This window comes from Bacillus rossius (genome assembly GCF_032445375.1).
Source record: "Bacillus rossius redtenbacheri isolate Brsri chromosome 4 unlocalized genomic scaffold, Brsri_v3 Brsri_v3_scf4_2, whole genome shotgun sequence".
NCBI lineage: Eukaryota > Metazoa > Arthropoda > Insecta > Phasmatodea > Bacillidae > Bacillus > Bacillus rossius.
In genome coordinates, this window is record NW_026962011.1 from 42,033,276 (window position 1) to 42,321,633 (window position 288,358).

Below are 288,358 nucleotides of genomic sequence, written 5' to 3' on the forward strand. Positions count from 1 at the left end.
TTCTATTGAGGGCTTCTCAAATACCTCTATAGAATAGTCCCCTTCAGAAATGTGACTAACGAACTATACTCTGATATAGGTCTTAGGACCATTTCTCATCATACAAACATCTCATCTATATTCTAATTATTTGCAGAAAATTTACATTTCATATTATTGACCTTATTTACATACTTACTTGCAAACATAGAGTATTGTCACCGATATATGTCTTCAAACGGACATATGTGTAACAGTGTATACTATTCTACAGGAGTGTAATATTTCCTCAACTGCGTTATATTATAGTGTCCTATTACTTGTTTCGTTTTTCTTTCGCACACAGAGTATCGCATTCGTGAATGGGCTAGGCGCTCGCTTTATTACATTCCATTCCAACATTAAGTCTAGATATTCTTCAGCCTCTTTCAAATATTTCGCCGGGATGGGATACGACTTTTTATGGAATGGTTCACCGGGTATGATATGACCTGAATACTAGCTGTATATAATTTGTTTAACCCAGGTTTTTCGGAAAATATATTTTGAAAATTTCTTAAGACATGAAGAAGATTATTTCTACCGGTTTCATTTACCATGGTAATTCCCTTTACAGCTTCTATTAAATCAGCTCCGGTCGCCATCAAATTTATGTCACTATTAATACACGAAGTTTCCTTATGAATGATTGCAATGCATTTTTCCGAAACTTCCCAATTTTCAGTAGTTTTCGTATTTTCTGTGTCATCCATAGCAGTTACCATCCAACCTGCAAAATTCAAAATTATTTTATGGCTAGTTAGAAAGTCTACACCGAAAATTACTGGTTTAGCCAATCCTTTTACGATTAATACATTAATGTACTTGGTGCTACCTAAACCTTCTACTTCCAATAAGGTCTGACGATTAATGATGGGACTAGCCCTTGATGTAACTCCTAGAATCTTTAAACTTGGTACTGGCATTCTCGGTAATGATATTCCGGTGCTCTCTATCATGGCTACGCAGTCTTCGCTGATGCAGGATATCTCTGCGCCGCTGTCTAATAGTACAGGCACTTTAACTCCGTTTAAAGTTAACGATATCTCCGGACATAGTGCTTGTTTCGCTTGAACTTCGGTTGCTGTGGGCTCGCTGAGTAAAAATTCACGCTCGTTTTCTTTGAACGTAATGGTGTGTATGCTTCGACAATTATTCTTGTCATTTGCGTCGGGATCCAATTTTATACTAGCCCCGTCTAACTTACAATTAGGGACTGACGTGCGGAGCTGGTTTTCGCCATCCCTAATTAGTTTACCGCACTGTCCTTAAATCCTCTAATTTGCTCTTGTGACAAATTAGCAAATCCATTATTTGCATTCGGTGAAATCAAAAATGTGTTATTACCTCCTTGGTTTGTATCTGAGCTTCTGCTAGATTGCATGCGCGGCCATTCCGTGTTGCTTTGCTCGTGACTTGGCGCTATAGAATATGAATTTCTTTCTCCTCGTCGCGCGTCGTGAATGGTGGTGCTAAAGCTGTTCCCTTTTTCAGACGGTACAAACGTTTGTGCATTTATGCTGTACTGACCTCCGGAATGATTATTGTAATTTGCCGATCGTTCTTTCGTTGTTCGATTTTCGCCTGAATTCTCTCTGAAATTAACTGTCCCCTCCTGACGTTTATTCTCCCACTGTGATTCATTTTCGCGTCTGTCTTGTCGCTTCTCGTTTCTACGACGATAGTACTGTGGTTTATAAAATCCGTTACCATATCGCTGACCTCGATATCTATTGTGATACCAATTACTTCCGCAGTTTTCAACGTTCAGTGTGTGAATTTGAGGTTGTTTGTGTCCGCTGTTCTGCCCTTCATTTCGGTTACGCCAGTTATTGTATAACGGTGTCTGTTGGTTCGTGTTCTTGCGCTCGTTAGTTTCTTTGTGCGTTACCGTTTTATCGAGCTTAACGAGTCGTTCATACGTTAACAGTTGTTCCTTGAAATCTACAATATTACTGTATTGCCGTCCACTAAGTTGTAATTGATAATTGAGTGGTAATTGCGAAATTATCATGGCAATAAACTCTTCGTCTTCCATACGGCAATCAAGATAACGAGTTCTCTCGTACATATCGCTGATATGCGCCTCTAAATTTTGAAATTTACGATTTTCGAATTTTTCAGAATGCAACTGTATTCGCAAATTGCTTTGGATACGAGTATTCCAAAATTGGGATATGAAAGCTTTCTGAAACGATTCGTATGCGTGTACCGAATCTTTCGCCAACTCCCACCAATAATATGCCGTGTTTTTCAAGCAGTGGCTAACGCATTTCAATTTTTCTGCGTCTGTTAACTTAAATGTGTGGCAATATTCTCCAAACTGATTTAAGAATCTTCGAGGGTTTTCATTACTTTTCCCTGAATATGTTGGAACGTCATCCAACCATTTCTTAGAAGGGTGGTGTAGTGTAAGTACCGGATCTGCTGACATAATTGCAGTACTAATATTCGCGGGATTTCGCTCGGCTTCTATCGTTATCGATTTTTTTACCGGCGTGTCTTCCTTGTCGGTATTACATTCGCTAGTGTGGTGAGTCGTTAGTTGGGGCGAGAATGTTGCGATGTGTCTGGATTCTCTTTCTATTTCCCCTATTTTCGCCTCTACCATATCTAACCTTCCTGTTAGACGCTCGCTTAAGTGTACTACTTTATCGTCAGTGCGTTTACTGAATATTTCTACACCTTCAATACGAGTGTGTACACTGGAAAACTTCTGTTGCATCTCGTGCTGTGTTTCAGTTAAGTCATGCCTGATTACTGCTGTTTCATCTGCAATCCTGCCTAAAGTGTTATTTAAGACTTGCACTAAATTGTCTAGTCTTTCGGCGTTTTCTCGCTCCTTTTGTTCCCTTTCTAACTTCTCCTCCTGTTCTATACGCTCACGTTCTTGTTTCTCCCGTTCCCGTTCTAGTTTCTCCTCCTGTTCTTTACGCTCCCGTTCTTGTTTCTCCCGTTCCCGTTCTAGTTTCTCCTCCTGTTCTTTACGCTCCCGTTCTTGTTTCTCCCGTTCCCGTTCTAGTTTCTCCTCCTGTTCTTTACGCTCCCGTTCTAATTTCTCCTTATTCATGAACTGGAACAGTGCATCTAGGGTAACAGTTGGTGTCGGCGGCGAATGACCCAACTCCATTTCCTGCTGTGACTCCATACCAGTAGTCTCGATGTGCTGTTCTGGTACTACTTCTCTAGGTTCTCGTTCAGGACTAGAGTCAGAAGTGTCATTGCTACCTCTCAAAAAATATGACTTCCTACCTGTGTCTGTCATCTTGACAAAATAAAATTACTGTCTGTATTTTTCAAAGTGTCTTGAGTTGTTCAAAAAAAGATCATAAAATAGTCCCTAACGTTGGCTTACACGTTGTGCGCCAAAAATTCTGAAGTGTTTTCAGAATTACTCTATGGAGTATATTTCCTAAAATGCCAATATCTATAATGTAAAATGTGGTCTAGTTGGGCGCCGTGAAAACTCTATAAAGTACTAGTGCTGTGATTGTGTATGTAGCACAACTACTAACCTCTACAGAATATTAACTAAAATATGTCTTGTTATGTTGATAGTGAAAATAAATTATTCTCAAGTTGTATGTACTGGTGTAGTTTGACTCAGTGTGAATACCAAACAATAAAATGTCGTATAATTCCTTAGCAGTATGTCTCCTTCTCTTTGGTGTAAGTATTCTGACCTTAAAATCAACAAATATAAGTAGTGTGTTTAAAAGCATTAACTTCTCTATGACTGCTGATCTCAGTGTAATAAAAACTAATTATTCTTTCAAGACAATCCAAGCTAAATATTTCTGTCTATCTGGTTTAACATACACATGATATGTAAGTATGGTTATCAATCGGAAAAATAAAATATAATGAAAATTTAACTTTTTACTAGGGTCAAAATCATGGTTGTATGGGTGACAATACTCTTTTGCAACATATCCAACTGTAACATGAAAAGTGACAGAGTCAATGATTAGCAAGCAACATACAAATACCTTTGAGACAATTATTCATGTTTAAATAGGTTTTTCATTAAACAAAATTTCAATATCCGTTATACTTAAATGTCTTTCAGAACTAATTACGTTTTACGTAATTGTATCACTGAATAATAGTTTGGTTATCAGTCAATATTTTAAATATTATTGAAACACATTTTAACTGGCAAATTAGTCTTTTCTTTGTTTTTACTAGCTCAGTCTCTTTCGGTAGATCAAACTGTCTCAAGACTTCTGGACCTGGGACTATTCTTTAAACATTCAAGACAATTAATGACTTTAACAGATTTTAACTTTGATATCGTACATATTACTGATCAAAGTCAGTTAACCAGGTCCAGTATGTACAAGCTACAAGTCTTTACGTAGTTAAGTAGTATTAAGTTGTTTTAGCGAGTTTCAAATTAGGTCTTGATCGTAAACATCATAGTTTAAGATATCTTGCCATTAAAATAGGACAGGTAACTTCTCGCTGTTCTTGTTAATTCGGGGATGGGGCAAACAAACCTCGTCGCGTCGTTACAATACCAAGAGGCTGTGGAAAACCTCTCCGAACCCCTGTCTCTCCTCCGATGTTGCTGGTTAGATCTCACTCTCCTCCGATGTCGCTGGTTGGGTCTCCGTCTCGATGCACCTCCTCTCGTGCTGCTGGTACTCCAGCAGGACTGGCGTCGGTCACCTGGAGTCGTCTAGAAGGATGATGTCCTCCGGTACACCGTCTACGATGCCGTCTACCGCTGTCGAACTCCTTCCATATCGAAGATTGATAGTCCTTTTCTTCGTTTCTTCTTAATTCGTCGTTGATCCAGTTCTATTTATGCTGTTAGTCAAAACTTATCGTCGTCGTAGATTCTTTAGTAGAGCTTCGAACATCGGTAACTACCTCTTCTTCATTGTGTAGTTCCGGTATTTATTATAAAATCATCAATTTCACGTAGATTCTAGCTATTCAGTCGTCGTACCAATGTTTTACGTGATATTCTTACATTCATTTATGACTAAATCACGGAGCTCTTTCTCTCTAATCCTTCTCCCATGATAGTAGAACAGAAACTCCAGTTCCAATTTGTTTCAAACAGTCAAAGCTTTCTCTATTGAACACTCTCCGAAATCACACTGGAAATACTAAATTCTTTAAATAAAATATATGCGCAGTCGAGCGTCCAATCACATATACTCTTTCCTCAGTAATGACCCAAAAACAATATTAAAAGGTGTAAGCTCATTTCCTATTCGTCGCCGTTTAACAAATGTTTGCAAAGACATTTCATAAAATTATTACTTAGATAAAACATGAAAATACTTAAAGAGTAAAACCAAATTGACCTGACCATAGAGATACAATACTGGTAAATATAATTCATAACAGGACTAAGACAAAGTCATAGAGGTAAGAAGTAAAATAATAAACATAAAATTCATTTCTATTGAGGGCTTCTCAAATACCTCTATATGATGATGTACATGAACAGTAGCATACATAAATAACTACAAATGCAGATTTAAATAGTTACTCAAAGGGTAGAATTTTATTGATTCATATTGTTCAGATCTGGCTGCTGAATTGCAGCTTAAATTGCTTAGCTCTAAATTGGCTATTATGGCGTGGTTATGACACATATGAAATAATAAATAAAATTAGGCGCCACTAGTTTGTGCTAAACTTTAAGTGGATTTTACCATTTGAAGTAGAGTAAAGGTTTTTCTGTTATTTAAGTTTCAATGAAAATAACACACATTTCAGAAGTATTAAACACACGTGACTTTATTAAAATAGCGAAACAAATTACCAAGGTATTCCAATCAGACATCCTTGCAAATGAATGACTATTAGAATGCCTATTGTTAGGTTAGACACGGAAACTCAAATGTTTAAATTAATAGTACGGCGAAATAGAAATACTTATCTTTTAAATATTGATCATCATTAAAGGTAAAGTTACAGTTGCTCAGTTTGGTAAAAACAAGAGGTTACAAACAAGACCTCGGGCCTTGGGTGTTGTAATGTGTGTATTTTATTTCACTGTCATTATTTTAAATTAATAAAATTTCAGTTTAATTTCTCAATGTTTTTATTCAAAATGAACATACTTCAAACAAAATCAAAACATGATAGCATCAGTAGATTGTGTACACAATATGGCCTACTTTGCAGCTGTTGTGCTGGATCAGTGCTTATTTCACACATACATCACTTACTTTTGATCTCACACACAAACTAATTAGTTCAAAAGGTCACTACAACATCTGTGCATAGCATACTAATTTTGCATTTGCACGACGATTTTGCACAGTTTTTAATCTCTTGAAGATGAACATATGGGATGCCGACCGCACCTGGATGAAGATACTTTCTGTTCAGGTGTTCGAAATCCCATGATGCAACCGGCTGGACGGTTCAAATGCCCAATTGTTTGATATTTGAAATGCTGAGCTGCTAAGGTTGTGGCTAATCACATCATGCCATCCAGAAAGCCTGCCAGAGAACCAAACTGTTTAAAAAGTTAACCTTGTGTAAAGTAAATACGCCGAAAGCAATTTCTGGCTTTAAATTCACATAAAAATAGTTTCAAAACATAACATCATTAAATATTAGTGTGAGTTCAAAAGTAAACAAACAGTCTGTTTATGCTGGTGGGTATGCGATGGTGTTTGAAAAGTACATAAACATAGATTAAACGGTCACTAGAATCCTGCACTGATACAATGTCGATCACGAGGGTCATCTGGGCTCAGTGTCGGCCACATGGTCGGAGAGTGGCGCGTTAGTGATTGGACCCTACTTTACGAAATTTAACTGACGTTAAGATGCTGTGTTTATTTTTAACGCACAGCCTGTACACGTGCTGTCATCGGTTTAGACTGGTTCGCTTTCGGAGTCAAGACTCGTTTTATACACCGGGGATTCTGCACACACGCGGTAATTCGAATTGAGTGAGGTTAGCAGTTGTCTTAACACTTAGACATGGCGGACGTTTCTGGACATCATGCCACAGACATGATGTATGCAAATACGTTAAAGATATAAAATTAACATGTGAAGCACTGAGTATGCATGCGTTGAAGTGGTGTGATCAGAAGGTAAGGGAATGTCCAGTCTCCTAATAGTAAACTGGGCAGAGTCTCACGTGGACCCATTCCTTACATTTGCACACTGCTAAGTCCCAGTTAATGAAGTTTTGAATAGTTTAGTTACATTTGAAGCCAGGATGTGGCCCCATGTGGGCGAAACAAGAAAAAGCCTCGCGCCTAGTCCACTTTAGGTGATGGCGGGTCATGCACATGGCTAGTGTTAAAACACGAGGATTACGTAAAAGCAAAACTAGTTCCGAAGTCACACTTTATGATGATTAAGCGACTGGCGGTGTCTGGCCGAGTCGAGTGAGGCAGGCCACGGAGCGAATACGAACGGATTTAAATACTTGCTCTTTTGCTGGTGATCAGTGATGGCGGGAAGATGAAGGCTCCATGGAGCACGAGCATGCCTGGCCTTGGCGCCGGGTGAATGACGACTCCTGTATCCCCCGGGAGGTGCGCACCACCCAGGATCACTTTCGCACTATAAGTGCATAAAGAACAGGAAGCGAATCAGGTCAAGAGTTAGATACATTCGCACAGGGAACAAAACTTTCATTATTAAAATGTTAAGAAAACATTATTGCATTATTTTAAATCACATTGAAAATTACATACAGGTGGAAGGATACTGGCATACCGAGCGGAGTGATACAGGTTGATCGTCGATATAAGTTGTTAGCTACGCTGGAACTATCGATACATCGGTGGCAAGGGCAGTTCGAGACACTACATTGCACACATGGGTCCTGGTGGGCCATTGATGAGGCATAGTGGTCTATACGACAAGAGGGAGTATTTGCAGTCGCGGGTGGGGAGAGGGGGGGGGGGGGTCGCGGAAGACTACCATAATGGCTGTATTCCGCCTGGCCTCTTCGAAAAAGGCGGAAAAGTACCATAACGGAAATCTGCCATAACTTCAAAGGACGAGGCGGAATTCTATTTCCTTTTTCACTCCATGGAATGAATACAGCTGCTTTGCTCTCGAAGTAGTGTATAGAATACGTCGCTAGGTAGCACTGTTAACCCCCTAGCTGGTTCTTAGGTTAACTTAAAAGGCTACAGATAGCACTTCTGACAGTTACTTTTTGTAGTTCCAGTCATAAATCAACTCAACAGATCGCGCACTAATCGAAACAAATGTTTCCAAAAATGGGTTATAGGAAGCAGCACTGTATACTTATAACCACGATCTGTAAAAATAAAAATATGGTAGTTTCAATTATGGCACTTTTCGTCCTGTTTTGACAGGGGGCGATGGAAGACTGCCATACTGAAAGTCTACCATAATGGAATAATTCCGCCTGGGGGCGACGGAAAACTACCATAAGTTTAAACGGGACCATACAGTCCTAATATTCTAACGACATGAGTAAATTATGTCTATTATCTTATAAAGAAAATCTAAAAATAAGCAGCATTCAAAGTCTTGTGATTCTAATTAATGTTGTAACTCCAGGCCACTAGTTGAAATGAAATGCAATCTAGTGACCGAAAATCACAATTCCCTGACAACCGACGGTTAAGAAAGTAAAATATTGTTTTATTTATATTATATGTTTAAAATGCCACGACATACTATCACCATCAGGTGTTTAGTCATCTATACTACTGAGGTGGCAATTCAATTGAGTTTATTTAATGTAATGTATATCAAAAGAACAATACAATAAACTTCTGCATTAATGATTTCACAAAAAAATATATATATGTTCGTTACTACATCTTTAATAATACCCACATTATGTTTCTGATGGGCTATTGGGGTTTAATTTTCGTGGGCTGATTTCACTACTACCATACTGTGGTGTTGTTTTTGTCATGTTGGGGATGTTACAGTGTATTGTGATTCCAGCATTATGTTTTTAGCATGTGCTGCGAAAACCATTTGAAGAGTATTTTAACATACAGATGTACAGAAAGAAAACAACTGAGATTAAGAATAGATAAAAACAATCACAGCATTTACAACCTGTGAACCTTGAATACGGAATATTTGTTATACTTTACTTGAGAACGATTTACGTTTGCTTTTAAGTTTTACTGATTAAGTAGTTGTGAAATTAGTCCTATATTTTAACTGCCTCAATGACTAAGAAATAATTGAGAAATACTGTAATGAGCTCGTTAAGCGAAAACATTTCAGAATATTAATTTATTAAAGCCTTGAAATCATTTTTATGTATGTTTACCAGGGGAATAGCCTATTTCCGATATTATTTTTCGTCTTATTCTGAAATGACAGTGCAAGCTTACAGATATTTTTACTAGTCTATATTTCTATATAATTATTGTACAGCGGGACTGTAAGTTTGTTTGCAGAAAATCAACTAAAAAATTGCCAGACTAGTTATACAAATTATATTTCACTATTATGAAATTACATAATTCATGCTGAACGAACAACATAATAACACATAAATTTGTTCGTTACCGAGGTTAGATGTTACTGCACGTGTTAATGACACGTGAAACTACAGTAAACTCGTGGAATAACATCATGTCAGTGTTAAGAAGACTGCTAGCATCCGCTCTACCACTCTGGTTCTGGGGTAGAGCGCCTGCCTTGTGACTTGTAGGACCCGGGTTCGCGCCCCGGCTCCTCCAAGGCGGATTGCCCAGACAAAATGGTGGCATTTTCTCTGGTAGGAATACAATCCCTTGTAACAAGTCAGGCTACCAAAGAAACGGTGGGTGGAACAGAAAAAAACCTTACAGGTGGCTTCCAAATGGGGAGCCCGTTTCTTTTCTTGGGCTCCCCATGCGGTGGCCATTCCGGGGGTTTCTCCGGGGGAACGGAGTTTTGCAAAAAAATTTTTTGTAATTTTGTAGCGTTTTAGTTTTTAGTAACTGTAGCATTATCATTCCACTATGTTATAAATAAAGCTCAAACAAACATTTAAAACATTAATTTTTTTGCCTTTGTACATAAAATATTTTAATTAAGTCTGTATTAGTCAGGGAGTGGTTGTGTACCGATGTTGTGTGTTAAAATATTTATGGGTACCTATATATTTTCTTGAAGTATTATTGACGTTTAAATTTTAGTCAGAAACCTTTGTTTTGTAGTATTTTAGAAGTTATTGACAAAAAAATATATATATATGCACATGAATTTTTTTTCCCTAAAAATATTATTTCTGTAAAACCACATAGTTTTCAATCAGGAATATCGTTTTTAACACACGCTTTTTTTATGTGTGTGTGTGTGTGTACCAGTATAAATCCAGATGTAAATAAAATATTCTATTTATTTCAACATGAGCAAAGCCTTTGATACTTTCCAACATAATCTTATGATTAAACAATTATAAATTTTAGGCCACGTCAAGCAATGCGTGGTATATATGTTTTAATTATCTTATAAATAGACGCTTTTCAGTCAAATTTGCAAATGCGATTTCATGGTATTAGGTGTCCCGCAAAGTAGTAGTTTATCTCAACTTCTCTTTAATATTTAATAAATGATATTCCAATTGTAATCAGAATTGATCAAGAAAAGATGCTAATGAAAAAAAATATAATTGGGAAATATGTTTGTGAAACTATTCAGCAAGATATTTAAGCTGTCCGGATCTGGTTTTCAAGTTAACAAACGTCTCTGAATTACGATAGCATTTATTGTATAACCTTTAGTCAAAAAAAATTTAATTAATCAGAATTATCACATAGTAAGTAATGACATTAAACATGGTGTCCTCTTTTAAGACCTTCGAGTTATATTGATGCCAAGCATTTTTTTCACCAACATGTTGATAATACTATTAGCAACACATCTTTATGTCTTGTTAAATTTAAAACTTTCTCTGCATCAAATGATTTTAATTAGAAAAGAATTGAAAGTATGCAGAATTTTTTTTAAAATTATTTTGAATATGCTATATTCATATATTACTTATTTGCATTTTATATTTATTAGAAGTTCGATCAGTGATGCACTTTTTATTATATACATTAGGGTGGTTCTTATCTATAGGGGTGGAAAAAAACTTCGTAATTCCGGGTTGGCCACCCCTCATTTTTTTCCTTTCCCTTTAAAATGACGATATACAAAAGTTCTTTTGATATTTTTAACGTTAACCCGTGCCGCATCGCCATTGAATATGGCAATGTAGGGTTAAAAATGAAAACTCGCTAATAAATGCTGATATATTTTTTTATTATTTTTCAATGAATTTTTTTTTTTGTAAAATAAATACAGATTTAGAATGTTTATAAAAAACGTCTTAATTCAAACTTAAACAAATTTACGTCTTAATGATTTTTTTCTCGCATTCCAGGAATTTCTTCCTATATTCTTCGTCACATTCTTTGGGGGGGGGGGGGGGAATACATAACTTCGTAATTCTAGGTTCCACACCCCTTATTTTTTCCCCTTTTCCGTTAAATGACAATATACAAAATTTCTTTAGTGAATTTAAATTTAGCCCGTGCAACATCGGCCTTGAATATGGGAAAAAAAGGGTAACAAATTAAAATATGCAAATAAATTAAAGATGCTAATAGATATCATTTTATTTTCAAAATATATTTTTAAATGAACATTTAGGTGCTTAATAAAATAATATTTCCAACTTAAACAAATTTTCGTTTTAATGAATTTTTTTTTGCTATCAGGGAATTGCTTCCTGTGGTCTTCAACACTGTGAAAAAGGAATTGTCTTTGTTCTTCATTAGCTGTGTACAGTCCGTTAAAATCTTGTATTAATTTCACTCCCCTTTCTACCGTGTCATTTACTACTCTTAAATTACTATTTGTTTTTTGACTCTCTAAATAGTCATCGTCTGCGTCCCAAAAGTCTGGGCTTATGTATGATTCAAAACGTTAGTGTTGATTTCTAATTTTTTCAGGAAATTTAAACTTTTTTGAAAAATGAAGTTTTCAATATTTTTATCAGAAACAAAAAGAAAAAAAATCCCTAACCATTTTTTTTATTATACTCTATAATAATAAAAATAATATTTTATGTATATGCCATATAAAAATGGTTTTTGAGCCAAGATGGTAATAATGACAGGTTTCCGTTATGTTTAAAATATTTTCATAAATTTCATAAGCAAAAATAAATACAGAAATGATCTTACCTGTAAGGTGAAAAGTATCGCTTGGAGAAACGGAATACTTTCTTTCCGTGTTGAGATTTTCCCGTTTTCAGTTTTCAGTCATTTTTTATTTTTGATAATACAGCAACATTTTTATCAAAAAGTACTAAAATAGCCAAATCTTCTGATAAATACCATAAGTGACTGCAAAATTTCTTCAGTGCAGAAGACGAAATACCTTTATTTATGGGTTCATATTTTTTTCAATTGTTTTATAAATAGTAAGTCATTCAATGGCGCCTGAACACCTAACGAACACTCAATCCAAGCTTTTACATAAAGTTTCACTAATAATACACATATATTTCTTAAACTGTTAACTTCAGACACATTCAAGACTAACTGACGACTGAAAAAAAAAAAAAAAAAAAATTTTAAAGGAATACAAAGCTTTCGCCATCCATCGAGCATGATGGAAAGCTCCTGGAGGTTTAATTTTGTAGTTCAGTTCCGGATCCTTTCCAATAAAAACTATACACAATTCAGTTAGTTCACGGTAATCATGTTTTCAATTTTAGTTTTGCAGCGCATCATACAAATAATTTGTGATGTTCGCAAGTTCTTGTTCATCCAATATTTATTTTAGGTAAGTTTGCTCCGTGATATAATTTTCGAGATCCAATGTATTCCAATGTTCTCTAATTTTTTTTTTAAATAAACTATATCTGGACTGCACGAAGCCTTTGGAAACTCATGTTCGAAGACACTTTGCAAAACTAGCTCGTACATGTGATGTCTACAGGGGAAGTATATTAGCTCTCTTTCGGCATATCGCTCTAAATACGTTACAGCGCCACTGAAACGTCTTGTATTAGACTCAGTTGTGTCGGAGCATAAAATTTGAACTTTTTATTGCAATCCCCAGTCTCCCAGAACAGTCCAAACAGCTGAGGCCTGCTCTCTTCCTGAACTATTTTCTAATTTTGGTACCCCCAACAATTTTTTTTTTGTTACCATCATAGGAAACTATGTATAACTGACAGTCTTTCTTGCTTTGGATCTCACACATTCAATGCTGCAAGTAGCTTACCGTCCCAATGCACAGTTACAAACTTAGGCACATCCTCTTGAAATAGTTGTTTAATTTTCAGATAGTTATTTTTCCTAAACCTTTCTCTATATCTTTGTAGAGAAGTCCTATTGAGAGCTATATATCTTATGTTAAGCCTAGTTCTTCAACTCCTGCTTCTAAAATGGATACTGCATTCCGTTGACTTATTTGGCAACGATCCAAGGCTGCCATCAACTTCAGTGTGAATATGCATTTACGACCACGCATTACTTTATCCGGTTCATCGGAATTTTCTTCGGCGGGTCCTGTTATTTGGGTGGGACAAGGTAGGGACAAACCAGATGAAGGTATGTCGGATGAATCAGACTCTTCAGAACTATTTTCTGCGTCAAAGTGAAATTTAATATTACCCTCGCGGTGTGCCTGTTCTTTCGCCCTCCTTTCATCAAATTTAATGGCTCTCTCAATTGACCGTTCCTCCGTTTAGTCGTCTTTTTGTCAATTCCGGTAAGACACCCTTTCCGTATTTTATCTTATTCTATTTTAACTAACTCCAAAGCATTTGCATGCGCGATATCAAATTAATTATTTAAATTTAATATGAATTCATTCTCACGCTCACGCTGCGTTTCCGATGACCGATGAGAACTCCTTTGTAGGTTACGCCAATGAGAATGTAATTTAATGAGTTTTTCCTGGCAATGTTGCAGTGATCTCGTAGGGATCCTTGCCTTCTCCCAAAAAATTAAACACTCCCTTATCACTAAATTATAACTTTCAGCAAAGAGACGACTTCACTTCCCGTAAATTATAAAAAAAACAAAATTGAAAGTACTTGCTTGTTTGAGGGTAGCTTGCAACCACGAATTTGGTGAGACGCTGAACCCACTAAATAAACGTTTTTATCGGCACTTCTCGAATTGGGACACATGCTTTCTTCACAGCGGGGACTGGTAACACGCTCAACAGCTCGAGACGAACTGAGAAATAGATGTGAGAAGTGCGGGAGGACCTAGGCTCGGACATGTCGAGGCTTGCACGGACATGTCGAGGCTTGCACGGACATGTCGAGGCTTGCACGGACATGTCGAGGCTTGCACGGACATGTCGAGGCTTGCACGGACATGTCGAGGCTTGCACGGACATGTCGAGGCTTGCACGGACATGTCGAGGCTTTCACGGACATGTCGAGGCTTGCACGGACATGTCGAGGCTTGCACGGACATGTCGAGGCTTGCCCGCGCGTGTCGCGGCTCGCGCCGGGAAGCGCTATGTCCTCCCCACTTCAGGCTTGACCTCTGATCCTAATGAGTGAGGGCTCGTTTTTGACGTGACAACGTCTAATAAATCGATGAACGCCGGCTGCACGCACGAAAAAGGATGACTCATTTTCCCGTTACGCTTTGTCCTGTTACGCTCATTGTACGCTTGCGCCGCATCTATCTCTCTTACACTCGATTGGAACAACCATCGATTTGACTTTTTCGAGCCAAATTAAACTTGAAACACTCCCATTCGTTTCCTACTTTTCCTAACATCGTCCTATCCTTAACAGAATAACACGGAGTGGAAGAAGTTAAATAGCAAACATGTATAAAAGTTATAGTTAAAATAATCTCTTCGTTAAAGTAATAAACATATTTGAATCAATGAGTGCAAATAAAAGTAAATTTATCAATTAAATTGCAGATTTCATTTCACTCCTTCTTTGTCCTATCCATACAAAATAGTGATAATTCAATAAAAATGATTCAATTTTATTCATAAAAGTATGCAATCATTTCATGAATGTTTTGTTATGACGTCACCTTAAACTATCGTCCGTAAACCAACTTTACAGACAACCAATTTTTTATCTTTTAACAAAAGGAAAAAAAAGGGGGGGTGGGCGATTTAAAATTAAGACTTTGAAAAATAACGACCACCCTAATATACATTTTATTACCATTTTTGTTGGTTCAGACATAATGACTCGGTTTGGATTAAGAATTCCAACTTACTATTACAGAATTAGTGACACTTTTAAAACCGTTAGTAACTATAAAATGTGTAAGAAATTATTACTCCTGCATCACTGCAAATGTTAACCAGGTGAGTCATACGTAACAACCACGAGCAAAATCTGCTCTACTATGATATATTTACTTAAGCTCTGTAGCTTTCATGGTTTACGAGTTTTAAGCGGTGTCGAAGTGACACCCAACTCGAGATTTAAGACATTCATATTCCTTTCGGAAATTAACTTCAAAAAACATTTTCGGGCCTCCTCCCTATTACTTAATGTACAACTTTTCAAAACCGTGGACATTAGCGTGTATGTGATCTACGTGGAACGCATAACTTGTAAGGTTTCCACGGAGTTCTATTAGCAGTATTACATCATACAATCAGGGTAAACTCACTTGAAACAACTCAACCGAGTTTTAGCTCCTCCCCCCCCCCCCCCCCTGTAAAGGGTGTTGGAACGTGAGGGACGTTGCCGTGATCACTCTCGTTTTTCCTCCATCACTCGTCGCTTCTCTCCTCGTTCGTCTTCGCAACAGCCCCGGCAGTGTTGCCAGCCACGTCACACACAATTCGAGTACACTCACCTCCACATTCGGGTACTTTCGGGTGTCATTCAGGTACTCACACACACGCACACAAAAAAAGTACGAAAACAAAATATTCCTGTCTTCTTCAATACAAATATAATATACAATGTTCTGTTAAGTCTCGTAAAGCGTGATAGTTTAAATGCAATATTGACTTTACTGCCAAGGACCGTTCGTTGGATTATATAATGCGGTCTTTGGGGAGTTGGGGAGGGGGATAGTGTAAACGTTGAATAGCTACTACTATTCCATCCACATGTGTAAAATTGTATGATCCTGTTAAATGATGGTGTAAAATTATAGTAAAATTTTTATCAGTAGTATAAATATGGCGTCTTAAATTTGTGTTATGCTTTAATAGTGTAGCCGAGACTTTTTTTTTCAAAAAGGTGGGGATGTTTTTCAGTTCGTCACGGCCAGGGCTACCCTAATTGGTTGACTATTATTTTTTTTGTTTGTTTTTCTAATTCTGTGTACATTTGCATACCCGAGTGGGTTCTTCACGGGTACCTGGATACGGGCGCGCGTCTGGCAACACTGTAAAGACCCCCCGGACGGTGCGATCTCGGGTCGGTTCCCTCCGCAGACCGGGCGGCGCGCTATCTGCGTGTCGGCGGTATCAGCGTTATCAGTCAGTGACTGGGGGGGGCAGATAAGCGGGCGCTCGCCTCAGCTACGCCTAGTCGCGCCCGCCGCCGCCAGGAGCGCTGTTCGCCGCCCGGTGAGTCCCGCCCTCCCGACGCGGGAATCCTTCTTTTCACAGACGAGAGAGACAAAACCCGAAGTTCCCCGAAGTTCATGCTTTTTTTTTTTTCCGTATCTTTAATGTAGCTATCCTAACCAAATCAACTCTCCACAATGTTTTAAAGTATTTATAATGTAGCTAACTTAACCTAATTGACCATTAGTATCATTTTATCAACACCGCCATATTTATTTACAATGAACAAAATGAAAAAAAAAAAACCGAAGATGCACGATCGGGAGTTTGGCTCTCTCGTCTGTGAATGTGAAAAGAAGGCTTCCCCCGGTCCGACCGTGGCGCGCCTCGCAGCCTCGACGCGCCGCGCGTTTTCGCAACAGATTCCTTCGGAAACCAGCGCAACACATGGCTATGGTTATTTTTCTTACGAGAATTATACATTTTAATTGGTGTTTAATTCAAGCATTAAAAAAAAAAAAACATGGAAAAGATCATTGTAAAATCAATTGTTTTGACGTGATAACGTCTTATAAATCGATGAACGCCGGCTCCACGCACGAAAAAGCATGACTCATTGTCACGTTCCGCCTGAGCCGAGCGTGCAAGAACCGGCCAACCACCGTGCGAGAAAATCTTCTATAATATCAAACAGGTTAAGGCGGGCTTTTTAAAAGCAGCAATTTAAAACATTAGCTTTATTTGTCAAATTTCGTCATTTCAAATTAACAATTTATTGACATTGATTTGATTTCAGTTTATTTCTATAATTAATTGTTAGGGACCGGAAAAATTCGCGGGTTCAATGACCTGTAGGATGAACTCCATAGTTCTACGTACACTCGGACAAATGCCACCCATTCATATTGCTACTGTCTTGTGAGACGTTCTAGCGTCGCAACCTGTGACTCGATAAAGCTTTGCTTGGGTGTTTCTCATTGGCCCAGAATCAACCAGGTGATTTGTGAGCCAATAGCAGAGGCATCACTAAGGTATAACGATTTGTATTGTAGCCTATCGCGAAATGAATTCGCGAATTTTTCCGGTCTCTACTAATTGTTCGTGATTATATTTAAACAAATTATTTAAATTAAATTTGCAAAAACCGTAAGTAATATTTTAAAATTAAAAAGTATGCAATGTTTCATCAATGTTTTCTTATGACGTTATCACGTAAAATCATCGTACTTTAACCGACTTTACAGACACCCCGCCCCCTTTTTTTACTTTTTTTATCATGCTTTTTATGTGCGTAGTTATTTCTGAAAAGCTTTTCAAAGAACGGTTTAAAAATAACTTTATTTATGGGAGATCCGAACCCAGTATCACTGCGAAAACTATTTTGTAGTGATAAAGCTGTTCTATTGTGAATGCACAAATGTTAAAATATCTGTAATTTTGCGTGACTGTTTATATTCCATTTAAAAAGTAGTCTTCGCATCGGTAAGTCCTCTGTGGAATTTCAGTTCCTGCAGAGGATGGCAGTTGCTTCAGTGGGGCAGAACTGGCGAGGTGGCACGATGATGAAATAGTGGAATCCCATGACTTGAGTGGAGGTAAAAGGTGGGGGGTTCGAATCCCGATTCATCCGTCCTTATTTTGGCTTTCCGTTGTTTCCCGAAATTATTCCAGGCAAATACTGTCATTGACCCTTGCCATTCGCTATGAACGATTACTGTTCTTATTTCCCTGGATTGTAAAATATTTTGTGTATCCATATTTAATTAGGAGGGGTATGCATATTTCGCGAAATGATTCCGAGGCTAGCGGAAAGTTAAAACACTGTAGCATCGTCTGTGTCTCGTGATTGGGTGAGTTTCTTTCAGGTCAATATCGATTGTTACAACACCAATCACAGTGAATCAGTGCGGAAGCAAATACGTCCTGAGTGGCTCGGCCAAATAAGGCAACGACTTCCCTCGCAGACGTCCGCCAATCACAAGGAAGAAACCGCTGGTGCGGGTATACCTTGTTGCAGTCTAATAGGTGCTCAGATTTATTCGCGAAAAATGCCTGCCCCTATAATTACTCGTTGTAGACAAGATGTAAAATAATAAAACTAACGTGAGTGTGGTCACCACATGCGTTAGGAGTGAAACTTCACAGATAGAGATATAATAATGTGTAATAATGTGCACAGTGTGCAAGTGCGCAAGTATACAAGAGTCAACTGAAACCATTATGCACTCTCCGTCATCTAGTACCCTACTCCTTGTTGCACTTCCGTTACGCTGTAATGACGTCATCGCCTTGACTTACCCTGCAGGACGATAAATATTTTCTTTCGAATTTTTTTTTTTTCGCTTTAGGCATAGATTACTTGATTATATTGAGAAAGAGCGTGTGAGGTAATCATAAGCTCTATTAAAATAGAGTACCTACTCTCTTTGTACATAGTTAACGTGTTTTTTTTTTAATTAAAGATAAAGTTGTGTTACATACATTATATAATACAAACCACATTTCTGTACTTAAAGTAACAAATAATTAAATTAAAGTAGGTAATAATTCAAATTAATAAAGGAAAGTAGGTAACTTAATAATATGTCGCTTATTTACACGTGATTTAAAATTTTATGTGATCTGAAGCATTTGAAACAAGGAATTTTGTTTTCCTAACCTAACTACAACTAAGTGTATTTGTTTGTAAGGTGTCTTGGGTTAGGTGCAGAATCTAGGTGCGTGCCAGGCCGAATCCTATACGTCTAATCATGCTGGGTTTCATCCATTAAGAAAGGGTAGCATACATCATATGCTTTGTTCGGGGATTGGCCAGCCATGGCAGCAATTGATGCCGTGGCTAACTCCCCTACCTTAAACTCTAGACTATAACTAGTTAAGTAAGGTCCTGGTAAAACCCATGCGGATGAAGTTAAAAGCGTTCGTGACGTGTTTATAGTTTGATATAGACGGCTTGTTTTTTTGTTTTCAACTTCATGTTTACAGCACTCACGGGTGCGGCAAGCAATAGAGGTTTATTGCTTCCCGAAGGAGCGCGACTGAGCTGAACGTCAGTTTCTGTGTACTTAATACAAAGGGAAAAAAAAACTCCATGAGCCCCTAAGTTCTTATCGCGGCCCAGCTTAGTGGCTTAAGGGGTCCGCCTAGTCAGAAGAGTATTTGTGTTAGTAAGGCGGGATGGTAAGTGCGACGCACGCTGGTGCTTCTAGAGCGGTGTCGACTCTAAGCGCAAGACTTTTAACTTGCGCGCAGTCTTATCGTCGTGCATAGAGAAACTATGAGAGTTCAGCTGTGACCCGTAACATTATATGGCGGAGAAATGAAGACGATGGTGTTCTGAAAGTCCCTTGAGTGCTTTCAAGAATCTGTAGCAACTCCAGCGAGAAAAGAGATTGACTTATACTGGTTAGCTACTATTATTCATTTAGCCTTGAATTTGCTTGTGGATGTGTGCAATTTTTTTCTCTCGCTATATCAAGCTGTATTCTTCGTCACAGATAAGGAAATTAGCTGGTGTAATTAACGTATTGTCAACATTTTGTAATGGATGTGCAGTTACATAAGTTAGACAGGCAAACAGCTTATGTAACAAAACACAAAAATAAAAACGGAAGACCTGTAAACATTCGGAGAAATTCCACATAGTACTACTAAAAAAAGTTAACGCAACGAAACTATTATAGTTTAAGAAACAAGATTTATGGTAATAATTGAATAAAAGGAATAACGCGTTACTATAAAGTTTCATTTACTGTTATTCCGCAAGTTCAAATAGTCACCTAAAATAAATTACTTTCTTCTTATTTTACAAAAGTTAAAAACCTTCTTCTTTGTTCATGACCTGCAATTTAATTATTAATAACTATTTTAGATTATTATTGAAAAATTGAAATGATCAATATTCAATGACATTTTCATGCTGTAAGTACCTATTATTAGTGGTATTGCTGATTACGTTTACACAATGACTATTAAACATAAATCCCTTTAAATATATTTCATGCGGTTTCTTTACCTCCACAGGGTACGAAAAATTGACTGCCACATCTGAAAAACACGTTTAAAAATTTGTGTTGTTTATATTGATTTTGTATATGTATTATAACGACTTACATGTTAGTTGTTCAACAATCGAGCAAGGAATACGTGTTTGCTGTGAATGTTTTCCTGTGCTTGCTGCCGTGTAAGTACCGTGCAAGTGATGTGTAGCATTAGTGGATCCATAAAGAGTAGGGAGGGGAGGGGTGTCTTAGTGGCATGCTCCGCTCCCCCTCCCTTACCTACGAATATCAATATCATATATTTCAAATTTTAACTAACGTATCATTTCACTATAGAGTTGTACATTATACCAGCGAACAACTCCGGATTCGCACTGATACGATCTACTTACGTGGCTAAAAATGGTTACTGTCGGTCATACTTATAAGACAGGCATGTGCTACAGCAGACTTTTCTGTAGGCCCTTTTAAGACCTACAATTCTGTAGTACATTAATTTTATGTATCAGTCATGCATAAGTCAGTGTAAGCCATGTATCGCTCTAAAAGCGTCTTTTTATGACTTGATTACAAAACATCGAGATTTCTCTAGTATATTTAAATTAAATATAAATGTGTTATACACATAACCCTTCCGGGAGAAATTATCTAAATGATGGCGTAAACCGCATCGATGTACATTGTGTAGGTTAGAAGGAGTAAGCTAACAAAGAGACTGTCGGTAATAGCGACTTTTTTTATACTATTTAAAGACAAAGATTTTCAAATTTCTGTATATATAAACATAACCGCTCTTCGCATCTTCAGCGACTCTGGACTATGAATCGGAACATGTTCCTTCGTTTCAGTGCGCTCAATTCGGGTACTGATGCACGCAATCTAACGCTCTGATTATGTATTTACGGAAGTCATTGTTTATTTTTTTTTTTTTCGTACACCGTATGTAGCCTTTATCAGCTTTTCTTGTTGGTTGGACGTAAGAGAACTGTTTTGGAACAATTCTCCTTCGTGGCTTCCTACGGATGAATAGAGCATTCTGCACAACACACTTCCCAAGAATCTCGTCGGCTCTGTGTACCCATTCGGCTCGCACGTGACTCACTGCAACATAAACAGACTCGTAACGCCCCTTTGTTACTTTATCGCTTTCCAGAGAAATCTCACCGCGCCGGGACAACGTCCTAGCAGTCGTCGGACGAGCATGCGCGTCGTAAAGGCGAGGGCGTTATCTGTCCTAATGAAAACTTTGGACGGTAACTCATCATCGTAACGACCGAGGTATCTTAACGACTACAGTAGTTTGGTGATTTTGATTTTTAGTATTTTCAAGTTTTTTTTTTACCAAAAAGTAATGTTTTTTTTACAACCTATTACCAACTTATTTGGTCAATGACGTCAGAAATTAATATATTACATGTCCTAGGTTACTGAACTCACCGAAATGGTAAAAAAATCGTACTGGTATTTTGAAAGACGCGGGTTCAAATCCAGTCCCAAATCTAATTTATATTTTGCAAGGTTTCACCGAATCACTCCAGATTAATGCTGGGATAGTTTCTTATAATGTGCCCTGGCTAGGGACTCCAGAATAGACTCCATGATTCTCTGCATGCTTCGCCTGTCCATTGGCTGTTGATTGTTGTGAGTCGTCTCAGCTAGGTTACTTGTGATTCGATACTTCTTTGTGTTAGTGAGGCGGGGTGATAACCGCGACGCTCGCTGGTGCTTGTAGCGGAGACTGTAGCCTCTAAGCGCAAGGCTCTGAACTGGCGCGCAGTCTTTTCCTCGTCACAGGATAACTGTGAAATTTGAGTGGTGACCGTAACATTATATGCGGAGAAATTAAGATAAAGGTGTTTTGCAAGGTCCTTAAGTGCTTTCAAGAATCAGTACCGGTTGTTCTAAGCCTAAAAATGATTTCGAAAACACGCGTTTTAGCAATTTTAACTCTTCTAAAAATACGGTTTAAAAACTTAACCCGAAATTAAAAGTACTTTTCGGCCCTCAGCGAACTCTTACATGCTTTTCGCAAACAGATCCCACTCGGACATCTTGAGTAGTTTTGAAATCGCGTTGTTTTTCCTGCAGCTCTGCACACCGTATGTATGCCCGGGTAGGCGGAGCCCGTAACGGCGAACCAATGGCAGAAGCAGTGCAAAGGCATAATTGTTGTAATTGTAGCATATCCAGAAATGTATCCTCAAAATTTTCCTGTCTCTAGTCATGGTCTGGTGGCAGGCTGGACTCCACAAACGTGTGTGTAACCAAGTCGATGCCGCGTGTTCATTGGCCGCTGTCACGTTTCGCTTTCTCTCCTGGTCGCACGTGATTCGGTGAGATGCTTTTAGGTGTTTGGTCATTGGCATCTGGTTCTTCAGGGCTTGTCGAATATCACGTGATCCAATCACAAGAATCATTAGGGGCAGGCAGTTTTCGCGAATAAAAAATGTGAACACCTATTAGACTGCAACAAATTATACTCACACCAGCGGTTTCTCCCTTGTGTCTGGCGGCCGTCTGCGAGGGAAGTCGTTGCCTTATTTGACCGAACCACTCAGGACGTGTTTGCTTCCGCACTGATTCACTGTGATTGGTGTTGTAACACTCGATATTGACCTGAAAGAAACTCACCCAATCACGAGACACAGGCTATGCTACAGTGTTTTAACTTTCAGCTAGCCTCGGAATCATTTCGCGATATGCATGCCCCTAACCTAAGGATCATTCAAGTGCACAAACATTTTTACCATCTAGAGAGACGTTTGACAAATGATGACGCGAATTTTGCGGGCTTATCCCCCAACTTCCCTGCACAATGTTTGATGTGTAGCATCTTAACTTTCGGTACACGGAATTTGGAAGGAGTAGGGGCAGGCATTTTTCGCGAATAAATCTGAGCGCCTATTAGACTGCAACAAAGTATACCCGCACCAGTGGTTTCTTCCTTGTGATTGGCGGCCGTCTGCGAGAGAAGTTATTGTCTTATTTGACCGGGCCAATCAGGACTTGTTTGCTTCCGCACTGACTCACGGTGATTGGTGTTGTAAAAATCTACATGGACCTGAAAGAAACTCACCCAATTAAGAAACACAGATGATGCTACAGTGTTTTAACTTTCAGCTAGTCTCGGAATCTTTTCGCGAAATTTGCATGCCCCTAGCAAGGAGTTATGTCGTGAATGGAACGGAAGTAGAATGAACGGAAATGTGTAACCAACCACGGTGCTGCCATCTATAGATGTCTCAGACATTTTGAAAAGATGGCGGACCCGCATGTTAGGGCCATACATATATCACGAAAAAGATTCTGAGACTAGTTAGGCCTATAAGTCAAAACACTGTAGCGCCGTCTGTGTTTCGTGATTGGGTGTATTTCTTTCAGGTACATGTCTATTGATACAAAAAAAAATCAGATTAATTCAGTGCGAAATCAAACGCGTCCTGAGTGACTCTGTCAAAAAAAGGCAACGACTTCTCTCGCAGACGGCCGCCAATCACACGGAAGAAACCGCTGGTGCGGGTATGCCTTGTTGCAGTCTAATAGGCGTTCAGATTTATTCGCGAAAATGCTTGTCCATATGCATGATTCATCAGTATATATTGCTTTCGTGAACATGGAATAATTTACACAGCGCATAGATTTTAGAAAATAAAACTTTGTAATAATACATCTACCCTTTAAACTTTATGCTACAATTTATAGTCATAAAAGTAATCAATCATCCACAATATACTTAAGTATATTTGATGTAGCTTGATAATTCTCTAATATCTCTGTCACTATAATCTGTGAAAGACGATCTCGACAGCTTTCCCGCTCGTTTTAATTATGTGCTACCGAATTTACGCGAGTAGCGAACTTACATAGGTGATCTTCGGAACTGTTCAGGCCTTGGAATTGATTGGTGTGAATATTGGGCTTCCCTCCCTCATGAACTCGATCGTTGGCAAGTTCGTGTCGCTGCCAACTTCACGCCGTCAAATTCCCGTGCCATCGTCGTTTGTCTACTGTCAGCAGCATCCATTTACACCCCGAGGCGTCTGATAGACAGCTGAGGAGTGATGCTCCTGAGTCTGGGTTGAAGGCTATATTTTCCGGCTGAAACTACTGGAGAGTAGGAGGACTATACACTAAATATTAGGTATGGACTGATTCGTGTATTCTACGCATGTGGCTAACATTGGGTTACGATTTCTCAACAGAACTGTGAAAATTTGTGTTTGCAAGCATTGACTCATGAGTTTGATTACAAACGACTCTTAAACAATTTGTTAAATTTATTGAATTCAAAGTAGTAAATAATTGCTGGACATATTAAAAAATAAATCATCAGCAATGAAACTTGAGAAAACAAAGCCATACGAGATTTTATAACCTCAACAAAAACAACGTACCAGACAGTTCTATTGGCAAAAAGCCATTTAATGATGTAGTACTCAAATATTTTCCAGAGCGCAGCTTGGGCGCGCTGTTTACTTCAGTATTCAGGATATGACTAGAGATCTGCAAAATTTACGCCATTTTCTAGCTCAAGCCTAGACACAAATGTGAGCACAATCAAACCGATGCCACGAGTGTAGTGGCTGCTGTCAATCATTTTCTCTTCGGGTGGCACGTGACTCGGTGAGATTGTTTTGGAGGGGTTTTTGTCAATGGCTTTTCGTTCTTCAGGGCATGATTCGATGACAGGGGCCATTCAATTGTGGAAACATTGGCCGTCATACAGACTCCTCGGGAGGAGCTACCATGCTGGTACGAACGAGGGAGGCAAGGTGCATGCCCAATGACGTCACACGTGCATGCCTTCGGGGATTACAGCAGCCCGGACTCGACAACAACCCCCCACCCCTTTTTTTCCTGTCCCGCGCTCTCCTTTTTCAACGCTGTTATCCATCCGCTGGCGGCCTGGAATTCGATTCGTGGAGTGGCAAGAATAAGCGTCGACACTCTGGATGCTTCGAGCCTCGATTCGGCCCGGGATGAATCGACACGTCACAACCACTCCAGTCGGTTCCAGAAAGACTGCCGAGGGTATAAAAACCGGCGACGTTTGGCCTCCGCGGATGTTCCAAGAGTTGGGAAAATGCGATTTGAGTTAAGTGCGACTTCGGCGAAGAGGACGAGAGACCCCCTTCTGTGCGAGCGGCGCATGCGCGGTGCGTTTGGACTGTGTGTGGACAGGTGCGGGGTGAGGGGCGAACCACTGTCGAGCCTAGCTCCAGTCAGGAGTCTGAGCTGTGGACTGGACATATACTTAGAGACATTTTTAAGTGTGAGCGATTTGTGAACAGACATTAAGTGTAGTGATTTAATGAGTAATGTAAATATTAGTAGTAAATAAAAACGTATAAAAATTAATTGGAGTATCCTTACGAACCCGTTTTCCCCACTCGTAACAATACAAAGAAAGGATGCAGTTGCAAAACATGACATTAAGTCTCCCTTCACACTGGGAATGCCTGCAAAGATATACTCAAGAGAGGTTAAAAAAAAAGGGTTGCTTAGAAATAGCAATGTTATTTCTCAACAGGGAATCGTAAAAATCCAACAGCTCCTGTTTTTACGACATTTCTTTCGTTGTGGAAAAAAAATTGCCCCCAAGTCCCCCATGAGTGAGTGTTTGGGGGCGAAGCCCCAAAAGAGTACATAATTGGGAGCAAATTGAAGCAAATTTTGTATACAGACTGTTGTATAGGACCCACCAATATTATTTTTTTGATAAAATGTCACTCAATGAAGAATATTATGCAACCTCATGTTAAAAGAAAATAAAAGTAAAAATAAGCGAAAAACGTTTTGCTAGTAGTTGTTTCCTCAGGAATGAAATAGACAAAATAACAAAACTTTAGCAATAACAAGATATAACTCGTAGTGGTTTCGAGATAAATTATTTCTCAGTAACAAGTCAAGTTTTGAGATCGAGCCCTTCGTAAGTCACTATTTTATGTACCTAATATGTTTAAACCATAAGAACTATACATAACTATTCCCACCTCACAAACTGTCACTTAAAATGTTTTTACACTATACTCATGTGCTTTACTACGAAGACACTTCGAACAAATCATTCTTATAACACGATATAGGGCCTACCTTATTTTATTACATATAGGATGATATTATTTTCATGAAATTTCAGTCTAACCTGTTTTGAAGCTGGTGAGTTATACATATCTTCATACTGCATTGTGCAGTAATACAGAGTTCACTAAGTATTGCAAATGGCTGATACACTCATACACAAAAATATGATGTAACAAATTCTAAAAAAAAAAAAAAAATCTGACGATATCAGAAACGTACACTTGCACATGTAGATAACGTCACAAATTTATTTGATCTATTATCCTGTTAAGTTTTCATGAAGATGCTCCTTCTTATATTTTCTTAATATAACGTTAATATTATATTCTTTATCGCTTATCTTTGACCGCCTGTCTGACCGTATCGTGTCGTTATCACGGTTGACAAACACTGATTTCACGAGAGTAATATTCAACAATTGATTCTGCCCTCTATGTGTAAGTATAGGCCTGTATTACCAAACATCTTGCCCTACAAAACACACTGCCCTGCGCCCTTTCTTCTTCCGGCCTAGAAACAAAGACGGAAAGACTTTCTGGCAGCAGGCAGGAGTTTTGTTACAATCCTCTTGCATATTGTAAAATGAGAATGCACAAAGAAACTGTGTGCGTTAAAGAATGCGCTTGTTGCTTACTATATGAGAACTGCCATGCAATTTTTTGAATTTATACTTCTTCAGACGCGTTATGAAAAAAATGACGAGAGTGAATTTTTACAATGCGGGAGTTCCATGCAACGAAATTTTCACGTGATAAAGAAAGGTTACATGCTAATAAAAATTTCACATGTGCCTTTAAATCATATACTTTAGTGATTTAAATTGAATACATATTATTAAAAACAATTATTTATTGTGATTGTGTATATTAGTGACATAAATTGTGTTTATAAACTTTTTCAAGTGTATTTATATAAGTGAGGTTATTTTCCCGTATGTATAACGATGCCAGATTGCTATCGCTGGCAGGGAGTGTCTGTGGAAGGTTTAGTGGTTTCCTGGCCGTTTTCATGAGAGTGTTTGTGAGGTTATGTTCCCGTATGTATAATTTATTTTCATTACAAATTATTATATTATTTCATTATTATTTAATAAATAATTAAAATTAATAAATTCTAATTTTTTTCAGCATTATTAATCATTTCAATTAAAATTTATCGCGATTATTTTACTAAATTAAATAATTAATTTTATACTCGTGCATTAATTAATATTTAATTGTGAGTATTTCCTTAATTTTTTTATTTGATTAAATTGATAATTTATCAACTGCATTTATGATATCACTCAAGTCCTTTTATTATTTTATTTATATTAATTATTTGCATGCATAATTAAAGTTAGTTTTTTACTACGCCAAGTACCTAAATATAATTTCTAACGCGTCTTCATAAGTACACGCATCCATTTTTTTAAAACTACTCCTTGGTTTCGAGGAATGATGGTGTGCCCAACATTTCGGCATGCCTTTTTTTTTTTGAGGCCATCCATCTTCAAGGGTGATTGACAAATCCAATTGCCCTTGAATACGGCTGAAAAAAAAAAGGATGCCGAAACGTCGGTCACACCATCCATTATACAACGTGGCCTCCGCAAAGAAGCCAACATGTAAGCAGTTAGTGAATCTGGCCACGAAAACCTGCAATACGTGGTGACCACGTCTGCGTGTTCACATGGTAACAGGGTGAAGCCATTTTCTTTGTCTACTCATGGCCTGCGCCATTTTGGTTAGACGCCCGAAACATTGGCCGCAAGTGTAGTGCTTTTTGCATTGTGGAAACAGTTTCAAATGACTGTTATTTTACGGAAGAGTCTATGTTTATCGTCGCAGAATCTAATCGTACTTAATAAAAAGGTAAAGGTAACTTCTACTACATCACAGCATGTCGTGTCCTGAAAATTTCTAAAGCCATGTATTACCTATATATGTATGTATATATGCAACGATTAAAAAAATGGATGCCTGTAGGACTTATGAACGCGCGTAAGAAGTTATACTTACTTGATGTAATAAAAACCTAACTTTAATTTTGCATGCAAATAATCAATAGAAATAAAATAATAAAAGCACTGGAGTGATATTATAAATACGGTCGGTAAAGTATAAACTCAATTAAAATAAAAAATAATTACTCAATATTAAGTATTAATAAACAATTGTATGAAATTATTACGTATTTAAATTAGTAAAATAAACGAGATAAATTGTAATTAATAATGACATCCAAATAAATGTGCAGAATGATTATTCAAATTTATTAATTTTAATAATTATTTATTAAAAAAATGTAATAATTTATAATACAAATAAATTAAACATACTGGAACATAACCTCACTCATTTAAATACACTTTGGCTACAACCCAGGAGCCAAGCAACTACACAGACATTGGGTGTGAAAAAACATGCTATATTTACCACCAATTACTAAAGTATACGATTTAAAAGAACATATATAATTTGTTTTATGTACTAGCTTTTTTTTTTCACCCTGTGAAAATTTCGTTGCATGGTGCACGCGCATCGTGAAAATTCTCTCCTCATTTTTTTAAACAACGCACCTAAAGAAGTATGACTTCAAAATACCGCAGTGGGCTCCGAACCACTCGGTTAAAGAAACTTGCCGCCGGGGACGGGGGTCGACTTCGTGAGGCGAGAATGGTGCCCAGAGCACGCTCCCCCCCCCCCCCCCGCCCCTTGAGGACCACAAGGCCAGCTGGTTCGGGACAGGAGGAGACAGGCGGCCATTTTATGGAGGCCAGCGAGGAAGCCACGAGCCAGTCGCGGTGCCAGCGAACAAAAATATCCCTCGTTTAGCAATAAAAAATAAACCAAATAAAGGATATCAGAATTTTTTTTCTCTGAACAACTATTCGTTCACGTTGGTGTAATAAACTAAACATGATTTATAAAACAAATCACCTTATACATACTGGGATAGGTACTACATGCATGTTTGTCCAAATATAACAACATTTTTTAAAACTCTATTATAAAAAAAAACTTTAAAAATCTTGCAGAAAAAAAAATTAAATCTGAGAGAAAAAAAACTACATACCCAATAACATCTGAAACATCACTGTAATATATCTAAATACCAAATATAAAAATATTATTTTTCAAAATACTTCAATACCAAAATGAGTTTTAATCATCTGGATTATTTATGAAGTTTAAAATCCGTTGTAAAGAGCAATATATCACTATCACAGTTCATGGCAGCACATTCGGCCTTTCCCAGTTAGGTGATTCCCCCCCCCCCCCCCCCCACCACCACCACCGAAATTGAGAACCTATATTCTTTATTATGATTTTTTGACTACTTCAGAATATTCGTTTCACCTTCTCTCCCTGATCCTAATGCTACATAATTATTCATAATTAATTTCGTATGTATATATACACACATATATATATACACACATACACACACACGTATTGTATGCATTGTATACCGTACACAAAATTGCGTACGAAACTGTAACTGAAAATGTGTTTACTTGAAACTTTTTTTTAAACATTCATAAAAATAAGGTTATAAATAAATTAACTCTAATGAAGATTACTTTACTGAATAAAAGGGTATGTGAACATAGGTAGCCGCTTGCGCAACGTGTGAAAGAATGCTTCCTTTAGCGGAAAACAATTGCCTTGGGGCGCTCGAAACCTTTTCCTCCCGTCTTGAAGCGGCACTCGTTTTCATTCACAAGTCAAAGGGGTTTCTCTGAGATGTTCCCCTCCTCACATGCTCACCGGCGGCCCCCACCACTCGGGCACACAGAATCGACGATAGCCAATCATAGGAGGGCCGGCTTACTCCTAGTGGACGGTTCCAAACAGATCAATGAGCTGCAGGGAAGTGCGATATTAAAAATTACTTTAAACTAGGTCTAGTAGTCACTCCGTTTATATTATGTTAAATCATGACTTCAAATAATAGTGACTGTAAATTTTGAAACAGTTCTAGCGACTACGAACGTGTGAAACGTGACGTGAAAGGAGGGAGCGAACTGCCTTACTCCCCTCCGCCCGGCGCGCGAATGGACTCGCCCATCCACTCCATTTCAGCTGACTACCGTACTCATGTACGACTTTGTAGTAGTAAGATGACAGAACTAGTGCGTTGTGTGCCGCCAGCGTGAGAGGACGGGCCTGGTTCGCGCTCTCGGCTGTGATCTTCCCGGCATGTCGGAATTACGTGTTGCACAGTACGGCAAAGTTGTTACCCGTCAGCGTAACATGAACGTGTGACGCATAAATCATTTGATAAATAAGCTTCGCGAACGTTTAACAGTATTGTGGTTCGTTTTTCGCCCGCCACGAAACTTGTTTATTCTCGTTCGAACAGTTACATGAAAATACGTCTAACTTGATTTAAACCCCCTTTCCTACGTTTTTATTTCCCCTTTTCATGAAATTTTAATTGCCGTGCACTAAACAATTATTGTGCGGTGAGTTGTAAAAAAATATGCTCAAGTTTCTGACCCACAAACTCAGGACGCATACACTGAATGAAGACCAACCACATCTCTACAAGGTAAGGCGGTCTGTGTTAGTAGAAAAACCGTCTTTCCTTCGTTTTAGAATATATTTCCTAGTTTTACGATCTCCAGTCACCTTCTGTGAAGGTCACAGCAGGCAGAGCCCGGATGGCTAGCAAGCTTAGGCAAGATGGCTGCCCGGTTGGCCTGGAAACGAACAAAGAACGTGATCTTACGTGTCGAATTTTGTGCTTGCGTGAGCTACAGTGATAATTTGCAACAATGCACACGTTACAAGGATGTTTTAACTCTGCAATGCGGTGTGGAATAAGTTGTTAGTTGTCCGATTTTGTGCATAAATCTTTATATACATTAGTGTCAGCGCATAGGGAACATGGCTGACGTATTTTTCTGTTCTCTTTTTTGCTCGTAGGCAGAAGACTCTGACCACGATTCAGGAACAGAATCTGACGACGAGCATTGCGGAACAGAAGACCCAGAAAGCAGTAAGTTTTATCTTATTTTTTATCCGCCAGAGCTCGTAGCTTTCACTTCCGAAAACAATGTGTAACAGCGGAACCGAAAACATTAGCCCATAATCGTGTGTACTTTTTCGAATGTGTTTTGAAAAGGGTATTTTAATATTTTAATGGTGTATTTTTAAACTTCCTCAATTTGCGCAGGATTGTATCGGTCGCATTTAAATCTCGTGCGTGGTAAAGTTTCCAACAATTACATTTACAATAACTTAAATATTTAAAGTAAGTTGTAGCTTTAAGGATATTTTTACGTTTCATTATAGCTGTGCTGTTTTCAGATTGAAACTGTAACCTAATTTTGTATATCTCGTTTGTAGAATCGTAGGTGAGAAATATTTGGTAGTTAATTTCATTATTTTTGCAATGCCATATGGTGGTGAGATTATTTTACGTGTACAATTTTCTGTAATGAAATTTTAACGTAGGTGTGTGTTGCAATTGTCATGCTGGTATGCGATTAGAATAGTTAGCAGCGTTATTTAAAATTAATAAATTTTTGAGTTCGGCAGTTTGGACATTTAGATAAAGCGGAATGGAAGATACGTGTCGTGTATGGTTAATTTTTTTTTTGCGAACAGTAATTTAAATATAATTGAGTGTTCGCATTCAGAAGTAATGTCGGTGCCTGGGAAAATGGACCGAAGTTTACAATAAACAGTAGAACCGATGCTGCCGGAAGGGTCGGAAACAGGGTGGGGGCTGCCCAAAAGTTGGGGCTGTGAATCAATACAATGTCAGGTCGTAGCCTAGCCTACACAGCCCGGCCAGGAGAGAGGGGTGTGTGTGCACCGGTAGAACTACCCCCCTCCCCCCCAAACCCCCTGGAAGCAAATAGGACCCCTGGATCTATAGTCTTAGTGGAAAGTGGCACTAAGCATTAGCAATTTATTCCCGCGTGCCTTAGATTCTCATAAATAAATAAATGAAAAATATATATATTTTTTTTCAATTTTTCACTTTTGCTTGACACTATGTAGGGGTTAAATTAACAATTACGCTACATGTGTGAGAGAGAGTAAAGATTGCATGCGTTTGTAACACAACTGCACGGTTGTTTCACGGTTTTGTATTATTTACGAATTGCGTTAAAGTTGATTAAAGCTCGATGACCCCATCGAGTGCTGGTACGTGGAAATTTTTGGAATGTAAATATGAATTTCAGAAGATAAATAACGTGTCTGTTAATGTCGAGCAAACCGCGTTTACGGATGTAATTTTAGTGTAAAAAAATTTCAAGTGATCTCGCCGAAGCTCAAGTAGTGATTGACAAACATTAATTTAACTAGTCCTCAAACATTTTCTTGTCTTTGGGGTGACAGTTTATTTTATTGAGTATCTACTAGGTCTCAAGATTGAAAACTTTATTATCTCAGGATTTTCGTTTAGTGTTAGTAATTTTTTTTAACTTACAAGTTTTTGTAAAAACAAGAACACTAAACACCTAATCTTTTAATTTATTTCCCCCGTGAATTTTGCTTGAGGTCTTTTACATCATAAAACAGTCGTCAATATAATTTATCTGTAAACATTGTAAGTGATATACGAGTTATAAAAATTATTTACATGCTTTTTTTTAAGGAAATTCACGCAAAATAATAAAGGTGACAAACGGACTCTGTAAGATTCCCCTATAAAAATATTATAAAATAATATGTTTGAGAGTCGTTCGGTAGAAATAGACATTGTAAATCAATATTCACTTTTACGTTCGTTAATCTAGATGCTTAATTTATCACCCTATTTTCCAGGAAAAATATTTTTCAATGAAATAATGAAATTTGATATTGGTGTAAAGTGACGTGATAGAGGAACCTTAAAATTATTGTTGCAATTTCTGTTCAGTTTGCAATCTCGTGAAGGGAATTACCATCCCAACTTTTGACGAAAATTGCGAATATTGGTTCATCAAAAATAGTAACAGTAGCTTTTTCATTTTTTTAAAACCAATTTTTGTTCGAATACATTTCGTTTTCAAAGGCCCCATGTGTGAGTAGAAAGTCTTCTTGTGAACTTTTATTGTGTGGGCGAAAATCCTCACGTAGGCCTAACTATATACTGTAAAATGGTACTTTCGATGCACTACAACGAGATATTATACTTTAAAACTACTAATTTCTCCCCCTCTAGCTTGTGACGTTTAGCTGTAGGCCTAACCATCTATTTAGAGGCAATTAGAAAAAAAAAGTTATTTTAGGATTGCATAAATTATTCAGGGAATAAAATTTGAATGTAGTGACTTGCTTAGAAAACTATTAGAATTTAACGAACCATCCAAAGACTGAACTAATGTTTATGTAAAATAATATTACGCGTTGCTGTTGGTTTTTTCTGGTTACGTTGCTTTAATGTGTTTTTTTTTATTATTGGTTAAGTTACCTACAATTGTGCAAGTTAATTAAGAATTAACGTTCGCAAACAGGCTTTTTCTGGAGATGGGAGGCATGTAGGATGTGTAGTTCGCCCTAGATGTTGGAACTTGGCTGTGACCGGGTGGAGGGGTAAACGCCCAGCTGGTATGGCACCTGTATCGATCGACACTTCCAGCGGAGTAGAGAGTTATGATGGGCACTTTCCAAGTGTCCGGGCGTACGTCAGTAGCAGCGTTCTTCCACATAGTCCCGTCTTCTTGTCTTTAATTATATATATATATATATAATTTTACAAGTAAATTTATTTCTTCTCTTTTGTAGAGACGCATGTTTAATAGTCTTTCGCAAAAAAACATTTTTCTTTCAATTAATTCTTCGCACGTGTAGCATTTTTAAAGTCATGTTTGAGACGTGTAGGCAAAGATAGTATAGTGTATTATTATCATTAGTGGAGATAACCTCATTCAACCGTGTGGTGGTTGGTTGACGCTATAAATGCCGTTGGTCGCTTAAATGTCATTAAATTTCAACATGAATTCTATAAAACTCCAAAATTAAACAAACATTCCAGTCGCATAAAAAAAACAAGAAAAATACATTGTATTGTTGTGTATAATTTAATTGGTATTTAGCTCCTTAAATACTCTTTTGTCCCTGCTTTTCTTGTGTTCGTAATGAAGCATTATTTTTTTCGGATAGTAATAATAGTTTCATGTGTTAAGCTATTATTAAAAAAAATCTCTTGATATTCATCTATAGCTGAATACACTAAAATGATTAAACTTCCATTAATAATTATTAATGTGAAAAGTTACGAAGGTGATGTGCAATGTAATAAGAGAGGTTTAATTAAATCTGTGTGTTAGAAACAGCATGAACGCTGTCTTAACACAAACTCTCCGTTTGAGGTGGCTAATGATAAGTAGGGAGAAATGTTTTGATATGTGAAATACCCGATATTTCACTAGCCTCCTTGTTGAGGAGGTAAGCATTACAAAAACGCCGATTTCAAGTAACATTGACAGCAAAAAAAAAAATCTGATAGGGCACAAGCCAATAAATATTTAATGTAAATTAATAATGTTATACTCATCTACATATTAGCATTGAAGCGATGAACATTTTCCAACTGTTACCTTATACCATAACAAGCGTATACCTTCATGAAATTGGTTTTAATATATACTGCGTTTAAGAAATTTTTAGTGCAAAACACTAAAAGAATATAAATTGCTTTCCCTATACTAGATCTCTTTCCTTTGCCGTGATCACTCAATGGTCGGTTAGGTACCCTTGATCGTAACCCTGACGATAACGAGGCTTATTTGTGCCAAGAGCATTGTGTCAGCGTTTGTTTTATCGTGCGAAATGCGTTAACCTGGAGGCAGGTTTCTTATCATTATTTTTGCAAGGTTTTCCGCGGAAAGGGGAAAAAAATGGAAAACAGGAATCGTTCAGGGAGTTTAAAAATGTTTGTTCAAATCTTGGAAAACATAGGGAAATTGTCAATACTAAGTAAAAAACAGGAATTATAAGTAAACATTTCATACAATGCATTGTCTTAATATGTTAAGATGGAATATATTTTAATCATAAATTCGGGAGTTGTTAGTAATCTGTATTCTATTTTTACTAAAATGGAAATACAATTCATTAACTAACATTACAACTAACATACAAACAACTGTGTTTGGATTTTAAGCGGAATCACACACACACACACACATACATACATATATATATGGTCTTTGGTCTTTAGCTTGATTATAATCGCTAATTTATCATTTTTAAAGTTTGATCAAACATATTGCTTCGTTATCTTTTTCAGACTGGTGGTGATGAACGAAGTGTAAACCATGCAGGAAAATATTTTATAGTCAATTTTCCATGACATGTATGTTTCTAGGAATATATTTTGATAGTAATTTGTATTGTAGTTTACCTGTTACTTTGCTAGATATACCAATGATGCAAGGAAAAACTGTTATATGCAAAAGGGAAAATACGTACTCGGGGAAATTGCATGAGTAATAGTGTGGAACCGTTAGTCAACTTACCTTCTGCTAGAAGTAGTTTTACTTTTCGACCTGGTCAAACTGAGTTCGAGCATTTGAGTGGGGTCGCAGACCTTTCAGGAGGTTTAGGTTACTTCAGGGGGGCGTAACTGTATAGGCGGAATATGGCCACTAAAAATACTGTGCGTTTGAGAAATACCACCATAAAGAAATTAAGTTTTAAATTTGAGAAAAACATAGAAATTTCTTAAACATGATAACATAAATAAAAAAAAAGATTATTTACGAAAATTCTTGGTTCAGATTTTATTTTAAATTATTTTGGTAGCAATGAAATAAGCATGGCTGCAAAAACCTAATATTGTGCGTGCTTTGCTTTACTTTTTGCTCGTGTGTGTGTGTTTTCTTTTTGCAATATAAACTGAGGTTTTGATTTTAAACATGGTAACTTTGTAGCTAAGCAGTTTTTTTTTTAAACAAAGCGAAAGCTTTTTAACATAGTGGTTTGGTTGTTCCGTATTGAAAAATAAATAATCTTAAAAATAATACGTTTAATATTCTCAACAACGAACGACCACAAAAAATCTCAAGGTTGCCAACATTTTCTTTGGAAAAGTCAACGACTTTCAGTTTGTTAGTTTGCTTCTAAATGCCGCACATTTCTCTGGTTTCCTAAGTAAATAAGAGCGGTATTTATAGCATTGAGTTGCCACTGTTTATCTTCCTTGCATTGTGGGTTTCTGTTGTCCAGTCACACACGTGAAAAATACGCAGACCTACTCTCGCATGATGTGATGTGCAGTAACGCGTTCGGTTTCCACTCTCGTTCCTAACAAACGTGTTCTTTTCGACTCCACACCATCAGAATATTGGTTAGTCAGTTGATGTGTGGTTAGGTAAAAATAAAAAAAATTGTATTCCGCGTTAAAAAAAACAGTATATTATTATGTTTACAACTCGTCAAATATGGTTATTAATGGGATGCAAAGTTTTGGAACTGCTAACCTGATTGGACGTTTATAACAGGCCTTTCCCAAGCTGAACCACATTTTGTTACCGTTAACAATAATTAATTGAGCGTTCAGATTAACGCCAACGCATTATAGACAAGAGACCAGATGAATTGACGGATTCATTTCCCGCAAACTCAAATTTAAACACTTTTACCTTTGAGATGCTTTTGAGTGCAGTATCACAAGACATGGCTCGAGTTAGCAACCGACGAGCGGGTGAAATTCACCGTAGCGTGCAGAGGACTGTGGAGTCTATCCTATAAGGTCCCTGAACCCACGAATATCTTCAGTCCCTAATTATAGTTACTAGTTACTACAATCTTAATGTGAAACTCTGAACTCACTCAAATCAGTGAATTTAGATAAATAAAACTACTCCGTCGGGGATCAGTTTGGAATAATTTAAACAGTTGTTTTCCAGTGAAATTCTTTCAATTTCCAAAAATTTTAACTGTTTCGTACATACAGCGTAAACCGACTTAACACGGAGTGATAATTTTTTTTTTAAAAGTTACATTGTATGCATCTTAAGTGTGGAGTGTTGTGCCAGCTGTTAGGTCTCTTCATTGGCGTAGCTGTGTTCATAAAGTTGGGGGGGGGGGGGTAGACAAATAATGATTTTGATGTCATGTAAACCCATTCCCCTGTTACTAAGACGGGGGGTCCGGGGGTCCTCCACCGGAAAATTTTGGTTTTAAAAGTGCAAAATACCGCTTTTTAAGCAGTTTTTGTATCTAACCATTGGATACATCGATGTTAAAATTATTATTGTTTCTTTAAGATAAAATTTGATGAGTGAAGAAATTACAAATAAAGTTGGGCAGAATAATATTATAAAATAAAAACATCACGGTCTAGAAAGTTGGGGGGGACAGTCCCCTCCACCCCAAAACGTTCAGGGGGACACGTCCCCCCTGTCCCACCCGGTTACTACGCCCCTGGGTCTCTTGACTGGCGAGGCAGGGGTCTCGGGTTCGGGACCGGGCGCGGTGTTGTCCCGTCACCTCCACGCCGCGGGAAGCAGTGGGGCGCCACCGCAGAATCACCTCGTCAGGGTCATCTCCCCCGCGGCGATAGCTCGGGTTCTCTCCGGCCCCCGGGGCGACCACCCGTCCTTTACGCATTTGGGGTTAAACTAATTGTAGAGACCTGAAAAAATTCGCGGGTTCATTTCGTGTTATGCTAAAATTCAAATAATTATACCTTAGTGCTGCTTCTGTCATTGGTTCACTGTTAATCTGGAGGACTGAGGGCCAATTAGATACCCTCACTCATAGAAGTGTCGAATCACAGGCCCAGTCAAGACGACTCACAAGTCAGCAACCAATGAACAGTTGGCATTTGCCTGAGTGTGTAGAGGATATTGGAGTCTATCCTGGAGGTCATTGAACCCGCGAATTTTTCCGGTCTCTATAATTCCCATTCGGATTTCTATTACAACTTTAACCGCACATTATATAAAATTTGTTTGCATTACGGTTATTCCTGCAAATTTAACATTAGCTCTCCAGCCTTTTATTTTTAGTTCCAAATTTATTATTGCTGTTGAAATTCACGCAGTTGTTAATTTTTTTCCTTTGTGACAGCTTACATTTAGGAAACATATCTGGTGTCGAAATTTCCATATACAATATTTAATATGAGAGAACTTTCGTGATACAATTAATGGGTTAGCCTTTGAATGACAGCAACGACAAGAAAAAATAAAGTTACCGAAATTTGCGTGTGAGGACGAGCTTTATTTAATGATTATTTATTCAACCGGATGAATACTTCTCGGTTTCTGATCTGAGGCCACTTCCGTGCAATAATTGTTGGTGTGTCCGACGTTGCGTACATCTTCAATGGCAACGTGGCACGTCATCAATTATTAGGGACTGGAAAAATTCGCGGTTCAATGACCTTCAGGATTTACTACACAGTCCTCTGTATACTCGGGAAAATAACGCCAGTTCATTGGCTGCTGACTTGTGAGTCGTCTCAGCTGGCTTGCTTGTGATTCGATACGTCTTTGGTTGATGGTTTCTCATTGGCCCAGAGTTATCCAGATGGCCAGTGAGCCAATAGTGAGAGCAGCTTAAAGGTATATGTAGTTGAAGTTTAGCCTATCGCCGAATGAATCCGCGAATTTTTCCGGTCTCTATAAATTATACAGACGTGCCCGCAATCAAGAAGCCAAGACGTAGTCAGTGAATCCAGCCACGAAGGCATACTACGATGTGGTATACCAGTTGGACCATGGCTGTGTTCGAGGCCCACCCAGCCCTCCTCGGTCAGCTCCAGCAGGCTGGGGTCGTTGGGGGAAGGGGGTCTCCCGGAAGGGGCGCCCGTCGACACGCAGGTGACGTTGCAGTCACGGCCGTGACTTCCTGCGGTGGTGGGGGGGGGGGGGGGGGGGGGCTTCCTGCGCGAGACGCACCGACGGCCAGTTTCGGCCGAATCAATTTCCGGTCGCATTGTTGGCGTGTCCGAGCGCTGCGCGGCGGAGGCCTACGAAGGGGTTACCCGGCTCCCCCCTTTGAACTGATTCCTTTGTGATGAGAGGTTTTAACTACACACGGAGGCTACCGACAAAAGTTCTGATATTTTTCAGGCATGCCGTAATGTTTTGGATGGAACCCGCGACTCTTCGCTAGCGGACCCCAGACAAAACATGAAAGAGACCAATTTTATTTTACCGCACGTAGGCCTATCATTAGAGACTGGAAAAATTCGCGAGTTCAATGACCTCCAGGGTAGATTCCACGATCCTCTGCCTACTTGGGCAAACGGCGCCCGTTCATTGGGTACTGAATTATGAGGCGTCTCAAGTGGATAACTTGTGGTTGGATACCTCTTTGATTGATTGTCTCTAATTGGCCAAAAGTCCTACATTTTAACAGTGAACCAATAGCAGAAGCAGCACAACGGTAAAATAATTTGAATTTTAGCATCACGAAATCAACCGGCGAATTTTTCCAGTCTCTACCTATCATAGACTTAATTTGCCCTACAGCTGTTAAAATAATGCGTGGCAAAATTAGTTCTTTTACGAGTTTTTTAAATACTACATTTTTTTATTTTAACTCTTAAAATACCTTCTAAGATAATATTTTAAAAAAAATGTAATCAAACGAAGTAATATTGTTGGAGAATAAAACAATTTTCTTGTCCGGTCGCAACACTTCCAGTTTGCCTCGCGCGCAAAGCAGTAAAATCGAAACTTAACAAATAGGCTACTTTAAATTATTTTAAGAAGCTTAGGATAATGGGCTCGTGTTGCTGTATTGTAGTAGTGTAGTTTTGCCGTTTTTAATTTACTATCTGGTAAAAAATTAGACTACAGGTAAGCGGAATTAGTAAGTTCTATTTTTTACATCTTGTAAATGGATAAAAAAAAAAGCTACACGTAGCGGGAGTATTGTTGAGATTAATTTCGATTTAAGTTACGTTAACCTTCCGTTGGTGTGGTTTCATTTGTATAGAAAAATATTTCTTTAATTATAAGGGTGGAGATAGGACTCGAAAGACTCTATATCGGTTTCAATCGTTTTTTATGCCGTAATAATTTGTATCGGTTAATAATGTAAATTTGTCTTCCAAAGCAGAGATCGTATATTTAAAGATTTTTGTAAAGACCATGGAATAGCATCGTATTTCAGCTTCAATAATTCAACTTTGTTGTGGATAGTTACTTTTAATTTCAGGCATTCGGTTGAATTACATACAAACTATAGTTTAACCAAGACAAATTTTGATAGGGACCGGAAAAATTTGCGGGTTCAATGACCTCTAGGATGAACTTGATAGTTCTACGTACACTCGGTCAAATGTCACCCTCTCATTGACCGCTGTCTTGTGAAGGTGTCCCAACGTAGCGGCCTGTGATTCGATACAGCTGTGGTCGAGTGTTTTCTCACTGGCCCAGAGTCGACCAGGTGAGTTGTGAGCCAATAGCAGAGGCAGCACTGAGGTATAACTATTTTAATTTCAGGCCGTCGTTAAATGAATCCGCGAATTTTCCCGGTCTCTACTGATCGATAGAGACCTGCAAAATTCGCGGATTCATTTCGTGATATGCTACAATTCAAATAATTATACCTTAGCGCTGCTTCTGCAATTGGTTCACTGTTAATCTGGAGTAATGTGGGCCAATTAAGAGACCCTCGCTCAAAGAAGTGTCGAATCACAGACACTCGGTCGAGACGACTCACAAGTCAGCAGCCAATGAACAGGTGGCATTTGACCGAGTGTGTAGAGTGTAGTAGAGTCTATCCTGGAGGTCATTGAATCCGCGAATTTTGCAGGTGTCTACTGATCGATGCAAAATTGTTGCTGCTTAAAAAGTGAGTGGTGTGGGCTCGAGTGGTGTGGTTCGACCCCTCTGACCTCCAGGAGGGAGTGGGGCGTGACGCACGCGTGTTAATAGAGCGCGTCCGTCGCGTCAAAACGCGTCGTGTTCCGGTGCGCGGCCGACAGCGCAGGGAGGAGCCTCGCTTCGCAACGCCGACGCGCGCCGCAGGGAAAATTCGGAACGACGGGTCTACGCGGCGCGGCGCGCTTCGTGCGGGGAACGGGGCACGCCCTCACGGGAGAGAAAGAGAGATAGAGAGAGAGAGAGAGAGAGAGAGAGAGACTGCGCGCCGAGATGGAACTCGGCGTGACGTAAGCGAGGCCCCCTTCTCGCCATTGTCCCCCCCCCCCACTCTCGTGCCTTGGCGGACCTGTTAGCGTGTTCCGTTTGCGCCCGGGGGTGGGCGTGACTAATTGGTCGCAACCGCCAAAATTGCGAGTGTGATACGCGTCCAGGGCCGTGCCTCTGGACTTCGCAATTCGCGTTCCGAGCGGGGCGTAATGCTTACTCTTGTGCTAGGGAACAGCGGGACGATGAGCTCGGCAGAATTCGACCTACTATTATTTAGAGGCAAGCTATAATGTATACCATCATACGTTTAAATGGCATGTTCACTGGGTCATCCATAGCGACCGGAAAAATTCGCGGGTTCAATGACCTCCAGGATGGACTCCAATATCCTCTACACACTCGGACAAATGCCAACTGTTCATTGGTTGCTGACTTGCGAGTCGTCTCGACTGGGTGGCCTGTGATTCGACACTTCAATGAGTGAAGGTCTCTAATTGGCTCTCAGTCCTCCAGATTAACAGTGGACCAATGGCAGAAGCAGCACTAAAGTATAATTATTTGAATTTTAGCATAACGCGAAATGAACCCGCGAATTTTTCAGGTCTCTAGTCATCCATTGATAGAGCCACTAATATTTCGCGGCTCCAGGTTAGACTCAACTTGCCTATGTTTGGTCAGTGGTCAGCAAGTTGACATCCTTTGGCGGGTTGCATGTGATTGGGTTAACCACTACTTCTCCCTTTTGTACAACTGGTTCAGGGTCGTCAAGTGCTGCTTGTCAAGGGCATTTTCCAATCATCAACGTGAACAAGATGTAAATGTGCTTCAAGTCTACTTTGCTACCCAATGAATCATCGAAGTAATCGTGGCTCTAGTCATGATGGGCAGGGACTGGAAAAATTCGCGGTTTCAGTGACCTCTAGGATAGACTCCACATTCCCCTGCATGCTCGGGCTAATGCCACACGCTCATTGACTACTGACTTCCTGAGACCTGTCAACTGGGGTACTTGCGATTCGATACTTCTTTGATTGAAGGTTCTTCATTGGCTCAGAGTCCTTCAGATAAACTGAGAGCCAAGCACAGACGCAATATACTACTTGCGTTTGGATTCTAGCATAACGAGAAATGAATCCGCGAATTATCCCGATATTTAATTATGGGTAGTTTCACCCGCCACAAAAAAAATATTAATTAAAATATAAAATACCTAAATTGCGTGAATTTCAACAGCAATTATAAATTTGGAACGAAAAATAAAAGCAAAGAGAGCTACTGTTAAATTTGCATGAATATCCTCTAATCAACCGTAATGCAAAAAAAAAAAGTGAGGTTTAAGTTGTAATAGGAATCCGAATGGTAATTAGTTTAACCCCAAATGCATAAAGAACGAATGGTCGCCCCGGGGACTGGAGTGAACCAAGCTTGGTAACAACATTTATTATTATTACCTATGTTTGTTCTTCAGACATAATTTCTGGCCTAAGTATCAATTTAATAGTATAGATTAAGTTCAGTTTAGTATTTTCAGTAGTTATGATTAGGTAATGTGATTTTGTGTATTTGGCCAAGTGGTTAAGAATAACAGAAGGCCGAAACCTTTAACTTATGCCATAAAGTCGTTAATAAAATAAATTAATAATTAAGTAGAAATCGTTCTCCCAGAGAAGAGTTGGGAAATAAATAATTGATTACAAAACATTGCATGCGAAAGTTTACAGACACCTTTGTCGAAAATGCAGCATTTTCTTTTCTGCATAAATATCTGTAGAATTTACACTTTTTCCTTGTATTTTTACGGGAAAAAAAATTTCTCGCAAACGAGTGTCAATTTTTTTTTTTTGTTATGGTACAAATTTATTTTTACTGTGACCCACTGATATGGCGTATTTGCCCTTACGATGAAGCTGCTTAGAGTGGCACTGTTTATGGATGATTCGCGTAAACAATTGCTATTTTAACGGCACAATATTTCTGTTTCTTTAACTAATTTCAGAATTAATGTCAAGATTAACATTGAGAACTTAAATCCGTGGGGAGGCACATTAATCGATAATGCTTACGTAAAAGGTTTTACGTTACACAGCTAATTAGAGAAGCAGGCTTTCAGGGGTAACGTACCTCTGAAATAAAGTCATGCCAGGGGTTGGGATGGAATCAGCCTTCCCCCGGGTCGGAAATTGCATCGAGCCCCTAACCGCCACGAGAAGCCTAAGATGTTCATCAAGTTCTGTCCCTGCCCGAACACGCCCGAATATTCACCTTCGGCCAACTTCGGGATTTGTTTTATTTTTGCGCAGGAAAAATGAATTCAAATATTAAAAGTGGTCGGTTAGGTTAGCTGCATTAAAACACTTTAAAACAATATGGACGGTTAGTCAGGTTAGTAGCTACATTAAAATAAACAGAGAAATATAAAAATATATAAATAAACCCGAGGTTGGCCGAAGGTAAATATTCGGGCGTGTTCGGGCAGGGACAGAGCTTGATGTACATCTTAGGCTTCCCTAAAGGTGGGTTTACGATTGAAAATTAAGAATTAAGACTTAAGACTTAGTCGGATACTTACCATATGACTCTATGTAAACTAGTGGAATGGTTTATGATTGTCGTGTGTGAATTTTGACGGGTCGTGTGCGAACCATATGATGACTTATGACTTAACAGAAATGGTTATATTTTATATTTTTCGTTAAGACTTAAGGGAAGCGACCAATCACAACAAACCGGAACCTTTCAACCGGAAGTTTATGTCTTATTATTGGACCGAGCGAGGCAGTATTTTGGGTTAGATTTCGTATATTTGTCATTTGTAATCATCATCCATTTCGAAAAATAGATATCCCATTTGTCAATAACCTATTTCAAACCTGCTTCTCCGTTTCGAACAATGGCCGACCATGTGTTTTGTGCTGTGATTGGTTAGAATTAACGACTTCTATGTCAATCATAAACTGGAAAATGTAGTTTTGACTTAATCGTGTGCTCGATGTTAAGTTATAATTCTTAAGGAAATCAATCGTAAACCCAGCTTAACCGCCACGGGTACGGGCCAGGCGTGCCAACTGCACGGTTGGACCTGCGCAGGCTTGCTCAGACTTGCAGCCTGGCGAATTGGCGAGGTGACGTGGCGAAACCTTCTGTCTCCGTCTAGTCCCCTGCAGAAGATACCTCCTCCTCCCACTTCGTCCTGCTACACCACTCTCGTGTACTTCTTTTTCCTCTTCTTCTCGCCCCCCCCCCCCCCCCACCACTTTCCTGCCACACGCAGAGAGCAGTGTTGCCAACTTGTGGGACAACTAACGCTGAGGCTTGGCTAGATCTGCTACTCCACGAACTATAATTCCGTTTGTGGAGATGTCGCCGGCTATAGAAGATTATAGGAGGGTGTTTTTTTTTCTTAGTTCAATACCAGTATATATTTAATTAATCTTAATAGAAACACATTTGCTTTTTAACAATAAGTCAGTTCACGTGACCGAGTGTGAGTTTTACTCGCGAATCGAGGGGGGCTCTGTACCGTACGTAAAACGTTTTCTCTTACAGCACAAACTGTTTCAGTTATGAGTATTCGTACCTGATATTTGTTCTTGAATCTCAGAACATAATTTGTATCGGACGTTACTTCCGCAAAACTAACCATTGTTCTTTTTTTAGTTAGAATCGATGTTTGTTTACTACGTTTTCAGTCATTATTTTTTGACGTGACAACGTCTAATAAATCGATGAACGCCAGCTGCACGCACGAAAAAGTGTCCCACTACGGATGTCCCACTACGGATGTTCCCGTTTGCTCATTGTACGCATGCGTGGCATCTCTCTTCATGCTCATTGTACGCATGCGTGGCATCTCTCTTCCACTCGATTGGAACGACCATCGATTTGACTTTTCAATCATATTTTCGTCGTTTGTATTAATATTATGTAATTTAACGATCGTCCACCCATTTTCAGCACAATCGGTACGGTTATTTAAAAGTAATGTTGAATATTCAAATACGTTTTGAACCAACAATGGTGTTTTACAGTTACACATAATAATTCAAATTACAACCGGGATCTTTTGCACAATGTTTTAAAAAATATTGTAACACCTTATAAATCAGTTTGGTGTATTTGGGATGCGTATTTGTTATAAAATCGAGGTATTAAAACGAAATAATATTATTCCCCTACCGTGAACAAAAAGATAATTAACTGTATATACCATCTGAAACTATTAAATTTTAATGCATGGCCTCGTGGCTGAGCGGTAATTGGCCCTATTTTCTAATCGTAAGGTTGTCGGTTCGAATCCCGACAAGTGTGAAATGTTTTGTTTGAACTGGTAAAAATAAATACGGCGCACGTAAAATTTCAAAAGTAATAAATATATTTGAATAATGAATGCAAATACAAGTAAATTTATTAATTAAATTGTACATTTCATTTCACTCCTTTGTATCCATACAAAATAGTGATAATTCAATAAAAATGATTCAATTTTATTCATAAAAGTATGCAGAGGTAGATTTTATCATACAAAATATAGAAAAATTAAAAAAAAATTCTTCCTCAAAGAATATAATATTTTTAATGCCTAAATGGTTTGGTTGCAAAACCTATTACGGCTCAGTCTCAGGCCGAATATGATATATCCTTTTCTTCTGGATCAATCATTTCATCAATGTTTTGTTATGACGTTGTCACGTTAAACTATCGTCCGTAAACCGACTTTACAGACAACCAATTTTTTGTTTTGTTTTAATTATTCTTATACATTCCACTTTATTAACATTGCTTCTTATACCTTTTTTTAAAATGTGTTGCCAAAATATGTTATTCATAAGGACTGAAAAAATTCGCAGTTTCAATAACCTCCAGGATAGACTCTACGATCACACACTCGGGCAAATTACACCTCATTGGCTTGTAACTCATGACATTCGTCAACTGGGGTATTTGTGATTCGCTACTTCTTTTGTTGAGTGTTTTTCATTGGCTCAGAGCCCTTCAGAGAAACTGTGGCCCAATCACTGAAGCAGCCAAAAAGTAAGTGTATTTGGATTATAGTATAGTCCATCGCGAAATGAACCGCGAATTTTTTCGGTCTCTATATACATAAAGCTTGATTGAAATTTTTGACTAATTGCGTCTTTGTCTCTAACTAGAAGTTCATTCCTTGTGTTTACATATCTGAGTAAAACGTAAATAGCTTAACTTCTACTGCTCCATTTTTAGAAACAGAATGCTATTTTACGTGCATGGATTCCAGTTTTGAGTCAAAGCAATACATTGAGTACAATCTATGAAATTTTCTTAGCTATTTATTAGCTAAAATATTATATTTATTGACAAGAGTAACCATCATAAGTTCTGTGCGGTCCTTTGGGCGTCACACATGAAAATTTGTTGTATTGCTCTATTCACAGTTATGATTACGGTGTTTAAACTTTTTCCTCCCCTTCCCCCTTCACAAATCCTTCTTAAGGTTTACGCCATGTTGATTTTTTTTCTTCATTTTTTCGTCATTGCTTTTATTTAAGATTTATGTAATTTTAACTCAACACCTCCTTTGCATTTGTTCCTCTGCCACAAATATTTTCGACAGATATTCACTATCATGGGTGTAAAAAGACTCTCAAGTCGTTGCAATTATCGTAACTTCTTACACGCATATTACACTAAGGGAACCACAAAATCAGAGTGTGCATCTAGTTAAAATTTAAGAAACAGTCCTTAAAAATTAATGACTACAAAAAAAAATGCGATGAGACCGGGCCTTAAGGACGGCATCAGGCCAATAGCACATTTCGTGTTGTTGAAAGAATATTATTACTCATGTAGTTAGGGTATATGGAAAACTAATTGTATGCAGATTTTTTTTTTTAGATGTTTTAATTTGGCTTCCCTGTGCGAGATTCGCTTCAAGTGGAATATATTTTTTTCTGCCACGGAAGCGAGCGAAAGAGTGCGTCTATCTTCATAGCGCTGACTGGAAGCGAACGAGAGAGCGCGTTTATCTTCATAGCGCTGACTCGGGCGGCAAGCTCTGAAAGCGGGGGAAAAAAAATATCAGGAAAGCTCTTCTGTGCAAATAAGGGATGCTGCATGACTAGACCTGCACAGTTCGCATTATTATTTACTGAGTGGCTGTAATGCGTACCATTATACACTTGAACTGCGTTCTCATTATACCACGGGGAAAAAGATCGCGTGTACATTCCGTGATAGTCAACAGTTAAAAAAAAAAAACTATACATTTGTGGTGTTTCTGCTATTAGTTCACTGTTAATATTGAAGATTCTTGGCCTTTTAGGCACACCCTCAATCAAAGAAGTGTTTTGTTCTGGAGGATATTGTGCATGCGAATTTTTTTTTCTTCCAGTCTTTAACAATAGGCAGTTTTGACACGCCCCGAAGCACAAGAAACTGATAACCACGTAATTTTTTTTTTCTAATCATTCAGTGACGTTTCATCTGACCGTAAGGTAAAATGTGGCAGGCAGCAGCCTGATATACAATTGACGCCGACCTATTTGTGTAAAAGTATATGGATTTCATCATGGTGCCTGGAACCATTGCAATGCGCCATTATAATTTCACATCTTTGTATCGACCGCTAGGGCCTAAATGGTTAGACCGGAAATTTCCACAATCATTAGTCACGAAAATTCCAGCACGAGCGACAAGCACCTCAATTTTGCCTTTATTATTGCGCCATTAAACGGCGGGGTTGACACAAAAGACTGTACGTTGGTTCACTGTACTATAGAAATGGCGTAGACTCCTTCAAATCAGTCTAATTTTATGTAAAAATTTTTTAGAACGCTCATCTTGAATATGTGAATGCCTGTTTTTTTTGTGGTTGTAGTTATTTAATTTGTTAATAGAGCCACAATTAGTTTGCGGATTTATTTCACTCTAGGCTGGACTCAAGTCGCCCGTAACTTCTTTGGTAGCCAATGAATCCGCGAAACAATTTTAGCTTTATTTGTGATTTCCAATAATTTTGCAGTGAGTCAGCAGCAAAAAAAGTAAACATACTATCATAGTACCATTTCAATTATTTGATAACTGATTCAGATTGAAAATTTATTTGGGTGTAGGCCTATTCGAGAGAAGGAAAACGTTCACTGTTAACTTTTTTTTGCAGGTTAATTAAAAAAAAATAGTTTTATTTAGATGTACTTTGTACAGTGGCATGAAAAATACGCGTTATTATTTGGTACTACGTTAGCCTTCGCAAAATGTTACATCATCAGTTGAGGCAGTAAGACTCTGGAGATTCATTTAGCGACAATATATAATTGAAACATACCGACCTCTGTGTTGCTTCTGCTATTGGGCCATACGTTATTTAGATTACTCTAAGCCAATAACTAACCCGGGAAGAGAATAAGTGCCGAACCAAGGCCTGGCCAATCGAGACTCGTTTGAAGTCAGCAGCCAATAAAAGGCGGCGCCGGTCTGAGAATTAATTGATATTTTTTTTTTTACTCTAACCTTTAGGGTCAGCGAACCTGCGAAGTTTTTCAGGCCATAACTAGGGCCGTGTATATTTTCGGACCTGCTGTGTGTTAAAACATAGTAAGTAGCATTGTCTGTGTTTCGTGGTTGGCTGGGTTTTATTTCAGGTACAATGGTCAGTACACCAATCATAGCCATCCAGTGCGGAAGCAAACGCGTCCTGATTGGCCGGGCCAAATAGTGCAGTGGAGTCTGCAGTGTTGTGAGTAGAGACCTGCAAAATTCGCGGATTCATTCGGTGATAGGCTAGAATTCAAACACATATACCTCTTAGGTAATTTTGCTATTGGCTTACTGTTCATCTGGACGAATCTCAACCAGTTACAAACCCTCAACCAAAGCAGGATCGAATCACAGACAAACCAGCTGAGACGACTTTCAAGTCGGCAGCCAATGAACTTGCGTTATTTTCCCGAGTGTACAGGGGGTATGTGCAGTCTATCCTGAAGGCCATCGAAACAGCGAATTTTGCAGGTCTCTAGTTGTGAGAAATATCTTGACATAAAACGTTTGCGAGGAATTTAAAAAAATAATAATGTAAAATTTGAATTAACGTATTAATTAATCGTGCATAACAATTAATTGCATTTTTAAAACATGTTCAAAATTATTATATATATGGGTATTATGCTCTATATAATGATGTATTATTATAATAATCCTATATACAGTTAGGCTCATCACTCAGTCACTGACTCTGTAACGCAAAATAAATATGTATACCGTGGAGACAAGCGTATCATGAAGCACAAATATTCGCATATTCCATAGAGATGTGTATACAATAGAAAATGGAAGTGTAACAATAGAGTAACATGTGAAATACAGCTACATAAGTTGAACGCGCCTTAATTATTAAATTAAAGTGTTTGTTATATTAATCATTAGGCTTATAATTACAAAAAAAGGCTTATCTCAGAAAGTTTAGCTCTAAACGAGAAATGATGAAAATGTTTCCTACTTTGGAAATAGCTTGTGTCATTGGGAACCTTTTCATTATATTTTTGTACTTATGCCCTTTCGAACAATCATTGTTTTTATTTTATTTTTAAATGCTTATATCTTTGAAGTTTAAAATTTAATTAAAAATCAGTTGGTATTTTTGTCTCATATGTGTGTGTGTGTTTGGATTCCCGAATTTTTTTTGGAGATTTGCATTTTTGTTGTTACGCAGTTTTAAATTTTTATATTATATTATCCATTTTGGTTACTTAATTTCTTGCTTTCCTAAAATTATCGGTTAATAGCACAAATTAATGTGTTTGTTATATTCATCATTTTTCAACGGCGCCTTAGTTGTCTTACAACTAACTAAGCTCATAATTACTAAAAGGGTTTATTTATATCTCAGAAGGTTTAGTTCTAAACGAAAAACTGTGAAATTTTTTCCCTTTTTAACAAGCTTTTATAAACTTCACTTGGAACTAACTATGTAATAAAATCTTGTCAGTCGATTTTAACCTACTTCTAATTTTCGTAGATTTTAAACTTTGCTAGTAGTACATGTAATCCTTATGACAATACAATAATTTCATGACTTTGTCCCGAAGAGTGAAGGGGGAGGGGCATAGGGGCAAAAAGCCACTACTTTCGTGCTATGGGCAATAACCATGCTTTTTGTATATCCACGAGTCCGGGGCATGGTGGGAAATTTTCCCTAAGTCGACTCCCCTTCAAGGAGTAGGATGAGGAGGAGGAGGGGGGGGGAATTCAAAACCACATTTCGAAAATTTCAAAAATTGATTCTCTTTCGATTTAAAGTGTTTCCGAGCCGTTCGGGGTCCTCGACACCACCACCTCCCTTCAGGAGGGTGGTCATTTGCCCCCGATTTTTTTTTTTAAGTCGGGACAATTAAAGTTCGTTAATTTTGACGTGATTCCGGGGCCTTCGGGCACCGTCGAACCTCCTTGGGAGGGGGGGGGGGGGCTTTTCAACTAACTAGTAGGTATTGTAAGAATGCTGCTTGTAGACATAAAGTAAACTACTAGCATTTACGCACAAGCTGTATATTTATTTGTTATATTTAGTTTCTGTGAAACGCAGTGTATGTGCACGCCAGTGTTAAAAAAAAAAAATCAATAATAATTACTGAAATATATTATGTCTCTAATAATAAGCCATTCGAAATGCACACAGCCTGTCGCTAAATCTTTACGCGAATTAAGTTGTAAAACGTGCAGTGAAATAGTTTTTTTTTTTAATGTTGTTTGTATTTGTAACGCGAGTGCTGCAAGCCCCGGTGCAGCGACTGCACGCGCGCGTGCAGGTACGTGCAGGCACTGTGCAGGTACGTGCAGGCAGTACTGCCCCCGGGGGCCGCTGGGCTGTCGGGCCCCGCCCATCGCCTGGTGTTTACCGCGCGCTCTCTCCAGGGAGCTGCCCCCCCTCCCCCCAACCCCTCCAATCATCAACCAACTACCCGGGGCTCGTGTGTTCAACGGCGCCCATTGATTAGATATTTATCCTTTGTGTACATCGCGCCGTCGCATCTCCGATCGTAAACTATCTCCCCCCCCCCCCCCCCCCCCTTTTCACCTTCCACGTGTGGGGGTTTCGGATGGAATGAGGCCGCAACCTTGCTGCGACGTGGGTGACGACGGGTTTTGTTTTTTGAAGTTTTTGGGTTTTGGGTTTCACGTCGCGCGCGGGTTTATGCGAGGATCGGCCCAGGACTCCCCCCTCCATCTCCCACGACCAGCAGGCCGGCTCGAACCACTCGCATAACCCCCCACTGCGGTCTTGTTTCGGAGTTTGCCCCGGGACTGTCCCGATTTGAAGACATGCCACAGACGCACGTTTCATATTGATGAACATGACACCGACATGGAGATTTTTCAGTACTCTCTCCACTGTATCCCATCACAAAGTATTCATATGCAGTTGGAATAGTCCCTGACACTTTTAATATTTACAGTATCGCATTTTTGTGAATAATTTTTTTTTATTCGTAAGTGCTCCAACAAAAATTAAACAAGTATTGACTTCGTCAATTAAAAAAAAAAAAAAGGTAAATGCCCGTAAAATGACCTGAATTTATTTTAGATATAAATTAATATGAAATATATACGTCTTAAATAACTATACCCTATTTCCAATTGTTTTCTGTTGTAAACGCTACCCTGAAGTATTTTGGAAAAAAACTCGAATTAGTCCGAATTTAAAGTACATACGGTTCTCTATTTTTCCTTGTAGTTTCCAAAATTGGTTTTTGCAACAATGTTCTTCCCAGGGACGGATAGTAGGCTTTCCTTCACCAGGGGCAGAAATTATAATTAGCGCTCCCCCTCCCCCCAAATATCTCTTCCCATCCTTCTTCCCCCAACAGCAATAAATGTACCAGACATAATTTGTTTTGTACCCATGGACATTATGTGCAACATTTTATGTTAAATAAACACACTAGAAACTAGGTAAAAAAAGATCTCCATTAAAAACATGGTTATTGATAATGGGGAGAGTAAAAACGTACCAATTAAGACAGAGAAAGGAAACGTAGAATTCTCTGGAGTTTCATACACTTATTAAATTTGTTTTAAAAACTATTACCTTCGGTGCTTCTTTTTTTTTGTTTACAATTAGGGGGGGGGGGGCAACTGTATGAGACTTCGGTCTATACACCCTAGATACGAACTTTTCGTTGCATGTACCAGATTAGGTATCTGTTTATTTTCATCTCTAGGTTCGTCTGGGCGTCGCTGTGTTATCCAGAATTTTTTTTTCTTTCTGTAATTACTGGTCTTGTTGCAACTGTCGTCGGTGTCAGGCTATTGTGTTCGTTTGTGCTGACTTTTTTTATATGATTGTATTAATTCCACGGAATTCTCCGTGTTTTCCAAGCATGCGTCATCCGACATCAGCTGACAATGGCTTGTTCTCATTATGTTTATTTATTGATTTACCTATATATCTTTTGCCCTTTTCTGAGGTTTTCCTACGACAACCAGCGTAAACCAGCAATGTGTATGTAGAATGTAAAGTCTTTTGGAATTACATAAAATAAGTGGAATTCCACTATACTATTGTTAAAAAAAAAAAGCTCCATATAGATTTGAAATTGAGCAGGTTCAATAGTCAAGTCTTCCAGGGAAATTTCACAGACTCGCAAATGTCTTAACAATTTTATATGGCGCAAATAACTGCCGTGGGGAAAATGTTCGTAATACAATGTTTACGACAAGTACGGTTGTATAAAGATAATAATGATCAAAATGATGACAACTGTATTACATAATTATTAGTGTTGGCTTGTGGCTGAGGTTTCCACTCGTCCGCACATGCGTGACTTTACAAAGCTCGCAGGCTGTGCAGGAGGACCGTGTGTCAATACCTGCTGTTGTGTTCGCAGAGAATCGCCCATTCACGACGCCCACTCTCTGCCGGAGCTGTGTGTAAGTTTGTTCTCAGCTGCCGGCGCGGCGTGCTAAAATGCCGAGCAAACAGCATGAAAAAGCTCGGAGGGGCTGAGACAACTTCGCCGTGTTATACCTGAAACGTCGCCGGAAACCAAGCAGTGGCGTTGACCTTCCCGAACCCTTCACTTAGGCCGGTATTCCAAGTCGCAGAAATAAAGGGTTCTGGGTGTTGAATATGCAGCACATGTTTTCCCAATTACATATTCCTAGTGTTCGATGGTACACGGCCTGTCCCTTATTTTTTAAGGGAACGGATTTATGTGTCCCGTCCGTGACCTATCTGTTGCCCAAATTCCGCGCATGCGCTGAACTAATTTTTTTTCGTTATTTTGGTCAATATGGCGGGCCCGCGTCTGGCGCCACCAACTCGTATATATTCAATTTCGTGAATATCGAGGGGTTATACCAAACGTATTGGTGGGCCAATAAACTTTATGGTAGCGGAACTATACACTTTAATAAAAAAAAAAGAAATAATGTAAAAAAAAAACGTCGGCATTCTCGTGGTGAAGTCGGCGGAAGAGTTGGGTTTTTGAATAATAATAATAATAATAATAATAATAATAAAAAGGGGAGGTGAATCAAGCGTCTCGTAGAAAGCTGTCACATGCCACCAGCCACCATCGCTAGCGTGTGCGGAGAAACCGTGTGTGGTTTGATGTGAGCTGCCACGCTACAGGCGATGAAAGCTGCATCCTGGGCTGTCAGCCGTGAGTGTTCTTGCCAGTTTTGTGTTTCAATTTAGCTGTTGCACCCGTCGTTGACGTTATAACGATAATATAGTGAGTTAAAAATATTAACATTTAACTTTTTATTTTATTACTAGTTGATGCACTCGCGCTTCGTTACGACACATTGCGCATTATACATGCCCCTATACTTGGGTGCACACCACTACCACGCCTCCAGCGAAAATAAATAAACTGAATATAATTCTGAAATAAAACTTATGAAGAGAAAAAAAAACTGTTGGAACTAGATGAACGGGCAGAAATATAAACCAAAGACGCCATCTTGGATTCAGCAGTATTTAAAAACCTTCAAATCTGCATTTGTATATCCAATACGTATCAATTGACGGCAAATGTAATGCAAAAAAACTGGATTAATTAAAGAACCTAAAGTCATCAATGCACTAGCCCTTGTCGGGATACGAAGAAAGCATCATAAACAATGTAGCAGCCGGTGTCTTCGAGATTTTTGAGAAAATGTGGTCAAAAATCGCAACAACAAAAAAAACTTCATTCCAACAGAATTTTAGATTTTATGTATCGGTTTGGAAGTGATTTGTGAAAAATTGTGACAGTTGTGTCATATATATATATATATATATATATATATATACACACACGCACACACACACACACACACACAAACTTTTGAGTTGATGGTTTTGGGGCCTATGGACAATGAAATGAAAAGCTATTTAAAATGTTTTCGGAAGTCGCACTATGGTAACGGCTACAATAGATAGTATTTCTTTCAAATCTACCTAAAATGTATGATGATTTATGTTGTAAAACTGCAGCAAATGAGCTATGTACGAAAATTATATCGGGGGAAAAAAAAATGTAGAAGTTGCGGAAAGCCAAGTCACCAGACCAGGGTAGGCCTTAAACGCCTTGTACTAAACAACTCAGCTTCTGTTTGGTTATGAATTAGTTTTAGAATCCCATTTTGACATCTTTGGGGGGGTATTTATGCTCACTGTCGTGGATGTCTTTACCAACAAATCGGTTTTGAACACCGTTAGGAATCAAATGTATTTTTTTTTTAATATCCATTTCCGACAGAACAGGGTTGTGAAAAACAAGCGCTTGAATGAAATTTAATGTTAAATTGATTTGAATATTCTTTTCTGTTTACTGTAGCGTAGTTAAAGGCCCCTGATTGCAGCGAACGAAGCGCTTGGCAAGACAGCCGACGGCGTGTGTGCCATGTAGGCGCCGGTCCTGTCTTCTGGCTGGTGTCTCGCGGCTGACTACGGGACAGGTCATTTCGAGTATTCCATTAGAGTGACCCGCTTTTGCGTCGCCCCCCCCCCCCCTCCTCTACACCCGGCAGCCCGGGCGATGCTAATTGGAGAAAGCCTTGGCGCCAGCTCTCGTGCCGGGCGGGAAGTCTTAGGGGGCGCGTCTCGGGAAGGTTTTCGTGTGTAATGGTTCCCCCTCTCCTCCTCACCCGTCGTCCACGACTCATACTGCTCTCCGTTCATCCATGGGGAAAAGTGGGGGGGGGGGGGGGTTTAAGAGGGGTTGGAGGGGGAGGTCGTAGGCCCCGTAGTCTTGACACGGGGACGCACCACAACGCCGAAATAGCACAACGCCGAACGTACAATAACGCCGAATGCCAAATTGACTACCACGCCGACAGCTAGAAAACTGCTGTGTACCACAACGCCGAATTACCACAACGCCGAAATACATTAACGCCGAAAAATGTCATTGCAGGACTGCCACAAAGGTTAGGTTAGGCAAGGTTAGCACACAAATTCATTCATTCAGTCGTTTTTCATTTTGCCCCCCCTCCGACGCAGCAACATTTTTCGGCGTTACTGAATTCCGGCGTTGTGGTAAACAGCAGTTTTCTAGCTGTCGGCGTTGCGGTCAATTTGGCATTCGGCGTTATGGTATTCGGTGTTATTGTACGTTCGGCGTTGTGGTATTTCGGCGTTGTGGTATTTCGGCGTTGTGGTGACGACCCTCTTGACACAGTGCATGCTCTTCGGCGAAGCTTCATCGAACTGCACGGCGCGGCGCTACGTCTGGTTATCCGCGTGTCGCGCGCCAGCTTTTCGGGACCTCACGAGTGGGGCGATCGATGGTTGAGGGGAGGGGGAGTATTGTAAGTCCCCTCCGCTCTTCACTCTCGGGCAAGCGTTACTGAAGCGAACGTGGAAAAAAAAAAAAAGTGATGCCTAGCCAGAAGCACAACCGCTGATTTTAGATGACGAATTGCAATTGTAGAAGAACATCGACTGCAAGATCCGGAACAACTATTGACGCAGTATTTTGAAGATATTTATACAAAAACTCGGAAGTTCGAATTTACGTATTTTAGCTATCATGAACACATTATTTCATTCTTAGATTCCATTGAAGACATGGCAGTAGTGAATGAATATCTATTTTCAACACATATTTACACGTTTTTCAACCTTTTTTCTTTCGTATGTATGATTTTCGTTCTGGCGATGCACCAGTATGCTTTCGTGTTGGAAAGTCTGAAGTTGTACGGCGGCGGGAAAATTTTTATAGTCCGATGCTGCCGGAACAGTGACCAAAAGCTCCAGAACTTCTTAAAAGATTCCTTTTGAAGGTAAAATCTCGCGATGACCAAACCCAATACATAATACCAGCAACTAGAGTGTCCTAGACTCGAACAAATGCGAAATGTACACACAAACATGTATACTCACAACGATTTGTGCCAGGGACGACCGTATTATCTGTCAGCTGACTCGAACTACTCATGGGATGGATCCACAAGCAAATATATGTGAATTCATTCGTCTAAACTTTTATCTTTCTCAGCAGGATTTAGAATGAACTTCATCGGGCGACAAGACAAGTTAGTAAAATACCTTCAAACACAGCAAAAAAAAAAAAAAAAAAAATCTACACGGTATTATCAATTCGAGGCCTATTTATTGAATGTTTTCGTGTGTAGGTGTAGTCTTACTGACCCCAGGGCAAGTAACTTGTTTGTCGACTATTGCACCGAGGCCGGCACGTGACGATATGGTTTCTGTCGCAAGATCGTGCAATCACCTATATATGTTGACGGTGATCTCCAAAACCACATGGACCAGCTTGGAGCCACAGTCGTCGCCTCTCGAGCGTTATGCCCCAGTGATCGCGTGGCCACCTAGGATTTACGCCCAAGGAGTCTCTAAACGTTAACTGGCTGAAAAGTTTGAAACAATGTGTGCACTGGGAAATGAAGGGAAGAAAAAATATTTATGTGATAAGAGTAGCGTTTTTTTTTGTTGGGAAGGGGGGGGGGAGGGTCCATATTCTGATGACTTAAAAAAAAAGTTTATCTTTGGTTGGGTAATGGTGGTGAGAGACGGCAAGGGTAGAGGTGGAGGACGAAATCAGGTTTTACGGGCGCGCTGCAGACCTTCGCTACTCCTTACCCTTCTTCTTCCTTTCTCGCTCGCTCTCTCTCTCTCTCTGTCTCCCTTGTTCACCCTACACGACCGTGAACCGCGTACCCTCGTCGTTCATCTGTCATTTTTATCACGTCGTGCGTTCATTCACCAGACGGTCGCTAGGCAGCGCGCAGCGACCGAATGAACCCAACCCCTCCTTGGCTGGGCCGTGCCCATCATGCTGCAGGGGTGTTGGAGGGAGGGGGTTTGTCAGCGCCAACTGACGACGGGTACCGTCCGTTCCCTCGCTAACTGGACACCTCCGGACACATTTGGTTAAGAACCTGACAAATTTACATTGTTTCATTTCTTCCACTAGACCCATCACTTTTGTTGTATCTCAAGCGGGACGAAAGGTTTTGAAATTAACGTGAGAGCAATTGATACATTATTTCAACAAAGAAAAGCTAATTACTCCAAAGGATGAAATCCGCACATAAGCAGCATACACGCTTATTCCACACGACTAAAATTTGTAGAAATTTTCGAGAGCCGATTCGCTGAGCCGTCCCACACGGGCCAGTCACATCTAAGTCACGATTTGGTTGTTGTAAAAACAAGTTTCAGGGCAGTGCACAAAGCCTTCAGTTGTTTACCGTGCCCTTGGCAATGCCTGGGACGGAATATGACAGCAGCTCGGGTGGTTGTTTTGTATAGATGTAGTATCAACCCAGATGCCAGAAATGTATCCATTACATTTGTTTCTCAGAGAAGTTACTTACTGGCTGGTAAGGAGGAAATGTATTCGCGACAAACGCGAGAGGAAGTTTTGGTGGCTGTTACAATTTTTATCATCCGTGAATAGTCTCTCCACACAAACAAACAGGCACACTCAGGATGAGTGTCGCCAATATATGCAGGTTCATTACGACAAGATAATTTGAAAACATTTATGCGAGATATTGTCTAAAGTGGTATATATGTCTTTGAAGTTGGGGCTAAACAATCTTTTGTATGAAAAACTTTCCATCCGTAAAAAAAAGATCAAAGCCACACAGATGATATACAATTAGAGTTAACTTGTGCGGTAAACAAAATCCTTGTCAAGTCAAAACTTTTTTTCTTCTGCAGAAAACAGGAAGCTATATTTTTGAATCGCTTATGCATCAAAGTTCCAAAGTCTGGTGGATTGTAATTCATTAGTCAATTGGAATGTAAATAATTTCATTTAAATGTTCGCACTGTGGTGCCAAAAACGTAAAACTGCGTTATTCGAAGGGGAAAAAAAACCGTGCGCAGCTCTTATACCCGCGCGCGCGTGAGTTACCGACGCGGTGTGCCGCCAGAATGCGCCACCGTGCCCGCCAGCCATCTGGCAACGGCGCTGCTACCGCAAGCGCCGAACAAAATATTGTAATAAGGTAATTTGAATCGAGAAGTTTCAAAATGACTGCCACTGGGGACAGAAGCTTATTTTGGAGTTTTGTGTCCAACTTTGTTGGAAGAATTTTCAAACCTTATTTGGTGGACATCCAGTCGGAAAGGGGTGTTCCCTGGCCCGTGTCAAATATTGTAATTGGGTACGATATGGGAGACGGGTGAAAAATACGCGAGACAAGTGTGCCTACCTTCTGGTACAATATGTTGTTTTAAGTGCGTGAGACCAGTTACAGTAGTGGCATCTAGCGGCGCGAAGTGGGAAATATCTTGGAAGCAATGCAGCAAAGAGTCTTCGCGCTTCGCCAATGCTAATCGGCCAGAGTTTCCCATGCAGTCCTATTACGATATTTGGCCGAACCACCTTGCGTGCTGGGCGGTATCACGGCTCTTGACGGCAAGGCAGGCAGTTGGTCTTTTTTGATTTTGGTTCAGACTTGACGTCACGTTAGTAGCGATATGGTAAGGGAACCCACGTCCTGGAGTGATATTCTGACCCGGGGTCAATGTCTTACCACTGCGCCGCCGTCGAGAGAAACCTATGACATGGGGGGGGGGGGGGTTAGTTATTCAGTTTTGTGCCCTCCCCATTACTTAATGTACAATTTAATTTTTTTCTTCTAAATACTGTAAACGTTGCTGCGGCCGTAACTGTAAACATTATTTGCGCATATCGGTTGTAAATGAATTCTACGAACTAAAGGCTTGTTATTTTCGTCCTATCCGGATAAACCTGAGCATTAAAAAAAAATCTCGATACTCGACCGGGGCCACGGGGAAATGTGAAATCCCCCCCTTTTTCTCTTGAAGACCCTGCGATGGTGGGTCTTCGATGTTGTTTTATTTGTAAACCACCAGGAAACACACCACGTAGGCCTGACAAGCATGCTTTGATTCCATGATTCCATTTAAAATTTAATCTTGGACATGTAGATACTCTTTAAATTCAGTTGCTTGTATTTCTTGATTAGTTTGCATCAGGGACTCAAAAACATTCGAATTCAATACCATGCAGTTAAAAATTTATAGGGCCAGGGAAGGGTTTAGTTTAAAAATGAAATGCTTAGTCACGTTAGGTGTTTGTTAAGGTAGACTACTGGTGATATATAATTTCATCAGCAGTTTATCACTTTTATTATTTTTAACTGCTCTTTGGGGGGGGGGGGGGGGTAAAAAGGATAGCCTCGTGATTCTTCCTTAGCAGCAACCTCAGTGTAGCCAATTGTAAATGACAAAAATCCACCTGGAACTGGGCTACTGAAGAAATACTCAGTCTTGAACTGTCTTCGTTGGTCCTGCTTTGTTTGTCGGGGATTTATTAAAAATAATAACTGCTACATTAGCTCCTAACTCCTTAGCAATAATTTGACATTAGTTTGTATAATGAGATGGCTTATGTTTATTATAAACTCCTAGGCGGAAATTAGAGGGGAAAAAAATTTAGCTTTTTCTGATCCAAGTCGAGGGAACTAATTAAAAATTTACTACAAGGAGCAAGGAATTGGAACCCTGTCTCTCTTTCTTCACCCGTTAATTTTAACGCTGGTTTTTGAAATCTGTTTATTACCCACGTTCTTGACTTGGAAGCAGTTTTAATTGAATACATGAATGTATTTACGAGTTTAGGGGAAAAAGCCTCTCTCTCTTAATTTTGTTTGCCAGTAAACTTTGCGAATTAATTATTAAGTTCTCGTCAAAAAAAGTTTGCTACTGTGCATGCCCTATTTGTACCCGTAATAGTCTGTATCAGAATTGGTTTCCAAAATAATAATAAACGTAATTTCCATTGAACTTACACTATCTACATTCAGGTGCGTTCTGTGCATCGGCAAAGCATATTTCCAGTACTAAAAGCAAAACAAAAAGTTGACCTCGCGATAAAGATAAAGCAAGGGCGTATAAAGGCGTTGGGGTCTAAATACCCACACTCTGCTGTGCGTAATTTGAGACCGGAAGTACGTATCAATTATTGTGATTGTCTACGGATTATGAATTTGAAGAATCGTTGTAGATATAGTTATATCCATATATTTATTTCGTTATTTTTTGAGTTAATACTTATGCCATGTCTTATGCTTTGTCAATTTTTACTACATGTAAATACTTTGCAGTGATTTTAATTAACGATGATAAACCTTGGACTCGAACTGCTGGTTTTCAAACTTAGTAAAGTTGCATTGGTATGAGTTGCTGTAAGTTTTATAGTGAATTATACAATCAGTTGCATCACAGGAGGTAATTATAAAAATGAAGTCTGCCTGTAATTCCGTACACAAGGTAAATATATTTTTTTTCTCAGTGCGGTAACTGGTTGTTCTAGACAAATGTACGTCTTTAAGGGCATCTGTAGTATTTTTGTGATTTTCAGAATCATTTGAAATATAGTTAGTTTCATTACAAAATGTTTGTGTGTGTGATATGTTTGAAGAGATAACTTTAGAATGAAGTCTCTAAGGATTTGAATTAAATTTACATTTCGGATGAACACAGCTTTTCTCTTCCTAATTTTTTTTTAACTTGTAATCATTTGACGTAAGTTTTATTTATGGTCATAGAATTGGATCGTTATATTGTACATCATATCAATGCAATATTAATTCTTGGTGTGTTATTTTCTTATATTCACCTAGCTTCGAAAACGATAAAATAAACTTGCTGCACGTACCGTAGATGTGTGTGTGTGTGTAATAACTGCCCATTAAAGGGGACGAGGAAAAAGTTCACTTAAAACCTCTAACTTTAGCGCATTATCTCCACAGCCGCTGTTTTTGTTTACGTCGCTGGAATGGAGCCCGTTATTTGCATGACAATACAGTACTTTGTATGGTAATTGTTTCGGCAAGGCGTTGCAACGTGGAAAATATTCAAGCTCCAGCGAACGACGTGAAATGACTAGGTTAAGAGTATTAATTACAGCGTAATGGTCTGTGCAGGCGCAAGCTGGGAGCGGAAAGAAAAGAAGCTGGCATTGTGGTGTTATCTCGCGCTCGTAGGATACGAGTGTTTGCGCGCGCTATCAGATGCCCGCAGTGAAACGTTGCAGCTGTACGGGTCGAGTAACAATGGGTCGTGCTGTTGTTCCCTTCTTGGCGTGAATAATTTTTTTGTCCTCCAGCCCCTCGCGAGCTTGGATGACCTCCCGCAGCTGCGGTAAATGTTTTCAGGCCGCACAGTAGCTCCGCGTGCGCGCTGGTATCGATCAGCTGTTGCAAGGGGCACGTCCACTATCGCCCCGCTCGGAACAAAGAACGCGTCGGTTGCGCATGCGCGCTCCCCCTCCTTTCAACCTTCCCTCCCCCCTTTTTTTTTCCTCCCAGGTCCTCGCCCCTCCGGGTGAACTTCCCCCCCCCCCCCCTTTTGTGCCGTGTTTCCCCTACTTCCGTACGGTCTCGTTTACACGACCCCGCTCCGCGTCACATTCCACCACCGGCTGTCGAGGGGCGAGCGTTGAGAGGCTTCGTCGGCTGCTTGTGGGCTCAGTGTCGCCAACTCACCAGTATCCCCACTACATGCCATTCTGTTTAGCATACTCTTTTTCTGAGTGGGCTTCATCGCAACAGCCAGTTAAAAATGATAAATAATACATGCACAGAATGAGTCTGAATTGCACCTGCACACTTCGGATGCAGGTTCATAACAAAGAAATACGTTGAAAACGTGCATACCACTTAGGTGAATAATGCTTACCAATTATACACGCCTTTGAAGTTGGAGATGTAAAACTGGTGTATAGCAAATAGCGTATAAATTTATTTTATCTGGATTAATGAGCGTCTGAATAAAGCTAAACAAACACTGAAAAATTTGCCACTACCGTAAAATAATTTAATTTAAAAATCCCATTCTTCACAAAAATGTAGGTGAGAATTGAGGTGTTGCAAACAATTATTTCTATGAAATCATTTTACGACAGCAACAATTTCGAAGTGGTTGTAGAACTTGTTCCATTTAAACATTTTACAGAAACTTATTTTTATTTTTATATTACACCGTACTAGATTTCAAATACTTAACATGGAACTAATTTGCTGTCAATCGCGGAAGGGGCCGTTTCGAGATGCTAGTTCAACTGATAACTGTAGTGGTTCAGTGACGCAGTTTTTGGCAACACTGCCAGCAGCGGGCCCGCCGGACACAACTCCAGCGCCTCCGCGCCGCCGTGGAAGGAACTGGAAACGGAAATGGCAGCTCTCAAGGACACGCCGACTTCCATTCATGCAGAAAATTGTCTGAATGGGAGCGGCAAGGAACGAGAGCTGGCCTCATTTGTTCGTTTTGCAGGCTCTAGCAGATAGCAGTGGGGAGGAAAAAAAAAAAGAAGAAAGAAAACACGTATTGTCGCACAGTGGCGGGTACAGGATTTTTGTACAGGGAGTGGGAGATTTAGAAAAAAAAATTAAATTAAATTGTGTATTCAAAAATTTATTTCAACAACAAGGGATTCGGACTGTTAAATTATAAATTGCAACATGAGTCACTTCATGTGTAGCTTCTTGTTCCGGACGTGACATTTCACCCTGCTTCACCAAATATAACATACTTCCTTCACCGAAATATCACAATTTTGTCATGACATACCCTGCCATTTCTCTATTTCGCCACCTCGTTCTTATCTCCGCCCCTTGTTAATTATTAATTTGAAAATAATAGCGTACGTAGGAAGGATTGCTCCTTTATTACCTCTTAAACTATAAAATTATACGCCAGATTGCTTTAAATACTGCTGCACAGCATTTTTAAAGGCGAGTGAAGTCACTGAAACGTCACTTCTCTGATGGGATCATATAGCGTCATCCATTTAGAACTTGCAAAAGGTGATTTTTTTTTTGACGTGACAACGTCTAATAAATCGATGAACGCCGGCTGCACGCACGAAAAAGTGTCCCGTTACGCGGTGTCCCGTTACGCTCATTGTACGCTTGCGCCGCATCTATATCTCTTCCACTCGATTGGAACAACCATCGATTTGACTTTTTCGAGGCACATTAAACTTGAAACACTCCCATTCGTTTCCTACTTTTCCTATCATCGTCCTATCCTTAATAAGAAGTTAAATAGCAAACACGTATAAAAGTTATAGTTAAAATAATATCTTCGTTAAAGTAATAATCATATTGAATTAATGAGTGCAAATAAAAGTAAATTTTTCAATTAAATCGTAGATTTCATTTCACTCCTTCTTTGTATCCATACAAAATAGTGATAATTCAATAAAAATGATTCAATTTTATTCATAAAAGTATGCAATCATTTCATCAATGTTTTGTTATGACGTTGTCACGTTAAACTATCGTCCGTAAACCGACTTTACAGATAATTTTTATTTTTTTTTTGTGGTTTCACTCCTTGTCCGACGGTTATGTAATTTAGAGACGAACTCATTCTTCGAGAATTCTGCAAGGAAACAGATGAAGAAAACAATCCCAGCATCTGCCCGAGGCAATTCGAAATCGGGATGGACGGACTGTAATTCGAGCTCGGGTTCCTCCGAACGTGTCTTGCAGGCATGATGACACCGCGTTTCAGATTCGGCGAGACTCTTTTAGACAAGCGCTGCAAAGTTGGATATTGTGACCTAATAAATTAAACAAACACAGGTTCGTGAAGCACAGGAACTTGCATCAGAAATCATTTTGTTGATGTTATAATGATATTAAGCTGGCGAAGCCTGAATGTTCCTTGCAGAACGTGCAAAAAAAAAAATGCGCATGAATTCAAATATGAAAACTTGTGCTAGTATGCGAGTGAGGAAGCATAAAAGTGCACCAGTATGCGTGTGTGTTACAATCCTGAAAAAACTCAGGTGTTTATGTTTTTGGGAAAACCTAATTTTTTATTTCTTTTTGAATAACGTAGTAAAAATAAAGAGTTTTAAGACGAAGGCTCTTTACGAACGGTTAAGGGGAGCGAGTACCTTTTTTGGTTCACATGTATTTAAAATGGAAAAAACGCTTTTATTTAGGTACAATTATGTCGAAATACACTGGTCCTATCAACCTGCGATTTTGCCAGATTATTTAGCTAACATCATTATGCCTTCCCTACCAGAATAGTAAAATTAGCACATTTAGTTCACAATAAAAAAATTCTGAAACTTTAGAGTAATTATTATTATTTTAAAATGAAAAATCAAATTTTCTTTTCAAATAGTAAAATAAATCTAATTTTTATAATATTGGTAAAATAGTAGCCTTATATAGTAAAAATAAATATTTGTGCCAAGTTTCGAGTCTGTTGCTCAAATAGTTTTTGAGAAAAATGTACCTTAATTCAGGACGTGCTAGGTCTGACGTAAACATTTGCCTTTAAGTTCATAAAAACCATTAAATGAATACTTGTTCAGTACAAAAAAAAATTGGTTGTCTGTAAAGTCGGTTTACGGACGATAGTTTAACGTGACAACGTCATAACAAAACATTGGTGAAATGATTGCATACTTTTATGAATAAAATTGAATCATTTTTATTGAAATATCACAATTTTGTATGGATACAAAGAAGTAGTGAAATGAAATCTACAATTTAATTCATAAATGTACTTTTATTTGCACTCATTAGTTCAAATATGTTTATTACTTTAATGAACAGATTATTTTAACTATAACTTTTATACATGTTTGCTATTTAACTTCTTCCAATCTGTGTTATTCTGTTAAGGATAGGACGATGATAGGAAAAGTAGGAAACGAATGTGAGTGTTTCAAGTTTAATGTGCCTCGAAAAAGTCAAATCGATGGTATGTTCCAATCGAGTGGAAGAGAGATAGATGCGGCGCAAGCGTACAATGAGCGTAACGGGACAATGTGCGTAACGGGACACTTTTTCGTGCGTGCAGCCGGCGTTCATCGATTTATTAGACGTTGTCACGTCAAAAAGACTTATAAATAATAAAATGTGGTTACATTACGAAATGATTGAACATGGTGTGCAAAAATAGGATGCTATCCGCTTGAGAGAGCGAAGAAGGGTGTGACGGTAAGAGGCCGCCGTCCAGCGCGCGCGACCTTATCAGCGCCGGCCGAAGAGTGGAAACTGCCGGGTCGGGCGCAGCGGCTAAATATAGCCGAGCAGCTCCGGGCTTATCGCAGGCACGTCTCGACGCAGCTCGTAAACAGAGGCGGGCAGCGGTCCTGGGCTGACCCGTGGCCTTCCCTCGGGGTGCTCCCTCTACCCTCTCAGGGTGTCCACAGTTAGTACTGTCCTACTAGTGGTCTAGTACATTTACGCTCAGATCTAGTACTTGTTTTTCTTTAATTTAATAATATTACAGTAACTCGAATATGTTTTATTATTATCGACCGGAAAAATTCGTGGATTCATTTCACGACGGCCTGAAATTCAAATAGTTATACCTCAGTGCTGCCTCTCTGCCATTGGCTCACAACTCACCTGGATGACTCTGGGCCAAGTGGGAAACACTCAACCACAGCTGTGTCGAATCACAGGCCGCTACGTTGGGACACCTTCACAAGACAGCGGCCAATGAGAGGGTGACATTTGTCCGAGTGTACGTAGAACTATTAAGTTCATCCTAGAGATCATTGAACCCGCGAATTTTTCCGGTCCCTATTTATTATTAACCGTAATTATTTTTAAAAACTATGGAATGCATGTGTGTGTGTGTGGTGTGATATTTATGTTAGAGCATTGCAATTTCATTATAACTTCCTAAATTGTTAAAACCATAACAAATTATAATTTAGTACTTTTTTTTCTTTCAAATCTAGTACTTTTTTCTCGCCTAAGTTGGTGCGAAATATTTTTTTCCTTGTGGACATCCTGTACCCTCTCCCTTCACGCTTGCTCGTGCGCCCGTCGATCACGTGGCATTCAGCCAATCAGGCGAGCAGAAAAATTCCTTCCTTCCGTCCGTCAAAACCTCGCCAAGCTTAAACGTACGACGGACGGACGGATGAAAATCATAACCTCAAAACTTTCCGAAATACATTGTTTTAATTTAAAAGTTTGTTTATTGGCTTAGCTGCTTCATGTTTTTTTTTTTTTACTTGTCTACGAACACGTTTGGAGGTTCATAGTTGAAACAAAAAAATATCTGAGACAAAATAAGTTAATAATGCACGGTAACTTGAATTCTTTTTTTAAAAATAAATATTTTAAAGTTTGTTCAATCATTCATTAGTGTTTAGAGTAAATGATCGTCCAACTGGTATACTTTTACGAGATAAATTTCCTCGATTTCCGTAATATAGTTGTTGGCAGCATCCAATTAGAAATATATAATGACGCACGTGCGGATCATTGTGAATTGTTCGGCTTTTTGACGGACGCGCGTGTCCAGATTTACTCTCCAGCAAAGAGAAAGAATAGGGCCGCCATTATTTCGCGTATTTAGTGTCAGGCATTTTTCGCGAATAATTCTGAACGCCTATCAGACTGCAACAAGTTATACTCACACCAGCGGTTTCTTCTTTGTGATTGGCGGACGTCTGCGAGAGAAGTCGTTGCCTTATTTGACCGAGCCACTCAGGACGTGTTTGCTTCCGCACTGACTCACTGTGATTGGTGTTGTAACAATCGATATTGACCTGAAAGAAACTCACCCAATCACGAGACACAGGCGATGCTACAGTGTTTTAACTTTCAGCTAGCCTCGGAATCATTTCGCGAAGTATGCATGCCTCTACGCGTATTCATCGGCTAGCAAAGTAGACTTGAAGCGCATATACACCAGCTCCACTTAGATGATTGGACTAAACTGCTCTTGACGAACCATAGGCAGTTATTAACAAGGGATCAGTAGTGGTTTCCCCTATCACGTTCAACCCGCCAAAGTATGCGATGATGCTGTTATTGACCAATTAGTAGAACCTGCTAAATTCGCGGTTTCGATAGCCTTCAGTATAGACTGCACATACCCCTGTACACTCGGGCAAATAACGCAAGTTCATTGCCTGCCGACTTGTAAGTCGTCTCAGCTGGTTTGTCTGTGATTCGATCCTTCTTTGGTTGAGGGTTTATATCTGGTTGTGATTCGTCCTGATGAACAGTAAGCCAATAGCAAAATTATCTAAGAGGTATATGTGTTTGAATTCTAGCCTATCTCCGAATGAAACCGCGAATTTTGCAGGTCTCTACCAATGAGCTTTCTAAAATGGCCTGAAAATATTAAGGTAAGTTGAGTCTAACCTGGAGTGAAATTAATCGTGGTTCAACGAATTAAGTGTTATCAGAAACCTTGTCCTAATACTAATATGTTTGAACGCCATCTTTGCATTTGAAATGTGAAAGTATTTACATGGATCCACCCCCTTAAAGCTGTCAAATCGTTCTTTTCCAATAAGACTTTGAGTCCATATTTGTGGCGAAAAGGGATTTTCGCTTGAACAAACATTTCAGAGGTCGATACACCATTTTGTACTACAAAAGAGCTGCAGGCCTGTTATATTTATGTGTAAACCGAAGGTCTGAAAATGCCGTTCAGCTAGAATCACAGTTTTTTCCCCAATCATCTCAATTATTTATAAGCATTCCCTTTAAACCTAATTAGTTTCAGTTCGGTAATCAAATTTTAATCCCGCTATCGATATTGCACAAAAAGTAAAAAAAAATGGTAGCTAATTACGCAAAAAATGTTCTATTTATTTTTATTTTGTGATAGTTCAGCCAGTCGATAGTGTATAAATTTAACAATGCTAAACCTAAATATAAAAAAAATGACCTGGAAACGGACACTAGGCCTACTTCTCCGGCCAGAGTAGCCGACAAGCCTTTCCGAACCATGAGCCGGAAGCAGAGGTGCCTTGAAATAGAACGAGCTGATGTTCCTCCTTGTCATCTGGTAAATATAATAGTCATTTAGGCAGCAGCAATGGAGTAAACCGTGCATATTCATGAAGTTGACGGACCCAGTTGAAACAAATCTCGGCCGGGCCAGAGCTCCGGGTGTCAACGCGCCGTTTACAAACCGCTCAGGATCTATTAAAAGTGTCTGATTACGAATAGCATTTAAGAGAGCCATTGCTCTTGTCCGTACGAGTTTCGTTCTATGGTTTGGTGTGTAACGTGTACTTTTAAGGACAGTGAAAAAGGCTGAAACTGATGTTTTCACGGATTTTTTTAGGTATGACAAATTCTACACACAGTGTTGTAAATGGTGTACGGAAGTGCAATAGAGTCTTTTTCTTTAATATGCCACCACGAAACTGTAAGGTCACCGCTTGGGGGTGCCTCCCATTTCAGGTCATTATATTATATTTATATTAATCACTGATCAAATTTTAGACTTTTTCAATTATTTAACTTTCAATAAATGAAACAGCGCATCCTTTTTGCATAATTAGCCGCCAAAGTTACATTTTTAACTTTTTTGGGTTGTACAAATAAGGAGAATTTAATTTATTGCAGATCTGAAACTTTTTAGGTTTAACTGAAATGCCACTGGCTACTTCATGATATGGTTTGCATTTATATCACAAAAACTTATTTCACGTTTCTTGGCTGTCAAAATTGTAACAAATTTGAGAATTGTGAAATGCCAGGTAAAATTAATTAATATTTTCTGAAAGAAATTCAAACTATTTCTTGAAGTAGCCAGTGGCATTGCAGATAAACCTAAAAAGTTTCAGTTCTGCAATAAATTAATTTCTCCTTATTTGTACAACCCAAAAACGTTAAAAAAATGTAATTTTGGCAGCTAATTACGCAAAAAGTATGCGCTGTATATATTTTTCATTTCGTGAAAGTTGAACAGTTGAAAAAGTCTACAAGTTTATCTGTAATTAATGTAAATATAAAATCTTGACCTGAAATGGGGGCACCCCCTTACAGTCCTATAGAGCCTTATGGACGCGAAGTTTGCCTGGTGCGTAGAGGCGAAGAGGCGTTTGATAAACGAGTCAGTGTCGTCCTTAGCGCCCAGCCAGTCTGGCGTGCACCAACTCTTCTCGGAATATCTCCCTCTCCCCCTTCCTTCTTCACTGTATCTTTTTCTCGGCGCCTCCCACTTCATGTAAAAGTAATAATAACTCGAGGAAAATGTTAGCTAATTGTTCCCCCGCGTTAATGCGTGTGTGCTCGTTGTTAACGAGTTTTTAAGTCGACATTAATAACAGCGCCTGTTGTCTCGCACACCCTCCGAAGTTGCGGTATGTGTCTATGCATCGCGGTGTTTGATCTCGGGACGCCTCGTGTGACGTCATTCACGTGTATGTGTGTGTATGTGCGTGCGTGCGTGTGGCTTGCTGTTTTAAGGGGGTATCAACCTAAATTATTTGATAATAATATTCCGTGTTTTACACATGATTTTGAATAAATTCATAATATAAACACATTAAATTTTTATAAAAAGTATTTATCTACTAAACAAGCACTTTTTAAATGGTTTTTACGTAAATTTTTATATCATTCCTAGCATGTAGGCTATTGTAAGCATTATATCATTGTATTATATTATATTATTTTGGATTAGCCGTTCGAATGTAGACTTCGTCTTTTTTTTTCTTTTAGTATTTTATTCATTCAATCAATAAATATTCCTGGAAGCAGTGAAGCAGATCGTTAAATATACATTGTTTTTCAACATGCCCTGCATTAAGTTATGCTTACCACAAAATACCTTATTGTTATTCTTAAATAATTGATTCAATCATTTACGTCTTTTTTGGCGAAGTACCCGTGTACATGACTATTTCTACCGCAAAAATCGTGTAACATAAAGTACTTCTGACTTCAATACTAAAATAACAAATAATTGAATTTAATAAGAATTTTTTTTTATAGTGGCAAATGTTTCTTTTACCAAAATCTCCGGTTCTTCAAAGACACGTTAAATATTACAATATGTAAAGTAGACTTACCTGAACCTCTAAATTATGAAAGAGTTAAAAAAATTAAGATAAATTGAATACTATGTGGTCAAACGGCCTTATATAGACAATTATTGAATCGTGTAATCGGTGCAAGTAGATAAAATATCGATTGCGTTTTTAGTTGGATGCCTGTCCGCTAGATGACACCAGCGCTCCTCCTTCGTTTGCTGTTGATGGCTCTTCGACCTGCAGTTCGCGCTCGCTTGAACAGGCTCGTACATTTTCAGTCTGATGCTACCGGCGGTAGCAGTGTCGAAGAAATGTTACATCGTTATGTGGACTCCTGTGCTGGGCTAGAACGATTTAAAGTCGCTACAATCGATTGGACGTGGCTAGCAAATGGTTGATGCGGCCGCCACAATATAGCAGCTAAGGCGGGAGTTACAATAGCACATCACCCATCCGTCCGTTATCCGTTTGTCCGTCAGCCGGCGAAATTCCGTCCTTCCCATCATTATATATTTTTTACATTTAAATACTGCCAACTGTTAATAAAAACTTAAATTTTGGAGAAAATTTTGCTTGTATAAGTATATTAGTTTTTACAATTATGTAAAGCTGTTCACTTAAAAAATCAGGGTATGAAAAAATCCTGATTTTTTTTTAAAAAATCAAAAAAAAAATCAGATTTTTTGATTAAAATCTGGTTTTTTGATTAAAATCAGATTTTTTGATTAAAATTTAAAAAATTGTAATCTGTGTAATATACAGTACATTTTCATGACTGTTTTCATGACTTGACTTTGCTCTACATTACAATTAGTAACAGATTAATTCATTTTGTAAAGACAACTAGCCTAATTTTCTTTCTTTGAAATAACCACATTTTACATTGCATAATTTTTTAAGGAAACATTAATGATGTCACTTTATGAAAATTTTTGGTACAGTAACATAGTTAACATTAGTAAAAAAAAATATGTCTTATAGAAAATAACTACATCATTGAAAATATATCATTTTAAATGTAACTTTGTCACTTCTGTCATCCCTTATAGTCTTATAGTCCAATTGTTCTAAATAAAGTAATTTAAATCAAAACCACAATTTCCTTTTGTTCTTCTTCTCAGAATTGCACACATTCGAGAGTATTCAAAGTAAAATTTCTACATAAAATATTACTTATTAAAAATTTTAAACAAAATTACAAGTTTTGCAGCTTTTTCTGTACCCAGTCGATTTCTTAATGTTGACTGAACCAAACCAGACATACCAAAGAACTGAAAATTTCCTTCCTACAGTTCTAAAATTAGCATTTGACATGGTTGGAAGACAAACCTGTTGCCAAAGAGATATGACACACACACAACACAAACACATGAAGTAAAGGAGAGAAGAGAGAAAATGAGATGGCATTTAAAGTTACATTCCACCCACCTATATTTAATGTGTTTCAAAATAACTATAAATACATTGTAGAAGAAATTAAGTACTATTCAATTTTCATTCTATCTTTGCAGCAGTCAATTTTTATGTAAGTAGGCATGATTACATGGTTTAAACAATACAGTATAGGAAATATTAACGTTCATATTATCATATTATAAATTGATTTTATTCACTGATTTAAAAAAAAATCACATGATTTAAATCATGATTTAAATCACGATTTAAATCATGCTGATTAAAATCAACATACCCTGCTTAAAATTAATTTAACTCATTTGTTATCACTCTGTTATTTATTTAAACATTTTCATAGTTATCATACATAATTAATTAAACTTATGTTACTAGGATGATTTTCTTTTCCTTTCAAAAAACTTTTCAGATGTGTTCAAACAAATGTTAAAGTCAGTTAAACAATTTAAAACTCTTCTAATAAAATAAAATTTGACACACAAAACCCTTGCCCACCCTTGGAGGTTATAATTTCACCCGTCCGTCCGTCAAAAGTTTGAAGTTACCAAGCTTTTGATGGACGGATGGTTGGAATATTTCGGGCAATCTGATTGGCAGCAGGTCACGTGATTGACGGACGGATGACTGACGGAAGGAAGTGACGTACTATTGTAATTCCTGCTTAATGCGGTCGTTGCCTCGTCTCTGTTGATTTTTAATAACCACTGAAAAATACATAACGGGTATTCAAAAGCTGTTACAAAACGAAACTGAAATATGAAAAGGTTTTACTAAAATAGAAAGCCTCTTTTTAATCGTCATTTTGACGAAATGAAAAGCTCCACTAAAGCATTTAACTAAAATAACGAGCATTTCGAACACTTAAAGTATGAGTATTTTATGTGGGAAGTTTTTATAACGTTATAAAAAAGCAGCATATTTCATACATGTGTTATGCATGATCTAAAGTATTTTAGATCATTATCTAATGAATACAATTGATTAGGTACAATACTAACCTGGATTAAGTCCTTACGAATTCCGGACATGTCTGCTCTTGCCGTGTAGATCCGAGATCATCGTTTGAACCATCGGGTTGGCCGGTTCATCCCGAAGATCGCAGTGATCGTCATTCGGCGTTCAAAACACAATGATGATACAGGAAATGTGGTTCGAATCATGATCAAATCAGTTTAAGAAACGCGATCATACCGGAATTTCTAAAGGTGTATCGGGCAATGAGAGAGTGAGTTTCCATACTACTTTCCTTTTATTTTATTCTAGTATAGCCGGTTCCAGCTCCAAATACAGTACTTTAGAATCCTTAGTTTATTAATTTTAATTTCGGTTGAAACAACGTGAAATAAATGGTTCTGATATCTTTTCGAGTTTGATGATAGTACACCTGGCGATGTTTATGTCTAATTTTGTGAACCCGTGAGCAGTGGTGATTTTCAAAGTGTTCTGATTGGTTGAAATGTACGATAGTCGTAGTGTTTGGGGTGAGCAGGGTGCCGATATTTACTAGCTACTCATTGTAGGGCGTGCTTGGATATTGGTCCACTGGCTTTCCCGTGATTGGTTATTTCGTAGCTTTCGCCTTCGTAACGATTCCTATGCGTTATTTTAATGATATTCGTCATGGAAAAGATTAATTTAAAACTATTTCATTGAATTATGTCAATGCTATTTTACACTGAATTTGGTAGAAAACCTCAAGAGTGTACAAAAAAAAACATAGCCACGCGGAAAACAAGCCAAAACCAGCTTATGTCAAATGTTAAGCGTCTTAAGACCGCAGAGAATTCCGTGGAAGGAATTCAGTTCTGAAAAATATAAATAAAAATAAATTACAGCACAGATTTACACAGGGGGCCTACAAAGACGAGACAGTTGCAATATGAACGGTAAATACAGGCAAAACAACAACTTTGGACAAACAGCACCAATCAGACGAACACAACGATTATATTTAACACACATTCCTGACAACACGACTTACAGGTTAGTAGACAAACACAGCAGACATCCTAAGACAAAACGGTTTCGACGTTTCGGGAACAGACATCTGCTCCCGTCATCAGGCACAAAGACTGATTTGAGTTCCTTCACACAGAATTCTGTGTGTTGTCCAAGCATTTTAACATCAACTGATTTTGGCTTGTTATTCGGGGATTGTGTCGTCCTTTCTATTGAGGTCTTTTTATGACATCCAGTGTAAATCAGCAATGGCGTACGTCCATGAAAATGTTTTAAATCGATTTATACGCGCAGTGGCGGACGCCGGGGCGAGAGGGGATAGAAAGTGAATTCTCCCCCCCCCCCCCTCTAAGTTGGGTTAAAATGTGCAATTTGGGTGATGCAAGAAAGTAATTTCAACTGTGTGAGATGAGAAGCCGCGTTTTATACGGCTTTTTCTGTAGGCCCATATGCTAGTGTGTGTGTGTGTGCATTAGCATTGTAAGTTTTTTTTATGTATGCGTGTTAAAGTTTTTCCCTTTTTTTTTGTCAAACTACCCCGTAAAAAAAGGTTTGTATCTTCCAATGCATACGCGGTTGTACTTGACTATTGAACAGTGTAAGAAAATAACACTAGGTAACTACTCTTTCAGTGCTTTTAGCAAAGACGTTCGTTCTGCGGGAGTTACCTCGAAACTTAGACTACAAAATACTTTTAGCGGTGGTCTTGACCTCGTGACAGGTCACTGCGGGTGTAGAGATTAAGTGCAGTGCGCTGTTAGGACAATCTGTTGTCGCTGAATGAAAGGTCGCTGGCAGGAAATTGTGATTGAGTGTTACTGTCGCAAAGCGTCGTCGTCCTGTACTCGCCGGCCTTCCGTTGAGCTGACTTTCAAACCCAACCGTCCAACAACCTTCGAGAGAGAACGCATTTTACCTGAGCATGTTTCGTCAGCTCAACCTGGTCACGGTCAAAGATTAGTTGCAACTGTGTTCATTTTAACTTCAGGTACTCCTGTGAACTAATGGTGTTGCAATTATCGCCTGTGAAAAAAACATGGTTTGTGGACTGAGTTCGTGGAGGTCTAGTATGGGTTTTTTTGATATTGTTAAAAAACTGTGGTCGAAAGCAGTAATATATATCTTGTTAAGTAGAGATAGCGATTAAAGCTTATATTCCGACGAGGCTTTTACTCGATAGCTCATTGGTTAAGTAAGACCCGTTACTGGTAAAGCCATCCTTCTAAGTCGTGGCAGTTAAGATTGAATAGCGAAAAGTAACTAGGGCATATTATGGTTCCCCACAGACTTTTGGGACTGTGAAATGTGGCAGTACTGTTTTTTTTTTTTCTGAAGTTCATTTTTGTCTTGAACTTGTGATGTACTCTGATCAAGATAAGAGCTCGGTAGTGACATTATGTGTCATTTCTCTAGAAGTGAGGTAACTGATAGCTGCTCCGTCTGTTATCAGTTACTGTTTTTGTGTGGATGTTTTTTTTTTCTCTCCCGCATGCAGTTATGTCATGGCGATGTTTGTTCGACCGAAGATAAAACGAGATGAAATGTTAGATAGTGTTTGCAGAAGTGTCTTAAGAAAACCTGTCAAAGCTGTTTTAAAGATTGAATTGCCGTGTTGAAAATTTTTTACTCGGCGAACGGAAATGTTTTCTGTTAGGTGATCAATAAAGATTTCACCGTGTTCGTCGAAAAGTCGAAGGAAAACAAGTATACGGAAATTAATCAAGTTGGGTGTTCGTGAGAATAAATATAAAATGATTTACAGCTGTATACAAATGCAGTGTTTTCGGGAGGATTCAGCGCCCATACGTAACAGAAAATTCTAAATGGATGCTGCTGTGTGGTTTCAGTCTTGCAATCATTTCAGATGCAAGCTTTCCCCCATTCATAAAGGTGACATTTTACTGCACAGTTACCATCACAAATAAGAGATCGTTGATGCAGAAAGTGGAAGGAATCCATGGTGTATAGGGGCATTTCCTATATAATTTTTTAATGTGTACTCATAATGAAGATTGTTGTTAATTGAAACGATTATACATAACAACCCCCTAAGTAAAAGAGCCGAATTCATCAAACTGTCGTTTTTTTTTTTCATAGGTGGGCGATTGTGAAAATCTGTCCTAATAGGAAAGCATACCATTATTTTCGTAACTTCACTAAAGTACCTTCTTAAACTTCGTCTAGACTTAGTTTTTTTTTCATCCGAACACAAGTAATAAAAGGTTTAATTTTGTGGTGTGTAGTATTGTAAATATGCAGTCAGCTGTAACGTATTTTCAAAGATTTTAACTTATTTAAAAATTTCATAAATTTTAGTTTGATTGGAATTTTACACCTGATAAAATAGCGTTTTAGAAAGGGAAAACACAGATTCTCTGCTGAAATCCGCATTTTTTTCTTCTTGATCTGCCACACACACACAGAGAAAGAGAGAGAGAAGATAGAGAAGAGAGAGAGAAAGAGACAGAGAAGATAGAGAAGAGAGAGAGAAGGGGGGAAAGGGAAGATGGACGAGACAGAGTAAAGGAAATAGGGAAGAGAGAGAGAAGAATTATGTTGCCACACGAACCTAAGAAATGGACTCCTGTGTGGAGAACGTATCAACATTTTTTTGTTTATGCGTAACTTCAGTTTTCAGTCATGTGTAATCCTTCAAACGCTCAGGACAAGAGGACGTGAGAAGCCACTGTACCATCAAGTCTGCAGAGAGAGCGCTTCGAACACGCCACGACTCCCACACCGCCTGCAGCCTAAATTCTGCAGCCTGCAGCCTGCAGTATGCAGTAATGAGAGCCGCATCGTCGGCATCAGCCGGAGCACCAACATGGCCTTGAGGCCCGACCATTCCTCGCGTCCCTGGAAGGAAGAAATTGCTCACATATACGAAATAAAGCGATGTTGAGCTCTCGGTATGAATGATAGAGACACATGTTGTTCATTACCCAGCTTGTTGGGAAAACAGAATACGGACTTCCAAGTATAAAGATTGTGACGCAATGAAATTAGGAAAAGAAAAAATTAAATATGAATATTTCCCTGATGTTTTTTAACATTTAGAGTTTAAGGGTCCCGTCTAATCGGGGAGGAATTTTAGTGAGGCGGGACGATAAGCGCTACGCTTGCTGGTGCTTCTAGCGCGGTATCGCCTCTAAGCGCAAGGCTGTGAAATCACGCACAGTCCATGGGACAACTGTGAAATTTGAGCGGTGACCTTAACATTATATGGCATAGAAATGAAGATAAAGGTGTAGTGCAAATCTCTTAAAGGGCTTTAAAGAATCTGTACCGATTGTTTTACGCCTAAAAATTACTCTGAAAACACGCCTTCAATCCGAAATCAAAATTACTTTTCGGCCCTCGGTGAACTCTTAAATGCTTTTCGTAAACAGACAGCCCTCGAATATCTTGAGTGGTTCTCAAATAGCGTTTTTTTTATATTATTATTGAACCTCCGCACACCGTATGTGTGTCCAGGTAGGCTGGGCCCCAAAACTACTTTCAAAAAACGAAGTCTCGGTCTCGGCAAGTAAGAGTTTCTCCCCCCGTGGTCGCGGTTGGCAACACTGTAGCGACACTATGGCAACGCCGCGGCACACGCGCGTCCTTGGGCGGAGACTGCAAGCCACGCAGCGCGCGCTGGTCCGGCCCGCGGCCGCCGGCGGCGCTGCGAGCGGCATATCGCCCGCCGGCGGCCTGCGGTCCAGATGTTTGCTCGCGGCCTCGTCCAAGGTAACGATCTGCAGCTCGGTGCATCGCATTGCGTTATTACGCGGGTAAGAATATATCATGATCTTAGATCTATACCACGTGATTTATAGTTTAACTTTAAGCCTACTTCACAGGAAATTCGTTACGAAAAATTAAGTAATTTGGGTTTAAATTAAAGGTATTGACGACCGTTTTTTTTTCTCCATGTTTCTCTGCCCGTTATTATGCTCGCTCCGATGATGTTATTCTTTCTTGTACCATTACACGATTCAGGCAAACTCAGATACCGCAGGAAAATGATCGGCGAGGAAACCTTAGTTTGAAGCAGCGAAACGGCATTCCGTGCATTTAACGAATTAAAATTCGCTAGGCGGCATCAACAATGCAATAGTCGTGACCAGGAGACGAAGAATGCGTTAACAATGCAATAGCCGTTGCCAGGAGACGAAGAATGCATTAACAGTGCAATAGCCGTTGCCATGGAGACGAAGAAAGCAACAGCAAATTTTGTGGAACTTATTGTGAAAAAACGTAAATTTCTGATTTTTAACACTCTTGAAACCCCCCATTGGGAGCTGATTTTCGGAAAACCACATCCTCAGATGATTTCTTTGTAACATAAGGAACACCCCTGTCGAGTTTAAAGTCTGTAGGACATATAGGTATTTGAAAAACCGGAATTTTGATCTTTAACGCCCCCGGAACTCATTTTGGAATCGTATTTTCATAAAAAACCTTCTTAGCAGATGCTTATGTAGCAAAAGCAAAATACGCGCTATGTATGTAGGTCTTATAGTTCTGGGAATTTGTGACGAGTGAGTAAGTCAGTGAGTGGTATTTCGCATATAGACACATATTTACAATTTGTAGAAATGTGTTCGTAATTGAAATTTTCAGTTTGACAAATTATATCATGGAATCCTGGACAGGTACTAGAGATTATTATCCTGTGTTATCAGGGGCGAAAAATTGTACGATTTAAAAGGGACGCCCGTGGGATTACGTTTATCATTCCCGTTTCATAGTTCCTATTTTACATTGGGGGGGGGGGAATTCCACTTCTGAAGTGAGGGGCTTTTATATTCCAAAAGGAGATGGGACATCCCCCCCCCCCCCAGGATTTGCGCCCATGTTGTGTATACGCAGTTGATTATTGTATAGAACCTAACTTCCATACTCTATTGTCGAAGATATTTTAGATCTATAATGGGCAAAAATTAAATGCCTTTGAGCTCTGTAATGCAGTCAGGAATAGGTAAGGCATATTTTATGGATTTATGTTGGGACATTTATAACCTGTGCCACGGTGAAGTTCGACAAGTGCAATAATAAATTAAATGTATTTTATTATAAATATATGATCGAGATATCACGCGGTGGTGACACATTTACCCGACTCATGACTAATGGTAATGGAACGTGCGCCTGGTTGGTTTTAGCGTACTGACGTACACCCTCTCCCCTACACCCTCTGCACGTGGCGTTGAAGCGACACGTCACACGTCTTGGCACGGCGCCCAGCAGGCTTGACTCGCCCCAGGCAACTCGCCTGCCGTCGTTGCCCGAGCCCTGACGCGACTGACCAACTGATAACAAAAAAATTGGTTGTCTGTAAAGTCGGTTTACGGACGATAGTTAAACGTGACAACGTCATAACAAAACATTGATGAAATGATTGCATACTTTTATGAATAAAATTGAATCATTTCTATTGAATTATCACTATTTTGTATGGATACAAAGAAGGAGTGAAATGAAATCTACAATTTAATTGATAAATTTACTTTTATTTGCACTCGTTAATTCAAATATGTTTATTACTTTAACGAAGAGATTATTTTAACTATAACTGTTATACATGTTTGCTATTTAACTTCTTCCAACCTGTGTTATTTTGTTAAGGATATGATGATGATAGGAAAAGTAGGAAACGAATGGGAGTGTTTCAAGTTTAATGTGCCTCGAAAAAGTCAAATCGATGGTTGTTCCAATCGAGTGGAAGAGAGATAGATGCGGCGCAAGCGTACAATGAGCGTAACGGGATAATGTGCGTAACGGGACACTTTTTCGTGCGTGCAGCTGGCGTTCATATGTTTATTAGACGTCACGTCAAAAAATATATATATAAATTCACTATCACGTATTTACCTTTACCGAATACTCAGAGACTTTCAAACATTTAGCAACTGTGGTTTGAATGGTCAGATCACACGCATCCCATTTAGTGTTTTTCTGTTTTTTTTTCCCCCGTTAGGGTGGAATTAGGATTTTTCTATTTTTTTTCTTTCCACGTTAGTGTGGAATTAGGATTTTTTCGCCGGCGGTAAACGCGGCGGACTTTGCCGTGACGTGAGCCGATGGTTGTTTTTTTTCCTCGGGATATTCCGGGCTTCCGTCAGTGCTACATCCTCAATGCCATTTTGCATCCATCATGAATGTGCCCAGGGTTTTCCCCGTGTCTATACAGGTTTTATTTGGGCCCAACCTATCTCTAGTTAATAGTCTAGATTTAAGAGTGAGGGGAGTTAGTCATGGCGCCAATCATTGCCATGGCTGGCCAATGCCCTCCTAGCACATGATGCATGCGACCCTCTCCCTGCATGGCTGATCCCAGCATGACTAGGCGTATAGGCTTCGGCCTGGGACGCACCTAGGTCCGTCCCTAACCCAAACCCCTCCAAATTACACTTAGTTTTAGCTTTGAATATATATACTGTATAGAAGTCGCGAGTGGATAGGATTTACTCTACGTTTTTCAGGAGCGTATGATGAGCAGCTCGGGAACTTCACCGCTGCAGGGCGCTGCCGTAACGCCCTGTATCGTCTTAGGTTGTTATTTACACGTTAGAGCGCAGCGCTGTCGCCCGTTGTCATTCCCCGCACCCCTCATCCATCATTCACTGCAGCTCAACGTCGTTCAACAGGAGGGGGAAGGGGTGTTTGAAGAGTTAGACACTTGTCCGCTAGGGACCACCACAAGTCGATGCCCTAGAGATGGTGGCGATTGCGGCGGTGAATTAACCAACTACCTCAAAACCGTATTAGAAATTTTAACCTGGGCTGGCGACTTCTATACAGTACATATTCAAAGGTTTTAGTTAGGTTAGAAAAAAAAAATCTCCTCGACTCGTGATGCAGTGACTGACGTCGAACGAGACGTTGAGACCTAGTTCATTCAATGCGTCTGACCTCGTTCGTGAATCGAACTTGAAAGTGGTAAGCGGCGGGGGGCAATGCGGCGGTTTGCGGATGCGCTGACCCCCGTGGCTTCCAGGAAGCGGCCGTGCGCGGCGCTTCTCGCTTCTGGGTAACGCCAGTCGATAGTTCAGGAGAACGGGAAAGTTCCCTCCTGGGTAAAGGGGGGAGGAGGAGGGCGGTTTAGCAGTTTGGCCGAGCGGGAAACCAGCTATGTCGCTGTCGCGCTCATGGACTATAGAGTTATTATACCTACAGGCCGATAATCCCTGACTGCATGTGCCCGAGGTCAATAATTCCCTTAGGATTCGTCCTCAGATCTGCCAGACTCGTGTGAATTTACAAGGTACATACTCAGATACTCGCCTTTTTGAAGGCTGTTGGATGTAAAGTAGTAATTTGATGCAGAAAATAGTTTGCAACCAGGACCTGCGATGGGGATGGCAAAAAAAAAAAAAAAAAAAAAAAAGAGGGGGGGGGTTTATCACTAGCCCGATTGAGTTTAAAGGTGTTTTTTTTATAGAGGAACAGGATTTACAAGTCTATTGCTAACATAATTTATTGGAAACCTTTCAAGTTACGTGATGACGTGCATACCTTGTTTACAGTCGTGGCCACGGTAAAGTGTTCAGTCGTTATTTTTATATTTTTTAAACTGTGGAATGCAAAGTAAACTATTTGTCGCGTTCTTCGAGTTAAATTAAAAGTCATCATTTTGAAAGGAAAGAAAAACCTTTTAAAGGTTATATTTGATTTAAAATTTAAGTAATTTAAAGATTAAAAAAAACATATTCACGTTATATTTGACTGGTATTAATAAATCTAAATACAAAATTAATATTTGAAAAATTTATAAGGAATTTCAAGTTTCATGCACAAATAAAGATCGAAACTATTAACAAAAGGTAGAATCATAAAGTAAATTGCCATAAATTCGCATGAAACTAGTGGAGTGTTAAAAATTACTTATTTCAATTAAACATTGGTTTTCAATTAAAATGTATTGGTTAATACTTGTATAATGTGAACGACCTGATCGTCTGGCCTATACCGTTTGAAGAGGCCAAGCATTGGACCTGTCCGGATTCGTCGAGTACGGGAAGCCTTCATTTCACAGCCGAGAGAGCCACACCCAAAGTTCCCCGAAGTTCATGCTTGCTTTTTTTTTCCGTACCACAACAGGTGTATTTATTTGGGATGTAGCTTACTCATACGTCATACGCCGTACTATCTCATTGTATAAACCGGTGTGGCATTAAATTTTGCGGTCGATTAGAATAGGTTAGCTACATTATAAATACTTTAAAACATTGTGGATGGTTGATTATATTAGGTAAGTATAGCTGCATTAAAAATACTGTAAAATCATTTTATGGTTGCTTAGCAAATAACTTTTTAATATGTAGCTATCACGGACTAGGAAAGCGTTTGCATGATTTCACAGTATCTTTAATGTAGCTATCGTAACCAAATCAACAGTCTACAATGTTTTTTAAAGTATTTATAATGTAGCTAACATAACCTAATTGACCATTAGTTATCATGAGTTGTCCAAAATAAACTGACACACGGCAAACGAAAAATATGGCGGCGTACAAATTAATACCGTTGCCTTGTATTATGGTCTTTCCTTTTATCAACACCGCCATATTTACTTACAATGAACAAAAAAAAAAAAAAAAACCGAAGATGCACGATCGGGCGTTTGGCTCTCACGTCTGTGAAAAGAAGGCTTCCCGTCGAGTACGCCACAAATGGAAGTGGAGTACACGAGGTCGCGAGTACACAACTTCATACTGGAATTCGGACGCGGCCTAAAGTCTGTGAGCGCTGCTCCCGGGAAGCGACGGGGCTAATTCGGAGGTCTCGTTGGCGGAACTGTGCGGGGGTTGGCTGCACTGCGCCGTCGACCTCGGCCGAACCGTTGGAGGTCCTCCTCTCAAGCGCTGTTCCAGATTGCTGACCTCCCGCCAACTGTTCTCCGGTCGGCTGGTCTAAGAAGGGAGGGGGAGGCACGAGCACAACGTTTGTAACGGGGAAATTCTGGCTGTAATTATCTAATTTATCTAAATACTTAATGCTGATATAGCAAGGTATGTCTTTAAGTAATTTTATTTAGTGAATAGGTACTATTGCTTTTGTTTTGTACTTGATCATTTTGCTTTTCATATGCATGCTGTGTAAATTGGCACATTCTGGATAGGTTTAGTTTCCCAGTACATTTACAATATTGACTGTATGAGGTTTTCATTCTATGCCATCGATACCCTTCATGTCATTAGTAAATTAGCAGAAACCAAATGGTATAGAAAAATAGATAATAATTGCACATAAAGCATGTAAAAAATTGCCGCATTTGATTTACGATACATTTTTCCAATTTCAAAGTTTTCTTGATAACCAAACTAAAAAGTTGGCAGGTATGTTAATGGGAAATTTAGTCATAATTGGAAGCGAGTAAAAATATTGCCTTTCTGAAAATGATTGAAGCTGTATGGTGTTACGTCATTTGGCGGGAGTAATTTCGTGAATGGAACGGAAGTCGATTGGAACGGAAATGCGTGAACACGGTGCTGCCATCTGTGAAAGTCTCAGAAATCTCGAAAATATGGCGTACCAGCGTGATTCATCCGTATATATTAACTTTCGCGAACTTTGGGGGACGCACTAAGCGTATCGGGTGTGCCAAACTTAACTGTATAATAGTACAACTTTCCTTTACTACTTTGTCATAATTTATAGTCATAAAAAAGAAGTAATGACAACTTCAAAAAATACGTGTTACAATTTTGACAATCCGTAGTTAACACTAAATATAAAGATAGCGCAACACTCGTCATACTGTAGCGCCACAAGAAAATGATAGCATACATATATTTGACGCCATGTTGATAACATAATTTCGTAATTAAATTTTTACTGTTTAATCTTAAATATTAAATCAGCTCAATAAGGTTAGCGTTTGTTTGTAGGAAGTATTTTACCAGACTGAATTCTGTGGTGCAAGCATAAACAAATATACACACATATATAAGTGTGTTATAGTATGTGTTCAAAATGTTTCCGGTTAATTGTGTTTTAATCTATCTATTGGACTGCAACATTTGGTTTGACAAATACTTAAAAGATAGCGAAGGTAGTTTTGTTAATGCATATGTCTTAAAGTAAGCAACAACAGTTCCACGTAAGTTTCATTTTTTTTTATCCACGAGCTCTCAAAGTTAAGAATAATTGAAAAGCGATACATCCCAAGAGTAGTTAAGGCAGTTCTTTTGGAAACGCTGGAAAGGACACACGAATGTCCAAGTGCTGTTCACTTTTGTCAGTCACTGTGCACTAAACCTCGGCCACAATGCCGTAATAACAGACACGGGAGATCTTTTTTGCTCATTTTAGTTTACCATTAGATGTTTTATTACTTTATTAGTAAGAAACATTTGCTAATAATTGGCTCACGGCAGAAAAGGGGCTTGTCTAAAATTAATGTGACCCAATGATAAATGAAACCAAATCAAAGCTGATCAAGGTTTTCAGTCTAGCTTTGCGACCAAAGGAATGTGCGAAAATATGGGAGATCTGGTATAGCGCAGCATAAACGAAGCAGCGATTGTCTGCTCCAGAAAACTTTTTTTTTTTACTAATAGGTAGTGAGTGTTCTGTACGCAATCCAACCACTTAGGCGTGCTCATTGGCCATAAACCATTTGTTATCTTCGGACTGGGTTGCACTTAATTGAGTCCGTGTTTATCAAGCCTATTTGCTGATAGTCGTTATTGGGTTATCGTATTTTGGTTTCATGACAATTTTACGGAAGTTTCATTGTTTAAACATTACAAATAATTTTCAGTTTTGAATTTTTTTTATCGAGATATGGGCTATTAAAAAATACGTAAATGATTATGATTTAAATTTTTACCTGGCTGTGTCTACTAGTTAATTTACTTTATTTCACAGCTGGGTATTCCACATATTTAATGACATTTGCGAAAAATATTGTCATAAAGATTTGGCATTAATAAAAAAGGAAAGCAAAAAAGAAAATACAACAGAGCCGGCGAAGTCGAGCCTTAAATCAGATGTGTGTGCGCGCTTGAAAATAACTTGGTTATCTTATACAGCGTGTCCATGAATTGTCTTGACAACTTCACAATTTAATTACTTGGGAACTAGACCAGATATTTCTGAACGGTTTGCAGCATACGACACGTACACGAATAAAGTTTTTTTTTTTTTTTACCCATATTAATACACGTCAATGTGTGCACCCCTAGTGGCTCAAAGAACGTCCAGTCGGTATTCTAATTCATGCCACGTACGCTCCAGGATATCCACGGTGACATGTTGAAATGCATTGCGGATGCGTGTCTTAAGTCCTGTACGTCTGTTACCTTTGTTCGGTACACCGTGTCCTTTACATAAGAAAAAGTCTAGTGGTGTTATGTCAGGTGATGCGTGGAGGATCTGCGAAATACGGTCGTGCGCATTTAAGTCTGTTTCAAGCTTAGACTGCAGTGCAGAGTAAATGGCGAACACTGTTGCCAGTTTGATACTACTCGGCTTCTTAACATTAAAAGTCTCTATTTTGTATACCATCGTTAAGTATAAGTTTTAAATCTGATTGTAATATTATGATTTGTTGATTTTGGCAGTATTACGAAAGATGTTATTCTGACAAAATAATTCAATGCTAAACACTAATTATTAATTCACAGGAGAAACTATTTGTAGCAGTCAGTCACTATTAATAATTGTAGAGACCTGCGAAATTCTCGGATTCATTCGGTGATAGGCTAGAATTCAAAAAAACATATAGCTACCTCTTAGATAATTTTGCTATTGGCTTACTGTTCATCTGGACGAATCTCAACCAGTTATAAACCCTCAACCAAAGAAGGATCGAATCACAGACAAACCAGCTGAGACGACTTACAAGTCGGCAGCCAATGAACTTTCGTTATTTGCCCGAGTGTACAGGGGTATGTGCAGTCTATCCTGAAGGCCATCGAAACCGCGAATTTTGCAGGTCTCTAATAATTAGGCATTCCATAACTTTAAGTGCTACGATCAAGAGAACCAAACTTCGAAATATTATATGATACTAGATAATGCCCGGCATGCGTTGCAATGCCTCAATCAATTTTTTTTGTAATTTTTTAAACGTATACTAAGCATCTCTCTTTATCTCTCTAATTCTCTATCTCTCTATGTATATCTCTATAACTCTCTCTATATTTCTATTTATATCTCTATCTCTCTATATATCTTTCTAGCGGACCCGACAGACATTGTCCTGCCCAAATGTACTTTTTGTGAGATATGGATATGGCGGTAAGTATTTCTACGCTGGACATTTTGTATCTTCTCATTATACATACATACCCCTCCTCTTGGGCACGCCACTGCCGTTACCAAAAACCTTTCCCATGGTTACGCAGAAGGCAACAACAATGCAAAAGCCCGTTGCCATGGAGGCTAATTATCAACAATGCTTAGTTTTTTTGCCTTTAAAGCGTGTTTTTTTTTTTAGTTTTTATTAACTCAGAATCGAGATAAAATATCCAATTGTGAATCTAAACCATCCTCGAATCCCCGTGAACTCACACACAAAATTTCATCAAAATCGCGTACAAACAGACAGACAGAAAAAGTACTGTTTTATTATAGTAAGATAGATAGATTATTCTTACATGTTCGCATCCATGCAGTATATGAAAAATCAGCATGCATAGCCCCACACCTATAACTATACGTATCTGCTGCCCACGACTTTTTCCGCATGGAATTTTGTATTATCTTGCACCATTTAGAAATTTAAACATTATAACATAACAGTTGATACAGTTGTAGTAGTTTTCTTATGTTCACAAATGATAATTTTTCTCACCTCTATGTCAGTCTTTGCAATAAAAATATGTTACTACCTAAATTTTGAGTAAATATGTTTCTACTTTCAAATGTAATGACGGGAAGACACTTCATAAAATGTCTTTGTAAACCACATTTACTGTTTTTTACGTCTTGAGCTAGAATGTAAAGATTATCTGTATTACTGACCCGCGAGCAAGCTACATACATTTCAGAGAGAGAGAGAGAGAGAGAGTGAGAGAAAGACACCTATTGAATGTCTATCTAACTAATTTTTTTATGAGCATATTTTCATTAAATAAATCATGAAATCATTCAACGATAAAAGCTGTTTATTTCATTAAGCGGACGGGTTCGCTCCAAGGAGAAAATTGACGCGGCGAGACCTCGTGGACATAGAGAAATGACACACACTCACTATTTGTGTGGCTATGAAACATGATTTTTTTCTGCAATTTAAATTGTAATATACAAAAAGGGTATTGAAAATTGAAACAAATATGGCAATACCATAAACTGTCAGGATCTTTATTTTTTTCTTACTCTCTACTTAGTTCCTTACAATAGCAAAACTTAATGGCTTCTAATAATTCGTTGCAATTTTTGCTTTTAAAGCGTGTTTTTTTAGTTTTTCTTAACTCAGAATCGAGATAAAATATCCAATTGTGAATCCAAACCATCCTCACTATTTGTGTGGCTATGAAACATGATTTTTTTCTGCAATTTAAATTGTAATATACAAAAAGGGTATTGAAAATTGAAACAAATATGGCGACACTATAAACTGTCAGGATCTTTATTTTTTTCTTACTCTCTACTTAGTTCCTTACAATAGCAAAACTTAATGGCTTCTAATAATGCGTTGCAATTTTTGCTTTTAAAGCGTGTTTTTTTAGTTTTTCTTAACTCAGAATCGAGATAAAATATCCAATTGTGAATCTAAACCATCCTCGAATCCCCGTGAACTCATACACAAAATTTCATCAAAATCGGTCCAGCCGTCTAGGAGGAGTTCAGTGACATACACACGCACACAAGAAATATATATATAAAGATAATTATAACTAACAAGAACTGTTGAACAAAGATGGCGTCTTTCAATTCCAACTCCTTAGTTATAAAAATATATATAATTAATATTAGATGATGCTCTTGATGAAATACAACAGGAAAATGTACATCCAAAAATTGCCATTCCAAATTTTCCAAGGTGTCAGATACATTACAAAGTTGTGTGCTCTCTGTCGTATATTTGGCAAGGCTAATGGCAGAAATGGTGCATTGTAAAGAGAGAGAGAGGGAGTAAGTACCCGTGTAATGCTAGCTGCGATCCAAATATGCGCTGTGGCATGCGCAGTCCTTGCACGGCGGTGAGTGCGGGGGGGGGGGGGGGACCAGTAGCTGTTAGTGGGTCGTGACCTCCCGCCGCCCGCTGTGGGCCAGTGTGAGCAGTGTTGTGACGGCACACCGGCGTGTTGCAGTGATGGAGAGCGAGGCGGATCGCTGGAGCGGCTCCACGGCCAGCCCCGGGCCCTACCAACCCACCAGCCCCAGCTTCTTCGTGGACTCGGCCCTGCCCAGCGACGACCACCACAGCTCGGAGGAGGAGCTGGAGGTGATCAACAGCAGCCAGCCGGTGGCGGTCGCCTGCCGCGCCTCCAGCGTCACCGTGCCCGAGAAGCGCAAGTGGTCGCAGATCACGGCCGACCACCGCCACGCCGCCACCATCGCCGCGTCCGTGTCGTGCGGCAACCTGGCGCCCAGCGGCGGCGCCGCCGCCTCGGCCGCCGCCCGACCCGCCCCCGCGACCCCCTGCCCCGCCGCCGCCGCCGCCGCCGCCGCCGCCTCGGCGCCCAGCCACGACCACAGCTGCGGCTCGTCCGACGAGGAGGTGCAGGGGCTGCTGTCCGCGCCCGTGCAGTTCCGCACGTCGCCGCCGCTGGACGCGCGCAAGCCGGGCCGCTCGCTGTCGCCGCCGCCCAAGCTGTTCCACCTGTGCTCCGCCGCCGCCGCCGCCGCCGACGTCAGCCCGCGCAAGAGGCACCGCCACACGCCGCGCCCGCGGCCCTGCCTCGACTTCGAAAAGATGCAGCAGGTGAGCGCTCCGCAAAACACAGCTGCTGCCGTGAAACTCGGCCGTGCAATGTTTCCCAGCATTGGGGCTGTATTCGTTCTTAGTCTATGCCTGCTACATGGGGGCAGGCATTTTTCGCGAATAAATCTGAACGCCTATTAGACTGCAACAAGTTACACTCACACCAGCGGTTTCTTCCTTGTGATTGGCGGACGTCTGCCAGGGAAGTCGTTGCCTTATTTGATCGAGCCACCCAGGACGCGTTTGCTTCCGCACTGACTCACTGTGATTGGTGTTGTAACAGATCGATATTGACCTGAAATAAACTCACCCAATCACGAGACACAGACGATGCTACAGTGTTTTAACTTTCAGCTAGCCTCGGAATCTTTTCGCGAAATTTGCATGCCCCTATCTATGCCTCATACACAATTATCTATATTTAGAGACCCGGAAAATTCGCGGGTTCATTTCGTATCATGCTAAAATTCATATAATTATACCTCAGTGCTGCTTCTGCCATTGGTCCACTGTTAATCTGGAGGACTGAGGGCCAATTAGAGACCCTCACTCATAGAAGTGTCGAATCACAGGCCACCCAGTCGAGACGACTCACAAGTCAGCAGCCAATGAACAGTTGGCATTTGCCCGAGTGTGTAGAGGAAATTGGAGTCTATCCTGGAGGTCATTGAACCCGCGAATTTTCCGGGTCTCTATCTATATTTTACAACAGTTCCTTTGTTCCAGGCACAGTACTCCAACCCAGCTTAACTGTTTTTGACCTTGGAGGGTTGTATGTACAGCGCCGGGAGCTCCCGATGTACTTCAGGTGAAGGCGGAGTTGCACACAGGCTTTAGGGATGGAATCTTACTAACTCACCCCTCCTCGTGTGCTTCATCGATCACGGCTAACGAGGCCTCTTCCACCCGTTCGGCGGTAAGGTCGGCACATCCTGCACGAGTGTTGCTACTCTCGTGATGATTGGTTCGATTATTTTCAACTTCTCGTCGACATCGAAGCCATTAGACGCGGCAACACATTACAGCAAACCTTTGCACATATTAGAGAAGGAATGGTTCCACCATAAGTCTGCCTTGAGGCTGGTTTCGTTTTTCGAAATTTTTTTGCGACAATTTTGTGTCTCTTCGGTGCTATTTGTTTGAAATATTTGATTTATGATGGTAGAAGTTGATTGAGCATAATTTGTTACAATAACATATAAAACCTCAAATTCAGAGTTGACTTTTTTTTTTTTGCCACAAATGCATTCGGTTTTGAATGTCCTGCGTTAGTGTTCATATATATAATTGGTGGAAGATTGATTTTTATTTTATCGTTATTATTATTTAAGGAATTTTCTGAATTTATAACATGATGCTTACCTCCTTTGTATTTCTTGTTGTCACATATTTGCTACGTGTAATATAATGAGTGTGAAAAAGTCGCGCAAGTGATAACAATTACTAACACTAGCGCAAGTATATTACACTTAGTGAATATCTGTTGAAAATATAGTTGACGTACAGATGCAAAGGAGGTATCGAGCTAAAGTTTTAGAAATAGCCCTGAAACAATAGTAATGGCGAGAAAATGATAAAACTCAACATGGCGTGGAGACCGTGCCCTAAGAACACACGCTGACTTGGCGGTACGCATTCCCGAAACGCCAGTCACCGCACGGCAATGCTTCGCTGCCGTCAGAAAGTCGTTGGTGGTTGGCGCAGGCGGTCTTAGACGCTTGCGCGCTTTGCGATCTGGACGGCAGCCAGCCCAAGTCTCGCCTCGGGAGGGTTGGCGCAGGATTGACCAGTTGGGCGGACTTACGTAAGCTCCACTCTGGCAGATTTTCACGGCTGGCGGTAAACGTAGTTCCAGCCGGGGAAACACTTGCGTTTCGCGCCCGCTTGGCACGGGTGATTCACGACAGAAATCTGTCTGCTTTCAGGGTAAATGTAGCGTGCAGCGTGCGTGCCATTAAGCGAGGACCAGGTTTATTGTGTCTTTCAGCAAACGGGAAAGATCTTTGGTGGTTCCGTTTCGTTCTGAGCGGGGTTACGCCCACAGAACTCAGATTACTGCGATGTTTTTTGGTGAGCTTTCTTCCAGCTTGAACTGTTGTGCAATTTTTATGGAATCCTCAAAAGTACTATCGGTTTTACTATGGATTCCTTGATTATCATTCTTTAGTTTCTTTGAAGACATATTGTTGTGTTTGCTACCACAGCCTTTAGGTGATATCAGGTCACTAGCACCAAATGGAAATTACGAATTAGTTTTGTAATTGAATGAAGTATATTTTTTCTACCACTCATTTACGTAAATCTTTTAAATACTTCAGTCTCTGATGAATAATTAATGTATTATAGTGAGGATATATATTTTTTTTTTTCGTAGAGGCTGCATAGTGGTAGGAATTTTGAGTTTCAGACATTCAAGTGTTCGGTTTCCCGTAGTTTTATTATCGAATGCCATGGCCGATTCATTTCTTCTTGTCTTGTATTTTTGTATCTGTCTGTCGTGAAACTAGGTCTACTTCAGCAAGTCTTCGAAGCCCGAGTCGTAAGGTTTTTCGACCTACATATGTAATGAAGTAATAAATCTGTACTGTAAGCTGCGACTAACATAGATGCAGCTTAAGGCTTTGACGCAGCTTGACTTACACCTGGCATATTCTTAGATTATATTTTTTAACGGACGTTTTTTTCTGGTAGCAGTTTTCAAATGACGTAGTTTTTTTTTCTTCCTGAAACTCTGCACACTGGATAGGCGAGGCCCTTAAAAACTATTTCCACTGAAAGGATACCATTCAGAAACTTGAAAAGAGCTCAGATCAGCTGCAATGCTCTGTATTCCGTGTGGGGAAGGAGGGGGGAGGGGAGGGGTCACGCGGCCCAGCGGTCAGAGGGAGTCGAACCAGCGGCTGTTGCCATGGGAGCCCCGCTTCATGGTTATTGATTCATAACCTCGCCACCCCCCCCCTATTTCCCCTCCCCCCCTCCACCAGTGGCTTAGGAACGGGGGGCGGCAGCGAGCGAGCGACCCGGCCCAGCCCTAATTCAGCCAATCCCGTGCGTCAATTAAGGAGCTTTGGTCTCTCTCTCCCCCCTCCTTCTCGCTGCCTAGACATCCTCTGTGCGAACAGCGCTGCGCAAGAGACCTGCAGTCGTGTGTCGGACGAAATAGTGTTGTCTCTACTCTCTAGTAAATACTAGAAAAAATTCGCCCTGTGCCGAGGGTTGTGGGTGTGTTACCAACTCTCTCGACCCGACTTAAGCACTTACGTGTTTCTGATTCTACTATTAAACTATGTATAGTCTTCGCTCATAACTGTCACGAAAAACCTTTGTTTCACCACATGTAAGATTTGAATCTTACTATCTTTATAATTTCTGCACAATCCACGTATACTAATTTGGCATGTTTTCGAGTATCATATACTCTTAAAACAAATCCGCGTTTATAACCATTGTAATCGATCTGTTTTTTTTTGACGTGCTAACGTCTTATAAATCGATGAACGCCGGCTACACGCACGAAAAAAGCATGACTCATTGTCACGTTCCGCCTGAGCAGAGCGTGCAAGAACCGCCCAACCACCGTTCGAGAAAATCTTCTATAAAATCAAACAGGTTAAGGCGGGCTTTTTAAAAGCAGCAATTTTAAGAATTTGATTTATTTTGTCAAATTTCGTCATTTCAAATTAACAATTTATTGACATTGATTTGATTTCAGTTTATTTCTATAACTAACTGTTCGTGATTATATTTAAACAAATTATTTAAATTAAATTTGTAAAAACTGTAAATAATATTTGACAAATAAAAAGTATGCAATTTTTCATCAACGTTTTCTTTGACGTTATCACGTAAAATTATCGTCCGTAAACCTACTTTACAGACAACCCCTTTTTTTTAGTTTTAAGTTCATTGATGCATAGAATATAATTTGAAATGAGCCCATGTCGCCAAAAAACGACTAAAGATTAGCGCCGCACCAAGTCACGTTATGGTAACTTATCGCGAATTTCTTTATTTGCGTGAAGATAGTTTTCTTAACACTGCAACACGGCGTTGAATATCTTACAAGCGAACCACTGCAGCGAATGTGAAATTACATGTATGTAGCAAATCAACACCAGCCAGGAAATAAATTTTTTTTCGGAAGTGACCACAGTGAATCGAAGATTAACAAAAAGTCAAATTTTTTTCCTGCAATAAGTGAGCTTACCTACTCATGAAAGCCTCGCGTATAATAGGTAGGGCCATATTACGTGACGGCAAAGAATTGGAAAGGAAGGGGTATCACTTTTTTAGCTGCCGTTCTGTTCCGGCTGTTGTTCGCGTGATGAGTTCTTCTGTGGGCGGGGACATTGTTTCCAGGAAGTATCCGCCCACTCGTAGTAAGTATTATACGTGCTTCAGCGACTTTTGAATTGTTTGGAGCACGTGGTTTCGCAGCCGACGTCACGAGTTGTGTCTGTGCCTGTGTGAATGCAGGAAAGCGCCTCTCTGTCGTGGATCCTCGACGTCCGAGCGCGCTCTTGTGGCGAGGACCAGATCTGTGGCCTATTTCATAAAACTACAAGTCTACAAGTTACTAGTTACAAGTTACAAGGGAATTTCTTACAAGTGTGAATCTGAAGTGTTTCACAAATAAAGTTGCTTGACTTGTAGAAGTTGGTGCACTTGTAACACATACCTACAAGTTTACGAGTCAGCTGTTTATTGGTCGTGTTTTTATTACGTAACGAATTTGTAGGTTATAGTTTGCGAAGTGTATGCAGATAAAAATGAGTTCATGGCAAATGCTTATGCACGACAAAATATGCGTGCTCAAAATAAAAAAAGGTCGCGGATGGTCAGCGACACCTTAGATGCATATCCTCCATAGACGAGCTTCGAGCCGTATCTCGTCCTGACGCGAGGAGGATGTTTTTTAAGGTGGTTGCTCGGCGGGGACAAACACGGATTTTCTTTTTATGTACATGCGTCTTAAATCTCGATGCCAGTTGGAAAAGTGAATTGTAAAAAAAAAAAAGGATAGATTATGAAACGTTATAAATTATTAACCGGGTTCAGCACATTCGAGTTCCGTGTGAATCATCTACTTTGAGAGCAGTAACACGCGGTAACCAATTTGAATCAAAAAATTAATTTTGTGAACTATTTAAAATACGTTTGAAAAGTTTCACGATGTAACAGCTGTGAGACGAAATGACTAAGAATAGCGTGAAAAAATTACAATTTCGAGAGGCATATGGCGAATTTATCGAAAGAAACGACGATTACAAGAAAGAACAGCTTTTTGACGATTCCAAAAAGCTGACATTCACCGGTGCCGAACGGAACATTCTCTGGAGGGATAGGAGGAAAGCTAAAATGGCGGACGTCGCACGGCCTGGTTTGAACTTTTCTTATATTCTTGTGGCCGTGTCCTGACACAGACTATCCCATTTTTTGTTTGTTTGTAGGAAACGCAGTGGACGTTGCCGTAAGATGGTTGGTTTTCTCAGGGAATTTTTGATTCCCCCACCTCATCGTCTGTGGTGACCACGAAGTCGACGATGTATTAAAATAAAATTAATCCCACGGAGTTAAAAGGAACGTGATGTAAAAAAAAAATTAGTTTTTAATGTATCACATGCCTAACGAGTGTTTAATACGGAGTTTTTGTTGATTTTCTGTGGAATGACTAGGTAGTTTTGTTCACCCCCCAAATATGACTCCTCTGTCTGTGCGGACACGTGTCTGCCCACCAGTTGGGAAGGTTGTGGATCTAGTTCCATGTCGGCACTTTTTACTGTCGCGCGCAGTTCTCCTGAACTATCCGCCTACCTGCAGCTACACACGTCGCACGTTTGTACCGAAGGTCAACACTGGCACACGCGATAATGAGCTTTCCCAGCTTCCGAGTGTCCGTCGAGCCATCGGACTTCAGAGCGTTTTCACGCATCTCTCCATAACTACAGCACATCCTACAATTATTCATTATATCCAGTTTCACATCCACCCTTCCCCTCCCCAACCCTCCCCCATTGCAAAATAGTGTTTCTTTTTTTTTTTTAATACTCTTAAACAGGAGTACAGCTTTCTGCCTTACAATTTTTAAGCGGGGACCATTTTGATTTGTCAGTCTTTGAAAATGTTTCGTATAAGATTTGTAACTTTTTTTTTTTTAATATTTGAAATTTCGATGAACGAATTTCGTCGTGAAAATAAACTGTTCGGCGATTCGGCACTGTTGATGTGCGCGCGACCAGTTCTTGGCCGATATTCGTATAGCTCGGCGGTTGTCGACGGTCTTTGGGACTGTCCGTGCCCGTTCGGCGGACGCGGTCTTTTGTTGAGCCGTGGGTGGGTAGGTGGGTACTTGGGGGGGGGGGGAGAAGCAGAGGGACATGCGTGACCCCCCCCCCCCCGCGCTCTGGAGGCGTGAGGGATGTGTTTCTCACAGGGGCTCCGAGACCAGTCCGGCGCGCCGGACTGCTCTCTCTCTGCCCGCTGGGAACTTCGTGCCCTTCGTGACTCGCCGCCGACCATGACTTGGTCCGCAGTCGTGACGAGGGCTCCGGACCTGGAGGGGGGGGGAGGGAGGGGATCAGAGGTGGGAAACTACAGGGCGCTGCGGAGGCACCGCCCACGGCACACGGAGTGGAGTGCCGGGCTGTGATAAGCCCGCCGTTGTTAGAGGAGCTCTCGTGGACGCTAGCCGGCCCGGTCACACCCCGCCATCCCATAGTTGTTATAATCACTGTTTTGAAGCACCGATCTTAATTATTTGGCACGAAAAGACCTAAACAATATATTCCTGGAACTATCTTACACTGTTGCCGTTCTGGTGTTAAATGAACAGGCTTCAGCGTGTAATCGTCGGCAGGTAGTAATCATTTGATTACTTAAACGCGAGAGAGGCTTGCAGTTGACACAGTAGTTACAACGATGTCGGCAATGTTGACTTCAACAATTGTTCAAACAACACATATATGTACTGTAAGCTGTGACTTAATTAAAAATAAATCCATGATTGCGGGAGGGTATGTGATTCCTCTGAAAGACCGACGTTCGCCAAGTCTTTATAACGCGCTGTAGTCGGTTTACGTTCGCAAGGCACTGAACTGATTTCTCTTCGTCATGGAGTTAGCGAAGTAATGAAACATAGAAGGCTTTGGTCCTATGAAATATTTAGTGTAAGGTCCTGTTAGATTGCAGATTACAGAGCTTTGATAAAGTCGCGTTTGTCTGTTTATGAGAACTCAATTGCAGTTGATATACGAACGGTAATATTTTCATTCAACATGTTGTTAAAAAATTTCACCAGAGTTCACAAAATATCCAGGGATATTTGTTAATTTAAATATATCTTCGTGCTGAGTTAACGAACATGAATCGTCTTTTAATGTTAAACAAAACATTAAAAATTTTTTTTTTTGTCAAATCTACATTAAACACAGTCTTCTTTCTTCCACGTGCGTTCTTACCATACTTACAGCTGAACGCAACTCATTTGAGTAACAAAAACGTGTTCGGCTACCCATTTTGTCCTTATTGCCCGCATGAATAAAATTCGGGGTTATTTTATCCGGAGGCAATGAACTCGGATGACCGTTTTAGGAGGCCACCGAGGTCATGGAGGCGTGGAAACAGCGCAGGGAACAAGAGAGACGCCGTATTAATGCGCCATTAAATGATAGAATCGTCTCTTTTAAAGTTCCGCGGGCAGCGCACACGATGCGGGTAAACAGTAACGTTTCGGGATGAGCTAGACGTTATTGGTCCGTGGAATCTGTTGAACCTCCTCCCTCGGCGATATACCCGGGAACTTCGGCGATTTTCGGGGGGTGGCTGCCAAACTTAAAGGGTGGACGGCGGTGCGGGCTATTGTAGGATGAACTCGCGCACATTCTCACGTGCGATATCGCAGTTTCTTAATTAGGAGCGCCACCCCCCTTCTCTTCCCAGTATCCTTAATAGCTGATAAGTGAGGGTCGATTATCGGTTATCTCGCAGGCCGTATACCTACTTCCCCACTCTCTCCCCTCTTCATCCCTCGTCCTTCCTACACAGATTTTGCAGGCCGCCACAGCCTTGGCAGAAGCGGCAAGTATGATCACGGAATTAAAAAAAAAAACAAGGTTTGCGAGTTCCGTAAAATAATTATTTAATTTTTCTTGCCGCTATTCTCTTTTCGAAGATTTATAGGTAGAGGTAATGTGTGATTTCGATGGCATGCAATTCGATGGAACTATGGAACAGAAAACAACGGCCTTTTAACGCAGTTGTAAATGCCGTTATAAATTGTTTTCTTTATTTCTTGTACATAATCAGCTAGAGACCTGTAAAATTCGCGATTTAAAATCTCTAAAGGATAGACTCCATGATCCCCTATGCACTCGTGCAAATTACATCTGCTGATTGGTACCGACTCGTAACACCTGTTGACTGGAATGATCGTGATTCGCTAATTCTTCTGTTAAAGATTTTTCATTGGCCCAGAGTCCTTCAGATAAACTGTGGCCCAATCACTGAAGCAAAATAATGTAAAAAAAGTATTTGGACTCTATCCTGTCGCGAAATGAATTCGCGAATTTTACTCGTCTCTAAAATCACTGCAAGTTACAGTGCAGGCGTGTCACTGAAAGAATAATTATGTTTGATGCGCCCAGGGCGGTCGAGAGAAATTGAGGGCAGTTACCATGACCACAACGGTAAAAATGATCCGGAAAAAATGCATTACTTGTATGGTTTTAAATTAATTGTATTAACAATAGATTTGTGATTTTTTGTCTAGTCTCAGGGTAAACACAAGCATAAAAGTATTACGGAACTCAACTTGATGCTCGGCCCCCCCCCCCCCCTTCCCAAAAAAATTCCCCCAACTCCTTCTCTACGGACCAGGATGATGCACGGTTATGTGAAATTAAAACATGCGATGGGACCTAGAAGACTTAGCATGTGCTTCGAACCATTAGTGTAACTACTCCGGCGCCGCAACGTTACTGGTACAGCAATTATTGGTACACCAATCATTTCACTTGCGGCATGGGTATGCAAGATTTTGATGTTTGACGGCATCAACTATTTAAAATTGTGCACAGCAATTCTATAAATTGTGGGCGTTTCCCACATAAATTACCACGACGTTAAAATATGTTGTCATTAAAGTTGTTCGTCAAAGCAAATTTTTTTTATGACGAAAGTTTGAAACTCCGCCATATATTAAAAACATCAGCTAACAAAATCTCTATGCTCGAATTTATAATTTTATTATATATATATATATATATATATATATATATATATATATATATATATATATAACTTTGGAAGTTGATAAATGCCAAATGTTAAAAATGAATCATCCAAATGCATTATAATGATTTGTAAATAAAAAATTGAATCGAGAAGTTTCAAAATGACTGCCACTGGGGACAGAAGCGTATTTTGGAGTTTTGTGTCCAACTTTGTTGGAAGAATTTTCAAGCCTTATTTGGTGGAACATCCAGTCGGAAAGGGGTGTTCCTTGGCCCGTGTCAAATATTGCAATAGGGTACGATATGGGAAACGGGTGAAAAATACGCGAGACAATTGATGTCAGCGACAGGGGTGTATGTGTGTTAGTGAGGCGGGATGATAAGCGCGACGCTCGCTGGTATTTCCAGCGCGGTATAGCCTCTAAGCGCAAGTCTCTGAACTGGCGCGCATTCGTCTCGTCGTCACAGGATAACTGTGAAATTTGAGCTGTGACCGTAATATTATATGGCGGAGAAATGAAGATAAAGGTGTTATGCAAGCCCCTTAAGTGCTTTCAAGAATCTGTACTGATTGTTTTATGCCTTAAAATTACTCTGAAAACACGCGTTTCAGGCATTTTAACGCTTATAAAAATACAGTTTAAAAACTTAATCCGAATTTAAAAGTACTTTTCGGTCCTCAGCGAACGCTTAAATGCTATTCGTAAATAGGCCCCACTCCGATATCTTGAGTAGTTTTGAAATCGCGTTTTTCCTGAAGCTCTGCACACCGTATGTGTGCCCAGGTAGGCGGGTCCATTAAGAGTGTGCCTATACGTTCTGGTACAATATGTTGTTTTGAGTGCGTGAGACCAGTTACAGTAGTGGCATCTAGCGGCGCGAAGTGTGAAATAGCTTGAAAGCAATGCAGCAAAGTGTCTCGCGCTTCGCCAATGCTAATCGGTAGGGGCAGGCATTTTTCGCGAATTAATCTGAACGCCTATTAGACTGCAACAAGGTATACCCGCACCAGTGGTTTCTTCCTTGTGATTGGCGGCCGTTTGCGAGAGAAGTCGTTGCCTTTCTTGACTGAGCCACTCAGGACGTGTTTGCTATCGCACTGAATTACTCTGATTGGTGTTGTATCAATCGACATGTACCTGAAAGAAATTCACCCAATCATGAAACACAAACGGTGCTACAGTGTTTTAACTTTTAACTAGTTTCGGAATGTTTTCGCGAAATATGCATGGCTCTACTAATCGGCCAGTGTTTCCCCATATTGTCGTGCAACGATATATCTGCCCAAGTGTACGACACGTGGCTGGGAGCGTGACTGCAGCGATTGCTGCACTCTCGTACACACACAATAGCTTCGGCGCGATGCAGCAATTGAATTATATTTAGGACTCTATTTACGAGTCTCGCGCTATCTTATCGTCGACCGGGCACTTTCAGTCGATCTGACTGGGCCAGAGTTCAGCAGGGCGTGTAAACACTCGCGACCCTTCTGACACCAGTTTCACGTGTATCCTAAAAAAATATGACAACGCGCTTCGTGGCCAAAATAAATCTTCGATTTCAAGTTTTATTCTATGAAACATTCTTATACACGGTTTTTTTAAATTATGTAACAACCACTAATTTAAGTAGTTTTAATTTCAGCAATGTAATTTTATAGTACTCATTTTCCAAATGCAGTGAAGTCCCAGAAAAACTATGGTAAACTGGCGGCTTTGGCAGCCTTCTGTGGAGTTTTAAGGCTCTTGATTTTTTAATTCTATGGTCATTGGTTTGAGTACAATAATTCAGGGTGGGCTCTTTGCCGGCAATTATAATCGACACACTGGCACGTGTTATTATTCAAACTTCCATTATTATTATAATTTTTGACGAGTCAACGTCTAATAAATCGATGAACGCCGGCTGCACGCACGAAAAAGTGTCCCGTAACGCACATTGTCCCGTTATGATGTGTCCCGTTACACTCATTGTACGCTTGCGCCGCATATATCTCTCTTCCACTCGATTGGAACAACCATCGATTTGACTTTTACGAGGCACATTAAACTCGAAACACTCCCATTCGTTTCCTACTTTTCATATCATCGTCCTATCCTTAACAGAATAACACAGATTGGAAGAAGTTAAATAGCAAACATGTATGAAAGTTATAATCAAAATAATATGTACGTTAAAGTAATAAACATATTTGAATTAATGAGTGCAAAGAAAAGTAAATTTATCAATTTAATTGTAGATTTCATTTCACTCCTTTGTATCCATACAAAATAGTGATAATTCAATAAAAATTATTCAATTTTATTCATAAAAGTATGCAATCGTTTCATCAATGTTTTGTTATGACGTCACGTTAAACTATCGTCCGTAAACCGACTTTACAGACAACCAATTTTTTTTTATTACTGAACTTTGTAAGTTAAGGGAGGGGGCCGGACATAATTGCAGCCTCAGGGTCGTCTCCCCGGCGCGTGTCTCGTCAGAGCCGGCGCCGACACGGGCGTATCGCGGCTGCTATCGCGGCGCGCGAGGCGTGTGAACCGACGCGTGCGCGCCAGCCGAGCAGAACAGCCCGCGGCTTCGGCGGCGGATCGACGCTAACTCGGGTGTTCCAAACCCGGGCAAGGAGAAGCGAGAAAGTTGTTCCCCGGGGGGAAAATTTTAACGCGGCCCGCCGAAACGGAAAATTTCACGGGTTTGCAAGCACGGGAAAATAGAATAAACTTTGCCCGCCGGTGCGAAATTTCGGTTGGAACAGCAGAGGCAGACCCGCCCTGAAAGGTGCGCGCGTATAGCGTGACTCGTGTGCTTGCGGGGTCTCGCTGTCCGTCAAGCACCGGGTTTAAATCGCTTTTATCCGTGCGGAACTTTGAGCTTGAACTTAACTTTATTGCGTGTGTACGGGCGAGAACATTTCGCACGTTATTCTGTCCGATATCTTTAATCCCTCTCCCCTCACCTATCCCCTGTTCATTCTCAGAATAAAGTATTGTAAGTGACTTTTTGAGGGCGGGGAGGGGGGTTGTTCGTATTTTTTCCCCGATGTGTTTCTACCCGTAACAATATACACGACCATTAATTTAATTACTGAATTATATTTTGGACTTCCCAGGACTTCAGGACTGCTTTCGATGCATCAAAATAATCGACGTGATTGTAAAAAAGAAAAGAAAACTAAATCAGGAACGAGGAATTTTTTTTCTTGCAACGCTTAGATTATTATTAACCTCTTCAGTAACCTCACTGGTAACTTTGACGTGACTTTGAGTGTTTAAAAAAAAGGCGCAAGGCTGAGATAAGGACTCCATATACGCAATTTGCCTCGCAGTGGGTATTCAGGGGCGTAGGAACCGGGGGGGGGGGGGGGGGACAGTGGGGACGTGTTCCCTTGAACTTTTTGGTTGGAGGGGACTGTCCCCCCCAACTTTCTAGACCGTGATATTTTTATTTTATAATATTATTCTGCCCAACTTTGTTTGTAATTTCTTCACTCTCAAATTTTATCTTAAGGAAATAATAATAATAATTTTAACATCGATGTATCCAATGGTTAGATACAAAAACTGCTTAAAAAGCGCTATTTTGCACTTTTAAAATAAAAATTTTCCGGTGGAGGACCCCCGGACCCCCGTCTTAGTAAGAGGGGAATGGGTTTACATGACATCAGAATCATTATTTCCCCCCCCCCCCCCCAACTTTATGAACACAGCTACGCCAATGGGTATATTGACGTACAAAAAATAGGCGCTGTGCAAGGGGAACTATATTAAAATTCGATACTTTGGTAGCCGTGTGACGCCTATGACTAATCCCGACCCCTAGTGTGGCACATCATTTTATGTGGGATGGTGCCGTACAATAGGCCATGGCAGATTCGTTCCACATTGTGTACTTTGTGTGTGTCAATTTCTGATGGCTTCGCTGTCGACGAAACGTAAAAGCGAAATTAATATATTCAAATGAATGGATGAATCATGAGCTGTAATCGGCTCTCCGCCGCACCTGACCCGAGCCGCGAGCCTCCCAGGTTCTTTAATCCGGCACTGTATGGTTCTGCGCATTCTGTAATCCGCCATCCATCGCGCCGCTCGGATGGACTGCGGCTGTGACCTCGGCCGCGAGGTCGCGTCCGGCATTTGTCAGAGTTCATCGTTACTGTCGGATTTCGTTTCAGGACAATGTTTCCTGTTTTATAGTGGGTTACAATTCACATTTCACGTTTTACATTTCCACAATGCTTTTTTTGAAGAAGACCAGCGCTTATATGTAATCTTTCTTCTATATAGAAGCTAATTGCAACGTGTTTTAAAATGCCGTTGTACAGTATGTCCATAAAGGATGTCCCAGTTATTCATTTTTATAGTATCAACTGGAAGCGCTGTAGAGTTTTGTTTCAAGATCACAAAAGAGTAACCCAAACAGTTTTAGTTAAGCGCATACGCTTTGTTGTTTTCTCGCTTTCAGCGCGAAAGAAAGTCTCTTACCACAATTAGTAGCGGGTGAACCTGTAAACTTTATTTGGCAACAGGATGTGTAGCACCTCCCCATTGGAACTTATTGTACGAGAGTGGTTGAACGTCGAAGTTCCTGACGACAGAGCTCTTTTTCGCTGGCTTCCACGTTCACCTGACATAACGCCAGTCGATTTTTTTTTTCATTTGGGGCTTTATAATAGATCGTGTTTAAGTTCCGTCGCTACCTAATGATTAGCCAGAGTTAAGACGCAGAATTGGAAAAAAAAGCTATTGCTTCCATTACTCCGAACGTGTTAAACAAAGTGTGGGACGAATTGTACTTCAGGTTGAGGATGTATCGTATAACCAAAGGTGCATATATTGGACATTTGTAAGAAAAATTATGTTAGTTTATCATTAGTTAGATGTATGGTTTGTTGTTGGGACATTTTTTAATGGACATCTTTTACTGTGTATAAATATTTCTTTAGTAGTCCCGTTAAGGGGCCCGCCTCGTCAGGGGTGTATGTGTGTTAGTGAGGCGGGATGATAAGCGCGACGCTCGCTGGTGCTTATAGCGCGGAATCGCCTCCAAGCGCAAGTCTCTGAACTGGCGAGCAGTCTTATCGTCGTCACAGGATAACTGTGAAATTTGAGCGGTGACCGAAACATTATATGGCGGAGAAATGAAGATAAAGGTGTAATGCAAGTCCCTTAAGTGCTTTCAAGAAACTGTACCGGTTGTTTTACGCCTAAAAATTACTCTGAAAACACGCGTTTTAGCCATTTTAACTCTTCTAAAAATACAGTTTAAAAACTTAACCCGAAATAAAAAAGTACTTTTCGGCCCTCAGCGAACTCTTATATGCATTTCGTAAGCAGACCCCATTGGGATATCTTGAGTAGTTTTGATATCGCGTTGTTTTTTCCTGAAGCTCTGCACACCGGGTGTGTGTGTCCGGGTAGGCGGAGCCCTTAAACCCATATTCCCGTTCGTTAATCAGGCGCGGCCGTGCCGTGGTCCCGAACTGCTGAAGACTCTTCGCCCTTGGGTGCATAACGCCGCGGAAGGCGCGGCCCGCTGACAGCTGGGCTGTGCGCGACGGCGCAGCGGTGTTTGCGCAGCTGACGGCAAGCCGAGGGCAATCAAACGCCGACTGCGCCGAGACGCCTCCCGTCAGCGGCCCTCGCGTGCACGCTCGCTGCTCCCTGTGGCCCCTCGGATGCTGGGCGACCTAGCCGTGGACCAGTTTGCTTCTCTCGGCCGCGCTATACCCACCGCGGACTTGTTCCGCATTTCGGTCTCGTTCTTCACACGTCGAACCGAATCTCACAAATGATTCAAGGGCGTCGCCAGTCGATGGCCAGCCGATGGCCTAGGGGGAGGGGGGGGGGGGAGGCAATTTGTGGTAAAAGTATGTTTTTTTTTTTTGCATTTGGCTACATTTTTTTTTGAATCTCTACGACTCTAGGGGGGGTCAACTGCCCCCCCCTTTTACCCCCCTACCTTGGCGACGCCCTTGAAATGATATCGACCCTGCGACATTCGTAACACGGTGTCACCGACGTGTCGAAATGTTGCGCGGAACCACTTTTTCCCTTTCTTTTCATTCGTACGATGACCTCAATATTTTGCACGAAGATCGTAGTGGGTCTCCTTTTGTTTATCTCCTTTTGCGACGGACTAATTGAAGACTGGAGTACCCACATGTATGTATATGCATGTATAATAAATACATATAAAGGCATGTACCTCGCTGCAGTTTTTTTTTTTAATTACAACGCAGTTTGTTTACTTATTAGTTAGCTGCAGACACACCGAAAAAAGGTTCAGTTATAATGAAAATAATTTTTTTTTTTAAATTACTCCTTTGCTTTGTTCAATTCACTCGTTGGCCTTTTGACCTTGACTGGGCGTATCTAGAGCCGGCTCCGCCTCCGGGCGTGTTGTGTGGGAGATAAAGCGGCGATAAGGGCGACCTTCACACGTGGAACGAGCGGGCCATGAAGGTTACTTACCGCTACAGTTCGGGCTCGGCCAAGATGTCGTTGGATCTTCTTATGGAAACTACGTGAACAGTTGATTTTTTTAAAAATTAAATCCTTATAATTATAAGTTAATTATTAAGAGTTATTCTGATTGAAGACTACTCATTTAAAGACGCTTTCAACGGACTCAATTGACCCCGCTGTTTCCATTTGCCCCGTTACGATGCCTCTCTGGTGTGTTGGTAAAGACGTGCAAAATTCGCTCTAATTGGCTGGCATAAGAGTGTACTCTACATTATTGTGCATACACCCAACTGCATAATTTGTTGATTGGTTGGTGTCCTGGTCTCGCATGCCTGTATCACGTGCCTTTTGCGAGATAGTTATTGGCTTCTAGGCCTTTAGGACATGTCAGTTAAACCGTATTCAAATAACCGCGGACTTCTGATTGTGGTAACAGTTTGGTGTCTAGTCTGTTGCCAAATTATATCTATGGGAATATATATTTATTGAGAAATCGGCTGATACATCATATTACCAATTGGGTCATTTAGTGTGTGAAGTTTTCATAACTCGCTCTGTGCACTTCGTTCGAAGATGCGCCCTACACATTAGTATACTCACTTGGATCAATGGGTGAGGTGCGTGTCATGTGGGATAAGTTGGCGCACGGGCTTGAAGTGTGCCTGAAGGTGTAATTTGTTGCGTAATGCTAATCTTAATTAAATTACGTATTGATGTACGGTGGGTGCAGGCAAACTCCCCCACCAGTTATATCGGCTAATTGGTAGAGACAGGAAAAATTCGCGAATTCATTTCGCGATAGGCTAAAATACAAGTGGTTATACCTCAGTGCTGCCTCTGCTATTGACTCAAAACTCACCTGGATGACTCTGGGCCAATGAGAAACACCCAACCAAAGCTTTATAGAATCACAGGCTGCTACGCTGGAACGTCTCACAAGACAGCATCCAATGAGTGGGTGGCATTTTACCGAGTGTACGTAGAACTATGGAGTTCATCCTACAGGTCATTGAACACGCGAATTTTTCCGGTCCCTACTAATTGGTGTGTTGTGTCGTGATGTCTGAGCCATTATAGGCTTGTAAGTGTGCTGTATTTCAAGTTTATCGTCTAGGAGCTCAGGACGCAGCCAATTGTCTGGTTAGCTGAGTGTGGCGAGGGGTGAAGGTGGTGTCTAAGCTGGGATGGGTAACCTCAGCCTCTGGACATAGCTGGATCACTAACACCTCTTCCTGTTTCGCGTATACGGTGTATTCCGTGTGTGCCCCAGGCCGGTAGGGCTTATGCTAAGAGGGCTGGGTCAACAAAACAAAAGGGGGAAGATTCCCCTTATTCAGTCATACTGCATTTCAAGTGTCTTTATATTAAACTCGTGTGTGGCGTGCAGTGCAAAGCCGCTCCAACGAAACCCATTAGACACATGCATGGGTAGCTAGCCCATATGAGCAAGTCCAGGTGAATCAGGCCACACACGCCTGGGCATAACCATCTGTAATCGTGTTTGACGTAAAAGGGATTTACACGGTTAGTAAACGATTGGTCGCTTCTAGGTACCGACACTGCTGTGATCACAGGCAGTCGGTGGTGAAAGTTTAACTATTGATTTTTTTTCTTCCCTTTCAACCGTGGTACCATCGCACGGACATCACTCACAGACGTGTTATTCATCCCTAAGCTTGAACTCCGAGTACCGGTAGCGAATTCATGGAACTGATAGTTCCCACTAAACGCCGCAATCCATCCTTTCCTCCCTCTTCTATCTCATTTCGGAGCGTTATCTAGCTCGCGCGCGGGGATGCGGCGACATATTGCGGAGGACACATCCCAGTCCTCGTACGAGCACGCGCGCCAAAATAGGGGTGATTTAGGGGGGGGGGGGGGGGACACACTTTACGACGAGGCTCGTGCCAGCAGACAGAGTTATTGCCGCGGAGGATTATGGGTGAGAAAGGGGTGGGGGCTGAGAGGAGGAAAAAAAAAATATTTGCCCTGGTCGCGAATTGCCTTCTGAGTCAGCGCGAGCGAGTCCCGTCTTGGCGCTGATGAGGCCGTTTGTCGAGAAGGGAAAATAGCGACCCCGGGGGTGGCTGGTGTAGTTTCGGGGAGAGGGAGGAAGCGCCTTAATGCGATTTCCCGGTTGGCTGAATCGGCGCAATGGCCGGTCCGATATTAAAGGGGTTACGAAGGTCGAGATGTTGTTTGGTTTATATGCCCCATTACAGATATGAGGACGTGGCCGGCCCGCGCCGCGGGGAAACATTGGCGCGACCGGCGAAGAGGTTGGAACCAGGGGGGGGGGGGGAATAGAGGCGCGCATTGTGCGGATTGTAAATGGGCCTCTAAAGTAGCCATCGATGCGCCGCGCAGTTCTCCGCCTAGCACTGCGGACGCAGCAATATCACTATATCTTTCTTGCTGGAGCAGTTATTTATTTTTTTCGGTGTCGCAGCTAAAAAATTATTTATTATTATTTTTTTTTCGAGGGGCCAGAAGAGATTTACTGCCAGTGCTGTACTTCCGGGCGCGACGTTTATGACTCGGCTGTACAATGCGGTTGAGTCGGAAACCATACTCGCGATGCGTCATACGTATATTTTCCCCGTTATAGTCCCTATGTGGTCGCCAAGTTGAAGTATTTTAATGGGATGTTGACGGAATGAAAGGAAATTGCGATTCTCTGTGTGGTCTTATTTCTATGTCCCCGGGACGTTTTCTTGAACAAATTAATCATTTGTTTCCCTTGACAAAAGCGGAGATTTCAGTAGAGCCAATTTCTGTACAATCGGTGATAAAAGTCGATAGTAGGTCACTTCCAAAAATCGTAAGTTTGGATTATCTTCCGATTAGTTTCTACGTTCGAATGACTGTAAATTGGTTGGAATTGTCTTTTTTAAAAATCTTCTACTATATATTTTCACAAATATGTTCTTACAATAAAAAATATGTTATGCCAAACCTTTACGCTGTTCTAATCCTGCGAAAACTCTTGCGTTGGATGTGTCCCAAAACAATGACGCCCGAATGCACGCTTTACGCACAATTTAATTTTATTAATTGCGTGGTGGATATTTAGGGCCGATAGTTACTGTTATCATCGTTGTTTACGACGCAGTGAACTGTTCGGGATCCAGATGTATAATCGCCTATACTTCTAAGTGATAATCCTGAGCTGTAAATTGCTGAGAAATTACCGCCCTGCACGACGCTCATGAAGCAGTCTCGTAATTAGCCCCAAGAATGCAGCCCAGTCGCGTACTCGTTTTCTCGCCGACGGTTTGCACAAGATCACTTTGCACAAGAACCAGAAAATAATGGGCGTGTGCTTCAGTTTACGACGAGAACATTTACGTTGAAATCGCGCTGTAGTAGCAGCATCGCCGAGGGCCTCTTGTGTAAACCACCCCCCCCCCCCCCCTTCCCATCTTAACGACTTGGGGCCCATTTAAACAACAGTATACGTCTACAACTAAAAATTTAAATTTTACAAGTTCATTAAAATATACAGTTACGTGTTTTTTTTTTGTTTTTTTGTTTTTTTTTTAAGAAAATCACCCTTGTAAACTTGTACCAATGACAAGTGAATTTAAGTTATTTACTTGAAGGCTTAAAAACTCTGGATTATTGACTGTTGTAACTAAAAAAAAAAAATTTTAGCCGACACTTGTCGACTTCTAATTTGCTTCCTAACTCAAAAGGTAGGTAGGTTATAATTACACGTTTCTTAATAAGTCTCTTCGAAAGATGTCTTTTTTCTACCCTGCCGAGTTAAAATAAATAATACAAATAAACTGAAATCATAAATAAATTAATGCTCCAAATAAAAAAAATTGTTACCAGTAAATTAATTAAATAAAGTTATGTTGCCATACATAGCTAATTATGAAGGTGGTTATGTTACCAAATCTTGGCTTAAAGTGTATCAACTTGTACAATTTTTTCACACAACCAAAACCTTTTACTTGTTAGTGACAATTTTAGACATTATGTGTGAAATGCTTGTTCGTAACAACTTGCGATTACAAAAAACTTATTTCTTAAAATTGCTCCCGCCCTGTCCGAGTCTACGAGACGTTGCTGTTTACTATTTTTTTTTTCCGTTGTGCTCCCAGTTTATTAACGCACGCATTCAGGAGTTGCGCCTGCCGAGGGTCGTATTTCACGTTCCACCCAAGTACGCACAAGAAGCCCCTCGGTGGCCGTGATAGTTGCCGCGTCATGTTCGCGTTGCTGGGATCGTGCTGTCGATACCAGCTCCCGTGGCATTGTGGGTCGAGGCACTAGTGGTCCATACTTGGGCGTCGCAACCGGGGGGGGGGGGGACACGCTCCCCCCCCCCAATAATAAAAGTCTTCAATTTCGTCCCCTCCAATAACATATTTATTTTCGTAGTTGTATTAAAAATATGATTTCTGTGATACAACCCATATGTTGCGCATGATGCATTTAGTCCAATCGTGGTAATGTGAGCACTTTTTTAATTCGATCTTCGTGTAAAATCAAAATCAGGTCCGATACCGAATACAGATATGTTAACTGTGCTTTTACAAATTTTTTCTCTGAAATTTTTTTTATAAAAAATAAATTATATATTGCAACCAACTATAATTAGAATATTACGAAAGAAAAATGCCTAAAACCACCTTTTTGCACCTTCAAACCCAAATTTTCCCGGGGGAGGACACCCCCCCCCCCCCGCTTTTTTCCAGGGGATGAATATTCCTCAACAACTAAATCAATTGAAGTCCCCCCCCCCCCCAAAAATATATGTTTGCGACGCCCATGCCATAGCCCACTGTGATGTTGGCGCTAGGGGTGCTTCTAGCGCGGTGTATGTGGAGTGTGAACCGGCGCGCTGTCTCCTCGTCGTGCACAGGACAACTTTGAAATTTGAGCTGTAACCGGAACACAAAAGATGGCGGAGAAATGAGAATAAAGGCGTGATGAAAGTCCCTTTTGGGTGCTTCCAAGAATCTTCACCGGGAGTTTTCATGTCTATAGAAATAATTCCGACAACACGCGTTTCAGCCGCCTTCACTTCCCTAATAGTATACGGTTTAAAAAAACGAAAATTCGGAAACGAAACTACCCATCCACCCTCAGCGCATTCTTAAAAAATGCTTTTCGCAACAGACATAACACGGATATCTTGAGCAGTTTTTCAAATCGCGTGGTTTCTTCTGAAACCGTATGTTTGCCCAGGTATAGGCAGGCCCCTTAACAGCATATGTATGTAATGATTAAGTTCCGTTCATATATATATTATAGTTTTTCTTTGGGTAACGTGATTTCTCCTCCAAAGGAGTGGTAGGCCGGTAGTGTCACCATAAGTTTTTATTTTCTTTTGGTTTGTACCTAAACATACTTAGGTTAAATTTTAAAGAGACAAGTTTGTGCAAGAGGCGAAGGAACGACATTTTCCCTTTGAATATGTGTGACGACTTTCAGGTGCATTTCGTTAGTAATTTCACCGATCAGAGTCAGAGTCTCGCGTAAGCCAATATGCTTGTGTCCCGCAGAAAGCAAGCACTAACTTTGTCGCCACTCCCTATACGCATCCAGTTTCACTCCTCTTTGTCCGCACGAGACATAAACGAAGGAAACACAATGCGCTGGTGTCTTCCTCTTCCTGACGCTTCGGCTCAGTACTGCAACCACCAAGAAAACAAACAAGGCTTCAACGAGGGCCCCGCCAGATAGATAGATAGATAGATAGATAGATAGAGAGAGAGAGAGAGAGAGAGAGAGAGAGAGAGAGAGATAGAGAGATAGAGAGAGTCTTCATGAGATAAAACGTCTCGGAGCAAGACGTAAACGCGGAACGCCGGACCATTATTTTGGCTCGGTCTCACATACCATGTTGTTATGTTTCGTCTGTTTTGTCATTAACTTTATTAAAGGATTATTTGTAATATTTTAACTCTATACCACCCTTTGCAATTTTGTTCTGCCGCAATGAATTTCAACAGATCATCACTTGCGCGCCTTTTTATGGCCTTGAAATATAGTCATAAAATGGTAATGACGAAAAAAAAAAAAACTAAAAAAATAAATCAACATGGCGTGTAGAAACTTGAGCCTTAAAAATAAAAATTTTCTGTCACTGAAAATGGCCCTTAAAGCGTATAAAATTAATTCCTTGACGAAAGTGGCGAATAAATGAACTTGTTTTCAGGGAGGGGTTTGAAAAATACAGATATATAAATAAATAAAACCAAAAACTGTAAATAAAAAAAATAGGTCATCAACAAGGGGTTTGGACTGATACGTTATCAATCTCAACAAGACACTTCCTGTGTAGCTTGTTGAGCAAGGCGTTGTGACAGCTCACCCTGCGTCACCGAAAATAACATACCGCTTTCAACAAAATACCACAATTATTTTCATAATTTTAAGGGGGAGGGGGTAATTTATCCTTCAGTCTCCCCTCCCATTATTTTTGCGGCCGTCACTGATTGATAATATAGTTTTTTAGTCGCCCTAAAACCGATCTGTTGGTACAAAAAAAAGATAACTTAATACTTTTAAATTGTTGCTTAGCGTTTTCTTTCTGTCAAGAACCCACCTGTCCGAACACGTTTTTATGTCAAGTTTAGGTTAAAACGTTTTAAAGTATTTATCATTAGCTGGAACGCGTTATTATAATCTTGTATGTCCAGGTACAAGGAGCCAAGGAGATTATTTTTGAGGTTGGGCAGGTGTTAGAATGCTGCTGGAAGACCATGCAAGTCTTTTTGTGAAGTTTTAGGGCATTCCATTCCGACTGCCGAAAAAAGATGTAAACTAATTACAGCCTTATTATAAAGTATGTGCAAATTTGGAGAATATGTTAACTACGCCCGCCGCAAGATTATTTCTTCTCCTCCGATTACATGATTTCACAGTATCTTTAATGTAGCTATTCTAACCTAATTGACCATTAGTTTTCATGAGTTACAATGAACAAAAAAAAAAAAAACTAGAAGATGCACGATCTGGAGTTTGGTTATCTCGTCTGTGAAAAGAAGGCTTCCCGTGCAGGTGAGGCCCGAGCCAAGATGGCGGAGCGCCTAGGCACGCCCCGCCCCGCGCTCCGGACTCCCGGGTTCAGCTCCCCGGCGGTGAATGAGCGCAGCGCGCGGCCGTGAACCCTTCGACTATCGACTTTTCCCCCAGCGCGTCGTGACTCGCGTGACGTCATCCTGCCCCCTCCCTCCCCTCCCCGGGGGGTGCAGGCCGCTGCTCTGCTCCCCGGCCGCAACCACGCCTCGCGCGCAGCTCGAGCCGCCGAATTAACCAACCCCAGGGACCCGTTAAGTTGTTAAAATCATGCTGAAAAAAATTGGTTGTCTGTAAAGTCGGTTTACGGACGATAGTTTAACGTGACAACGTCATAACAAAGCATTGATGAAATGATTGCATACTTTTATGAATAAAATTGAATCATTTTTATTGAATTATCACTATTTTGTATGGATACAAAGAATGAGTGAAATGAAATCTACAATTTAATTGATAAATTTACTTTTATTTGCACTCATTAATTCAAATATGTTTATTACTTTAACGAAGAGATTATTTTAACTATAACTGTTATACATGTTTGCTATTTAACTTCTTCCAATCTGTGTTATTCTGTTAAGGATAGGACGATGATGGGAAAAGTAGGAAACGAATGGGAGTGTTTCAAGTTTAATGTGCCTCGAAAAAGTCAAATCGATGGTTGTTCCGATCGAGTGGAAGAGAGATAAATGCGGCGCAAGCGTACAATGAGCGTAACGGGACACGGCATAACGGGACAATGTGCGTAACGGGACACTTTCGTGCGTGCAGCCGGCGTTCATCGATTTATTAGACGTTGTCACGTCAAAATGAATAATGCTCGCAGGCTTTCATGGCCATTGTCTGAAGTAGCTTGGCTTCTGGGTTGAAGCCGTGTCCTTTGCGAATAATTCACCGACGTTTCGGTCGACATTGCAGTCACCATCATCAGGGAAGCAGTTACCTACTCAGTCGGTAAATTATTCGCCAAGGACACGGCTACAACCCAGCAGCCAAGCTACTTCATGCTAAAAAATACAAATAAAAATTATATTTTTACTTAACGAGCTTTCTTTTTTTTCCCGTTACTTCTCATACTTATTTTTTGTCTTCGCTATTTTATGCATTGTGTCAGGCACACGTTTAAAAAAAATTCCCTCTTTTTTTTTAAACGCAGTTCTTTATGGTGGTCTAAACATATGCATATTTTGTACATATTAATAAATTTGTGTGTGATAACATTCATGTGCTAAACTGTGACGGACGAACACAGTTGCCGCGACGGTAATTCTGGTATTTAAAAAAGAAATGTTTGAACCAATGAATATATTTATTGGACTTAATGTCTTGTTGACTTAGGGTTCACCATAGACGAAGAGGGGTGATGCATTGAGAGTGGGATACTGAAGGAGTGGATGGTTGGTGGGAATGGGAATACCCCGAGATTATTCTGATTATATTAGTCATTACAAAAATTGTTGTAAATAGGTTAATGACTTTTTATTCTACTCATATCATATAACGTGGAATTTATACATGGTGACGCAATAAACAAAAAAAATATGCAATGGCTATGCAGTAAAACATCATGAAATGATGATATGAAATGCGACAGTTAAAAATGACGTATGAGACTTGGGCACACATGCGGTGTGCAGAGCTTAAGGAAAAACAGCGTGATTTAAAAACTGCTTGAGATATCAGAGTGGTGTCTATTTAAGAAAATGAGTAGTTATCCATATTTGGTTTTTAAACTGTATTTTTAGAGTGAAAATGACTAAAACGCATGTTTTTTGAAGTAATTTTTTTGACATGAATAATCTCGTACAGATAATTGAAAGCACTCAAGGGACTTGCATTATATCTTTACCTTAATTTCTCCGCCATATAATGTTATTTATGTTAAAGTATCAAATCTCATAGTTTCTGTATGCACTAAGAGAAAGCTGCATTTCAGTTCATAGCCTTTGCGCTTAGAGGTGACACCGCGCTAGAAGCACCAGCGAGCGTCGCACTTATCCGGCCTTTACTGACACGAATACACGCCTGACTAGACGGTGCCAGTAGTGACCCTATGATCAAGGTTATTGCAAGAACTATAGTTAAAAATGTCTTTTGTTTTTCTCTCGCATCATGAGGACCCGGGATTGCAGTTCTGATCGGGCTATATTCTGATTTCATTAAGGTTTCTGGAAATCATCCCAGGCAAAATGTTTCTTGGCAAACAAGTTTTATTTTTAAATTTTTTGTTGTGCGTTTCCGTCGCTCGTTGAAGCAATAAGTTTCCCTTTGCTCTGCGCGGTGACCCGAACGAGCGTGCATAAGACGGGTCCAGGAGAGGCTGGGATCCTGTCCTGCGATGGCGGTGCGTGCGAGCAGAACAGCTGCGGATGTTACCCCTCGCGGGGGGTCATGCGCACAGCGAGTGTGCGACGCGAACGAACGACAAGGCCGTCGGTGCAGCCGCCTCCCGCCACATTTGGCTATCAGAACCCAGGACGGTCATGTCCAAGCTCCCGAACTGCACCTGGCGGAAACCCTTCTGCCCAGCCCCTCTACCTACGTTTTGTACGCCTCCGTTCGCTTTAGTTATATATATATATATATATATAATAAAATAATAACAATGTTGTTAATTGTTTTTGCTCTAGATCTAGTGTTAAATTCTAGATAAGTTCCTCTGGGTCATCGGTTCTAAAGAAAAGTGCTTTCAAACGCCCTGTAATGGCGCCGCAGCATAAAGGAACGCTACCGCATCGCCGTTTTTGTTTCCAACTCGCGGGCTGCAGCCCGTAAATTAGCTCGAAGTTGTGTTTTTTTTGTAAATTAACTTCAAGTCCGTGTCTGTCATGCCGCAAATCTTGCGTGATTGAACATGCTCAGGGGCGAGTAACATTTTATTTTATTTCTGGCATCGTCCCGTCCGGTTTTTGGTTTCATAGTTTCCACGTTTTTGTAGACTGCGTACCCTGACTCGTGGTCGGAGTACCTCGAGCTACGCCTCACCTCTTTTGTGCAGCCCGCTTGCCTGAGCCCGGGGGGGGGGGGGTGGTTTCACCTGTGTCTATTACACTTCATCAGTTGTAGATGGGGGAGTTAGTCACGGAACCAATCGCTGATGAATAATGCTAACCCTTCCTGCACGGTTGAAACCACCCCCCGCATCGGACAAGCTTCGGCCTGAGTCTTCCCTTAACCCAGGGCGTAGGAACCGGGGGGGACAGGGGGGACGTGTCCCCCTGAACTTTTTGGTTGGAGGGGACTGTTCCCCCCAACTTTCTAGACCGTGATATTTTTATTTTTAAATATTATTCTGCCCAACTTTATTTGTAATTTCATCACTCATCAAATTTTATCTTAAGGAAACAATAATAATTTTAACATCGATGTATCCAATGGTTAGATAAAAAAAACTGCTTAAAAAGCGCTATTTTGCACTTTTAAAATCAAAATTTTCCGGTGGAGGACCCCCGGACCCCCCGTCTTAGTAAGATGGGAATGGGTTTACATGACATCAAAATCATTATTTGTCCCCCCCCCCCCTCCAACTTTGTGAACACATCTACGCCAATGCCCTTAACCCATAAACCCCGTCCCTCCAATGCACTTAGCTCTCAAGTTCGTGAAGCGATCCCTCTCTGGTCTGCTGTCGGGGCGCTGCTCTTTGTGCGCCGAGGCCAGCTTTACGAGCGTCTCTAGAGGGCGCCCGCGGTGCAGCGGCAGCCGCGGTGGGGGGTGCTTCAGAGTTGGCCGGCTTCGAGACTCCGCCGAGCTCTCGAGGCAGCGTCTCAGCTCCCGTCTCTGCCGACCACTGGCAACACGCACTCATGTTGCACCAGGCTAGCTTAGCACGTGTAGAGAGAGACCTGCAAACTTCGCGGTTACGATGGCCTTCAGGATCAGGGGCGTAGCCAGGAGGGGGTTTTATGGGTTCAACCCCCCCCCCTTAGCACCAAATATTTAATTAATTACTTATTCATCACTCAAACAAATTTCATATTAAAATTAATAAAAAATTTTACCATTACAATATTTAAATTTAAGAACCGAAAACTGCTAAAATAGCACAATTTTACACCTTAAAATCCAAATTTTCCCGGGGGAGTACCCCTGGGCCCCTTGCTTTAATACGGGGGGGGGGGGGGGCCATGCTTCTTAACACCCACCATACACAAATCCTGGCTACGCCACTGTTCAGGATAGACTGCACATACCCCTGTACACTCGGGCATATAACGCAAAGTTCACTGGCTTCCGACTTGTAAGTCGTCTCAGCTGGTTTGTCTGTGATTCGATCCTTCTTCGGTTGAGGGTTTATAACTGGTTGAGATTCGTCCAGATGAACAAGTAAGCCAATAGCAAAATTATCTAAGAGGTGTATATGTGTTTGAATTCTAGCCCATCACCGAATGAATCCGCGAATTTTGCAGGTCTCTACGTATCAGTAGAGGCAAGAAATTTTCGCGAAAAAATCTGAACGCCTACTAGACTGCAACAAGGTATACCCACACCAGCAGTTTCTTCCTTGTGATTGGCGGCCGTCTGCGAGAGAAGTCGTTGCCTGGTTTGCACGAGCCACTAAGGACGAGTTTGCTTCCACACTGAATTAGTGTGATTGGTTGTTGTAACAATCGACATGCACCTCAAAGTAACTCACCCAATCACGAAACACAGACGATGCTACAGTGTTTTAACTTCCAGCTACTCTCGGGATCTTTTCGCGAAATTTTCATGGCCCTACGTATCAGTAATTATTTTGCTAACGTTAAACACACACACACATGTGTGTATGTGTGTGTGAAGCACCGGTCAAAAGGTGACACTCCATCACGAATAGAGAGTAAAGGTACACATATCAGTGTTATTGCAGTTCCCTCCAGTTCCTACAAGTAGCAAATGGCTTCTTATCACACTACCAATTTTGTACAGCTATTATCTAAAAAAAAAAAAAAAAGTATTTTTGCTCTTGTGGCCATTTTCTTCCCCCAAGGTGCGACCTGGCTTCTCCGGGATTCGAACCCGTGACCCGGGGATCTGGAAAGTGACGCCCCAGCCGCTGGGGCAGCCCAGAGGAGAGGCGCGGCGAGGTCAAAACGGAATGTTTGTTCGTGCGATGCGCCGGGCCACGGTGGTTGAGTGGTCAGTCAAGACCACTCGGCTCCTGCCGTGGCGGCCGTACAGCCCCATAGCAACCTTTCATGGTCTTTAATGGGCATGTGACGTTTACTAAAAGCCTTTTTGCCTAATTTTAGGCAACCAGTTATCGCCGTTAGGCATATCGCGGTTAGGCAAAACGCCGTTAGGCAAATCGCCGTTAGGCAAAATCGAAGTTAGGCAAAACGCTGTTATGCAAATCGCCGTCAGGCATAACTCCATTAGGGAAAACGACGTTAAGAAAATCGCCTTAGGCAAATAGTCGTTAGGCAATTCGAAGTTAGTCAAAACGCCTTTAGGCGAAATGACTTTAGGCAAATCGCCGTAACGAATTCATATTTAGACAAATCGCCTGTTACTCTCTTTAATGACCTGGATCCTGACGAGACGTTGGGCTCAATCCATTCACACGATGAGCCCGTGGACGCAGCACGTGTTGGAAGCGCCGTTCGATCCCCCCTCCATCCCCCATGCTGGTTTGGCGTTCCGATTGCCGGCTCTGCACTATCGATTCATCTGGTGTTGCCTGATGATGAGGGGGAAAGGGGTAGAGCTGGGGCCGCCCCTCCTCCACCCCCTCCCGCTCTGACTGCCATCTCGCCCTGCTGCTGTCAGCCCGGGCTGATTTATGGTCCGCGAGATAATTATATTCCAACAGTTCCCACGCCACTGCCCCGGATTCCCCCCCTCCACCCGCGTCGCTTCTTCTTAGGCGCGGCCGACATTCGTGCGTCCGGCCTGTTTGCGCGTCTTGACATCTCTTCCACCTTCCTTCCTCCCGTGTGACCCCCCTTCCCCCCTTTCGGGCTTTACACTGCGAGATTGTGAGTCGAGGCAAATTCCCCAACTGTCAGGAAGGTAAGAAAAAGGATTTCCAAGTAGGGAGCGCATCTTATCCGCGCAAAAAACCATTTCTCGATTCCAAGATTGGACTTCTTGTTTCAGCGTCAAACGTTCAGATTGCTGGGGCGTTGAGGAGTACTAGAATTACTGTGCTATAATAAATCACCATGAAGCATACAACCCCGAATTTAAATTGTGACGGAAAGCTTGCCTTGGTTTTCTAAGTTTTTTAAGATGTTTTGCCGGTATGTAGTTTTTATATTAGAAACTTTGGGTGTTCGTTATGGTACGCCATTTAGATTGTCCTTAGTTTTACGACCAATAATTATGATACTTCTATCAAACTTGTACACGATTTTGATTTGACGGAATAATTTAAAATTTCCCTGCGTTACTCCCTATTAGGTACCTTGGAAAACTACAAAACGTTTAGGTGTGCATTTTTCCGAAAGTATTACGATATCAATACATAGGCATTTCTCATAAAATTAATTAAAATTGTTGGCATGGTTTTGTCGCCTAGTTAACTTAACGTACGATTTGATTTTAACTTAATATTGTTACAACATATTTCGTTCCAAAACAATTCAATGTCAGAGTGTCTGTAATTCTTTTAAATTTTGCATGTGTGACGACAAACAATTAAATGTTTGCCCATTTAAGATCATAATTTACCTACTGTAATTCATTCATACTAAGGATATGCTATTTGTTATATATTTAAAGGATCTAAAAAACATCACTCCGCTGTGTGTGTGTACTATAATTTTTTGTTACGAAATAATAACGAACCCGCCAAATAAAATAACACTTTTGTTTCCACGCACTCTTGAGCCAAAACTGCGAACTAAAATGGTGTGGTTCTCTTAACTTTTTAAATGCATTATAACTGTACTTTATTGACACAGGCCAGGCATAATATGTAGAGCAGATGATAACAGATGCAGGATGTGCTGGTTACGGGGAGATGAAATGATTGGCGCAGAGTAGGGCTAGGGGGGGGGACAGGCAGATCAGAGAGTTGCGTCAAACTTGTCTGGAGACCGAAACCTCCAACCTTCAACAGCAATCATTTTCTCTCTTTAGTAATTTACTATGCGGTTTAATTACTGTGCAGTTATCTGGCAACGTATACATATGATTCTTAGTAAGGCAAAAGAAGATTTTATAGAAATTTGCCCGATAGAAAATTAATCCAATCAGGATGCTCTTACATGATGCATATTTCGGTGTTTAAATTGTTGCTCAAAATTGCTTAGTTATTAAATTTCCTCAATTTTTTTTATAATATCTGACATTCAGAGCAAGGTGGCATGATTTAAAAACTTTGGTCTCGCATGTGGGAGGATCCCAGTTCGAATCCCACTCACGTCATTCTGATGATTTATGGTTTTTTGTGGTTACCGTAAGTTGCTCGAGCGAGTGTTGGGATGGTTCTTCACCATAGGCCATGCCGTTCACTCGACAATATCCCTGCATCGTGTTGGTACACGTCCTTCTCTGTTGACGATTTTGTTATCGACGGGACATTAAAAAAAGAGCTCTAAAGAACGACACTGTACCAAAAAATTTTTGAGGTGACGCAAGAGTCTTAGCCAGGTTAGGAGGTCCCGGTACGGAACCCTCCCTTCCGGAATATAAAAGAAGAAAAAACTTGCAAAAACATAATTAGAAAATTAACAGCAATTTAGCTGCTAAGGACACAAGGATATCATTGTGGAAATAATGTTGTTGTAATCCTTAGTGAGCAACATTGTCATATTTCCTCCATATCACAGCCCTCATACACAGAAACAGAAATTTTTTATTTTATTTTGTGTTTCCAAGTAGGTATAGTCATAAGTAATGCCAGTTTGCACACGTGTTACTGTAAGTATGTCTTTCATACAAACCTGACACGGGTGTTTCATGTATTTATTAACATTAATATTTATGTATTACTTGTCTTAACGAAATAAAAAAAATAGCTTAAAAACAAAATATTAAAAGAATTAAATAAATATTAACAAAATATAAAATGTCAATTTTTCTTTTCTCAAGCACAATCATTACTTAAATAGTCCACGTGTAAACGTTGGGGTACTAAAAGTCTACTAATCCCTGAGATTTTAGTGACAAATAATTTTCTTTTTAAAATTAAAAAAAAATCTATTATAAAGAATACTTACTCGTAAAAAAATTATATGGCCCCGGGTGACGTCCTGACCGCTATTTTGTAACCCCATAGGTGTGAAAACCCTTGGTTTTCGCTTCAGCTGCATCGGAACCTGTCAAGTCTCTTGTTGGCGCTGGGCTTGAATGCTCAGCGGAGTCTGTTCCAACTCCCGCCGCTGCGCCTGGTAATTTAGTTTTGCTCGATAGCAGACGACCTAGTTCCTTAACGAAGTCTCCGATCGCGCTCACAGCTGGCTGACGACACTAGACCCTCCTCCTCCTCCACCCCCCCCCCCCCAGGAACAATGCGGGCGCGGTCTCGCCTTTGTCGTCGTCGTCTTCCCCGTCGAAGCCGCGAGTTGGCGAGACTGCCCCCCTCGTGTTCGTCGCGGGAGTCGCCGTCGAGTGCCGGGCCGGCACCGTGCCGGATTACCGATCTTGCCGAACACCAATCCAAAGTGTCAGTGTTAAGTTAATAATGTTCGCAGGAGGCTTGTCTGAAGTAGCTTTGGCTTCTGGGTTTGTAGCCGTGGTCTTTCTTGGCGAATAATAATTAACCGGAAGTTCAAAGTCGACGTTGCAGTCGCCATCTTCAGGGAACAGGTAACTAACCGGTCCCTGATGATGGCGACTGCAATGTCGACCGAAACGTCGGCGAATTGTTCGTCTAGGACACGGCCTACAACCCAGAAGCCAAGCTGCGTCATTGTAAGTTAGTTTTAACGGGACTGCCAAATGAGACAATTCAACCCGCTAGAAACTGGGAAAAACTGTACCGAAATTAAAATATCTAATTTACGATAACGATAAATTCTGAGGTAATTCCCGAAAGAAACAAAATCTTAACTTGACCGGCTCGATTGGTGCCGGATCACAGGATGTGCCGAACCAAACAAATCCGGTTTGAAGACCTTTAACAGTGCCATTTGAGAAACTTTATTAGTTATTTTCGTGAAATACTCCCTGAGATGTACCTCTAGTCGGTACGTAACCTAAGTAACTCTGCGCAGGTTCTCACTAGAATTGCTGTGGTGCCTGTCGAGTCAGTTTTATAACTTATTACATCTTTTATACCTCTACAATGCTATTTTGAGAAAGTCGCTGCCTCACCATTTCAAATCATTGAGAATTATTTATAGCGTATAATCCTCTCTATCATCCATTGTTTTGTAAGACTGAATAACTTCTGTAATTGTACTCAACAAAAAATTAAAAATATAAGGCAACTGAAACTAAACTTGCCCTACCCCCGCCCCCCTATCTGAATTGTTTGATAATTTCGATTTTCACTTCTTTTGTCGTAAACTAACAATTGTACATGGACAATAGTGGATAAATGTTATTTTTTTCTCAATGATATATCGTCTTTTTTAATGCAGTGTTTTGGGCCTATAATTGAACAATTGCACTAAAAAGGTTAGAATAACGCTGAAAATTTAATGTCGAATCAAAATCGTGTTTTTCTTTGATTGTATTTTTTTTTTTACAAAGTTGTTGTTTCCAAATAAATAACCGTTGAGAATGTTGGCCCAGAAAAGATCGATTGTGGCTCGCTGTAGTTACCGTTTCCTCACAGTTCTGGAAATAAATAATTAAAAGTTACCTACCGAGTTACCTTGCCGGTGAAGAGAAAAGTCGATGAGCGAACCTCGATAACGACTCCGTGACACGCAACGTCTGACGGATTTCCAAAAAACCAGGAAATGAAAGAAGAGACACAGTGACGGAACAGTTGATCTGTCCTGCGAATGCTCTCGTTGCCGTCGGCTCGTCCAAGTCTCCTGTTCGCGCTTCGGCGACCCGACAAACACGACGCGCCATGTTCGTCCTTTCACCCGCGGGACCGAGGGCTCGACGTGATAGGTCGAGGCACCTCGTCCCCTCCCCCCCTCTCTCTCTCCGTCCGACCCGTGCTTTCTCCGCCCTGCTTCGTGGCGCAATCGCCAATTTTCGGGCATACTCCGCAGCGACGGGCGTCACGAACTGCTTCATTGCGTCACCTATCCTCGGTCTGGCTAAAGATCACCGGCTGGAATGAAAGGCCATTGCCCTCCACAACCAGTTTGCTGCTCCACACAGAACCTTTCAACCCAATTATTTTGGAATTTAACTGAAACACTTTTCGATCTTCTGACTGATGGCTAGGGCCATGAAAATTTCGCGAAAAGATCCAGAGAGTAGCTGGAAGTTAAAACACTGTAGCATCGTCTGTGTTTCGTGATTGGGTGAGTTACTTTGAGGTGCATGTTGATTGTTACAACAACCAATCGCACTAATTCAGTGTGGAAGCAAACTCGTCCTTAGTGGCTCGTGCAAACAAGGCAACGACTTCTCTCGCAGACGGCCGCCAATCACAAGGAAGAAACAGCTGGTGTGGGTATACCTTGTTGCAGTCTAGTAGGCGTTCAGATTTTTTCGCGAAAATTTCCTGCCCCTAGTGATGGCAAGTTGGATGCAGTTATTTTTTTCTTCCCTTCCTTGCGTAAATAATGTGAATTCCTTGATACTTTTCGTGCTTCAACTCGATTGTTTATTGATACTCACCAAACGACAGATTTCGTTTGCGGAGCAAATAGCGAGAGAAAAGTAGACCAGCCTTCAACTTTAATCGCTGAACCCAAAGCTAGGTTGCGTGATTAGATTGAGCGGGTTTGTTTGTCTGATGTAAACAGTGTCCATTTTCAGTACAACCATGTCCCTTGGTCATCTAGCATGTTTGTATGGTATTTGTTTTAGAAAACTGACTGAGAACAACTTGCGATGCTTGTCCTAACTCTTTGCAATGCCCATGGTGGAAACGAACAGATTAATTTTTTTTTTTTTTTACTACATAGCTACAAGAAAACTGTTGGGTAATATTGTTGGTAATATTTCTTTTTCTGATTCAATATATGTTTGAATCATATCAAAATTTAAATTATTATTTACATTATCATTTCGCCACGACTTATCGACAGTTTTTTCGTTAGAGGGATACACTACTACATCATGGTGTATTACCTACATAAATGCGTATTTAAAAAACTCTCATTATAATTACTTAAGTAAATTATTTTCTTTCAACCACTTACCTAAATGAAGGTAATATGCGCTGATCATTGCATCCACCTATGATGAAACCATAATTATTTTTTTAAATCTTATACGAGTTTTTTTTTTTTTTTTTTTTTTTTTTTTTTTTTTTTTTTTTTTTAAACTGCAGTGCGTATCCTTCCACTGCACGAAAGCGTTGGCAATTCAATGGTTCTGTTTATCTGGTGATGACTTGGAAATCGGAAGGTTTGAATATGTAAAAAACTTTCAATTTTTTACTTAGTTACAAATATTGGTTTGTTCAATTATCGCATCGTTAATTCCTAGGGATCGGAAAAATTCGCGGGTTCAGTGACCTGTAGGATGAACTCCATAGTTATACGTACTCTCTGTCAAATGTCACCCACCCATTGGCTGCTGTCTTGTGAGACGCCACAACTTAGCAGCCTGTGATTCGATAAAGCGTTGGTCGGGTGTTTCTCATTGGCCCAGAGTCATCCAGGTGAGTTGCGAGCCAATAGCAGAGGCAGCACTGAGGAATAACTATTTGCATTTTAGCCTATCGCGAAATGAATTCGCGAATTTTTCCGGTCTCTATTAATTCCTGATTTCACTGCGACATTTCATCATCCTCGCACAGTCGCCAGGTTGTGGAATAATGTGTTGGCGAGGAGGGGAGGGGGAGGGGACGATGACGTAAGCAGGACCTGAGTGGCGTGTATTTGCCGCACGTCAGAGCTGAACCGCAGAGGACTTTGTGCGTCGCGATTGGCCGCTCACCTGAGCCGGAAGGAGAGACTACCTGCCGGCGTTTTACGACCTCCCGGCCGCTGTTCCATTGTCTCCGTCCGCCACGTGTTTCCGCGGCCCGATATCGTCTGCGCGGCCCTCGACGGTTTTTTTTTTAGTATGTACTTCGCGCTCTGGTAAAAATCGCCGCTGGCAGGAAATTCACACAACAGCATGCCTGCCGCGCTGTGTTGTTTGAAGGCCGCAAACGTACAGTGGCTGTTGTTTCGATCCTAGACTCCGCGGCATGACTTTACGTCGTGAGTGACGAGTAGGTTAACGAAGTGTTTCTGGAACCACTGCAATCGCGGATGTTTCCACAAAAAAAAAAGTCTACGCTGCCACGAAAAATGAAAAAAAAAAATTAGTTGTCTGTAAAGTCGGTTTACGGACGATAGTTTAAAGTGACAACGTCATAACAAAACATTGATGAAATGATTGCATACTTTTATGAATAAAATTGAATCATTTTTATTGAATTATCACTATTTTGTATGGATACAAAGAAGGAGTGAAATGAAATCTACAATTTAATTCATAAATTTACTTTTATTTGCACTCATTAATTCAAATATGTTTATTTCTTTAACGAACAGATTATTTTAACTATAACTTTTATACATGTTTGCTATTTAACTTCTTCCAATCTGTGTTATTCTGTTAAGGATAGGACGATGATAGGAAAAGTAGGAAACGAATGGGGGTGTTTCAAGTTTAATGTGCCTCGAAAAAGTCAAATCGATGGTTGTTCCAATCGAGTGGAAGAGAGATAGATGCGGCGCAATCGTACAATGAGCGTAACGGAACAATGTGCATAACGGGACAATTTTTTCGTGCGTTCAGCCGGCGTTCATCGATTTATTAGACGTTGTCACGTCAAAAATCAATTATTTTCACGAAAGCCAGCGTCGATCAAGCGTCTTTCGCTGATCGCAACTAGTCTCACGAACAAAGCTTATTGAGGTCGAACGGTCAATTTTTACCCGCTGTAAACTCTTATCTCAGCGAGCACAGGGCAAAGTAAGCATTAACTATGAAATGAGAAACCACACGAGCCTTCTGTGATCGGTTACATTCATGGGCGCAGGTCCCTTTGGTGGTGTGGGGAAGGGGAGAAAGCTTGGATTTGAAATGCCCTTCACGATGGTGATAGTATTTTTCATGTACATGTTTTTTTGTTAGAAAATATTTTTTTTCCCCTAAATTAAAACTATATGTATACTAGAAAATACATAGTTCAAAATCACTCCAAGGGTATAAATTGCACATAAAAAAATTATATATGCTGCACTTTTTAAAGTCACAGATTAATAATTGCGAAAAGACAAGCTACTTACTCTTGTTACCTATTAAACATAATTTAATTAAAATTTGAGTTATGGTATACTATTCAGTTGTCGACCACAACTTCGAATTTTGGGAGTTGCAATTATTGTTTTTTTTTTTGGGGGGGGGGGGGGGGAGATGACTAGAGAGTTTTGGTTGGTAGGTATGGAATACTTCCCAGTTAAATGGGATTCGGAAAATTCTGCAAAGTAAAAGCCCTTTAGAATATTTTACCGCATTTCTGACATCTTGAAATTTTTTATTTACTTATTCGTAGGGGCATGCATATTTCGCGAAATGATTCCGAGGCTAGCTGAAGGTTAAAACACTGTAGCATCGTCTGTGTCTCGTGATAGGGCGAGTTTCTTTCGAGGTCAGTATCGATTGTTACAACACCAATCACAGTGAATCAGTGCGGAAGCAAACACGTCCTGGGTGGCTCGGTCAAATAAGACAACGACTTCCCTCGCAGACGTCCGCCAACCACAAGGAAGAAACCGCTGGTGTGAGTATAACTTGTTACAGTCTAATAGGCGTTCAGATTTATTCGCGAAAAATGCCTGCCCCTACTTACACGAGAGGGCGGCAACGTCGTTGCCACAGGATGGTCGCTGATGGCCATTGGACGTGAGTGCGAAGTGGGCGTGGCGACGCCGCGCAGGGACGCGGTGCCGACACAAAGAGCGCGGCGGAAGAAGACGTACACGCATGCGCACTTAGAAGTCCCCGGCCAAGGCTGCCGCGGTGTTGGTCGGCGGCCAGCTATGCTCTCCGAGGGCAACCAACCCGATGGCCAGACGCGTGTGATTCGATGTCTAGTTATTTGCAATGTCGTATTCTTCTGCAGGATAGCAGGATCAGAAGAACCCATTTATAACGAAATAAGTGTACTTTTAATAGAATCGAATTTCAATGATTAAATGCTTGAATTGTAACGAAATAAATCAAAGTAAAGAACTGCAATGTGTGGTAATGTTTCCTAACTGTACATTTTAATGTGAAATAACAGAAATAATCTTAAATGATACTAAACAAATTGAATTAAATCCACATATAACGAAATGAGTCGGAAACTTAATACATCAAACTAAATCACTCGATACAATACAAATAAATGGATAAAGGATTAAAGAACCCATTTATAACGAAATAAGTGTACTTTAATAAAAACGAATTTCAATTAAAGAAAGAATCTTAAAACAGCACTTGCAGAAAATTAATAAAAAAGAAAGGAATTGCATTGAAATAATATAATTAAAAAATAAAAAAATATCACCGTCATAGCATTGGCTAAAATATGAAAATTAATAGCGATTTATATAATTTCCAGAACTTCCCAAAGTTACTAAAATATAGTACCAGCCATTTTAATGATGTTTGTACAAAAATTCTAGCCATGACATTCATAATATATGAAGCGGTAAACAAAAATGGACCTCTTGTCGGCTATGTCAATTTTTCAGTACAGTCGAGATTAGTGGTTTGGGTCAAAATGATTTATTTTCTGATTTTTGCGATTTATTATAGTTCAGTTAGTCCTTTACATGTTGTAATAGATTACAAAACCTATATAATTAAATGAAACACTTAAATTAATAAAGCATCATGTTCAGCCCTGGAAAATATAAATATAAATTATAGGCCTAATATTTCTGTGAGAATATTATGGCTTATGAGAATTGTGCCGACAACTTACACAAAATATATATTATTTAATATATTTAATTGCTATTCCATGAACGAGTGAGACATCAGGCTGCAATTCCACACTAATTTTGAAACAAAATAAATCAAAGTACTTTTTTTCCTCAAGATGATGGAAGGATATTCAGCAGTCAAACTAAAATAAAAGTTGATCAAGTTTTATTGCCTGTCAGAAAAGTGCACTCTTTCGTAGGCTAAACTACATCTACACTATGAAAGCGAAGACTTAATCATCTCTTTGTCTAAGCAAAAATAAAATAAAACACAAATGACTAAATTTACTGTAATAAAGAGAAACCTCAAAGCGGAACATTTTTATAGCTTGTTATAAATATATCATTATGATGGTGTATGTAACTAACTGTTACCCGGCATGTGTTGCACTGTCGTTAAAGGGGGTCTTGGACTCATATGAACACGAGCAAAAAGCAAGAGCTTTTTTCCAAAAGTCCATCAGTTTTTACCCAACCTATTCTATTAAGTATATATATTTTTTTTGGACGGAAAATTGATTAAAAAGCGAGGATAAAAGTTCTCGTAGCGAAATTGCGAAAGCAATACAAGGGACTAGAACACAGGGGACGCAGCGCGCGCACACTTTGTCTGCAGGCGTGTAATTACGCCATCAGATGATAGGATCGCCGAGCGAAGCACCAGATTGCACGCTTCGCGACCGCCGCGTGTCTGCACGCCAGCCCCGGGTGCGCGCGCGTAAGGGCGAGGTTGCGCGGGGCGCGCCCTGCCGATGTCGCCCCTAGCGGCCCCCTCGAACCAGCAGGGGCGGGGCTCTTTGAGAGCTGCATGCGCGGGCGCGTTTAGTGGGGGTGAGCTTCCTCTCTCCCATAACCCCAAGGCGTCACTTTACTTTCAGAGAAAGCCTTTATCCGAGTGCAGTGCGAATAAGAGAGAGAGAATCATGCGGTTGTTGCGAATTATTTACGTGGGAATGCTTATGCTGGAATACTGTAGTACTTACTTCCCAGTGTATTACGAAATTTAGCTGAACATATGCCATTTGCACATACATATAGGTGAATTAGTAAAATATATGTTTTATTTATAAACGAAAAAAAAAAGACATTCTTGAAACTATGTAAAGGCATATATATATGACAAAGTCTGGGGAGTATTGAGTAGGTATATTATAACGCCTTATTTTAACTAATTGGTTTCAGCCATCAACAATTTTTTTTCAAAGCATTTGACTCTTTTTTTTTTTTTTTTTAGTGTAAGAAATCACTCAATCCTGATAAATACTAGCCTTCATTTTATTGCGGGTTTATTATTAGCTTCGTGCGTGCCGAGGTTTTCCAAGTACAGAAATCGTGTGAATTCCTAAAGAAACGAATATATACAATAATAATTTGTAGTCTCGCGCAAAGTTCCATTTATGTATCCCAGTTGGTTTTTTAAGTAAGCAGTAAAAAAAACATTAAAAGGGTGATATTTTTACAGGTAATTATGCAAAGAGTATTGTAGTGATATGTGGAATGCTGTATTTTATGAAAAATAAATTCGTTAAAGTGTCGAAGTAAATCTGTGTTTCGTGTAGATGTTAAATAATGAGCAGCTGGGTACAAGCATCATTCAGCAGCACGTCCAAAGGCGACCGCTCAGGGCGGTATTCCAAGACGCTCGGGTGTTGGGATTCAACTGTAACCTAACTCGCGGGCCGTATTCCGGAACGTGTCCGAACCGAATCCCCGCAAGGAAACTGATAGGCAGCCTTTTTTTTTTTTTTTTTTTTTTTTAATAATTGGGGCCCTGCGCGAGACTAGAAACTGTTTTGGCAACCAAGGATACAATTGCTACGGCAAAAAATACTAGAGATAGCAGCACCGTCGCACAAAAATAGAACCGTTTTATCTAATTTTATCAAGTACTAAGTTGCGATCATCTATTATTATCACCATTAAAAGTGTGCAAAAAGTATTCCAGGATAGTTTCGCTATCAAGAAGTATGTATCATTTGGCACACCAACACGCTTGATACGTTTCGATGATCACTAAACAAATGAGTTAATGGCGCCAGACGCCGGTCCGCCATCTGGACGAGATCAATGGAGAACTGAGCACTGCGCATGCGCGGAATTTGGGCAACGGAACGGCAAAGGATATGACACCAAGATCCGTTCCTTGAAAATAAGGGACTGGCCGTGTCCTATCGTTCGCTAGAGGAATACGGCCAGGGTACAGATGTATGTTCAACACCTGAACGTTTTTGACGTGACAACGTCTAATAAATCAATGAACGCCGGCTACACGCACGAAAATGTGTCCCGTTACGCACATTGTTCAGTTACGCTCATTGTACGCTTGCGCCGCATCTCTCTCTCTCTTCCACTCGATTGGAACAACCATCGATTTGACTTTTTCGAGGCACATTAAACTTGAAACACTCCCATTCGTTTCTTACTTTACCTATCATCGTCCTATCCTTAACAGAATAACACAGATTGGAAGAAGTTAAATGGCAAACATGTATAAAAGTAATATTTAAAATAATCTGTTCGTTAAAGTAATAAACATATTTGAATTGATGAGTGCAAATAAAATTTAATTTATCAATTAAATTGTAGATTTCGTTTCACTCCTTCTTTGTATCCATACAAAATAGTGATAATTCAATAAAAAATGATTCAATTTTATTCATATAAGTATGCAATCATTTCATCAATGTTTTGTTACGACGTTGTCACGTTAAACTATCGTCCGTAAACCGACTTTACAGACAACCATTTTTTTTTTTTTTGTTGTGTTTTGGAATACCGGGCCGAGAGGCGAGCCAGTGGCCAGAAGGCTCGCCGAAGGACGGCGTGGGGGGGGGGGGGGTGTGTGCACGAGCTTCGGGGCCCAGTCCGGTCACGAAGCCCGCGCGAGAGACGGCCCAACAGGTTGTAAGATATGCGCGCGGCTCTCCAAGGCTGGGGAGACGAGCGCTCTCAAGGTTGTTTGAAAGACGCCCACCTCCCCCTACCTCCCCCCCCTCTTGGAATTCTCTATCTCTTGCACCCTTCCCAAGTGGCCTCGGAAGTCTTGACAAGTCTCCCGCGAGAAGTAATCGCTGTAGAGAGAGCTGCGCGGAAAGTCGCGTCGTTATTTTCCATTGCGCCTGCTGGCCGAACGCGAGCACACAGCATTTTGCGATGCAAGACGCGGGTCAACATCGAAAGGTCCGTGGAGATCGACCGCAGGAAAATGGCTGCGTGATTACGAACACCAACTGTTTTTTTCCCCCCTGCCGTTTATGACTCTCTGACTGTATATACAGTAAGTAACCTTTGGGCACGAACACACGTTTCGGACTGTGTTTATCGCACCGGTGCTACGTTATTCACCACGTTTGTATCAGTTGGTGATGTGTAACGAATACGAGGTTAGCGATGTAATTTAACTATTAAGTATTAGATAATGTGACATTTTGGTGACACGATTTAATTTATATTGTACTTCGGAAATACTCCGTGGAAACAACACATTGGAGGCCTTTCAGGGTCCCTGGTGCAACCTGTACGATGGTTCGCACTCTAAATTTAATTTTTATTGTTAGTACACACATGTTTGAATGCCGCCATGATGTAACTGCTCTATCGTTATCTCTGAACGTGCTGACTGGCAGCGGAGTGAGTGGTCAGTGCAGCCACTCACCACCAGGGGCGCTTGCGTCCCTGGCCACTGAATCCAGTCCTGGACAAAAAGCAAAGCGGACCACGAGTCCAAGTGCCCAACCCCCCGCATGGTAGACTCTTTTTCTACTCGGTCCAACTCTTCATCCAGACCATCCTCTGTCTCCTGTATTCTCCTACACTTAGTGCATGCAAGTTTGCACCCAAATGAAAGTGCCCAGGGCTTTCCCTGTGTCTATGCAGGTTTTACCTGGGCCCAACATATCTCTAGTTATAGTCTAGATTTATGAGTGAGGGTAGTTAAGTAATGGCATCAATTGCTGCCATGGCTGGCCAATCCCCTCCTAGCACACGATGCATGGTGTATAAATTTTTGTATTTACTTCGTGCTAAATGAATTACGTTAATTGAATTTAATGTATTGAAAAATTATGTTTTTTTTTTTTTTTTTGCGATTTGAGTTGTGTTTCCATTAAAATTGCTGATAAATTGCAAGGTTTTTTAGTTGCAATTTAGTGTATTGAGGTACATTTAGGTGTTATAGGGTCTGTTGACATGCTTTTTCGGGGTTATTTCTATTTCATCGCAGTTCGCCCTATAATCTTTGTCCATATTCATTGACTGCGAGGAAAAAAAAGTAGTTGCGTCTGTTTTTGCCGCTCGCGGTGGCGGAGAGATCCTGCGGTGGCGGCAGTTCGCCCGCGGCGGCGGCGGCGGCAGTAGCGTCTGCACGATCAGGTATTCCGCGGCCGAGCCCCGCCGCGCCGGCAGGGCGTAACGTCTCATTGTCTCGCGTCGGCGCGCGTGCGCACACTCGAGACACGCGCCCGCCGGAAGCCGTGCGGCGACCCCCGAGCGCCGAGTCCCGGCCCGGTTTTCCCCCACCAGACGGGGACGCACCACAACGCCGAAATGCCACAACGCCGAAATACCACAACGCCGAAATGCCAAATTGACCACAACGCCGACAGCTAGAAAACTGCTGTGTACCACAACGCCGAATTACCACTACGCCGAAAAATGTCATTGCAGAACTGCCACAAAGGTTAGGTTAGACTAGGTTATGTTAGACTAGGTTAGGTTACGTTTGATTGTGGTATTTCGGCGTTAAGGTACATTTAAGAAACACACACAAATTCATTCAATTGTTATTTCGGCGTTGTGGTACACAGCAGTTTTCTAGCTGTCGGCGTTGTGGTCTATTTTGACATTCGGCGTTATGGTATTTCGGCGTTGTGGTAACGACCCTTTCCAGACGTTCGGGCGAGGCACTGCCTTGTTGGGACAACAACCGGAACCTTGGTTTGCGGGCCTTATTCCGTATCCCAGAAAGGGAACAGATCGGCAGCCGACTTAATAAACGGTGCCCTTTCGCGAGGCTAGAAACTGGTTTCAACGCGTTCTAGCGGGCGTTTCGCAACCGTCGATACTATTGTTACTGCAGAAATGCTAGAGATAGCAAGCATCACCGTCGCACAAAAAAAAATAGAACCGTTTATCTAATTTACTCAAGTGCTTTTTTTAAGTTGCGATTGTTTCTTTTTATGATCATTAAAGCGCACTATTCCGGAATAGTTTCGCTATCGTAAAGTTCATTGGCACACCAACACGCTTGGTACAGCCCCCCGATGATCACAAAAATGATTCTATACGAGTTAATGGCGCCAACGCGGGACCGCCATCTGGACGAAATCAACCTGGAAAAAAAAGAGCTCTGCAAATCTAGGCAAAATCAGGACAATGTCCGTGAATTTACTTGAAATCCCGGAAAAGACATGGAACATCTCCAGTGATGTTAATTTTTTGGGAGGGATGCAATGTTCCAGTCTGTCATCACCCAGAATGTGAAAGCATGTGGCATGTGTTTCCTTTTTTGGTACACAGTTTATTTACCTTTTTGCATTTAAATTATTGCAGATTATTTTTTCTAGTCACCTTTTATTGTGGTTCGTGATGCTGTCTGATTTGATTTAATTGCCTGATATTTTATATTTAGTTTGGACATTTTGTTTATAGGCCTAGTAAGTTTAGTTGTAAGTTTTGCTGAGGTTGGATACGTGATCGTGGGAAAAAAAAACAACACTTTCTAAAGACTGTGAGAAGCTAATTTATAATTTTAGTTTATTTTATATGACGCGTTTCAACCCGGCCTGCAGATGTATTCTTTGATTTTTACCGGGCGTGTAAGAGCTGAGCGTGGCTTTTGATGTGTTCGAAAGTATCGTACTTGAGGATCTAAAGAAATTTTTGGGATGTCCGAGACATGTGATGATCAGGCGCCGTTTGGTGGTTTTGCAATTCGGTTTAGTAGTATGTAATAGTATGTCCGGGCGCAGGGTTTAAGGAGTGGAGCCAGTGGAGCCGACAGCCATGTTGAATTGTGACGTCACGGCGGCCAGTTTGGATGTCCGTGACCTTGACCTTTGACCTTGATCCCGGCGGCCCGGCCCGGACATACTATTATTTACTACTCTGTTGTCATTCTGGATCTGTGCGTCGTCAACCCGTCAGCTGTGGACTTGAGCTGCAAGATACGTCCTTTTATGTGCCAGGCAGGGCTGTGTCTGGCACGCCTTCCAGTAAAGTTGCGAGACGCAATTTTTAACGAGCTACTGGAAAGATCCGTCGGCGCTCCGCCTAGCGCATCATCAAGCAAGTCATCCGCCCAGTCTCGATGAAACTTTTAGCATGACGTCACCCAGCTGTGCTTTATGCGTCGGGATAACAGTAACAAGCCTGTGCAAGTATGAACACGTAACAACTGCGTAGTGACATTTTGCCGCGATGAACTGAGATGGTGATTTTAGGCTGCCTTTTACTGCGGGACTTTAAGAAAAGTTATATATATATGCCAATATTAACGTATATTTAAAAAGGCTACCTAGACGATGTATAAGAATAGTGTGAAAGGTACGTAAATAAAAACGGACTTACGTTGTAACTTTTTAGATTATTTTTGTATTGTATTTAACTATTTAGATAATTTTTATCGTTGTAATTTTTTTTATATTCAGCTTGCTAGTATGTATTTATATGAGTTAAGTAACTGTACACAGGATATTTAATGATAAACGTAACAGTAATTAAATATTTTTTAAAAGCATTTATATATTTTAATCATGGTAAAATGCTTAATTTGTGTACAAGGTGCAGGCAAACGCACTTCAGGAAATAATATGCAGGCATTGTGCGAAGCACGATCATATTTAAAGCACCAACAAGTAAAACATATTTTTCTTTCGGAAACACCTGCCAATTAATTGGTCCTCCTTAAAAAAAATAATTTGTGTTTATTTGTTTTTCTCTGCTCACAGGCTTGCAAATAACGAGCAGCTCTCGTGTTAACCGCGGTGTTTTACAACTCACTGTTTTTAGCGACGTAAAGTTGCAAATGTTTTTGATTGCCGCGTGTAAATGTGGCTGCTCCTAGCAAGTCGTGGGGACTGTCACTTGCCTTCTGTCCTCGCAGGGGACCGTGACAAGCTTTTGTTTTCTTCAGATGGTGTTTCAGTGCGTAGCCATATAGGTACATTATAAAATGGCGAATGTAACGTTCTGTTTGAACTAGACCAGCTATGGGGGATGGTGAATTTGAATTTTCTGTATTTCTTTCAGGAAATTTGCAAAACTGTCAAGTAAGGAATATTTTAAATTTTGGTCGTGGAAAGTCAGGGAAAGATTATTATGTGCTATCATCATTTGTGGTTTTTTTTTGTCGTTCTGTTAGTCCATTTTTCTTTGTTTGTTGACCATATTTCTGTTATGGAATATTATGTGGTGTTTATATCCTGTTGACAACAGCAATTTTTTTGCTTAATTTGTGTTTTTGTGTTTTTGTTTTTTGTAGTTTTCTTCTACAGACATACATGTGCTCAGCAATGGCGTATGTCCAAAAGCTTACATCAAGTCAGGGAAAGATTATAACGGATTTGTGTGGATATCCCATCAAAAACAACCACCCTGCACCACCCAATAACCATCTGGAAAGAAATGAATACATAAATATTTTAAGCGCAGTTTAGTAATTCATTGATTTTCCTCGTCATTGTTAGCTATTGGGTACATTATTAAACTTAATATTTGGTACTATCTAAACATAAACTGTCTAAATGCATAATAAGCCTCTGCGTGATGGTCTGACTTCCAAACGACTGTCACGTGACTGACCGACATGTGGCACGGTTCTTATATTCAAAACTAAAAAAATAATAATTATTGACTTCCAGCAAGTATTATCCTGTTTAAAAGAAAACTATTTTAAAGATAATCAAAAAATTCGTTATTTTGGGCCAGTACATTAAAGGTAATTAAAAATTTTAACTCATTTATTTGAGAAAATACTTGAATTTTGAACTTACATATTAGTTGGTTTTTATCTAACAACAATGAGGCCCAAGTAAAACTATATGAATTTTATTCATGAATATGACGTATTTTATATAAAAAAATCGTACATAAAACATTTTTGTGTACTTGAACATAATGAAATAATTAGGACGGTGGCGATATAATTATTTGTGTATATAGCTTTTGTGTAGAGACCGGAAAAATTCGCGAATTCATTTCGCGATAGGCTAAAATACAAATAGTTATACCTCAGTGCTGCCTCTGCTATTGGTTCACAACTCACCTGGATGACTCTGGGCCAATGAGAAACACCCAACCAAAGCTTTATCGAATCACAGGCTGCTACGTTGAGACGTCTCACAAGACAGCAGCCAATGAGTGGGCGACATTTGACCGAGTATACGTAGAACTATGGAGTTCATCCTGCAGGTCATTGAACCCGCGAATTTTTCCTGTCTCTACTTATGTGTAGGGGCAGGTATTTTTCGCGAAAAGATCTGAACACTTATTAGACTGCAACAAGATATACCCGCACCAGAGGTTTCTTCCTTGTGATTGGCGGCCGTCTGCGAGAGAAGTCGTTGCCTTGTTTGACCGAGCCACTCAGGACGCGTTTGCTTCCGCACTGAATCACTGTGATTGGTGTTGTAACAATCGATATGTGCCTGGGAGAAACTCGCCCGATCACGAAACACAGACGATGCTGCAGTGTTTTAACTTTCATCTAGTCTCGAAATATTTTCGCGAAATCTGCATGCCCCTACTTATGTGTGTATTATGAGATATGTAGTTCTTTCTAATGGCGGAACGCCTTCGTAAACAACAATAAATGACGAGCAAACGGAAGCTACTTTTATCACGCTCGAAATGTCACGGTACGCGGCACTGTCGAGTTATCTGGAGTGAGATCGCGCGTCTTAATAGCGCCAAAACACAGCTTGCGAGCTGTGCGCTAACAACGCCGCCGAGGGTGTCGGTTATGGTCGCCCGCACCCGGGTTGGGGGGGGGGGAGGGGGGAATTAATTCCGTAGTCATATAGTGAAGAGTGCAACTTCTTATCTCCACCTGTCGCTCGTGCGATATAAATCACTCACGTCAAGGAGAACACTCTTTCGATCGCATCGTGCGTTTTTCCATACATACGCGCGTAAGAAGCCATTTGCCTAATACATTCAGGCGTTAATTAGGTATTCGCGGTTAATTAAACATTTCTAAAGGAAAAAAATGCACAGTACATTAACATAAAAAAAAAAGACTCAGATAAAGTCCTGCAGTAACAACCCTGGTATCATAATACGTACCGTGTTTAGTTTTACTTTTACGTGTGATAGTATTATAAATTATGTTTTAAAAAAAAAGGATTTGAAATACGTTCCCTTTTAATCGTCACTATAAATACGTCCAGGGTTGTAACCGTATAGTTTCAGATAGGCTAAGACAATTTCGGAAGCATTTAATATTGGGTACCTATGGTGATAACTATTATATACACGTACTAGGGACCGGAAAAATTCGCAGGTTCAATGACCTCCAGGATGAACTCCATAGTTCTACGTATACTCGGTAAAAAGCCACCCACTCATTGGCTGCTGTCATGTGAAACGTCCCAACGTAGCCGCCTGTGATTCGATAAAGCTTTGGTCGGGTGTTTCTCATTGGCCCAGAGTCACCCAGGTGAGTTGTGAGCCAATAACAGAGGCATTACTGAGGTATAACTATTTGTATTTTAGCCTATCGCGAAATGAATTCGCGAATTTTTCCGGTCTCTAAAGGCGGGTATCCATATGTTGCCTGTCAGCCGTTGCGTGTCATCGTAACGTATAAACCCCTGACACGACACGGTGCAACGATGTTAGAATTCCTACCGTGTCATTCATCCGTTGCAACGTATCCGTATCAAAAACAAATGTTACATCCCGTTACACCAGAAGAGCAGTGTATAGCCATGAGCGCAACTCAGCTTGCAGCAGCAGCCTACATTTGCATACACAACATGCTTAAAAGAAGAAAGAAAAGAAAGTCACCTCGTTGGTGGATGTCAAAAGTATTTACAAGTAGAGAGCTGTGCGGTGGTTCAGGTTTGTTGGCTGATTTGAAGTTTCGGGCAGTAAGTGGACTATACAAGAACTTTACGAGAATGCATCCGACGGAATTCGAATTTTTGTTGCGTTCGATTGGGCCGAAAATTCAGAAAAAAGATAGCCATTTCAGAAAAGCCATCTCCGTGCAGGAAAGGCTGGCAGTAACACTGCGCTTTTTGGCCACCGGTGATTCATATTCTAGCCTTCAATACCTTTTCAAAATCTCGAAACAGTGTATAAGCAAAATTGTTCCAGAAGTATGTGCTGTTATTGTGAAAACCCTGGAAGAATACATTGAGGTAAGTTACATGTTTTTTGTTATAAAACTGTTTAACTCTGTACAAAGATGGGTCCGGGGGGGGGGGGAGGAAATGTAGACATTCATTATTTTTGTTTAATTCTCCAACAATAAGCTTTAGTGATATCAGTTAAGTTTATTGATTTGTTTTAACAAAGGGTGGTTTAACAAAAAAAACACTATCATAAATGTCCTTAAAATGATTTATTGCTTATAAAGTATTGATAAGGACCTACATACATAAAACAATGCACAGAATAATTTATATCAGATCCTCAATGATGTAATCGTCAGAAAGTGTAGGTGATGACAACTGAGAACTGTTGACACTCACAGCATTAGGTGACTTGGGAAACTGTGGTATGTCAGAGTGACTGGGTTGAATGTAGGGAATGACACCTTGCTGAGTAGGAGAGTTAATAAGTGGATTTGTGTAATATCCCCTATTGGCACTTACAAATATGTTCATTATTTCATTTTGAACTATACAGCGTACTTCATCGTTGTATAAGCGTAATTTTGAAGCAACAACATTGCCGAAGTGACTACATTCGTCATCCTTATTAGACGATTCGAGCAGAATCCCAAAAGCCTTTTCCAGACGCTCATCCTCAGATATTGCTGATGGTGCTTTCTTCCGCTTGCGCCTTGACTGCTGGGGCGATTGCAAGGTGGCTGAGGCTGACGCCACACTTCCTTCTGAAGTTACAGCAGGGGACAGTGTTCCTACTGTTTCTCCATCCACCAAAGTCTCTCCCAAGGATTCATTTTCATCGCCACTAGTTTGGATCTGAAATTCAAAACAAGAATAAAATATTCTATGGTATGAAACGTTTACGAGAAATCGATTCTTCTCAAAGTCATTCAAAATATGCATTAAGAAATATATCTTAGTGTGTTTTATTTAATTTTGATCTACAAATGTTAAAATTAGTATTTAAGTCAATATATTCATGATTCATTATGTTATGAACTTTATAATATATATTAACATACACATACATATGTGCGAATGTTAAGCACATGGTTATGTTTTGTTCCAGATACCGAAAACACCAAAACAGTGGTTAAAAGTAGCTGAAGAGTTTGAAACAACATGGAACTTTCCACATTGTGTGGGGGCTATTGATGAGAAGCACGTGATTCTGCAAAGTCCAAGAAAAAGTGGTAGCGAGTTTATAAACTATAAAGGCTATTTTAGTGTTGTGCTTTTTTCTTTAGTTGATGCTAACTACAACTTCATGTTTGTGGACGTGGGCTGCCAGGGTAGAGTTTCAGATGGAGGAGTGTTCGCTAACACTGAGTTGTACAAACAAATGGAGGAAAACCGCTTAAATCTGCCTTGGCCTACACCTTTAAATGGAAGAGACCAAGAACTGCCATTTTTTTTTCCTTGGAGATGAAGCATTTGCAATGTCTGAAAATCTTATGAAAGTTTATCCAGGTTACAACCCCAAAGGGTCTAAAGAAAGAATTTATAACTACAGGGTTTGTAGGGCACGCAGAGTAGTTGAAAATGTCTTCGGAATAGTGTCATCAGTGTTCCGAGTCCTAAGGAAACCAATGCTTTTGGAACCAGAAAAGGCTTCACTTATTGTATTGACAATTTGTCTGTTACATATCTTCCTACGACGAAGAACCGATTCATTTGGATTGTATACCCCACCAGGAACATTTGATTCTGAAGAAGCTGGTGTAGTTGCAGATGGAAATTGGAGAGTAGGCCTATCTACATCTGATACGATGGGTTAACTCCTGCCTATCAGAAGAATACCCAGGAGAACAAAATCTATGCTTGGAGGAGTAAGAGAGGAACTCGCAGACTATTTTATGGATGAAGGGAAACTAGCATGGCAAAATAATTATTAATGAGAAGAAGTGATAGCATATAAGTTTTACTCACAGTACTTAATGTTGGTCTAGGCTTATTCTTGTCCCATATAAATTTCAGAGCTTCAAATGCGAACCAGTGGCTTTTGTAAACTTGATCCGCACCTGCAAAACAAAACACTTTGTTGTAATGTTTTTACATCAAGTAACTTATGTTATTGTACACATTAATGTAGCTCAGTGTTATATTTCATAACACATGATATTTCTTTTAAATACATTGTGTGTCAATATTCACGCTATCTCGCTGATTATGTTTGTATATATACCTGACCCTGTGAGATAACTCTGTGCGCTAAAATATATACATTTGTGGCACACATTATTAACAAAAAAAAAAACTAACAGTATCCAATATTTACTTCAACAATTAGTCATCTTATATCCGTTGCAGTATTTATAATTTTTAGTTTATTATTTGGGATTTGTACTAAAATCTCACTTTATTGTCATTATTTTGTATAACCACTAATTCTGCAAATTTTTAGGAAGAAATTTTAACTGCTTTCTTATCAGATGATTTAGTTGACTTACAAACTTAAAGTTCAATTTGAAATAATTTCTACTCTTAAACATGGGCAAAAACGTTGACAATTTTCTCTTTGAAGAACGCACAGTTACCTACATTAGCTCATAAAACTGATAACACGCGTTACTCTTGTGTGATAAAGTTATGTGACGCGTATAACTACATGCGGCATTGGTTTTTCTGTTATTGTTCTACCTTTTTAATTTGTATTCATCTCTAACAAAAATGTTTGTTCCGAATTTATACATAAGGGGTTTTAAATTAACTAGATATTGTTTATGGAAATTTCCAATCGCACTGATAATTGTAATTCACTCACCTTTACCGGTACCCATGCTCTTTTTCATTTTCATTCTTTCTCGCCGCAGGGCTGCTAGAAGATTTTCCATTTTCTTCTTTAACTGCTCAACTGGTTTCCCCATTTGTGTACCAATTTCTTCCCAGGCATCTTCTTTCCGCCATTTATTATAATGGTCTGGGTGCTGTGGATCCCAAATCACACTCCTTTCTTTATAAATTTAAATCAAATGAACTGTCTCCTCTTTAGTCATTTCCATTTCGCCAAATAAAAAAAAAACGTACACTTGGAGCGACAAACAGGAAATAAACACGAACAGGCACGATGTTCTCTCGTAGCTTCACGCTGAGTGTGTGAGCGAGCAACGGAAGAATGACACGCCACCCGTCCACACTGGTTCTCTCGTCGAGTCGTAACTTCCTTTGAAGTGACGGCAAAATACCGACAACTGGCGGATCGAGCCCGTTGCGTATCTTCGTGTCAAGTTTTGACACGCAACGCTGCAACGAGTCCCGTCCACATATGAACATTTTGGTTACGCCACGGGGCCACGATACGGTCGTTTGTAACATATGGATACCCGCCTTAACACGTACATCAAAAATATTCTTGGAATTAAGAATGGAATAATATCCCGAAAAGGTCTGTAATGATTACAGTATCTGCAATCGTTACAGGGACAAGCTCTATACTCCATGAAGTCACGCTTTTTCGCCGAATAAGTCTCCGACGATGGGTTTCAGCCCGAGACGACATTGCGGCGACGGAATGCAAGGCAGTGGAGGAAACGGGAAGATCACGAGAAACCCGAGTGGCTGTCACGGGACTCGGAGTGGTATGACCGCCTGCTTGATGGTCGGCGAACGGAAACGAAGGTCGTAAATTTGTGCGTCGTAACGGTCTTAAAATGATCACGATTCCGTGGTTTTTTTTTTATTTCCGTCGATGCGACTGGTTGCTTATATAGACGCATTCGTTCGCGCAGGTCTGTATAACGCGGAGCGAAGCAGTGAAACCTGCAAATGAACTGCATTAGGAATGGTTTGCATGTAAATACACTGCACGTGTAAAGTTTTTATATTTTTTTTTTTACAGTGACTAAACAAGTATTAACATAAACCTGCTTTCCCTCGGTTTCTACGTGTTGGGTTATATAGGCACTTACAGATTGTAGCTAAACGCACACTGGTTTCATTTTATGGTCTGGAATAGGCGAGCGTTCGATCGTTCGTTTTAATCGCACTGGAAAATGGCCTTTGTCCGAAAGTCTGTAAGTGAAGCAAATTATATATTTTTTAAAACAGTTTTCGAAAACATTTTTTTCGTAACTGTGCATATTTAAACGTAAACAAGCATAAATTGAAACTGGTTCCCCGTTCAAATTTTTTTTCCCCAGTTGCAAGGCATGCAAGGTCGAGAATTGCTCGAATAATGCATATTATTTGGGAACGCTAGTCTACGATCTGACAGGATGTGCATCTCATGCGTGTACATGTCAACGAAGGATTTTTTGGCATTGTCGATAGTGTGTTTGAAAAGTACTTCGGAAATTACAAAAAAAAAAAAAAAAGTGCGTGTACTTATGTACGCGCGTGAGAAGTTATACTTCTTTGGCATCATTAAAAAATAGTTTTTAATTGCAAGCAACTAATTAATTACAATAAAATAATAAAAGGGCTGGAGAAAGATAGTCAACACAGTCAATAAAGTTGTTTAAATTTGAAAAATCAAATAAATAAAATTTAGAGAATAATCAATATACATAACATAATTTGTACTAAATATTATAAGATTCTTAATTTTAAATATTTTTATTTTTTATTTAATATTTTAAAATAAAATAAATATATTTAATAATAAATTCAAAATTTTTATTTAAGTTTATTCATTTTTATCAAAATGTTTTCATTAAATTTGTTCATTTATTTTTATAAATATTTATTATTTATTCAATTTAATAATTATTATTAAAAATTAATATTTTAATTTGATGTTCGATTTTAATTTTTATCACAATTTTTTTATTAAATGTTTTATTAAATTTATTTCTTTTATTTTGTAAATATTAAATAACCAATGACAAATATTTTAACATTAATAATATAATAATATAATAATATTTGGTATTAATTATAATAAATAATATTTTAATTTATATCAATCAATAATACATACGGATAGTTAACCTCAATTATATTGGAGCACTTGAAGAAGTATATAAGCACAATTTTTTTTGCTAATATATACGAATAGTAAATAATATTAATCAAAATATTAAATTTAAAACACTAATGAATATAATTTATTAGCACATATATAATTCGCACTTGTATGTAACTAAAACACGTGTTGTGAATGTAGAAACTAGAAACACGTGGATAAATATTATAAATATGAAAACAGCGATCAGAGGCGACGAGCGTGCCAACATCCGCGACTAATAGAGGTTCTATTTCTATTTTGTTGGTAGCTTTTTTTTTTCGAGACTTAATGAGCTTTTTAGCGGGCAGCTTCAACCTGTTAATTTTGTGTTACAGTGATGCGCGCGCATTTATAATTTCACTCCTCATTTTTTCATAACGCGCCTAAAGAAGTATAACTTCAAAAAAAAAACTTGCGTACCTAATGTACTGATAGTTTTTAATCGACCTGTATTTACTGACTTCAACGTGTTATTCCTCAGGAGGCATGATTGGTCGCGCATAGTTTTGTCAGCCTGTTCGGAGCAGGATTATGGACCCTTTTTTAAAAAAAAATGTTTTGTTCTGTTCTGAATCCTTAAAATTAAATTAACTGTAGAAATATTTTACGCTAAATGTTTCATTTCTTTTTTTTAAATGTTTTTAACCAAACGTATTTGAACCGTAGTCATGTGTTGTTCAAAGTTACAATTTATTTCTTGTAGAATTACTAACTATCTCTTGGCAGCTGGTTTCCAAAAGGAATGTTTTGTAAAACTACAGAAAAATTTTTTTTTCCTGTGTACGTAATTTACAACTTTTCAAACCCCGTGTTTAAAAAATAATAAGAAACCGAAAAAATTACCGTGGCGATAACTATAAGCGTAATATGCGCATACAAAGCATGTAAGGTTTCCAATTAATTTTACTAGCAGTATAATAGTAGTTTTCATCCTGCTATGATGTAGAGTAACTCAACGGGGCTTCCCCGGAGCCCTGGTCTTGGGGATTTTTCCCCCTGTAACCTAACCCCCCCCCCCCCCAATCACTTCTTTTTCCTTTTCGACGGCCGTGCGGACAAAAATGTTTTATTTTTATTCGTTGGCAGTATTTAAAAAGGTTCAGATGAGGGGAAGCCTTCTTTTCACAGACGAGAGAGCCGAACACCCGATCGTGCATCTACGGTTTTTTTTTGTTCATTGTAACTCATCATAACTAATGGTCAATTAGGTTAGGTTAGGTTAGCTACATTATAAGTTCTTTAAAACATTGTGAACGGTTGATTTGGTTAGGATAGCTACATTAAAGATACTGTGAAATCATGTAAACGGTTTCCTAGCCCTGGATAGCTACATATTAAAAAGGTTATTTGCTAAGCGACCATGAAATGATTTTACAGTATTTTTTAATGTAGCTATACTTACTTACCTAATATAACCAACCATCCACAATGTTTTAAAAGTATTTATAAAATGTAGCTAACCTATCCCAATCGACCGCAAAATTTAATGCCCACACCCGGTTTATACAATGAGATAGGACCCGGGGGGGAAAGAAGAGAGTATGAACTTGGGGAACTTGGGGGTGTGGCTCTCTCGTCTGTGAAATGAAGGCTTCCCGTTCAGATGAGCGCGCTGCTCAACTGACTTGACCTGGGGCCTGGGAGTGATCGCCGAGACGGCTCAGCCGTGCGCCGGCGCCGGCGCGGTCTCAGCCAGGGGAACGAGGTCGCCGTGCGGGCAACTGGGTCAGCCAGCGCGCGGCCGTGATGTACGGCCAGGGCTCGCGCCTCGCGAACACCGAGGCTGCCAGGAGCCGGCGGGGCGGACCTTCCTCGCCTCGCCCCTTGAATATCACCAGCCGGAATTCAATGCAACGGTTTCGTGAAAACTTTATATATATATATATTCCTAACCTAACTGAAAACTTAAGTTTTTTTTTTTTTTTTGGGAGGGGTCTCAAGCAATGGCGGCTTCAGGATGACTTTTCGGGAGGGGCTATCGCACAAAGAAAGGTCGTAGTTGCAAAAAAATGTAAAGTGGTCAGATATTGGCCTCGGAATATTATTTACAAATTACAGGTTTCAAATGCAGAACCTTAGTAGCTAAATGCAACTTTTGACGAGATGAAAGTTTGACGTATGAAATTAAATATTCAAGTGAACGTAAATATACACTAATCAATAAAATTGGTCTCGGGAGGGGCTATCGCCCCCACCGCCCCCCTTCTGGAGCCGCGCTTGGTCTCAAGTGCGTCTCAGGCCGAAGCCCACACGCTCCAGTCGTGCAGGGTTTAAAACACGCGGGAGAGGTAGCATGCATCGTGTGCTAGGAGGGGATTGGTCAGCTATGGCTGTGATTGGCGCAATGGATAACTAACTCCCCCCACTGACTATTGTAGACTAAAATTCGTGAGTGAAAGCCAAAAAATTAAAAAAAAAACCATCGAAAAATAATTATTGAATTAAAATAGTGTTTTTTTTTTTTTTAATACGGGATGGTATGGGATGATTTGTGGGGTGTGATCAAACGAAACAAAACAAGGAAGAAAAAAAAGGCTGATCTAAGAATTGACTAAAAAAAAGTTAACGTCTTTGTTGGAATAGCCTCTTGAAATTTGAAGTAAATATGATATAGATGCTGAGTGTTTTTTTTTTTTTGTGCATTGCGGTGTCGGCATTTCTCATATTTCGAGTGCGAAATACAAACGACTGAGCCGAAGACGGTGGAGTGGTCGAAAAACTGCCCGAAACAGTCGCGCGCTCCTGATAGATTGCCCCTCGCAGGCGACAACGAAGGTAAAAACTGCGCCTAGAAGTGATTTGTGGTCAGAAGCGAACAGTTCCCGTGGATTGGCCGCGTTTGAAGAGGGGAGTGTGGTCGCGTGTGATCAGGCCAAATAAACAAACGTCCTTAATAAAAATCTGCAATGGAGAGAGAGAGTTAGCACAACTTTGGATGTACTTATTTTTATCTGTAGCTTGTATTTCCATGCCAAATTATAAGAAATTTTTTATTTAAACTATATGTTTATAGGATATAAACGTATTTAATCTTGGTGTTGGTGCAACATTACAATTATTTGCGTAGTCATCACAACAGAATAATACAATCAGTTGATCCCTGTCAGTTACAAATAAGCTATTGAGTGATTTTAGAAGTTATATTTGTTAGATTCGAGATTGTAATAGTATGGTTTTAATAATAGTTATGTATATATTTTCTTTTATGTTAACATGTGTTGTGATTGGAAAGTTTCAGGCATTGCAATTACAACTATGTATTAGGATAGAAATTGTGTTTATAAATTTTATCAAGTGTATTTATATAAAGTTCCTGTGTGCATAATTTATTTGCATTTAAAATTATTACATTATTTAAATGAATAATTAAAATTAATAAATTCAGCATATTTATTTTTATTATTATTTAAAATTTATAATTTTTTTGAATTTATGCTTTACCTACCCTATTTGTCACACTAGTCATTTTAATATTTGTATGCAAAATTAATTCATCTATTTTATTATGCCAACTGAGCATAACTTCAAACGCGCGTACACAAGTACACGCCCCCATTTTTTCCCTCGTTGCAACGCGTTGTTACGTTGTTACCTCCCGCCGTGGCTCGCAGGGTCGTTCTGGTAGAGGAGGGAAGGGCGTGCCCAGCACTGCGCCGCTGAAGGAGACGTTAGACAGAGATGGCGATACCCGGCGTGGTGGCGCGAATGGCATTTCGCGCCAAAATTAAACCTGTGAGCGTCGCACGAGCTCGCGTGCGTCTATTTTGCGCGCCGCGCCGCCCCGGGCGGAGAAAAAAGACATACACAGGCTTGCCAACAAGGGGAGGAGGGGAAAAAATATATATACTTATATATATTGGCACCGGTGAAAGAGAGCGGGAAGGAAATGTTGGCGGGTTCATCGCTTCCTTCAGGGGGGCCGACGTGACCTTGCAGCAGGTAATTAACATGCTGGGAGAGGGAGGTCATTTTCTTCTTCGCCCTAGCCGCCCCCTACCCCCTGGTGCAGGTTAGATATTAATGAACTCGGAGTCGCCCTGCGCTCAGAAATAGCCGCGATATGCATCGGCGGTGCCGTCGCTCGCCAGGCATGGCGCCCGGGCTCTCCAGGGTATCAGGGGGGGGGGGGGGGGGACAGAAGGGCTAATGCACGGGGCGCCCGCGGAGTCGCGTGAGGCAGCTGCCAGGAGGATTGATCACACATAATCGAGCCAAATCTGCGCGGAAAAGCGATTTTACACTGGTAAAATGGACGTAGATAAGCTGTCATTTAATTACTCCTGCTTATTTACAGGCCTGTACCTTGTGCTCATTTTTTTAGTATTCCACTTCTGGCGTACCTAATGTGTGTGTGTGTGTTTTCTAGTTGTTTACGTTCATACAAATTAATCAAGAATTCTGGGCCTCCGAACAGATCGGTTACCACCACCATTTCGCTGTTCATAAATTTAATCGTTAACTTGTAAGGGAATCATGCCCAAAATAAGACGATGCATGTATTCTGCTGAAAAAAAGTACACATGCAATGAAATTTGATGATGTAATAAAGGATTAGACTTTTTTTTTGTGCATTTTCGTTCTTTAATAGGCCTATGTATTTATAAAATAATACAGAAACTGCTTGTTGTTTTGCCGAATTTGCTGATTTGCTGGAATGTTCCCGAGTTTTATTGACCAGATTCTGTGGTCAGTTGTCGTCAGTAATGCAGCTCTGTAAGGGTGCTTGCGGTGACCTGCACGTGTGGTGTAGAACTCTCATTGGAAAAAGGTGGGGAGGGGGGGGGGGGAGAGGGGACGTAGGGGTATGTCGTTAGGGTACCTCCGGCCTAATGACGTTTCAATTGGCCATTAGATGTAAACGTCACGGTCGCCTGCGCGGAGTGGCATTCATCACCGGCCGACCTGACCATTATCATCGTGTCGCAACCGCGCGCAGGTCGATACCTGCATCGCCTTCCCCGCTGTCCGCGCAGCGCCTCAGGGCAGCCGGGGGTGGAGACTCCAGCGCGTGTGCCGGTATCTATTCTTAGTAATTGCTAGAGACCGGAAAAATTCGCGGGTTCATTTCGTGTTATGCTAAAATTCAAATAATTATATCTTAGTGCTGCATCTGCCATTGGTCCACTGTTAATCCAGAGTGCTGAGGGCCCATTAGAGACCCTCACTCATTGAAGTGTCGAATCACAGGCCACCCAGTCGAGACGACTCACAAGTCAGCAGCCAATGAACAGTTGGCATTTGCCCGAGTGTGTAGAGGATATTGGAGTCTATCCTGGAGGTCATTGAACCCGCGAATTTTTCCTGTCTCTAGTAATTGCTAGAGACCGGAAAAATTCGCGAATTCATTTCGCGATAGGCTAAAATACAAATACTTATACCTCAGTGCTGCCTCTGCTATTGGCTCACAACTCACCTGGACGACTCTGGGCCAATGAGGAACACCCGACTAAAGCTTTATCGAATCACAGGCTGCTAAGTTGGGACGTCTCACAAGACAGCAGCCAATTAGTGGGTGACATTTGACCGAGTGTACGTAGACCTATGGAGTTCATCCTACAGGACATAGAACCCGCGAAATTTTCCGGTCCCTGGTAATTGCATTTGTAAAGAACATTGATTTCCACTCTCAGGGAATAGTAGACTGTTAGAACTCCAAACTTTATACACAGATATACATTTAAGTAATGATTTTTCTTGCGAAAAGAAGGCTGGACATTTTGTTTTTGGAATTTGTATTTTATTGCTTCTTAATACGTTGTTTTAAGTTAACTGTTTGACGATTCCAGTAAAATAATATATGTAGGGTAAAGTAAGGTAATTTCGTGACACAGGTAATTTCGTGACATTTTTTATGACGTTTGTAACGAAAATACCAGCGGTTTTTTGGAGCTGCATTTTGGTCTGGTAGTTTCAGCGTTCTCCGCTAAATAGTGTGGTATGTATCGTTCGTGTCTTGGAATGCGTCAACGTCACAAAACAAAAGTTTTCGTAAAAGTGAGCAAAGTTTCGTTAAATGTGAGTACTCTTTTGCAGGTTTAACTTCGAATATTCATAAAAGGGTCCATGTACATGGTATGTTAGCATTTAATACACAGTTTTGTAGAGAATATAAACCTCTTACAGTGTGAATAATTTTATGATTTTGTACTTCTGCATACAGCTGTTATTGCTTATATTGTTCATGGCGTTTCTTAGCATTTTTGTCCTTGCTAAAGATAAATTTTCAAAGCCTTTAATATGAATTGATCTTGTAAGTTTTCTAAGCTTGTTAGAACAAAATTATTATGAGAGTTTGTGTTGTAAATTAAGTTTACAATAACTTAGTTTCACTTAGAAAGCTAATTATAGTGTGTCACGAAATTACCTATATCACGAAATTACCTATATCACGAAATTACCTATATGCTATCACAAAAATACATTGGCTCTCTTTTTATTTTTAAGTTGAATGATGAATAAAGCAAGAAGTAAATACAGCAAATATGACTCCAGACAGTTAATTGCAGCTGCTGAATTAGTTAAACAACAAAAGTGTTCACTTTATAAAGCCTCCAAGGAAATGGGTGTGCCATGGAGTACACTAAGAGACTATTTAAAAAATATCCCATGTGAAAACAGAAATGAACCTCTGCCAAAACTAGGAAGACCATTCGCTCTCACTTCAAACCTAGAAATTAGTCTGTATAATTACATCATAGAGATGCAAGAGTTAGGATTTGGTTTAACTGTTTCTACAGTAAGGAAAGTAGCACATGAACTCGCAAAAAGTGCCAACTGTGAAAGTGCTAGCAAATGGTGGTGGACAAATTTCAAGAGTAGGTACAACCTCTCATTAAGAGCTCCAGAAAACCTTGCAGCATACAAGGCTTCTATGGCAAATGAAGAAATCATTTGGGATTTTTATATTAAATTAGAGGAATTACTGGACCGATTGGATATCAAAGAAGCACCTGATAGGCTATGGAACTGTGACGAAACAGGTCTTTCGTATGTCGTGAAAGCAAACAAAGTTGTAACAGCAGTGGGAAAGCGATATGTTTATAAGAGAGTTTATGCAGACAGGGGAGAATCACATACACTTTTGGGATGTGTGTGCGCAAATGGGACATAGATTCCGCCTATGATTATTTTCAAAGGTGTCAGGTGGAACGATAACCTAAAGAGAGATTGTTTGCCTAATGCAATAGTGAAGTTCTCTCCAAAAGGGTGGATTAACAGTGATCTGTTCTTTGAATGGTTCCAGTTCTTTGTAGCCTCCATTCCTCCTGCTCGACCAGTCATCCTCTTCATGGATTCACACGCATCGCATATTAACCCTGAAGTTATTTAGTTTGCGAAAGAAAATCAGATATTCTTATTTACTTTCCCAGCCCATACAACTCATTTTTTGCAACCGTTAGATGTAGGAGTTTACAAATCCTTAAAATCACATTGGGTCAACGTCTTAACTCCTACATGAAGGAAAATCCAATGGAAAAACCAAATAGAACAAATTTTCATATGATTATGAATACTGCCTTTATTGAGAGCTTCTGCACTAAGAACATTACAAATTCTTTCAAGAAAACGGGAATTTATCCATTCAACAAGTGTGCTATTCGTAAGGAAGCGTTTGAACCCTCCAAACTAACGAACAAGCCTCTACCTCAAGAACAGCCGGAAAAGGATCAGATATTGGTAGCTGACAAGATCTTGGTCCTGCCATCAATGTGAAGAAACACCCTCATTAACAAAGGAAAGAGAAAGCGAGACTCAAGTACAAGATGCCTTACTCCAGTAGGATAAATTACCATCTTGGGGTCAATAAAATACGCATCATTGAGACCTGCCACTTCAACTTTAGATGCTGCCCTACCAACATCGAATCCTGTAATGTCATCATCGAAGGATATCTTATCAACCACAAAGGCTACCCCATCAATGTCCAAGGCTACCCCATCAACTTCCAAGGCTGTCCCATCAACTACTAAGGCTACACCATCAACTTCCAAGGCTGACCCATCAACTTCCAAGATTGTCCCATCAACTTCCAAGGCTGTTCCATCAAATTCCAAGATTGTCCCATCAACTTCCAAGATTGTCCCATCAACTTCCAAGGCTGTCCCATCAACTTCCAAGATTGTCCCATCAACTTCCAAGGCTGTTCCATCAACTTCCAAGAATGTTCCATCAATTTCCAAGAATATCCCATCAACTTCCAAGGCTGTCCCATCAACTTCCAAGATTGTCCCATCAACTTCCAAGGCTGTTCCATCAACTTCCAAGATTGTCCCATCAACTTCAAAAGCTTCGACACCAACATTAGAACCGTCCATATCTGGTCCAGAACTTCGCGAATGCAAGACAAAATCAAAGGAAGTCCAAATTCTTGATGAAGATTGGATCTGTGGTATGTGCGGGAACAGTTATTTCAGAGACGTTCAAATAAGAAATGGCGCTAAATGGCTACAATGCTGTTATTGCTTGATGCTTTATCACGAAGAGTGCCAACCTGTTGATTCTGGGGAACTAGTTTTCATGTGTGATAATTGTGCTAATGCTGAAAGTGAGTTGAGCGATGTAAGCATCTAAATAAACTAGACTAAACCTAATTTTTCGAAGGTTATTTGAAATTTTTTTTATGATGAAATGAAGAAAAAAGCAATTAGAATGCATGTTACAAGTTAAAATTATATTATTTGTTATTATAGTTGGTATTTGTTTGAAAATATTTGTATTGTTATTGTATCACGAAATTGCCTAACCCCTATCACGAAATTAGATACCGATATCACGAAATTACCTGTCAAACCATTTAAAATTTTAAATTAAATTTTGTGTTGAAAAGATGTATATAATGGTAAGTATATTACTTATAATGTTAGTATTACACAAATGTTAAACAATTTTGCCCAAATACGACAGTAATTGTTGAATAAAACAATATTTATTAGCGAAAAATTAATTTTATCACGAAATTACCTTACTTTACCCTATATATAATGTTTAAAAACATTAAAAATACACATGTCAAGTTTGAGGCATGTGGGCTATAATTGATAGGATAAACTGTAAATATCTTATTCTGTCTTCGCTTGCTTTTTTCCTCACTTTTGAATCCTGGAAGGGAGTGGTCCAACCCCACGGACCTCTTTCTCTCTCTCTCTCTCCCTCTCTCTCTCCCTCTCCCTCTCCCTCTCCCTCTACCCTCCCCCTCCCTCCCCCTCTCTCTCTTCCCCTCTCTCTCATGGTTACGTCCTTGTGGGAACACCATCCAGCTGGCTGACGCACCGATGCTGTTTGCATCTGAAAGACCGGAAAATCAAACTTTTTTTTCTTTTTCGGTACGCACATATGATCACCGGCTACACTGCTATCAACAAAATCAATTTCCACGGTTGTTTAAGCTTTACTGTAGACGTCATATAATTAACATTATTGCATAATATATTGTTATTAATAATAGTGATAAATGCATGAGGACCTGTTTATTGTCTGGACGCCCGTTAAAATTGCAGTATGTGTGTCTTCTCTCTTTAAAAAAAGCTGTTATTTACAACATGGACTAAAGTACACCTGGTAATTTAGTGTTCCTCAGTTATAATAGCGATCAGGTGGTAACACTCTGCTATGAAAAACAGACATTTAAGAAACAATAATATTTAATAATAATTTTACTTACATTTATTGTTTAAATCATACGTTAAGATCCTTAATAAACATTTTAATTATTGTTTAATGATAAGCGTTAACGCTCTATGAATTTACAAAAGAACTCGCTAGCTATAGTAGCGCTATCTATCGCGTCGATTTTTAACGCTAGTTGGGTACATATCGGGCTGTTTGAGTTGCCACCCGCTGGTTTAATTTTTACTCCGGCATTCTATTGTTCGCCACATTCTGTAATCCGGGTAGATTCGCCAGGGTGCTCTGCTGCGCCGCCGGCGTTTCTGGTTCGCTCAGCGTTTTATCGTTACCGTCAGTTTTCATTTCCTGTTTTCCAGCGGGTTTGCACTTTACTGTTCACATTTGGCATTCTCGTTAAAACTATGTTAGCGTTCTATAATTTTGGCGAAATCGCTGATCCAGCATGGCCTCGGGCACCCGAACCTGCCGGATCGAAGACTTTTCAGTGCGATTGAAAAAAAAAAAAAAAAAAAAAAAACAACGAACTCTTATTTCCAAAAGAGGCAAATATTTAAATTTATTACTTTTGCTCCCTACGCGTAGCCAAAATTTCCAACTTCGAGAGCAATAACGGGGAATGCCAAATTTTCGATGAAATCAAATGTAATCTGGCCCGGCCTGCAGCCGCTGAGACTTGAGACCGTCTGCGCAGTGTGGAGTGCATCCAGTGAGTTCAGCGGCGAGTGCAGTCAACCCAGACGCCGAGGCATCGTGTCCTAGTCGCCACTCGGTGGCATCTGGTAACAGAAGCGACCCCGGCTGCTGACGGTGGGTACAGGAAGTGCGGCCATTGTGGGAGACTATGTCCTTCGCCGATCAGCGCCTCGGCGAGGCCGCCCGGTCGAAGCCCGCCGAATCAGCGAGACGCTCCTTCGGGACGTATAGTCCCTCGCGCAATCATGCTTTGTGAAACACTGAAGGTGACAAAAACATAATCCACCAGACATAAACACACCACCCAACAACGTCAAGAGCGTTTCCAATACTGTAGCAGATGTCAGGGCCTGTGCAAGGTAAATTGGCGCCCTAGGCGAAAAACCTTAACCACCCCCCCCCCCCCCCCCTCGGGCCGGACACCCAAAAAAAATTTTTCCTTGTCTCAAAATACATCACGTAAGCCTAATATTTTGTCATCAATCAAATGTAAGCAGGCTTGTGTGTTTTTTTTTTTACTTTTTTACTTATTACAAATCATAAACAGGTCACCGTGGACTTTAAATAATTACTTATATCAATATAAACGTTCCAAACTGTTACAAAAATCCATTTTCATCTAGTTTCAATAATCTTTAAACATATATCAGCTGTTATGTGTAGTGCTGCGCCGCCCCCAGCTAGTTGGCGCCCTAGGCGGTTGCCTAGTTCGCCTATATAGACGCGCCGGCCCTGGCATATGTATATGTGATCCAAGTCTACTTTTTTTTACCCGATAAATTCACGAAATAGTTGTGGCTCTTAGCTATAGTGCAACCCAGATAATTTTAACGATTAAATTAAACTTTGTCTAGTTCCGCGCAATAAACATAACATTTTAGGACAAGAATTTTCATATTTCCACATCGCATTCGTAGCACGAATTCAAACGTGTTATTATTTTTTTTATATATGCATTCAATGAAAAGCCTTCGGTGCGAGATTTTTCTGGGTTCCAACCCCGGTACTGTACACGTTTGAGAAACTAAAACAAACTTATTGGCTACCTTTTCTGTTTTTGTGGGTCACTCATTGACGACGTGGATTTGAGTGGTTTGATAACGAAATATTTTTCATTGATATGGAGTTGTGAAAGGCGTGTGAAATTATTATCTGCTAGCTAACCGCAAAACTTGCAACAAACACAAAGCTGTTTAAATCACAGTTCGCGGTTGAGACGAAGCGCACAAGAGTGCCTGTAATAAGCCTGTAAGCCGACAGTGTTGCCGCCTGGCCTGATATACGAGGGGAGCTGAATTGTTGCCCCTTGGAAGGGGAGCCCATCAGGATTTTTCTGACAGTGGTGTTTTTGAAAGGTTGTCTGAATTGTTGCCCCTTGGAAGGGCAGCCCTTCAGGATTTTTCTGACAGTGGTTAGTTTAGGTTAGATTAGGTTAGGTTAAGTTACTTTACAAACTAACCACTGCCAGAAAAATCCTGAATGGCTGCCCATCCAAGGGGCAGCATTTCAGTCGCCCCGATGTACGTGCGCGCGGCAGGCTGCATGTTCTGGGTGGAGCGAGCAAGTTGCTCCTTTGGCGAACCTGCAACTCCGGACCGTCCAGTTTGGCCGCAGAGGCAAAACGAAGAAGAAAAAAAAACTCGTTAACCAGGTATCCAGTTGTACGTTCTAATTTTAAAATGCCAGCCATCATATATCAGCAGCGTACAAACAAACATTCCATCGTGCTCACTGTTTGAAATGGCACTTAAATACAAAATAAAATGTTGTGAGATGGTTACGATAATATTCTTCATGCTTTTTTTATCGTTAATCGTGTGGAGGTAAGGGTCGCGTTGTTTTAGTGCGGAATGTTAAGTGCGATGTTCGCTGGTGCTTCTAGCGCTGTGTCGCCTCTGAACTGGCGCAGTCTTCTCGTCGTACACACGGCAACCATGACATATGAGCATTAACCATAAAATACGGCGGTTAAATGAAGATGAAGAGATAGCAATTCAAGTCCCTTTAGTGCTTTCACGAATGTTTACCGGATATTTTATGCCTGAAAATTATTATGAAAACAAGAATTTCAGTAATTTTCACTCTTCTAAAAAAACAGTTTAAAAACGGAATACGAAAACTTCAGCGAATTCTTGAATGCTTTTCGTAAACAGACACCACTCGGATATACTTGAGAAGTTTATGGATTGCGTGGTTTTTTTTTCCTTACGTTCTGCACGCCGTATGCGTGTCCGTGTAGGCGGGGGCCCCTTAAAACGTAACACGGCGGGTGTTTTTGGCATATTTGTAAGCTTCGAAGAAGACGAGCAAAGCAAGAGAATAGCGGACAATTCAATTCAATTCAATAGGCTTTTATTGTTCACATATTTCACTTTACAGCATTGGTATATACAACAAGACACTCCAGCACTCAGTGCTCTTTTGCCTAATCTATGATGGCAAATATTTACGCAATAGCGGACGAGGATCGGGGTTACGCGATGAAGAAGAGTCAGAAGCACGTGACCGCGCCGGGGCGTGGTTCGGCGAGCGCGCTGCAGCCAGCGTCGCAGCGGCTGCACGCAGCCCTTGGCACGCCTGCTGCTGCTGCTGCTGATGGATCGCCCCTCGACCGCCCGCCCGTACCTACAGGGACACGACAGGGCGCGCAGCAAGGGCGTGTGTGTGTTGGCAGCAGTCCCGGGTTTGTTGTACGTGTTGGCAAACCACCAAAGACTTTCTCTCTCTCCCTCTCTTCCCCCTTTTCCCTCTTCCCCCCTTCCTTGGCAATCCTAAACGGCCTTGGCTATCTCGCGGAAAACTCCACAGTTTATCCTCCTTCTCTCCCCCCCCCCTTTTTTTTTTCCCGCCGAACTGTCTTGCAGGGGGTTGGGATCGGCATGGACATTTACACGGTTTTCCCCACCCAACCATTCCCCTAGAGGTCATACTTATTATTTTCTTTCACCCCCGAAAGAAATTTCATCTGAAGACGCTTTGGCAAGCGGTGTGAAAGATTTATTCAACCCTGTTTAGCCTCGCATAAATTAAATTCCGGTTCCACGCAAAAATCCCGAATGTATTAGTTTTTTTTTGGCACGCCGCAGAATAAGTGAAATTGATGGACGGCGCCGTTCGCTGTGTGAGCGTGTGCTTCCACGGTGGAGCACGCAGGAGTTCGCTACAGACAGCAGAACTCCTTTTCTTGTCGTCTGGAGTCCATAAGTGATATGTGTGCTCTCGATTTTTGGTTTTTGTTGTGAATGTTAGTGCAAACCTCTAATGTAAGTTAGTTGTCGTGGCTAAATAAAAATTCACACTTATTCATCATTCATCTTCCAGCCAGGGGCGTAGCCAGGGGGGGGGGGGGTTAGGGGTTCAACCCCTCCCCCTTAGCACCAAATCTTTAATTAATTTCTTATTCATCACTCAAACAAATTTCATATTAAAATTAATAAAATTTTTACCATTACAATATTTTAATTTAAGTACCGAAAACTGCTAAAATAACACTATTGTACACCTTAAAATCCAATTTTTCCCGGGGGTGGACCCCCGGACCCCCCGCTTTAATACGGGGGGGGGGCATACTTCTTAACACCCCCCATACACAAATCCTGGCTACGCCACTGCTTCCAGCTAATGTAAAATGACATCCTAAGTTCTTCTTTTCAATCCCCTTCAAAAAAAAAAATCTATTGACCATCCGTAGAAAAAGTGAACTTGTCAGGGCATTGCGTACATTGAAATATTTTCTGACTATGTTACTGACAATTATTGTACAATTTTGAGGCTCAGAACCCAAGGAGGAAGCAATAAGGGTGACATCGACACTCGCATCAATTGAGCCGTCAACCAAACACGCAAGGCGTCTTGTCGCGTGCAACTGACGAACTGCTGGCCTTGTGAACTTATTGAACAAGACAAACCACGAATGTTTACGCTACTTGCCCAAAAGTTTTTACGCAATGGAATCTGAAGTTTTGAAGACTATAAACACTACTTCAGGCAAGCAATGTCTAGTGTAAAGTTAAATTTTAAACAACATTTTAAAAACCAACTACGATGGTAACTACCAACTACTGATAAAATTAACGATTGTTTCTATCCGTCTCGCTTAAAAACATTTCTTAGCCGTCATCCGTTTTAATTCTTTGTCGGTTGTAAAAAAAATAAAAAATAAAAGAAAGCAAGAGCGTCGCCAGCGGGAAAAGACGAAAATCTTGGCCACGTAAAAAGAATAGGCCAATGTGATCCGAATTGTTTACTCTCCCGCCGACAAAACATTCCTACTACTCCACGAAATTTTTGCCGCGTGCTTGTGATTGGGCCCCGGGTGGTTTTGTGGGGGAGGGGGGAGGCATTTTTCATTCACGCGCGATGTAAATTTAGGCGGCCCTCTCCCCCCCCCCCCTTACGGGAGGGCGCGAGGTCCCAGGAAGAGAGATGGTGGGGGGGAAGGGCGTTGAAAATAACGCGCTCTGGCTGGCATCGGCCCGAGGCGTAAATAACCGGCGCGCGAGTGCCTGGCCTAGCTCAGGTCGTCTCCAGAGGGCGCCTGGACGGGCCGCCGCGTCGGAGGTCCACACCAGCCGTGGCTAGTGCAAACAGCGCGTGCGAAACCCACCTCGTTTCATTTTGTGTCAAGTTTTCAAGAGAACACGTCCGACACAAGACAAATAATGTTGTGCCGTTGATCATTGTTGCTTCTTCAGACGGAAGGGAGCCAAGGGTGTGTGCAGGTGAAGAATTGGTGCGGGCGGTAAAGGGGAGCGAATTAAAGTCATGGCCGTCGGGTGTTGCAGAGCTCATGTTAACTTTCAGATGCGGACTGCAAAAAAAAACTACCTTCGAGTGGACTTAAGATACGTTCGGTGAGCTGGTTGAAATTAGCACACCTTTAATTTGGGGGGGGGGGGAGAAGAAGAAGAAGACGAAGAAGAAGAAGAAAAAGAAAAGCAGTTCGGGCACGAGAAGAGCGATATCGCCAGCCACTTAAAAGTACTGTGTGGGCGGCGACTCCTTGAAAGCAAGGGCGACGAGGTCTTCATTCTGTCAGAGATCGTCCAACACTGCCGAGCACGTTCAAACAGAATGTCAAAAACAAAAAAAAAAGTTTTGCTCCCGAACGATTTTGTTTCAAACCGCCGAGCAACTACTCAATCCACCATCAAGTTGTTCGGTCAAATGGTATGATCGTGCGTGAGGTTCTTTAGCCATCAGGCGCGGAAGCTAACTCGTCCTGAATGGCCCGGCTAAATAACGGCAATGGCCTCTTTTGCAGACGGCCGCCAGTTACAAGAGTAACACGGGTATATCTTATTGTGGTCACTCAGTTTGAAATTACAGGTGTTGTAACAGCTACCCTACGTTAAACAAAATAACACACTGCCTTCAGTGATATTTTACAATTTTTTTTCCGACTTCTTGGGGGGGGGGGGGTTGTATATATATATATCCTTCCCTCCCCCCTCCCCCCTCTTTAGAGTCTGTCATTGTTCCTGCTGAAGGCGGCATGTGAAAAAGAACAGGGTGGCTTATCATCGTTTGAAAATAAGTATAATAGTTAGGTTTTTTTTGGTACGTCTTATAACTAAGCGGTTCTTTTTTTTTTTTAATATTCGTCCTCCCTTCGACTGGCCAGGAAAAGTCGGTGGAGTCAGTCTCTGGCCGCGGCCTGTAAGCAAGGCGAGTCCCTTCTCTCCTGGCTTGGTGGGGGTGGGGGGGGGGGGAAGCGAGAGACGTGGTGGGAATTCTTTCTTGGGGGGACCCTCCCCCCCTCCCCCCCACTCCAATCTCCCGCTCGCGGTGAGTTTTTCAAGGGGCGTCTTGCGCTCCGACTGCGCCGCCTGGGAACCCTACCTACTCTGCAGTTGCCCTTCTTCCCACCCCAACACACCGCCAACCTTTCCCTCGTTCTTCCTCCGTCCCTCTGGCAATCTGAGCGTTCCTCCGCTGTTTGGCTCGTCCCCCCCCCCCCTCCTTCACCCCTGGGTGCGCCAACCGCTCCGTTCAGTGGGAGCTTTGCCGGCTGGCAAGGGGGAAAAAAAAATATCTTCTACCAGCAAAACCCGGCAGACGTTTGTGTCTATTCACCACTATACATATCTACAAATGGATGGTTTTGTATGTAATCTAGAATCTACAAAGCGTTTGAAATGGTATTCCATTTTGAACTCACTCGGTTTTGAACGGTACAGAAAGCTGATGCGCTGCAGCGCCATCTAGCGGCGAGTTACAAAAAAAAACATGGATAGCATAAAGAACTCCGTGAAAAAAAAAAACACTTCCATGTGCCAACTTTCATGGCGATCGGTCTAACGGTGTTTGAGTTTATCGACGTCATACATACCAAAAGTAGGCTTGCACGAACAAAAAAAAAAAAAAACTCTTATAGATGCGTGGCTGTTAGGCGAGTTAGAAACGAAACTTCAAAGACTAGTTGTAGTTGCAGGGCAGCTCACGAACGGCGATGCAGCCAGCGCTGCTGATACCATATGTTGTTTTTTTCCGGCCTATAACTTGATATCTAAAGTACGATACATTAATCCGCCATTCGAGGAGCTCTAGTGTTAATACTAGTACAGTGTGTCTAAGCTACGTGTTTTTTTGACGTGACAACGTCTAATAAATCGATGAACGCCGGCTGCACGCACGAAAAAGTGTCCCGTTACGCACATTGTTCCGTTACGCTGTGTCCCGTTACGCTCATTATACGCTTGCACCGCATCTATCTCTCTTCCACTCGACTCTTTATAAAGTGAAGTGAAAAGTTAATGTGGTTTTCATTGCTTATTACAACAACAATGTCGGCAATAAAGGTTAATTATTCTTGCATTTTAAAAATCTGATTACTAGTATAATTGGACGTAGTTATGCAAAAAGGAACCAACCCACAATTTTGTTATATTTTATTTGAAAATAAATTAAAATAGTACAAGGTTGATCGTACCGTCGTTGCTATTATTATATCAGTATTTTTACTAGACCATTAAAATTATACCCACATTATGTTATCAATACGAGAATTACAATTTATAATTAACTTTAACTTCAAAGTACTCAGAATAGGTTTCATGTGGGTTGGTTCCTTTTTGCATAACTACGTCCAATTTCAAGTATTTATTATTTTATTATTAAAATAAAAATGATTCAATTTTATTCATAAAATTATGCAATCATTTCATCAATGTTTTGTTATGACGTTGTCACGTTAAACTATCGTCCGTAAACCGATTTTACAGACAACCAATTTTTTATCTTAATTTCAGATTGTAAATTCTGTTTCTATTAGTGTCTAGAGATTCCATAGTAATGCGCAATTGACGTATCCGCAGCCACAACACCTCGTCATACCCAGTTGATCGGTGTCGCAATAGAAGTGCAAGTGGAACGAACACAGCGCACAGCACACTTTTTTTTGTTAAGATTGCTTCTCGTTACGCCATAGTTTCGTATTACGCTATCGGCTGCGAAAGGAGTTTCACTTAGAGTCGAGTGTTTATGGAGAGAACGGTACCAGCGACGCCGGACAGGGACACTTCGAAATGTCCGTTATACAATGGCACGGAAACGTAGCTAATGGCAACCAACGAGATTTCATTTCAAGGTTACGAAATATTTATTTTATTAAATAAAATTTTGCTTAGAGATCGTAGCACGGACATGAGCTACATATATAATATATGTATGAAATTGAACCAAAAAAGTAATGATGGAACACTAAATAGTGTTATACGTGAAACGTATTTATAACATAAACAAACATGACAGCTAAATACTCAGCTTCTCGCACGGAGCAAACGTAAACGGAAGAGCTGAGCATTGCTGAGCTAGTCCGCACAGTCTCCGTCTGCGTGCGGTTGTAGACACTCTTGTTGCGCGACACTCGTTGGTATTTCTAGCGCGCTATAGCCTCTAAGCGCAAGGCTCTGAACTGGCGCGCAGTCTTCTCGTAGTCACAGGATAACTGTGAAATTTGAGCGGTGACCGTAACATTATACGGCCGAGAAATGAAGATAAAGGTGTAATGCAAGTCGCTTAAGTGCTTTCAAAGAATCTCGACCGGTTGTTTTTACGCATAAAAAAATTACTCTGAAAACATGCGTTTTTTGCCATTTCAACTCTTCTAGAAAATACGGTTTTAAAAACCTAATGCGAAATCGAGAAGTACTTTTCGGCCCTCAGGGAACTCTTTTAATGCTTTTCGTAAGCAGAACCCCACTCGGGTATCTTGAGTGGTTTTGAAATCGCGTTGTTTTTCCTGCAGCTCTGCGCACCGCGTGTGTGCCCGGGTGAGCGGAGCCCCAGTGGCATTGCGGAGCGGGCCTAACTGACGCCCCCCTGACACGCAGCGGCTGTGTGCGGGCGGTAACGGTGATCCCGGCACGGGAGACCTAAGATGCACATAAAGTTCTGCCAGTCCCGATCACACCCGAACAATTCACCTTCGGCCCACTTCGGGATTTGTTTTATTTTTGCGCAGGATAAATGAATTCAAATATAAAAAGTGGTCGGTTGGGTTAGCTACATTAAAACACTTTAAAACACTATGGACGGTTAGTTAGGTTAGTATAGCTACATTAAAATAAACAGAGAAATGTAAATGTATATAAATAAACCCGAGGTTGGCCGAAGGTGAATTGTTCGGGTGTAATCGGGAATGGCAGAACTTTATGTGCATCTTAGGCTTTCCTCCCGGCACACGTACGCTGAGAGATATGAACCCGGGAAATACACGGAACCAAAATTTCCCACGCACCTTCTTTTCCCCTCCCTCCCTCCTACCTGCACGCAGTTATCGTGGCCAGATGAAAAACGACCCGTACTTCCACGTTTGTTACAGCGCGCTAGGAGATAAAAAAAAAACGAGGGTTAGGTAATCAGCGAAGGACCAACTTTTTTTATATACTTACATCTTTTTAGTTTTGTCATTTCCATTTCGTCAGCTGTAACTCGAAAAAGTAAACGTTTTCCGGTGGTGGGGGGAGGAGGGTGGATGGACGAACGGTTGCCCACCTCCTCCGTGTTTGTATAAACGGGTTTTATTAGTTTCGCATCCGGGCCTCGCAATAAAAATTTATGAAAGCTCAGATATTTTAGGGCCGTAAAAAAAAAGTGTGCGCGCTGTGCGGGGGACTAGTGCGCCCAGCGCTGCCAACGGCGAACTGTAAAAAAACTCTCTAAAATAGACGAGTTTGCTAGGAGCGCTAGTGGTGCAGCGGGTGGTTACAGGAACAGCTACTGTGAAGGGTGGAGATAAAAAAAAAATATACAATGTTGAAAATTTTTCCTGGGAAAGTCAACTGCAGCGGGCGCGCGCGTAGGTATCGTTATGATTTTCACCCCTAGCCTTTTTTTTTCTTTATTCTCTCTCCCCCCCCCCCTCTACACCATTCTATCAAGAGAACGTAACGGCATTGTGAATGCAACATTTTTTTCGTCTTCTTCTTTCGGCGGCATCGAAATGTTGCGGCATGAAAGCCAACTTTAAAATTAAAATCCGGGGGTTCCGTGGCGTGGAACTGGCGGCCGTGTCACGCCCACGCTGAATTTTTGTTCCCCGCCGACGGTTATTTCAGCTCTTGCTTGTTATAATTTATTTTTATCTCGACGACTTGTGTGATTAACGCGCTGCGGATTTTTTTTTTTTGAGAACGTATTCCGTTTCCCACTATTATAGTCACCGCCTGCGCAAAGTTAGCTTTGCGCACAAAAAAAAAAGAAGGTTTTGTGGCCACTCCGAAATGTTAGTAAAAATAATTGTGTAGTCCCAAAAAAAAATTCGTAGAGGATACCTTTTTTTATGGTTTTCCCCAAATAGCTCGAAAAATAAATAAAATTAGAATTTTTATATTAAAATTACGCCAACAAGGGATTTGGACTGATACGCTATGAATATCAACATACTTCCTGTGTACCTTGTTGATCAAGGCGTTGTGATAGTTCACCCTGAATCACCGAAATATCGCAAATATTTTTATAATTTTGGGGGAGGGGTGATATAACCTCCTTCATCCCCCCTTGCGTCCGGCTTCAGACTCGCATATTTTATTGTAACACCAGGTGGAAATAATTATTCCGTACAAACGATTACAAAGATCATAAGTTTGTGATAATCACTACGTGTAGTTCATGAAGGATTCATTTCGCGATAGGTTAAAATTCAAAAAGTTATATATCAGTGCTACCTCTGTTATTGGCTGACAACTCACCTGGATGATTCTGGGCCAATGAGAAATACCCAAACAAAGCTGTATCGAATCACATGCTGCTACGTTGGGACGTCTCACAAGACAGCAGCCAATGAGTGGGTGGCATTTGACCGAGTGTACGCAGAATAATGGAGTTCATCCTACAGGTCATTGAACCCGCGAATTTTTCCGGTCCCTACTAATTAGCAATTTGAATTTCAAGCTGTGCCTAAATACTTTTAGTATGAAAAAAAAATACAAAATGGCGATGATCCGTGTTCCTCGTGCTCTAACGTGTCTCGCTCGTCTGGTGAACTTTCGGACGAATGCGGGTGATACAGCCAAGGGGTATCGTGTGTCGGTACCCGCATTCCATTTGCACGGCGGCCATAATTTCCTTATTCGACCTCGAACTGTCGCCTTAGCGACCTGTTGGATCGTGTAGCGTGGGCCCTGTGCGAGCTCTTGCAGCCAGGGGATTGTACCAGATCGTGTAACACGGGATCTGGTAATACGTCAGGTAGAGCGAAACCATCGACCCCCCATGAAATCGCCAATTTATACGACCTCTCGCACACTTGTGACAAAACAATTCCATTTATCTATGTAGGCAATCCATAGAAAAATTTCGGCAGGTTTTTTTAAACATGTTTTGAAATATTTCAAAACTCAAGGTTCTGTTTTTGGATGCGGAGCTCCTAAAGGCGTGGTTAATTGGAAAACAGTGCACGGCATGGGAACTGCTTTTGCGCCGGGTTACTTGCAAGGCAACGTCTTTCCGCTCGTTAACCAGGTATGTCGGGTCGCCAATGTATTATGGCACAGGACGTTCAAAACTTTGGTACACGGCAAACAATTATGGTACATTTTTGTCAGCGTTCATCGTACTGTTTTATTTTGTATCAAACATTAAATGGTAGCCAAAACTGAAATTGCTGGTTTCAAGTAGTCTATGTGCAAATATAATGTAAAAATGTATGTTTTGTATGTTTTATGTCTTGTGAAAAAAAAAAATTTAATCAAATGCACTAAACGAACTTAAATACCGACGATATTATTTGCTGCGTATTAAAATAAAGCGTTTGGCTATCACATGCGTCGCAAGTAATACTTCACACTTCAATAATCCACTTTACGTTAAAACAAAATGTTCAATAATTCACTTGAATGATAAAAGTATGCAGTAAACTACACAATGGAAGTCCACACTGGATGTTTACACTAAAACTTGTAACACACGTCGACGAAAATTCTCCATATCTCTGTCCTGCATTGAGACCCCCACTCCTGAGCGCGTTGCATTTTTAGTTACGTTATGATGAGTCATCGACTCGACTTGCTACCGATTATAAAGAGGTTTCACTGATAATTTACACAGCAAAACAAGATTACATAATGTTACGGCCGGTCCACACGCAACGTTTTGTACACAGTTTTGACTGCGCAGGCAAAACTGTGCAAACAAAAGGTTGCAGTTTAGCCGTGTCCACACAACACAGTTTGCAGCCAAGTTTTATCCTATCAGTTGCGAGAATTCCTTACTTTGGCCAATTATTTCCGGTATACCGACCTCAAAGAATTAATTTTTTTTTTGTGATTTTATCTCTGTTAGCCGCGATGTCAACCTCTTTGTATTTTTGCACAAGTGCTTCATACGCTTGACTTTTTTTTGTCCCTATCGCTATATTCTTTTGATTTGACCCGCCACAAACACGGAAAGGACTTGTACAGACCAATGAACTCTGTTAGAAATTCGCGTGAACACTGTCGCAAATCGGTCATCGTTGAACAGATTACACTGTTCCGGCACAAATACCGAGGGAGAACTGAGCCCCGTACTGTACGGAGAAGACTGAGGAAGTGTCCACACGCTACGACAAGTCTGTGCAGGTCGACTAAACTGCGCGGACATAAATGAATGCTCTTGGCCACAGTTTTCCTTCTCCGTGTTCCGTCTCCGCGCAGTTCACAAAACTGCGCAGTTTTCCTGTCTACACGCTACGTCTTGTCTAAAACGATGTGACCTGCGCAGGTAAATCGTTGCTGAAAACGTTGCGTGTGGACCGGCCTTTACGTGGGGTACGTGGTACACAAGGCTCAATACTGGTACGAGCACCGTAGTTATGGTGCCCTGGTGTGATTCTGGCCTCCCAACGACAGCTCTCTATCTCGGCCGCGATCTCCGCCCGCCCGTGTCGCCGTGAATAACATTTATTGTGACGTAGCCCGCTTCTGACGTAACTGTGAACCTCCCCCCCTTCCCATTTCCTGCATGCCTTTTGCCTTGTTTTGTTTCTTCTTGCTCGGCCGAGCACTGCGTAACTCGACAAAGAAAGAGAAAAAAACAACGGCTCACCTGAACACTTTTTTAAATGTCACTGCCCGTAACTGCGTATAGTTCAACGTACTGTTTCACAAAGGTACAGGCATTTATGACAAGTAAATTCTAACAAGTTTGTAAAAATAACAAAATATTGTATTTCACATAGGTATATAGTAATTACCTGTGATTACAAGTTCATACATTCAAGTAAATATTGCTTGGTGCTGACAATTGTATAGCTTTTTAGTAGAGACCGGAAAAATTCGCGAATTCATTTCGCGATAGGCTAAAATACAAATCGTTATACCTCAGTTATGTCTCTGCTATTGGTTCACAACTCACCTGGACGACTTTGGGCCAGTGAGAAACACTCAACCACAGCTGTATCGAATCACAGGCTTCTACGTTGGGACGTCTCACAAGACAGCAGCCAATGGGTGGGTGACATTTGACCGAGTGTACGTAGAACTATTAAGTTCATCCTAGATGTCATTGAACCCGCGAATTTTTCCGGTCCCTATATATTATATATATGTTTGTGCCAATATGGACGCGTGCATACCAACCAAGGCACGATGCACACATAACAAGGCTTCTGGCGGAGGTACATCGAAAATGCATATGAAACACTTCCAAAATGTCCAATTAAAGCTGTACCAACCGTATCTGAATGTCATACGTTCCTTATTTTTGTTTATCTTTGTAAGAAAATGGGGTCGGGTACATTTTGGCCGTGAAACCGCTGTTTTGATATGTTTCACTCTCTGTATGAATATTCATATTTTCTTGGATATAACTGCATCACAGGTTAAAAAAAAACTGGCAAAGATCTTGAGCCAGATGTTAACGAGAAGCTTGCATGCCACACTACGATACTTCTTTCAGCGTTTAAATGCTGCTGATAACGACAAAAATGTTTGTTGGACTCTCTTAAATATGCAAACGACAGGAATATTTCTTTTAGTTTCCATAAATTAAAATCATACTCATATTACTTTCCTTCTCACTTTTGCTTTCCCCCGAAGGTGATTCCTTCGTTATTTTACATTATTCGTCCCCCATCTATCTTTAATAGAAAAAAAAATATCCGCTTGTCAACTTTTTGATGTGTCAGTTTGTGAGAAAATGCATTCCAATATATTAAAAAAATTATTTAAGTGAAACCTGTACAGTTTTTGTCTTAACATTTGTTCGGTGACGTCCTAAGTCATTAATTTATTAATAAAAAAAATCTGAATGAAATACACATGTAGGTTTTTTTTTATGTGAAACATCTCGGAATGCTTCAACAAAACAGTTCGCAGTGAATAAGTTATGTTTTTTTTTAATTTTTTCGGACACTTAAAATATTGTTAAGTGTTCAAAATAAGCATTTTCTGATGCGTATTTCGATGCTATACAATATGAAAAAAAAACTTGGAATAAAAAATTAAAATTTTAATTTCGTTTGATATTTGGCAACAACGCACGAAGAAACAAGGACAGCGCTAACGGCAATCGGCGTGTGTTAGAGAGAGAGAGAGAGAGAGAATGCGCCCATTTACTTCCACACTGCAATCTAAGAGTGGGATGCTCTCTAGCAACCGCACACGATTTTTTTTTAATCAGCCGTAGAGTAGTTGTAATAAACACGCCTAGTGTAATTGAGGCGGACACGGTTCGGGGATGTAATAGTTGAGCCCCCGGCAGCCGCTCCGCCCCGAGGCCTTGTAAGAGGGTCCCCACGAGTTCAAAAAACTACAGAATATGTGATTGGATGCCAGAGCTTACCAGTGTTGCCAGCCACGTCACACACAATAATTCTGGTACACTCACCTCCACATTCGGGTACTTTCGGGTGCCATTCAAGGTACTCACACACACGCACACAAAACAAGTACGAAAACAAAATATTCCTGTCTTCTTGAATACAAATATAATATACTGTACAATGTTCTGTTAAGTCTCGTAAAGCGTGATAGTTTAAATGCAATATCGACTTTACTGCCAAGGCCCGTTCGTCGGATTATATAATGCGGTCTTTGGGGAGTTGGGGAGGGGGATAGTGTAAACGTTGAATACTACTACTATTCCAGCCACATGTGAAAAAATTGTATTATCTGGTTAAAGGTTGGTGTAAAATTATAGTAAAATTTATCAGTGGTATAAATATGGCGTCTTAAATTTTTTGTTATGCTTTAATAGTGTAGCCGAGACTTTTATTCAAAAAGGTGGGGATCTTTTTCAGTGCGTCAAGGCCAGGGATACCTTAATTGGTAGACTATTAATTTTTTTTGTTTTCCTAATTCTGATAACATTTGCATACCCGAGTGGTTCTTCACGGGTACCCGGATACGGGCACGTCTGGCAACACTGGTGCTTACAAACTGCTCACAACCTGTGCAAACGCGCGCGGAACTGTTAGTCTGGCGTCAATAGGCGATACCGCCCCCCCCCTCCCCCCTTGTATATTCTGCGCAGACGCTGTAAGGTGGATAGAGCTGTGTGGGCACACAGCATGTCAGCCGTGTGTGAATGTAGTAATTCCCAGGAAGGGGAGCGGGAGTCCCCGTCGCACGCAGTTCGTCCCGGGCCCCGCGAGAAGGCGCTAGTTGCAGGGTCGGCGCGCAGGACGGGAAGCCACCGATTCACTCGTCCTTCTGGACATACCCGAATACTCACGTTGGCAAGCCTTCTTTCAACAGACGAGAGAGCCTAACGCTCGATCGTGCATCTTCGGTTTTTTTTTTGTCCATTGGAAATAAATATACAACTCATGATAACTAATGGTCAATTAGGTTATGTTAGCTACATTATAAATACTTTAAAACAATGCGGACGGTTGATTTGGTTAGGATAGTTACATTAAAGATACTGCGAAATCATGTAAACGGTTTACTAGCCCTGGATAGCTACATATTAAAAAGTTATTTCCTAAGCAACCATAAAATGATTTTACAGTATTTTTTAATGTAGCTATACTTACCTAATATAACGAACCATCCACAATGTTTTAAAGTATTTATAATGTAGCTAACCTTTCCCAATCGACCGCAAAATTTAATGCCACACCGGTTTATAGAATGAGATAGAACGGAAAGAAAAAAAAAAGCGAGCATGAACTTCGGGGAACTTCGGGTTAGGCTCGCTCGTCTGTGAAAAGAAAGCTTGCCAACGTGAGTATTTCGGGTCTGTCCAGAAGGACTAGTGAATCGTGGGCTTCCCGCGCAGGACACGCCTCTCGCCAGAGGTGGAGGCGCAAACAGCTGCCGCCGGGTAAACACGCGCGGGGTTATCCGCCCCGCCATTGGTCCGCCGTCGCCCGGACGGATGTTTGGCGAGAGCTGCGCGCGTCGGGCGGTCTGCGAGGCGCGGCCGTTATCTCCAGCGTGATAACATTCACGGCGCCGGGCTTTCGCCGGGCGACCTCGACAGCTTCGGCGAGAGCTACAACTTATCTCGCAATTTCCATGTGTGTGGTTCCCTCGTTATAGGGGCAGGCATGTTTCGCGAAAAAACCTGAACGTCTACTAGATTGCAACTAGGTATACCCGCACCAGCGGTTTATTCCTTGTGATTGGCGGCCGTCTGCGAGAGAAGTCGTCGCCTCGTTTTACCGAGCCACTCAGGTCGCGTTTGATTCCGCACTGACTTAATGTGATTGGTGTTAGAACAATCGACATTTACCTGAAAGAAATTCACCGAATCACGGAACACAGACATTGTTTTGACTTTTAGGTGGTCTCGAAATCTTTTCGCGAAATATGCATGCCCCTACTCGTTAGCTTAAAGATATATATTTTAGAGATGAGGCTGAGCTTGAGGAAAGGCGAGATGCAAGAAGCGTTCGTCTCTCCATTACCGCTACACGGTGATCCGATTACGAGCGGGGCCTGTCCTCCTCCCAGAGTCCTGTCGCAGGAATCGGCGTAACTGGCCCAGTTCACGCAATTTCGTCAAGTCGGGGATTCCGATGACGCGACACGTCGGGAGGTTACGAGGCACTTCCAGGGCGGAACCTCGCAGGTGTAAAAGACGACGCTGACCTCTGGCGGCAGGGGAGGGACGGAGGGTGAGTGTGGCCCCTTGGCGAGCGATAGCGGGCGACGAGCGACGGACCTCGCGTGCGGAGATCGGAGCATCCGGGGCACGGTATTGTGTTTGTGCGGCAGACGAGAGAGCCGCGTGTTGGGACAGATGTATGAGGGGGAAAAGACGAGCAGTGGAGATAGAGCCGCTGTCGAGCCCGAGCTCCAGTGGGGAGGGAAAAAAGTGGACGTACGAAGGTGTGCTTGATTTATAAACAGAAACATTGTAATCTTAGAAATAGTTCAGTTAATTGAGCTATCCTTCCGAACAAATTTTCCCTACATGTAACAATATCAGCAAGCCAGATATTTTTCAAAGAAATCATTTATGTGTACGTTATAACTGGATCTGACACTTCTCGTGAACAGGTTGAATGCATTTTCTCGAAAGAAAGAAAAAAAACTACTGAAATGGTGGGAATGTTAAATTTTCCACTTTGTTCAGCCAGAGGTGTGGCTTAGGAAGCGAGGTGGAGTGATAGACACCACGACACTCAGTCGTGCTATTAAGATGATACCGCCTTTAAGCAATCTTTTCTGCGTGCCGTTTGGAATTGTAATTTCAAATTAATTCTGTTTTCATACCTTGTATGTGTATATGTTTTTGTGTTTGTGTTTTTGACGTGATAACGTCTTATAAATCGATGAACGCCGGCTACACGCACGAAAAAGCATTACTTATTGCCACGTTCCGCCTGAGCCGAACGTGCAAAACCGGCCAACCACCGTGCGAGAAAATCTTCTATGATATCAAACAGGTTAATGTGGGCTTTTTAAAAGCAGAAATTAAAAAAAAATTGATTTATTTGTCTAATTTCGTCATTTCAAATTAACAATTTATTGTCTTTGATTTCAGTTTATTTCTATAACTAATTGTTCGTGATTATACTTAAACAATGTTTTCTTTTGACGGTATCACGTAAAATTATCGTCCGTAAACCGACTTTACAACCCCCCCCTCCACCCCATTGTGTGTGTGTGTGTGTGACCTCGTGTTTAGACAGTTTCACTGCAAAAAAAAAAGTACTAGCTATCTCGACGTCAGCATCGTGTAACAGGCGCTCTGAAACTCTGAAACTCTGCGCAGTGTTCGGCGACCTGCTTTCAAGGCGATTGGCGCGCGTTTGGCCGTGAACTACTACTATACCAGGGAGGGTAGCCTCCCTCGGCGCGTGGCGCTACGGGCCACGCCCCCGTCGACCAGCGCGCTCCCACCAGCGCAGCAGCAGTAGTAGTAGTAGTAGTGGCAGTAGTAGTAGTAGTAGTGCGTAGTGGCCGGACCGGTTCACCTCGGGGTTTTACTGCCGCAGCCGGTCGTCGCGCGCAACAGCGGCGCAACGCCCACTCAAGCTCGGTCCTCTGGCGGGGCGTCACTCGACCTTTCCTAGCTAGAGGAATATTTGTGTCAGTGCCCAGGGGCGTAACTAGACTAGTTTACACCCGGGGCAAGATCTCATCTTGGTGCCCCGCCCCCCCCCCCTTTTCCCCTGACAACACCTCATATCGCCACTATTCCAAAATAAATTTATTTGTAGTCATTTCATTTTTAATACATCGCAAGTTGGTTGGTATGCTAAAAATTAGTTTTTTTTTTTTTTAATATTTAGACGACATACATGCATGTATCTTTCAGTATAAACAATTCAGTTCATATGCCCGCCAAAATTTTGTGTTTTAACACTACGGTATCCAAAGTAAAGTAAAATCAATAGTTAAAAATAGTCTTGCGATTTAGATCATCCTACACCCCCCCTTCCCCCCCAAAAAAAAATGTGGCGTCTGGGGCACAAGCCCCGTATGTCCGCGCCTAGTTACGTCCCTGTAACCGACTCAGTATTATACTATGCGTTAACAAAACAAAAAAATTATGTATTAAAAAAATTAAATGTGCGTTGGCGTAGCAATCGTTGAAACCAATTCGGTGACTGCTGTTGCTAACTCTCTCCTGTATCTGGTTGTTGCGCGCGTCGCTGGCAGAACCAGCGGAGAGTCCGGTGACGCGGGGACACGTGTTGTTTGCGCGACCGGCCGTGTGCCGCGCTGACGTCGGCACCGACCTCCTTGGCGCCGCTGGAGCCATCTGCGACCTCCTTGGCGCCGCCGCACAGGCCAAAACCCGAAGTTCCCCGAAGTTCATGCTTTTTCCCCCGTATCTTTTATGTAGCTATCCTAACCAAATCAACCGTCCACGATGTTTTAAAGTGTTTATAATGTAGCTAACCTAACCTAATTGACCATTAGTATCATTTTATCAACACCGCCATATATATTTACAATGAACCAAAAAAAAAATCGAAGATGCACGATCGGACGTTTGACTCTCTCGTCTGTGAAAAGAAGGATTCCCGACTGACATACCCCGTTGTTATCCATCGTCATTTAACTTTAAACGTGCCTACTTGCGCATCACAGGCAAAAGCGGGCTCCCGATACGCCAAAGAGGAAAATGGTTGCGCCATCTCATCGCGATTTTGAGGCGGTAAGGGTACACAGGCTATGTCGAGGATACCCATCCCGGCATCAGCGCCACCCAGTCTCCGCCCTTCCCTCCCCTCCTCAATAACCATTCAGCTAACCACCAGTTGGAGCAAGTGGACTCCCCACACGAGCCACAGAGCAGCGCCTATCCTAATCATACCACACTTCAATCTGGGATTCCTCAATCACCCAGAGTACCGTGATCCAGTGAAGGACCTACCCAACCTCTAGTACCGGAGCTATGTCGCCGTCCGCGTCCAACCTTCGCTATCTGCGACCTACTTGGCGCCACCGCAGGGGAAGCCTTCATTTCACAGACTAGAGAGCCACACCCGTAGTTCCCCGAAGTTCATGCTCGCTTTTTTGTTTACATGATTTCACAGTATCTTTAATGTAGCTATACTAACCAAATCAACCGTCCACAATGTTTTAAAGTATTTGTAATGTAGCTAACCTAACCTAATTGACCATTAGTTATCACGAGTTACAATGAAAAAAAAAAAAAAACCGAAGATGCACGATCGGGCGTTTGGCTCTCTCGTCTGTGAAAAGAAGGCTTCCCGCCACCGCAGGTCTAGGGCTCGGCACATGTAACAAGGTTACATGCATGTACAGCCCGTTTATCTTTCATAATTTTTTTTTGTTGTCCGTGCTTAAATTTACGTGCAAAAAAGACTTCGGTTGGATGGCAAATTCAACATTGCCCAGTGGCTCGAATGTGTGCGTCGATCTCGAGAAACTGTCAATTTTCACAAATATAAATACGTATTTTACTTTTTACACCAAATTATATTATTTTGTTTGTAAACTAAAAGAAACACATTTTATTGGCCAGCCATGTGGTAATATTCTTTTGATTTTCTGCCTAGAACCTGGCTATGTTTGAATAGATCATGTGCAGTTACAGGCAGTGTGATTTTTGATGTGTACATATATTAGCTGTCGGTATACGACATTTAGTAGAAATAATTACGTGAATGGAACGGAGATTTGTAACAAAGGTGTTGCCATCTGTGGTGGGTGGCACGAACCAAAGTTCACAGAGTCAAAGGGAAACTAAAGTACTAACTTTTGACGTGACAACGTCTAATAAATCGATGAACGCTGGCTGTACGCACGAAAAAGTGTCCCGTAACGCACATTGTACGCTTACGCCGCATCTATCTTAATCTCTCTTCCACTCGATTGGAACAACCATCGATTTGATTTTTCAATCATGCTTTTGTTGTTTTAATTATTAATATTATGTAATTTAATGATAGTCCACCGATTTTCAGCACAATCGGTACTGTTATTTAAAAGTAATGTTGAATTTTTAAAATACGTTTTTGTACGAACAATGGTGTTTTACAGTTACACATAATAATTCAAATTACACCGGGGATCTTATGCACAATGTTTTAAAAAAAATATTGTAACACATTGCAAATAAGTTTGGTGTATTTGGGATGCGTATTTGTTATAAAATCGTATTATAAAAACGAAATAATATTGTTCCCCTACGGTGCTGCCATTTACGGTGACGGACGCCAACTGAACGAATCGCGCTATCTATCCGCTTCCGAGGCAACCAGGCACTCGTTAATACATATTTTCCAGGCACTCGTTAATACATATTTTCCTTTGTTTATCGCGAGGGGCGTTTTTATTAATGAATTATAAATAAAATTTCGTGCCCGGGGCCACAATTGCATATCATTTTGAGCACTGGAAGACATAAAAGCGTAAAATATTCTCGATGAATTTTAATCTCGGCCCCAGCGCACCACGAGCGTCTGGGTTGGAGATTAAAGCCGAAATTCTTTCTTAAACTTACTAATACTTACTTTATTAACTGCAAGGGCATTGTTATTAAATTCTACGTTTAATTTCACGACGAACAAACTTCGTCGTTAAATGTGTAATTGCGAAAAAGCGTAAAACATTCTCGACGATCTTGAAGGTAAATAGCAAACATGTATAAAAGTTATAGTTAAAATAATCTCTTCGTTAAAGTAATAAACATATTTTAATTAACGAGTGCAAATAAAAGTAAATTTATCAATTAAATTGTAGATTTCATTTCACTCCTTTGTATCCATACAAAATAGTGATAATTCAATAAAAATGATTCAATTTTATTCATAAAAGTATGCAATCATTTCATCAATGTTTTCACGTTAAACTATCGTCCGTAAACCGACTTTACAGACAACCAATTTTTTTCATGAATTTAAAAAAGATAGCTAAGTGTTGTAATTATGTACGTCATACGGCTATGCACAGATGCTTCTAGTGTACCAATTCTATGCTCATCAACATCAGTCATGGTGTCACCGTACATCTTGGGAGCTGTCAGCACCCAGCTAAGTGGTTACGTCATCTCTACATTCAAAACCAACGCGAGTAATACCGGTGTCGACTTTATTGCGATGGAAAGTAAACCCGCCAGCTGATGTGGTTATCGGAAATATCACGCGCCGGAAGTTGGCGTGCAAGCAGGCGTGCTAGAAGGATGTGGGTTTGATAAGAGATAGATATGTGCACACAGGAAGTGGACAAAGCTTTAGGTATGTTTTTTTTCCTTATTATTTTATCCCTGATAGCAAATTTATTCTAAATCAAAGCCCGTGACTAGCTGTAAGATCGAGTCTAGTCACGAAAATTGTGGGATGGATAATTCTTGAATTTGTTTATGATTTTGTTTTGCTTTAGGACAGCAAATGTGTATTGGAGTAAGGCTTACAGGGAATTTGTGTGAAATTTGCTCGTGATCCCTTTTACTCATCCCGACCATATTGTCTGTGCAATGTTACTGTGTAATTTGTTTATTTGAAATAAAAAAAATAAAGGTCAGAATGCCATTATAAATTTCGTGTTACGGAACGTGCCATTAATTTTGTAGTTAATTGGCTAGTAAGGGAAAGTTTCGTAATTCTGCTCTTCAATCCGCAATCTAATTATATTTACCCAAAAATGATGTAACGATCATTCCTCTAAACGTCTTACCAATACATACTTGGGTCTACACGATCTTCGCTCGCGTGAATATAAGTTCATGCGTTTTAAATCTGCGGCACCAGGGGGCAGCAGTGTCGTAGAAATGTCAGGTACATTTATGTTGGCGGGCTTAAACGACATGAAGTCGCTGCAGTGGATTGTGCCGCGGCAAGCAAATTGTTGATGCGGTTGCCGCAAGATAGCAGCTCATGTAGTTATACTGCCTCGTCTCTGATTATTTTTAGTTACGGCTGAAAAACCCAAATTGGTTTTTAAATGCTGTTGCAAAAGAAAATACTATTAAATATGAATTAGTTTTTCTAAGAACAAGTCTCTATTTAATGTTAAAGTAATTGCAACGCAATAAAAAGCCTTATTAAGGCATTAAACTAGAATAACGAGCATTCCTAACACTTCAAATGTGGGACTGACATGAGGGAAGTTGTAACGCTAGGCTAGCAACATTTTTTTTCATACATGTATTATATATGATCTTAAATTTTGCAAATCACTCTAATATTCTAATGTTTAAAAGAGAACTGGAAGATACTCCCACACTACCCTTCAAGGGCGCATATTGAGAGGGGAACGTTGAGAAATGCCGGCCGCAAGGTCGGAATATATCCTGTCCTTGTATGATTTCCAATTGCATTAGCTGCATCCTAATCCACAAATATAAGACTTTTTTTTTGTCCTTGACGTGGACAGCGTGCATAAATAGATTCTATGTGTTTAGAATTGACTTTAGGGGTAGTGCTGACTGACTATTCCTTCATGAAACGCAGTCGAAACACGTCTGATTACAATAGTCACCTGCAATAAGTCCGAACAAATTCCGGACATGTCCGCTCGCGCTGTGCCCATCCGAGATCATTGTCATGAACTGTCAGACTGTGGGACCAGGACTGGACTGTCGAATCATATCGAAGATCCCATTGATCTTCCTTCAGAGCTCAAAAAACAATGGCGCAACATAAAATGTGTGGTCGAACAATGACCGATCCAGTTTATGAAACGACTTCGCGCTTGAATTCTGGTGGTGCAACTGGCCACAAGTAACGTGGGAAATGTTTTCGCGAACGCGCCAATATCGTTCGTCGTGTGGACCACTGTCGTGAACGAAAACGGAACTTGTGCCCGTGTAGCACGAGACACGCCGTGTTCCACTGGTCCACTCAAGATGGGTGTGGATGCTGCGGCAGGGGGAAAGGGGGAGGGGATCGAAGGGGAAGTTGGAGGGGAAGGCGCTAGAGATGTAAAGGTGATGCTTTCATGCACGAACTGCTTTGTGCACCGGCTTGCTCAAGTTTTAATCGAGCGGGAATGTTTTGAGTCTGGGTATAATATCTCAGCTCTTTGGCCGTATGTTGTACGACGTGCAAGGTTCATGCATTTGTAAAAATGACCTACACTTTAATCTCCTCACGTACTTAGTCTTTTAACTTTAAGGTGACCGTCTGGCTAGGCGCACTCTAAAAGCGCAGAGGCTCTAAGGGCGACAAAAGCTCGCGCATCACACGCTTCTTCGACTGTACGTGCCATGCAACGAACTGGCTTGCAATCTTCGCGTCGATAACGTGCCTTTATGAGACTTTAAGTGGTGACCGTTTAATTGTATGGTGGCATATTAAAATAAAGGCTCTTTTCACGTCCCTATACCATTTATTTACAACACTGTAGAATTTTTCATACATAAAAAACTTACGTGAAAACACCCGTTTTAGTCCTTTTCACTGTCATAATAATACACTTTAAAGACCATAACATGGAACGCTTGTATAGACAAGTGCAACGGCTCTTAAATGCCATTCGTAATTAGACACCTTTGCTAAATATTGAACGGTTTGTAAACGTGGCGTTGATACCTTAGGTCTGCGCGCAGTCAGGCGACCTAGCCAGTTGTGGTGCGGAGACGTGGAGGACATTGTCTTTGGGGTTTCTCGAGGCCCGCACTTTTCCCGTTATGTATGCACTCTGACTGTTCTGCTGTGTAGCCGCATCCCCACATTCCGTGTCGCCTCTCTGATATTGGCATACAGGCATGCCTACTTAACTCGCCTGTTATCCATAAAGTAAAACTATCTTAAGAAATAAGAAAATCCCACTTCAGATAATTTCCTGCTTAGTCAGTTTTTTAAAAAAAATGTGGCACGTGGTCAGTAGGTGTATTTGGTTCATCCTGGGACAGGGGTGTGGGGTGGGGGATCCGGGGATCCGCGGCGGTCATCTTGGATTACGTCAGTTCCGGCGGCCATCTTGGATTACGCCACTTCCGGCGGCCATCTTGTATTTGACCTTGACCTTTGACCCCGACGACCATTTTGTTTTTCTAGAACATTCCGCCATTTTGTTTTCTAGATCATTCCGCCATTTTGAGTTTCGTCCACCATCTTGAAAATCTTTATGTATTATCCGATTTTAATGGGAAAAAAATTAAAATTTATAAAAAATTAAATAATCAAAATTTTAAAATAAAATTTAAAAATATATTATTTAATACAATTTTAATTAAATACCTGCGCATCGAACACCCAATTCCTCTATATTACGTATACACCATCTAGCACCCCACTCCTATGTTACAATGATATCGTTATCGAACACCCCACTCACCCCTGTTACAATTTTTCGTTACACCGCATTCTTTAAAATAAATTTACTATCAAAATAAAAAATATATACCATCGTTGTCTGCCGGAGGCAGCCATCTTATTTATTGGAGACCGCCATCTTGATTTCATCTGATGGATGTTATCATCGGGTGTAGGTTTCTAAAGTACGTTAGTGTATGTAAGGTCGATTTCCTATCCCGTACCAGCATTATTATGACCCTTATAGACGAAAACCACAAAATCCACAGTCATTTTGCTGTTGTAACCACCATTTTTTCTTAAAGTCTTATCATTTATAGGTTTTAACTAAAATATATGTTATCGATACTATCTTTGTGGATGCGATAGTTAAAGTAATGATAATTTAAAAAAAAAAACATTTATTAACCCATCATAGCGGACCAGAAATTTTTCAGAGTTCTAACTCACAAGTAATATTCTCTTCTCTTGTTTGCGTACTCGTATTTAAAAAGCTGCATGGTAGCAGATATTTTTAATGTCTGTGTATAATTACATTCCTAAACAAGTCCGTGTTTGCGTACTCGTGTTTAAAAGCTGCATGGAAGCAGATATTTTAATGTTTGTGTATAATTACATTTCACCATTCTGTAAGATATTTATAAGTATCAGTACCTCGTGGGATATAGGTTCTATATTAAAAATAATAAACAATATGTAGGTAAAATTGTATTTATTAAATTAAGAACATATTTTACACAACAAAAATGGAGCAAAACAGAAACTATACATCAAAAAACTTAAACTTTACAACAAAAATGGAAACTATTCAGCAAAAACACAAACTGTACAACAAAATGAAAACTATAAAACAAAAAACAGAAAAAAACTATACAACAAATGGAAACAACTACCAAACTGCCAAACTATTTAAATCAAAAACTATTTACAGGAAAAAAAAATTATTCGTCGCCTCATACATATCCGTGGGGGACTGTGTGGATACCATCTTCGCAGATCAACCGTTTGTCGTCCTCCCACGTTATGGCCAGCTTATTGCTGTACTCAGTATAGAGTATGTGCTGACGGGAGCGAATTGCTCTAACGCCTGCCCTCATTGTGCGGTGGTCTTGCAGGGCATCCAGGTAGTCGTCGAATGTTATGTGTTTTTTGACCACACATCGCTGGATGCCCTTGGCCTTTTTCTCGCTCTTACCACCACACCTGTAGGCGTAGAGTTTGGCCCGTAGGCTTACAAACTCCTCCATCACTTCTCCCCCACATTCATCTTTGAATTTACCGACAACTTTCTTGTTGATGGGGGAGAAGCATGGGTGGTCGGAAGGGTAGCAGCTGGTGTCGAATTTGGCCATCAGTGTAGGGTCGGCTTTGAGGTCTGAGTAAAAGTCTGTTGTCTGGATCTCATACACAAAACTGTCTGTATCCATATACATCAGGTGAATATTGTCATGGTAACGGGGTTTCATGGTATTGTAGTGGAAGTCGTACATGAGAGTCTTTGAAAGATCTAGTACGGCCAGTCCGGCATAGATCGGCTTGTCGAAAATGATGGTCTCGTGATTAAGGTGGACTAGAGACAAATTCGGTTCGTACATTGTACGGTCCTTGAAGGACGGACGACACACCAACTTCTTGAACCTCTTCTCGGAGCACACCAACTCCATTTTGAGCCTTCGCCTTTTATTTTCCATCAGTTTACCAAATGTCGAGTTCACAGCGAGCTTAAAGAACTCCTTCTCGAACTCGTTGGCTGCTGCTTTCCGCTTGTTGGTATTCAGCCGAATATAGGGCTCCAACCATGCCGACTGCTCAAACTGTAGGACTCGGTGTATCTTAGTCACTCTCAGCCCATGAGATACTGCTTGCTGTAGATTTTTGTAGTGGACAATGTAGTGCTCTTTATTTTCAAGAGTTGTCATCAGCTTTGATTGCTTTGAGCCGGGCGGGCACTGATTTACGGGGAGAAATGGCAGGTCTTTATGACTTTCGTGGAGCTCGGGAGGGTACTCCACATCACACTCAATAATGTAGCCTGTAGGAGAATCATCTGGGACAGACACGACATCAATTGATGTGTCTGCCCATTGGAAATGCCGAATTGGAAGCGGCAGAGACATCGCCCACCCGTACAAATTATTTGCATCAATGTACTCCAGGAATGTGGATGGCTTGGATGCATCATATGTCTCAGGTATGTAGGAGTTATTGGCTACGCAATGACGTTTAATGCTTTGCGCTACTCCTCCCCTAATACCAGCCTCCACAAACATATACATGTCGTAATCTGTGAGAAGCTCTAGCTGTACACCTGTGGTTCGAAGCATCGCATCGAAAGCGAATCCAGGACAAGAAATATAGTGAGACGGATCTAAACTATATGTCTCCAAACATATGGAACGGAAATTCTCGAATACGTCCGCCAAAATCAGAACATCCGTCTTTAGGTACAAGTCAGCGTACTCCCCCAAAGTAGCACACTGAAACTTATCCCAGACTTTCACTGCATGAGCGTACTCCATCTCTGAAATCATGGAATCAGTCAGACTATTGTAGAAATCGCCGATAGGTGGAAGACTAGTATCATCTAGTCGAGCAAAAGAATCGACAAAATCATACGGGAAGACACCCTTGCGGGTAACCAACTCCAACTCATCAGGCGCGAAAAACTCAGCAGTACTGACAAACTTGTCTGCCGGCAAGAACTCAGCGAGCGAAGCAAGACCCCGACTCATGAAACGGAACGTATCGACAAACTGAATGCTGAACTTATCATGCAACTTCTTGGAAAAAGTTATCAGCTTCTCCTCTGAATTCGGGATTATGAAGATGTCTTTACTGTCGTACCCCAACTTCCTGATAATGAAGTTCTGGTCGTACGCCAGGTTGTGGAAGAACACAATTAACTTCTTTGGTCTGCGCCTGAGAAGGTTGCAGTCATTACATGCAGGTCCCAGATATTCACCGGTAAAGTGATTGTGATCACGAACTTTCATTGCAGTTCTTCCGAACTTTCCTCCACAGTAGCAACACACACCTGCTTGCAGAAAAGCAGTGTTCTGTGCATGTGTGAGCAGAGTCATAGGAACAGATGTAAAAAATATTTTTTGTACATCATGACCAATCTCCACAATGCGAGAAATGAATTTATCTTCTGCGTCACAACCGCGATACAATTCAGGCTCTGATGGAAGTGCTGAAGTGAGGTGTGCTGGAATGACTGTATTATCTGCTTTCACATAAATGCAGTAGCTGTATGCTTTATGCTTTTGGTACTGCAGCGTGTATGCTTCATCAGGATTCGGGTGACACATATGGATTTTCTCCAGAATTGCTTCAAAGTCGCAATAAACCACGATGGGCATCTTATCAGCATGGTGGAAGTTTTTGAACTGCAGAACAGGAGGCTGGCCATTTTCATCAAGCTGAGGCATCTCCATCCGAACAGAAGCATGCTGTTTGCAGAGCTCACGGTGTTTTTCCAAACACTGAAGACCAGTGAGCCCGCTAACCCTATCCCGATCATCATAATGCTTGAAGCATCTTTTGCAAACATGAATAGCATCATGATGTGTAGTTATTTGGGACCGAACAAGGGCAGAAAAATTTTTAATGTAGGTGAAATGGGAGGAATTGTCATTGACCAAGAGCAGAAGGTCGAAATGATGTTCTTTTTCTTCAGGAGCGACTCGTGCAGGTACAACATTCAGATTCTCGTCGATGCTGTAGATGTTGATGGAGACTCCAGGGTTCTGTTTTTCGAACAGCGGTATTTGTCTGATTGGAGTAGGAAACTCGATGTTCGTGAAGTTGAATTTCTCTTCCAAGTCATGGTATCGCTGGTTGACACGCTCTGGATGCTCTCCTTCCACGTACTTCACAAGAATAGACCACTTAAAACACATGTGGTCTTCGAGGTTTTGTGGATTTATCACCGCATGTCTTGACTCGATGGTGGTAGGCAGTTCGATGTAGGAGCTGGCACGGAGTGGATCGAGCTTGTTTATGCGAAGTTGAAGTCGCTTAACGGCCGACAAAGTCCATCCGGACCCTTTTCCCATGTAGTCTTCCTCCTCCTTGCAGATCTTAGAGATGGATTCAGTTACTGCTTCCTCCACCTCATGAACTGCGTAGAGGGGCACATTAATGGTTTTGAATGCTCTCTTGTCTTCGCTGACATCCACAGGTTTTTCGTAATCACACTCAAGCACGATGTTGAATTTAAGTGGACCGTTCTCCTCTATCTCCTCTACCAGTTGGCTCATTATTTTTGCCTTGATGGAGTTCAGATACGAGCAGATATCCTTGGCAGTACTTGACGTGTTTTCTGCCACATACGTCTTCAAGTTGCCCTTGAATCCTACTTCAGCGATGATGAAGCCATGGAAATTGGCCAAACCAGTCCCAGTCACCACCTTTGTTCGGCTGGTCGAAGGCTTGGGCGTAACTGCAGGCTTAACTGCTACCATCCTCTGCTTCTTTGTCGGAGGTGGAGCAGGCCCCTTGCATATCTTGATGTGGGCTTTTAACTTATCAGCCCTGGCGAACTCCTTAGCGCAGTTTAAGCAGGAATTCACTATGCGGTTTGGGTTAAGACCGCAAGCCGACTTCTCATGTAGTCTGGCGACATCAGCACGGGCGAAGGCCTTGTAGCAGAAGCTACACCGGGTGCCTGATGTCGTGGCGACAGCTCCAGTACATGATGCAAGGTGCTGCTGCATCTTATCGCTGCGTGCGACTATCCTTCCACATAGGTGGCACTGCTGGTGGTTACGATGCTGGTTCTCAGCACACTGACGCTCGTGCCGGTAGCGGTTGTTGCCTGCCGTGAATGTAGCAGAGCAGAAACGGCATTTCTGGACGGTAGACGCCATCACGACAATCGGTAGACTGGTCTCAACGTACGGAACACGCGAAGGAAGCTCGACGTACGGAGAACTATAAAAGAAGAATTAAGAATACAATGTAGCTAGATGTTACATGAAAACAAACATAACCTCAAAACTCTAGCCCTCAAGCTTACTAACCTAAACTGATAGCAATGTTACTAAATAAAAAAAGTTGCAAACATAACCTCAAAACTCTAGCCCTCAAGCTACTAACCTAAAGTGTTAGCAATGTTACTAAATAAAAAAGTTACAAACATAATCTCAAAGCTGCTCCTTCATGTACAATCCTAAAAATGGTAGAATTTTTAAAGTACTGATAAAAGTTAAAGCTGAAAAAGTATTCAATGTTAACTAAAAATGATTGATTACATAACCTCAAAACTACTCTAATGCACAACCCAAAAATGCTACAATATTTAAAGTACTGTTAAAAGTTTAAGCTAAACAATTCCTGGCTACCCACACATAAGTGTACAGAGAAAAAACTAGCTAGCTGATAACCTACGAAAAAGCTGAGAAACATTCAATGTTAACGAAACATGTAGCATACCTCAGAAAATAATGAAGTGGAGTTGTAGAACACGAAGTAGCGTTGGTGGTAGAAATCGTGGTAGCAGCGAAACACACACGAACTAGCTCTCTCAAACTCCAAGAACACAATGAAGCTCCGACAGCTAATCCCGGCCTTTTATAGCCGCGGACCTGCTTGTTCTTGGAAAAAAAACAATTAGGAACATAGTATTTTTACCGAACCTACCAATAGGAATGTAGTATGTGGAGGGGAAGTACCATTGTCTTCGGAAAAACCCAGCATGACTCATGCGCAGGTCGTAGCAGGTCTGTGAGGGGTTGGAGGTAGAAATGTAGGTAATAACTTAACATAGGAAACCACTCTCGGGTAAAACCACTAATAGCCTAGGTGATTAGAGATTAGGTCGCGAGGCACTGCATGCATCGTGACTCATCACTCAGGAATGTCGTCTCGCAGTGCCGAGGGGACCCGAACAATAGACTTGACCGTGCATGTCACAACAGATCCATTAGTCGCCCGACTTTGTGGCGCCATGAGGCGCTCAGGTAGCAGTCATGGTCTACGGCAACAGACTCGTTAAAGTGTCATTACGAAGCACTCAAGCTGCGTTCGAGGAACATACAGCTAAATATTCATTATAGATATGTAAGGAAAGAAATAAAAATTAATAGGGTAAGTTTAATACATTTATTAAAAGTAAGAACACATTACAAAGCTATAACATTAAAAATTTATTCTACATTAGTTATGACCAACATTTGTTTAAAAATTTTTAGCATTTCATTGCGAACAATCAGTTGAACATCCATAGTATGACACATTTTGCTGATGTTCCAGGAACCAACCCGTTTCACAACCATTTAAGGAGACTTTCCTTAAGCTCTCTTTTCATTGGTCAAATAAAACATCTCCCTCTCTTCCCCTCATACAATGATGCTGCTTCACCATCATGCTAAAATTCTGCAAGACCAAAAAAATTTGCTTCCCTTAAACCTTACGGTAGAAATTTCATCCTAGGATGCTGTTACTGCATCTAGAAATTAAAAATTATATTATCTCATACAGGTTTTATTTACATGTTAGACTTAACCATCCTACCACACACATGCACACACATGCACACACTTACACACACATGCATACGCATGCATGCACTGAGATGAAATACATACTCGCCCACATAATGTACTTATTTTTACAAAGGCAACATATTAAAACACATAATATTTAAATTTTGTGTAGATTGTATGGTACCAGAAACCATACTGCAAAACGAGCGGACAACACTAGAGTCTTTACTAGGATTGGGCTGATGGATTACCTCTGGAACGCCCTTGTTGCCTTCAACGACTCAGAATTAATACTTTTATCCATCAAAAAACAACAACAGTTTAACTAAGCAAACATACACCCCACACCCCTCAAAAAATTGTTATTACACAAGGCATTATTTACATGCCAGGAGACCGCACATACGAAGTGCGCAGCTTCAGGTTAGAAATATTTATTAAAATAACCGCTAAAGATGCTAATTTGTTTATGAAAAAATTGCACATGACATACAGACACTTGGTTATTTACACACACACATACATACATACATACACCCTGCACGGCTTCAGAAGGAAACAATATTTTGAAAACCACTCAAGACTTACATCTGTTTATGAAAAGGAGCTAAAAATTAATATTTTTTCAAAGTTAATTTTAGAGATGAAACCTCATGTGCAAGTCCTTGCATGCGAGAACATTTTATTACACAATTATCTTCATTTTTTCCAAACCATAGGTCTGATGTCTGGATACCACACAAATCTCATACTTAACATATGAACTACGAGATGACTGCATGCCAGTCCAAGCCCCCTACGCTTAGAGACGAAACTGCACTAGAAGCGTTAGCAAGCATTGCAATTATCTCTTTTCACTAATGCAGTTTCACCTCTGACTAGGTGGACCTCCTGAAACAGCAAACATAGGACAGTGAAACACATTAAAATAATGCATTTCAAAATAATTGAATCATATAAAACACTGCATATTTCTCGAAAAATCACCACGCAACTGACAGCCCTTTCAATCACAATTCTGCGAATGCTATCACAGAATGTTAGATTTAGAAAGAAAGGATCATTCATTCCTTAATTATGGAACACAGTAATACATCACATGAAGAGAAACAAAAAAGGCACACACTTCGTTCTTAGACTCGTGCCGCCTCCTTGACAGAGAGAAAAGATTTTACACATAAAATAGTATATATTTCTTTTCCAGCGATGAAGCTGTACTAATATAACCTTGTCAAGCTTAGATGATCTAGGGAGAGACAAAGTAAATAAATATATTAACAAAAAAAGTCGGCTAAAAATCATTTACAAACAAAATACTTAATGTTCCTTCGATTACATATTTTTCTCAATTTAATAAATGAGAGAACACAAACATTTGCTTAAATCACTATTTATCAATTTTAAACTCCCGTGTACATTAGGAAAAAATTTATATTATCATTCATTATTAGCTGTAATGTAAAAAATTCAAAACAGTTTCTTTGTGGGATGTAGAATGCTCACTCACGATCGAAAAAAGGAGGGGTCTTCGCTGTAACTCAAGGGGAGGGGGAAACCATCTTGAAAGTTGACGTTTCTCATATATTTGGATATATTAGTAATCAAGCAAGTAATAACAATTGGTGGTATAATCTCCGTCTGATTAAAGTTTATTTGCTAACATGAATTCACAAATTAAACGAATCTGTGAGTACATTTGCATATATTTTATAGAAAAAAATGCACAGATTGTTTTATCATGAATAACCAGGAGCACTTAAAAAAAAAAACCAACGAAATTCTCGCCAATAATAACCAACAGCACACGAAAAACAGAAAAAAAACGATTTGTCAGTAATAACATGCAGCATGCGGAGAAAATCAACAAAATATTGTCAAGAATAAACATCAGTACATGTAGAATACCAATAAATTCTTGACATGAAAAAGGCTGAAGTGCACGGAGAAAATCATCAAATTGTTGTCAGGTAAAAAAAAGCAGAAGCACATAAAAAAACCAACAAAATTCTAACACAGTAAAGTTGAAGCACATGTAGAAATCTATCGAAATTTCACGTGAAAAAATAGGAGCACTTAGAAAAAACCACCAGGGAGAAGACGTCGTTTAAAAACATCATAAATTATCAACTTTTTAAAAAAAGTTCAAATTATTTCATGCTAGAACTCTCATGTCGCTTAAGCAAAGAGTTCACAAGCTGACTTGTGCTAGAACTCTCATGTTGCTTAAGCAAAGAGTTCACAAGCTGACTTGTGCTAGAACTCTGTTTTTGCTTAACATGAGAGTTCTAGCATGAAATAATTTGAACTTTTTTTAAAAAGTTGATAATTTATGATGTTTTTAAACGACGTCTTCTCCCTGGTGGTTTTTTCTAAGTGCTCCTATTTTTTCACGTGAAATTTCGATAGATTTCTACATGTGCTTCAACTTTACTGTGTTAGAATTTTGTTGGTTTTTTTTATGTGCTTCTGCTTTTTTTTACCTGACAACAATTTGATGATTTTCTCCGTGCACTCAGCCTTTTTCATGTCAAGAATTTATTGGTATTCTACATGTACTGATGTTTATTCTTGACAATATTTTGGTGATTTTCTCCGCATGGTGCATGTTATTACTGACAAATCGTTTTTTTTTCTGTTTTTCGTGTGCTGTTGGTTATTATTGGCGAGAATTTCGTTGGTTTTTTTTAGTGTGCTCCTGGTTATTCATGATAAAACAAACTGTGCATTTTTTTCTATAAAATATATGCAAATGTACTCACAGATTCGTTTAATTTGTGAATTCATGTTAGCAAATAAACTTTAATCAGACAGAGATTATACCACCAAATGTTATTACTTGCTTGATTACTAATATATCCAAATATATGAGAAACGTCAACTTTCAAGATGGTTTCCCCCTCCCCTTGAGTTACAGCGAAGACCCCTCCTTTTTTCGATCGTGAGTGAGCATTCTACATCCCACAAAGAAACTGTTTTGAATTTTTTACATTACAGCTAATAATGAATGATAATATAAATTTTTTCCTAATGTACACGAGAGTTTAAAATTGATAAATAGTGATTTAAGCAAATGTTTGTGTTCTCTCATTTATTAAATTGAGAAAAATATGTAATCGAAGGAACATTAAGTATTTTGTTTGTAAATGATTTTTAGCCGACTTTTTTTGTTAATATATTTATTTACTTTGTCTCTCCCTAGATCATCTAAGCTTGACAAGGTTATATTAGTACAGCTTCATCGCTGGAAAAGAAATATATACTATTTTATGTGTAAAATCTTTTCTCTCTGTCAAGGAGGCGGCACGAGTCTAAGAACGAAGTGTGTGCCTTTTTTGTTTCTCTTCATGTGATGTATTACTGTGTTCCATAATTAAGGAATGAATGATCCTTTCTTTCTAAATCTAACATTCTGTGATAGCATTCGCAGAATTGTGATTGAAAGGGCTGTCAGTTGCGTGGTGATTTTTCGAGAAATATGCAGTGTTTTATATGATTCAATTATTTTGAAATGCATTATTTTAATGTGTTTCACTGTCCTATGTTTGCTGTTTCAGGAGGTCCACCTAGTCAGAGGTGAAACTGCATTAGTGAAAAGAGATAATTGCAATGCTTGCTAACGCTTCTAGTGCAGTTTCGTCTCTAAGCGTAGGGGGCTTGGACTGGCATGCAGTCATCTCGTAGTTCATATGTTAAGTATGAGATTTGTGTGGTATCCAGACATCAGACCTATGGTTTGGAAAAAATGAAGATAATTGTGTAATAAAATGTTCTCGCATGCAAGGACTTGCACATGAGGTTTCATCTCTAAAATTAACTTTGAAAAAATATTAATTTTTAGCTCCTTTTCATAAACAGATGTAAGTCTTGAGTGGTTTTCAAAATATTGTTTCCTTCTGAAGCCGTGCAGGGTGTATGTATGTATGTATGTGTGTGTGTAAATAACCAAGTGTCTGTATGTCATGTGCAATTTTTTCATAAACAAATTAGCATCTTTAGCGGTTATTTTAATAAATATTTCTAACCTGAAGCTGCGCACTTCGTATGTGCGGTCTCCTGGCATGTAAATAATGCCTTGTGTAATAACAATTTTTTGAGGGGTGTGGGGTGTATGTTTGCTTAGTTAAACTGTTGTTGTTTTTTGATGGATAAAAGTATTAATTCTGAGTCGTTGAAGGCAACAAGGGCGTTCCAGAGGTAATCCATCAGCCCAATCCTAGTAAAGACTCTAGTGTTGTCCGCTCGTTTTGCAGTATGGTTTCTGGTACCATACAATCTACACAAAATTTAAATATTATGTGTTTTAATATGTTGCCTTTGTAAAAATAAGTACATTATGTGGGCGAGTATGTATTTCATCTCAGTGCATGCATGCGTATGCATGTGTGTGTAAGTGTGTGCATGTGTGTGCATGTGTGTGGTAGGATGGTTAAGTCTAACATGTAAATAAAACCTGTATGAGATAATATAATTTTTAATTTCTAGATGCAGTAACAGCATCCTAGGATGAAATTTCTACCGTAAGGTTTAAGGGAAGCAAATTTTTTTGGTCTTGCAGAATTTTAGCATGATGGTGAAGCAGCATCATTGTATGAGGGGAAGAGAGGGAGATGTTTTATTTGACCAATGAAAAGAGAGCTTAAGGAAAGTCTCCTTAAATGGTTGTGAAACGGGTTGGTTCCTGGAACATCAGCAAAATGTGTCATACTATGGATGTTCAACTGATTGTTCGCAATGAAATGCTAAAAATTTTTAAACAAATGTTGGTCATAACTAATGTAGAATAAATTTTTAATGTTATAGCTTTGTAATGTGTTCTTACTTTTAATAAATGTATTAAACTTACCCTATTAATTTTTATTTCTTTCCTTACATATCTATAATGAATATTTAGCTGTATGTTCCTCGAACGCAGCTTGAGTGCTTCGTAATGACACTTTAACGAGTCTGTTGCCGTAGACCATGACTGCTACCTGAGCGCCTCATGGCGCCACAAAGTCGGGCGACTAATGGATCTGTTGTGACATGCACGGTCAAGTCTATTGTTCGGGTCCCCTCGGCACTGCGAGACGACATTCCTGAGTGATGAGTCACGATGCATGCAGTGCCTCGCGACCTAATCTCTAATCACCTAGGCTATTAGTGGTTTTACCCGAGAGTGGTTTCCTATGTTAAGTTATTACCTACATTTCTACCTCCAACCCCTCACAGACCTGCTACGACCTGCGCATGAGTCATGCTGGGTTTTTCCGAAGACAATGGTACTTCCCCTCCACATACTACATTCCTATTGGTAGGTTCGGTAAAAATACTATGTTCCTAATTGTTTTTTTTCCAAGAACAAGCAGGTCCGCGGCTATAAAAGGCCGGGATTAGCTGTCGGAGCTTCATTGTGTTCTTGGAGTTTGAGAGAGCTAGTTCGTGTGTGTTTCGCTGCTACCACGATTTCTACCACCAACGCTACTTCGTGTTCTACAACTCCACTTCATTATTTTCTGAGGTATGCTACATGTTTCGTTAACATTGAATGTTTCTCAGCTTTTTCGTAGGTTATCAGCTAGCTAGTTTTTTCTCTGTACACTTATGTGTGGGTAGCCAGGAATTGTTTAGCTTAAACTTTTAACAGTACTTTAAATATTGTAGCATTTTTGGGTTGTGCATTAGAGTAGTTTTGAGGTTATGTAATCAATCATTTTTAGTTAACATTGAATACTTTTTCAGCTTTAACTTTTATCAGTACTTTAAAAATTCTACCATTTTTAGGATTGTACATGAAGGAGCAGCTTTGAGATTATGTTTGTAACTTTTTTATTTAGTAACATTGCTAACACTTTAGGTTAGTAGCTTGAGGGCTAGAGTTTTGAGGTTATGTTTGCAACTTTTTTTATTTAGTAACATTGCTATCAGTTTAGGTTAGTAAGCTTGAGGGCTAGAGTTTTGAGGTTATGTTTGTTTTCATGTAACATCTAGCTACATTGTATTCTTAATTCTTCTTTTATAGTTCTCCGTACGTCGAGCTTCCTTCGCGTGTTCCGTACGTTGAGACCAGTCTACCGATTGTCGTGATGGCGTCTACCGTCCAGAAATGCCGTTTCTGCTCTGCTACATTCACGGCAGGCAACAACCGCTACCGGCACGAGCGTCAGTGTGCTGAGAACCAGCATCGTAACCACCAGCAGTGCCACCTATGTGGAAAGATGGTCGCACGCAGCGATAAGATGCAGCAGCACCTTGCATCATGTACTGGAGCTGTCGCCACGACATCAGGCACCCGGTGTAGCTTCTGCTACAAGGCCTTCGCCCGTGCTGATGTCGCCAGACTACATGAGAAGTCGGCTTGCGGTCTTAACCCAAACCGCATAGTGAATTCCTGCTTAAACTGCGCTAAGGAGTTCGCCAGGGCTGATAAGTTAAAAGCCCACATCAAGATATGCAAGGGGCCTGCTCCACCTCCGACAAAGAAGCAGAGGATGGTAGCAGTTAAGCCTGCAGTTACGCCCAAGCCTTCGACCAGCCGAACAAAGGTGGTGACTGGGACTGGTTTGGCCAATTTCCATGGCTTCATCATCGCTGAAGTAGGATTCAAGGGCAACTTGAAGACGTATGTGGCAGAAAACACGTCAAGTACTGCCAAGGATATCTGCTCGTATCTGAACTCCATCAAGGCAAAAATAATGAGCCAACTGGTAGAGGAGATAGAGGAGAACGGTCCACTTAAATTCAACATCGTGCTTGAGTGTGATTACGAAAAACCTGTGGATGTCAGCGAAGACAAGAGAGCATTCAAAACCATTAATGTGCCCCTCTACGCAGTTCATGAGGTGGAGGAAGCAGTAACTGAATCCATCTCTAAGATCTGCAAGGAGGAGGAAGACTACATGGGAAAAGGGTCCGGATGGACTTTGTCGGCCGTTAAGCGACTTCAACTTCGCATAAACAAGCTCGATCCACTCCGTGCCAGCTCCTACATCGAACTGCCTACCACCATCGAGTCAAGACATGCGGTGATAAATCCACAAAACCTCGAAGACCACATGTGTTTTAAGTGGTCTATTCTTGTGAAGTACGTGGAAGGAGAGCATCCAGAGCGTGTCAACCAGCGATACCATGACTTGGAAGAGAAATTCAACTTCACGAACATCGAGTTTCCTACTCCAATCAGACAAATACCGCTGTTCGAAAAACAGAACCCTGGAGTCTCCATCAACATCTACAGCATCGACGAGAATCTGAATGTTGTACCTGCACGAGTCGCTCCTGAAGAAAAAGAACATCATTTCGACCTTCTGCTCTTGGTCAATGACAATTCCTCCCATTTCACCTACATTAAAAATTTTTCTGCCCTTGTTCGGTCCCAAATAACTACACATCATGATGCTATTCATGTTTGCAAAAGATGCTTCAAGCATTATGATGATCGGGATAGGGTTAGCGGGCTCACTGGTCTTCAGTGTTTGGAAAAACACCGTGAGCTCTGCAAACAGCATGCTTCTGTTCGGATGGAGATGCCTCAGCTTGATGAAAATGGCCAGCCTCCTGTTCTGCAGTTCAAAAACTTCCACCATGCTGATAAGATGCCCATCGTGGTTTATTGCGACTTTGAAGCAATTCTGGAGAAAATCCATATGTGTCACCCGAATCCTGATGAAGCATACACGCTGCAGTACCAAAAGCATAAAGCATACAGCTACTGCATTTATGTGAAAGCAGATAATACAGTCATTCCAGCACACCTCACTTCAGCACTTCCATCAGAGCCTGAATTGTATCGCGGTTGTGACGCAGAAGATAAATTCATTTCTCGCATTGTGGAGATTGGTCATGATGTACAAAAAATATTTTTTACATCTGTTCCTATGACTCTGCTCACACATGCACAGAACACTGCTTTTCTGCAAGCAGGTGTGTGTTGCTACTGTGGAGGAAAGTTCGGAAGAACTGCAATGAAAGTTCGTGATCACAATCACTTTACCGGTGAATATCTGGGACCTGCATGTAATGACTGCAACCTTCTCAGGCGCAGACCAAAGAAGTTAATTGTGTTCTTCCACAACCTGGCGTACGACCAGAACTTCATTATCAGGAAGTTGGGGTACGACAGTAAAGACATCTTCATAATCCCGAATTCAGAGGAGAAGCTGATAACTTTTTCCAAGAAGTTGCATGATAAGTTCAGCATTCAGTTTGTCGATACGTTCCGTTTCATGAGTCGGGGTCTTGCTTCGCTCGCTGAGTTCTTGCCGGCAGACAAGTTTGTCAGTACTGCTGAGTTTTTCGCGCCTGATGAGTTGGAGTTGGTTACCCGCAAGGGTGTCTTCCCGTATGATTTTGTCGATTCTTTTGCTCGACTAGATGATACTAGTCTTCCACCTATCGGCGATTTCTACAATAGTCTGACTGATTCCATGATTTCAGAGATGGAGTACGCTCATGCAGTGAAAGTCTGGGATAAGTTTCAGTGTGCTACTTTGGGGGAGTACGCTGACTTGTACCTAAAGACGGATGTTCTGATTTTGGCGGACGTATTCGAGAATTTCCGTTCCATATGTTTGGAGACATATAGTTTAGATCCGTCTCACTATATTTCTTGTCCTGGATTCGCTTTCGATGCGATGCTTCGAACCACAGGTGTACAGCTAGAGCTTCTCACAGATTACGACATGTATATGTTTGTGGAGGCTGGTATTAGGGGAGGAGTAGCGCAAAGCATTAAACGTCATTGCGTAGCCAATAACTCCTACATACCTGAGACATATGATGCATCCAAGCCATCCACATTCCTGGAGTACATTGATGCAAATAATTTGTACGGGTGGGCGATGTCTCTGCCGCTTCCAATTCGGCATTTCCAATGGGCAGACACATCAATTGATGTCGTGTCTGTCCCAGATGATTCTCCTACAGGCTACATTATTGAGTGTGATGTGGAGTACCCTCCCGAGCTCCACGAAAGTCATAAAGACCTGCCATTTCTCCCCGTAAATCAGTGCCCGCCCGGCTCAAAGCAATCAAAGCTGATGACAACTCTTGAAAATAAAGAGCACTACATTGTCCACTACAAAAATCTACAGCAAGCAGTATCTCATGGGCTGAGAGTGACTAAGATACACCGAGTCCTACAGTTTGAGCAGTCGGCATGGTTGGAGCCCTATATTCGGCTGAATACCAACAAGCGGAAAGCAGCAGCCAACGAGTTCGAGAAGGAGTTCTTTAAGCTCGCTGTGAACTCGACATTTGGTAAACTGATGGAAAATAAAAGGCGAAGGCTCAAAATGGAGTTGGTGTGCTCCGAGAAGAGGTTCAAGAAGTTGGTGTGTCGTCCGTCCTTCAAGGACCGTACAATGTACGAACCGAATTTGTCTCTAGTCCACCTTAATCACGAGACCATCATTTTCGACAAGCCGATCTATGCCGGACTGGCCGTACTAGATCTTTCAAAGACTCTCATGTACGACTTCCACTACAATACCATGAAACCCCGTTACCATGACAATATTCACCTGATGTATATGGATACAGACAGTTTTGTGTATGAGATCCAGACAACAGACTTTTACTCAGACCTCAAAGCCGACCCTACACTGATGGCCAAATTCGACACCAGCTGCTACCCTTCCGACCACCCATGCTTCTCCCCCATCAACAAGAAAGTTGTCGGTAAATTCAAAGATGAATGTGGGGGAGAAGTGATGGAGGAGTTTGTAAGCCTACGGGCCAAACTCTACGCCTACAGGTGTGGTGGTAAGAGCGAGAAAAAGGCCAAGGGCATCCAGCGATGTGTGGTCAAAAAACACATAACATTCGACGACTACCTGGATGCCCTGCAAGACCACCGCACAATGAGGGCAGGCGTTAGAGCAATTCGCTCCCGTCAGCACATACTCTATACTGAGTACAGCAATAAGCTGGCCATAACGTGGGAGGACGACAAACGGTTGATCTGCGAAGATGGTATCCACACAGTCCCCCACGGATATGTATGAGGCGACGAATAATTTTTTTTTCCTGTAAATAGTTTTTGATTTAAATAGTTTGGCAGTTTGGTAGTTGTTTCCATTTGTTGTATAGTTTTTTTCTGTTTTTTGTTTTATAGTTTTCATTTTGTTGTACAGTTTGTGTTTTTGCTGAATAGTTTCCATTTTTGTTGTAAAGTTTAAGTTTTTTGATGTATAGTTTCTGTTTTGCTCCATTTTTGTTGTGTAAAATATGTTCTTAATTTAATAAATACAATTTTACCTACATATTGTTTATTATTTTTAATATAGAACCTATATCCCACGAGGTACTGATACTTATAAATATCTTACAGAATGGTGAAATGTAATTATACACAAACATTAAAATATCTGCTTCCATGCAGCTTTTAAACACGAGTACGCAAACACGGACTTGTTTAGGAATGTAATTATACACAGACATTAAAAATATCTGCTACCATGCAGCTTTTTAAATACGAGTACGCAAACAAGAGAAGAGAATATTACTTGTGAGTTAGAACTCTGAAAAATTTCTGGTCCGCTATGATGGGTTAATAAATGTTTTTTTTTTTAAATTATCATTACTTTAACTATCGCATCCACAAAGATAGTATCGATAACATATATTTTAGTTAAAACCTATAAATGATAAGACTTTAAGAAAAAATGGTGGTTACAACAGCAAAATGACTGTGGATTTTGTGGTTTTCGTCTATAAGGGTCATAATAATGCTGGTACGGGATAGGAAATCGACCTTACATACACTAACGTACTTTAGAAACCTACACCCGATGATAACATCCATCAGATGAAATCAAGATGGCGGTCTCCAATAAATAAGATGGCTGCCTCCGGCAGACAACGATGGTATATATTTTTTATTTTGATAGTAAATTTATTTTAAAGAATGCGGTGTAACGAAAAATTGTAACAGGGGTGAGTGGGGTGTTCGATAACGATATCATTGTAACATAGGAGTGGGGTGCTAGATGGTGTATACGTAATATAGAGGAATTGGGTGTTCGATGCGCAGGTATTTAATTAAAATTGTATTAAATAATATATTTTTAAATTTTATTTTAAAATTTTGATTATTTAATTTTTTATAAATTTTAATTTTTTTCCCATTAAAATCGGATAATACATAAAGATTTTCAAGATGGTGGACGAAACTCAAAATGGCGGAATGATCTAGAAAACAAAATGGCGGAATGTTCTAGAAAAACAAAATGGTCGTCGGGGTCAAAGGTCAAGGTCAAATACAAGATGGCCGCCGGAAGTGGCGTAATCCAAGATGGCCGCCGGAACTGACGTAATCCAAGATGACCGCCGCGGATCCCCGGATCCCCCACCCCACACCCCTGTCCCAGGATGAACCAAATACACCTACTGTGGTCTATAAATACATACAATCTTTCTCCTTATAATAAGTTCCCCTCTTAACATACCTATAAATTTCTAAGTAGGCTACCTTGAGAAACTTTTGAACAGGGTTTTAGCCTATACTGTGTATGTATGCGAATCACCATTTTGTTCCTATTCACTGTGTTCGTGCTAGTGTGTTAAGTTTTATGGCGATGTCCACTTAACACCTCGCGATAAAGTTTTATGTCTGATCCTTGACCAAAAGATTTTTACTCTCAAAAAAAGTGGTGAAGTTAAAATGTTTTGACAACCCATGTGTATAACCGAACAATGGGGGTGGTCCATGTGCACACTGTATGGTTTCATCTATTGGGTAGTTCAGTCAAAATTACAACCTGGAGATATCTTCAAGTGATCCATCATTTATTTTCGTTGCTTCTTGAGTGAGACACCCGTCCGTACTATTAGAGACAAAGTGCTGTGACAAAAATCGTTACTTTTTTTTGTGTTATGGTGACGAGCTTTAGGATTATATATTTTGTGAACGCCTGCTATCGGTTAATCTTCTAAAACTGGAAATTGTGAGTTTGCAATTCGGCGTGGAATGGTATTTTATTTTAATCACTTTTTTTTGTTTTCTTTGTGTGTCGGAGAATTTCGTGTTTTCTTCCAGCATTCATTATTTCATTTTTTTTGTACCTCAGGGTTGAGAAATTGCGTTTTTTTCCCTCTCGTTTACTTAATTGCACGGTGATATGGATGTTTACTGTCAGTTTTAGTGTGTGTTGCTGATTTACGTTTGTATGCCGTAGACAGCAGGGTGGGCATTTCCTTGTGCTATTTGTTTGGGTGCCAGCCTGTACGCGCGTGCTCTCTCTGACTGGTTAACCAGGGGGTTGATTAATATTTGAGTGCGCCCTGGCAGAGCGGTCGCAAAAGAGGGCGGCCGGGCAAATTAATAGCGCGCGCGGGAGAATTGCTGGGGAAGGGGGGAACTTTTGTTATCGGCGCGGCTATTCACTGCCGAGTTGAGGATGGCTTCCCCGGGTGGCCACTCCAACCTCCTGCCCCCCCCCCTCAACCCCCCCGGGTGAACTTTTCATTTCCGGGCAAGTGCTCGACATATCCCCTGCTCCCCGCGCCAGCAGCCCAGCTTCCCCGCCGGAGCGGGTTCTGACCCCCCGGTTTCTGGTTTCAAACCGGGTGGTTTGCCTTGCAGCGCGTCGTGCCATAGTCGCAAATACACTAGAGACTAATGTTGGACAGCCAGCTAAACAGACACACACACACACACACGCTTCTAGTACAGTTTTGTAACAGTAGCAAACCGAACGCTTCGAATTTCTTGCAGTCGTTTTCCCCAGGTAGTCTGTCATGTCATCCGTTGTATACTATGTCATAGTGATCAAGATGAGGCGAAATTAATGACTGCACGAATGTACCTTTTTTACACGCACTGACAGGTAATTCTCGAGACAATTAAGTCATATGCTTAAGGGTTGTATTTGGTTTGTGTTATTTGGCTTGCTATGTAAGTAGTTGATGAATATGGAAAACAGCAAATGACCTAGTATTGACCCTTGTGGAACAACCACTTTATTAGCTTTCCACGTTCATCGGCGATCATCAATCGTGAATCATTTGGTGACGATCAGCTATAGTAGGATTCAAACCAGACATGAACTCAACGAAACATAAAATTGGCTACGTATTTCGGCCAAAATATGGTTCCAAGACATTTTGCTCTGCCATCAGCACTTGGCAATGACATAGGCTATACGTGCAAAAAGGCTCTAACGTACAGTGTTCGGGTTGGATTCTAGCTGTGATGACCGTATAGGTGATATATTTTAAAGTTCGTGATGAAAACATGTTTGAGCAGGCAGTGTTGTGTCGGCAGCGGCAGGCGACGCAAGGTCGGGAACGGACTGGGCGCGCGCCATTGTTCGCGCTCTCGGGAGCGGGTATGAAAGGCCCAGGCGGGAGTGGATGCTGCCGGCTGCTAATTGGCGGGAGGCAGTGCCACCAGCACCACTCAGACGTGGGCCCTCTGCGCCCCGCGAGAGCTGGTATCGACCGCGCGGAGCGGCACCGCGCCTATAGGCGGACAACTCGCACCGGGGGCTCGCCGTCTGCCTCGCTTAACGGAGGGTCGTCACCACAGCGCCGAAATACCACAACGCCAAACGTACAATAACGCCGAATGCCAAATTGACCGCAACGCCGACAGCTAGAAAACTGTGTGTACCATAACGCCGAAATACAGTAACGCCGAAATACAGTAACGCCGAAAAATGTACCACAACCTAACCTAACCTAGGCTAGCCTAACCTAGCCTAGCCTAATCTAGCCTAACCTAACCTAACCTTACCTTACCTAACCTAACCTAACCTAACCTTTGTGGCAGTCCTGCAATGACATTTTTCGGCGTTAATGTATTTCGGTGTTGTGGTAATTCGGCGTTGTGGTACACAGCAGTTTTCTAGCTGTCGGCGTTGTAGTCAATTTGGGATTCGGCGTCAAGGTTTTCGGCGTTGTGGTGCGTCCCCGCTTACGGAGAGGGCTTCGAGCTATCGGGTTTTCATTGCTAAGCAAGCTTACTGTCGGCGGGAAAAATTTTTTTTATCCAGACAGTGATTTCCTGTTGAGTTCGAGTGTACAGAACAAACAATGTTATTTTTTTAAAATCATAATCTTAAAGAGAGGATAACAGATTTTAAAAGCCTCGAACAACCAAGCTGTTTTGCAAGCTGTTAACTGCGGACCCTGTTAGTTTCACCTCGGGTACGGCTGTTTTTAGAGTTAGTGGGTTTTCACGCCACTTGCAGAGTCATGTAAGTTAAAACTATAGCAAATTCATCAAAATGAGAAATACTATCTTTTGCCTCAAGTCAGGACTGTGCAAGCCGCCCTAACTAGTTTAATTTTGTGCTCGAACAGTTGTAGCGTGCTTGTCCAGAGTTAAAGCAGCTTGAGTAGGTATATTACCCAAGTAACGTATATTTGCATCCTTAAGAGTTTCGCTGTTGCACCAAAGATGATGTCAAGACTTCATAGCTGAGATTCTTTTCTATACAGTTGGCGCACCATTTTGTCAACATCTTCGTGACAAACTATGTTTTTATGTAGCCTATTCTGCATCGTATAGAGTGTAGGCATGTCAAGTCTCACACCTCGTTCAGTAGTGCTTGGTTTTCTGTTCCTCTGGTCTCGGCCCCGTGGCAACTCTGTTTCATCTTCTAAGTTCTTAAGTGACACTTTTCTAATTTCGCTTGAGACTTGCAAGTAGACATGCACCATTAAATGCCCTAAGTCTTTACAAATTTCGAAAATACCTACGTGTACGAAGCATACATACTTTAAACACGAACACATAAGATATTTCTTGGTATAACGAAACCTCGATGAACTTGTACAAGCACACATTTCTTTCCACGTACCCAGTTGACCTCATTGATAACGTTAACCATAACTTCGGGAGTCCGAATCTTATGTCCAGTCTTCGTCGAAAAGTATGCAGATTTACAGTTAATTCTTACATTGTGAAAACGCAATGAAGACGTCCATTATTATTTTTATATATACAGTAAACTCCCCATTATCCGCGCATGCTACGAAAAAAATACAGCACATATTTAAATCTTTATTTTATTACAAGTGAGCAAATTTGAACTCTACTGACGAGTGTATTGTGTGCAGTATACAGTAAAACACCACAGGCCTCCTCGGAACTCACGCAGTATAGGCTGGTATGCGTTGCTATTTTTGTCTCTGTCGCGCTTTGTTTATAGTCGTATGGTTGAGCACTTTTATGTTTACATTACTTAAATGTATTGTATGTTAATTATTCAGTAAAATACTAAAAATTTAGCATCACTTAAAAATTTTTACTGTACATAAATGATTGGGTTTTTAAAGTTGAAATTAATGTTTCCTTTTTTTTTTTTTGTTTCCCATTTTCGGCTCTTTTGCGGATTATCCGCGATTTTTTCACTATCCGCGGTGGCCCTGCCACTTAATTTCGCGGATAATCGGGAGTGTACTGGTCTGTGAATTAGTGTCTTGAAATTAGAAACTCCTTTTGGTTCATCTGCAGGGATGTGTCGGGGTTTGGTGTGAAGGGCCAAGGGGAATGTTGGGTCTGTAGAATTTGGAACAGCTGCGCCACGCAGAAAAGTTAACTCGCGATACTAATAATGATGACATGAAGTCCCCGCGTAGTGCAGCCAAGGCACTTCCTCCGCCAGATTATATTGATTTCTCTCTCTCTCTCTCTCTCTCTCACTTCCCCCCCCCCCCCCCCAATACTCCACTTGGCAGCTCGGGCTTCGGGACGTTCCAAGTTGTTTGCTTTCAATTTCGCCAACTTGTACGACAAACATTTCATTAATCACGCTTTCCCTCCCGCGCAGCTATCTCTCTCTCTCTCTCTCTCTCTCTCTCTCTCAATGCCGCGAGGAGCATTCAGCGCGGGCCGAGGCCTGCTGCGCCCCGTACGCCCCCCCTCCCCCTCCTTGCCCTCGTGGGGCGCCGTGCTTGTTTGACAGCCCGCGTGAAAAATGATCGGGCCGTGTTCCGAAACCGCCACCGCCGCGTCTTGCGCGACTGGCGAGGGACACCCACCTCCCCGGCGGCAAGTGGAGTGCATCGCAGCCAAGCGACCTGGGCAGCTTCTTCGCGTTCAGATGCAGTCAAATAGTTAGAGACCGGAAAAATTCGCGGATTCATTTCGTGATAGTCCAGAATCCAAAAAAAAAAAAAAAAAAAAACGTTTGCCTTTTTACTGCATCAGTGATTGGGCCACAGTTTATCTGAATTACACTCGGCCAATTGAAAAACCTTTAACAAAAGAAGTATCAAATCACGAACATCCTAGTTAATAGGTGTCACGAGTCAGTAGCCAATGAGCAGATGTAATTTTCCCGCGTGCATAGAGGATCACGGCGTCTATCCTGTAGGTCATCGAAATCGCGAATTTTTCCGGTCTCTACAAATAGTACGTTGACATATGAAATTGCCTGTTCTTGTAGCTACAGAGGTTGGATAGGCCTCCACCGGACCACGGGTTCACTGGGTCCCAGTGTGACGTGGGAGATCGGGAAAGGCGCCAGCAGTGCTGATAGAGTATTAGGGCACAGGACACAGCCAACTGTCTGGTCAGTTGAGTGCGGTAGAGGGGCTGAGGCGGTGACTATGCTGGGTTGGTGGCCCCAGCCGCCGGTTGGTGCCGAAGCCCTAACACCCTCCCGATCAACAATCAGGGAGCGATCCCTACCAGTTCTGTATGTTAAAAGCTCTGGGATGTTTAAAAGAGAACTGGAAGATACTCCCACACTACCCTTCAAGGGCGCATATTGGGAGGGGAACGTTGAGAAATGCTGGCCGCAAGGTCGGAATATATCCTGTCCTTGTATGATTTCCAATTGCATTAGCTGCATCCTAATCCACAAATATAAGACTTTGTTTTGTCCTTGACGTGGACAGCGTGCAGAAATAGATTCTATGTGTTTAGAATTGACTATAGGGGTAGTGCTGACTGACTATTCCTTCATGAAACGCAGTCGACACAGTGTGAGAGGCGCAGTAACCCTGAAGGTTATCGATTTATACTGTTTACTTCGGGAAAATAATGAGTCGGATCTTCGCTATAGGCTACGGTAGATTACTTCTTCAGTATCTCTGGTTTTTTTTTGTCGTCTCAATCAGCTCTAGTGTGATTCAAAACAGACATGCACTCATTGTAAAATTAAATTGGTTACGTATTTTGGTAAAAAAATATATGCTTCCAAGAAATTTGCTCTTATCATCAGCACCTGGCACTGACAGTCTGTACGCGCAAAAAAAGGCTCTAACATACAGTGTTCGGGTTGGATTCTAGCTGGGTCCGTATCTCTAGGAGAGATTTCGAGAAAACCACCCCCTTGAAGCAGAATTTAATAAATTATTCTTAATGAAATTTCGCCATTGCCACTGTTGATACTTTCTTCGTATCCATGGAAGCGGCTTTTGCAACGTCAGTGGCGCACCCACGAGGGGGCATGTATAATGAGCAGTGCGAGAGTGTTATACTTGTAGACTGCCGTAGCGAAGTACGGGCACTACACAGCTGGTGTGTGCGTTAGTGTGTTTTCTACTCCGGGCTTGATGAAATTTTTACACACTTGACCTTCGAAACAAGAGGGTCACATTGTACGTGAGATTTCGGGAAAAACACTCCATCCCCCTTCCGCATCCCCTAAAAAAAATTTTCTGTAGTTTTTTTTTTAAAATGGAAATGTCGCTATTTCATTGTTGATATTTTCTTCATCGTCTGGCATCAGCTGTTATATATTTGATGCATTGATATTAATATTGTAACACTAAAAGAAGTCTCTTCACGATGCCTAGAGCCCGGGTGACGGCGGGTACCCTACTTTAACTAATAATATATAAATAAACCTGCTTGAATGTTTTTAAACTTTTTGGCGAAATAAAAAAAAATGGTTGTCTGTAAAGTCGGTTTACGGACGATAGTTTAACGTGACAACGTCATAACAAAACATGGATGAAATGATTGCGTACTTTTATGAATGAAATTGAATCATTTTTATTGAATTATCACTATTTTGTATGGATACAAAGAAGGATTGAAATGAAATCTACAATTCAATTGATAAATTTACTTTTATTTGCACTCATTAATTCAAATGTGTTTATTACTTCAACGAAGAGTTTATTTTAACTATAACTTTTATACATGTTTGCTATTTAACTTCTTCCAATCTGTGTTATTCTGTTAAGGATAGGACGATGATAGGAAAAGTAGGAAACGAATGGGAGTGTTTCAAGTTTGATGTGCCTCGAAAAAGTCAAATCGATGGTTGTTCCAATCGAGTGGAAGAGAGATAGATGCGGCGCAAGCGTGAAATGAGCGTAACGGGACACAGCAAAACGGGACACAGCGTAACGGGACAATGTGCGTAACGGGACATTTTTTCGTGCGTGCAGCCGGCGTTCATCGTCACGTCAAAAAACCATGGCTGAAATAATAGTTGCGGCGCGTATCGCGCGAGATAGATCGGCATTCACTTGTTCGCGGCGTTTGGAGCAGCTGACATCGAACACCTCCGCCGATGTACACGCTTTCTCCTCAGTCGCCGGCAGCGAGGGGAGCCGGGGAGAGGGAGACACGTCACAGCTGACCGCCTGTAGCCGCGGACTTGTTGATCCCTGCCTTCGTATCGACCAGCCAGGATCTGTGTGTTGCTGTGTGCATGCCTGTCCTCTCCCCTTTCTCCTCCCTTCTCTTAATTTCAGCCCCCACCTACCGTCATCTCTCTCTCTCTCGTTCTCACTCGCTTTTATTTTTATTATTATTTTTTGCGAGCAGCAAACTGAAAAAAAAAAAAATTTTCTCGCTCTTTCCTCCCAGAAGGATTTGTTTTTATTTTGTCTGATATTTTTTGAAAAGCTGGAAACGTTGGAGAAGTGTATAGGCGACGCTACAGAAACGAATAATAGTTCGTTGCTGTATACAAAGGAGAAAATAGGGATTGCGTGAGGAAGGAAGAGGGGTTGCTTTTGGTGGGGGGGGGGGGAATTCGTTGGTTAGAAAGAACAGATTTGAATACCATTTTCGCTTCGGGTACTTTTAAAATCGTAGTCTGGAGAGAGTAAGTAGTAAAAGGATGCGGAAAAGCAGTGATGCGATTCACAAAGTGGATCCACTGAAGGATATACTATTCGGAGGCGTTAATTAACGTCGGGAACGCGTTAAGTTGGCAGTTCCGGTTGCACACGCTAGCTGAATGACACTTGGTAGCGAGGGATTGCTTTTGTAAAAATAATTCGTACGTTAAATTATAGGTTTCAACGCGGGTTGTATTGTAAAACCAAAATAATAACGTTACTAATTTTTTTTCTACTCTTCGGTAGCATGAAGAACCCAGTCAGTGCATGAATGAGTTACCTCACTAGCTGCATAACATGCCCGAACCATTGCTGTAGTATTCGCCAGTGATGTGTAAACATGTCAACTCGGTAACGAGCAAATTCATGTGTTCTCATGTTGCAAATACACTTGGAATTCGAAACTCGGACACACAAATTTAACGTACAGTAGACTGCTTTAAAACAATGCCGAGCGTGTTAAATATGTGAAAAGTATTCATTTTTAGAGAAAAAATGTAAAAAAAAAAATGTTTTCCTCCTTGATAGACTTTAGTATGCACCATAAATGCAGTGAAATAATCTCTCATTACACAACGGATATCTGACAGGTTGAAAGTCTAATGCGCGTGCATGCAGAAACTACCATAGCCACGAACAGAAGTCTTCAAGATGGTGGACCTGCGTGGGATGTATACCTACTATGTGTATTGGTGTGCCAAAAGTAAACTTTATGGTAGAGAAACTATCCTGGAATATATATTGTAAACTTGAATAGTCATAACAAAATATAATAGCAACTTCAAAAATACCTATAATCTAGTAGCCAGACAAATTGTGTTCGGACGAACATGGCGTTAAAGATATTTCATAGTTTGTTGGTTCTCTAAAGCATTACGAATGTGGCGCCATCTTTTAAGTATTTTAATCAAACTAAAAGTTGCAATCCAATATATTCCGGATTTGGATTTGATTTCCGATAAGGAGTTACATTAAAATACTGTCCATCTGGTTAAAATTCATTATGCAGTTAATACTTTAAATTTTCCACACTAAAATATTAATCTGAAACATTTTAAAACACGCGACACTAAGTATGCGTTTGTGTATTTTTTTTCTTAAACAACTGAAATCAGTCTGTAAATACTTCCTACAAACAAACAAACCTTATCAACTTTATTGAGCTGATTCAAAATTATTATTATATAATGTTATTAAAAATTTAAAAAAAAAAGCTTTCGATGAGATTTTAACCACGTACCACTTCCGAAGCTCACGCCTTACTACCATGCTACCAAGACCGTTGGGAAAGAATAAGGGGAATATGTATTATAATGAGTGTAAGGCCAGTTATTTTTTGGTCCTTGAAAACTTGGGATTACGTTTTAGTTTACCAAATATATTACATTATCGTAAAGTTTTATTCGGCACGGCAATACGTTTGGTATGTACCCTAATATTTACCAAAGTGACGATATGAGGGTTTATGCTGCTACACGTTTATCCGTCATATTTTCGAGGTTTCTGAGTCTGAATGTTAAGGCTTGGATACGTGAGTCTGAGGGTAAATTTGTTTTCATAACATACATAATAAGGTCAAATGTATTTATATAAAAAAAACTGTACATTTACCAAAACTGTTATGTCATACATGCAGCGAACAGCTTAACCGGCAATACACACAGCATTTCTGACGTGTCATTATGTTCCTCTGTGTTCGTTGTAAATAAATAAAATTCCGTGATTCCGTAACTGGGCGTTTAATCAGTAATAATTACATGAAATACCTAACACTTGCAGCACGGAATATCGAACTGCGGTGTTTCAGTTGTGAATTTGAGTTTGTTACTGTTATTTGCAAGTAAGTATACAAAATTAAAAAAGGGGGGAAAATTGGCAGCTAATCATGCATAAAATGCAGCAAGGTTTTTTTTTTTTTGGTTCAGTCTCATGAAAAGTATTTCACGTAAATAAGAATCAACGTTCTCTTGCATCGTGCTCCGAAATATATATATATATATAATTTCCTATTTTATCATAAAAAACTTTAATTATTAGATTTTGCTCTTTTAAGTTTTTATATTATTATTTTTGCAAGTTGAATATAAATTAAAGACTGTTTCGCTCTCCTAGAGTTTCGCCTGAAAGGCGTGTGTTTGATCCTGTTTCCGTCCAGACGCAGAAGACTCCACTGAAAGCAACTATTATGCGCGAAATTGCTTTTCGAACAGATGTGGTTGGTTAACGTTTTTAGTGCAGTACCTTTGTGGAGGTAGAGAGCGGATGCAAACTTAATTGCAAAAAAATAAAAAAATAATAATAAATAAAACCTTCAGAAATCTCTCTTTTGTAGCTCTTGTACGCGCTGGGTTATAATTACGAGGGTAGAACATTAGACGAGCTCTTGGGACGGGGAGGAGGAGAAAGTGTGTAAGTTAGTTGGCGGAGCAAGCGGCGTTATTTAGCTACAGTAAGGTAACTGCAGTAATTAAAGTTCATTGAAACTGCAACGCAGAACTACCTTCTAGCCGTAGTTGCACCCAGAGGTGTAAGTTTGCCTATTCGCGAGGTGCAGAAGCACGCGGGCCATTAGGGCGACTCTCGCACGCCCGGCAGATGTTCTCGACGAGAAGCCTAAGATGTAAGTACATCAAGCTCTGTCCCTGCCGGAACACGCCCGAATATTCACCTTCGGCCAACCTCGGGATTTGTTTTATTTTTACGCAGGAAAAAATAATTCAAATATTAAAAGTGGTCGGTTAGGTTAGCTACATTAAAACACTTTAAAACACTATGGACGGTTAGTTAGGTTAGTATAGCTACATTGAAATAAACAGAGAAATATAAATATATATATAAATAAACCCGAGGTTGGCCGAAGGTGAATATTCGGGCGTGTACGGGCAGGGACAGAACTTGATGTACATCTTAGGCTTCCCGTTCTCGACGCATCTCCGGGCATCCATGCTGTGTTGGTTCCAGCGTACCAGGATACGAACGCGAAAATATACGTTTAAACGTTTCCCGGTTTTAAAAAGTAAAGTAGGATCCTTTTGGTCATTAAAAATAATAAACTTTGTGAGAAAAAGTCTTTATTGGCAGTTTTAGTTTATCAAAGAGCTTCTTTACATTATAACAAAATCGCCATTCAGTTCAAAGCACTTTCCGTAACGCTGCGCCAGTTTCATCCCCTTACCCTTTGCATAGAAGTTCGCCGTCTGGAAATTAAACCAGTTGTCAGTCGTAATTTTGTATTTTTTGCTGTAATTGCTGACCCACTTTTCATGAAATCGATCAAAATGACGCCCTTGATTTCCCCCCCCCCCCCCAATATATAAAAAAAACTGTATCCATCATATTTCGACTCGAGTACGGAGATTGCTGAAAGGTTTTCCGATATTCACTGAGCGCCTGTACTTAGGCTACACGCAATGCATGTTCGAAGTCCGTGTTGCCTATGGCGGAGGCGTCCGTTGCATTCCCAGGCGGCGAACTTCTATGCAGAGGGGCAGCGTTGCGAAAAGTGCTTGGAACAAAATGGCGATTGGAAAACCCCCACCTGCCCACGTGAACTGCCGCCGCGCCATCTGTACGCGGACCGACCGACTCGGTGGGAGAAGAATGATTGATCTGATCTTTCAACCGCCATGTCGCCAAATGATGTGGTCAGTCGTAGGCCGATATTCTCTTCAGCCTTTCAACGTAATTAAATTACTGTGTTTCGGAGAGCCCCGTGATAATGGCGTCCCGTCGCTCGCCTTCGTGTGATTGGCCGTGCGACGCGTAAAACTCAAAAACTTATTGTTTTCATCCTCGCCACATCGCGAGCCACACACCCACGGCTCCGGTTTTTATTTCCCGTCGGCTCTTCGGGGAGGTTCTTCTGCCCGAACACGCGGAAAATCCCTCCCCCCTTCTTTTTTCTCTGCTTCCTGGGCCTCGGACACACCCTCTGGCGCCTCGTTCTGCTTTCTCAGATTCCTCCTTTTCTTCCCCGAAGAAGGGAGGAAATATATTGCGATTGGTAGCTTTGCTACACGCCCGCTTCCCTCTGCCCGAACCCACCCACCCCGCGTCTACAGAAAAAAAAAACTGTTGAGCTGGTGGAATATTTGCCAAACTCCGTTCTTATTGAGCCAAGAAGGTGAAATATTGGCCTCGCGAACGAAGATGATGGGGTTAGCTCAGCGCCGTGGAGTCTGGGGTCTTTACCGATGTTTCCACTGCCTGAAACGTCTCGGTGCCTGACTTACACCTACGTCGGAAGTAGGTTTTAACATCTTCAAAGAAAAACACGTATTTTGTAAAAGATAAAACACACAGTTACTTGAACTGAATTGCGGCCAGGGTTTCTGAATCGTCGTTTAGTTTGGGAATATCTCTTAGACCAACAGAACAGCTCTGATGTCAAATAGTTACGCAGGGGATTAATTTTAAAAAACTAACAATTATGACTTTTTACGTTAGATGAAAGCCGTAGGCTACCGACTGGCCCGAATACTTCGCAGCCATGTCCTAACAATAATACGTAATGGATATTGCACGTGTGGAGTTTTACTGCACATGTGGAGCAAACTTTGGTTGGAATAAGTAGGCCTATACGTTAAGTCTCAATGTCTCTCAAACCGGACATAGAAACTTTTATATCATTCTTAGTGATATAGGGAAAAACAAATAAGTGTATTTGCAGGTTTAAAGATAAATATAAATCTTGTAGAGTAAGCCAGTGAGACTTAGACCATTTCATAGCTTGTTGCACAAGCTATTGATTGCTGCCTATATGGTCTCGCTATCACTATCATTGTTTTTTCCCTACATTTTTCAAAATATTAAAAAAATTAATTTTTTATGTAAACTAAATTTTTGAATGTTTTTTTATTTTTCCAAAATATTTTACACATCTTATCATACTGGAAAAAAAATTTATACTGAAATCAACCAAATGGTTTAGTGTTTACAACATTTTTGATACTTAGAAATGTAGGATTTTATACAAAGCATCAAAAATTAAAAACAAAAATTATCCTGAAAACTAAATGTCGTATCGCAGTGTTTTTTTATCGATAAAAGTCTCATTATCTTCACTATTCATGAAGTGTTAATGAAAAATATTAAAAAAAACTAGGGTATTTTATTTTAAATAAGCATGTGGTCTTAAACTTTTGTTAGGCACTGTATATTATTTAACGGGCCCGCCTAGCGCCTTATGTTATTCCTGCCCTCCGTGCTGACTGACCCGTGTCAGTAAAAGGATGTGTGGTCTATTCACGGCCGACCGCACTGTGTTGATTCAAAGGAAAATCCACAGGAACTGAATGTGTTTCAGCTGCGTGGCTCGTTCGGACGTCATTCAGAAGAGTGTCCTCCGTGTACGCAGTGAAGGCTCCGATGAAAGAATCCGTGTGCCGAGTATGTTTAGATTCGACGCAGTGGCGGATCCAGAGGATTTCAGAATAGCCAGAGAAAAAATGTCTCAAAATTACTAAATTTGTATTATTAATCTACTTACACTACACATAACATCCAACCACCAGATTTTATGATTCTACAAGAAATTCATTAATTATATTGAAATGTTTTATTGGTTTCAGAAACAATCATTTTTGTCGGCAAGATTAATGTAGCAGACAACTGGTTTTTCTGGGGGGGGGGGTACTTGCCCTTGGTGCCCCCCCCCCCCGGATCCGCCTATGATTCTACGTGATCTATCCCGCGCGCGCAAGCCGATCGGTCGGCCCTGTTCGTAGTTACGGTCTCATTTTTTGTCCCCCCCGTTGTTGTAGTTGTTTGGTTTTGTTTTGTTCCGTGAACGTCGTCGGGCGGCGTCCATTGTGCGCCTGCCCCGCGCCATGTTCGGCGCGGCCGAGACAATGGCGGGTTGCGGTCCAGCGTTTTCACGGGAAGATGAACTCTCCATTGTGCGGGCTTGTTCCCTCCCTCCCTCCCTTTCCCCACCCCCTGTGATCCCCCTCCCTCCCTGGCGTAGCTAACCCGACCCAATCGCAACATCCGAACACTGCTCGTGTACGCGGAAAGTAGTCCGCCATCTTGGATTGTCTTGTACTTCTCCATTGCATATTTTTGTCGTGACAACGTCTAATAAATCGATGAACGCCGGCTGCACGCACGAAAAAATTGTCACGTTACGCTCATTGTGCGCTTGCGTCGCATCTTATCTCTCTTCCACTCGATTGGAACAACCATCGATTTGACTTTTTCGAGGCACATTAAACTTGAAACACTCCCATTCGTTTCCTACTTTTCCTATCATCGTCCTATCCTTAACAGAATAACACAGATTGGAAGAAGTTAAATAGCAAACATGTATAAAAGTTATAGTTAAAATAATCTCTTCGTTAAAGTAATAAACATATTTGAATTAATGAGTGCAAATAAAAGTAAATTTATGAATTAAATTGTAGATTTAATTTCACTCCTTCTTTGTATCCATACAAAATAGTGATAATTCAATAAAAATTATTCAATTTTATTCATTTAAGTATGCAATCATTTCATCAATGTTTTGTTATGACGTTGTCACGTTAAACTATCGTCCGTAAACCGACTTTACAGGCAACAAATTTTTTAATGTTTGTAACTGCCCAAATTTAATAGACGAGTGCCTCATTTGATAGTACCTGTAACATCTGTAACCATTATGAAAATATTTTTTGTTTCATGTTGCGTGAGAAGTAATGGCCGTCATTCCATTTGTGCAGCAAAATTCTTGTAATACACCCAAACATTACTGTGTAATGCCACAAATTGTGTTTGATTTATTCCCAAAGAAAAGCCGTGCAGATTAACTGAAGTAAAAAAAAAACTGTTGATTGCCTATTATGATAAGAAATCAAGAGTAAATACTACGACACATTTATTTGTATAAATATTCAGAATTAATTTTCATAACTGTGTAAAATTTATGAAAGATTTTCATGCATGTTATTAAATGTTTTGTTTTGTACTCCGTATAAATTTTTTTTAAGAACAAAATATTTTTCTCGTGTATGTTTTTTTTTTGGAAGAGTGCAATATTTCCAGCGTCATCCAGTTGTAATGTAGGTTGTTCGCTTGCCTCCGTATTCCTGCACTGTGTCAGCCCCTCAGAACCCAGCGCAATATTGCCTGTAATTCGTCGCGATGACAGCGCCGGTGAAACTAGCGAACTATCGATCGATCGATCTATCGTCCTCGACGCGTTGCACTGGACGAGCCGCGCAGCGGCAGCATCCGTCACTGAAATTTAATTCCAGTTTGAGGTTGTGTCACGTGCTGAGATTACTCGTGTGTCGGTTAATGCAATTACATTGCATGCGTGGAGAGCATAAGTTGTTAGCTAGAGTGCTTTAGCTATATAGCACTGGATTGATCTAGTTTCTGAACTACTGAACTACGCTGTGCGACTAAAGTACTTTCCCCTCCCCAAATTCCTTTTTGCACCGGGTTTTCCATTTCCAACAAACACACACACACACCCACACAATTTGAACGCGTAAGGCATTGCGATGAAATCGGCAAGACGGAAATGTCATGCAAATTAGGACTTCTTTTTGAAATAGTTAAAACTGACATGTTTCAGTATGGCGTGGTCGTTGAAGGAAAGTTAAAAAATACACGCAAAGGCGCCGTTGGGTCTATTATTACAACAATCGACATTAACCAATGACAAAATGCATACTGTTCGCATGACCACTCGACATGGTTTTCCGTCTGATATATTAGTTAGTAGTGAGAAAATACCGGCGGGTGACGTAACCTAAACCACGTTTTAAATTCAAGTTTTGTTGGTCGCGAGCACACCATGCCTCAACACACCTGACTTAACCTGTCTTTTTTCCCGGGGCATTCGGAATGGCGCGGGTCAGAAGGGAAGCCTTCATTTCACAGACGAGAGAGCCACACCCAAAGTTCCCCGAAGTTCATGCTCTCCCTTTTTTTTTTTTTCGTTCTATCTCATTGTATAAACCGGTGTGGCATTAAATTTTGCTGTCGATTAGGATAGGTTAGCTACATTATAAATACTTTAAAACATTGTGGATGGTTGGTTATATTAGGTAAGTATAGCTACATTAAAAAATACTGTAAAAACATTTTATGGTTTGCTTAGCAAATAACTTTTTAATATGTAGCTATCCAGGGCTAGGAAACCGTTTACATGATTTCACAGTATCTTTAATGTAGCTATCCTAACCAAATCAACCGTCCGCAATGTTTTAAAGTATTTGTAATGTAGCTAACCTAACCTTTTTGACCATTAGTTATCATGAGTTACAATGAACAAAAAAAACCGAAGATGCACGATCGGGAGTTTGGCTTTCTCGTCTGTGAAAAGAGGGCTTCCCGTAGACACGAGCTAACTTCGCCGAGAGTCGCCGTGCCTTTACTCGGGGCAATTAGTCAATACGTCGCTGCTCCAGTTAATCATGTTAACGCTTCATCCGTCTCCAATGACCGCACCTTAAAGCTTAATTATTCATTCAATTCAGGAATGAATCGAATGGGTTGAGCTTAAGGTGGCCGCGTGGCCTGGCGGAGTGCAGAACTCCAGGTGTTAACACGTCGTGTACCTACAAACCGCTCAAGATTTCTTAAGTGTGTCTGTTTACGAAAAACTATATACAATTTTCGTTTTATGGTTTCGTCTTCAACGCGTATTTTCTTCTGAACAGCTTTTTTTTTTTTTAAAAAAAAAAAAGCTAAATTTGATGTTTTCATGGGCGGTTTTTGTTAAGTGGTATACACGCTAGCTTGAAAATAATACGGTCGCCTCTTGAAGTTCCGTAGGGGCGCGTTACCGACAAAAAGACGGTCGGCGGCGCGTAGAGGCGAATAAGCCGTGTCTTGTGTCGCCCTTAGCGACCCCGCGTTTCTGGAACTCGGGCACCAAGGCGATGCAAAAGGCAATGAGACGAGAACGGAGTGACTGGACGGGAGAGTGAACTGGAGTGCAACTGGCTCACGCGTGCCCCCCCCCCCCCCACAAGGGTGGGACCGGGTGGACCCCTGGCCTGGAGGGGGACCCGGGACCAGACTAATTTTATTTTAAAATGTTTTAACTATTATAATTTTTTTTATAAACTAGAAAAAAAAACATATTGAATATTTTATAAATAAAGCTTGGTTTGGACTTTCAAAATAGTAACCATCATTATATCCTGTATTTTTTTTTAGGGTAAATAACATTATAAAACGAGTGTAGGTAAGAAGTAACCATGCAATTGCAATTATAATGTAGCACGTGACTGTAAAATTGTAGTGGGGGCAGGGCCCCCACATGGCCTGTGCTACCGTTGCTATGGCAACGGGGCCCATGGGTCTAGGGGGCCTGCGAAGGAAAGAAAAAAAACTTAAAACAAAAAAGTAGACAATTTTAAATAAATCATAGAAAACAATTAAACAGTAAGGCCTAAATTTAGTTACAGATGAAATATTACACCAGAGTAATATTATTCGGAATATGCTGTGCGTACAGAACGTGTCTGAATCTACAACTGTGAGTAACAAAACCACCACCAGTTGACGTGACACCATGTTGACAGTGCAGAACACACTAATTTATTTGCCATTATTCAAAATCAATCTACGTTGACAATCGAAACGCTGACTTAAAACTAGTTTTAATGTGTTTTAAAAATAATTGTGAAAAGGTTAAAAAAAATTATAACTAAAAAAATATACATAAAGGAAAAAAAACATTCTTTTTTTATCTCTGTAAGAAAAAAAGGAGGGGGGGGCATCATGACTTCTAGCAACGGGGCCCACAGGATGATGTGGGGGGGGGGGCTGGGGGGGAGGGGGTGTCTCCGATCCTGGGTCCAGGGCCCGGGGGCCATGGACTCACAGCGAGGTGCGCCCCCCCCCCCCCCTGGTTTGAACCCCCGGGGACCACAGCTGGCGCTCAGGTGTCGCGTGGGCCGCCTGTCTCAGCAGCCAGCTTGTCGCCCCGGCAGCAAGGTCGGTGTAGGACACGGCGCAGCTACACTCCTGGACACACACTCTGAGCGCTGCTACACTCCTGGACACACACCCTGAGCGCTGCTACACTCCTGGACACACACCCTGAGCGCGACCACAGCTATGCGATACCTAGGGGGCATGCAGATTTCGCTAAAAGATTTTGAGACTAGATGAAAGTTAAAACACTATAGCACCGTCTGTGTTTCGAGATTGGGCGAGTTTCTCCCAGGTGCATATCGATTGTTATAACACCAATCACAGTGATTCAATGAGGAAGCAAACGCGTACTGATTGGCTCGGTCAAATAAGTCAGTGACTTCTCTTGCAGACGGCCGCCAAATACAAGGAAGAATCCACAGGTGCGTGTATACCTTGTTGCAGTCTAATATGCGTTCAGATCTTTTCGCGAAAAATGCATGCCCCTAGCGATACCTATTAAAAAAAATAGCGACTGATTACTGAAACGAAGCAGTAAATACTTTGTAGCTCTTCAAAACGTACGCATAATGCTAGTGGCATTTATTGTACGTATAATATTTGCTATTAGCAAATTTACTTACAGTATATTTGCGGAAGAAATGTTTTTTAAACCCGATAACAGTTCTTAATATAATAGAGTAACAACATTATTTATCTAGATTAATTATGTTTTCTAAAAGATTCTTACCTTCGACACCGAAGAATCTCACTCATAGTTTATTTTGCTGCTCGTCGGTAGTAAGAGAGGATTTTGCAGTCGGTTGGCCAACGTTACACGCGTATATCGAGAAATAAAAACAAAATAAAAAAATTAACCCCTTGAGTGGCTTTTACCGCATAGTTCTTCAACTAAGACAGCGCGGCGTGACTTATGGGTGCGAACTGGAACCGTGTTGTTCTGAGGATAATGTACAGTCCATGGCGCGGAATTTGAGCATTTACGCCCCTGGAATATGTTAAAGGTGGCAGTGAAATGCCCGGCGTGTACCTTGGTAAACGTATTGTTCGTAGGTCACGTACAGTTCCTGTCACGGTTTTTGAGCATGTAGACTCAGGGACGACGATAGTGAGCGATGGTATTGACGTGTCCGGCGTGTGTCTTGGTACACGTTCTGCATCGTGAGCACGTACAGTTCGCGGCACGGTTTTTGAGCGTGTACACCTTGGGACAGCGAATGTGAGCGTTGGTATTGACGTGCCCGGCGTGTGCCTTGGTACACGTTCTGCCCCGAGAGCACGTACAGTTTGCGGCACGGTTTTTGACCATGTACACATTGGGACAGCGATTGTGAGCGATGGTACTGACGTGCCCGGCGTGTGTCTTGGTACACGTTCTGCCCCGAGAGCACGTACAGTTCGCGGCACGGTTTTTGAGAGTGTACACCTTGGGACAGCGATTGTGAGCGGCGGTACTGACGTGCCCGGCGTGTGTCTTGTTGCAGCTGAAGGCGCGTTCGGTGACTGCGTGGAGGCATGGCGGCGACCACGGAGGCGGCGAAAGGTCCGTCTTTTGCTGGTGAAGCGCCGCCCCTCGCGTCAGGGGAACCAATCAAAAACTCCTTCCGCCGCCACGCCAGACAAGAGACCTTCAACACCAGCGGTCGTCTGCGTGGTTTGTCTTCTGAAACATTTTTCAGCAGAAGATTTTGTCCGGAAAATAATATTTTGAAAGAAAAAAAAATTGGAAAAGTCCTGTCTTCTTCGATTGTTTGATTGTTCTCACTTTGTTGGTATACATAACATTTACATTTTTCTGACACGAGTTTTGGAGTCGGGGATAATATGCCGGAATTGAGTGCAATGTTGTTTTGTGTGTGTATGCGTGTTGCGAGGGACATACCGGTATTTCTACAAGCGCAAAGTGTATTTAAAGTTGTGGCCTTGCAATGGTAATGGTTTTTTTAAGGTTTTCCACTGTATGGGGTACGATGCGCGACGGCTGTTCTTTCATCCCCGGTCATCTGGAGCACTATTTTTGAGAGGATGTGGAAGCTCTTGACATAGCTCCCATTTGTATTGTAGCTGTCGTGTGGGACAGAATCTACATGTAAATAGACGTAACGTTTGGTTGACGGGACCCTGATTGAAAAAAAAAATACTTAGTCTCGTTTACATCATATTTTTTGACGTTCAGAACCATTTCTTTGCAGGGTTACAATATGTTTAGATAGGAGGATATAAACATTTGTAAGAAATATATATTACATATATTAATACCAATACTTGCGAGGTGGTGTGTAAAGCATGCTCCCACGGTTTTTGTTTTCAAAAAAATTAATAATTTTTTAATATATTTGTGATGATTTCTTAATGTGTAGAAGTACTTCAACGTAAAAATTCACATTTTAGGCATATACTGTATAGGAGTTATACGTAATGTTCCAAGAATCTGGAGATTTTCAGTTAAAGTATTTGTATTCATAACATATTTCGCACACTGGAAGATTTTGTAAAGAAAGGAACATGTCTAGCGAGTGGAAGAGCTTACAGTTGTGTGGTTTTATTTGAAAGGCAGTATTGCTAAATACATGGGTATTAATTTTAACTGAATGTCAAGAATTTGGTTCCCAGCATTGATATGTTATACTGTACATTAAAATGTTCTTCTCAAGCTGTGAATATATATGTGCTTGCAATAACCATAGTTTGCTGGTAGTTCCAGAATAAAGGACAAGATAATTTTTTGTGCTGGTATGTGAAAGAATTTTGCGGTCCATTTGAAATTCACTTGGAAGTTAAGGTTTTTTTGTTCAATAGTGCATGCATTGTCACATTACCTGGTAAAATATTAGATTAAGTTTTCATCTGAGGTTTACTTGGTTTGTAAAGTGTAGTTTTCACTTACGAACGTATTTTCGGCAACTATTGTTCTACCACTTTTAGTTTTCGTCTTATACTTGCAGAATATTTTATGTACCCTTTTATCTCTTAAAAATGATGTAAAACTTCAATGGAATTCGGCCTGCGTTACAGTGGTTGAGTTTAAACGTTAAATGATTTTGTATGGAATGTTATGTGTGCGTGTTATAACCAAGCATTGTTTTCGTGTATGTTCTTTGTTGTTTCCTGCATATTTTTTTCCTTTTCTTTAAAGTGATCTATTAGGGGTATGAATACTCCCTGATTTCTGTTTGTTGGATTCGCTGTAGGAACACCCACCTGGTTGCAACGCGACGTAACGAATTTCCGTCCCAATTCGAATATTATATTTTAGAATTTCTCATGAACGTTTACACATAAACTTGTGTAATAAATGGATTTATAACATGTTCTTTGTCAATTTATCCTTTACATATGTGATTTGGTTGCTAAAACTAATGAAATGTAAGAAAGGAAAAATAAAATGTGTTTTTTTTTTTGTTTCGTGGTTACGTTGCGGAGGTTACAGGTTATTTTGCTACATTTTTTGTAGGTCGCAACGTTTCTGGTTTTTAACATTTATCGAACGGTATCCAAGCGGCATTCAATTGAGGAGAATGTCTGATTAAATAGATTATTGTCTCTCAATTTAGGGGAAATGTCGCGTATAGACTTACTATGCGTGTTTTCTTGTATGTACTTTCAAGTTGTAGCCTTGGGTGTGTTTCCTGCAGTGAGCTAAGACTAGCGGTAATGTGATAGCAGTTATTACATAGTGAGTTTTCGAGTTCTTGCCATTACCACTAGGATTCCCAGATGCTTCATTTACGCAACAGTACTTAAAATTTTCATGATAAAATTCGTCGGAATTAAAAGCAAGCATTTTCATCTTATCCATTCTATTAAAACTGAAATCTTGGAAACCACTTCACGGGTATTGTTGAGAGCCTATTAATGTTTTTGTATATAATATAATTCGTTGAACTAGTGATTTACCATTTTTATCTGTGGTTTCTTTAGCTAAAATAATTTCTAATTGCGAATTTCCTTGCTCCGGGTACTTATTTGAAGTTCATTTCACTGTGTTACAAATATGTTGATGGGTAATGAAAACCCTGGTAATTTCACGGTGCTGATAAACGTAAATATTTAATGAAGCACAACAGTAACTCCTAGGCCTAGTTATATGTTTTCTCTGCCAGGTTTTTTTTTCTGAAGACCACACTACCTATATATCAATGTAATATTTTTAATATAGTTTTGTGTAAACAATTACAAACAATTATTTTAAATGCCTAGGCGTCACTAAGCCATATAAATAAATACAGTAAAATTGCCGAACCCTTCATAGTAATCAACTGTAAAATTTATATATAGGCTATTAAAAAATTTTAATGTTATTCTTTTTAAAATTGAATATTATTGTAAGTTAGGTAAGTTTATTTTGTGAACTAGATAAAACTTTTTGTTTCTCGAAAGACTTTGTGGTCCCTAAACTTTATTCTCCAAAACTTTTTTATTATATTAATAAAAAGGTTATGACTTGTTTTGTACAGTTCTGTTCAAAATGGTTTCCACGATGAAAAAAATAAGGAAAAAAACATTCACATAAATGATTTTGTTTAATTTAATGCTTGTTTTAATATTCTGATTTTGAAACTATTTATTTTATTTTTAGTGAATGGTATTTCATGGATTAGAACCGTGGTTTGAATCTCTTACTGGTATACGCCTTGTTTTAACTTGTTAACAGTGGCGGACCAGCACATGCGTATTGCTATTGGGCAAGTAGGCGATATGGGGGTAAATATATGACGGAGCAGCCAACCCCTAGAGTAGCGTTCAAGGATGTTCAGGCCGTGGAGATTATAAGCTGCGGAGCGAGTGTTTCCTGTTCATCGAGCATGTATCGCGCTGCATGTCTTCGCATTAACAATACTGTGTGCTGTGAGACAAACAATATTGTTATGTCACCACTAAGTTAAAATGACAAGCTCTTTAGAGACGTGGGCGGCCGCGTTAGCTATCGCTCATGTTGTGAGGAGGGGGGGGGGGTTTAGAGTTTTAATGCCTTAGCACGAGTCAAAGTTATAATAACCTAATTGTTTTTTTCCCCAAGTGGAGTTCCAGTCTGCTTATGCCTTTGCACATGACCGTGAGACGTAGAACCAAATAAAAACAAAACGTTGCTTGCAAACCATCCAACCCCCCCCCCCCCTTTTAATGACAACTGTGCAAATTTATTTTAGTTTGACACTTATGCCAGTAGAAATATTTTTTAGGGCACTGTCCGCCCCCCCCCAAAAAAAAAGACAGCGTCTCAAAAAGAAAGTGAAAGAAGCTTATGTTTCTGGTGTAGAGACGAAGACCATAAAGCACGATTAGAGATGCCACGGCGGATATAATAAAAAATTACTCTAATTAACAAAAAAATATTGTGGGCCTTAAATAACCTGCCCCCTGGCTTGAGAAGATTGCGTTTTAGGACCGTGAGGTGTCTCGTGGACAGCATCTGTTCTGTTTAGAAAAAAAAGAAATATAAGGGAAAACATTATGCGCAATGTGTAAAGATGTCACCTGGGAATCTTAGCCGAACTTTTATTTCATAAAGACTGATCTCTGTGGCAGGCATTGAAAGAGCGTTTAATTGATCTCATGTGGCTAGATTTGTAGCTGGTCAAGCACTGGAAGAATTCTTGTGTTTTCAACATGTTTTATATATAAATATGGATTTCTAAAGGAAGGTTTCTGTTGCTTTCTACCGTCTTACAAATTGACGTGTGACTGGATTGTGAGTTGTCGCTGTTTCATACGGAGTGTGCATTTTTTGATAGGTATAAGCGAATGGAGTGGTTTTTGAATTCTAAAATATTATGTTAGGTGCAGTATGATTGTAATAACGGTGGATGAAGTGTACTTTTTATAGTGTACTTTTTTTCTGAGTGGGTTGCAATCCACTTTCTGCCACGTTAACCTGTCTGTAACCTGTATATTGATAACTTTTGCCTAGAGATAACATTTGCTGACTTGTATGTAAAAAAAAAAAAGAAAATCAAGCAAGTAAGTTTCTAGCACTTTTGTCGTTGGGCACTTGAACTGAATTTGCATGTTCCCAAAAAAACTTCATTATGTAAAAAAATTAATAATACTATATATATATTGTAGTCGCTAAGACTAAGTTAGAAGAATTTTTTTGATGAAAAGTAAAATAAAAATATGACTCGATGGAAAAATTATTCATTCAATGTAGAGAAGTTAAAAAAACGTAATTAAAAAATGTTGTGTAGGTAAATGTAACTTTTTGAAAATAGGTATATTATATGCACAGCATAATACTTTTAACTGTTTGGAAGGTTTTGAGGGAAGAAAAGGAATTTTCGGTCTCAACAGCGGGTGTTATATGCTCTTGGGGAAGTCGGGAAAAAAAAACTTATTGTAAAAATTGTGAAAACCAGGTTGGGCATCATACAGCACTTATTTTCTGTTCCTACTCGTCCATGTTTGGCAGTCAGGTATACTGCGAAAAAAAAAATATATCAAGGTGATTTAACTAAACAGTTTCAACTCGTCCTGTTGGTAAAGCTGTCTCAGCCAGGGATTAATTACTTCAGTATGGTGCTAGTTGCACGGAGTCTTTTCCCACTGCGTGCGTTTCCGCAACCACTCGACGATATCGACAGCGAAACAAAACAATTCAAATACATACACAGTTTTCTAATGACAACAGCTTTTTTAATCAAGTGCTGCTGTGATATGTATAGCACTTTGTCCCTGCCTGCCCTCGAATTTTGAAGGGGAAAGATCCAAAACACTTTAATGTCTATAGGAATTGCCAAGAAATTTGTTATTTAATTTTTACTCTTCCTTAACGTTTCTGATGTAAGTTATGTACATGTATAGACACACGCGTGATCGTTACTTTTAATGTTGAACTTGAGACTTTGAAAATTTCGGCATAGAAACTATAATGACACACAAACAATACCTTCTTTTTTCATTTGAAATTTGTAAAATCGTTTCTACATAATATTCTGAATACGATGCTAGCAAAAAAATGTTAACACACAGTTATTATTACATGAATTAAACTGCTCGTGTATCTACATACACAGTAAATTATGTTAACATGTTTTAGATTAATGGTACACACTTGCGAAATTTGTTTTTATGTATATTCTTTGTATGCCCAATATGCCAGTCTCGTTGAATTTTAAGTTTTATATAATTTTTGTGGAGGATTTCCAAAATCGCGTGTGTGATGCAAAACAAAAAAGTGAATTATTTTAGGATAAAATAATAAAGTACAAAACTACCAATCTACCTCACAATTTTCTTGAGCACCGACTTCATCCAGCATGCTGTACCGTGGCTTGTAGTTTGTTCCTCTCCTTGAAAACGATCCTTAAAAAAGTGCAGCCGGGAAAAAAAGTTTCCTTTAATACAGCCACAGTATCTCTTATTCAGATTGAAAAAAATTGTAGTGTCACTTCCTGGTTGGATATAATATTTTTAACTAACGTAAAAGTACAGACTCGCTAGTTAAAATCCTTCACCACTTAAATTGTAACCTGGCTCATACCAAGCAGTTGAAAAAAAAAAACGAAAAAATAATAATTTTTAATTGAACTAATATACTTACTGTTATTTTTTTTAGTAGTACCAAGTTATGGGGAACAATATTTTGAGGTGTGTATAGAGCGATGGGTTTGTAGTAGTCAGTCAGTGCCATTCAAATGAGGCGCGAATTACGAAAATAGCGATGTTGCGTGGGGGCACCTGAGTGTACAAAAAATAAAAAAATAAATAAAAACAAAACATTGCTGCTTTTCATTTTATTTTTATTTTACGAAACTGTGAATGTTGCATATATGACTGTTCTTGTGGGGTAGCGACTCACAAGGTTTTTAAGTATGGCGTTGACATGCATGCTCCTTGGTAACTAGAATAATAAATTGTGTGTTGACAAGAGGTTTATGAAGGTATGGTGAAAAGATGGTTGATTTTAACAAGAACTATTTGCAATTAGTCTGCTGCTTTATTTGTTGAATGATTCATTGTTCTTTTGATAAAAAAAATGAAAATATTGATTGTTTAGTATGTAGGTTTTCATATTACACTCAACTAGTGATATAATTATTAAATAACAGATAACTGAAATACCTGTTGTATTCACGTCTTTATTTTTCCCAGAAGGGGAAGGTAAAATAACTATATCAAATGAAATTATAAATCTGTGTATCTGATTTCTTTATTTCTACCCATCCTGTATCGCAGTAAAGGCTACACGAGACAGAAGTGTTGTGATCCGTGTATTTTTGTTACATAAAAAACACTACTTATTCAGAGATCTATAGAACATTTTTTTTGTGTTCAAGTGAATAAATAAATAAATACATATATAAATAAAATAAATTAAATTGGTAGGCTATTTAAAGCTCCGTCTTTTATGCACTACACAATTAATTTTATGTACAAATGTGCCAGAAAATGGTATTTGGAATAAATACAATTCACTGTTTCCTGTGATGGTTGTAGCTCAGCAGATTGAAGAATGGAGGGAAGGCGAGATCCTCATTAACTAATCTGCTTATGTTGAACAATAGATAATGAAAAATTTAAACATTGTTTCTGTTTGCGGTGGGTTCAAGAACTCCTTGTAGGGAAATAAATACATCTTAGTATTTTTTTAATACCTACCGAATATAGAATTATACCACCACTGACTTTATTGAACAGCAAGTTTCTTGCTTGCGTAATCAATTGGTAACTTTAATTTTCAATTTTAATTGGAGAAAAAAAATTGTATTTTTGCTGATTGGAATGTTTTGCACTGTTTGCCATGGAAAAATTCTTAAAATAAAAAAATTTAAAAAAATATAAAAATCAAAAACTCACAGAAAACTATACTGATCAGCCAATGTTGGACAAACGGAACCAACGAAGAAACTAAGCAAGTATTATGGAAAACACAACGACGACAGCACGGACAAAAAATTTCCAACCTCTAAATATCAGACAGCACAAGAACTCCGTTGAAGGAACTTAGTCATGAAAAATATTATCACAACACAGACGAACACAGTGGGCCAACAAAGACGAGACAGATTAAATGCAAGCAGACAACAAACCTGGTCATCGCAGCAAACATATAAGCACAGCGATGAAGATAAACAAGTACTGTGGACAACACGACGGTAGCACTGACGAACACAGAAGGTTTCCAATGACAAAAGTTGCGTCGTTTCGGGAACTGACATCTGTTCCCGTCCTCAGGCACAAACAGACTGATGAAATAAAACTGCATTATATCAAAATTCCCAATTGCATGAATCATTTAAAGAATGAATTTTTGCTCTTGTGGCAGATTCAAAACATCATTTACCACTTTTAGGTGTTTAATTCAAAATACAATTTTAACAACCATCCTGAAGAATGGACTAGGTGAAATGAGGGATAGAGATACATCAACGAAGGATGTAAGATTGGGGGTAAATTGGAGCACTCCGAAAAAAAAAACCTTTCCTCAAAGGAATTGTGAGTCCGTGTAGTTTCTAGCCCTCTGGGGCATGAGATAATAGCACTTTCAGCTGATGCCACCGGAGCTAACAGTCGAGGCAATTATGCACTTCTAATAACCACACAGAACACATTCACGTCGAGATTTAAAGTGTCTGTAGGAGAAGCGAAGGTGTTGGGGGCGTTAATTGCTCGGCTCTTAAGAGCTGGGAGTGTTTTTCAATAATGGAACTTGCAGTACGCCGAGCTAGAACTGCAGGGAGTCAAACGTGCGGTCTCCCTTGAGGCGCACAACACTGCGGGGAGAGATGATAAAATGTCATCTTCCACTGTCGTTTCATCGTCCCTCTTTCACGCTCTGCTAGTCTTCCTTTCTTTCTCCCTCACCCTCCGCCCCCGCGCCTTTTAAGGCGGCCCGGGTTCGACTCCCGACAGAGTCAGTTCAGGATTTCTCTCAAGTGGGAAACATGGCTGTCGTTTTCGTGAGCAATTAGATTTTTCCTTTAGCTCTCCCATTTTTCTCTTATTTCATTCCGTTGTCAATGTCGATTAATATATATTTTTTAATTCAACTCTCTAGCCCTGGGCTACGTGGGCGTAAGATATGACTGACAAATTTCGTAGACTACAAAAAGTGTAAAATATGAGACTTGAAAAATAATCAATGCAACATCTACTAAGTTTCTGAAAACGGTATGTTTATAATGGATATATGTCCTAATTACCTAATTTTGTATGTAAAATATTCTTATCAAAACTTATTGGAACTCTGAATGGTATAGGATTTAGTCAAATAACATAAATAAAAATAAGTTTGGTTCCCTTTCTTTTTTAAATAATTTTTCTATATTGTAATTTGACAATGTAACAGCATTAAAACTATGTGTTTTTTTATCCATTGAACCCTGAACACTATATTATTTCAATGAAAATGGTACTTGAAATAAAACGTACACTTAAATATTGGTAAGTATGCGGATACAACACAAACAATGCTTGGTATGCTTATTGCTGTTAGGTAGGATGGGTAAAGGGGGCGGAGAGGGAAGGGGCTAACCAAAATGGACGACTTGAAATGGAACTAAGCCAAGCAGTTCAAGTAACGCCGCTTGAAGCGCCACTGTCAACTGTGGAACACAAAATGTAAATAAAGATCGAAGGCTTTTCACGGCCATTGTCTGCATTTTATTGGCTTCTGGGTTGCAAGACAATTACCTGACACGGCCTACACCCAGAAGCGAAGAAAATACAAAATGTAAACATTAGCCGATTATGAAATAAGCTATACTGGAAGGAAAAAAACACAACGGCTACCAAAATAAAGTGAATTAATTTTCACTGGTTTGTTTGCCTGATAATAGCTGATGTAGAGACCGGCAAAATTCCCGGATTCATTTCGTGATATGCTACAATTCAAATAATTATACCTTAGCGCTGCTTCTGCAATTGGTTCACTGTTAATCTGGAGTAATGAGGGCCAATTAGAGACCCTCACTCATAGAAGTGTTGAATCACAGACACTCGGTCGAGACGACTCACAAGTCAGCAGCCCATGGACAGGTGGCATTTGCCCGAGTGTGTAGAGTGTAGTAGAGTCTATCCTGGAGGTAATTGAATCCGCGAATTTTGCAGGTCTCTTCAGTGATGCATAGAGACCAGAAAAATTCGCGGGTTCACTGACCTGTAGGATGAACTCCATAGTTCTACATACACTCGGTCAAATGTCACCCACTCATTGGCTCCTGTCTTGTGAGGCGTCCCAACGTAGCAGCCTGTGATTCGATAAAGCTTTGGTTGGGTGTTTCTCATTGGCCCAGAGTCATCCAGGTGAGTTGTGAGCCAATAGCAGAGGCAGCACTAAGGTATAACTATTTGTATTTTAGCATATCGCGAAATGAATTCGCGAATTTTTCCGGTCTCTAGTGATGCATCACTTCTCAGTCACTGTAGCTGTGCAAGTAATGTATATAATGAAAGCTTCTATCTAGCGGGCGGACCAGAAACTACGTCAAAAAACTAGGTTTCAGTCTCGGCAATGCAAGTCCCTCCCCCACGGAGCCAACGGCCACTAACGGGCGAAATGCGATGCGTCCCGGCCTCCCCTGGCTGGTCGAGAACAATCGATATTTGAGCCGTGACGTCACTGGCCAATTATACGTCCGCGCGTGACGCAGCATCGGCCCTTTGAAAGAAAAAAAAAGGGGGGGGGGGTTGGCCACACAGGCTTGAAGAGTGTCACGCATACCAGCTTTATCATAACTATTTAGAAGGACCATGTATTTTTGGCTTTAAAACTTTGCAGCATTGTGGGTGTTTCGTGGTTGGCTGGGTTTCTTTCAGGTGTATATCCACTGTCAGCACACCAATCATAGCCATAGACGGCCGCCAATTACAAGGGAACAATCTCTAGCGCAGGCATACTTTATCGCAGTCTAATGAACGATCACGTTTTTTTTTTTCCATCACGGAAAACACATACCCCTACCTATCAGCTTTGTGTATTCTATTTAGCGGCGTCATTTTCATCACGAAGAACCGATAAAATAATATTTTGCAATTATTTATGCGTACACCGTAAAAACATTATATTTGGCAACTTTCTTGAAAATATGAAATTTAATCTATATACACACACACATTATATATATGAAACCGTACTAAATATTCTCCCTTGGTTTAGGGAAAACATTAAAAGCATAAGAATTATAACATATCACCATGTATATTGTCATAACTTTTTTGCAGTGTATAGTGTTTTAAAAAATGCTCTTTTAAGTTTTTTTTAAAGATAAACATAAAATATTACAGTTAAATAATTACCTAACTAAAATTAACATTTTTAATTTTTTTTTGAACAGACTTAAAAGTATAAAATCTATTCTACCCCAGTTAAGACTTATAAGCTCCCATAAATTTTTCTAAAAATTTGTGATTATTTTTAACACCTATGAAATAACTTGAAATATTTAAAACCAATAACGTGGGGCGCATGCGATCGATAATAGTAAGGAGTTTAGGGTGTAGCTGTCGAGCAACTCACACAGTGCAATACAATTATTGGTAGTAAACTATTCATGCATCAATTGTCTACTGCATGCGCGCCACGTTTTTTAGTTTTTTTTTTTAAATCTTACAAGTTATTTCATAGTTGTTAAAAATTCAACAATCACAAATTTTTTGAGAACAATTTGTATGGGGTTAAAAATATTTACGAAGCTATTAAAAATTATTTTGTACTTTTTAGTCCGATTTAATTTTTTTTAAAAACTGTTATTTTTCATTTAATTATTTTCTGGTTTTCAGTCTTGTATGTATGAAATTTTGTAATTAATTTAATTTTTGGTACAGATTAAGTATCTCATTTTATTCATAACCCCATACAGATTGTAATTAAAATTTGTGATTGTGAATTTTAAATACCTATAAATATACTTCCATGGTTAAAAACTAAAAATGAGGAGCGCTTGCAATAGACAATAGTAAAGGAGACAGGCTGTGACAGACGCACCAAACGACAGTGCGTGTCAAATTCAATGCAACGCCATCTATTGACGAGGTTATAAACTAAAATGTCGTCAGCGCCGTTGGTTTTGCTAAGCGACGCCCCTCGCCAAGGAGAAGGATACGAAGTTGCCAGATATTACTATATGACCGTGTGGCGGACATTTCTCCTAGCGCTGTAGGCGTGATACAGGCACCGCCTTAGAGTGTTGCGTTATGTGACCCGCAACACTGGACTGTTATGATCGTAGCCTAATGCTACGAATCCGAAGGGCTTTGCTAAACAAAAAACAAACAAGTTTGTAACGAACATACAAACAAACTGAAAAGAAAGTGAGTTACTATTGCATTGTCATCCAGTTCAGAGCTATGTTCGAAGATTGAAGTCTCTAGCTTATGGGAAGTTGGCTTAAAACCGATTGCAAAATGTGTACCAGACAGAGAAGAAAGCGAGTTAATAAAAAAAAAGTTTTAGAATATAAATCAACGCACTTTAAAACTTCTTAAACTTTTCAAACACGTAATACATCAATAAAGTCAATTATTTCCAAGGCATCCATCTATTCATACGTGCTGATCAGACCCTCTACCTTCAAAGATGAAGTCCCCTGTGTATTTAGGACTGCGAGAAGTGATACGTCGCCATTAGTAATTGCAGTACCTAAATTTAAGAACTTTTCACCAAAGAATACACCCAAAATTCACCAAGGCTTTTTCGTAGTTCTAGATAACTGGATCTTCTCAGAAATTACGCCCGACCCTGTCTTCTGAATTCTGTGTGTTTTTTTTTTTTTTTTTTTTGTGATCTGAATTTTTTTTCGGAAGTTTTGTTAAATATTCCAAGAAGATTTTGTTGATAAAATCTCTGGATAATTTGTAGGTAGTACGTTTCGTATTTCTAATTATTTTTTGTTTTTGCAGTGTATGGTTTGCAGTTTGTGGGGTTGTTGACGTACGAGTGAGACAAACCTAATAATTAATTGACCCCGAGTCACCATGGGAAAAATCTGTGTTCGTTCATATTATATAATATATTGCTGTTGTAAGATTGACTCATAGGTATGTGACATAAATACATTATCGCCAAAAGATTTTTTTCTGGGACGCTATGATTTCGCACGTCCAGGTGATCGTAACTGAAACGAAATGTTTGTTAGGTTGTGCCAGCAACAAATAAAATACTTTAAAAATCGTGAGAACGCATGGAGATATTAGTGCATTGAATGGGTGTGTGTTATTTATTTGAAATACAGACTAATTCAAAAACAAGTTTGTGTAATAGTTAGAAGGAATCGTAAAATGCCATCATGAAGACAAGTGAGCAATGTTAAACAAAGATGTTAAGGAACACTCCAGAAAGGAATAAGCGTTAAACCTTCATTTAAACAAAATAATTTTATTTGCTAATAAAATTGGAAATAACTCTCCCGATCGTTTTCATTTGGACTTTCAATATTAACATAGCAAAGAATGCACACGCTCAGGGGCGTAGCCAGGGGGGTATTTTAGGGGTTCAACCCCCCCCCCCCCCCGCCCTTTAGCTCCAAATATTTAATTTCTTATTCATCACTCAAACAAATTTCATATTAAAATTAATAAAACTTTTACCATTACAATATTTAAATTTAAGTACCGAAAACTGCTAAAATAGCACTATTTTATACCTTAAAATCCAAATTTTCCCGGGGGAGGACCACCGGACCCCCCCGCTTTAATAGGGGGGGGGGGATGCTTCTTAACACCCCCCATACACAAATCCTGGCTACGCCACTGCTCCCTAACTTCTTACCTCCAGGTTGAAATTTATGAAATCTCGCAAAAATGTCTATCGTCTATTATTCCATTCGCGAAGCAGAACGGGCGAGCGAAGAACCTGTCACGTGTTGGAGGGACGGCGAGGCGCAGGCGTCCCCCAGTTCGGATGCGGCGCACGTGAGCCTGTTCCCGGATGCGTAGCTGGACACCGGATGCTGCCAATGCACGGAGCCGTGTCTCATCGAGTGGCAGACCACTCACTCCCCCAGGCGGAAGCGGTCGGAAACACGGGATCACCCGCCCAAATGTAATCTTGCGTGCTCCACACGGCCTGTAATTAAAAAGACAAAATGATTTACGTGGAAAGCAAGATACACTTTTCTCTTCGACTTCCGGCGGAAAAGCTAATGAATCTTGTGATCGCAGAGTACTTACTAATTATTGAACAACACCCTTGTGTTTTATTGTGGATGAGTGAGGGTATCGGTAATTTTTTTTTTTGTGTAACACACTTAATTTTAGCGCGTGAGTTTATACAACTGCCATTCTAATTTTAGTTAACATACAAAAAATTTAAATGAATAATTATTTTAATTTGTTACATATTTATAAGTTGCCAACACCAAGAAAACAGTATTTCCACAGTGTAATAAATAAATAATTAAACAATCAAAAAATGCAAAGTAATGAAATTTATTCTGTTTCCTTGCTGGGAGAAATAACCTGTTTAAACTTGTTTTTTGCAATGTTTAGGATTGGTCACATTTAAGGCCCAGTGCACAGGGATCGTTGTAACACGTGGGATGTCTAGGTGCAGTTGACAGAGTACACGTGCTAGCGCGCATCATCGCTCATCACTAGAGACCGGAAAAATTCGCGAATTCATTTCGCGATAGGCTAAAATACAAATAGTTATACCTTAGTGCTGCCTCTGCTATTGGCTCACAACTCACCTGGATGACTCTGGGCCAATGAGAAACACCCAACCAAAGCTTTATCGAATCACAGGCTGCTACGTTGGGACGCCTCACAAGACAGGAGCCAATGAGTGGGTGACATTTGACCGAGTTTATGTAGAACTGTGGAGTTCATCCTACAGGTCAGTGAACCCGCGAATTTTTCCAGTCTCTACCCATATGTAGGGGCAGGAAATTTTTGCGAAAAAAATCTGAACGCCTACTAGACTGCAACAAGGTATTACCCACACCAGCGGTTTCTTCCTTGTGATTGGCGGCCGTCTGCGAGAGAAGTCGTTGCCTTGTTTGCACGAGCCACTGAGGACGAGTTTGCTTCCACACTGAATTAGTGTGATTGGTTGTTGTAATAATCGACATGCCCCTCAAAGTAACTCACCCAATCACGAAACACAGACGATGCTACAGTGTTTTAACTTCCAGCTACTCTCGGGATCTTTTCGTGAAATTTTCATGGCCCTACCCATATGCCATTGAGGAGACTGGTCGTGTTGGTGTTGGTTCAGTCACTGATGAAGTCGGAAATAGACCTGTACCTACTGTGGGATTTGGAATGTTCGGACCACATGAAATAAAAATGTGAAGAAGTCGTAATGGGAAGAGGTGGTTGAGATATTTGTAAGTGCTTCGATGGAAAAGAATGAAAAAAAAAAAAAAAAAATTGGGTGAATAGTACAAATTAATTTTGTTAGTACGTTTTTTAATACATCATTTAACATTTTAATTTAATATTTATTTTAACGCAATGAATTAACTCAATAGTTAAGTAAGTGTGTAACCAGGTACGTAGGTATGTATTTAAGTTTATAACTAGTTATCTAGTCACATACTCGCATAGATTCGAATAATTCGATCTTGCCATGGTTCGAAAATGAATCTGCTAATTCTATCTCGCACTGTCTTGGCAGACATAGTGCCCCGAGGTACATTTCTATTTTCAATGCTTTTCACTGGTGTTTCATAATTATGCCCTTCCCGCAATCATGCCGTATGTTAAAGCTCTTTCCTAAAACAGGATGGACCCAATACTGTAATTTGTCTCTGTCTGTTTAACTTATAGCGACGATAGAGATACCAAACACAAGCCATCTCTTCACTGTCATCGTGAAACTGCTGGACTCTTCAAAGAGCGTAATTTGTCCATCTTCACGCGCGTTACAACTCTCCATGTGTGCTAGATCGTAAGGGAGGAGGAGTGGGGGAATACTTTCCAAACTATGACTATATGTTTTGGTGTTATGATATTAAGTTTTGAAAATCAGCCGTGTGTTTTTCCGGGGCCATTGAACATGCAAAAAAAAAAGTTGGTTGTTTGTAAAGTCGGTTTACGGACGATAGTTAAACGTGACAACGCCATAACAAAACATTTATGATATGATTGCATACTTTTATGAAGAAAATTGAATCATTTTTATTGAATTATCACTATTTTGTATGGATACAAAGAAGGAGTGAAATGAAATATACAATTTATTTAATAAATTTACTTTTATTTGCACTCATTAATTCAAATATGTTTGTTACTTCAACGAAAAGATTATTTTAACTATAACTTGTAGACATGTTTGCTATTTAATCTCTTCCAATCTGTGTTATTCTGTTAAGGATAGGACGATGATAGGAAAAGTAGGAAACGAATGGGAGTGTTTAAAGTTTAATGTGCCTCGAAAAAGTCAAATCGATGGTTTTTCTAATCGAGTGGAAGAGAGATAGATGCGGCGCAAGCGTACAATGAGCGTAACGGGACACAGCGTTACGGGACACTTTCGTGCATGCAGCCGGCGTTCATCGATTTATTAGACGCTGTCACGTCAAAAAGTCCTGCAGAGCGCTGGCAAGGCAGAGTGAAGCACTCCGACAAACGCTATCGCCCTCAGATGTCTGCCGCGTGTCCCGCTTGATGGCACCTGGCACCCGCAAAGAGCGCGCCCGGGGATGTACTGCCGCTAGAATGCGTCGGAACCAGTTTCTATCCTCGCGCAGGGCACCGTTTATTAAAACGGTGGCCGTTTTGTTCCCCTACTGGGATTCGGTTTTGGACACGTTCTGGAATACGGCCCACGAATAGGGTTACAGTTGTGTGCCAACAAGGCAGCGCTTATCCGCTACCTCACCCGAACGTTTTTGGAATACCTACCTCTCTAATAGTTTAAGTTACAGAAACAGGACATAGAACTGGTAGCAAATGAGGATCATATTATCATCTCCTTTCTACGCTTGGGCAATGTTTTTAAAACATTTGCTTGGGTTAACACGATTGCGAGTTGCATGCTTGGAAGCCATATACTTCTGTACCGAACCATCCCGTCTCGGGATGATTTTATTTATTTATTTATTTATTTATTTATTTATTTTCATATCCTTTGACCCCATTTCTGGGGTATGATACATGTCAAGTACATATAGGAAAAAAAAAATAATATATATATACATATAAAGTTTCACAAAAAAAAGAAAAATATATACAATTTCACAAAAAACAAAAGCACAAAATATATAATTTCACAAAAAACAAAAACATACAATTTCACATAAAAAAATATAATAATAATATACAATTACATTTTACTTATTAGTTAACATACATTACAAGTGGGATTGAATTTACCCTATAAAATCTTTGCTATTATTTTTTATTTTTATATAGTCTTCTACATCTTTGAAAGAATAAAAAAACTGTTTTTCAGCTATTTTTTTTAACTCTATTGCAAACAATTTTTTATTATTAATATTTTTAACATGCCGAGGTAGACTATTATATAAGCAGATTCCCACATAATTACAGTTTTTGGCATATTGGCTGGTGGAGTGAGATGGTATTCTGAGGTTGAGTGTAGTTCTTGTTTGATACGGGTGTATGTCACTATTTGTTTTGTGTAGATGTATGTTATCTTTCATTAAAATCATTAGCTGGATAAAATATTGACAGTAAAAAGGTATAATTTTGAGATCTTGAAATAGGTGTCTACAGGATGATGATGGTTTCGAAAAGGAAATTAGTCGAATTGCTTTTTTCTGAAGCTTAAATATTCTGTTTCCTTCTGCTGTGTGTCCCCAAAGTTCCATGCCGTAACTCATAATGGAATGAAAATTTGCAAAATATGCAGATCTTACATAGTCTTTAGACAATAACATTCGAATCACCCTAAGACCATAACAAGCACGGGTTAGTCTTTTAACAGTGTTGTGTATATGCGAGTGCCAGTTTAGGTGGGTGTCTATTTCAAAACCTAAAAATTTTGTTGAATTTTTTTCCTCTATTAGTTGACCGTTATAAGTGTAAGAAGTGTGTGTGGGATTGAACACTGTGTTTCTCTTGAAGTGTAGGAAGTTTGTTTTATTCAGATTTAGTTTTAGTCTGTTTTCTTTAAACCAAGATTCCATGTTATCTAGAGTGTTTACGGCTAACGCATTTAATTCGGTGTTATTCGGGGCTGTTATAACAATATTTGTATCATCAGCAAAGAGTATCATCTTTCCATTTATTTTTTGAGAAGGAAGGTCATTTATGTACAGAAGAAAGAGTAGCGGCCCAAGTATACTTCCTTGTGGAACTCCAGTTTTAATTGTATCCCAATATGATGTTACTTCCATAGTATCTTCTTTTAGGTAAACCCTTTGCTTTCGATTTTTTAAGTATGATGAGAGTAGTTTAATGGCAATACCTCTTATACCATAATTTTCCATTTTTCTTATTAAATTTCCATGATGTACAGAATCAAATGCTTTTGATAAATCACAAAAAATGCCAAATACTTCACTACCTTTATCCAGATACTCTAGGATGTGTTTAAGAAGGTGGTAAGTCGCTGTAGTAGTGGATTTATTTTTTTGGAATCCAAATTGTTCTTCACATAATAAATTATGTTTGTTTAAAAACTGTATAATTCTATTTGAAATAATTTTTTCTATTATTTTTGAAAATGAGGGTAATATGCTTATTGGCCTATAATTTTCTATTTTTGTTTTGTCACCTTTTTTATGTAGGGGGATTACTTTAGTTGTTTTCATGTTGTCTGGAAATATTCCAGATGCTATTACTGTATTTATTAAGTAAAGAAAATGTTGTGCTATAGGGTCAAAACATTTTTTCATTATAAAACTTGATATACCATATATGTCCTGTGTATGCTTGTTTTTTATGCTCTTGAGTACTTTTATGAGTTCCATTTTTGTAACCGGTGCTAAAAATAGTGAACTGGAGGTATGAGGAAGTTCGCACGTTTGCAAAGTAGAAGTTTTATTTAGCTTTGTATCTAATGGTGTCTCATTATTACAGATGTTTATGAAGTAATTATTTATGAAATTCGCAGCTTGGTAGTCATGTACATTTTTTCCTTCTATGTTTAAAGATATTTTGTCTGTTCGTTGTTTTATTATTTTCCCATTTGCATTTCCGATAATTTTCCACATTGTTTTACATTTATTGTTACTAGTTTCTATTTTATGATTGTTGTAGTTTTGTTTGGCACATTTCAATACTTTTTTGTATATAATTTTGTAATTTTTATAAAAAATTTCAAAATCTTTAGTAGTGTTCCCTTTTTTATAAATTCGGTGTAGTTCTTTAATTTTTGCACAAGATATTTTAATACCTTTAGTTATCCAATTTTTATCTTTTTTTAAATTATACGGGTTTTTTAGTGTTTTATGGTTCAAAGGGAAAGCTGCTTCAAAGTTTCTACAATAGATGTTTAAGAAAGAATTAAATATTTTATTTGTGTCATTTGTGAGATATATATCTTCCCAATTTTCCTTCAATAAGAGACTGTTCATTTGAGAAATATTTTCATCACTAAAGAGTCTATAGCTAATGTTTGTTTTACGAATTTCCATTTTAAAATGTAATGTGATAGTTTGTGCCATATGGTCAGACAATCCTAGATTTATATTTTTGGCATCATACATCTCTAGATTTGTCAGCATGTAGTCAATTTGTGATACAGTATTTTCTGTTATTCTAGTTGGGCCATTTATACAATTTTGTATATTAAATGTTTCCATCATATCAATGAACTCATGTTTAATTTTAGAGTTAGTTAAATAGTCAACATTTAAGTCCCCACACAGCAAAACTTTGTCATTAGAGGTTTTAAGTGTCAATGTCAAAATTAGTTCGAGCTGCTGTAAGAAGAGTTTTATTTGACCATTTGGTGGCCTATATATTGATACAATTGTAATATGGTATAAATTTGTATTTATTTTTACTGCACTGCATTCAATTTCATTTTCAACACTTAAATTCTTTATGTTTGTGCACTCCTGAAAGTTACTGCTTTTTGAACTATCAACTAGAATACAACTTCCTCCATAGCCATTTTTTCTACAAAAAATTGAGACTGTTTGGTAGCCATCTATAATATTTAATGACTGCTCTTGATCATTTAACCAATGTTCTGTAAGGCAAATTACACTGTAGTGATTTAAGTCAGTATGTAGAACAGTTTCCAAGTCCAATGTTTTATTTCTTACTGACTGGATGTTTACGTGTAATATATTATACAAATTACTGTTTGAGGTAAGTTTTGAATTTTTTGAGTTATTTTCTACTGGGGACTCTGCTCTAAGGCACTGTTTTGTTTGACACACACCATTTGGTTTCAAATTACATCTGGGGTCACTTATGTTTTGTTCTAACTCAAGGTGTTTACTTTTTATACATTGGATATAATTAGGAACAATATTTAATTGACTCAATCTACTACTGATGTTATATTTCAACATGTTTAATGGTTCACAGCTTACGTAGTCTTTTGAACTTAAGTTAGGTTGCACAGCTGGCTGACTTTTTTTAATCTGGGTTTCAAACCAACATTTTTGAGAAGAAACTGAAATAGAACTTGAAAATGATTGAGGTGGCTGAGTTACTTTGGTAAACTCAGCCTCTGTATTTAGTTTCCCTGATATGAATGAAATTTTAATGGGATTGATACTTGCTTAATTATTATGCTTTCAATTATTTTGCAAATTTTTCTGCTTAACAAATCTTTACCAGCACTGTTTAGGTGAAGACCATGCCTTGTGAAAAGTTCTCTCTCAAAGTCACTGATATCTACCATGTGAACATTTTTGAAGTGCCTGCATAGTTGGCCAATTTGAGCATTAGTTTTTTTTACTTCCATGTTTACACAAGACCACTGTGGTAAATCATGCCTAAGAGGAAGACTCACCACGACAACATTTGTTGAGGTTAGTTCAGACAGATTATTTTTTAAATTTCCTATCACTTTGGCTCCCTCATTTTTGTTTACATCATTACTGCCCCCCATGATTATCACAGTATCTTTAGAGTTAAAGTCCTTACAGTTAGATTTGCAGTCTTTTGTTACAGAGTTTATTTTAGCACCAGGTTTTACATTTCCTATGACTGACATGTTTTTCAGGGAGTCGTTTATTGTACATGCTAGTCCGCGTCCATGGCTGTCAGAATACAGTGTTACTTTACCTGATATTTTTTTTCTCCTTTCTGCCTTTGGTTTTGCTGGGGGTTTGAACTCAGCCACACCACATTCCCGCACTTCACTGGTAAAAACATCAAACCTGTTCCTGACCGGGACAACTTCAGGTGGATGCAGTTGTTTTGGAATTCTTCGGATGTTTTTTCTTGCTACGTCGGACCATGTATTTGTGTTTTGAGCACTAGCACTGTCTGTCCGTGGAGCACGCCTACCCGCCAGTTCTTCTGTAAGAATCTTTATTATTTCTTTTAACGACGCAATTTCGTCAACTAGAGTATCAATCATTCGCGCGCATTCCTTTGATTCACGTTTGCAGACAAGTACTTCGTCACCAACTTCATCATTCCCGTTTCGTGTTGAACACGTGGCACAAAACCACTCGTCGGTCGGAATATTTCCCTCTCCTACGTCACTGCATTTGTTAAAATGATACCATTTGTCGCAGTTTTCGCAAAGGATGCCATTGCGCACCACTTTTGAGCATTTTCCGCACTTATTATCATTCAAAATGTTGTTATTTGGAGAGACTAACGAATTTGACTTCTGCGCTGGCGCCATCTTGTTTGCAATTATCTATGTTGTGTACAGGATAGTGGGGAGTAGTTCTCTGGCCCCGGTCACCATTTTGTTTGCTCTGCTCGTGTGATCTGCCCCGCCAGGAAGCGCCAGCCTCGCCCCTTACCCCCCCCCCCCCACCTAGGTCCCCCGAGACGCCAGGGCTGGTGCAAGGTAAATTGGTGCCCTAGGCGAAAAACCTTAATGCTCCCCGCCCTCCCCCCCGGAAACCCTCCCCCCCCAAAAAAAAAAACTTCCTTGCCTCAAAATACATCACGTAAGCCTAAGATTTTGTCAACAATCAAATGTAAGCAGGCTTGTGTTTTTTTACTTTTTTACTTATTACAAATCATAAACAGGTCACCGTGGACTTTAAATACTTATATCAATATAAACATTCCAAACTGTTACAAAAATCCATTTTCATCTAGTTTCAATAATCGTTAAACATATTATATGAGCTGTTGTGTGTCGTGCTGCGCCGCCCCCAGCTACTACTTGGCGCCCTGGGCGGTTGCCTGGTTCGCCTGTACGGACGCGCCGGCCCTGCCGAGACCCTCGTCTAGCTAGCTCGCTGACGGAGTGACCTCTCGACCTCGAGCATATTAGTTTGAAAAGGCGGTGGCGGTGGTGGTGTTGGGAGGGTGGGGGGAGGGCGGTCGTGCCAACCCCCGCGCGGCTTATTTACGGCGCGAGCCGCTGCCGGCAAGAAAACACCGTCCAATCAAGTGAGTGGATTCGCGCCGGCTCCGAGGCGTCCCTGGTTTATAAACCGCCGCTGTCAGCGGCAGCGCGCCGCGGCCTCGTTTTAAGTGGCTCGGCGCGAGGCGAAGGTTTATAAATCGACAATAGATAGGCTGCCGACGACAGAAAATTCCCCGGCGGCTCCTTTCGGAAGCTGAAATCCGCCGCTTGGCAGGGTTTCACCTCGCTCGGTTTTCGCGCGGGAGCTTATGAGAGAACTCACCCCTCCATCTTGACCTAGACTTCTTTTTTATAGTATAATTCCTTTTTTTTAAATGCATATCCTTTTTGACGTGTAAACATCTTAGCTCTCGGTATGCAGCATTTGGGCAAGAGTAATTTCGTGAATGGAACGGAAGTCGATTGTAACGGAAATGTGTAAACGCGGTGCTGCCATCTGTGGGAAGTCTCAGAAATCTCGGAAATATGGCGGGCCCGCGTGATTCATCCGTATATATTAACTTTCGCGAACATCTGGGGGATGTACTACTAAGCGTGTTGGTTGTGTCAAACCAAACTTGAAAATATGATAACTATCGTTGAAATACTTTATGTTATAATTTATAGCCGTAAAAAAAGAAATGGCAGCTTAAAAATATACGCATTAAAATTTCGACAATATTTTAGTTAACATTAAAATGTAGAGGTAGTGCAGCGTTTGTCATACTGGAGACACACAGGAAATTTTTAGTCTACATAGAATCGACGTCATGGGTATTAAAATAATTTCGTGATGAAAATGTACTGTTAAATCTTAAATGTTGAATCAGCTCAATAAGATTAAGGCCATACTGCCTGCCAGCGAGGCTTAACTGTTCTAAGCGTGACTGTACTGCCCCTAAAGCCTTCCCCCCCCCCCTACCTTCTTACTGCAGTGTTTCCCGGAACTGAGGGCCAACCGAAACCGCAAAGCGAAGAGGACAGAGACAACAGAGCACGTGATCGATTACTCGACAAGGAGTCGTTACCTCGCATTGACGATTCCACTGCAAATTCCAACTGAACCGCAGCATCGCGCAGGGCAGCCAACTTGTATATCGGCCATCACATTACCACTGTACGAAATTAAAATGAACAGCACTAACATTACAGGTATTTCCTAATACTAAATTACAATTAATTAAAAAAAAAGGTTAAATACTTTATACCGAAATTGATCGCGGTCGCAAAAAAAAAATTGGTCAGTAGCCTACTTTTAGTACGCCAGTCCAACAAGTAAGTATACTTTATTACTGTTCACTCACGAACTCACAGTAAATTTTCACAAAAATTTATTTCATATATGAAATGAATATTGTGCAGGGTAACTTAGTCATGGACAAAACACAATAAAATTACGACACCCTGGATAAAATGTTGCAGCAAAGATGAAAAAATAAATAAAAACAGTGACATTAAAAAAATACTATTTTTTAAATCTATGTACGCCTGTGTTTTGAGGAATATATAAAAAAACTATATAGCTTGGCCGCAAGAAAGAGAGATGCAGAAGAAAGAGGTCTAATTTTTAACGTAGTCCAAGCATAACTTTAACATATACATATATATATATATAACATATTTAATGCCGGCGCAGAAAACTGACCCACTGCAACGGTGATTTCGTCAAAAGAATGCTTGTAACAGTATATAATGATACATTTTATTCAAGAAAATTTACTCACACACATACACATATATATTTTTAAAAACTTGTCCTTTTCAATAGTATAACGTATCTTTGTTACTACAGCCCAAAAAGAATACAAAAAAAATATAAAATTGTTTCCATACCAAAATATTTGCTATGGTTAACAGTATAAAAATCACGTCTTAATGCATATAAAGATTCTTTTTGAATATTTCAGGATATATTTTTTGGAATATTCCTTTTGAATATTTCAGATGTTCAAGATTTTCAAATTGCGAGAACAACCAATTACCTCCAAGTAATGTATACACAGAATATGTATATATTTTTGAACTAGATGCCATAACTTTTTTTGTAATAGACATTCATAATTTTGTTCATTTAAAAATTAATTATTAATAAGATTTCCTTTTCAAGAAAACGCATGGCAACGTGAATTCTATATATTCTACGGAAGTGTGTTCTAAAATTTAAAATATGTCACTTGCAAACATGTTTTTTACTATGTTTATATATATATATATAAACACAAAAAAAAAACACTTCGGAATACTTTCCAGCTTAATCTGTATATACTCGTAAGCAAACAGTAACGTTTCCTTACAAATTTCGCACATATTTGTAAGCAATTAAAATGATAAGTTCCTAAACAGCCAGCTTACAACATAAATTTTATTTATCACGCCCCGTAAGTATAACGCGCGTCCATAGGTACACGCACCCATTATGTCAATAGAAACTAATTTATGGCCTTATAAGATCAACATGTAGTTAAATTTAAAAAAATTGGTTGTCTGTATAGTCGGTTTACGGACGATAGTTTAACGTGACAACGTGATAACAAAACATTGATGAAATGATTGATTATTTATGAATAAAATTGAATCATTTTTGTTGAATTATCACTATTTTGTATGGATAAAAAGGAGTGAAATGAAATCTACAATTGTATTGATAAATTTACTTTTATTTGCAACTCATTAATTCAAATATGTTTATTACTTTAACGAAGAGATTATTTTAACTATAACTTTTATACTTGTTTGCTATTTAAATTCTTCCAATGTGTGTTATTCTGTTAAGGATAGGACGATGATAGGAAAAGTAGGAAACGAATGGGAGTGTTTCGAGTTTAATGTGCCTCGAAAAAGTCAAATCGATGGTTGTTCCAATCGAGTGGAAGAGGGATAGATGCGGCGCAAGTGTACAATGAGCGTAACGGGACAATGAGTCGTCCTTTTTCGTGCGTGCAGCCGGTGTTCATCGATTTATTAGACGTTACGACAAAAATATTAAAACTTATAATTAAATACAATGTTATGAATGTTAATAAGCCGGGTGTGACCAATCTGGCAACAGTGTTCGCCATTGGCAGTTGCCTCTTGCTCCGACTAGTCCTCCAGGGTTTGGAGAGGAGGGGCGAAGAGGAGGGAGTTCGTCTTCTGGAGTCTGTAGGCGCCTGCCACACAGCCACACTAACTGTGCGTGTCTTCCCCTTCGAAATATCAAGAGCCCAAACATCGCCGCCGTACCGACCATAGCAAAGTTGCAAACAACTCTCTTTTTAACAGCTTCAGAGCAGTAAATGTAAAATAAACCTTTGCACTCAATCATCGTGTTTTATGAAAATACTATGGCACGAAGTTCCTACTGTGACCAACCAACAAAGCGACACGCGGTAGGCTTGTGAGTACAGCAAAAAACCGCGACTTCAACCTGTTTAACTTCCGAGTCATGGTGAACGCGTAGACTGTTTTAAAAAAAAACGAATCTACTTACATATACAAATCCATACGTTTGTTTTTCAATAATTTATTTACAAAAGAAAATATTTTTAAAGTAATTTTTCTCGTTTGATTGAGCTTTGTTTTCATCATGGTGGGATAATGCTTCAATCCTCTTACACAAAACTGACAATTATTTCTGCAAAACTCCGCGACCCCGGATAAACCCCCGGATGGCCTCCACATTGGGGAGCCCTAGAAAAAGAAACGGGCTCCCCATTTGTAAGCCACCCTGCAAAGTTTTTTTTTTACCACCCACCGTCTCTTTGGTAGCCTGACTTGTTGCATGGGATTGTATTCATACCAGAAAAATGCCGCCATTTTATCTGGGCAATCCGCCTTGGAGGAGCTGGGGCGCGAACCCGGGTTCTACAAGTCACAAGGCAGCCGCTCTACCCCAGAGCCAAGAGTGGTAGAGCGGATACTTGCAGTCTTCTTAACACTGACACGGTGTTGTTCCACAAGTTTACTGCAGTTTGGTTTGTCATTAACACGTGCTTACTTCTGGCAGTTATTTGGGAAGCAATCATGTACCTATGCAGGGTATTAAAAAAACCACACGAGCGAGTGTTTTAATACTCGCCAGTGATGTGTAACATTTGACCTCGGCAAAGAGAAAATTAAATATTAATATAAATACGTGTATAAAAAAGTTTATTTATTTTGGAAAATAAAATGAAAATCAATAAATATGCTGAATGTTTATTCTAATTTATTAAATTTAATTACTTATTAAATAATAATGTAATAATTTATGATGCAAATAAATTATGTATACACTCCCATGAAACACAAACAATCCTATGAAAACGTTCATGACATAACCTCACTTGTATAAATAGGTACACTTGAAAAAGATTATAAGCACAATTTCTAACACTAATATTTACAATAAATATATATTTTTTAATGATATGGACCAGTATTAAAAATCAATCACTAAAGAATAAGATTTGAAATAATACATATATTTTTTATTTGTATGAGACCTTTTTATTGAAAATTTCGTTGCATGGTGCGCGCGCATCGTATATAATCATATAGGCCTAACTTCAAAAATATTCAGTGCTAAACACAATTATTATTTCCCAGGAGAAACTATTTGTAGCAGTCGGGCACTATTAATAACAAGATATTCCATAAAATTATGTGCCATGCTGAAAAGACCCAAAATTTTAATACTTATTGATATAAAAACTGCTAAATAAAGATTGCTTCGTTCAGTTACAACTACTTACAATTACCTAAATTTGAATACTATCAGATGATAATTTGGATGAAATAAAACACGAAAATGTATTCCTAAATTTCTCATTACAAATTTTACTTTAAAAAATACAGTGTTTCAGATACATTGAAAAAAATTTAATCGCATTATAAAATAGTGTCTAAAACATTTGTAGTGTATGGTGTATATCTGGCGCAACAGTGCACTGATACATGGACAGCGCTAATGGCAGAAATTGTGCAACGGAAAGAGGAAGTAAATTCCCACTCAAATGCACACTGCTCTATAGAATAAAATTCACATTTTATCGGTGAATGTGGTGCAGTAAAGCTGTGCTGAATGTTTTTGGAATCTACATCTGATAGCCGTTCCTGTCAACGATAACTTACGCACAATTCAAATCACACATCGTTTGTTCAATACTTATTCCAACATAAACCATATAAAAAGTGATAGTGTTTGCATTATTTAACGACGTTTTATTGAAAAAGAACACTTAATAAGAATTTAATATTAGCTAAATTCACCATAACGGCCTACTTAACACAACTGTAATTTAATCTCCGAAGTGAAGTTTTTCTATTTCAAAGTTCTGTGACTGTGATATGGATTGCAACAACGTATTTAAAATTCTACTTTTCTTAAACAAATGTTGATTTAAATTTGACTTTTGAATAAAAGTTTTGTAAGAATCACAAACTCCGCAGATCGTAACCATCAGCTGAAAGATGTAGCTAATTAATAATTAAAGAGAGTTTAAATACTTCAAAGTTTAGTAAAAGCCGTTTCCCATTTGGCCTCTCAGCATAATGTACATATACATAAAAATGACCTATAATTAAAAGTTGGCACATTTGCATTTTCCTAAGCAAACAACTTTTTTTTAAGTTTTTAATGCTTTTCGTATTATTTTTAATTTTAAACCTAGAGATGTTATCTTTTGAAGAATATAAGGTTTACCTTGTACCACAACTAAGCGAGGTATGTAAAGATTAAACATTAGGTTTGCGTCTGGGAGAACTCATGTACGAATACCAATGCAATAAAATAAGACTAAGCCCAAATAATAATGATGAACGTAGCAAGCTTATTCCTAAATTTTTTTCCTTCATTATAACACAAATATTTGTTTAAATAAGTTAGAAGAATTTCTACGTGTCAAAGAGATGTGATTTTTTAGTATAAACACAAATTATAAATATATATTTATAAATAGGTATGTACATTAATTAGTAAATAGAAATTTTGTTGCTAAGGCTCAAATTAACTCTTCCATGCCAAGGTTTTGCGTTGACACGTTTTTTTTGTTTTATTGCAATTAGGTACTACAGATGTAGCACACAAGCATTGCACAACACTTTTTTTGTTAATTTTATTCGCCCCATATGTTCTACAGTTTATCTGTAATTTATGTGAAGTCAGGCAAATATTATAGTAAAAATTATATTAAAAAAATATTATAATAAAAAATTTTGCTTGTCTAGTTGCGTCATGGTTAATCACTAGAAGTTCATTTTACTTCACGTCTGCGGTCCCATTTGATGAATATTTCACACTCGGTGTCGGTTCGCTGAGCTTTAGGAAAACCCACGCGATTTTAAAACTGCTCTAGATATCCGACTGGTGACTGCTTACAATACGCTGAGGGCGGTGATGGGTAGATCAGTTCATTATTTAGTTTTTGAACTTTTGACGTGACAACGTCTAATAAATCGATGAACGCCGGCTGCACGCACGAACAAGTGTCCCGTAACGCACGTTGTCCCGTTACGCTGTGTCCCTTTACGCTCATTGTACGCTTGCGCCGCATGTATCTCTCTTCCACTCGATTGGAACAACCATCGATTTGACTTTTTCGAGGCACATTAAACTTGAAACACTCCCATTCGTTTCCTACTTTTCCTATCATCGTCCTATCCTTAACAGAATAACACAGATTGGAAGAAGTTAAATAGCAAACATGTATAAAAGTTATAGTTAAAATAATCTCTTCGTTAAAGTAATAAACATATTTGGATTAATGAGTGCAAATAAAAGTAAATTTATCAATTAAATTGTAGATTTCATTTCACTCCTTCTTTGTATCCATACAAAATAGTGATAATTCAATAAACATGATTCAATTTTATTCATAAAAGTATGGAATCTTTTCATCAATGTTTTGTTATGACGTTGTCACGTTAAACTATCGTCCGTAAACCGACTTTACAGTCAACCTTTTTTTTTTTATTTAAGAGAGTTAAAAGGGCTAAAGCACGCGTTTTCAGAGAATTATTGGAAGCACTCAAAAGGCATTGCATTCCACCTTTATCTTCATTTATCCGCCACATGATGATGTGGTCGCCACTGAAATCTCATGGCTGCCCTATGTACGACAGTTAATTATATAGCCTTGCGTTTAGGGGCGCTAATGCACAGTGCTAAGACAGAGCTTGGTGTCATACTATAACATAGCAAACATTTTGTTGGATTTAAAAAATACCATAACCATTATTCTTTAATTTTAGCAACTTCCTGTAGTCCATCCCAGCTCATCATTCCGAACGACAAGGAATCGAATTATGATTGTAATTGTAAAATTTCATTATTCTGACACTTAGTTAACATTAATAATCCTCGAAAAAGCTAACACTTTAGGTTTTTCAAGTTCCAAATTGTTCCATGATTTAACAAAACACTTAATATAATAGTGTTAAAGTGATAAAAAATAATTCATACTGTAAAAGAGGCGAACAGTACCACATTGCATTGTGCTCCAAAATACACCATACATGAGTAAAATGATATCAATAAATCACAGGAACATTTATAGCAGCTTTATTAAAGTGTGATTTAATTATCACCAAAATATTACAGCATATACACGTTCATGTGTTCCAATTATTTCAAACCCATGTCGTTGCGTATCAAAACACGCAACACCGATGCAATTGTTCGGGTCTGAATGCAGGCGTGGACGGCTTGGCGAATGCTTCACCTCCTAGCCTGTTGACGGCGCACCTCTCTACTTTGCGGATGGTCGTAACTAACACCACGCAACAAACACAACAAGCAAAAACTTCAGTAGTGACGTTTATTAAACACTATGCAAAACGCAAAAAATACAACGTGAGCGTTCCCCAACTTTCAACTGCTTGCGTTTCGGCTCGCGTTTCAGCCTTCTGTATTTGAAGTGAAGTGTTTCAAAAACTTTCAAAGACGTTACGTGTATGAAAGGCCAGTATGATGTTTATTATTCATTTTTATACATGACGTTTCCACTTGTTTAATTTTCACAGAGTGAAAGAAAAAAAAATAAACTTTTAAATCAATTATTGACAATTTCGTATATTTTTCTTGATAAACATGAGATAACAAAAGAAGTCTGCGGAAGATATTGGTTTTCCTACTGTTTCAAAATTTCAATTTGTGGGTTTGGTAACGTCTTACGACTTCCGTGCCTTACAAACGACCGTGATGTTCTTGAATTGGTTGCGTTTCACGTTGTTGCGTCGCAGCGTTCCTTGCGGAGTTTACGAACACGTGCTTTAGGTCACCTCTCCGCAACCATTCTCTGTTCTCGGAAACGAATGCATACCTGCGTGGGTCGTGGCAATTACGCCCCCGAGCGCCCCGTTAAAGCAAGTCGTTAAATGGGGCGCGGGAGAAGAGCGAGTGAGTGGGTCAAGTTGCGTAATAACTTTCTCTGCGGGAGTTCGAAGGATGGATTTTATTCACTCCACGACATCACGTGCAACGAACACCTGTGTTCATGCCTTGAATGCCAACGCAAGTGTTGGAAATAAAACGTAATCTAATCAGTTCTCTTACACAGCGTAGAAAAGACTAGACTACACAATCCCTGAGCTGCTGACTACCGTGGGTAGGTAAAAAAAGGCTATTTATATTTCTAGGAAATGTTTCGTGCCAAGGTATATCTTACTTCCTTGTTTGGCAGAATCATTTTTAACAGGGAATATATGTTTTCAGGCGAATCAGGGGCGTTTAAAAGCACAGCAACTGAATTCCCGCCGGCATAGTTAGGTGAGAAAGAACTTTCTTCACAAAATGTGCCTGTGAAGAAAGAAAATTGCAAACATAAATCCATTATGTTGAAGCCCAACAAGCAAATAATTCCCCCCCCCTTTTTTTTTCCTTGTAATATGGCTGTATCTAAACAAAAGTAATTTGTTTAGTGATTGCTACCTTTTTTATAGACGACATACTGTTTTTCTGTTTGGCTATGTTTGGTAAGATCCAGCGAATTGCTTTGAAGTTAATTGAAAAATTTATATTTGAATTATTTTTATTATATTAGAATATATTATTTGAATTTAAGCGCGTTATGAAAACGAAATGATGAGAGTTAGTTTTTACGACGCGCACGCACCATGCAACAAGATTTCCATAGGAATATGGTTCATTGTGCTTCCAACAAATGTATATGAATACATTTTATTTGTTTATAGTATTGCTATAATATTATTAAATACATATCTGAGTCCATTGGACTATTTTATACTTTACTTAAAGTAGGCCTAATATTAAATTAATTACATTGGTTAGAAAATTAATTTCCATGAATTTTCATAGGTAATAAAAATAAACCTTTATAATAGTACAATAATCCTTTATTTAATACTTAATAATTTATAGTCATCTTACATGTGCTGGAAGTATATAGTAATTCCTTTTTGATTAATTGTAACAAGATGGGCAGTATTTTAAGAAAATTCCATTATCGGAGACGTTTCATTATATAGTTTAACCTTTCACTCTGCAAATGGATTGATTCTATATTCGACGTAGCTGCTCCGGTAGCGAATTGTAGTGGCGGGTGCGGAACTACGTGTGAGTCGCGTTCAGAAATTAAGTGGTTGATATTGAATACTGGTTCATATAATTAAAATTATTAATTTGTTTTGAGTTTTAGTGATATAAATTGTGTTAATAAACTTTATCAAATGGTGTTATGTTCCCGAATGCATAATTTACTTGCAATATAAATTATTACGTTATTATTTAATAAATATAAAAATGAATAACTTAGAATAAACAAACGGCATATTTATTGATTTTCATTATTAATTAAAATTTATCTCGTCTATTTTACTAAAATAAATTATTAATTATGTATGCATTTTATATTAATATTGAATATTGAGTATTTATTTAATTAATTAAATTTTTACATTAAATATCTAAATAGTTCAGTGTCTTAAATCAAAAAGGAAAATAACTTCTAACGTACGCGCGTATATAAGTTTACACACCTTTAAAAATAAATCATAACATTTTTTATTTAACTAAGCACTCAGTTGATAAAAGTAAAACCTTTAAAATTAAGCTTCTAAGAAGATAATTTTAAATAATATTTGTTTTATGTTTGATCATAGTCTTATGATTGTTTGCCGATTAATAAAAAAAATAAACAACTGAATTTTCAGTGACGCCTTCGTTAATCATTCGGACTTGAGGCTGCAAATTCTGAATTCTTGAACTGCCCTGCTTTTGCCAACTTTCTGTTTCCCCGACGACAAATTGTAGCTGTTTCCAGCCCTCTCTCTCTCTCTCTGTGTCTGTCTCAGCGACAAGCAATTAAAACTTTAATTACCGTTGCGAATCACGTATTTACGCGCGCGCGCGCGAGGGACAAAGCCGGGCGATTTCTTCCGCCCCAGTCCGCGCGGCGCGCGACTTAATGAGCTGCCATCCAGCTTTTACGGACGGCCGCTTTTTTTTTTACTGAATAGAAGAGAAAAAGGAGGTGGCTTCGGGCAGCAGGGGCCTGCACACGCCGGTCTCCCTTAGATCGATTTTTTTTCTCCTAGCCTAAGTTAATCCAGAAGTGAGCGGGAAGGGTCAAAGTTAGGCGGGGACCTAGCAGGCTTATTGGCTATACACCTTAAACCACGCGGGAGAGGTCACGTACATCTTGCGCTATACCGTGGTTTATTGGCCAGCCATGTGCATAGACCCCCCCCCCCCAGGAAAAAAACGTTGGGCCTGAGAATCAAAAATTACTAGAGACCGGAAAAATTCGCGAATTCATTTCGCGATAGGCTAAAATACAAATAGTTATACCTCAGTGCTGCCTCTGCTCTTGGCTCACAACTCACCTGGATGACTCTGGGCCAATGAGAAACGCCCGACCAAAGCTTTATCGAATCACAGGCTGCTACGTTGGGACGTCTCACAAGACAGCAGCCAATGGGTGGGTGACATTTGACCGAGTGTACGTAGAACTATGGAGTTCATCCTGCAGGTCATTGAACCCGCGAATTTTTTCGGTCCCTAAAAATTACATGCACTAAAGCAAGAAGTGCAGGTTACTACTGGTTACGACAAAGGGGGAAATAAACGAAAAATTCCAGGTGAGAAGAGTTGTGCGGGGCAGGAAAAAAAAATCAACCATGCGGTGTTCCGGAACTTGATCCTTTCGGCCCGCTTTTAAAATTCGTTGCGCCGACCTGGGTTGCGATACCATGCGACTATTGTCGTCAACCGCCCAGCTGCCGGTCAGCTGCCTGTTGTTGCGAAAGAAATGCGCTGGTGTGAAATATTCCGTCGTAGCCGCGGCTAGGCCCGCGGGACAGCAGCGTCAATGACCGACCGACCTCTGACGTCACGGCGGGCCATATTGGATGACCTTGACCTTTGACCTCGACCTCAAAAATTAGCCCAATTCAGCCAAAATTTACCTAAAATCGTTCAAATTCGCCAAAATTCCCATTTTATTGCCTTTGAGCCTCGTAGACTTGTAGCTACGCAACCAAGTAGCCTTGTAATCTTTTAACATAATGCTGTTGGAGCAGTTGGAGCCATGTATCTTCGCTGCTGTTCTTTGACCGATGACCTTGGCGAAGAACGAAGACGTCGAGGTGTCGAGGGTGCGGCGGAACAGCGTGACCCGGGGGAAGGGCCGGAAGGGTTGCTGAAGGGCTCTCCGTGGTCCTCGCTGCTATCCTCCCAGGCTGGCTGGCAGCCTGGCGGGAAACGACTAAAGTCGCCCCTGAAACAACAACCATTGCCACCAAAACGAAATGCGGAAAGCAATGTCCAAGTTCCCGCCCATCGCACAGTAGTTTATTTCTATACTCTGCCCAACTCTTCTTCCGGGACCATCCTTCTGTTTTCCCGTAACCGACCCGCTTGTTATTAATGCATGAAATTTTTGCATCCCGCATGTAATTTGCCCAGGTTTTTTTTCCCCTGTGTCTGTGCAGGTTTTTACCTGGGCCCAACTAGTATTAGTCAAGTATTAGTATTGTATGATCAGTGAGGGGAGTGTTAGTCATCGCGAAAACGTTGCCATGGATGGCCAATCTCCTCCTAGCACATGATGCATGCTTCCTCTCCTGCATGGTTCATAACCTGCATGCTTAGAGCGTATAGGCTTCGGCCTGAGACGCACTTAAGAGTCTCTCTCTAACCCCGACCTCTCCCACACACTCATAGCTTTAAGTTAGGTTAAGGAAAAAAACGCTATCCTGCGGATGTTCCTTGAACTAGCAGATCAGAAGACCGGGAAGCGAAACACCGGCCATTATAATATCAGCGCGCGCAGAGCTCCAACAAACAAAGAAACAATTATTGTGTTTCTGACAAACCCGCTGAAGGTGTGCAAGTTTTACTTTTTAGTTTCATTGCTAATTTCCCCCGCCTGATCGCCCAATGGTAAAGAGGGCGTGTGTTCGAATCCTCGTCGGAGCAGAAAATTTTCTCAACACAGGAACAAAACCGTCGAGCCCATTTCGCAAGAGAAAAAATAATTTTTTTTAAAGTGAACGAGGTAAGCATAGCAATGACCACCTATGAAGTTTATATTCCTTCAATATCTTATTAAAGATATTTAGAGAGCAAATATTATTCACGCTACGCCTTTTACGACTTTACATAAACCAGCGGACTTTCGTAAGATGCACTGTACTTTTTATTTTATTTTAGTGAAATGGTTAATTTTACTGGTTAATTATAACGGTTTATAGTTAATCTTCGATGCTTCATCGTCGAGCTCCAAGGTCAAAAGGTCATCAAGTAGTTAACTTAACGGTGTATGTCCTGTTAAAGGTCATTATTTTACATTTACATTAAACAATGTTAAACTCTAACTTTTTGAGTGGCTGAAAATTCACAAAATTAAAAAAAAAGTATTACTTAATGAATAATTAGCTGGAAAATTTTCATTTTTATAATTTTTGTGCAGTAGGGACAAGGAAAAAAAATGAAACGGAATATAAAACTGCAACTTTAATTTAGGTTTAAAGTTAATTTTACTGTATGCTATGTGATATGGTTTAATTTCTTTCAGAAAAAAATATTATTAAATATTTTATTTTACCTGGCCTTTTAAAATCATCATACTCTTTATGATTTAAAAAAAGCTGAATTAAATTGAATTAATTTTTCTGTAATAATTTTAAACTATACTACGCAGGAGCCACCAGCATTGCCTTTAAACCCAAATTTTTTAGTTATTTATTCCATTTGGTTCTCCTTATCGATACTGCACAAATTATGCAACTGCCAGCTAATTATGTAAAAAGCATGCACTAGTATTTATATTTTTGACGCGATAACGTCTTATAAATCGATAAACGCCGGCTGCACGCACGAAAAAGCATGACTCATTGTCTCGTTTCGCCTGAGCCGAGCGTGCAAGAAACCGGCCAACCACCGTGCGAGAAAATCTTCAGTAATATCAAACAGGTTAAAGCGGGCTTCTTAAATGCAGCAATTAAAAAAAGAAAGATTTATTTGTCCAATTTCGTCATTTCAAATTAACAATTTATTGACATTGATTTGATTTCAGTTTATTTCTGTAACAAATTGTTCGTGATTATGTTTAAACAACTACTTATATTAAATTTTCAAAAAGTGTAAATAATATTTGAAAATTAAAAAAAGTATGCAAATTTTTATCATTGTTTTCTTATGACGTTATCACGTAAAATTATCATCCGTAAACCGACTTTACAGACAACGCCCTTTTTTCATTTTGTTGAAGTTCAGCCACTCAAAAAGTTTACAGGTTTCACCGTGTTGAATGCAAAAGTAAAATAACAACCTGGAACGGGACGGGTCTCTATCACAACGCCGAATTACCACAACGCCGAAATACCATAACGCCGAATGTCAAAATTGACCACAACGCCGACAGCTAGAAAAATGCACAAAACCTAGACAATAATGACAATGATTATACGTTAGGGCGAAGATACCCTGGAAAATTAAAATGACCTGATTCGTCGATTTCTGTTCTCAGTTTTTCTTGGGCGAATCAAAAACTAAAAATTCCTCATTTTAGTTTTCTATATTTTCAAGCCTTAAGCCTTTTAACTGATCGTGTTTACATAGGAACTGTTCTAAAAAAGAAATATTATGTTTGTTCAAGTTTTAACTGTTTGGAATATACATATAATACTAATTACAGAATATTAAATATGATGATGCATGCATCGATATTGTAGATATAAATATTTATGATGACTTCTCAATAGCAAAACCCGTCACGGACAACCATTTGAAGAATAATTAAAAAAAAAGATTGTGTGTATGAATTTTAGAGCAAAACCAGCTCGAGTTATCTAGTAAATGATGGATCAGCGGAGGTACAGAAATTATGGGAGAAATACCGCTGTCTACATGTTTGAAGGAAATCCGTTTAGAGAGCTAAAGGATCCATCTATAGCCGTCGTGACACAAGGATACTGACACATCGGCTTCCAGAAAGATAATCTGCTGGAAGCCGTGTTCGGTTATGTTAGGAAAGGGGGGGGGGGGAAAGCTTTCGGGGTTGGGGGGGGGGGGGGCTATAAATTTTTGTTACCCGTTCGGGAGGCACACACCTGTTCGTGATCCCCATGCTGAGGCTGGGGAAGAAACGCCCAGGACAACCCCCCTCCCCCCCCCCCCTCGCACTCCGAGGGCCACAGTCTGCTTCGAAATTCGCAATGCGAGGCAGGTACCTAAACTGCTTCCAGGCACTCTGCATAAAGCTAGTAGAAGGAACAGGGCAATTCCGGCAGAGTCGCGAACTCAGATCACCACCATCATCACCGACCAACCGTTTAGCCTTTTATCACTTCAACTAATCAAAACGTGTCCTATAAAATCAAGCTGCCACAAATTGATGATGGCATATCAAACACACCACAATAAAAACATTCTAATGCAACGATCATAGACTATTTAAACCAGTAAAACAATGCAGTATTAAAAATGATTTAAGTATAGTTTGCCCGTTTATTTCCTGAAAACAATGGGCAAATTAAAAAAAATAAAAACTAATGAACCATATCAACGTAATTCAGTAACTATACTATAATAAACTGTACGATTGTAGCTTAGCAGTTTAAACAGATTTGTATTCGAAATATTAATTATTTTGAAGGGGAGTAGTATACGAATGTATTTTCTGGAACATGGCTTCTGGCTGTGGAGCGGGGAGCCGAGCCACATCTCTGACGTCACGTCCATCTCTGACGTCACGGCGGCCATCTTGGACCCAAAATTCCTCAAAATTCCTCAAAATTGACTCAAAATTCCTCAAAATTGACTCAAAATGACTCAAAATTTCCCGTTTTAAGAAAAAAAATTCCCGTTTTCGAGGGAAAAATTCCCGTTTCGATGGAAAATTAGGATTTCGAAAAACCACAAATGTCTTTTGCCTTAGAAAGAACACAAATTCCTAAAACTGGCTTAAGCATCCTTAACTCAAGCCAGCGTTAAGCCATTTATAGGATTATGACGTCACCGTTGCAATTTTCGTTACGTCCGCCATCTTGAAAATCCACAATTTTTATGTTAGAAAATCGGGAAAAATTTTAAAAATCATTAAAAAAATTATTTAATCGAATTAAAAAAATATTAAAAACCACTGTTGCAGTTATCGTTACGGTTGCCATCTTGGATTATATAAATGTTACATATTTCGTTACACCCGCCATCTTGGTTGAGTACCATGTCATTCTTACACTTTACGTTACGACCACCATATTGGATCCTATTAATGTTGCAATTATCGTTATGGTCGCCATCTTTAAATTTGGACGCCATCTTGGAAATCCGTAGTTTTTATGTTAGAAAATCGGGAAAAATTCCAAAATTCATCAAAAAATTAATGTATTTAAATTCTGTATGATTATATCGATGTACGTCCTTGGTTCGATTCCCGACGAGAGTAAACGGTCGATCCTTCCTCCATGAAAGCTACCTAGACTGATCTACCACCACCAGTACCAAGGTTTATATCATCAACTGGTATGACATCATGTCCACCATCTTGTCTTCATCCGCTGGAGTCCACCATCTTGTTTTCGTCTGCTAGAGTGTGCCGATACCATGTAGTATAATTATCTGGTCACCATACTTTTGTCCTCAACTGTTGACATTGATCATTGACCTTGGCCTTTGACCTTGACCTTTAAATTTGACCTTGACCTTGAAATTTGACCTTGACCTTGAAATTTGACCTTGACCTTGAAATTTGACTTTGTCCTTGAAATTTGACTTTATCCTTGTCGACCATCATGGATCCGACATTTTATGTTCAGTACATGCTACCAGGAGCTACCACCTGCCAGAGTACTCCATCTTGTGTGTGTACTTGTATTATGGAGTACATTTCCATCTGGTTAATTTTATTCTAACCCGCTACAGTGCAGTAATCATTTATTACCGAGGTGCCCCCGCCATCTTGAAATTCGACCGCCATCTTGAAATCATGTAATAATGTAGCTAGAAAAGCGGGAAAAAATCCAAAATTCATTAAATAAATCACTCATTAACTTACATATTGATTCGATCCGCTCCCGTCCTTGGTTCGATACCCGATCGATGCAATAATGTTTAATTTTTTGAAAAAATAATAATTTCAATATACCATGTTCATCATTCTTAAAGAGACTTTAAAACCTCTACTAACATCATCCTATCAGACATCAAGACCACCATATTGGAAATTCATAATTGTAATGTTAGAGATTCGTGAAAAAGTTCAAAATTCATTAAATAAATTTGTAATCTATATACTGATTGATTAAATCGACTAAGGTCCTTGGTTCGATCCCTGGCCGATACAAATCAACTTTAATTTTAAAAAAGTACCAGAAAAGTGTAAGGTTCGAGAAATAAAACACCTCAAAGTCTTTTACAAACATAATATTTATTACACAATTTCTATCCTACTACAGAATCACTTGCGAAAGCCAGCAATCTTATAAACATTTAGCCCTGCATAGACGTGCATCGACTACTTCTTAGCTCCAAATGGCTACAAATGCTTCAAAAGGCTCCAAATGCTCCAACAGCTCCAAAAAAAGGCTCCAAATGCTCCAATAACCACCAAATGCTTAACACAGCTCCAAATGGCTCCAAATGCTCCAAACGGCCTCCAAATGCTTGACAGCCTCCAAATGCTTGACTGCTCCAAACGGCTCCAAATGCTCCAAATGTCTCCAAATTGCTTCAAATGCTCCAAACGGCTCCAAATGCTCCAAATTGCTCCAAATGTTCCAAACGGCTCCAAATGCTCCAAATGCTCCAAATGCTCCAAACAGCTCCAAATGCTCCAAACGGCTCCAAAAGTCTCCAAATGCTCCAAACGGCTCCAAATGCTCTAAATGTCTCCAAAAGGCTCCAAATGCTCCAAACGGCTCCAAATTGCTCCAAATGCTCCAAACGGCTCCAAATGCTCCAAACGGCTCCAAATGTCTCCAAAAGGCTCCAAATGCTTCAAAAGGCTCCAATTGCTCCAAACGGCCTCCAAATGCTCCAAATGGCTCCAAATGCTCCAAATGGCTCCAAATGCTCCAAATGGCTCCAACAGCTCCAAAAGGCTCCAAATGCTTCAAAAGGCTCCAATTGTTCCAAGAGCTCCATCTTCAATTGATTCCAACTGATTCCAATTACTTTTCTTATCGAACTTGGCATGGTTACTAACATGTCTTTATTAGTATACATTTTGACTGGCAGTGGTAACGTATTTTGCACCTTTAAGTTATAAGTTTTATTTAGAAATCAGATTTCGATAAATGGTAGATACCATTTGGAAAGAAAATATATTAATTTATCTTCAAGTTTATACACATTTAATTTAAGCCATTATTGTATGTAGCCAGCTTCCCTCAGTTCTTTGAGTATGAAGGATATTTCTTTAATGTTCGAATAGTTTCCTGCACAAAGCGATCCATGTAGTAGTCGTAGCCTGTCAACCAATATGTTAGGATCTTCCCATGAGGTATAATCAAACTCTTCTGCTGCGTTCATCATCCTTGCATGTTTATAATAAATATTATTATCTCTGGTGTCTATCGTTTTAACACCAACCTCAAGGTCACTTTCGTCATCGTGACAGTGATTATCACAAGCTTGATCAGGATAATTTATTTTATTACGACGTTTCCATCGTTTTGGTCTCAAACCACCATCACAGTCTTCGCTCTTGCATGCTTTTGGTGCTTCAGCACAGTACTCAATCATGTCAGCCTTAGATGTGTCAGCACAGTCTTCGTTCACGCCAGCTTCTGATGTGTCACCACAGTCTTCAATCATGTCAGCACCACAAACTTGATCAGGATAATTTATTTTATTACGTCGTTTCCATCGTTTTGGTCTCAGACCGCCATCACAGTCTTCGATCTTACCTGCTTTAGGTGCTTCAGTACAGTACTCAATCATGTCAGCCTCAGATGTGTCACCACAATCTTCAATCATGCACGCTTCAGATGATTCATCATAGTCTTCGACCTTGTAAGCTTCAGATGGTTCTCCATCTTTCTCATTTTCATGGAGACGACTAGATATTGGAGTAAATATATTTTCATTTCTAATGTGGTTACAACTTCCTTCGTTTGTTTTAGATTTTAAATTATTATCTTGATCTAGATCAGTAATTTTAGCATTAGCTTTTTCGCCTTCGTTCCTCTTCCGCGATGTTGTAGCCCAGTCTTCGTTATCTTTATTCATCTTAATTGTACAGGTCTTGTAATGTCTATCCAAGTAATATCTTCTACCAAAGGATTTCTGACACTGACTGCAATGAAATGGTTTTTGACAAGGACCCAAATTACACTCGCTTCTCTCATGTCGTTTAGCATTCTTTCTCAAGGTAAACACCTTGCTACAGTATCTACAGTGATGACGTTTCGATACAGCGTCAGATCCTAAATCGGAATTCATATTAGTTACCGAGACTAATGCCAGATGCAAACTAAGAGTTTTAAATTAGATATATTACTTAAATAGAATTTTTTAATTATTTCATCAGCGAGAATTAATTTATCTCATTCAAAGGTACTTTTTGCAAGTAGTTCTGCTTTTCAACAACAGATGTCGCCACATGTTACTTGCAGGTAAATAATATTTAGTTCTTTTATGCGGGATGCGGGATGCTCACTAACGATCGAAATAGAACGATGGCTTCGCTAGACTCCAAGGAGAAGGATGTTCGTCCATCCTGTTAGTGCTTCTTAGATTTCTCAGAAATTATTTGACTGAGTAATGATAATTTTTTTTAATTTCCGCCTGATAAAAATATTACAAGTAATGATTGAGTAGCAGAAGTTCACTAATTATATGCAACCTTGAATAAAAAATGACATGCTTCATTAAGTAAAAAAATCCTTCATGCAGAGATAAATTCCTCATCAGTAACCAGAAGCACTCGGAGAAAACCATCAGATGTATAGTCAGGAATAATCAGAAGCACCCAGTGAAAACCATCAAAATATTGTCAAGAATAATCAGGAGCACACGGAGAAATCCATCAAAATATTGTCAAGAATAATCAGGAGCACACGGAGAAATCCACCATAATACTGTCAAGAATAAACGGGAGCACACGGAGAAAACCGCCATAATATTGACAAGAATAATCGGAAGCACACGGAGAAAACCGCCACAAGTTTTCTTTGATATCATAAAATTTCAGGAAAAAATAATAAAAAATAAAAATAATTTAATAAAAAATTTAAAAAAATAAAATAAAAAATACATAAACAGATTCTGCTAGCTTGTGAACTTCTCATTGTTGAGCAAAGATATAGTTCTAGTACAAGCCAGAATTTTATGTATTTTTTATTTTATTTTTTTAAATTTTTTATTAATTTATTTTTATTTTTTATTATTTTTTCCTGAAATTTTATGATATCAAAGAAAACTTGTGGCGGTTTTCTCCGTGTGCTTCCGATTATTCTTGTCAATATTATGGCGGTTTTCTCCGTGTGCTCCCGTTTATTCTTGACAGTATTATGGTGGATTTCTCCGTGTGCTCCTGATTATTCTTGACAATATTTTGATGGATTTCTCCGTGTGCTCCTGATTATTCTTGACAATATTTTGATGGTTTTCACTGGGTGCTTCTGATTATTCCTGACTATACATCTGATGGTTTTCTCCGAGTGCTTCTGGTTACTGATGAGGAATTTATCTCTGCATGAAGGATTTTTTTACTTAATGAAGCATGTCATTTTTTATTCAAGGTTGCATATAATTAGTGAACTTCTGCTACTCAATCATTACTTGTAATATTTTTATCAGGCGGAAATTAAAAAAAATTAACATTACTCAGTCAAATAATTTCTGAGAAATCTAAGAAGCACTAACAGGATGGACGAACTTCCTTCTCCTTGGAGTCTAGCGAAGCCATCGTTCTATTTCGATCGTTAGTGAGCATCCCGCATCCCGCATAAAAGAACTAAATATTATTTACCTGCAAGTAACATGTGGCGACATCTGTTGTTGAAAAGCAGAACTACTTGCAAAAAGTACCTTTGAATGAGATAAATTAATTCTCGCTGATGAAATAATTAAAAAATTCTATTTAAGTAATATATCTAATTTAAAACTCTTAGTTTGCATCTGGCATTAGTCTCGGTAACTAATATGAATTCCGATTTAGGATCTGACGCTGTATCGAAACGTCATCACTGTAGATACTGTAGCAAGGTGTTTACCTTGAGAAAGAATGCTAAACGACATGAGAGAAGCGAGTGTAATTTGGGTCCTTGTCAAAAACCATTTCATTGCAGTCAGTGTCAGAAATCCTTTGGTAGAAGATATTACTTGGATAGACATTACAAGACCTGTACAATTAAGATGAATAAAGATAACGAAGACTGGGCTACAACATCGCGGAAGAGGAACGAAGGCGAAAAAGCTAATGCTAAAATTACTGATCTAGATCAAGATAATAATTTAAAATCTAAAACAAACGAAGGAAGTTGTAACCACATTAGAAATGAAAATATATTTACTCCAATATCTAGTCGTCTCCATGAAAATGAGAAAGATGGAGAACCATCTGAAGCTTACAAGGTCGAAGACTATGATGAATCATCTGAAGCGTGCATGATTGAAGATTGTGGTGACACATCTGAGGCTGACATGATTGAGTACTGTACTGAAGCACCTAAAGCAGGTAAGATCGAAGACTGTGATGGCGGTCTGAGACCAAAACGATGGAAACGACGTAATAAAATAAATTATCCTGATCAAGTTTGTGGTGCTGACATGATTGAAGACTGTGGTGACACATCAGAAGCTGGCGTGAACGAAGACTGTGCTGACACATCTAAGGCTGACATGATTGAGTACTGTACTGAAGCACCTAAAGCAGGCAAGATCGAAGACTGTGATGGCGGTCTGAGACCAAAACGATGGAAACGACGTAATAAAATAAATTATCCTGATCAAGTTTGTGGTGCTGACATGATTGAAGACTGTGGTGACACATCAGAAGCTGGCGTGAACGAAGACTGTGCTGACACATCTAAGGCTGACATGATTGAGTACTGTGCTGAAGCACCAAAAGCATGCAAGAGCGAAGACTGTGATGGTGGTTTGAGACCAAAACGATGGAAACGTCGTAATAAAATAAATTATCCTGATCAAGCTTGTGATAATCACTGTCACGATGACGAAAGTGACCTTGAGGTTGGTGTTAAAACGATAGACACCAGAGATAATAATATTTATTATAAACATGCAAGGATGATGAACGCAGCAGAAGAGTTTGATTATACCTCATGGGAAGATCCTAACATATTGGTTGACAGGCTACGACTACTACATGGATCGCTTTGTGCAGGAAACTATTCGAACATTAAAGAAATATCCTTCATACTCAAAGAACTGAGGGAAGCTGGCTACATACAATAATGGCTTAAATTAAATGTGTATAAACTTGAAGATAAATTAATATATTTTCTTTCCAAATGGTATCTACCATTTATCGAAATCTGATTTCTAAATAAAACTTATAACTTAAAGGTGCAAAATACGTTACCACTGCCAGTCAAAATGTATACTAATAAAGACATGTTAGTAACCATGCCAAGTTCGATAAGAAAAGTAATTGGAATCAGTTGGAATCAATTGAAGATGGAGCTCTTGGAACAATTGGAGCCTTTTGAAGCATTTGGAGCCTTTTGGAGCTGTTGGAGCCATTTGGAGCATTTGGAGCCATTTGGAGCATTTGGAGCCATTTGGAGCATTTGGAGGCCGTTTGGAGCAATTGGAGCCTTTTGAAGCATTTGGAGCCTTTTGGAGACATTTGGAGCTTTTGGAGCATTTGGAGCCGTTTGGAGCATTTGGAGCAATTTGGAGCCGTTTGGAGCATTGGAGCCTTTTGGAGACATTTGGAGCATTTGGAGCCGTTTGGAGCATTTGGAGACATTTGGAGCTTTTGGAGCCGTTTGGAGCATTTGGAGCTGTTTGGAGCATTTGGAGCATTTGGAGCATTTGGAGCCGTTTGGAACATTTGGAGCAATTTGGAGCATTTGGAGCCGTTTGGAGCATTTGAAGCAATTTGGAGACATTTGGAGCATTTGGAGCCGTTTGGAGCAGTCAAGCATTTGGAGGCTGTCAAGCATTTGGAGGCCGTTTGGAGCATTTGGAGCCATTTGGAGCTGTGTTAAGCATTTGGTGGTTATTGGAGCATTTGGAGCCTTTTTTTGGAGCTGTTGGAGCATTTGGAGCCTTTTGAAGCATTTGTAGCCATTTGGAGCTAAGAAGTAGTCGATGCACGTCTATGCAGGGCTAAATGTTTATAAGATTGCTGGCTTTCGCAAGTGATTCTGTAGTAGGATAGAAATTGTGTAATAAATATTATGTTTGTAAAAGACTTTGAGGTGTTTTATTTCTCGAACCTTACACTTTTCTGGTACTTTTTTAAAATTAAAGTTGATTTGTATCGGCCAGGGATCGAACCAAGGACCTTAGTCGATTTAATCAATCAGTATATAGATTACAAATTTATTTAATGAATTTTGAACTTTTTCACGAATCTCTAACATTACAATTATGAATTTCCAATATGGTGGTCTTGATGTCTGATAGGATGATGTTAGTAGAGGTTTTAAAGTCTCTTTAAGAATGATGAACATGGTATATTGAAATTATTATTTTTTCATAAAATTAAACATTATTGCATCGATCGGGTATCGAACCAAGGACGGGAGCGGATCGAATCAATATGTAAGTTAATGAGTGATTTATTTAATGAATTTTGGATTTTTTCCCGCTTTTCTAGCTACATTATTACATGATTTCAAGATGGCGGTCGAATTTCAAGATGGCGGGGGCACCTCGGTAATAAATGATTACTGCACTGTAGCGGGTTAGAATAAAATTAACCAGATGGAAATGTACTCCATAATACAAGTACACACACAAGATGGAGTACTCTGGCAGGTGGTAGCTCCTGGTAGCATGTACTGAACATAAAATGTCGGATCCATGATGGTCGACAAGGACAAAGTCAAATTTCAAGGACAAAGTCAAATTTCAAGGTCAAGGTCAAATTTCAAGGTCAAGGTCAAATTTCAAGGTCAAGGTCAAATTTCAAGGTCAAGGTCAAATTTCAAGGTCAAGGTCAAATTTAAAGGTCAAGGTCAAAGGCCAAGGTCAATGATCAATGTCAACAGTTGAGGACAAAAGTATGGTGACCAGATAATTATACTACATGGTATCGGCACACTCTAGCAGACGAAAACAAGATGGTGGACTCCAGCGGATGAAGACAAGATGGTGGACATGATGTCATACCAGTTGATGATATAAACCTTGGTACTGGTGGTGGTAGATCAGTCTAGGTAGCTTTCATGGAGGAAGGATCGACCGTTTACTCTCGTCGGGAATCGAACCAAGGACGTACATCGATATAATCATACAGAATTTAAATACATTAATTTTTTGATGAATTTTGGAATTTTTCCCGATTTTCTAACATAAAAACTACGGATTTCCAAGATGGCGTCCAAATTTAAAGATGGCGACCATAACGATAATTGCAACATTAATAGGATCCAATATGGTGGTCGTAACGTAAAGTGTAAGAATGACATGGTACTCAACCAAGATGGCGGGTGTAACGAAATATGTAACATTTATATAATCCAAGATGGCAACCGTAACGATAACTGCAACAGTGGTTTTTAATATTTTTTTAATTCGATTAAATAATTTTTTTAATGATTTTTAAAATTTTTCCCGATTTTCTAACATAAAAATTGTGGATTTTCAAGATGGCGGACGTAACGAAAATTGCAACGGTGACGTCATAATCCTATAAATGGCTTAACGCTGGCTTGAGTTAAGGATGCTTAAGCCAGTTTTAGGAATTTGTGTTCTTTCTAAGGCAAAAGACATTTGTGGTTTTTCGAAATCCTAATTTTCCATCGAAACGGGAATTTTTCCCTCGAAAACGGGAATTTTTTTTCTTAAAACGGGAAATTTTGAGTCATTTTGAGTCAATTTTGAGGAATTTTGAGTCAATTTTGAGGAATTTTGAGGAATTTTGGGTCCAAGATGGCCGCCGTGACGTCAGAGATGGACGTGACGTCAGAGATGTGGCTCGGCTCCCCGCTCCACAGCCAGAAGCCATGTTCCAGAAAATACATTCGTATACTACTAAGGGGTTTGCACAGTTTCAATACTAATAGTTAGAGACCGTAAAAATTCGCGGATTCATTAGGCGATAGGCTAGAATTCAAATACATATACCTCTTAGATGATTTTGCTATTGGCTTACTGTTCATCTGGACGAATGTAAACCAATTATAAATCCTCAACCAAAAAAAAAAAAAGGATCGAATCACAGACAAACCAACTGTGAGACGACTTACAAGTCAGCAGCCAATGAACTTGCGTTATTTGCCCGAGTGTACAGGGGGAATGTGCAGTCTATCCTGAAGGCCATCGAAACCGCGAAATTTTTTTCCGGTCTCTGCTAACAGTGCTGTGCTGTAAACACGGTCGATTATTCCCGCACCACCTGTGTTGCTTCTCGCGAGCACAGGCGGGGCGAGAGCCACACTTCTTCGACGGGACACGTGGCTGTCGTCCCTCGGGTCTCGACCGCACGACGCCTTAGCGATCACGGCCAACCTCTCCCCTCCCACCCTCCGTGCGTGCCAAGGGTCACGCCAGCTAAATATTTAAACGAGCGAACCCCCAACTCCTTTTTTCAAAAGGCCGTCACTCTCCGCGACCGCCCATTATAATATATTTTATTCAGGCGCGGACCCCGGGAAAGAAGTGGCCGCCGCCTTGGGCCTCAAAGCGAAGACCCTGTGTCGACGGCGACCTGTGGTTTGTCAAAGGAGAACATCTACCACCCCTCCTTGTCCCACGGCGCCTGCCTCCCTCCCCCAAGTGAGTTCCGCGCCATCAACTATACATGAGGTGGGCGATGCCGTCTGTCGCGGCCATGCCGCCTCCGGGGGCAGAGCTGCGTGGAGGCGGTCCGCCGGGAGGCGGGGGGGTCGGCTCCTTGCGCGATTCCTCGTCCACGGCTCAAAACAGGGAGGCTTTTTTTTAATACGTGGCGGCGAGGATCGCGGGTTCGCGCCCAGCACTACATCAGATAGGTGGGGCGGGGCAACAGTACCATGCTGCAACCACGCCATAACTGCACTCCACGAAGCAGGGAGAAGAGTGCCACACTGGAAAAATGGCCATACTGAAAACTTCTTCCCCTAGTCGCCACGAAACAGGAGAGGCTTTTAAACCACCCCACAGGGTGGGCCTCAACTTAAATATTGGGTGTAGACCAGCTGTAATCTCACAAAAAATCGACCAACTAAACGCGCTGTCTACAACCATATATATATATATATATATATATATATATATATATATATATATATATATAGCAAAACAAGGTTAAACTCACGCAAGGCGGGGTACACGCCTCATAGGTGGAGGTGGAAGTAACATACTGCAGAGTTCTGTTCGCCACTGGCCTCCACGCAACATGGGGAATAGTACCATACTCATTCAGTGGAGTGGATACGAAATTATGAAATATTTCCCCTTGGTAGTTTTTCATTATGGTAATTCCCCCCCCCCTCCCCCCCGTCCTGGTTCGAGGATGTCAGGGGGATAAGTGCCACTATGGTATCTTTTTACAGTATGGTACTTTTCCGCGCTCCCAGATCGTTGAGCACAGAGTCGGCACTCGGGTGGTTCGGATTCCACTGTCATTTTGGCTTAAAGCCTTTGTGCCTAAGTGCGTGACGTTCAATCCTGCCATTCTCGAGGCGACAAGACTTGGGAGATCATCATGGACATCGACTAAAGGCTCAAAACAGCTACAAAAAATGTCACGTAGCAATTTCGTCAGATTTTGTCATATATTTGTCTGCTCGAACATAAACGGCATGCACGTCGTGGTTGGCAACGTAAACTATTACACGGGAGTTGGGCCTGTTTTGCGCGCTCCCTTGACCAGACACAAGCTAAGGAAATGCACAGGAGCCTTCACTCGTTAGTCAGCCCCGTGGTGTCTGGCGCGCTGCCCGGAAGTTAACGAGTTTTGATTCCGACGAGACGGGAGTGTTAGCGAATGGGAATAGCAGGCGTTTTCCATGGACTCTGCACACTCAGTCACTTGAACGAGCGCGCTCGGATTAAAGTTTGGGAGACTTAGTTTAACGACGTCCCTAGGAAAATAATGTAAACGTTCAACTCAGTTTCGGGGATGTGCGTGGTTTTGGCACCAGTCCAAACAAGATCTCATCGGGGAAGTTGGAATGACAACGGCAGAGACTTCCGAAGAAGGGAAAATGACAAAGTTACTTCGCTGTCTCGTCGAACAGAGGCATGAAAACAGCGAGATTTCAGCGGGCGCTTGTAACTTTATGGGCGGCACTCATCGAGCCAACAGCATCACAGAAGGCGGGCGACGCAGACGCATCTCTTCAGAGCATCCTTCCTAATGTTAAAGAGGACGCCGGCAGCACTAAAAATAAAGCACGAAACCGGCGGAACTGATTGCCGAAGTCTTAGACCGACATTAAATTCGATGAACGGAGGCAAAATGAACGAAACCTTGAAAACGTAGAAACGCTTGTAATGTGTATCCAAATATTGGCTATACGTAATTAAGATAACATAAAAGTGTTTTAATAATAACCAATGATGGATCGAATACCCTTTTTTAAATTAAATTTTCGAAATTTATTCCTAAAATAATTCTTCGATTACGAATCGGAAATAAAATAATCCACGAGGAAAAAAACACACAAACGTAAGTAAAAAATGCAATACCCATCAAACTTATTTTTATAATATAAAAAGTACATATTTACATGTTCATGATATAAACAATATTTTTTTTTTTGCCATAAAAGTCCTCTTAAGTGTTAAAATAAAATGTGAGACAGCTGTAGTTGGCGACTAACACAAAAAAAATTCTTCGATAGTTTAAAAATAGTAAAATAATGTGTTTATTGTTAACCACACTTGTATTAGTGTTTGAATATCTGATTTTACTCTAAATATTTATAATTTAATATATATATTTTTTACTGATTTCACTCCTTTCAATTACAAAAGATTTTATTTGATGTCTTTGAGGATTTTAGGGTTTTATCAAACTATTTAAAAAAATATCATAATTGGAATGTAAAAAGATGTTGAAAAATCATTGAAGATCATAGTTCCAAAGGTTTTTTCACACGATCAAGAGTTTTTGAATTTTATCCATTAAATAATATTATTTTATGTGCGTAAATGTAAGAAAATTTTAGTTTGAATGTAGATTGGAAGGGTTTATTGAATTACATTTTGCGATATATTTATTTGCTTTAACTGTGCAGTTAATGTTATTTTACTAGATATATTTGTATTAAATTCCAGAAGTTTGTTTATTTTTGATTTTTTTTATCTTATACACTATGCATAGCTTATTGACCATTAAAATACATTAACATACAAATATTTACACAATATAGGTTACTATTGTATTTAATCCTACTAATTGTGGCTTAGATTTTCACATAACACAAAGAACATGTCCTGAATTGAATATTTTGGAATTCATAGGTGAATACAGTCCCTTGAACGACAATATGACCGATGCTAGGGTGTTGATTGTCAAGAGATTGAATTAAATACAAATTTAATTTTGTTTGAAGCGAAATTAGATGATGAGAAATAATATAATTACAGAAGTCCAAATTTGACATGAGAAAACAATGGAGAAAAAGACGCAAAAAAAAAGTTACGAACTGTTTAGAACTGGAATGCTCTTATTGATTTTTTGCCCAGTGCAGTACCCCAGGAGGTGTAGTTTTTAAATAACGAGCGAGAGAAGTGCTTTGCGTACATATAATTTTATTTTCGAACTAAATTTGAAACAAACATAAACATTGAACATGTTCTCTGGTTCAAACGCTTGGTCTCGCAGTACAGTCATTCTCATGAACGATCGACTTTCGGTTAACACAAAATAATAAATAGTAAGCACCTGCAAATATAAGATTAAATAAAAATGATTTAAAAAGTCCTTGGCTGTAACTATTACTAGTATAAGAATTTTCTGAACACGTTATTAACGCCTTTGCTTTACATTTATTATTCTTATAAGACATTTACTGAAAACGTAATTAAGGTGGTACAGTCTCAGTTTCCTTGGCTTACTTGCTACTGCGTTCCCGAACTACAATCGTACAGTACATCTCCATTGTCCGGACGATTTCTAGCGCCTGATGGTTATGCTCCTCACAAACGCACAACTGCTGTGCTGTGTTGCATGCCGAGGAATGTCAGGGGCATGCGTATCTCCTGCTTGTTACAAAAGGTAATGTTCAAGTAATTTGCATTCGTGTTTCTCTAAAGTAATTATGGAATTCTACGGTAAACGTAGGTTCCTTAAAACACGAATTCCTCTGTAATAGCGTGACTAGCACAATTAAGTTCAGTGCAATTACACAAATTAATTTAACATGCTGTAATGTTTTAATATCTAATGCCTGACTACAAAGATATTTATTAATAATATCACATTATGTTTTTAATAAATTAGTTGAAAGAAATGTAAACGCGTATTTAGGTTCTCTAACTATCAAAATAAACTCTCTGCATAAGTGGGCAGCTATGTGCTGAAAAAACTTTTCATTTGAAAAACTCATTTATGTTGAAGGTATGCCAACAACAACAACAAAAAAAAAAAAACATTCACTGAAAGAAAATTGATAAGTCTACGATCTCACTTTCTATGTTGCCGGTCAACGAACTCTACCGAAACATTTGCCATCTCTATACATTATATATCCGTCGGGAATTTATTTGTGGATAATCACAGCAGGGGGTTGTCTGTAAAGTCGGTTTACGGACGATAATTTCACGTGATAACGTCCTTTATAAGCAGTTGACAAATAACAGTTCACGTGTAGGTTGTGTGCTGCCGCTGTCTCTCTTATACTCGGACGACATCGGCCGATGGAGTGGAAGAGAGATAGATGCGTCACATGCCGATCGTGCCTCTCTATCGCTTGTTCCGAGCTCTCTCTTGCACGCTCGGCATCAGGCGGAACCTGACAATGAGTCGTGCTTTTTTCGTGCGTGCATCCGGCGTTCATCGATTTATAAGACGTTATCACGTAAAAAAAGACGTATACATATATATATAAAAATTTAAGTTGACGATTATTTTGGGGGCCCGTGGATCATGAAACGGGAATCAAGGTATAAATTTCCCGGCAACTGCACCGTTGCGGTAACAACTGCAATAGATAGAGACCTGAAAAATTCGCGGGTTCATTTCGTGTTACGCTTAAAATTCAAATAATTATACTTTAGTGCTGCTCCTGTCATTGGTTCACTGCTAATCTGGAGGAATGAGGGCCAATTAGAGACCCTCACTCATAGACGTGTCGAATCACAGGCCACCCAGTCGAGACGACTCACAAGTCAGCAGCCAATGAACAGTTTGCATTTTCCCGAGTGTGTAGAGGAAATTGGAGTCTTATCCCGGAGGTCATTGAACCCGCGAATTTTTCCGGTCTCTAGCAGTAGGTAGGGACACCTGTATTTCGCGAATACATTTCGTGTCAAGGTATTTCACAAAATACTGTAGCTTTTCTCCTGTGGTTATTGGCTGAGGTCGGTGAGAGGTGTCGTCCCGCTCTTGACGGGGCCAATGAGAATATGGTCACCGTACTGCTGCACCCTCACAATTTGCCATGACTAGGGACCGGAAAAAATCGCGGGTTCAATGACCTGTAGGATGAACTCCATAGTTCTACGTACACTCGGTCAAATGTCACCCACTCGTTGGCTGCTTTCTTGTGAGACGTCCCAACCTAGCAACCTGTGATTCTACAAAGCTATGGTTGGGTGTTTCTCTTTGGCCCAGAGTCATCCAGGTGAGATGTGAGCCAATAGCAGAGGCAGCACTGAGGTATAACTATTTGTATTTTAGCCTATCGCGAAATGAAGTCGCGAATTTTCCCGGTCTCTAGTCATGACTCTTAGAAAAAGCTACAGTGTTTTTGTGAAATACCTTGACACGAAATGTATTCGCGAAATACAGGTGTCCCTAGCAATAGGCGGTCTTAGTTCGGAATCTCGCTCGACAGCGGCGCGTGTAGGAAACAGTGCCTTGAGGAAACAGCGGGGCTGGGTTACACTGCACGGGGCTGGGTTACACTGCGCGGGGCTGGGTTACACTGCGCGGGGCTTCTACACCGCGGACTGCCGTCTCCCCGCAGCAGCAAATTAAACAAGCTCTACGTGCGGGTATTCCGAGATTCCCGTCCGCGGCTCGGGCGGAGAGGGATGCGGGGAGGGGGGAGGAGGGGAAGGGGGAAGGAGAACATTTATTACGAAGCCCCTCAGCGACCAGCGCCGGGAGACCTGCAGCCGGCTGGAATTAATTAGCGGAACAACGCGCGCCGGCTGTCCCCCCATTCGCGGGCTGCTCGCGCCCGTCTTTAAGGCTGCTCTGGTTCCTTTCTTTTTTGTGCCCACGCGACGAGGGGAAACGTAATTTGCTGTCGGAGGCTCCGGTCAGAGGAACACGATCTCTCGACCTCTGACGGATGATGAGTAGAGACCGGAAAAATTTTTTGCGGATTCCTTTCGAGACAGGCTGGAATCCAAACTCGTTTAGCTTAATGCTGCGTCAGTGATTGGACCGCAATTCACCTGAAGGACTCTGGGCCAATGGCAAACACTCAACGAAAGAAGTATCGAATCATAAGAATCGCGGTAAACAGGTGTCCCGAGTCGGTAGCCAATGACCAGGTGATAGTTGCCCGAGTACATAGAGAATCGTGGAGTCCATCCTAGTGGTCATTGAAACCGCGAATTTTTCCAGTCCCTAATGATGAGACCTTTCATCATCGGGAGGGTTAAACGATGGTTTGGCGTGCGTTAGGAAACGGCGTAAAACACGAACGCACATCTTAACAACCTCACGTAACACCAGGGAAACTTACTGCCAAGCAATGTTTTATGTAACGCATGGACATGTGGCAGTTTGACTTCAATTCCTGACAAGTATTTATGACGGGTTATTTAAAAATTTTGCACAGTTGTTATACATCGTATCTATCAATACTTTAAAATCATTACAAATAAAACTTACGGTTCAAAAATTTGAATTTTCACAATTAAATTTTTTTTTTTGTGAAAGTGCAGCTCCTCGCCCCCCGAAAACACACATCCGGCTGAGTCCATGCTGGGTTCGATCCGCAGATGGAATCATTACGGAACCCGGAGCGCAGAGCTTCAGTAGCAACCACGCGAACTGAAAACTGCTCGAGATAACAGAGTTGGGTCTGCTTAAGAATGCTCCAAGAGCGGATGGGTGGTTCTTTTTCCGTACCTCGTTTCTAAATTGTAATTTTAGGAGGGGAAAAATGATTTCTAAAACGCGTGTTTTCAGAATAGTTTTTTAGGTAATGAAAACCCGGTTAGAGAGCACCCCAAGGGCCTTGCATTACAACTTTATCTTCATTTTTCCCCGCCGTATAACGTTATGGCTACCGCTCAAATGTCATAGTTGCCCTATGCACGACGTAAAGACTGCGCGCTAGTTCAGAGCCTCGCTCTTAGAGGCGATACCGCGCTGGAAGCACCGGCGAGAGACGCACTTATCATCCCGCCTCAGCAACACGGACCCCTGACTAGGCAGGTCCCTTGAGGAGTGTGGAGTTCCTCCGAGCAAGGAGTTTCCATCGCCGCTGGGAGAGGCAAAAGGATAAGCACAGAAAGGATCACGCAAGGTCCAGGCTAGAAAAGAAAAATCGGAAACTCTTTTCAGTATCGTTGTCTATCATACCATTATAATAAACATACATGTTATTGACGTAAGACGATCGAACTTAACCTACATTTTCACGCTGTGTTGCGCAAGCATTAATTTTGGTACTACTGCAATGCTGATGGAAAATATACCAATGTTGTGTGTGAATTATCATTGGCATCCATAACTCATATTTTTGGCCACATATCGGATTTCGCTTCGCCATTGCAGCAGACAAATGGAAAGCTCTATATGAATAGACTTCTCTGTGTCTAAAGAATGCGACCAGGATTACTTAGATTTTTAACGTCAGCTAAATACTACTGTAGTCGTGTTAAATGTCACGACACGTCTAGTGCAGAACGTAAAGCGGGTTGGTCTTAGACCAAGGCCATGTGGAATTCCTGTCCCAGACGTAAACAAGTTCACTTTTATTGCCAACAAAATTGTGTCAGTTCTCAGTAATTATTCAGCACGTACAATTTTGCAGGGTTGCCAAATCAACTCGCACTCAAGGGGCAACATCTTAGCGCACGTGGGCAGCGGTGTTTACCTTGTGTAAGGACTTTCTTTGCTTAGCAGAATTTAAATAACAGAGGATGAACCGTTGAGGATGAAACACTGATACGAGGGAGTTGGGATAAATTTCCGTTCCCCGTTACTGTAAACAATTATGTTCTCATCCGCATAATTCTAAGCACACATCATCTTCTTCTCAGAGGTAGAGTTTTGCTCCTCGCTTCTCCGTCCATACAAAGCTGTTGACTCTCAGAATTACTCCAGCCTGGCTCATAATATTTACCCTGAAACTTCCTAACTTATTTCTTTTTTTTTCAAACTAAAAGGATGAGCCGGATGCTACTTCAGTAGCCTCAATGTTGATTTTTATTTTTTTTTCTGTTTAAGAATACGCCTTTTGCTACAGATCTTATTTTAGTGGCTTTTTTTTCCAGACACTGAAAAAGATAAGCATAGCTGTGATGAAAAGGAAAAAAAAATTGGTTGATTAAAACGAAAGTTTCAAAATTAATTATTTTTTTAATTTAACGTATTGTTAAACTGATGTCACAAAATGCATATCTGACTAGAAAAACCTGTATAAAACAAAAGGAAGGATTTTTGTTTTTGTTTTTTTGCAGCTAAATGTTTTGATTTATTCAGTGTTTAAATTAATTTTTCGGCTTTGCTACAGTTGGGTGGAGAAATTCGCCAAATTTTTTTTATCTTGGTTGTAATAAATCTTACATATAATGTAGGTTTTAATTTAATTTACTTTTACGTTTGCATGTATCTGAATGGTTTTTTTAAAATACCCAAAGTTTTTTAGAACTGAGTGTCACAAAACAATAAAGTTAATTTATCATCGCATTTCATAAACGCACTTACAGGTATGCACTAATACAATAGATCATGCTTTAAAGATAGTTAAATAGAATAACTAACCAACAAGCATTTTTTTGCCAAAGAAAATAATTCACTATTTTGTTATTATCCGAGAGTTTGAAGTTTGGAAACCATTGTCAAGTTTTCCTATCGGAAAAAAGAAATGAATAATTACAGTAGGAAATAGTCTTTAAACTGAAGTAATATTTTAAATAATAGGCCTAATTAAATCAAAATAAACAGTTCGAACCAAGAGTTTGATAGTTTTACTTTAAGATTCATTGAATTCGAATTTATTTATTTTTGGTGTTCAGGAATTTGTTTTAATTATTTAGTACTGTTCCCGCTAAAAATAATTTTTTATTAAATTTAAATATACACTTTTTATATAACTATTTTAGGATGAAAACTTATAAAAAGATTATGTCATCACATTCAAGTTAATAATCGGGAACTATTATACTACAGTGAAAAAAAAGAGATTTATCTAAAAATGTACTACAGAAAATATTAATTTGGCTATTTTAACTACCTTCGATGAAAAATTGCAAAGATAAATAATGACACCACACAAGTGAATCACGTGCGGTTCTATTGCTACTGAAAAGGGAGATTTATTTAGCAATAATTTAGTTTTTTAGTGCGGTAGTTCATGAAGTTTTAACGAGAGATATGCGGCACCAAAGAACTACAGACATCCAGAGAATGGAAAATTACGGATATTCATTTGAAGAGAATACCAACTTCAAACACGTTTTATGGTAATTTTACCTTTGATATTGGATCATAGTTTATTAGCCACGTATATAAGCTACCAGACACAATTTTAATCCAGCAACAAAAGAAGTCTCGAACCATGATAATCCCAGGATGGAAATTTACTCTCTGTTTTACTACAGAAAAGAATACAACAGTTGCTAAACTTTAGAGTTGACAGACACAGAGATTCAGTACAACGAGTCATGCAAACGTAACATATTTAGATGCTCTTTATAAAAAAATTAAAGGTTTTGTGTAAGGCATGTGTAATTCTTTGCATGAAAATCTGTATTTATAAAGATTTTTTAGTTAAAAAATATATTTTTTTTTACGTAATTGCTTCTATTTTATGAGGAGATTCAGCTAACATGAGAACTTTAAGCCATTTGAATATCTAGATTAAATATGGGAAAAATTCATGTAAGCTCTATCTAAAGAATACGGACTGATATATGGTTAAAATTATATAATACCTAAAATTATACTGCTTAAAGTTACAAATGAAAAAATCTAAAATGATTGAATCTGTAAGTTCTCGAGCGATTTTTACACCGTGTTGCGTTCGCCTCAATAGTGAGGAGAGATTGTAAGAAGAATAATATGGTAGATTTTTGCACTTCTCGTACTTTTAAATCAGATAAAACCAGAGGGAGAAAAAAATAAATCATTCTGCTATCCGTACCTTGGCTGTAAATAAAAATACTTACCAGGGAATATCTGGATGGAATGGACGCGGAGCCATGTCTTGCTCCAAAACAGCCCGCTACATCGCAGTCACGTACACCGCACTGTCTTCGTGCTTCGACGACAATATACATTTCATACTAACTCCATTATTTCGAAAACCTGAAAAAAGTTTCATAACTTAGACTGCAGTAAATATTTTTTTTGACCACCAATTTTTTAAAAAAAAATTAATACTTATATTAGAAATAATTAATCAGTTATTAATTAATGATTAACTGAACATTTTTTATAACTTTTAAAATTAAAAAGTGAGTTTTACCAAGTTTATAACTGAAACATAATCATCTAAAATCAACTGATGATGTTAAACTTTGGTTGGGACCTGTGCAATGTAAGCAAGAATCAATATCGCAATATCTTGCACGGTTTCAAAATTATATGTGGTACAAACGTCAGGGGGGCCACTAGCGAAGCCATGTCACCTTGCAATGCGTGCTCGTAACTCAACTCGTGAAGCGCTGGTGCTGTCTTATGAAATGACGAGAGACAAGACAGAAAGATACGTAACCACAGGACATCGATGAATTCAAGGGAAAGTGTTTTATTTCGTCAACTACCAAATTACGCAATTCCCGCATCACAACAACTGCTCGAAAGTGACGGCAGGCTTGAAAGCATCGATGCTTTGGCGAAAAATATCAGCCATGTCTCGCACGGTGTCAGCCATGGGTGAGTATCCCGGGGGGGGGGGGAGTAATTGGAGGGGGACATAAGCTCCCGTTGGAATTAAGAAAACTCCTTACTGAGGGGAACCGCTTACGCTAGCAACAAAAATCGTGACTGTGGCATGTGACGGGTTGTTAAATGTAAACGTAAAAAAACTATATTTTATGGAAAACTTTGTGTGTATTTTGAAGTCTACTGCTTATTGTATGCGTAGAGGCCAACATGTTGTGCGGTATGAAACACGCAAGAATCCTATCCAGAGTTGACTTGTGTTGGTTGACGACGGGAATCCAGGCAACAACGGGACTTCCACTGCATGCGAGGGGAAGTCTTCTTTTCACAGACGAGAGAGACAAACTCCCGATCGTGCATCTTCGGGACTTTTTTTTTAATTCATTGTAACTCATGATAACTAATGGTCAATTAGGTAAGGTTAGCTACATTATAAATACTTTAAAACGTTGTGGACGGTTGATTTGGTTAGGATAGCTACATTAAAGATACTGTGAAATCATGTAAACGGTTTCCTAGCCCTGGATAGCTACATATTAAGAAGTTATTTGCCAAGCAACCATAAAATGATTTTACAGTATTTTTAAAGTAGCTATACTTACCTAATATAACCAACCATCCACAATGTTTTTAAAGTATTTATATAATGTAGCTAACCTATCCTAATCGACAGCAAAATTTAATGCCACACCCAGTTTATACAATGAGATAGAACGAAAAAAAAAGCGAGCATGAACTTCGGGGAACTTCGGGTGTGGCTCTCTCGTCTGTGATGTGAAGGCTTCCCAGTCGCTACACGATAGAGCTCGGACGAGCTCTCTGGCTGTTCACCGGTCGAGCTCCGAGCACGCACTCTACAATGCCTCGTGGCTTGTCTGATCGTGCGCTACACCCTTCTCCCCTTTTCCCTGACGCATGCACCACCAACTCTGCAACATTCTGTGTACTTTTATCGAACACGGAAAACATCTCCGAGTACATACTCTACATGAAATAAAAACTTTAGTAACTGTTGTGTTCATTTGAAACCATGCAGCGAAACATAATTTTTTTTTTCTCGGTTTTAACGTGCAGTCTATTTGAACGGACACAGATAGATACGACGCTTTAGAACCAACCCCCCGAATGTTTCCAACTAAGAAAGAGTAGTAAAAATACAGTGCTAACAATGTTTGTAAAATGGTTACTACCTCATATGAAATTTCCCTATAAAAAAGTTGATTTATCTGCGAACGTAAAGCTGGAAGTTTTCTGTTAGCCTTGTTACACTTACTATATGCTTCTCTTACATTTCACATTTATAGTTTGGAGGAAACGGAAACTATAATAAGCCACATTAACTGAAACAATAAAATATATATTGGACATTTTTAAGACTTAAATTTTTTATTCTGGAAGAAAGGAACGAGGTAACGATAAAAGTGAAATAAAAAAAGGGTCATTATAATGGTCACTGGATTGTCGAAGGGGGGAAAAAAAATGCGAACGAGTCTTTCAGTACTCGCCAAAGATATGATAGATGTGTAACAACTCGGTAACGAGAACATTCATGTGCTCTCAAGTTGCAAATACACTTAATTATAATAGTAAACTCGAATACGAAAATTAAAGTAGAATTTTTTTTAAATGATTCCGAGCGTGGTGAATATACGCAAATTGTGTTTTCAAATAAATTTCTGGATGCGAATCACATCTATTTTCCACACCCACCGCCATAATTCGCTGCCGAAGCAGCTGCGTCCACTATGGAAGCATTTGATTAGCAGACAGAAATTTTAAACTTTATAATTAAACGGCTTCGATTAAAGCGAAATAACTTAAAAAATTACATACCTCCGGCTCTGGAAATTATTTTCAATGTATTTTATCTGATTCAAATTCACTAAACAGTTAAGTTCTATAAAATTTCTCTGGCTTTGTGAGCTTAGGTTCGCACAATTAAACACAGATGGCAGCACTGTGGTTACGCATTTTCGTTCCATACGACTTCCGTTCCACTCACGAAATTACTCCTACCAAATACCGTACACCGAGAACTAAGTTGTTACACGTAAAAAAATAATACATAATGGCTGAACAAAACCAAACGCGGCCTTGGCGACAAATTGTCCTTGCAGATGAATGCCTACAATCAAAGCATTTTTTATCATCTCAATATGCAGCCTTTTCGACAATAGCGATAACAGAGAATATAAAACATTATAATGCAATGGAAATTATATTTAAGTAGGTAGTTGAAATTTCCAGTATAAATATTTTTGATTCAATTTTCTTAACCAGGGTAAACTGTGATAGTGGTGAATCAAAGATTTTAATTCAAAGTTTAATACATTTTTAATCCATTTATCCAAAGTTCACAAATTGATCTGCAATTTTTTTTAGAAATTTTTTTACATCTCATTCCTGTGATAAATATATTACTTAATATACCTTTTGTTAACAGTTGTTGACGTTTGAAGGGTATATATTATTTTTAGATTTAAAAGAGCATACTTAAACGAACAATACGTTTTCTTTGTTCCAAAAACAAGCGTTATTGTTCAGTATGTAACATCACATCTTGAAACAACAAGGTATGGTAAATATCCTCGACTAAGCACAAGTTTTTTCAGAGCGGGCATGTCAAACGCAAGGACTGATAAGGTTTTAATTATTTTTATAAATAATCTTTTTAGTCACTTTAATTTCAGCATGCCTATAAATCGCATTCTCATTAAATACCTATTCTCGATGGTAGGTTACACAGAATTAATAATGGGGAGATTGCCTCGGTGTGTCTAACGGCGTAATCGGCCTTCTTAGAATGGAGATGAATAGGCAACCGTACACCATTGTAATGATCATCATCATCATCATCATCATCATCCTAAACTGCCTCCAGCCTGCGGCCGGTTCAGCAAAGTAAAATGCCTCCGTCTCCCTTTGTCCCTCCACCATTCCTCCTTCTTCACTCTGTTCCAATCTTATCCTCTCTTTCTCCTTTAACTATCTGCTCTCCCCACCTCCCTCCTTGGTCTTCTTCGGAACCTTATTCCTGTGCAATTCAACTCCATCATTTTACCAGGCAGCTTCTCTTTTACCCCATTCTCATTCTTGCAACCTTACTCCCAGTCTTAAACCCAAATTTGAATTATATTTTTTTTTCCCCCGAGAGCAAAAATCCTCGACTCATCTGGGAGTCGGGCCCCCCGATCCTCGACGCACGAAGCAGTCTCTGGCCACTGAGCCACCGGAACCGACGTGGATGCTGGAAACAAACACGAATGTTTGTAACTTGCGAGGTCTTGTAACAATGCTCGGTTTCGGCTCTGGGAGTCACGAGTCAGTAAAATCGTGCACGATGACCGCTGAGCCAGTCCTGTAACGGGACGGACACTGCAGCCGTCTCATAATTCCCGTTGCGAAACCGTCATCAAAACAACAAAATGATCAATAAGGTTATGGCTGTGGCGATGGCTTGGTTTTGTGTAGTCAGGGTGTCTACAATTACCTGGTGAACCAACGTTAGGACGTTTTAAAATATATACTTAATAAAACAAACACTGATTGACTGACAGACAAAGCTCAGATTAAACCGGTAGGTCTAGAAGAAAGAAATTTTGCACAGGAGTTCCTTATATAACTTAGGTTTGACATAAGAAAGGATTTTTTAAAATCCGTTCCCTAACGGGGTTAAATAGGGGGATGGAAATTTTGGAAATCCCGTCGGGCACACACGGTTGGTATTTTAGTAAATTTTTTTTCTTACCAGTTGTTACAGCTTGTAACATTTGTAACTTGGGCCTGCGACAGAGAGGGCGAACCCGGAAGTCACCCTAGCTGACTCCCTCCTCTCTTCCCCAATTCCCCTCCCCCCACCACACAAACAGTGCGAAAGGAACCCCTGCCTACGATCATGACATATTTCGCGCGACGTGGCAGGATTAATGGCCCCCGCATCCTTGCCAAGACTTCTCCCCCCCTCCCCTACCTCCCCGTCTACCCGGGGGCTTGTCCTGTTTTCGGAAGGGGACGCGGAAGAAACATCCCTTCTCGCCCCTTGGCCCAGAAGCCTAGCAAATTCAGACAATGGCTGCGTAATTTATTTGTAACTAAGCTTGTATGGTTATGTATAGTAAATACTATTTTTGCAAATTTCTATTTTTTAATAACATACGTCCAAAGTCTTGCCTCTTGTTTGTTTAATGGTTACTCTGCTTTAATATCCTTTGAAGTTTTTGGCCTGACCCCTGGGCAGTGGTGTGGGGAATTTATATTGTTTAGTTTTTTAATATTTATTTTTTCCCTTCGCGCCCAGAGTGAGTCGGGGACGCAACCCCTCTTCCAATTAAGGAGGAAGAAGGGTTTCAAAACTTTAAAATTATCAAAAATAAATGTATACTATTCCAAGATGGAGATGACGTATTCACTTTTTTTTTCTTTCAAAATTTACGCAAGTAGACGTTTTAGGGTGGACAGCCTTGCCACCTAAAAAAAATATAACAATGTTTTAGCAAATATATAATTTTAGTTTATACAGTCTGATTCACGAGGCGTGATGCATTTGGAGAAGTAAATTATGTCACGAAAAAAAAAAAATTGGACAAATCGACCACTGTATTTACTCTGAATGGGTTATTATTTTAAAGGTGATTTTTATATTTTGATATGGTATGTTTTTCTACAAATAATTAAAAGAATAAGAGATGTGAAAGGTTTGCATTTATATATATAAATATATATATATTTTTTTTCACCACGGAAGTGTTTTTTAAGTTCTGAATACTGAACGTTGGGATACAAACCACTATTTCTAACTTTTTCTACTAAAGATGAATGAGTTACTTCATCCAGTGGTGTGCTGCTCACTGAAACGCCATTCAGTAAGATGATACTAAATATTATCGCATAAGATCTGTATATCCTTGACCATCACCGTAACATTTTACAGGAACTACCGGCAATTAACGGAAACTTGTATCACATAAAATCGCAATATAATGCAAAAAGAAAAAACAAAATATTTTAAAACTCATGAGTTTGTAACGATGATTTTATTTTGTTGGAGCAAATGTAATCGTAAAAAGAGGGCCGATATTTAAAATAAAAAAATTGTGAGTACTGTAAAGTGGCTAACAGTATGGAAACAAAAAATGAATTACAGCAGAATCCCGCTAATCCGAACTAATTGGGACCGAACCCTGTTCGGATTAGCGAAAATTCGGATTAGGCGGGATTTTGTCATATAATGCCATATATTGTCTTTTTGAGGCGTATTTAGTGTCTGATGTGTCAAATATGTACCAGGTTGCGAAAATGCATGAGTGCGTTGTAAAGTGGACGGCCATTGACGACTGTGGCCACAGATGAAGATATCGTAGCAGGGAACGTCAACTGATCTCGATGCAGACAGACGACAGTGAGGAGGAAGGGAACGCGCCGACTGATGTCGTTTCTCACACTGCCGCAGCCAGTGCCCTTGATCTGGCTTTGCGCTACGTCGAGCAACATGCCGATGCAACCCCAACATATGTTTTGTTTGTGCGGCGTTGGCGAAACATTGCATCTTCAAGCCAATTTAGTGCATTGCGTCAAAAGAAGATTACTGACTTTGCCTCTTAGATAATGGTTTGCTTTTTTACGTTTTGTTTTGTGTCAATCCTGTACAGAACATGAATTCTACATATATTATGTAAGTAAATTCAAAAATATTTATTACGTACATATGTATTTAAGTACTACATATGTACGTAATCCTATTTTATCTCTTTCCAGTTAGTGAAATAGATAAATAAGTTTCTTATGTAAATATTAATAAACGTACAACATTACTTGAAAAACTTTTTTTTTTTTACTTTTCCTAGTTCTTAAATGTTATAAAATTTTTTTTGTCCTAGCCCTGTTCGGATTAGGCGGATTATCGGATTAGCGGGACTCTACTGTAATTTATTTTCCTTTGGTGACCACCTGTATGTATTTCATTACAAATCAAAACATTAAAACTTAGCCTTCACTCTACAATGTTATCAGTACAAAGTGCTACATTGGAATGGATAATGTTACAATTTATATACTTAAATAAAATTATACCTTTGAAGGCAATGATTTGAATGCAGGCTGCTACAAATGAACTTAATATTCGGTTGAATTCCGCTCACATTTTTTTTTAGTAACTAATCTACGAGTGGGTACATTAAAATTCTGGAGATAATTTAGTTATAAATTTCAGCTGCTTATAAGTAGAACAGCTATTCACACACACTTCCATTCTTCAGCTATAATTTCAGCGTGGTTCTCACGTGCTTTATGACGTGGGCTGTTCCAGAAACACTTCATTGTAAGTTACTGTCTTGAGGTCGAGCCGTGGGAGCCTTTTGTTTTCCTCCAAATGATTACCAGCCCCCCTCCCCCTTTTCCACCTTTTTTATCACTGCCACTTCCTCGGTCTGATTTATACGCGCTAGGCGTATAATAGCCTAATTTCTATTTCTCAGGACTGTCCCTAGACGCTTCGTCGTTGGGAAAATATCGCATTTTGTCCTTAATGTCGTTTGGTTGTAGTCCCTGCTGATTTAGGTTGACATTAGTACAGACACTACTTAAGTATCAAGACTAAGGTATTTCAAGGGGAAAAAAAGAATTACAAATAAATTACGCAGCCATTGTCTGAATTTGCTAGGCTTCTGGGTTGTAGCCGCTTCGAAGGGCGAAGATATCAACGACGTTTCGGTCGACGTTGCGGTCGCCATCATCAGGGAGCAGTTACCTACTGAGGTTGTTGCAAGTTTCTCCTGCCTTTTAATACTCTCTCCTGAGAAGGGAGTGTTTCAGGATAGGCTGCAGCTGCGGTTAGAACCCAAAAGCAAGCAACTCCATAGAATTACAAAAAAAAAACAGGTATTTTTATTTTGCATACATAGCAAAAATGGGTTGTTATTGTTGCATATAGCTGAGAGAGATTTAAAAATTTAGAAAAAAAAAATCAATGAAGGCTTGGTAATTTTCTGATAAAAGTATTTATATTATGATTCAAAATATTGACGTTTGATTTTTTTTTTGAGTTTATTTATTTTCACAGAGAGACAAATTCCATTCCGGTTTGCAGATAGTTTGGATCTAACAGGCGACAGATCGAGCACCACACTCAGCAAGTCGGGCTCGGATACTTGGGGTCCTTCATTTGAGCTTCGCGCGTGCGCGCGCGACTAGGTCGGCCATCGTGCCGACAGTGGTGGGAGGTCCGGCCTGCGCAAGGCGTACAACATGGCATGTGGTGGTGGTGCTGGCGCCTGGGTGGTAGTGCGGTGGTCCGGCCAGCGCAAGGCGTACAACATGGCATGTGGTGGTGGTACTGGCGCCTGGGTGGTAGTGCGGTGGTCCGGCCTGCGCAAGGCGTACAACATGGCATGTGGTGGTGGTACTGGCGCCTGGGTGGTAGTGCGGTGGTCCGGCCTGCGCAAGGCGTACAGCGTGGCATGTGGTGGTGGTGCTGGCGCCCGGGCGGTAGTGCGGTGGTCCGGCGGCAGCCCTGGCTGTCGTGGGAGGTGGTGTCCGGGTCGGGGTTTCTGGATAGTTCGTCAGCCAGCTGGGTTTTCTCTGGCTCGCAGTGCAGCTGACAAGCCTGGCCACGTGGGCCCGCGGGGTGGGGGGGGGGGGGGGGGTCGAGGCGCGGTCGCTTTGACGCCGCCGTCGGCTGCCTTGGGCTTGGGGCGCGGGCTATGACGAGCTGTGACGTGTGTGTGCGTGCGTGTGCACTGAGAGAAAGGTTTGTTTGCCTCGACAAAAAATATGTGTTTGTATGTGGCGAAAAAAAAATAAATATATTTTGTTAATTCAAACAACTATTTTGTAGTAGGAAAGATTCCGTCGACCCAACAAAATGATGTTGTCAACTCAACGGTATATTTGGTTAGGTGTAACAAATAATTTTTGTTTCGAACCGAGTTTGGTTTAAGCTAACAGAATATTTTGTTCCACCAAGTAAATATTTGTTTCGCCATATATAAACAAATATTTGTTTGATTCAAACAAACCTTTTTCTCAGTGTGTGTGTGTGCGGGGGGGGGGGGGGGGAGGTTCTCTCCCTCGCTGCACCTTCAACACCCGCGGTCGTCAATCAGGCCCCGCGGGGACACCTCCCCTCCCCCCCCCCCCCACACCCGAAGTGCCACGGGCACACTCTCGTCAACAACTCTCACTTTTAAGTCACACGAAGAACGCTGCTTTTACAAATAATCATCCAGGGATCCTCTTTAAAATTTACTGCCACCGCCCCGAGTACACTTTACTCGAACATGACTATTCTTGGTATAGGTTACCAACCGAAACATTAAATAAAAAAAAGGGGGGATTGTCTGTAAAGTCGATTTACGGACAATAAATTTTACGTGATAACGTCGTAAGGAAAACATTGATGAAAAATTTGCATACTTTTTAATCTTCAAATTTTATTTACAGTTTTTTTCAAATTTAATTTAAATAATTTGTTTAAATGTAATCACGAACAATTAGTTGAAAAGCCCGGCTTAATCTGTTTGATATTATAGAAGATGATTTTCTCGCACTGTGGTTGGCCGGTTCTTGCACGCTCGTCTGAGGCGGAACGTGACAATTTTTTCGTGCGTGCAGCCGGCGTTCGTCGATTTATAAGACGTTATCACGTCAAAAAATCTTGTTGCTGTTGCCGACGGACGTCTGCGCGGGCGAGACAACCCCCCCCCCCCCCTCCTCCACCTTGCTCGGAGCTCTGTGTCCGGGCGAGATTTCGGTGCGAGGCCCGGCAGCATACGCGCGGACCTAAAAACATCCGCTGCAGTGCTGCATGTCCGTGGAAATGGTTTATAAACTGATGTTTCCCAGCCCGGGAATAAGTCAAAGAACGCAGTTCGCGTGTTGCGATACCGGTCACCAGTGCGCATCGGACCTAAATGATTTATGGCAACGCAAGGACATTATTTTAATTATTTTATCATAAACGTGTTTTTAATGAAATTTTTAACACATAATTTTTTTGTTATGTATTTTGATTTTAAGTGCATTAATTTTTAACCTTTATTGTACGTCAAAGGATTTTTATTTTGTTAGGTTTCTAAACATTTAAGAGCTGGTAAGTAAGTGACGTCGGGTATTCCAATTTTTCGTCCCCCCCCCCGCCCCCTCCACACCTCCACGACCCCAAACGTTTGCTTCAGAAATATCACCCACATTCAGACTGCGAGATAATAACTTGACGTATTTATTTCCAAATAATTTTTTATACTGAAAACGTTTCTCAAGGACATTAGGTTTTAAGAGAGTTTTAGACGTTTTCAACCACCCTTCAGCGAAACTTTAGCCTTTCCAGGAGAAACAAGAAATTTGAATGAAATATAATATCCACTTGCCAAATGTATTGAACTTTTTCAATTGGACTGAGAACCCCGGGAGTAAATAAAAATCATTAAAATTTCTTTTTGTTATTAAATATTTTATTTTATGTAGCACTTACGTAAGTTGCAGGCATGTCAATGTTATTGCAGTTTTATTGGCCTTCACATTTTATTGTTTACGTGTTTATTCGTAGCATTTTAGTAAGCGTGGACGCTCGTTATTTAAATGTATTTGTGCTTAGCTTTATTGATATTTTGTAATTTTTTTTATAAAGCCATTTAATTAATAATGAGTGCTCAAAGTTACGTTGATCAGTTTATATTTGAATTTGCAGTTAAAAATAAATTAGGATACTTTGATTTTGTTGGTTTGATTTCTCTTCTTCTTCAACTTTGCTTTAGATTTTCTAACATCATTGTTTTTTTGGTGGGAAATCACGGTTGTGATAAAGAGCGTATTTAATGATTTTCTAATATAATTTAAGAAAGAGTTTAAGCACATAAATGCTTCTCCCAGTTGGGTGATGAAGTTGTGTTTACTGACTCGATGATTTTATTGCCATTTTTATTTTGACATCTGAATATTTTTTTCATCATTTCTGAGAAACATACCGGAATATGCTCGTCTGTTATTCAAACTGATATTGTTGATAGTTAGCACCGTCTGTTTGTAATGAGAGGTATGGGGAAGTTAAAATGCTCAGAAACCACAACAGCATTAATTTTTTCCTTTTTATTGTTTTTTCATTTCATTGTTTTGTAAATTTTTTTGAAATACTGCATTTTTGCTTAGATGTTTTTTTTTATAAATCATCAATTATATAAGTTTTAGTTTAATTAGCAAATATTTTGATTTTTTTTTTTTAAAACATACGTCCCTGAATATGCTAGAAGTGTGACTTTTAACACGTGAATAATATGTGTACTGTAAAACATCTAAGTTACAAGCAATATATTCCAATGATGTATGTATTTGAAATACTTTCTCCCAGATTGACTGCTCATTGGTAGAGACCGGAAAAGTTCGCAATTTAAAATCCCTAAAGATAGACTCCATGATCCTCTATGCACTCGTGCAAATTACATCTGCTGATTGGTTACCGACTAGTAACACCTGTTGACTTGAATGATCGTGATTCGCTAATTCTTCTGTTAAAGATTTTTCATTGGCCCAGAGTCATTCAGATAAACTGTGGCCCAATCACTGAAGCAAAATAATGTCAAAAGTATTTGGACTCTATCCTATCGCGCAATGAATCCGCGAATTTTACAGGTCTCTACTCATTGGTAATTTTTTTTTTAAAAAGAAAGTGATCGATAGTCGTGTGGCTCTCGATACAGACTCGCGCATCCTTCGAACAGACTTTCCTTCCTCGGGGGCTTAGCGGCGAGGGACGCGCGGGGGTTCATCCCTTATACCGCCCCACCCACGCCGCCCGCATCCACGGCGAAGAAAGATTGCGCGCTCGGCTTTCTTTCAACGTTAATAGATTTATGGCGGGAAGGCAACGAGTTCTCCGGGTTGTGGTTGTGTGTGTGTGTGTGTGTGTGAGTGTGGTTCGCGCACGAGAGAGGCCGCTGCGAGGGCAGACCCTCCAGGGCTTCGCCGGGCCCGTACGGAGGCCACGCACAGAGACCGGAGAATTTCCACGGATTCATCCGGCGACAAGCTACCATTCAAAACACACGCTGCAGCTTTATGCTGCTTTACGTAATTGGTAGAGACCTGAAAAATTCGCGAATTCATTTCGTGTTACGCTAAAATTCAAATAAGTATACCTTAGTGCTGCTTGAGCCATTGGTAGAGACCGGAAATATTCGCAGGTTCAATGACCTCTAGGATTAACTTTATAGTTCTACAAAAACTCGGTCAAATGTCACCCTCTCATTGGCTACTGTCTTGTGGAGGTGTCCCAACGTAGCGGCCTGTGATTCGATACAGCTTCGGTTGAGTGTTTATCACTGGCCCAGAGTCGTCCAGGTGAGTTGTGAGCCAATAGCAGAGGCAGCACTGAGGTATAACTATTTGTATTTCAGGCTGTCGTGAAATGAATCCGCGAATTTTTCCGTTCTCTAGCCATTGGTTCACTGTTAATCTGGAGGACTGAGGTCCAATTAGAGACCCTCACTGATAGAAGTGTCGAATCACAGGCCACCCAGTCGAGACGACTCACAAGTCAGCAGCCAATGAACAATTGGCTTTTGCCCGAGTGTGTAGAGGATATTGGAGTTTATCCTGCAGGTAATTGAACCCACGAATTTTTCCAGTCTCTAGCAATTGGTTCTAACAGCTCGACCAGAGGTCTCCGGGCCAATCAGAAATTCTCAACCAATGGATTCACAAATCACAGGCTATCCACGTACCACCTACTCTCCCACACGTGAGCAGCCAATGACCGTGTGCAGAGGACTGTGGAGTACATCCTGGAGGTCATTAAAACCAAAGAATTTTTTTTCCAGCCCCTAACCATAAATAGAGACCGGAAAAATTCGCGATTTCAATTGCCTATAGGATAGACTCCATGATCCTCTATGCACTCGGGCAAATCACATCTGCTCATTGGCTACTGACTCGTGAGACCTGTTAACTGGAATGCTTGTGATTCGGTACCTCTTTTGTTGAAGGCTTTTCATTGGCCCAGAGTCCTTCAGATAAACTGTGGCCCAATCACAGAAGCAGAAAAAAGGCAAACATATTTGGATTCTAGCCTATTATGATATGAAGCAGCGAATTTTTCAGGTTACTAGCCATAAAGCATTTATTGCATCTAATTTAAAAAACCTGAACAATTAGCATTATTTCCTCTCGCCAAGCTAGACTTCACAAATTTGTGCATAATGAAGTAGGTGCCACACTTTCTTTGCTTGCTGCCACATTTCACTTCCTCTGCGGTGTACGTGTGATTCGGTGAGATTAATCTTAAGTATTTGTCACTGGCTTCCCGTCCTTCAGGGCATGTCGAATAACTACAGTGTTAAAAAATTTCCATCTTTAATGTACAAAGAAAGCTGGTTACAAATTATCCCGGGGTCTTCGTAAATTAATGGCTTTCTTCATAAATTTACTGTCACTGAGTTCACTTAACATGAATCCAAAACCTTATTTTTGGTATGTTGACAAATCATAAAAAAATATTAATTAAGTCACTCTTATTTTGCTGAGTGTGTGTTTTTACTTTCTGATGGAACGAAACATACAACTCGGAAATCTAAATGCGGCGTAGTTTTTTTTTTACGAAGATTAAGTTATTTGAAATTACGAAGAATTCTTCATTATTTGTTGAAAAGTGTAGAGTGTAGAGACCGGAAAACTCCGTGGATTAATTTCATGATAGGGCTGAAATTCAAATACATATGACTCGCATATTATTCCAGCGGCCATGAGTATATAATCGATGTACTGTTACTGTCTCCGACATTGTAAGTATTACCTAGTTAGACTCATCTGATACATAAGTCACATAAAAAACCAATTTTTTTGGGATATTGATGGCATATTTACCATCTTTATCATTGAACTCGATGAAAGTTGTACAATCGTCTGCGGGAACCCTGACAGCAGCTACGACGACGGCGACGCAGATCCTGTTGGCATCGTCGACGAAAACCACGAAGACTTCGATGGAAGCTGTACCATCGACTGCAGAAAACTCGTCAGCAACGACGGCGCAGATCCCGATGACAGTGATGGCAACAACACCAAAAAAAACGGTATAGAAGTTGATGCGCTGTAGCGCCATCTAGCGGAGAGTATAAAAAATGGATAGCATAAAAACCTTCTCCATGAAAAAACACTTCGATTTGCCAACTTTCATGGTGACGGTGTTTATCAATCATATATGTAAAAACACACACACATATATACATGAGCATTAATTTTTTTTACTCGTGAAATAACTTCTGAAACCAGACTCAAAACAGCTTATAATCAATACTTTCAGCAAGAATATATGTGATTAACCTAAAAATATAACATTTTGTTCACAAGAGTCTTTTGTAATTTAGTTTCTTATTAATTGGTTATTGAACTTTTTTTTCAAATATGGAAAATTATGCAATGATCGAGCAACTTCCGAGACTCTGCAATACACAATCTCAGCAGCTGTGACTAATCCTCGTAAGAATTATACGACCAAATGTGTTTAGGGTTGGAGGGTGAAATTAGTGAGGGGTGGGTGAAGGGACAAAATTAAAAAAAAAAAATGGACGTAATTCGCGTGTGCTCCAGAACCATTACGCTTCCCCTACTTACTTCTTGGTTTTTATTTTTTATTGCCCCTGCTCGCCGAGTGTGGAGGTCGACGTTATTATCTCACGTTACTCACGAGAGCACACCCTGGGGCAGTCTTGCTCCTCCTCCCCCCGAACACACACACACACACACACATCCAATAAGCACTACTTTATCTCCGCCGTCAGCTGCCCTACCCACCGAACCGGGTGTACTGTGTCCGTCCGTAGCCGCCAGTGCAGCGCCGTGAACGCAAGGCTTGATTAAAACAATTACGATATCCGTTTCATCTACCCCCTTCCCCTCTCTTTCCATCCTACCCACTGGTCGGGGTAGAAGCAGGGGGGGGGGGAGGGAGAGAGTGGGCTGGGAGACATCTCTAATTAAGACTAAATTGAAGCCGAAATGTGAACTCGCCGAGCTCGTGTAGGGCTCGCGCAGGAAGCACACGAGGAGAGAAAAGGGGGGGGGGGGGGATGCTTTTAACCACACCTTCCCCCCTTCCTTTTTGGCCCGTTCACCCGCCTGGAACACGCTCATAACCGAATGCGCTTCTCGCTGTTGCTTTCGCTCTGAGCGATGGGCGGCCAACCACCCACTTATCCCAACCCTTCTCGCCTCCAACCCCCTCCCACCTCCCCCCCCCCCTCCGCAGTGAAACCCTCCTCTCGCGCCGGCAACGGAATCGCAATCAAGTTGGCGTGCAACTCACGTTCGGTTTTTACAGAGCGGGCGGCCGGGAGGGGAGCCCGCACAAAGGGGCCTAACTGCTGTTCATCGCGATAATGGCCTCCTTTGGGACACAGTTGTTGGCGCGGGCTAAGGTTATGATAAGCCGAAGAGGAGGGGGGTGGGGGTAGAAATGGACCTGCGGGGAAAAGCACGGTTCTCTTTTTTTTACGCCCGTCATAGGGACGACGCTTCATCGGCGCGGCGCTTCGCCTCTCAAAGGGTTAATTCAACCCCGTCGCGTCTTTCTTTCGTTTAATACTGGAAATAATTCTTTCAAACGTATCAAATAATTATTCTCATCGAATTTAATGTTTTGCCTCAATCCTTTGCACTCGGGAATGATGTAGACGCAATATATGATGGATATAAGAAAAGGGCATGCTGTTCTCTGAAGAATCTTCGAAACAACTCCTTAGATAAACCTGTTCTCAAAATTTAATCTATTTAGGGATTTTTGGATCCGGAAAAAAATGAGAAAACGTATTTTATTTAGCATACTTACCTGTAAAGTAAAAAAAAATTGCACGGACATAACTTAGTTTTACTTTAAAAAAATTATTGAAAAATATTTAATATTTTTTTACCGTTACAATTTTAAACGAAGGCCATACATTAGTGTGAAATTTTCAAGACGTCTTGTTTATAAGATTTCAAAAAGCGCTTTAATATAGAAGATATATATGAGGGCATGTGGTTTTCAAAAAAATAGTTCCAAAAACTCACCAATTAAGTTAGAAATTTGCATTGAAATTAATATATTATTCACGCTGTAAAGGTGTACATAATGTACAATCATAATTTGGTAAGTCCAAAATGGCTAAAAATTTAAGTAAAAAATATAAATTGAAAATCTAAAAAAATTTCTTCGAGGTGCAAAATCAACCCCCATCCTCCCTAGTGAATCATTCGCTACTCGAATTACAAACAGAAAAACCCCGTTTTTCAGAAATGTTTATTTTTATAAGCTGTCAAAATTCTCTTTTTATGACAGTATCAAGTTCATTAGAAGTTATGCATTTACCTATCTCGTGTTACAGGTGAAGGGGATATATTTTTTTAAATCTGGTTTACATCAAAGATAATCATTTACGTCGCCGAAGCCAGAGAAGCCATTTTCCGGCCCGTCGTCCGCGGCATCTGAGCCGTCTGCCTTCCCCCCCCCCCCCCCCCCCCCCGCTAACGAAGCGCCGCAGCTTTTGTCCCGCGCGGCGTTTCCTGTTGTTCGAGAAGCTTCTCCGAGGTTCGCCGCCGCCACGACCACAGTTCCCCCACTCCTCTCCCCTCCAGCGCGGCCTCTGATCTTCCAGATCGCTTTGTTCTTCATCGACCGAACGGAACGAGCACCGTGTTTGCACCGGAAATGGGATTGTCAGATTTCCTGGAAATGCTCTTTTGATTGTGCCTTCGTCTCCCCTTCCCCCTTACCTTCCCCTTCCTCCCCCCTCCCCCCCTCCCGATGAGATCCAGGAGTCGGGCACGAACCAGCGACGAGGAGAAAGCGATTCTCGTCTCTCTTGGGCCGCGCGTGCGCGAGATGAAGGAATATTGGGGGGGGGGGGGAGGAGGAGATAGGAGGGGATACGTACTTCCTTTTTCACCTTTCCTTTCAACGGAAGTGCCGTCCGAGCTTGTAACGACATCACGTGGAACTTACAAATATGGCGGACGTGATGAGGGCAAATTGTCTCCGGCAAGTATTGCACTCACGAGAGCTTTCAACCCCCCCTCCCCCCCCCCCTAAACCAAAACAATTCGGCACTCATCCCGCCATTTACCGCGAACTATTAATTTGCAGGAAACAGTTAAATGAATCGATACTCATTAACTTAAAATAAGTAGTTATTAGATATAGAAAAAAATAATTTTAGTAAATTTTATGGAACTACTTTACAACAACCATAATGAGATGTAAATCATTATTACACAAAATAGTTATGAAATTAATAATTTCATCGGAAGATTTATACTTAACCAATACTTCTGTGAACTGGGAATAATAGACACAATACCGTATCATATTAAGAAAGAGACACATTAATTATAGTATGTATATTTAACCTATGGTTTTGAATTTTATTTTGATGATGAATAATATGTTCTGTATAATGTTTATAAAAGTGAATATATAGTTTGAAGATTACTCAGATATTTTTCCTTTGTGAAATAACTATCATTCAACTCATTTACATTTGGTGCCACGCTAAAGTACGCATTTGGCGAGCAAGGTTTATCTTTTAAACAATGGTTCTCTCTTCCTGTGCGACCAATAGTTGTAAGCGTAAGTGGGGAGATTTTTTTTTAAAGGATATTTTACTTTTAGGGTTTAAAAAATGAAACCTCTTCAATTCACGGAAATTATAAAGCTTAAAGCGAGTTCTGTCGCTGTTGAGCTTAAAGCCATTAGGCGCAACTTTAAAAAAAATATTTAGGTGTTTCATATTTTATCATCTTTACCTTCTCCTTATTTATTGAACATTAAAACCTATTCCCTAAATTGGGATGCTGATTTACATCTGTTTACTGATAAAAGCCTGCGTGGAGTTTATTTGGTGATGCCAACATAATTTATAGTTTTCGAAGTTGACACTTC

The 288,358-nt window shown here is 40.1% G+C and overlaps 1 protein-coding gene across 4 annotated transcripts; it reads left to right on the top strand.

Moving 5' to 3' along the window:
* Positions 1-30,640: 30,640 nt before the first annotated feature.
* On the top strand, positions 30,641-220,468 carry LOC134542423 (angiomotin). Of its 4 annotated transcripts, none has more exons than XM_063386641.1 (4): positions 30,641-31,076; positions 31,454-31,526; positions 88,430-89,043; positions 213,816-220,468. In XM_063386641.1, the coding sequence occupies exons 1-4, from the start codon at positions 31,008-31,010 to the stop codon at positions 213,891-213,893; spliced, it is 834 nt and encodes a 277-aa protein (XP_063242711.1). In that variant the 5' UTR covers positions 30,641-31,007; the 3' UTR covers positions 213,894-220,468. The 4 variants fall into 4 exon arrangements, with proteins under 4 accessions (XP_063242711.1, XP_063242713.1, XP_063242712.1 ...); XM_063386643.1 differs by lacking the exon at positions 30,641-31,076 and adding an exon at positions 31,084-31,354; XM_063386642.1 differs by lacking the exons at positions 30,641-31,076; positions 31,454-31,526 and adding an exon at positions 77,294-77,909.
* The last annotated feature ends 67,890 nt before the right edge of the window (positions 220,469-288,358 follow it).

Excerpts from the sequence above, each read along its gene's own strand:
- LOC134542423 (XM_063386641.1), top strand. The coding sequence starts at position 31,008 with ATGCTCAAGTTTCTGACCCACAAACTCAGGACGCATACACTGAATGAA. Across the intron at positions 31,077-31,453 it reads ACCAACCACATCTCTACAAG|GCAGAAGACTCTGACCACGA; the intron begins GTAAGGCGGTCT and ends TTTTGCTCGTAG. Across the intron at positions 31,527-88,429 it reads AACAGAAGACCCAGAAAGCA|TGATGGAGAGCGAGGCGGAT; the intron begins GTAAGTTTTATC and ends GGCGTGTTGCAG.